The 227,500-nt window shown below is 36.0% G+C and overlaps 9 protein-coding genes and 3 long non-coding RNA genes across 21 annotated transcripts in view; 4 read left to right on the top strand and 8 right to left on the bottom strand.

Annotated features, from left to right (window-relative positions):
• Nucleotides 1–2,307: 2,307 nt before the first annotated feature.
• LOC125671909 (uncharacterized) lies at nucleotides 2,308–5,559 on the bottom strand. The gene is made up of 7 exons (XM_048907898.2): nucleotides 5,416–5,559; nucleotides 4,902–5,201; nucleotides 4,629–4,793; nucleotides 3,325–3,516; nucleotides 3,043–3,229; nucleotides 2,712–2,926; nucleotides 2,308–2,590 (listed from the first exon to the last, which is right to left on the bottom strand). The coding sequence occupies exons 1-7, from the start codon at nucleotides 5,459–5,461 to the stop codon at nucleotides 2,436–2,438; spliced, it is 1,260 nt and encodes a 419-aa protein (XP_048763855.1). The 5' UTR covers nucleotides 5,462–5,559; the 3' UTR covers nucleotides 2,308–2,435.
• A 9,204-nt stretch (nucleotides 5,560–14,763) lies between these two features.
• Nucleotides 14,764–23,043, top strand: LOC125670616 (myoglobin-like). The gene is made up of 14 exons (XM_048905865.2): nucleotides 14,764–14,996; nucleotides 15,156–15,254; nucleotides 16,514–16,633; nucleotides 17,410–17,528; nucleotides 17,970–17,984; nucleotides 18,070–18,172; nucleotides 18,282–18,399; nucleotides 18,770–18,821; nucleotides 18,986–19,055; nucleotides 19,626–19,701; nucleotides 19,931–20,029; nucleotides 20,189–20,282; nucleotides 20,713–20,792; nucleotides 20,902–23,043. The coding sequence occupies exons 1-14, from the start codon at nucleotides 14,919–14,921 to the stop codon at nucleotides 20,958–20,960; spliced, it is 1,182 nt and encodes a 393-aa protein (XP_048761822.2). The 5' UTR covers nucleotides 14,764–14,918; the 3' UTR covers nucleotides 20,961–23,043.
• LOC130054079 (uncharacterized) lies at nucleotides 22,487–23,493 on the bottom strand. The gene is made up of 2 exons (XR_008802346.1): nucleotides 23,373–23,493; nucleotides 22,487–23,152 (listed from the first exon to the last, which is right to left on the bottom strand). It is a non-coding gene; the product is annotated as an uncharacterized LOC130054079 (long non-coding RNA).
• A 363-nt stretch (nucleotides 23,494–23,856) lies between these two features.
• On the top strand, nucleotides 23,857–41,676 carry LOC125670615 (myoglobin-like). 3 transcript variants are annotated; one of them, XM_048905863.2, is made up of 14 exons: nucleotides 23,857–24,074; nucleotides 24,149–24,247; nucleotides 33,099–33,218; nucleotides 36,654–36,772; nucleotides 36,864–36,878; nucleotides 36,959–37,061; nucleotides 37,174–37,291; nucleotides 37,714–37,765; nucleotides 38,496–38,565; nucleotides 39,774–39,849; nucleotides 40,027–40,125; nucleotides 40,271–40,364; nucleotides 41,220–41,299; nucleotides 41,436–41,676. In XM_048905863.2, exons 1-14 carry the CDS (start codon nucleotides 23,991–23,993, stop codon nucleotides 41,492–41,494), a joined length of 1,188 nt encoding a protein of 395 aa, XP_048761820.2. In that variant the 5' UTR covers nucleotides 23,857–23,990; the 3' UTR covers nucleotides 41,495–41,676. The 3 variants fall into 3 exon arrangements, with proteins under 3 accessions (XP_048761820.2, XP_048761819.2, XP_048761821.2); XM_048905862.2 differs by having other exon boundaries at nucleotides 40,027–40,140; XM_048905864.2 differs by lacking the exon at nucleotides 36,864–36,878 and having other exon boundaries at nucleotides 40,027–40,140.
• LOC130054077 (uncharacterized) lies at nucleotides 26,308–29,529 on the top strand. Its single transcript, XR_008802344.1, has 2 exons — nucleotides 26,308–28,906; nucleotides 29,252–29,529. It is a non-coding gene; the product is annotated as an uncharacterized LOC130054077 (long non-coding RNA).
• LOC130054078 (uncharacterized) lies at nucleotides 29,526–31,488 on the bottom strand. Its single transcript, XR_008802345.1, has 2 exons — nucleotides 30,372–31,488; nucleotides 29,526–29,756 (listed from the first exon to the last, which is right to left on the bottom strand). It is a non-coding gene; the product is annotated as an uncharacterized LOC130054078 (long non-coding RNA).
• A 4,114-nt stretch (nucleotides 41,677–45,790) lies between the features above and the next one.
• Nucleotides 45,791–51,480, top strand: LOC125672348 (uncharacterized). Of its 2 annotated transcripts, none has more exons than XM_048908584.2 (2): nucleotides 45,791–46,388; nucleotides 49,544–51,480. In XM_048908584.2, the coding sequence occupies exon 2, from the start codon at nucleotides 49,546–49,548 to the stop codon at nucleotides 51,379–51,381; it is 1,836 nt and encodes a 611-aa protein (XP_048764541.2). In that variant the 5' UTR covers nucleotides 45,791–46,388; nucleotides 49,544–49,545; the 3' UTR covers nucleotides 51,382–51,480. The 2 variants fall into 2 exon arrangements, with proteins under 2 accessions (XP_048764541.2, XP_056018430.1); XM_056162455.1 differs by lacking the exon at nucleotides 45,791–46,388 and adding an exon at nucleotides 48,929–48,999.
• Nucleotides 51,481–51,708: 228 nt separating this feature from the next.
• On the bottom strand, nucleotides 51,709–57,535 carry LOC125672349 (beta-1,3-galactosyltransferase 5-like). 3 transcript variants are annotated; one of them, XM_056162456.1, is made up of 4 exons: nucleotides 57,421–57,535; nucleotides 56,256–56,399; nucleotides 54,258–54,322; nucleotides 51,709–52,819 (listed from the first exon to the last, which is right to left on the bottom strand). In XM_056162456.1, exons 2-4 carry the CDS (start codon nucleotides 56,329–56,331, stop codon nucleotides 51,728–51,730), a joined length of 1,233 nt encoding a protein of 410 aa, XP_056018431.1. In that variant the 5' UTR covers nucleotides 56,332–56,399; nucleotides 57,421–57,535; the 3' UTR covers nucleotides 51,709–51,727. The 3 variants fall into 3 exon arrangements, with proteins under 3 accessions (XP_056018431.1, XP_048764547.2, XP_048764551.2); XM_048908590.2 differs by lacking the exon at nucleotides 54,258–54,322 and having other exon boundaries at nucleotides 57,421–57,527; XM_048908594.2 differs by lacking the exon at nucleotides 57,421–57,535 and having other exon boundaries at nucleotides 56,256–56,745.
• Nucleotides 57,536–73,994: 16,459 nt separating this feature from the next.
• LOC130054076 (uncharacterized) lies at nucleotides 73,995–133,730 on the bottom strand. The gene is made up of 17 exons (XM_056162454.1): nucleotides 133,614–133,730; nucleotides 133,378–133,437; nucleotides 123,156–123,521; nucleotides 122,419–123,062; nucleotides 121,086–121,242; nucleotides 120,191–120,985; nucleotides 119,925–120,103; nucleotides 118,774–118,948; nucleotides 118,312–118,406; nucleotides 117,953–117,995; nucleotides 89,142–89,257; nucleotides 87,405–87,557; nucleotides 87,113–87,295; nucleotides 86,251–86,375; nucleotides 76,282–76,456; nucleotides 76,002–76,150; nucleotides 73,995–75,908 (listed from the first exon to the last, which is right to left on the bottom strand). Exons 2-17 carry the CDS (start codon nucleotides 133,433–133,435, stop codon nucleotides 74,747–74,749), a joined length of 4,575 nt encoding a protein of 1,524 aa, XP_056018429.1. The 5' UTR covers nucleotides 133,436–133,437; nucleotides 133,614–133,730; the 3' UTR covers nucleotides 73,995–74,746.
• Nucleotides 133,731–146,759: 13,029 nt separating this feature from the next.
• LOC125672347 (uncharacterized) lies at nucleotides 146,760–179,451 on the bottom strand. Of its 3 annotated transcripts, none has more exons than XM_048908582.2 (17): nucleotides 179,078–179,451; nucleotides 178,790–178,849; nucleotides 160,481–160,840; nucleotides 159,743–160,386; nucleotides 159,380–159,536; nucleotides 158,486–159,280; nucleotides 158,220–158,398; nucleotides 157,944–158,118; nucleotides 157,524–157,618; nucleotides 157,205–157,247; nucleotides 153,380–153,495; nucleotides 152,912–153,064; nucleotides 152,624–152,806; nucleotides 152,047–152,171; nucleotides 150,172–150,346; nucleotides 149,892–150,040; nucleotides 146,760–149,799 (listed from the first exon to the last, which is right to left on the bottom strand). In XM_048908582.2, the coding sequence occupies exons 2-17, from the start codon at nucleotides 178,845–178,847 to the stop codon at nucleotides 148,365–148,367; spliced, it is 4,842 nt and encodes a 1,613-aa protein (XP_048764539.2). In that variant the 5' UTR covers nucleotides 178,848–178,849; nucleotides 179,078–179,451; the 3' UTR covers nucleotides 146,760–148,364. The 3 variants fall into 3 exon arrangements, with proteins under 3 accessions (XP_048764539.2, XP_048764538.2, XP_048764540.2); XM_048908581.2 differs by having other exon boundaries at nucleotides 160,481–160,843; nucleotides 179,078–179,439; XM_048908583.2 differs by lacking the exon at nucleotides 178,790–178,849 and having other exon boundaries at nucleotides 160,481–160,843; nucleotides 179,078–179,438.
• Nucleotides 179,452–211,694: 32,243 nt separating this feature from the next.
• The window catches only part of LOC125672350 (uncharacterized), a 37,294-nt gene continuing 21,488 nt past the window's right edge, over nucleotides 211,695–227,500 (bottom strand). For both annotated transcript variants that reach the window (XM_048908595.2, XM_056162450.1), the window contains 7 exons: nucleotides 220,197–220,312; nucleotides 219,687–219,839; nucleotides 219,399–219,581; nucleotides 218,810–218,934; nucleotides 215,566–215,740; nucleotides 215,283–215,431; nucleotides 211,695–215,189 (listed from right to left, as the gene is read on the bottom strand). In XM_048908595.2, the coding sequence (XP_048764552.2) occupies nucleotides 213,851–215,189; nucleotides 215,283–215,431; nucleotides 215,566–215,740; nucleotides 218,810–218,934; nucleotides 219,399–219,581; nucleotides 219,687–219,839; nucleotides 220,197–220,312 (2,240 nt within the window). In that variant the 3' untranslated portion in view covers nucleotides 211,695–213,850. The remainder of the gene's footprint in view (nucleotides 215,190–215,282; nucleotides 215,432–215,565; nucleotides 215,741–218,809; nucleotides 218,935–219,398; nucleotides 219,582–219,686; nucleotides 219,840–220,196; nucleotides 220,313–227,500) is intronic.
• LOC125672282 (putative nuclease HARBI1) overlaps nucleotides 224,695–227,500 on the bottom strand; it is a 5,092-nt gene continuing 2,286 nt past the window's right edge. For both annotated transcript variants that reach the window (XM_056162451.1, XM_056162452.1), the window contains exons 5-7: nucleotides 226,515–226,679; nucleotides 225,865–226,095; nucleotides 224,695–224,958 (exon numbers count right to left, since the gene is read on the bottom strand). In XM_056162451.1, coding sequence (XP_056018426.1) covers nucleotides 225,867–226,095; nucleotides 226,515–226,679 — 394 coding nt within the window. In that variant the 3' untranslated portion in view covers nucleotides 224,695–224,958; nucleotides 225,865–225,866. The remainder of the gene's footprint in view (nucleotides 224,959–225,864; nucleotides 226,096–226,514; nucleotides 226,680–227,500) is intronic.

Raw genomic sequence — 227,500 nt, 5'->3', positions numbered from 1 at the left:
ACTGGATAAGTTGTCACGTTCAAGCATGCTAATCTAAGAACGCTAACTCGTGTATTTTGTCTTTGTTTAATCTTATTTTTTCTTTAGTAAGATACTATGCACGACAGATTTTTATGCAGAAACAAACTTTTATACAAATTCTTTAAAAACGCTATTCATTAATTCCTATAATCCCTTCTTTTTTTTTTTTTTTTTTAGACCAAAAGTGACTCGACACCCTGAACGTATACTAAATTCATTTTTATAGCATTCTAGTATGAATTAAGCGAAATAGATTACAGAAAATGTAGAAGTGTCACACCCGCCGTGAGCCCTATATAGTGGAGTAATCCGTAGTCAAATGTAAAGAACGGCATAATGTTTGGCATGAAACACGTAGACAGCATTCAAGCTAGTTAGAATAATCTAACTGTGTCTCGGGACAGGCCCTCACCACAGTTAGAATACCTCCCATATACCCGTAATGTAGCAGAAAATTGCGGAATCGCTCCAAAACGATTTTAAACTTATCAAAGAATAAACGCGTACATTTAAAGTTAAATTTATATACAACTAACCTCATTGGTAATTTGTAAGTCCTTAACACTGTAAAAAATCGTATAATAATATTGTAAACTCAACACTTTGAAATGTCACTTTTCTCGATTCGAACTGACTGCCATTTTACCGGAAACTGCCATCGGAACACCCTGCTGTTTTCGAAAAACGAACGCTTACCTAATTTGCAAATAAGAACGGCCCACTACCTTATAAGGCATTGGTAAAAAACAACAACCCCGGTTTATACACATGGCGTGGAGACAGAAAGTTAACGATCTGCTGCGTCTTTACCCCTAAGTCTTTCTGTAAAACATCTTTCACAGTTCTGTCAATCTTAACCAATTTAGAAGTCAGACTTTTCTTGTTTCCAGGGTTTTTGGAACATGAAAAAGTTTTTCTACAGCTTATGCAATTGTTGGATTCCATTTTGATTATGAGATCATATAAACCATTAAAGGAAATTAGGAATGTTGATGGCTTCATCCGTACCCGCCATTTTCTGAAGCATCCACTGTTTTCCCATAATTCCTGCATGCCTCAGTGCACTCTGGTTAATTTTCTTTATCAATGAAATCAAATTTCAGCAAAAGTTTATATAGGGAGAATATTACTTCAATCCCATGTTACAATATTTAGTTAACATATATTTCTCGATTTCTAACGTTTATTTCAAACTTAAATTCATTTTCATGTCAAATAACGAAGTAGTAAAGAGCGTAGTAGTATTTTCCGTAAAAGGCTATATCTCCATATTTGGAACGTCATTAACATTCAGTTTTTATTTCACACTGTGCGTATACGCAATGACAAGTTCCGGTAAAATGGAAGGTGTTAGCAGCGAAATTCAAACTCGTGGGTTTACATTCTCAAATTCAACTAATTAAAATGGATTTAACGGCAAGTGGGTCGTTAAGGTAACTTTCCAAATGCATATTCATGAGTGATGTGTTACATAATTTTAACGAAACATGCACTGTGTGCAATTTTCATTTTGCTACATTGCAGGTATATAGGACGCATTCTATCGTTAAATCGGGTCCGTAGGACATTATCATTTTAACGATAGAACATTCTATCTACATTCAAGCCAGTGACAAGTTTGTTCAAGTCATTGATAGTTTGTGCATGTATTTGCAAATTATACCATAAACACAGATTTTGCAAAATGTTGCCCGATCCACTTATTTTCATTTATATGTCGATTCGATACATCCCAGTTAACTAAAATTAAAAGACAACGCAGTCATAGTAAACACGGACCCCTGGGCACACCAGGAAAGTATTATGTTGATGTTTATGCGTATTCCAGTATAAACTCTTCGTTTGACCTTCACCTTATGTTTTGATGACCAAGTTTTGTTGAAAATGACCCAGTGTAAAATATGTAAATTTTATGGACAGACAGACAACTGATGCTCAGAAAAATTCACTTGCGCTTAAAACTCAGGTAGGCTAAAAATCCTTTAATTTCAATTTTAATAATCTCCATATTGCTCTGAAGAATTTTCTAGATTGTTCTATAGATACGATATGGTTGTATTTTTCTCTTTTCTATCAAAGTTGAATACGGATTTTCTTGTGATATAATTATTTACAAAGTGAAGTCAATATATCGGAACACTTGCACTGCTAGATGCGATTATTAGATTATATTGCAAATATCTAGTTTTATTACCGGTAGATATGGATTCATCCTTGCAAATTCCAAGAAACCGAGTACTATATCATTATCGAGACTTTCTTTGTCTAGAAACAAGTATACAAGTGTTTGGCATGATATTTTATTTTTTTAAAGCAAAGAAGTTTTTGAAAGCACTACAAAAGGGTCAATGATCTGTCAGGAATAGCCCTTTTTATACGATTTGGACATGTCAATATCTTGTACAGCGTCCGTTTCATCTATATTCCACGTTGAATTCCGTGCCTCTTCCCTTGGTACGTCCGCTACCGGTATTTCCGTTCTTCATTTGTCCCACTTCCATGATGTCGCGGGTATTCTCAATGTTGAGGAATTCAAAGATGGACTGCAAATACTGGAGCTGATGTGGTGCTGTAATAGGATGAATAATCAATAAGTTCCACATTTCCTTAAATTAGAGAGAACTACAATAGTCTATAATTGACTGTAAATTAAGTACAAATATAATATTCAGCGTTATCCTAATGCTTACCGAGGAATTGGGACATAAAATTTGTGATGTCGGCCGTATTTCCGCTGGTCACGTGCTTTTCCACTTGTTCGAAGTGCAGCATGGCCGACTTTACGAAGTCTTTGTACACTTGGAGGATGGCAGTAATGACGGGGGTGGCGTCTGTCGTCATGTATGTGGGTAGGACTTTCTCTAGCCAAGCCTCCGTCTCCGAGAATGGTTTAGTTTCGGATAACCTGGTTCAAATTTAAGCTATCTTCAGTTACACTTTCTAAAACGTACAGCTGGTATATTTACGATTTTTTAGCAATAAAAAACAAACCAATGACAAATTGTACACTTTCCGCTTTACCTCTCTTGATAACGGCTAACAATTGTTTGGTGGAATTCCCATAGATCATGCACACTTGGACATTGAAAAACAAAGTCATTGTCCGTCAAAAGTTGACCGAATTTCTCATCGAACATGACTGGTGTCCATTTATCCTGTTCAGCTTTCCACATGAACATTTTCATTTTTGCAAGGAATTCCACGATATCTGAAACGTTGTAACAATATACATGTGTAAATAGTAAATCCACGATTACCTAAATATACCAATATACAGAATAATTAGCAAAGATTTACAAATACCATTAAGTTGGAAATATTCAATATGCTCCATTATGTTCCCGTAGGCATGTCTTTGCGCTACCATTACAATTTTCTGGGCGACTTTGTCCACAACAGCCGTATCCGTTATCCAATTCCCCAAAACTTTTCTCATGTGAGCGTTAATTTTCCAGTCTTCCTCTGCCATTGTACGTACTTGGTCCTTGAGAACATCTGGATAAAGTTCAATTTATATGAAAGTTCTTGCATTCAAACACGTTGGAGTTGAAATGCTATGGTTTGTCATTCTATTTTGTGGACGTAATTCACCCCCCCCCCCCCAAAAAAAAACCAAGATGTGTTTGTGAAACACAAATGCCCCCGATAATGACCAATTCCGAAGATGGCCAAGGTCACAAGGACAAATATCTTGGTACCAGTAGAAAGATCTTGTCACAAGAAATCCTCATGCACAATATGAAAGCTCCAATATTTATCATTTAGAAGTTATGACCAATGTAATTTTTTTTAAAGTAGGTCAAATGTCAAGGTCAAAAGGTTTAGTACCAACGGAAAGGTCTTGGTCACAAGGAATAATCATGTGAAATATCAAAGCTCTATCACTGTTTAAAAGTTATATGCAAGGTTAATTTTCAAAATGTAGGTCAAACTCCAAGGTCAAGTTCTCTGGGTAAAAAATGTTGGTACCCACGGAAAGGTCTTGTCATAAGGAATACTCATGTGAAATATCAAATATCTACCACGTACTGTTTAAAAGTTATTAGCAAGGTTAAAGTTTCAGACAATTACAGAATGACAAAGGACAAAAACAATACCCCCCCCACCCACCCACCCCGATCTTCGATCTCGGGGGCATAAAAACAAATCGGTCCCTAGTCGAGAAATTTCAACGACGAAATACTTACACGGTTGCATCTAATATGTTAAAGAATGGAACCAAAATAAATTTTCAATGTTTCTTTTTTGTTCAATTAAAATTTGAAATGTTTAAAATCAATATTTTCCGTCTTACTGTAGCATGAAAGACATTTACAAATATTTCGGGCTCACGGTGGGTGTGACCGGTCGACAGTTTATGGCTACTCCTCCTAGACATACGAACTCACCCCTGGTGTGTCCAGGTCCGTATTTGCCCATCGTTCTATTTTGTATTGCTTATAGGAGTTGTATATGAGATCAATAACTGTTCGTTATCTTACCTGGCAAAGTACATTTCTTTCATACGAGTATCATGCACTGATTTAAAATCAACTTACAGCTGCCAAAATTTTGAGAATGCATTTTGGTTTAGGTCAGGTTAAATATTTCCCAATAGCTATACTCACAGAAAATTATTTGGTTGACTCTCGTCGTTGCACACTGGAAATGGGCATCCAAGAGCTCTCTGGCAACGTTAACAAAAGTCTGTTCTTTGAGCATCATTTGGTCAGCGTCGTTATACCACGCATTCAGCATTGTAACAACATTACGTGGTGTTAACCGCATCTCCGCTGAAATTTCAAGGGACGTCAATGAAATGTTGAAATGTAATGAATCCATAATTAATCTCATTTGATAGCATATCGTTCTAACTTGGATCATTCAAACATTGTACTTACATGTATATGGTCCACTTGGGAAACTGTGGAAGTACGGCTTCAGAAGCTTTCCGGACATTTTATAGAGCGATTTGTATGTTGGAGAGGAGGGGTCTTTATCGAACCCCCAAAGCCCGATTGGTCTGGTACCGGGGATAGGGAATTCTGGCGTAGACCCGCTCTGTGGTCCGACATCGCTCATGGAATACTCGAACCTACTGCTGTCGACTACATACTGTCTTAAGCTTGCTGCGAGTCTCTCTAGTTTTCCGACGATGTCGCGTAGTTCATCTTCAGAACTCACTGGCTTTGATAGCGAACCTGTGTGAAAATAAGATAAACAGTTCATGTGAAAACAGAACTCTTCCGTATGTTATTCAAATAGACTTAGCGTTACATGCACTCCATTTTGTGCGTGTTCGAATGGTAAAATCTCGTTTACTAGAATTCGAAAATACTTTCCGATACATTTCAATGTCAAAATATTCACGATGGAAAAGTTGAGACAAAAAGTCTTTCCATGGAAAAGTCTTACCGTGCAAAACTACAAACAAAACCACGAGGACTTTCAAGAACTCCATGCTTATTTTCGGTGATGTGATGTCAATACCTGTCGTCTCGAAGTACACGCACTAACCCTCTCAGTCCTTTTATACCTACCCGACGTCGTGCTGTTTAACAATTGGCTGTTAAAATTTGATGACACATGCATTTTGACTGAAAGGGATTTTTTTCTGATCCAAGTTTCTTATTGTCTTAATAATTAGTACAGCTCACCAGCTTACAACATATAGTGTACAAATATAACATAAACACTTTAGATGGCAGTAAATATAGTGTTTGTATATACATATTCATTATAATAGTATTAGACCTATATGAAATGCATGTAAGAGGCACATGGGCCATATTATCGGCCGCAGGAACAGCTGATCAAAACAAAACCAGGGCACGAGCCTTGTTTACATAACAAAGAATTGTGAACTCTGTATCTTCCATGTACCTCGACAACTGACATTCAAATTTTTGCTGGCCATTAGAAATACCTTAGTTAAAGATGTATGACCCGATGTTCATGTATTATTTTTGTACATAATTACTTTAAAACAGATTAATTACTTTATAAAGTTATTAACTTTCCCTTAATTACATGCTTGAAAACATCTGCATGTAAAAGAAAACAGTACGAATATTATTTAGAAAGTAAATATAGTGGCTACATATATAAATCGCCCCATAATAGATGTCTATAAATAGACCCACGAGCGTCAGGGGATTCCCAACATGATGTATCAACTCATACGCAACTGTCTAGTTTTAAGGCTGAAAGAGCGTAAAACAACGAATTACTAAGAGGTATTTGATATTTTTATTTCTATTAAACTTATGGTACGGTACTGTTATAACAAAATACACAGCTTTACACAGATAAGACCACTGATGATCTGAAAGTTTGAACTGGTCATGTGACTGTCACTTAAAATGGCAGAGTGACGCGGTTATTTGTAAACATCGATTTAAAATCAAATCATTTGGGTTAAAACAGGTGAAATAATTTATGATATGTCGTACAGTCTCATAACTACATACGTGCGATGATTTAATAGCGTTTTTACGAGATGGAAAAAAATATTGTAATTCGGACCATACAGCTTTAAGCATTTTGAACATTAAAAATGGGAAAAATAAAATTTGAAAATGTTCAGCTCAAATCGTGCCCTTTTTAAAATAGTTAATTTAAATATGTGAGGTATGTATACTGTGTGCTTGTTTTTGTTGGTGTTGTATGTGTTACTCTGGGTAGAAGTGGACATTTCACTACTGAAATAATTTTGTCCTATAGCACCGTCTCCTGCTACCTTTTGTATCATATTATTATTAAGGTCTTCCGTCTCCTGCGGAAGACCTTACTATTATTGTTCGCGTTCTTCTTCTTCATTATTATTATTATTATTATTATTATTATTTTCCTTGGTAGTACACGCGTTTTTCTCAGCCATTTCTCGATCGATTTTCACTAAATTTTCAGGAAAGATGTCTTTTGGTGACGAGACTTTGCTTTCGTGCTTGACGTCACTTCCGGTCAGGAGTTATCTCTCTTTTAGTGACTTTTTGAAGGGCCTTGTTGTCCACACATCTCCTCCGTCAGTTTTGAAGCTAGAGTCTTGAAATTTCTATACAAGATAGAGTAAACATTTTAGAAGATTTGTGGGGGATTCGATTTTACCGGAGGCGATTTGCCTAAATGCTCGCCTGGACCTGAAAAAATGGATGCCAAAATTTTTGACCTTTGATCTCCAATATCTTTTTTCTTGCAAATATTTTGTTAAGACATGTAGAACAAAAGTTGTGCACATTTACGAGATATTTTCGAAAATATCAAGATTTAGGGGCTAGCCCCTTAAATTAGGGATCTATAAGAGCTCAAAGTCTAGATCAAATATCTCAAAAATCGTTAATATTTTGGTATAAGTCAAAGAACAAAAAATGTTCATCTCAACAATCCAAATCTATTCATATAAAAATTTAGGTCATATGTTACGTAATAAGGGATTTTAAGGGCCAAAACCATAAATTTTTTACCCCTTGTATCTCGAAAACGACAAATATTTTGAAAAGCAATAAAGAACAAAAGTTGTTCAGAATGATGATCTGAACAATATGCATATTTCGTTTTTACCCTATGTGGTCCCGTTAGGGAGCTACAGTTTGGCCCCTAAAAATTACTTCTAGAAATAACTCGAGAACTGTAAAGAATTTCTAAATACTTGTTGAACAAAAAATGTTTGAAATGTCATGACCTTTCTTACGATATCAAGCAAAAGGGACTGACCCTTTAAATTAGGGGCCCAGAAGGGTCCAAAGGTTTATGAGAATATCTCAGAAACTATTAATATTTTGTAATAAGTCATTGAAGCGGAAATGTTCATCTAAACGAGCTTGTTCTTATCAAATCAAAAAGTAGGTCATATGTTACGTAATAAGGGATTTTAAGGGCCAAAATCATAAATAATTGACGCCTCATATCTTGAAAACGACAAATATTTTGAAAAGCATTATTGAACAAAAGTTGTTCAGAATGATAATCTAAACAATATGTACATTTCGTTTTTTCCCTATGTGGCCCCGTTAGGGAGCTACAGTTTGGCCCCTAAATATTTCTTGTAGAGATAACTCGAGAACGGTAAAGAATTTCTAAATACTTGTTGAGCAAAAAATGTTTCAAATGACAAGGCCTTTCTTACGATATCAAGCAAAACGGGCTGGCCCTTTAAATTAGGGGTTCAGAAGGGTCCAAATGTTTTTGAGAATATCTCAGAAACTATTAATATTTTATAATAAGTTGTAGAAGCGGAAATGTTCATCTCAACGAGCTTGATCTTATCAAATCAAAAAGTAGGTCATATGTTATGTAATTAGAGATTTTAAGGGCCAAAATCGTAAATATTTGACGCCTCATATCTTTAAAACGACATATTTTTTGAAAAGCATTATTGAACAAAAGTTGTTCAATGTGTCATAATCTATCGATCAATATCAAAAAATGGGTCTGTGGGCCTCATGGCTCGCCTGTAGAGTCGATTTTTGTCGATTTCAAAAACTTGTAACTGGTAAATATTTTGTAAGGACATATTGAACAAAAGTTGTTCAGTTTATCGAGATCTATCGATTGATATCAAGAAATAGGCCTATGGTCCTAATGGCTCGCCTGTAGAGTCGATTTTTTGTCGATATCGGTCGATCTCAATAACGTTTTACAGGTAAATATTTTGTAAAGACATATAGAACTAAAGTTGTTGAGTCTATAGAGGGCTAACAAATGACATCAAGAAATAGGCCCGCGGGCCTTATGGCTCGCCTGGAGAGTCGAATTTCAAACGAATTTCACCGCAACTTTGCTTCAGAAGCTTATGATGTGAAAAATTGATTATATCTAAAGTGTCTTAAAGTCGGAAACTAAATTGGGACTCATTTGTCTTTTTTTTTCTTTTTTTTAACTCCGAGTGCATCAACAAATCGGACGGAAGACCTACTCGTTGCTCGCAACGAGATCGTGTCTAGTTATTATTATTTTTTATTAGCATTGTCCATTGTACAAATAGAAATTAAGTGCATCATATTATATACTTTTATAGGTAAGATGTACAATAGATATATAATCACTCATACCAACCATTCATACTCCACTCATACATTTCAAAATTAACTGAAATTATACCAAAAAAATAATTATTGAGGTTGCTATAATAGTATCAAAAAAATATAAATTTATACAAAACATGCAGTAAAAAATATACTATTCAGTGGGTTCAAATATATTGTTCCACAAATTCCATTGTTTTTCAAAAAATAATTGATTGGAATTGTAAATAGATATACACCTTTCAATACTGTATTTTATTTTCAAATGGTTCAAAAGACCTAAAATGTTTAGTGTTTTACTTTGTAATGAGGTATTGAAAATATACTGTTTAGTATACAAAATAATAAAGTTAATTTTCATGTTGTCTTTAGTAAGTGGTAATTCTCCTAAAATTATATTTTCAAAATTAAAACCAACCCTTTTTGAAGTAGTCCTGTAAATATGCAAGCTTAAAGCTCTCCAAAGATCCAATACCTCATTACAACTCACAAACATATGTTGAATAGTTTCTGCTTCTTTTTTACACAAGTTACAAACATCTGATGTTTTGATTTGAATTTTTTTGAGATAGTAGCCGACAGGAAGAATTCTGTGAAGAAGTCGATACTGTAGCCACTGTACAGAGGAATCTGATGTAGTTTTGAAACAAACTTTGAAAGCATTCTTTATGCATATATCATTGACACCATGGGGAGATAACTCTACATTCCACTTTGGTATTGAAGTAGGAGTTACCTCAGTTGTGTTTATACAATTGTAAATAATATTTGTACATCTGACATTTGGCAGAATATTTTCAAAATAAAATGGTAAATAAGGATGACAAATTTTTAACATACAGGTCCTCTCAATTTTCAAAATCTTGAAGCATTTCGAAAGAGCACAAATAACACTATTATATTGCATCACATCTATATCAGGGATATGAAACTTCTGTTTAAACAACACAAATTTTGATAAGAAAGTATATTCATCAGACAAAAAATCTCCAACAATTTTAACACCTTGTTGGTACCAATTCTTTATAAAAATACCTTTACCACCAATGTTTATGTTTGAATTATACCATACTGGAATAGTGAACGTTTTATTTTTCATACTATCCTGATCTATTTTCTTCATAACATGCTGCCATGAGCTAAAAACATCATTCCAAAAAATATTATTTTTGTTCATTAGAACATTTGAAATATATGAATCTCCAAAATCCAAAAGGTTTTTCACAACAGCATTTCCATTAATGGCAAAAAATATATCTAACCAAGGTTTATCACTAGTAGTTACCAGTCTTTTCATCCAAGAACATTTAAGTGATTTGATGAAGTTATCAATGTTCACCATCTTTAAACCCCCAGAGAGATGGTCCTGGGTAACTACAGATCTTTTTACCTTGTCACACTTTGATTTCCATATAAATTCAAAAATGTCTTTACACAACAAAGAAATTTTTTCTGTATTGGGAGTAGGAAGAGAAATGAATATATGGTTAAATTTAGGTAAAATAAGAGTTTTAATAACAGTGACTCGACCAATGGGGGTCAAAATTCTTCGTTTCCATTGTTGAATCATAAACTTGATTTTTGGTAGAACTATGTCATAATTTATTTCAGTGCTAGATTCTAAATCTACTGAGTATTGAATACCAAGTAAAGAAAAACTTGTTGATCCCCAATCTAGCTTCCATCTTGGATGGTGAAGACTTGGTTTGAAAATTTCTTAGATCCAATCCAAATATTTTTTGTTTTAGAACTGTTTATATTCAACCCAGATAATTTTGAAAAGAAATCTAAAGTATCTAGAGCTGCAAACAATGATGTTGGTGAACCGTCAAGGGCAAGCGAAGTATCGTCGGCATATTGAGAAATTTTATGCTCTCTTTGAGAGATGGTGATACCTTTTATGTCTTTATTTTGCTTCACAAGGATGGCAAGGATCTCAGCACAAAGAAGAAACAAGTACGGAGCAATGGGATCTCCCTGTCTACAACCTCTTTGAATATGAATTTGGTCAGTTAAATGCCCATATTGTAGAACTGATGCTTTGAAGTTTGTGTTCAAAATTTTAATCCATTCAACAAATCTTTTCCCAAAACCAAAGTAATTCAATACTTTATACATAAAACACCATGATACTGAATCAAATGATTTTTCAAAATCAACTAGCACTAAGAGACCTGGTATGTTGTTGGATTCAGTATAAGACATTAAATCATAAATAAATCTTGTGTTTTCACCTATATATCTACCTTTCATAAAACCAGACTGTGTATCTGAAATAATTACATCTAATGAAGATTTCATCCTGTTGCTTAAACATCCAGATATTAGTTTATATAAGACATTCAACAGAGTTAATGGACGCCAGTTTTTTAAATATTGTCTAGGTTTATCACTTTTGGGTATACATGTAATAATACTAAGTCTTTGCGAAATTGGCAGTTCTTTGTTTTTAAAAATACAATTGATTGCTCTTAAAATATAACATTTTAAGTCTTTCCAAAAGAATTTAAAAAACTCAGCAGTGAAACCATCGCTACCTGGTGATTTATTATTTTTCATATTTTTTAGGACATTGAAAACTTCACTCTCTACAATATCATTTTCAAGGGCGTTTATTGATTTTTCATCAAGTTTTTTAATTTCAGAATGATCAATGATATCATTGAGATCTAAGTCAATAAGTTCCGAATCTCTATTTGCATATAGATTTTTATAATGACTTTTATGAAAGAGTTCGTGAAATCTTTCTGGAATTTGATAATGATTTCTTTATATTATGTGGTGATCTAAATATTGCGCTTAACCCCAAGATTGATACACACAACTCTAAAAATATTAATAATCCAAAGGCTAGAGAAAAATTGTTAGAAATTATGGAGGATTTGCAAATTATTGACTACTACAGAGTTTTGAACCCAGAAAGAAATGTATACACATGGAGGAAAAAAAAATCTTTGCATACAAGGTCGTCTCGACTATATTCTTATTTCGGAAGGGTTGTCTAATTTGGTAGAGAATTTCACGATCAAACCAGGATATCGTTCTGATCACTCTATTGTTGTTTTAGAATTAAAATTCAGCTCTTTTAAAAAGGGTTGTGGTTTATGGAAATTTAATAACAGTTTATTGCATGATAAGACATATGTAGATAAAGTTAAACAAACTATTCTGAGTGTTAAGTTTCAATATCTTCAAAATCCTACATCCAATGGTAATGATTACAATTATATTGATAGTATCGATGATAGTGCATTTCTTGAAGTTCTCCTTATGGAAATATGGGGAATAACCATTTCATACTCATCATATAAGAAAAAGAATAGAGACCAACTTGAGAAATCCCTAGTTGAAGAAATTGAAAGGTTGGAATCACAAAACAGGAGTGATACTGATATTTTTGAAGAGAAAAAACTCAATCTTGAGAGATTGAGAAAAGAAAAAATGCAAGGTCATTTAATAAGGTCACGTGCTAGATGGGCGGAAGAGGGTGAAAAACCAACGAAATATTTTTGAAACTTAGAATCACGCAACTACATTAATAAAGTCATTAAAAGGGTAGATATTGAAGGACGATATACTGTTTATGATCAGTTTGAAATTTTAAACAAAGTTCAAACCTTTTATAAAAATCTTTTGTATCATATTATAACTAACAACACAATATATTGTGGAACATACGCATTTCCATTTCAGCGGAGTCTGTAATCAACACATGACACCCCCATATCCATGATGAGTATTGAGTACACTGTATGTCTATTGTATATACTGTATGAACATTATATTTGTGTACATAACATTATATTTGTGTACATAACATTACATTATATTTGTATACTGGAACTCAGTGCTGTATTGTAATTGTGATTTGAATCATATACAGGGGAGGATCCAGGAATTGAGGTTACGGGGGCGCCACTTGATGAGACTGGGGGCCGCTTGGACGAATCCTTGGTGGGGGCCCAGGGGTCCAAACCTCTGGAAGCTCCTGGATTTACAGATTTTATAGAGCTTGAAATATGTCTCCTAATTAGTCATTTGTACTATTTTCTATCATTTTGTATAAGGTGAAATTAATAAAATGATGCAAATTTTAAGGGGTTTTGGAAAAAATTAAGTTCTCCCAATAAAGTAATTCAAGAAATCAAAAGATTTTCTCATTTATTTCTCCGAGAGTGGAAGAAATTATTGCTTCTTTTATCGTTTAGTACATTTTTCTAAACAAGATACCACGATTTACCTTGAATTTGAAAATTTTTAAATCCGCCACTGATATTTGTTGAGTGTTATGCCCGTTTGGGTCCTAATTTGGATTGAATAAATCATATCATATAACAAAACTGAAAATTCACGACTACGGTACCGCCCTCTTTAATCAAATCGTATTGTGTGACATTTGTATACGGATTATTAAACATGGAAACAATTAACTATTGTAAGATATGTTGATACAACGGCGGAAAAGTACTATATATTTGATGCAGGGGGAGGGAATAATTCGAAACAAGCTACACTGAGCCTATAATAAATAAGAATGTCTGACTCAGTTTTTTAAACCTATCAAAATCGGTCTGATTGTTAATTCCTTCGGATTAGTAAAAGCTAGCAAAACGTTTCCTCGTTTTGAAGATTTTTATCAGCAACGATTTTTCCGGATTGGTAAAAGCTAACAAAACGTTTTCTTGCTCTGAATGGTTAATTGAATTAAATTAGATTAACTTAAATTTTCTTGGCCTCCAATGTTCCATCACATTCCTTCTATACGCCATTTTTAACTTGGCGGTTTGAACTTTGATATTTCTCATTTGTTCTGGATTAATGATTCATATTGTAATCTTGATGAATTCCTTAATATATATATATATATATATATATATATATATATATATATATATATAAAGTCAAAAAATAAAATCCAATACTCAAACTTTTATCTATAGCGCTTTCGCCCTGCGGGCTCGTCAGTAGATTTTTAAACAATATATACAAATATATATATTTGTATATATATATATAATATATACAAATATATAAATATATACAAATATAACATAAACACTTTAGATGGCAGTAAATATAGTGTTTGTATATACATATTCATTATAATAGTATTAGGCCTATATGAAATGCATGTAAAATGATTGTTTAAAAATCTACTGACGAGCCCGCAGGGCGAAAGCGCTATAGATAAAAGTTTGAGTATTGGATTTTATTTTTTGACTTTATTGAATATATATATATATATATATATATATATATATATATATATATATATATATATATATATGGAATTATTGATATAAAAATACTATACACCTTTAATCATATTTTGGATATCAATAATTTTTCAATAAGTATAAACTTAAGGAATATTTGATGTCAATTAAATTAGAATTATTTTGATATGAACTATTATTTTTGAAAAGATAAATAAGATAGAAAAACGTTCGATCACGACATTATCATTGATATCGATAAAAGAGAGATATCAATAATAGAACGGACTTCATACTATTGTCTGCACCCATTGTTCACAGCGTTCGTAATTTGTCTACCTAACAGGTGTACGTGGATTAAAATTTAAAAATGATATGTTGAAAATATCTACAAAATGCCTCTCATTCATAATGAAAACAGATAGTAAGCACAATTCATTCAAAGTCTCGTCCGCTGCAGCTGTTATCATGAATGGGTCTTTATCGTCTGTGTCTTAGTGATAAGCACGGAGTAGGTAACGACTAAACTGCAGTTTTTACGAATTAAAGGGCGTTTATGTCCTCCTTCCGGGGACCTACTTTGTCAAACGACAGAGGTCACAGTGAATGTTTTGTGTAATCGATCTGTCGGAGATTGATTTGTGCATTGAAGTTACCATGCGAGTTGTCGTCTGACGTCATGGCTAAACTAAAGGGGGTCAGTCTCAAGGACTTTGGGATTTCTAAGACGATCGGCTTCCTGCTTGACAGACCACTTGTAAGTCTGAACAGAATAAACTAAGGCTGCGCAGTCGGATCATTACTGGTGTTTTACTGTTGTGTCCAGGGATTCGTGTTTGTCCTTCTATTGTTAAAATTTGTATTCTTTATATTACTTTTATGAGATCGATTACTCTTATTCATCTAATCATTTCAGGACAAACTTCCGGAATACTTTGAGGAATGGAACGCTCTGGCGAAACAGGCACCGACGTTGGCGGTTCAGGACAAAGTTTTGCGAGAGATGGTAGATAAGGTTTGTATGGAAGGGTGCAGAGTCAAGGAGCGGGGGTGGGGGTGGGGGTGGGGGGTGTCAGAATACCCAAAATCGTAAATATCCATTCCATCTTAGTTCTAGTGCGTACTTTTGGCGAATATTCAACATAGTGTGTGTGAGAGTGGATTTAGTGAACACATCTGTGTATACATATAGATTTAGCGATATATTCTATCAACGACGGTGAGCGACTTTGATATAATACACAAATGTAATGATTGTAACCGAGCAGGAAGTTCCAGTAGAATTAAAGGCACTGACCTACTATAACAGGCAAATTATACAAAAGAAAAAGCATAAGATGGCAATTGTAAATTGTACCCACAGTAAACGTTTTAGCAGAATATTGTACTTTTGGAAGAGAAAGAATGTACATGTGTTCTGTAAATAATATATCGGTAGATAAAGAATCACTACAACTTTGACTGCAAAAAATACAATACAGTAGAAAACTTGTAATAAAAATAATTACGTATATCAGCTCTTTAGATGAAAATATGAGACACATCAAATGCAGAAATATACCATAAGATGCGAATGATGTTAGCTGATTGAAAATTATCAAAACGGACTTCTCTGACTAACGCAGGTAAAACGCGGTAGATTTTTACTTATACTAAAATGTTATTATTGGATAAAGAAATATGAAATGACCAATGAAATCAAAGAACCAATGAAATAACAGAATAAAACTTGACTCGGCTAACTCTTGAAATCTAGATGCGCAACAGCACTTTCGGTCAATCAAAATTAAAAAAGATTGTACATGTCGTCAATGAAACGATAAATGAAAAATGATAAAACGAATAAATACATACAGAAACTGACATTCATACTATCACATAATGATATATGTATTCTCTGTCGCTGACAAAGGGGCCCAGCCTACATTCACATCTTTCTGACCCCTTCGTACAAAAGTTCAGCATACGCAGTATTTAAGGTCTTGTGTATCTGTATTCCATTTCAAGACTTTCATTGAAATTCCAAACATATTGTCAATATGTTTGAAATTTGAAGGAAAGTCTAATACACATGTATTTGTATTTGGTGTCATGATTTGGATTTGTGTGACGCGATAAATTCAATAATTTCAACTGATAGACTTCGTATTAATTACATGTATATGTGAAAAAAGAATCAGTGTTAGGTATCCAGAGATTCTGAGGCGGCGATAACGGTATAGAATTACTAGAAATGTAGATGGAGTGAAAATGATCCATGTTTTCTTGTACTAGTTGCCGTTATTGGACCATGAACGTCTCACCACATACCGTGAATTACGATTGGCTCATCTCACTTTGTGCGCCATTGCCACGTGTTACATCTGGCAGGAGGGGGATAAAGGGGTGCCCAAGGTAAGGACTGAATCACCTCATCGTTATCTAGGGGTAGGGATGGGAAGGATAGCAGGTGACTTTAGATCATTACTTTTCATAATTGATGTTTTAACATATGATGTGACAATGCCCCATAGTTTAGTAAACGTTTTGATAAAATTTTGCTCGGCACTAGAAAAGCATGTTGTTCATTTCTCATCCAAAGTTGTCGGGCTCATGGCTGGGTAGAACTGATTTAGATATATGAAGTCTAACGATAAGAAATTTTAAAAATATTTAGGGATGCTTCAGTATGGCAGTGTTTCAAGGCCGCAGATCGGGACAATGACAAAGTTCCAAAGTTTTACATTATGATATTTCGAAAAATCTTTAGTATTTTAGATAACGAAAATATAATTTATCAACCTATAATTCATAAACATCCTAATCTAGTACAAGGAACATACGGGAATGAAAAAAATTATCAATGCAAACAATGAAGGTACAAGTTGTATACAATACCTAAACACATTTGTAGATTTGACTTTACTCAATGCCGCTAACTGCAAGTGTGAGAAAATTTGACATAAAAATTATATACAAGTAAAATTGTAAAATTTAATATTTAAGTATAAATATTGCAAGAGTTTTATTTATGCTAATAAAAACTTTTCAAGTTTGTAATGGACACAACGCTAGTAGTAAACGCCAAGTTAGGTTACAAGAGCAAATGTCAATAGCTGAAACCGAAGTTGAGAAATCCACAATCATTTCTCACTAAGGCGAACATTGTACTTCCTGGGCCTTTCGTTTAGGCGTTACCGAGGAATCTAGCCGTGCCGTGGTGTGGAGTGTCCAGACGCCTAGGTCTGCAGCCCGTGCTTAATCACGCCACCTTCTGTCTAGCAAACGTCAAAATCAAGGACCCCGACAGGTAAACTAGCTATCGGATTTAACCACGGGCACTGGAAGCTTATAAATGTTTATCACATTGACCAATCAGATCTTACCTTTCGATTCAGTGCGATTGAACCGGAAGTAAGACAGTCTAGCGAAATTCTTAGGCACTTGGAGGTGTAAAAACTTCTTTTTCTTCGAATGAACGGCATTGGAACGGAAAGAAACCGTACATATTTTGAACGTAAGGTATATGTGAACGATTCATCGCGTCAGGCCGTTTGAAAAACGCCCACAATAACCCAAACCCGAATTTGCCTCAAAAAGAGTGTCCTACCCTTCCTTTTTTTATACATGCACATACTATATATTTACATTAACTTCCAGTGCCCGTGGATTTAACCTCTGATTTCAAAATCTATTTCATCTTATCAAAATGTGGAGCATTTGAAAATCTGCTTCTCCCATCTTTTTTTAGGACAGTGGAGTTGTCGTAAGTATGATAGCACAATTTACACTCAGAGGTATGACAATGTATGCATGGGGATTTGCAGTAACCTTGAATGTATGCCATTTAGTAACCTAGAATGTGTGTACGAAGTAGTCCCCGGGGGAAAGCAGGCGGAGTGGTTCATCATCGTCACCGCCATGATTGAGCACAACTTTGCTCCTGCCATAACTGTACGTGATCGTGATCTAGAATAAATGTTACTCTCGGTATCTTAAATCGTTTATAAGTTGTATAATCTGCATAATTGTGGAATAATGCAATTGTTTTGCGACTTTACAGCACATTATGGAAGCCATTTCCGCCGCCGACAGAAATGACGTCACATGTTACAAGAGTTCTTTGGCAGGAATCGGCGATGTGATGATCAATATAAAGAATACATTCTCTAGGATGCACGGTAAATGTGTGTGTGTGTGTGTGTGTGTGTGTGTGTTTTGGCAGAAATACATCGTACCTTTCATCTTAACATAGATGTCAATTTAAAGAGTGTATTGAAATTAAGTGGCATGCGTTATCATAATTAAAATCTTTTACGGGAAATACCATTGAATTTTTTTAGCCCAATGTAAGAGTTCATGTACACGAACAATATAATTCTCTGCATTTGGTATTGAACAAATCTTTGCTTAATGCATGCTATTAACAATCTTGTAATGATAAACATTGGAGATGTCAGTACGTATATTTGATGCTATTCCAAAGGTCTGTAAACCAAATTCATAGTTATTCAGTTGTGGCTTTGAGAATGTATGTGCAAATTATTTCAGATGAATTAGATGCAGATGTATTTTACAACACCTTGCGCCCATATCTTAACGGGTTAGTCCTCTCTTGATTCTAGTTTTGTTGTTTCTGAATTTTTAATATAATGCTATGCAATAAGATTTGAATTACTGTACTTCAGAATGTTTATAACTTACTATATAGGACAAAAAAAGGATTGTAATAATACTTTCTTTCAAATAGTTTTCTTAAATTGTTAGATGGGGAGGTCCTGGATCGTCTCTCCCCGATGGTCTGATCTATGAGGGAGTGTGGAAGGAGCCCCAAAAGGTACGTACTTACTCCCAAGACACAAACATTGGAGGGCTGCACGTATCGCGAGAGGAAAAACTATCATGATGTATCATGACATTTCAGAAAAAGTATCACGATGTATCATGATATAAAGAGTTATTACATTGACAGGCTTCTCCACATTTATGTTTTGATTTTAAGAAAGGAAAACATAGTTTTTATTGTTTCTTTTTCAGCAAATCTTATTAATATAGTGTTAATTAAATAACATTTTATCTACAAATATAAAAGTAAAATCAAGATGAATATTTTGCATTTAATTTCTAAAACAATATAGGTGAACTTTTGGATTATTAACGATCTCTAACCGTTCAGATGAGGATTTATCAACACCAGACATGTGATAATCGCGAGGATAATGACCGAAGTGAATTACTTCCCTTGAATCGTTTGACTTGCACAACGGAACGCGTTTATAAAATGGCTTTGATAGGAGTTTAATATCTAGATAAATGACGAGATTTTGTATTTTTTGTTACAAAACGTGTGTGCTGGCAGCCATTGAAAAATGAAACACTGGTATCTCTGTCACTTTTCCCTTTCTAGATGATAGGGGGAAGTGCTGCCCAGAGCAGTTCAATGCAGCTGATTGACGCGGCTCTGGGAGTCGAGCACGAGAAAGGTAGACCACAAATTAAAACACTTTCTGTTAAAAAATACATTGGTGTTTGTTTGGTTTGTAAATTAGTTCCAAACATACGCTTTTATATCAGTTCACTGCATAAAATTGTATATAAAATTCACTTTACATAAAGTATGTAAAATTCACTATCAAAAAGTATATAAAATTCACTGTATAAATATCGTATTGTATTTTTGACTATGGCTTAAAACTGTTATTTTAACTACAGATATTGCGGATTTCTTACACAAAATGCTAACCTACATGCCGCCGAAACATGGCCAATTTATAAAGTTGATCTCCAGGGAAAGCAATCTCAGACAGTATGGTAAAAGAACAGCTGTATGATCTAATGTTCTCCGTCTGTAATGTACAAGTTGTGTTTGGTGTATATCCAGGCGTTTCTATCTCCTCTTGCTTCCATGCTAGATCTTGAAACATCACTGAAGATGATTGATATACATATTTCTCTTTATCATATTATCAGCTCTTGATCATGGTGGTGACGTCAAACGCTCTTTCAACGAATCTGTGCAGGCTGTTATTGACTTCCGGTCCTACCATATACAAATCGTCACCAAGTGAGTATACATAGGTCATAGATTCCCGGTCTTACCTTAATCGTCTCCAAGTAAGTATAGGCCATTGATTTGCGGTCCTTCCATATACTGATCGTCTTTAAATAAGCACAACACGTCAACTTCCGGTGTTACCATGCACATGACACGTGATGTACAATCACCAAGTTGGTATATTCATATAACATGGACTTCTGGTTTCGGCATAAAAAATCGGTATTATGCAAAGCTACATACCATTTAGTTGCATGTCATTACTGCAATTAACTATGAAAAAGGGAAGTACGGTTTGAAGTCATATTAGGTCAATGTGTTGAGGAAATATGAGTGCTATTGCGCATGTGTATTGTCTCAGATAAAAAAATCGTCAATGAGAGATTAGTTCTAATGTTTTCATTTGATTAACGATTACTCAAGAGTATATATATTTTAGGTACATCATAATTGCGTCCAGCAAGGAGACGAGGAGCCGAGACTACGAATCCGTGTCCTCGAAAGGCACTGGGGGTTCCAGTGAGTCTAGTATTGCTATCGTATAGAAAATTGTTTTATGTGTTCACTATCTTCCTCAGCGTATTCAACAAGACAGTCACTTCATCACCAGTTCCTTATTGTGTTTCAGGTCTGATCCCTTTCCTGAAGAGTATACGCGACACAACAGCTCAAGCCATCATAAACTGACTGTCTACTATTGAACATGCAGATTCACTAAATGATCAATTCCATATGCGAATTTGCTCTATGGCAAACATCGATTGATACAATCGTCTAATTGCTACATACTAAATACTAGTTGTTAATTGTTATTTACAAATGCTGGTTGCTAAATGCTATTTGATCATCGTTTACCGATAGATTTGCAGTTGCTTAATGCAGTTGTGGATTTTTTCCCCACAAAATCCATCGTCAACTTCCTATATTTGTGTAGCAATATTCCATTATAACCTGCATGGTGTTTATGTCTCTTAACTGATTCGATACGCTAGAGCTTCTGCTTATGGTCAGTTTTTAAATCGATGCAAGCTACTGACAAACAAGTTGATGGTACAGGGGTTTCCACAGTCTCGATTGAAGTCAGCATTTCGCAAATTCTATGGTCGTTATAACGATCTAGTTTATCAATAACAACCTATCATTGAGTCAAATGCTGTTTGATGTGTTTTATACCGATTGTTAGGCCGTTCTTGGCACACTGATTTTGACTATGGATAACTCCGTGTATCTGATCAGGATATAAGGCTTACGGCGGGTGTGACCGGTCGACAGGGGATGTTTACTCCTCCTAGGCACCTGATCTCACTTCTGGTGTGTCCAGGGGTCCGTGTTTGCCCAACGATCTATTTTGTATTGCTTGTAGGTGTTGTGAGATTGATCACTGTTCGTTATCCTCACTTTTCATTTACAAGGCATTACTGGCATATATATGAAAACTCTATGTTTGGCACCCAAAATGGCTGAATATTTTTGGCTAATACTTGACTTTTACATGTGCCTCATCCTGGGTCCTCCACTGTAATGCCAAGTTGACAAAATGAATTTAAGCAAAGACTGTAATTTATACCTACCGGTACATCTGAAGTATTTCTTTATCAGAGATAATGGTTACGCCACAATATATGATGCACAAAGTAGTAAAAGAGTTTGCCTTTCCCTATGTTTTCATCCGTACTCCTGCATTCTGACCCACATCTGGATTTTCCATATCGACACTAGAATTCCTAGCAATGGCATTATAATATAATTAAAACAATTTGAATAGTAGTTCGCCACAGTCACAGCTCTTTAGTATATTATATATACATGTTATATAGAATACAAAATTAGTAGTAGAGCAAAGACGGATCCCTGGATATACCAGAAGTGGGATCAGGTGCGCCCGGGAGAAGTAAGCATCCACTGAATACCGATCACGCCCTCCTTGAACCCTATATCTCGATCAGGGAAACAGTAATCCGTAGTCAAAATGAGAATGTAAAAAACCACCTAACAATCTGCATTTGACCCAATGAATGGTTAGATTATTATAATGACCATACAATTTGCGCAGTTCTGATTTTATACAAGACTGTTTAAACCCTTGTAACATCAACTTATTTGTCATGCCTCAATTTAAAAATTGATCATACGCAGAACATCCTTGCGTATCAAATCAACCGAGAGGCATAAACACCACATGAAGGTAATAAAGGAATATTGCTATATAAATATGGGAAGTTGACGACGGAAAACCTGAAGTCATTGCCTTTTATCATTAAGATGTTAGTTTGCCGTTAACATCTATGTAATATATAATGTATTTATTACATGAATTTTAGTTATGAATCTCTATTATAAGTATACATATCTGCTGACTGTGAATGAATGGCAATTAATAGCAATCTGAAATCGGCAAGAAGCAGTTAACCTTATCATTTGGCCATCGAAATTAAGCCATGGACATTTATCAATTAGCATTTGGCAATTAGCATTTAGGAACTAATGAAGAGCAAATGACATTTTGGACTTAACAATCGCCTTTTAGTAACTAGAATGTTGGTTCAGGATTCCCAAAGTTTTACACACGGCATTCTTGTTTCACAGCCCTCCAAACTATCATCGCGCCAGAGATTTTATATGTTTGCATTGATACTTTTTCATGCAACTTTTCTATATATGTTGTTACTGTATATTTTATTACGTATTATTTAATGTTTTCTACTGTTAACAGTGAAATTTGATAACAATGTACACTGAATGAGAATGAATAAAATGGATGAAATCTACAGTGTTGGCTTTTCCGAACCTTTGCTTTTTCAAACTCTTTTGTTGGCTTTTCCATCTCTGATCTTGGCTTTCCCAACTAAGTCAGCAAAGAAGATGGGCGAAGAAATTTCCTATTCATCGAAATACATATTATTAACATATTTTCTATTCATCGAAATACATATTATAAACATATTTTCAATGACATATTTTTTTCTTGTGATAAACTGATATTTGACATTTTTAGTGTTTGACAATAAAAATATATTTCAAAAAGTCAGTGACAAAATAGAATATGTTAGTCACCAAAATTATGAACATAAGAGATATTAGATGTATCGAACCCATTACCCAAGATAATCTACTTATCAATGTGTCCCGCATTCATTCCCCATTTCCTCCAGTTGAAGATACTGCAATATAAGTTACATACAATTACATGTACATCAAATAACATTTTGAACAGACATATACAAACAAAATGAAAATATAAAAATAAACATATATATACAATACCCTTAAAGTATATGTTGGATAGGGGCAAATAACGGTATGATGTGCCTGACAGCTGGGGACGCTATACCTGTAGCTGATATATACCGTCCTAAATGTAATAACGGTATGGTGTGTCTGACAGCTGGGGACGCTATACCTGTAGCTGATATATACCGTCCTAAATGTAAGGAACTTCGAATATTTAAAAAAACTCAGAAAACCACGCTATTATTTTTATAATTTATTTTACATTTTCCATTAATGATCCATCTTTTTAGAATGACGTCATTTTCGTCTTTCCTATCCACTCACTCACAAGTACAATAGATAAAAACAAATACACACCATCTTACCCTAATACGCTTCCGTAATTTCTTGTCCATGCATGACAATGAATTTTTAATATTTTTTACTTTGAACACACGTCGGCGTTTCTTTTAGATTGTGAAACTACTTTTTTGTGGATTGATTGAGATGTCCATGGCTAAACTGGAGGGAATCAGTCTCACGGACTTTGGGATATCGAAGACGATCGGCTTCCTGCTGGACAGACCACTTGTAAGTCTTCAGAGAATAAGGTGTAACGGAACGTGCTCCGGATAATTAAAACAAATCTCTGTTCAACATTTTAGAAAAAGCTTCCGGAATATTTTGAAGAATGGAACGCTCTGGCAAAAGAGGCGCCAAAATTAGCAAGTCAGGACAAGAAATTGAGAGATAAAGTACAAAGGGTACGTACACGTAGGTCTTATTTAGATGTAGAACACACAGTTGAGGGGCGGGCGTGTGGATAAAGGGGTGGATTCTACGGTGGTATACATGTGTCTAGGACATGCAAATATTTTTTCCTTCGTATAGATGTTTTGCACACTCGGTGCCGCCATATTTAATTACCTAATTATATATTCGTGTCAAAGGTCATAGGGGAAAAAACGACGTAATCATGGACGCAGCCTTTTGACAAATCAACGATGTGTTGCTGTTTTCCCCAAAGTTTATAATGATTTATCCCTTATATTATGATACAATTTGTTTACATAGTAGGTAAAGAGGACCAAAAGTTTACTTTAGCATATCTTTTATGGAAAATGTAAAATTTCGATAATACCCCTTTACCGACTACTGGACCCATTGTATTGTGATGTTTTTAGGGGGAGGGGGTATTTAATTATTATTAATGGTAATTTTACAAAGAGAATTATATATAATGCATTACAACAAATCACGGCAGTATTATCCAGGCACGTCGTAGCATCCCTTTTCAAGGGGGGGGGGGGGGGATTACAAAATATAAATATTGACAACTACTGCGATCTATACAGATAATATTTTTCAAAAGAAAATTTCATAAAAAAGGGGGCGAGATTATACGCACGACGACCGACGACAAATTTTGAAAAACACTTGTAGTCTACATAGTTAGTGAAAGTCAGGAATAATTCAGGGCTTTTCCAACCCCCTTCTCTCCCTACACTCGTCAAATACACCCCCATCTCCTTACAATAATACAAACCCTCCTTTCTTAGAATCGTCTATTACCCCCCCCCCTCCTTTTCCTTACACTCGTCTTATACACCCCTTTCTCTTATAAACTCGTCAAATACACCCCCATCTCCTTACAATAATACAAACCCCCCTTTCTTAGAATCGTCTATTAACCCCCCCCCCTCCTTTTCCTTACACTCGTCTTATACACCCCTTTCTCTTATACACTCGTAAAGAGAAGGCGGTGGTTTACATCAGACTGCTGAAAATGGATTGACTAACAGTTGGGTATTGGGTGGTGACCTACCACCTAAATTGCCTAGTTTATAATTAGTATCCTTATTATTTGCAATAAAGTGTCTAGCTTTAATATATAGGCCTACATATGTTATTACATAGAGAAGTGAACTTTGAACTGATCATTTGTCAAAGTTAGAGATAAATTAAATAATTGTGTAGACATCTCGTTTGATTTTTTTTAAATTGTCAGAAGCTTATAAGATTTAAAATCATACAAATTAAATATATCTCTAACTCTGTCTCACGGGCAAGTAGAAGAAATTTATAATTAGGAAAAGAATATCGTACGGCCGGATAGGAGCTCTAATTATAATTATTGGCACGACAGTCATGCTAATAGACACTTAAAAAACTCTTAAAACTTACTTCAATCCAAATTTCAAAATCCTTAATTGTGTGAGGGGTGACTTAATTCATAGATTCAAACTTAATTACTACTCAGTACTGCATACCACATAAGAGAGAGAGAGAAAAGGGGGGGGGGGGTAAGCTGATAAATCTTAAAAATCAAACGACTTTGTCATTTTAAAACAAAAAAGACACATTGTCAATAAAATTATTGAACTGTTATCACTTCTCTATGCAGTGTACTACTTCACTGGGTTAATTTTAGAGAGCTATTTAATTCGATAGAAAACATCGCAAGTGAAAGTAGCGAGCGCGAGCAGACATAAACAACCTATACTTCACCAGCTCAAATTAAACAAATGTGAAAGAAACATTCTAATCTGCAACTCTTAGTGGTAACTTTAAATTGTATTTTTTACGAATGTTATATCTTTATCATCTTACATGCTTAAACAAACTATGTCTCACCAGTAAAATGTTGGTGAGCAGCCGTCGTCGTTCGCTGTTTCACATTGACAAAGGACCCGGATGTAAGGTTTTTTTCCCCTATGACCTTTTGACCTAGCATGACGTTAGAGTGTGCAAAACATCTCAATCGGATCACGCGCTCGTCAGTTTCCGTAACCGGTAAGAAGACTCGGACGTGGATCGGCGCAAGAATTGCATCAAATCGATGCATTTCTTCGCCGGAAGCGCGCCCGTGGATGAGTGTTAAAAGGCCAGAACCGAATCCCTGAATAATATGTTATTTATATTTTCACCACAGATTCAGTTTTGGTATCATTAACGTCTTATTCACTCTAATACATAACATGTAAGTGGAAATTGATAGTGGTACAATACCTTAAATGTGTATAATATCTTAGATGCATTTTAAAGTTCACGTTTCATAGTGTAACGTACGACTGTGACGTCAAAGTTACGTTTATGTATACGTAGCAACCAACTCTGATGGCGTCGATCCACATACGAGGTTCATTTGCGGTTACGGAAATAGCCTAGTAGTCACGATTGCAAAACATCTATGTAGTCTGGTCCTCCTTCCCACAATACGCAAGATCGTAAATACCGAGTTAGCGGAACTCTCTTGCAAAGAAGTCCGGAAAAACGTGTCGATCTTGGGCATTTTTTGTTTATTCAAACATGGCATCGGAAGACGATTTAACCTGTGCTTTCCACAATTAAAAGTATTTTAAATGAAAGGTGTGTAAAAACGTCTGGATACAGGAAAAATGAACTCCTGAATTTAGCTCGTGAAGCTATATATTTTGACGCAAGCTTTTATCAGCTTTGGGAATTTCCTGGCTGACAGCAGTGGGGAAAAATCCACCACATTTCCATTAAAATCTATCATTTGTGGATATTTCTGGGTATTATGTTTCTTTCTTGAATCATTACTACAGTCTACTGCAATGCAATGATAGTGCACCATTGTTAAAATCAGGTGACTCGATCACGACAAAAGTTGCAGATGTTATTTACCAACATGCCCAAATTCTCGCATACTCTGGGTCTCGCGAGACTTTGAAAGGGGGAAGTAAAATTTAAAACCAAGACGGAAAAAGTAGTCGCAATCTTGCTGCGCGAACGGAATTGTGGGAAGGGGAACCAGACTAAACATCTATGTTGGAAAAATTTATGTCGTTCGAACGAGATATTATATCATTCGCACGAATTATTATCTCGTTCGCACGACATAATATCTCGTTCGAACGATTTATTATCTCGTTCGCACGACATAATATCTCGTTCGCACGACATCATATCTCGGTCGCACGACTTATTATGTTGTTCGCACGAGATAGGTTTTTGTATTTTTTTATTTTTTTTTACTTTACACTTACTATATAATTAACTGACCAAAGTCTATGGTATTCAGAAGTTGACTTCAGTATTTAATATGGATGAGGGAAAGTTGGAAATTTTAATAGCACTCTTTGTGTAAATGGAATTAACTAGTTATTTCTTCGAAAAACAAAAGGACCGTTGCAAAATAAAAGAAATGAACTACATGGACACATTAAAATATCTATCAAAATACGTTCTTTGATTTCTTTGAGCGAGGGTGGTGGCGTCAAAGTTAAAAAAAACAACAAACAAATGTCATGAGAGTGTAAATTCTGTAACTTGAATTATCCTTAAAATTATTCATTCTCTGCATAAAAGATGTGCATGAATTCACTTGCACTTTCGTGGTGAACATCATGATTGACCAATTGATTGGTTATAGTTTATGTCCCTTATAAGATTATTTCACACAAAACAACATATTTTCTGCATTTCATACATGTATTTTAGAAGCCAACAAAACAGGAATATACACCTTGGTAACTAATTTAAAATGAGTCTCGCTTGGGTTTTTGCACCCCTCACTCATGGTTAAATTTAATCTTGTTTGAATATGAAATTATTCACCCCCCCCTGCAATTGCAATGTTGGTAGAGGCATTGGGTATTGAAGACTTTAAACCAATGATACATGATAACATAAAAATATATCAGTCATCCAGAAAGCATATAGCACCTACTGCAAAACATATGTAAATATTTAATTCTTAACACAATTATAGAAATTTGAATGTTGCTATAGCTGTTAATGAATTAAAACCCTCAGAAAGGAAATTATGTCGTTCGCACGAGATAATAAGTCGTGCGAACGAGAAAATAAGTCGTGCGAACAAGATAATTATCTCGTGCTAATGAGATATTATGTCGTGCGAACGAGATAATAAGTCGTTCGAACGAGATATTATCTCGTGCGAACGAGATAATAAGTCGTGCGAACGAGATAATAAGTCGTTCGAACGAGATAATATATCATGCGAACGGGATAATAAGTCGTGCAAACGAGATAATATTTTTCAACATAAGAAGGAAAAAATATTTGCATGTTCTAAATATACCACCGTAGAATTCTTTTACCCTGTCGATAATCAAATAATGTTGGCGTCAAACTGTCCTGAAATGTTCACCAATGAGGAACCGGAGTCGGTTATCTTATCTTGTATTGATAGAGAGCGCCACAGGCAAATCCGGCCCTGAACAAAAAAAAAAAAAAAAAAAAAAAAAAGAAGAAGATAAATGTTGAGAAGATGGGTTATCAGCAACCATTCTCGAATGCGATTTTGGAAAACACAAACACTACCTTTTACTTACGATGGCATCCAGTTGTGGTCATATGACAATACCTGAACTTAGGAAAGAGTTAGAAAAGTTTGGAGCAAAGAAATTGGGAAGAAAGTGATAACTTGTAAGAAGGTAAATAAACATTCAATGTTTTTATGTTCATCCAAGTAAAATATGATTAACGCAGTAAATAACTATCAATGGTGTTTAGATATTATCTAAATATATTATAACAACGTATAATGAAACTAGGTGTTATCAGAAAGGAATTCTTGTAAAAGTTTGCAGATTTACCGAGCTAAACTAAACTTGAATTTCCTCGGCAATTCCAACATCGTTGCTATATTGCTTCATGTCTGCAGCAAAATAGAAACGCATTTTTATATTGAATAAAACGATACAGTGTTATAATCATTTGATTATTGCCACTATGTTTTACATTATAATGATCACCTGATAAGTGTTATTTGATTACAGACTTAATTGAAGCATATAGAAGAAATGAACATCGTGCAAGGACCGATATTTCTGGACCTGAATTTATTATGATGTCACCCGATCCACAACTCTACAGGGACCTTCATTGTGATAAGAGCTTTTCAAATTAAAAGGAATGACACATTTATTGACGAGATGAAGAGAAATTTTAATGAATTTTATGAAAGATATTTTAAGTCTGCTCTGTTAGAGAAAACGTTTTTCAAGACATACGATGGTAAATGTACATGGAATAAATGTTTAAAAAATTAAATAAAGGTTTATTCTTTAATCACATCAATTTTTAATGGTGAATTATGCATAAGACGGCACTATGCAATTCTTAAAACAGACATAAATAATTTTACAGGAAAGTTTTGTTTCAGAGCTATTCATAGGTTCTGTCAGTATTTTGAAAGTTTTGGCAAGTCCAATAATTCTTTCAATGTGTACACGTTTGCTGGATATCTTTCTGTCCTCTATCACAGTAGCACAGGAGTCATTCCTAAAAATTGAATGAATTGTATCAATGATGCTTTGAATCAATTACTGAATTAGTAAGGGTTATACATACATGTACTAAAATATGTTTTAGAACTTGCAGTATAATTTATCAAAGAGTAGCAAATAATATAACTACAAACATCTGCATCATTATGAACTTAATATATATATACAAAAGGATCGCATTTGTTTTTTGATTTAACTGAAACCTGTAAAATTTGTAAACAATGTTTTAAGTAGACATCAATGTCAAAACATAGAATCCCATGCTAGCAGGTATGCATAAATTATCAACAGGGTGGATACTTTTGGACATATTTTGTGATTATATAGTAGTTATGAAATTGATCACTGTTCTTTATCTTCACTTTTTCATTATGGTGTTAAGAGATAATGGGTAGTAATAAATGACCAGTAATTACAAGTGTCAGTGAGGATTCCTCGTGTGAGAGTGTTTGTAACCTTATCAGATTATTTTGCATGTGTTGTAAATTGCCGATCCCATTAGCGGGTTTTTCTCAGTAAATGCGATATAAGTACTACACAAAATACTATATATCAACATTACTTTGTACATGTATATTATAAACAAAAATTCAAAATAAGCAATAGTTACCATGTTCAGTTTCAGTCAAATAGTCGTCCGATATAAAATGCGCTCTGCAAACAACAGGAAAAGTTGACGGAGTACAGCTTTGAAAACGAGTTTCACCACGTTTAATTGCGTGAATCCAGGCTTTTCTTCTTAACGAGTCTGATGGAAATACATGATGACCACCCCTATTACAACAATACGGCACACAACAGCAAGTTCCGGACATGTTTCAAAAGGATGTGTTTGACAGCAGATTGTTTACGTTTTTCTTCGATCGGTAACTACAGATAAAGCGCGAGGGTATTCCGATTCAGGGCCGAGTTTGTCTGTGGCGCCCCCTAATGAAAAGATAACCGGAGCCGGTTCCTCATTCGGAGGGTTCAGCGAAGGGGTAACCTCTATAGTATTTTTACGTCTTACGTTTAACATGGCCATGGAACGAACGGGGCTCGATCGAGTTCACGACCTCCGATCACAAAGCATAAGCTCTACCACTGAGCAACCAAAAAAATCAATTAAAATTTCAAACAAGAGGCCCATCGGCCACATCGTTCACCTGAGTCACCTTCAACCATATTTAAAGATTTTCCCTATATATTCCCCTGTAAAATTTTGATTCCCTATTGTGACCCCAACCTACCACGGGGGTCACGGTTTTGAAAAAAAAACCCACTTGAATCTGCACTATGTGAGTACGCTGCCATGCAAATATAAACTTCTCTGGTCCAAAGGTTCTTCAGAAGAATGTTTTAAAGATTTTCCTATATATTCGCTTGTAAAACTTCTTATTGTGGCCTAACCCTAACCTTACCGCCGAAGATCATGATTGTTACAAACGTAAATTTGCACTATGTCAGAAAGCTTCCATGTAAATTTGAACTTTTCTGGCCCAGTGGTTCTTCAGAAGATATTTAAATGACCACATTCTATTTTGCATTTTTATGATTATCTCCCTTTTGAAGTGGGTACAGTTTTTCATTTGAACTAACTTAAATCCCCTTTACCCAAAGAGAATTTGTACCAAGTTTGATTAAAATTGGACTGCTGGTTCTGGAGAAGAATTTTAGAATTTGTCAGTGTATTTTCGCTATTTCCTCCTCTTGGAGAAGGGCGTTGTCCCTCATTTTAACAAACTTGAATTCCCTTTACCCAAGAATGATTTGTGCCAAGTTTGGTTGAAATTGGCCATTTGCCTCTGAAGAAGAAGATGAAAATGTGAAAAGTTTACGACGACAACGACGACGCCAACGACAGACAACGGAAAGTTTTGATCAGAAAAGCTCACTTGAACATTCGGCTCAGGTGAGCTAAGACAAAAGTTACAATTCAATCTATGAAAACAATCTATACATCATCAAAATGTTATAAAGTGTCTAGCTCTTATACTAACATATTAATCACAACCCTTTGTTTTATCATCACTGCTTTGTTAAAACAAACACTTGGTCATTCTGTCCTGTGATGATACAGCATTTGAGGTAGATATTTTGAAATCTGCCTCCCCCTTCTGGTTTTCAGTGCTCCCTGTTCTGTCGTGATATTCACCTTTACAACGTCCCTAGGAGGACATTCCGGTTCTCTCCCCCCCTCCCTGTCCATTAGATTGCTGTGGTTGTCCCAATACTTTTTGCATTCTTAAAATAATAAATTGCATGTATTTGGTAACTGTGTGTAATGTAACTGAAATTTCTAGGAACTTTACAGTGAGAAAGTTTTCAATTGACATCACGGAAATTGAAATTTATGAGGGAATTTGGGAAATAAGGAAACAATTTCCATAACTATAGTTTTAAAAAAGAATATATATATATATATATATATATATATATATATATATATATATTCCTTACAATTTATTGAAGTGGAACCATGAAAAGAGAAAGAAAACAAGGGGTTAAAGTTCATGTTATTGAGCTGCAGTGTGTTAAACATAACTATTTAGTACTATTTGCAGAGACCGTTTGGTGTCAACACAACATAAGCAACACAAACAAACCATTTCATTACAGTAATGTATACTCATGCCCTCTAACAATATTCAGACATGAAACAAATTAATGAAAATAGATAATGACCTTTTTGCACTTGAAATACGGAAAAATCTATCATACAGAAATTGAGAATTTAAGATAATACACCAAAGGTATCAGTTTTTTTAAAGATTACACATACATATGTAAGTTGGAATGTCTAAATATTGAAAATAAACCTTTAAAAAGGGGGTGGGGGTTGTAGATCAAAGTTTTAATTAGTGGACAGGAAACCAAATTTTCAAAGAAAATTTTGTAATTTAGTGTAGAGGTTCTTGAGAATTGGTGTTCTGTTTGGGAAAGTATATGAATCAAACCAATGAATTTACAACATTTAAAGTAGTTCCAAGTCTCTACTATTTGTATCTATGTCTAGGGGTTTAGATATTTACAATATCTTAGATGAGATCAATTTGATTAATCAATCCTTCTGCAATAAGATATAGTCCTTTCCAAACTCTTTTAGAATTTGAATTGACATAAAAGTATTCATATGTATAAATGAGTGATATATGTATAATATAACTGTGCTCCAATGAATTAAGTATTGAACCAGCACCTACACAAATATAGCATCCTGCGCGGTTGAGCTCAAAAGCTGAGGAGATAAATTCCTTAACTAAGTGATTTCTGATATTTTTGCATGCACTGGTTTAATTTCAGAGATAATAAGTTTGAAGTAATCACCTTATAAACGATCCATGTTTCCTTTCATTAGTTGCCGTTATTGGACCATGAACGTCTCACCACATACCGTGAATTACGATTGGCTCATCTCACTTTGTGCGCCATTGCCACGTGTTACATCTGGCAGGAGGGGGATAAAGGGGTGCCCAAGGTAAGGACCGAATCATAAAACTACAAACAAATAGGAGTGGACAGGAATCACCATGTCTGTCTTTGTCTTAACATTCCACGAAAAAGTGAAGATAACGAACAGTAATCAATATCATCAGCGATAAATTTCGTTTGAGTTACATCCAGGGCATGATATTTTGTCGATTTTGTTTCTATTCACACCGAGGATTCGATAATTACGACGAATGGTTTAGTAGTTTAGATATTTCAGTAGTAATGTCTTACTGGCCGTCTACAGGAATATATCGGATTGCTGTCGACGGGCTTGATTTCTGTAGACAGTCAGCATCAATTCCGTCAGGTAAATTTATATATATAGTCACTTCGTTGATACTAAATGCTACCAAAGGTAAAAATTATACCTGTGATATTAGTACAATTTGGTATAAACATTACTTTCCCTAAAACTGTCAGATCTGATAATAAGAGTGATCAATCTCATGAATCCTATAAAAGATACAAAATTAGTGCAGTGGGGCAAACACAGGCGGCTGGAAAGACCAGAGGTGGAATCATGTGCATAGGAGGAGTAAGCATCTGTTGACCGGTCACACCCGTCGTGAGCCCTATATCAGGATAAGGTAAGCGGGGTAATCCGAGGTCAAGAACGGCCTAACAATCGATATGAAAAACGTCGGACAGAATTCCACCTCATGACATGTTGTATTTCGAAATAAGATCGTTATAGCGACCATGGAATCTGCGAAATGCTGACTTCAAACCAGACTGTTCAAACTCCTGTAGCATCACCTTCTCGATTCAAACATTGGCAATTCACAGAACAGATACATAAACACCATATATAGGTTATGATGAATAATTTCTACATAAATATGGAACTGGTCGAGGTAGAGCGTTCACTTTCTAACCGAGAGGTCGTGAGTTCGAGCCCCGCTCGTGCCATGTAAAACAAAGGTAGTGATTGCTCCTTCGCCAAACGTTCGGCGTTTAGAAGTTTTTGCGTATGACCGTATGACCTTAAAAACGGAGGTTCCGTGTCGCGGAAGGCGTTGGCACGTTATAGAACTCTCACTGCTTCAACTGTCAGCGCTAAGCATTTGTCTATATTTGTGTTACTTCACCTACAACTGGTGACGTCTCAAAATGAGTGAAAAATTCTCAACAGGACGGAAAATAACCAACCAACCAATATAAATATAAATATGACCAAGCTGTAATCATCCCATCTGTCATAAAGTTGAGTTGTTATAATTAGTTTGCCGTTAACATCTATGTTCAGTAAAATATCAAAACACGAAACAGGTGTGGAAGACTGTGGTGGTTGGTTGTTTGGTTGTTTTACGTCTCCTTGAGAATTTTTCACTTATATTAAGACGTCACTAACTGTTTATTATTTCGATTTCACTGGGATATATTGACTTAACATAATGATTGATTGATTGATGTTTTCCGCCACACTCAACAATTTTTCAGTTATATGGTGGCGTCCAGTTTTTATTGGTGGAAGAGAGAACCCAGATACAATGTACATGGGAAGAGACCACCGACCTTCTGCAAGTAAACTGGGTAGCTCCGAAGTATGTAAATGAGTCTACGTCTTCTGTATGTTTTAAACACTCACCTAAATAAGCACGTAGTGTTTAAATTTACATGTATTTACATATAATTCGTGATCGGTCATATATTATCGAGTAGCAATTATTCCCGGAATACGTTTACTCTTAACAATTTGTGATTTAGTATTTTTGTTTATCAAACTGGCAGAGGAAATAAATAACGTGGTGATCGAACGATCCCGAGTCAGTTACACATCCGGGAATAACGGTGTTACCAGACTAACGATGTTATTAGAACTGTTATTAATGATCAGAACCACTAACGGTGTTACCAGAACTGTTATTAATGGTCAGAACCACTAACGGTGTTACCAGAACTGTTATTAATGGTCAGAACCACTAACAGTGTTACCAGAACTGTTATTAATGATCAAAACCACTAACGGTGTTACCAGAACTGTTATTAATGATCAGAACCACTAACGGTGTTACCAGAACTGTTATTAATGGTCAGAATCACTAACGGTGTTACCAGAACTGTTATTAATGATCAGAACCACTAACGGTGTTACCAGAACTGTTATTAATGATCAGAACCACTAGAAGATTTAAAAAAAATAATTTAATGAATAAAGTAACATGACTTACTAATCTACTAAACCTTTCTAGAGAAAAGGGTGGGATCCAATATTATAGGGTTATTGAACTTATATTGGTGAATATTGGCATGAGTTGGCTGTGAAAATTCACGAGCTTGCGAGTGCATTTTGACAGCCAACGAGTGCCAATATTCACCAATATAAGTTCAATAACCCTTTTATTATATAGCTAAAGTATTTGGTTGTTAAATTATATTCCTTTTCACTCAAAATACTCCAAAATAGACGAGAATTCATCAATATTGGCATCTAAGGTGAAGGTGTGCAATATCAGCATGCATTAATGCATGAAGCAAACTGATTTTGTGAATGAGGACATCATAATTTATGTACAGTAGAACATTTTGTTTAAATAAATGAACATGATATCAAATACCGGCTCTGTCAGATTAGGAGGACCGTCGTCTGCCATTTTGGCTTGTTTACGTTACGGTAACGTCAATATTGAACGCTCATACTCGGAATGTTTCGGGCTCACACAATTTACGAAATGCAAAGTTACTGTTTTAATCAATTCTAAGGATATTGAACGTTAACATTCTCTAGATTTTACGCAGATTTTATAATATACTATTTATTAGCTATAAAATAATATAGGGTTATTGAACTTATATTGGTGAATATTGGCACGAGTTGGCTGTGAAAATGCACGAGCTTGCGAGTGCATTTTGACAGCCAACGAGTGCCAATATTCACCCATATAAGTTCAATAACCCTTTTATTATATAGCTAAAGTATTTAGTTGTTAAATTATATCCCTTTTCACTCAAACTACTCCAAAATAGAAGAGAAGTATCTAAGGTGAAGGTGTGCAATAACAGCATGCATTTCTTAACTGTTCAATATTTAACCCGTCATTAATGCATGAAGCAAACTGATTTTGTAAATGGGGACATCATAATTTATGTACAGTAAAACATTTTGCTTAAGTAAATATCAAATACCGGCTCTGTCAAATTAGGAGGACCGTCGTCTGCCATTTTGGCTTGTTTACGTCGTTACGGTAACGTCAATATTGAACACTCATACTCGGAATGTTTCGGGCGCATACAATTTACGCAATGCAAAGTTAGCGTTCAATAAAGTCTCAGGATATTGAACGCTAACATTCTCTAGATTTTACGCAGATTTTATAATAGACTATTTATTAGCTATATAATAAATTGCAATATGTATCGCAATATGCATATGCCACCAAATATTGCAATATAATTTTTCTGGCAATATCCACCCCAATAGGTGTTGCCTAGGACTCTAGCCGTGCCGTGGTGTGGAGTGTCGAGGCGTCTGGGATTGAAGCCAGTGACATGTATCGCCGCATTCGTTCTGGCTAACTTCAAAATCAAGGACGCAAACCGGTACGTCGTGGTCTCAAATGTTTAATTCAAAACTTAGGATACCAAACTCGACTTTTCCTTGACACATATGTAGACTTTGTTCTCTTTCCAGGCCAGTGGACTTGACGTAAGTGTGATAACTCCCATATACCTCTTTGATGACATCATTGGCTTTAATGTTTTGCTATCATTTTGTGCGTTTGTTAGTAATTTAGAGTGTTTGTACGAGGTGGTTCCCGGTGGCAGACAAGCTGAGTGGTTCGCTATTGTCAGCGCAATGATAGAGTACGACTTTGCTCCCGCCATCACGGTAAATGGGAATTGTATAATTGTTGAATTCAGAATCTATATTTTTATAAAGTGTTCAATCTCTTTCCAATATTCATACCATGCGATGATGCAATATTTTTTCACGACTTTAGCACATCGTGGAAGCCATTTCCGCGGCTGACGGAAATGACGTGGTAGTTTACAAGAACTCGATGGCGGGAATCAGAGATTCGATTATCAAGATGAGGAATACTTTGAGTAGAATGCATGGTAAATACATGTGTACACCAGCATCACATTGCTTTACCTTAGAAATATACTCCATGTTAATTGACGTGTGTCGAAAGCATTGTTTGTTACTGGAGTGGGTACATATTATGTCAGAAGACCTTGTCCATAAATTCAAATTAATGTAAAATTATGAAAAGAAAATCAGTGAAAATATTTTAAACATATTGCCATACTGCTATTTACTAAAATTCTCTAGTTAGTAAGTGAAACTGTTACTCCCTTGTATAATATTCCAGCCAATCAAATTCATTGTTTGAAAACTGACACGTGCGCATTATCATCATCGGTTTCTGCGTTAGTATTGGTAAACAATGCTTATTTTCACCGAAGAATCAAATATTGGGGCGCTCCTGTCCAAGGAGTTTGTTGTAGTAATTTGGAAACTGTGTGAAATATTTCAGATGAATTGGATGCAGATGTTTTTTACAACGTCGTTCGTCCGTATTTTAACGGGTGAGTATTGTCCATGTATCTTGATTTCAGATAAATTAGACATTATTTGTTCCTCACGATACTTATACCAATAGGCTATTATATAGGCTAGGGATTCTGAAATTCCATACTCTAAAACATTAAAGGTTAAGGTATACGATACATAGTACTATAGTTTTTCACATTTTAGATAAAGATTATATATATAGAAAACGTATCATTTAATATCTGTATCTTTCGGATTACACTTTCAGTATAACGTATAATTTCTGTATCCTCTAAATCACTTTATTGTTATCTCCTTTAGAATTACTTCATTTTTCATTAAGTCATTAATGAATCAGTCATTAATGAATCAGTCTGCACTTCTCGATCAAAGCACTTCAATTTCAATTGTCTACTTTAAAAGACACAAGTTGTGAATATAACGGTTTGTATCATGGAGGATATTTTTTGTCAATTACTTTCTGCTTCCATTTTTTTTAATATCCCCCTAATACAGATTAAGAGTTCAATGATTGTACTGTATTAATACAGGCTATCTAGACATTTATTCCTTAAATGTAATATTAAGAGTTCAATGATTGTACTGTACTAATACAGACTGTCTACACATTTTTTAAGAGTTCAATGATTGTACTGTGCTCTACAGACTATCTAGACATTTAAGGAAATTTCAGAAGCTTTACACACTTTAAAAATAAATTTCACGTTAAAAATAAATCAATGAAAGCTCATGTCTAATTTTCAGATGGGGAGGGCAAGACTCTCCTCTTCCTGAGGGTCTGATTTATGAAGGAGTGTCAGAGGAGCCCCAAAAGGTAAGTCAGTCGCCAAGATACATACGGAGTACGATGCGACTGTCATCGAAATGGTATTCAACAAGGTATGAATATCTATTCTCTGAGAATTAGTAGTCAAAACATGTTTGACTAAATGATGTGTATGAAAAGAGTTTGAAAATCATCATGACGTTAGTTGTGTGCACAACCGTGTGTTTTCTAATCAAAAGTATTGAATGAAAGGTAGAGATAATCTCACAACTCCTATAAGTAATACAAAATACAAAAAGAGTTGGGCAAACACGGACCCCTGGATATACCAGAGGTGGGATCATGTGCCTAGGAGGAGTAAACATCCCCTGTCGACCGGTCACACCCGCCGTGAGCCCTATATCTTGATCAGGTAAACAAAGTTATCCGTAGTCAAAATCAGTGTGCCAAGAACGCCTATCAATCCGCATGAAACACGTCAGACAGCATTTAATCCAATGATAGGTTGTATCGGCAAACTACAAAAAACAGCGGTATCCTACTGGGTAGAACTTCCAATCTGGCAGGTCACGGGTTTTTTTTTTTATCCCTAAGTCTTGTCAGGACGTTTACATGTTAAGAGCTTTAACATAGGTAGTGACTGTTTCTTCGCGAAGCACCCGGCATTAGAGGGGGGTGTCATGAATCTTTGGAAATTGATCTTAAAATGGAGTAGGCGTTGACATGATAAAGGACCATTACTACTACGCATTGTGGCCATGTATATTAATAGATCAACTCTTGTGATGCTGATGTAATGTAGCATCTACATTACATCAGCATAATTTGTGCATGAATATATATTTCTACTGATTTTGATACCAAAATGTTCAGACTTTTAGATTGTGCACAGGGTAAACAAAACAACATCACCTATGTTGGCAATTATTTCCCATTATTTTATGTATTTGTTCAGCAGCCAGAGTAACTTTTCCCTCTATCTTCTTACTCTTTACTTCTATCTTTGGTATGGAAGCCAATCATTAGTATGAAAGTGAGTGTTTGTGTAAATGAATAGCATTGAGTCCCCATACCCGCTGGTCAGGTTGGGATGTAGGGGCAGTTGTAAAAATCCTGACTAAAACAATTGAATAAATGTGTTGAACAAAAAAAAACAAAAAAAACTCTTGTGATGCTTCACCAACAACTGATGATGTAAAAACAATGTTGAAAGGTGTGTAAAAAAAACTTCATAAAATCACAAGTTTGTATTTTAGATGATCGGAGGAAGTAACGCCCAGAGCAGTACCCTACACCTGACGGATGCGGCATTAGGAATCAAACATAATAACGGTATTTTCTACAGAACTCTTGTAAATAGAAAATTATACACCATCTACATAACTTTTGAATATGATTGTTGTTGAGAGCAGTAGGTTGTGTCTAATCAAGAACAAATGCATCAACATTTCTACTTTTCAAAGCTTGGTGAATCCTTGGTGGTGTTGTGAACTGTTTCTTGTTTTACAGATATTACGGAATATTTGCGTAAGGTGTCAACTTATATGCCACCCAAACATGTCGAGTTTACGGAGCTTATAGCGAAGGAGACCAATATTAGAACGTTCGGTAAACTATCATTCTGTAAATATATATATTAAATTTGTCAATCCATAAAAACCGTAAACTATCCGCCTTTTTTGTAAAAATCGTCTCATTACCAAGACCTTCAGTGTACATATGTATATACTTAAATGTTCTGTCATGTCACCAGCCCTAGACCGTGATGAAGAAATCTGGGACTCTTATAACAAAGCTGTGCAGGCAGTCATTGATTTCCGGTCCTATCATATTCAGATCGTAACAAAGTGAGTACAAACCATCGATTTCCGGTCCTAGCACATACATAATATGACCAAGTATAAACTATCAACTTCCGGTCTTACCATATACAAATTGTAACGGAGTCAGTACAACCCATCGACTTCCGCTGTTACCATATATACGCCAATCTCTCATACAGAGCACTGTAAGGATCGACAACTCTGTATGAGAGATTGTATATACGTAATCACCCCCCTACTGTTTACACATGCAATGACATAATAAGCTACGTTACATAGATAGATTTGCATGGTACATTGTATTGAATACTCACAAATCAGCGGTCCTTCTGGTGGAAACACACGAGTTCTACAAGGAGCTAACGTAAAATGAAGTAAAGATGCATGATCGATATTTATATACAAAATTATGTTGTTAACATAATCAATGTCATATTGAAAGAAATTGACTGTTATTTTCATATCGACTAATCGCTGTTGATCAGATTGGTACCATATAAGTTTTACATTATGACCCCTGGGTCGAGGCCTCTGCTGGTGGACTGTTAGTCCCCGAGGGTCTCTACAGTCCAGTAGCTAAGTACTTCGTTACTAGCTTGAAAATATGGATGTATATTTAATTGCTGTTATAAAATTTAGAAATTCATTTCAAAATCAAGGATTATCTCCCTCACGCATAGTTCTTATCCTTAGACGAATTTGACTCCACTTTTTTGGCACTCTGTTTTTCCCTATAATAGCTCTAAAACTTCATTGTTATTTCGGATTTCAAACATTTCGGTTCAGCATCACCGATGAGACATTATTTGTCGAAGTGCACATCTGGTGCATCAAAATTGGTACCGTAATAAGTTTTACATTGATACCATAATTCTTTAGGTACGTCATAATTGCGGCCAGCAAGGAGACGAGGAGCCGAGACTACGAATCCGTGTCATCGAAAGGCACTGGGGGTTCCAGTGAGTCCAGAATCTTTATTTATTTTCTTCCTCTATTGCTACATGTATCAATATGTACATTCTTTATCACATTCATGCAGAACAATTCACTTAGCATATATTACATGTAGGTCTGATTGTTTTTCCTGTGTTCCAGGTCTGATCCCGTTCCTGAAGAGTATACGTGACACAACAGCTCAAGCCATCATAGACTGACTGTCTACTGACCGTCTACTGACTGTCTACATTGGGAATCGTCGTCATGTCGCCATCCAAAGTTCCAATAGCTTGGAAGAATCCACGCCTCCTTCAGCTGATGTCTTAGATATTAAAGATGCTGTCAGTAATTGTACATGTTTGATATTTATTTAGTACATTTTCATACTAGATATCAACAATATGGATGATTATTCTTATGATATACAATGTTAATTCTGGAACGGTAACATTTCAAAACAAACGACCGCCGCGGTGGCCGAGAGGTTAGAGCGTTCGCCCCGCATGCGGTAGGCCGGGATTCGAATCCCGGCCGCGATAGACCCAAGTCGTTAAAACGGGTAGTGATAGTTCCATCGCCAAACGCTCTGCATCAGGTGTGATTGTCATGGGTCCTCGGAGATGACCTTAAAAACGGATGTCCCGTGTCACAGTAGGTGTGGCACGCTAAAGAACCCTCACTGCTCAATGGCCGTAAGCGCCGAGCATAAGCCTAAATTTCAAGCCCTTCACCGGTCTTGGTGACGTCTCCATATAAGTGAAAAATTCTCGAGCGAGACGTTAAGCAAGATACAATCAATCAATCAATCAAAACAAACGAAATATTCTAGGGATGGGATCAGGTATCTAAGAGGAGTAAGCATCCCCTGTCGATCGGTCACACCCGCCGTTAACCTTACATCTTGATCAGGTAAACGGAGTAATAGTAGAAATGAAACTCGGTTCTTCTTTCTTAAGAAAAGTCGACCTGACAACAATTTGTTGTATGTTCATTCGTATAATGTTCAGCCGTATCACTAGCTATAAGAACAGTATCACTTAGACTGAAGAATGTCACTAAGAATCGTCACAGGGAGGGTTTTCTATCGTACCAATGTCTGCCGTGATGTGGGGTCTCGGTTTTTATGGAGTAAGCGTGGGCCTTCATGTAAACTCTCCCCATTCCATTTACAAGAATACTTTCAAGTCTGGTCATTTATATACCCAATGTTAATAGAGGTCAAGGAAACCTTTTATTTTAACACCGCAGCGCTAAAGAAAACCGAGGACTACTGACTACATGAATAAAAGAAGTGTACGTAAAACAATTTAAAGGAGTTAGCTGCTCAGTTTTAGAGTACATCTACGCAGGATGCTATAACGTTGTTATGTATTGGTTTAATGTTGAGTTCTTTGGTCCAAACACCCGTACAGTGACGTCACTAGCTGTAGGTCTAAACACCCGTATAGTAACGTTACCAGCTGTAGGTGAAGTGTCATTAATCAGACACCTGTATAGTGACGTCACCGGCTGTAGGTGAAGTGTCATTAATCAAACACCTGTATAGAGACGTCACCAGCTGTAGGTCTAAACACCCGTATAGTGACGTCACCAGCTGTAGGTCTAATCACCTGTCTAGAGACGCCACCAGCTGTATGTCTAAACACCTGTCTAGAGACGTCACCAGCTGTATGTCTAAACACCTGTATAGAGACGTCACCAGCTGTAGGTCTAAACACCCGTATAGTGACGTCACCAGCTGTAGGTGATGTGTCATTAGTCAAACACCTGTATAGTGACGTCACCAGCTGTAGGTCTAATCACCTGTATAGTGACGTCACCAGCTGTAGGTCTAAACATCTGTATAGAGACGTCACCAGCTGTAGGTGATGTGTCTTTAGTCAAACACCGGTATAGTGACGTCACCAGCTGTAGGTCCAAACACCTATATAGTGACGTCACCAGCTGTAGGTGATGTGTCTTTAGTCAAACACCGGTATAGTGACGTCACCAACTGTAGGTGATGTGTCATTAGTCAGACACCTGTATAGTGACGTCACCAGCTGTGGGTGGTGTGTCATTAGTCAAACACCTCTATAGTGACGTCACCAGATGTAGGTGATGTGTTATTAGTCAGACACCTGTATAGTGACGTCACCAGCTGTAGGTCTAAACACCTGTATAGTGACGTCACCAGCTATAGGTCTAAACACCTGTATAGTGACGTCACCAGCTGTCGGTGATGTGTCATACATTTGACTAACGCATGGCGCTTAAGACCCTCGCAGTGAGAAATCTTTATTATATCAACGCCTACTCTAAAATGCGACCTCCGTTTTCAAGGTTATAAAATAAAAAAATAATAAAAAAGCAACAAACAACAACAACAAAATAAGAAAACAAAACACCCCGTGATTTCACTTTTGATACGCTGGGAGCTAGGCGAAGAAACAGTCACTTCTTATATTAAAGGTCCGACGTTTGCGGCTGGTCCAGGATAGAGAATCAGATCCGAATTTCTGGAAAAACTATTCAGTAAAACAACTTGCTGTGGATACAATGGAATTCTCACCACTCTATCACACGCCACACGATCATTTACAATAGAAATGGAATACATTCTACTATATAGCAATATATAGTCATCTTTTCGTGGGGATAATCCTTGTATATAGCCAGTTTTCGGGGTGGGGTGGGGGATGTTAGGGGAAAGGCTACTAAACAGCACCTACATCATTTAGATCACATACTGGTAGACTCGAATCCGGGACCTCCATGACCAGTTCACCTTATATGTTGACATTTTGGGGACCTTTCATATGAAAAGCGTAAAAATCCATAGCTGTGACGTCATAATCCTGTTTAGAATTCAAGGGAAATTACTTTTCATTTCTTTAGGGAATCCCTTAGTAGCAAAGAAATTATACTGAAGGTTGTTTAAATTTCAGGACAAGAAAACCTTGTCATTTTGAATTCTTCATCGTTAAACAATAAGTGATTTTTTTTTCATGTGGAAGCTGTCATCTATTAGGGTTTTTTTGTTTTTTTTTGTTTTTGTTTTTTTTGTTTTTTTTTTGTTTTTTACAAAATTACTTTAAAACAGATAAGTTAGTTTTTAAAGTTATTGACTTTCCCTTAATCACATGCTTGAAAACGTTGGCATGTAAAAGAAAACAGTGGGAAGATTATTGAAAAGGTAAATACAGCGGGTACGCATAAATGCATTTGCCGCTCATTAAATCCGTTAGGCGTTCGTAAATAGCACCACGTGCATCAAATAACTTAGACACAACTGTCAAAATTTAGGTCCGAAAGAGCCTAAAACAACGAATTACTAAGTGGTATTTCATATTTTTATTCCTCTTAAACTTATGGCACGGTACTATGGTAGCAAAATACACAGCTTTACGCAGATAAGATCACCGATTATCTTACCTCGGGAAGTCTGACCTGGGACATGTGACTGTCACTTGATTTGTGCATTAGAAATGGCCAAGTAACAGTTCTTTGTAAATACCGATTTCAAATAAAATATTCTGATTAAAACAGGTAAATTTAGGTATGCTTGCCAGACATGACATGTCGCACAGCCTCTTAAATAAGTACGTGCGATGATTTAACTGAGGTTTTACAAATCTGGACCATACAAAAAAAAAGGGGGGGGGGGAGGGAAGATGGAAAGTATGTGTGTGGGGGGAGGGGGTATGCTCCTCCGCCCTTCCTCTCATCATTAAACCTAGATAAAAATGCATTGCTTCATTGTGTCATCGTAACATCGCCATTACACTGCGCGCAATCGTCCTGCTAGTTGATGATATTTTGGATACTTAAAAAGTTATAAAAACCGAAGATCTAAACGCTCGTACATGTACAACATTAACATGCTAAACATTTGGAGGTGACTTGACCAGCGAGATCAACACAAACTGCACTTTTATGACATGATAAGTAGAAAGGTAAACAAAATTTAATCATAGTGATCTCAGGTTGTACTTTCACACCGCGAGTCACGAATAAAGCAATATAGAACCTCGAACATGTTCAGGGAAAAATCTGCGACATAAAGTATTGCTCTGTTCCAATGTTTCCCCTAGAGACCCACTGTTCTGCAGCTAATCGTGATTCAGTGAAGTTATAATCGTGATTCTGTGAAGTTATATTCGTGATTCTGTGAGGTTATAATCGTGATTATGTGAAGTTATAATGGCCGCGCCGGGAAACCAGTTGAGTAAGCCCCCCTATCTGACAGGCCCGGGTACGTTATACTCTAGTCCTATGTTTTCCGATATTCCCGTCTTTGAATCCTTCGTCTAGGCGTCTATGACCTTTGACCTCCGAAACTTTCCTTTGAAATTGAAGACATTTTGTTCTGACATGTTAATAACATAGTATAAAATAAAAAATATTGTGAATATACATACAAGAAAGAAATATGAATTTTATGTCTCATTGCCCCCAATAAATAATTATATTCTAATTATGCATACAAGAAACAAATATGAACTTTATATATCTCATTGCCCCCAATAAATAATTATATTCCCGAACTGCTACAAACTTCTGTATCAAAGTTGTTTTTTTTTCTTTTTTATTTCATATCAACGTTAATTATTTGAAGTTCTCTTTTATTTATGACTTTATATGTCCTCAGGGGCCCAGAATTAATAAATTTTATCTAATGACGGGATAATAAATTTCACACTACGATTTAAGTAGGCCATGATCTACCTCTGTGTGCTTGTGTTGGTCCTATTTGTAAGGATGCACTCTGTCACCCTCAGCTATATAGACTTGTATTCACGGTCTAGTAGCAATGTATAATATAGACATTTAACGAATATTGATTTTGCAAAGCACTAATTTGTACCCGATGATAATTTTTTAAACAGCAAAACCGAAACTTGAAATTATCAAAAGAAATCCTATAGCTATTTGTATTTGTAGACTTTGATGTCGTTTGTCATACACATACGCATTTTCTTAATATTTGTTTGATATTTCTAAATATAAATACGACGTAATTTTATTGAGAAAGTTCGCCGTTTTCCGGGAAAATTCTTCAGACGCTGGGTCAATGCCAGGAAACTTATGTAAATGAAGGGGAGAAGGAACGAGGGCAGGAAGCTGTGTGAGGTAAGTAGCGGGGACAGGAAGTTGTGTGTGTTAAGTAGAGGGGACAGGAAGCTGTGTTTGGTATGTAGAGGGGACAAGAAGCTGTGTGTGTTAAGTAGAGGAGACAGGAAGCTGTGTTAGGTAAGTAGCGCGGACAGGAAGCTGTGTGAGGTAAGTAGCGAGGACAGGAAGTTGTGTGTGTTAAATAGATTAGACAGGAAGCTGTGTGTGTTAAGTAACGGGGACAGGAAGCTGTGTGTGTTAAGTAGATGAGACAGGAAGCTGTGTGTGTTAAATAGAGGACACAGGAAGTGTGTTACGTAACGGGAACAGGAAGTTGTGTTAGGTAAGTAGTGGGGACAGGAAGCTGTGTGTGTTAAGTAGCAGGGACAGGAAGCTGTGTGTGTTAAGTAGAGGAGACAGGAAGCTGTGTGTGTTAAGTAAAGGAGACAGGCAGCTGTGTTAGGTAAGTAGAGGAGACAGCAAGCTGTGTTAGGTAAGTAGAGGGGACAGGAAGTTGTGTGTTTTAAGTAGAGGGGACATAAAGCCGTGTTAGGTAAGTAGCGGGGACAGAAAGCTGTGTTAGGTAAGTAGAGGGGACAGAAAGGTGTGTGTGTTAAGTAGAGGGGACAGGAAGCTGTGTGTGTTAAGTAGAGGGGACAGGAAGCTGTGTGTGGTAAATAGCGGGGACAAGAAGCTATGTGTGTGTTAAGTAGAGGGGACAGGAAGCTATGTGTGTTAAGTAGTGGGGACAGGAAGCTGTGTGTGTTAAGTAGCAGGGACAGGAAGCTATATGTGTTAAGTAGAGGGGACAGGAAGCTGTGTGAGGTATGTAGAGGGAACAGGAAGCTGTGTTGGGTAAGTAGCGGGGACAGGAAACGGTGTTTGGTATGTAGAGGAGACTGGAAGCTGTGTGTGTTAAGTAGAGGGGATAGGAAGCTGTATTAGGTATGTAGAGGGGACAGGAAGCTGTGTGTGTTAAGTAGAGGGGAGAGGAAGCTGTTTGTGGTACGTATAGGGGACAGGATGCTGTGTGAGGTAAGTAGTGGGGAGAGGAAGCCGTGTTAGGTATGTAGTGAGGACAGGAAGCTGTGTTAGGTAAGTAGCTGGAACAGAAAGCTGTGTTAGGTAAGTAGAGGGGACAGAAAGCTGTCTGTGTTAAGTAGCGGGGACAGGAAGCTGTGTGTGTTAAGTAGAGGGGACAGGAAGCTGTGTTAGGTAAGTAGCGGGGACAGGAAGCTATGTGTGTGTTAAGTAGAGGGGACAGGAAGTTATGTGTGTTAAGTAGAGGGGACAGGAAGCTGTGTGAGAAACGTATCGGGGACAGGAAGCTGTGTTAGGTATGTAGCGGGGACAGGAAGCTGTGTTAGGTATGTAGAGGGGACAGGAAGCTGTGTGTGTTAAGTAGAGGGAACAGGAAGCTGTGTTAGTTATGTAGCGGGGACAGGAAGCGGTGTGAGGTATGTAGCGGGGACAGGAAGCTGTGTTAGGTATGTAGAGGGGACAAGAAGCTGTGTGTGTTAAGTAGAGGGGACAGAAAGCTGTGTGTGTTAAGTAGAGGGAACAGGAAGCTGTTCGAGGTAAGTAGTGGGGACAGGAAGCTATATGTGTTAAGTAGAGGGGACAGGAAGCTGTGTGAGGTATTTAGAGGGAACAGGAAGCTGTGTTGGGTAAGTAGCGGGGACAGGAAACGGTGTTTGGTATGTAGAGGAGACTGGAAGCTGTGTGTGTTAAGTAGAGGGGATAGGAAGCTGTATTAGGTATGTAGAGGGGACAGGAAGCTGTGTGTGTTAAGTAGAGGGGAGAGGAAGCTGTTTGTGGTACGTATAGGGGACAGGATGCTGTGTGAGGTAAGTAGTGGGGAGAGGAAGCCGTGTTAGGTATGTAGTGAGGACAGGAAGCTGTGTTAGGTAAGTAGCTGGAACAGAAAGCTGTGTTAGGTAAGTAGAGGGGACAGAAAGCTGTCTGTGTTAAGTAGCGGGGACAGGAAGCTGTGTGTGTTAAGTAGAGGGGACAGGAAGCTGTGTTAGGTAAGTAGCGGGGACAGGAAGCTATGTGTGTGTTAAGTAGAGGGGACAGGAAGTTATGTGTGTTAAGTAGAGGGGACAGGAAGCTGTGTGAGAAACGTATCGGGGACAGGAAGCTGTGTTAGGTATGTAGCGGGGACAGGAAGCTGTGTTAGGTATGTAGAGGGGACAGGAAGCTGTGTGTGTTAAGTAGAGGGAACAGGAAGCTGTGTTAGTTATGTAGCGGGGACAGGAAGCGGTGTGAGGTATGTAGCGGGGACAGGAAGCTGTGTTAGGTATGTAGAGGGGACAAGAAGCTGTGTGTGTTAAGTAGAGGGGACAGAAAGCTGTGTGTGTTAAGTAGAGGGAACAGGAAGCTGTTCGAGGTAAGTAGTGGGGACAGGAAGCTATATGTGTTAAGTAGAGGGGACAGGAAGCTGTGTGAGGTATTTAGAGGGAACAGGAAGCTGTGTTGGGTAAGTAGCGGGGACAGGAAACGGTGTTTGGTATGTAGAGGAGACTGGAAGCTCTGTGTGTTAAGTAGAGGGGACAGAAAGCTGTGTGTGTTAAGTAGAGGGGACAGGAAGCTGTGTGTGTTAAGTAGAGGAGACAGGAAGCTGTGTGAGGTATATAGCGGGGTAGGTGGCATTGTGCTGAGTTATCGATATGTAGAGCTCTCCTGACGGTAAGGCTGAATATTACATGTATACTCCATTTGCTATACGTTTTCAGTGACATGTGGCGTCATCACTCATGCTCTCACTAAAGGTGATAACGGTCGATTTTATAATGAAGAGTAAATGATTACATGTTTGCATACTATCTATTACATTATTTTACATGTATTATTCAAAACCACAAAGTATGATTTGTTGTCGAAAATGAATATAAGTCCGCTATTGTTAACTACTGATTAACCCTTTAAATACCAGAAATTTTCGAGTTTTCCTTCAAAGCTGATGAAAAAAATTTCAAATTGAAATTAAAGTTTTTAGTCACATTTTCATAATGTAACCTAAATATATTCTGAAATGAAAAATCTTGTTGTTTACATCTAAATTCATATCCCCACGCACAGGAAGTAGAATGGATGCAGTAAGGCTAATGTCCATCCCCAATTTTCAGAACTTTTGTCAACACTCAACATTGATCTTTTTTTTCTTTTCGCAGTGATGGATCCGTTTTTATTGACGACTCCAATTTCATTTTCCAAAGAATGCAGACCGCGCATGCCTAGAAAACAAGAACTGGAGGCTTTCCGAAATTTTTTAAAACATGTGGACACGACGGAAATGGCTTCAGCGCTTCAAGCAGTAGGGCTTCTAGATCCGTGTCTTGATGCTAACTCTATCACGTGCGAGGAAATAATCCAGATTCTTGTATTTAGAGACTACAGTTTTGTATCAGTAGATGATTTAGGAAGACGCCTCTTTGATCATGGCTTTCACAGATTGGCATCAGTTCTCTTCAGACATTTTTTATACTCGGGATTGATGTCCAATTCCATCGTTACCGTAAAGCGGTCTGTGCCACCAAACAAAAAGACCATTCACATATACTTTAAGAATCTGAAGCGTTTGGTTCACAACGCACAGTTTCGTAATCCCCGAGAGTTTTTCAGAAAACAAGCTCGTCAACTACGAGATCAGATTGAACGAGAAAAGATCGAATCTAGGAAGCAATTCCTGGCCGACAAATACATAGCTTTACTAGGGGCAGAAATCGATGCAATCGCAATTACTTATGACTCAACATTACCAGACCAGAACATTTTTGAAGAACTGAGGTCTCTCGCAAGTTTATCAACCGATGCGTCAATTTCTGAGGTCGTATTTTTCGGTAGAAAAGCCAATGCTCTGGCTATTGCCAAGAAATTTTTGGAGGGTGAAGACATGGTGAAACAAGCCCATTGCTGTGCCAATTTTACAGGTCCATGCTTGGAGATAGCCAACATGATCTACATTGACGTCTACTTCAAGTTATGGCAATTTGAACAAACACCGACAAACGAACTGAAAGACGCCCTCTTGTACGAAGGCAGCAAAGGATTGTGGGCGCTCAGTGAGGAGGAGGAGGAAATTCGGAATCTATGGAAAAGAATGTTCTTGCTAAGAATGATTTTCTGTCTGCTGGGGCTCAGTAACAAGGGTTGTTGTATCCCTGACTGTGTCATCTCTAAAGAAGATGTGGAGAGAGCCGAGGGGTACATGCATGAGATCGATTTAAAGGATATCGAGGCGAGGCGGGAAATGATGTACTATATAGCCAGGGCGCGGATGCAGGAGCTGAAGGGATTGTTCTACGACGCCAGTCTTGAGATTGATAAGGCCTCAGCTATTGCACATTCTGGAAACTTTAAGGAGATGTACTCGATAGAGGAATATAGATATCTTCTAAAAGATTTAGACTCAGAAACCGGAGTGAAAACTATTTGCGAAGAGAACGAAGATGAATTGGTTGATGCACCTGCTCTGATATCCTTAGAGTCGTTGTTAGAATCCACGTCAAGGATCGGAACGATTAATATTGATAATTCTTGTTCTTCCACTACTTCAGAATATCGGTATAGCAGCAACAGAGCACCCCTTAATGACATTTCCATCGAGTCGAGTACATATAACACGTGGTCTATCTTAGGAGGTCAGTTCCCTTCAGCCTCGTCTTCAGAAGATTCAGAAATATCCATGGAATACCCCCGTATCGCCATTGTACCAGTTCAAGAAAGTGGTGCTGTAAATACGAGTCCTCGACAGACTAGAGACTCCTTGGACATGGAGAGTGTTCAAGATCTCCGTGATTCTTCTCTGTTATATCAAAGAAGTGATCTGAATCAAAACGAGAATGATCTTCATCAACAAGTAATTCGTACCCAGAATGATCTTCATCAACAAGTAATTCGTACCCATAATGATCTTCATCAAGTAATTCGTACTCAGAATGATTCAAATTATGACCTGTTAACCTCTGGAAGTCAAAGATTATGCCCATCGTCTTTTGATATCGATTAATCTGTCTCAAATCAAACTTTTTACAAGTGTAAAATTTCGGATTATAGAGGCAGCCTGTACCTTATCTACCTCTTTGTTATTAAAACAAAGGAAACTTTGTACTCTTTGTTGATAATTAAGCATTTATAGCATGGATCTAAGACCTCTTAGTAGTCGTTTTCGAGTAAGTAGATTAATTTCCCCATTTGACGTTTTGGCACATACTTTGTTTTACATTGTGTGTGTACTTGTTGTTTGAAAGTCAATAATGCAAATCTAAGATGCATCCTTAATCCAAATGAAACTGTTTACTCATATTCGAGCAAAGCACAACATGAAACACTCGGGAATATTATGGTTAATTTATTTAACAGTCAACACTTTCAGAATGTAATTTTTCCCAAAGGTAATACATATAATTGAAGCTGACTTTAGTAGCAGATATTCTATTATCATTAACAAAATCACAATAATTTGGTTTGTAGTCTAACCAGAATGTGAAACCCGGAACAAACACATGACGAGCATCAATAACTTTAGCTAGAATCCCTGTTATAAAAGCATCCTCTATAGGGATATAAGGCATGTATTCAGAGGTACTAAATATCCGGGCCGCGATGTTAGCGGAAATGACGTATGTATTTCCATAGGCATATGGCGGGAAATGTGGAAACGGGTAATCGGTTTCTTTAACCTTCCACATTCCCCTACGCCTGACTTTAGCGTCTCCATTTATATTTCCAAATATAGCTCCATTCCTGTCTATCTTATGATAGTACCCCTCCAGTGTGGCTATGAGAAGGGGTAGATGTACAAACGTGTCGTCGTCTGCCTTCAGAATGAACTTAACATCAGGACAGTTTAAGAAAGTCCATCGAATTCCGGACAGAATTTTAAGCGACAAATTTTGATACGTGTCTAGGAAATCACAGTGCACTATATCGTTGAACTCTCTGATCTCTTCCTGAATTGTCTGCAGAATCGTCACATTTTCATCGAATCCCAACAAGAAAACAACTTTCGCTTTCCCTTTGATGGATTGAAGTGGCCATTTTTCTCCATGTGACACGCTACCCCACGTGGCACGGATCGCTTTACGTTCTTCAACGTGGGAAATTGAGGACGGCACTAGAATGATCAAAACTGGTGGAAAATGAGGGTCGCATGTGTTCTTTGGTTGATTTATAAATCTGTAGACATATTTGTTGACTTTTGTTTTTCTAGGTTGGAAGTACAAAGCGTATTTCATTCCAGCAGAGGTATCGTTGGATTGGACACATTTGCTGCCGACACATTTCTCCAATGGTACTAAATTCACAGGACGCCATTTTCTTCCAGAATTCCGGAAATGGAAATTCCTCACGAGGAGTAGTCCAATGATTAAAATGGCGCACAACAAGAAAGCCAATGACCTATAGTTTATGCGGCAGTTCCGTATAGTCTTCATAGAGCTGGTATCCTACAATAAATAAACAGAAAAGAACGTAAACGCAGGGACCTGAAAACCTCCGTATTTCACCAGACCACCACATTCAACCGTGTGTACCAGACCACCACATTTAACCATGTGGTGGTCTCTTGTCTTGAATGTACGAATCATGATTCCCAAATCATGCCAATTTCCCCCCGGCCGCACTGTCGCGCGGTCGATTCCATATTAGTGTACATTATTTACTTTAGAGATCGGGGCACGGATGAAAACTGGCCACTTAACCCGTGTTAATGTTTGGACGTCATCAGTGCGGTTCTACAACACCTAATAATCGATCGTGTTATCACCACGACGAGGTACAGGCGATAATCTCTTCACTCCATTCCCGACAGTACGGGAGGACACGCTACAATTAGAGATAACCGGTTACTACGGAGTGTTTTATCAGTGTACCTAAAATTCTAACTTTTGCTTGAATCGTGTAGCAGAGTTAGAAAACTGAATTATAAAGGAAAATATTGTACAACATTCATTCAAAAGATGTTGCAATTAAAGATACTGTATTCAAGATATTTGCTAAGCTTTATTTGGTTTTCTTTGCTTTCAACATATAAACGCTTTTTCGCATGCCTGATCGATCATAGATTTCCTAGATTTATCAACATTTTATTCTTATGATAACCTTAATGAGTGTCCGTAAATAAATGGTAGAAAAATTGTCTATGAATTAAAAGTTTTAAAGTGCATTTGTAGAAGCACGGGGGGTGGGGGGGGGGGGGGCTGACTGATAAAGTATACTTATTGTGATTTCACATAATTATCTAATATGTATGATATATTTTCTCAATAATATCACAAATGCAAATTTCAGTTATCATATTATAGAAATGTGATATGGGGGTTGTGTTTGCTTTAATCTATCTGGAGTATGAAATTTTACACGCCCTACCAACTGTTTATGAATAAGAAATTCATTATTATTATTGTGGATAAAATTCTTTCCGTTTTTTTTTTTTTTAAAATCTGCTTTAGACTTTTAACGGGGCATTAGTTGTGAACATGACGGCAACCCCCCCCCCCCCTCCCCCCAAATCTCTCAATTGCATAGGAATATATATCAATGACAAATAAAAACATATATTTTGTGTAAATACAAGAGAAACCTAATAAATCTACGTTAGATAACTGAATTTAACGTAAAGAAATATATAAGGAAAAATTATTGTCTTGCAAGACAATAATTATTTTATCAACAAAATTACATACTCATAAGTCTACTTTGAGGTTAAAAAGTGTTCGAAATGATCAAATACTGGTGTTATTACTGAAATATATAATATAGAGCAATTTTCATCGAATTAAATTTTTGGGACAAAATGACAGCTAATGCCCCTTTAATAATAATAATTCAACCATAGAAATGTTCTTTATTTTACTTGTAATTAATTAAAATTAAACTTATTACCTGCAATTTCATTTTTAAGTACAGACTCGAGAATTGCTGTATGCAAATAATGCCGGGTATTCTTACTATAAAATCAATTAATATGCATGGATTATACAAACATTTCATAACCTTTAAGGACATGTACAATATGTAATTGCAATAGTATTGGTGATGAATTTCATTATGTCATGGAATGTAATTTTTTTCTCTTTCAAACGACAGAAAAATGTATTTTAACAAATTCCAACACTATTAAATTTAATGAGTTTATGAATACAAACAATGTGGAACTTTTAAAATCACTGGCAAAGTTTGTTAAGAATTTTTAGTGCTGCCTGCTCATTCACACACCAAACTGTATGTTTCTATATTTTTCAATATACATGTATATTTTGTGACCCTTACCTGCAGCCTTAGTTTATATATGTAAATATTTGTTTGTACCTCATGTACAAGTGATCATGGTTTTGAGTGAATAAATGAATGAATGAAGATTTTTAATAAAGATAATTCCTCCATTAGAATATTCTTTATTTACTTATAATTCCAATCTTATTTATTACAATTGTTTTGATTGGACAAAAATAAAGCTCAACAAGAGTTTACACATCAATAAATCCGAAAACGCGATGTATTCATACACGCCTGAAAACAAACAACATAGTGCGGGGAAACTATTCAAATTTTTGCAATTGTTAATAAAGTGAATGAATTGGAATTATAAGAATCAAACATTCTTTTGGAAGAATTTATCGATGTGTAAACTCCGGACATTTTACTCACAAACTTAACATAAAAGTGCTTCGCACTTTTATTCAGTTTGTGAGTAAAATGTCCGGAGTTTACACATCGATAAATTCTTCCAAAAGAATGTTTAATCCTATAGTAACTAGTCCTTTATTAATTGCAATCAAACTTAATACATAAAATTCCATTTTTAAGTACAAATCTGGAATTACTCAAGTTCAAGTTCGTTTATTCGCTCAACCACTTTATATATGGTACACGAGGTGCATTAGATAAACATAGAGTAAGAATAAGGTCAGAGTGTATACAAAAATATACAATCTACATATAGTGAACAAATGTTTACAAAATATGTTAAAGAGGACAGACTAACTCATAGATTTTTTAGATAAACATACAGAGTTTTTAAAGTGTTTTAACCTTACTGGTTGACATTATTTCATGAAATTTGATAATATTAGGTCTCGTGTAGTACACACTGTACTCGTTTCTAATATTTGACAAAGCACTGCATTCTAATATATAATGGAATTCGTCTGCAATTTTTTTATTCGTTACACAAAACACAGAATCTTTCATTATATGGAATGCCAATGCATCTGCCTGTCTCTACTGGAAGGTGGTGATTTGTGGTGCAGAATTTAAGAAGAATAATTCTAAAAATTTTAGACAATTTTTCTAAATATTTTTCCAAGTCCAAAGTCTATCTTAAAAGTTCTGTATATTTTACCTTTAGATGAATTAAACATTAAGCTGGGGTTTATATTGGTATTCTTAATTCATTAGTATACATGTCGTAACAGGCATTTTCAACACGTACATGTAGATTTTGTATGTTTATAGTGGCTGATAAAGAGCTGAACTGAATGATAATTTCTGTCAAATGATTAAGAGAATGATATACATTTTTTTTAAATGATAAAGAAAGTGTTTTGAATTCTACTTTAATAGAAATATGGTCGAGAAAATCATGTGAAAATCGGATCATAATCAGATCTTTGATCCGTTCCGGTAATATCACGTAGCTACACAGCTAAACAAAGTGATATACTATTACCGTAGCGGATCAAAGATCTTATTTTAATCATGTGGAGGCAATGCCTGAAGTACCTAATTAATGGTAGCTACACCACGGGGCTACTGTATGTACATATGCATAATACGGGGCACAATGTTGTCCATACGGCTTGCCTTATCACACATGAACTGATGAGATGTATAGGAAAAGTCGCGAGATGCTGGAAACGTTTCAGCCGGCGTGGATCTTACCATGATGGCGTCGTCCGTCCCCTGCAGCCTCAGTGCGTAGTGGTCTAACCGTGCTCTCTGTCCTCCCAGTAAACATTCCCCCTCCCTCATCATCCGACGGCCTTATCTTCCCGCATCACAGAAAGTCACGTGCACACACGTACACTGTTTAGGGAATGTATCAAAAGTAAAGATTATGATTGAGACAGAATTCCGCTATGAGATGATATTCGTTTACCGAATGTTCAGATGAAGCCCGTCCCCTATCCTGAAAGTCCGGTTATTATAACACATAAAAAGAGAGGGCAAGGGATTAATAAAAATCTATTACTGTTTATGCGTACAATGCATGTATGTATGTTAATTACAGTTTTAATGCATTGAAATAATTAGTGTCTTGCATCGTCACATGATATATTTTGCAATAATCATTATCATTTTCTCCCCCATCAAACAGTATGACCTAATTTCCCTGCTTTGCATTAGGACACACGGTAGTACTACTTCAGTTATTATTACTATTACATATATGCAGGGCCGTAAATTAACCTTCAATTTGGAGGAGGCAGGAAATTAGGCGGGGGTCTGGGGGCCGCCCAGGCCCCCAGACGCTGAGCACATTTTGTGCACACTGAACACGTTTCGTGCAAAATCCTTGATTCTAGGGCCTTCTAAGATGTTACTTGACTAACTCATTCTAAAAGAAAGATTTGGAATGCTTTTTAAGGGAGGTATCATGTTCTTAGTTATTGGAAACAACATAAATTCTAATGAACTTTAAATTTTAATTTTTTTTGGCTCAAAAGTTGGAGGAGGCAGCTGCCTCCTCCGCCTCCATGTAATTTACGGCCCTGATATGGAGTACTATACTTATCCAACCCTTCATATTGTTAAATAAGTGTTATGATGAAATGTTATCTTGACGTACTGTGAATTGTATTTTAAACACAATTTGTCTGTACCTATGTGTAGTGTACTAATCCGGTATGCTATTCGTAATGCTTTAAAGGATCCTAATTTTGAAATAAAGAATGTATCTATCTATACAGGATGGTGGGGGATATTTTTGCCTTAATTAAAGAAGTATTGTAGTGGTTCAAATTACATTACAAAAAAAAAAAGAAAAAAAAAAGCGTGACCCGATGGGTGATCAATAGACTGAAGCTACAATTTAGCAGTTACTAACCATCAGTTGGGCGATCACTGGGCTAGCAGTTACTAACCATCAGTTGGGCGATCACTGGGCTGAAGCTAGCAGTTACTAATCAGTAGTTGGGCGACCACTGGTCTGAAGCTAGCCGTTACTAACCAACAGTTGGGCGATCACTGGGCTAGCAGTTACTAACCATCAGTTGGACGATCACTGGGCTGAAGCTAGCAGTTACTAACCAGCAGTTGGGCGATCACTGGGCTAGCAGTTACTAACCATCAGTTGGGCGATCACTGGGCTGAAGCTAGCAGTTACTAATCAGTAGTTGGGCGATCACTGGGCTGAAGCTAGCCGTTACTAACCAACAGTTGGGCGATCACTGGGCTAGCAGTTACTAACCATCAGTTGGACGATCACGGGCTGAAGCTAGCAGTTACTAATCAGCAGTTGGGCGATCACTGGGCTGAAGCTAGCAGTTACTAATCAGTAGTTGGGCGATCACTGGGCGAAGTTTACTCTAATGTCTCATTGGAAGTACTGTTTGTATCATATTCAGAAATTCCCTTCACTCTCTTCAGCAAGCCTGGAGACCAGATTGTCAACATACCAAAGCACCATTAATTTAAAGTCGGATTCTAGCGTCACCGGGAACGGTCAACCATTGTGACCAAGTAACGCATGACTACAGATTCAAATGAGGACGGGACACACGAAGAGAGAAAATTATCGTTGAATACAAAACTATAAGCCTGTGAGTTTTACACATTTCTACCCCACGGAATGAAGGCATTGTTCCTTAGTCTGTACATCGCATTAAAAAAGAAACTGCTTTGCACTTGTAGTCACTCGTATTAAGTGTTGTGCACTGACATTTTTAGTTAGAAAAGGGCGCATTAAAGCATTATACTTGAATGAGTTTATATTTGTCGCAATTGTTATAAGTGCAGTCCTTTATATTTGAATGACGCTTTGGAATAGTGTTGTCCATTGAGTGTTGCCTTTATGCCCGGTTGGAGATAGAAATATCGAATTGCTCTCTGCACGAAGCTGGGTGGATCCGGTGGAATATGACCCGCATTTTTCTTCGGAAATTTAACCAATAAAAGGTCATTTTGAGCAATAAATTTATATTGAGATCATTTATGGTCAGAACTCTAGAACCCTAATCCCCCGCCCCTCCCTCGCTACAAGGTCTCACATACCATGGAATTCAGTAATATCATTACTAACTCAAAGAAATAGTATACTAGAATCTCCATAAATTAAACAAATCGTTCGAGGTCGTTTTGCAAAATCGTTGCAGAGTATTGGGGTGGGGGGGGGGGTGTTGGGGGGTGTTGGGGGGGTGTTGATTCAGCCATAATTTTGATTTCTTTTTCTTCCCATCTGAAAGTATAACATTCAATGCATTAATTCTTTTCACCATATGTTACATCTACTCTTGATATTTTATCGCTCAGTGTTACTTCAAATTTGATCAGCATTCACCGTAGTCCTTTTTTAGAATTTATTTCATAAGTGAAAATAATAGCAATAAACATTCATTTCCTATTATTACTGACCACACGGGGCCGAGTATAGACGGTCACCTATATAGTAGATACTATTATTACTGACCACATGGGGCCGAGTATAGACGGTCATCTACATAGTAGATACTATTATTACTGACCACATGGGGCCGAGTATAGACGGTCACCTATATAGTAAATATTATTACTGACCACACGGGGCCGAATATAGAAAATCACCTACATAGTAGATACTATTATTACTGACCAAGCGGGGCTGAGTATAGTTATTATTACTGACCACACGGGACCGAGTATAGAAAATCACCTACATAGTAGATACTATTATTACTGACCAAGCGGGGCCGAATATAGAAAATCACATACATAGTAGATATTATTACTGACCACATGGGGCCGAGTATAGACGGCTACCTACATAGTAGATATTATTATAACTGACCAAGCGGGGCCGAGTATAGCCTGTCACCTACATAGTAGATACTATTATTACTGACCACACGAGGCCGAGTATAGAAAATCACATACATAGTAGATACTATTATAACTGACCAAGCGGGGCCGAGTACAGACGGTCACCTACATAGTAATTACTATTATTACTGACCACACGGGGCCGAGTATAGAAAATCACCTACATAGTAGATATTATCATTACTGACCACACGAGGCCGAGTATAGACGGTTACCTACATAGTAGATACTATTATTACTGACCACACGGAGCAGAGTATAGACGGTCACCTACATAGTAGATATTATTATTACTAACCACACGGGGCCGAGTACAGATGGTCACCTACATAGTAGAGAGGTAGGTAGGTAGATGGGTAGGTAGAGAGGTAGGTAGGTAGGTAGATAGATAGAGAGGTAGGCAGGTAGAGAGTTACTTAGGTATAGGTAGGTAGGTTAGTAGGTAGGTAAGTAATTCCCTGTCCGATAAACTAAAATTTATTTCATAGTATGCGCAGGAGGGGATGAAAACGGGGGTGTCTCTCTAGAGCGAGACTTCAAGAGGGTGTTATGGCTCTAGAGTGAGTCTTCCCCCTTGGGGTAAGGTTTATTTTAGAGCAAGTCTGCTGGGGGGGGGGGGGGACTCACTCTAGAGCGAGACTACCGGGGAAAAGCTCACCCTAATGCCATACGTCCTTCAAATGTAAGCTGAAATAAATTCAAACCGAAGCGAGACTGATTTCCTACATACTTTATGAAGGCTTGGACAGAAACGAGGGGGTATAGGAAATACCGAATATAAATAACCCCCTCGTTTCCACAGATATTAACAATCGGTATGAAACACGTCAGACAGCATTTGACCCAAATGATAGGTTGTATTGGCAAACTAGATCGTTATAACGACCATATAATTTGCGAAATACTGACTTTAAACGAGACTGTTTAAACCCCTTTACCAGCAACTTGTTTGTCAGTAGCTTGCTTCAATTCAAAAACTGACCATACGCAGAACAAGCTCTTGCGTATCGAATCAGTTGAGAGATATAAACACCATATGCAGGTGATAATGGAATATTGCTACATAAATATGGGAAGTTGACGATGGAGAAGCTGAAATCATCGCGTTTGTCATAAAGTTGAGTTGTCAATTTGCCGTTAATTCCTATATATAAAATATCATGAAGCAGAAGTGAACGACTCTGTGGTATCTTTTATTTCGAGCTCACATGTATATATCGAATCGACATACATGTATGGATGAAAGTTATCATTGTTCTAAAATAGATAAAACATCGTCGATATATTTAAATGTCGAATTGAAGGCCACAGCAAGAGATTTTTTCTTCTCACGTAGAAGTTTTTGAATACATTCTGCTTCATATGAATATAGAAACAGGTCAGCTAACAAAGGAGCACAATGCATGCCCATGGGAATTCCAACAGACTGTTGGAAGACCTGATCACCAAAGACCACGAAGATATTGTCAATGAGGAACTCTAGCATATTTTTTATTTCAACTTCAGAGTACTTGTGCGTGGAATCAGTGTGGTGTTTAAAAAGTAATTTTTTGGATGACTGATCACTAGATATAAATATTTCTGTTTTCCATTTTTGTTGAAGAAGCCACTGTCTATGATGTCAAAAAGTCTAGTCTTTAATTCAGTGTGAGAAATTGTAGTGTTAAGTGTTGAAAAGTCATACGTTTTGATGTTATTGATTTGGGAAAAGTTTGAAGTTTCTCTTTCACAGCTCTTAATATTTTCGTGAGGAGCAAAGATTGGGGCTTGGTATAGCACTTACTGGATCCAGCAATGTATCTTTGTAAGGTTTTTTGTAGTTTAGGAATCCAGTATAGGTACGGTAACTCATATTCATTCGATCCATTGACTGGGATATTAAATGTGTCTAAAATTGAAACATGGTTTTGAAGAATTTCATCTTTTGAAAGGGCAGTTGGAGTATAAGTACGATTACCAAAAGTGGAATTAATGCCAAGTTCGTTTAAAATACAGTTGTAATAATGAGCCTTACAAACAAAGACAATCTTGTTTCAAGATTTGTCAGCTGGAACCAAAACATATTACTCAGGTAACCTATCTAATTCTTTTATCACTTTTGGTTTACTAAACACAGAAAGATAGATGGTACGTACTTTTGTTTTAATGTGTCTAATGCGGGATTTTAATATTCCTATTATGCTTTTAACCCATTCTGACAATGTATCAAGTTCTTTTTCATATTTAGCCCATCGTCTGGCATAATCTTCGACAGAATTCATAGAGATGAAGTTCTGTCGCTAATTGAAAGACCGAAGTTTTCTGTATTTAGGACATTTTAGAATAAGTGATTTGAGGTCCTCATTTTCAACTATATCAACATCACCAGTAATGACATGTCCAGTTGTACTATAGTTGAAAGAAGATGAACAAGAATACGTTGGTGAATTACGTATAAGATGGTCTATATAGGCACTGCATAGTTTGTTTATAATTGAAAAGTTTGAATGCAATTGTAGAAGTATAGCTGTAGGAAATACAGGGTGTAGACTTGAACTTGAAATAAGATGGAGTACACGACTGAACCCTTTTATGACGAAGAATGTTGCTTATGTTGACGGCATCTATTCCTTTGTTTGTAAATTTGAGCTTTAGATAACTGGCGGCATGATTTGGAAGAAATACGAGCCTTGACCCGTGGTGGTTTAAAGAGCTTGTGATTGGCAACATCCATAATCATAGTAACTTAAAACATTGTTGTGACGTCAGTTCTTTGTCATGACAGTACTTTATTTTTCATACTGTACTGAACATAGTCCAGTATTATTAAGAGCAGGCCAATATTATGAGAAATACTGGACTGACAGTAAAAACCAGAAACAAAGACCACTCTTCGTTGTGCGAGAAAACATATTTATTATACATCAAATACAATATTCAAGGCGTGAAATATTCCAGTAAATTATACGAAATGAGTGTTTCATGTATAATCCGATTTTACCGTATATGAAATCGTTTAGGCACCACAGTTATAAATCCATGTCACAATCATTAATTTAAACACATGCACATTAAAATCGCAAATTCACTGTTACATCCCCGGCAGTGATGTTTATTTCTTTTTCTGATCCATAGGAAACACTTTCATTGAGCTTCACTTTCTTCTGCTCCGGCGGGGACACTGGACGGTTTCTGAATTAAATCACTTACACTCTGTAATTGTTCCTCGGAGGTGCGTTTGTAGTTGCGAATCACAGATGACCTGTAACCAGTTTTTTCCGCTATAAGTTGCTCGTCAACACCCGCAGCATATAGGCGTGTAGCGGCAGTAGCCCGAAGAGAGATTTGTAATCCTGCCTCTTTAACATTTTGGCCACAATCTATTGCAGTTGATGTACCCCGACTGGGACGTTGTACCATACATTCCCCTTAGGAGCGATTTTTGATCTGAGATAAAATGCATTGCATTTTCCACTTCTGGGACTACAAATGATTAAAAAGAAATTTGCATACAACAAAAATGAAACAAGCAAAATAAATAATTTGCAAAAAAATTGTTAATATATTTAGGAGAATCTGTAGAAATAATGAATAATCTTACCGCAAACTCATGTACTTTTCAATCATCTGAATCCATTTCTTCAAGGCACCCAGACTAAATGCTAAAAGAGGACTGCGGCTTCTGTTTTTATACCAGTTATAGGCCTACGTGTCAGTATCATATCAGGGTTCCCAGAAAGGAATGTGGGAAACCAATTTTTGTTTTTTCTAAAACATTCTTTCCGAACACCCTTTACGTAGCCTCATTCACCCAAAAAAGAAAACCAGTTTTGTTGAGTACAGTCTTCAGACAATAGAAGCATTCGAATCGCTTTCCATGAAGAACAAAACCCTGTTTTGAGGAGTATCGTATTATGACAATTGAAATGATGAGCTAACAGTTTTTTGTGAGTTGACCTTGTGTGCCATTAAAGTTTATGAATTCCTAATATATTAAATATTAAAAACAAATCAGAAACGAAAGGTGTAAATATATCTGTCTATACCAATGTATATTTGTACGTGGGTTTTTTGCCTTTAAATGCATTTGTTTTTAGATAGAACAATGTTTTAAGTAAGATACAAGACTCCGATGGTCAATTGTGTCAGATACGGGACTGATCACTCGCTGCTACGCGGCTCGTGCCAGTCCCGTATCTGACATAATAGACCATCTTCGTCTTGTATCCCTTACATACATGTAGTAAAGTTTTGTACGAATATGATGTGGACCTAATTGTCTGTTAACGTAAGGTAAAAGTAAATCAAACGTGACATCATTTATACTTGGTCTTACATTATATATGAACGATGTCCATGACAGCGTTTTGATCTTTTAGTATTGGGAAAGAGTCCTATCACATTCACGTTATCTCCTTGTGGACTAGTCAAATTTCCCACATATACATTATCATTGCATCCAAATGGAAATGCAGTGCCTAGTATACTGATCCAGTGATCTTCTCGTTGTTTACGAAAAGAGGTACTTAATGTTGGATTGTTTGTGTGATGGTAAATATTTTCGAAAATTCTTACCCCCATGGACAAGATGGAGTGGTCCGGTGCATTAAAATGCTTGTAAAGAAGTTGGTTATCACCATTATTTATTTGAAATCTGTGCCACGATATTCTTTTATTAAGTGAACCTTAGTTTCTCCCACATAAATCAAGCCACACAGGTATACTCAATAGCGTAGACAACGTTAGAAGATTTACAAATCAAATTATCAAAAGTTTTGTTCGGGCATTTCTTCTGAAAATGGTTTTGCGCACCACATTTATTACAAGTTTGTCCGAATGCTGGACACTTCTCTCTACTGCGCGGATGTTTCTCCCACATTAACGAGAAGACTGAACAATTGGTGCAGATTGTGTGTGGTTATCTCTACATTTCTCGTTTTTACCACGAGTATCTTGTTTCACTTTATGCTTGACCTTGACATGGTGAACATCTGCAACCCTTACCAAAATATAAGCCCTCTGGCACACAGTTGCTGCAAATTTGCAGCGCATTTGCGGCAAGTTTGCCGCAACTAGTTGCGGCACATTTGCCGCAAGTATACTTTTCGTATGCAAATTTTTCCTCTGGCACACAGTTTGTGGCACAGTTGCGGCACACACTTGCTGCACACTTCTGGCACAGTGTGCGGCATATTTGCCGCAAGTATACTTTTCGTATGCAAATTTTTCCTCTGGCACACAGTTTGCAGCAAACTTGCGGCACACTTCTGGCACACAGTGTGCGGCATATTTGCCGCAAGTATACTTTTCGTATGCAAATTTTTCCTCTGGCACACAGTTTGCGGCAAACTTGCGGCACACTCTTGCTGCACACTTCTGGCACACTTCTGCTCGAAATTAAGGGATCCTATATAAACTGTCATATTACAAAACAAAAACACAATAATAATTCAATTAATATAATTTCAAGAACAATGACATATCAAGTAATTAACATATTCAAATATACTAATTAAAAAAAAGAGAGATTCAAAAACAGAAATGACCAGGTTCTTGTAAAATATGTTATCTATCATAAGAACAACAGTAGAAACATACTGGAAAAATGACAAATTAAAGGTAGAATTTTTCAACAAAAAAAGAAGAAAAAAAAGAGAAGCATTTTTAAAATGTTACATGTGTATCTTCAATGTTTTTATAACATCTATAATGTACAGGGTTTGGAAAATGTTAAGTAAAAGCTGAGTTGGTTACATAAAGTACCATGCTTAAAAAATGACCAAGTTCAACTTCACCATGCACATGTAAATTTTTCAAAGAATGCCTGATCACTTCCGAAAAGACACATGCACATTTACAATGCTTCCATAACAGCTGTTCAAGGTCTGAAGGATGTCAAATAAATGCTGTAAGAGGAGTTGATTACAAAAAATAGGTACCAACTATTCAGGAAATGCTTTAAAAAATGACAAAGTTCAACTAAATGTAATTTTTTTTTTAAAAAAAGTCTGATCACTTTCAAAAAGATACATGCACATCTTCAATGTGTCCATAACTACTGTACAAAGTTTGAGGAATATCAATTTAGATGTGCACGAGTTGATCACACAAAATAGGTACCATCTATTCAAGAAATGCATAAAAAATAACAAGTTCAACTACACGCAATTTAAAAAAAAAAAAGTCTAATCATTTTCAAAAAGACGCATGCACATCTTCAATGTGTTCATAACAACTGTACAAAGTTTAAGGAATGTCAAGTTAGAGGTGCATGAGGATTTGATTACACAAAATAGTTACCATCTATTCAAGAAATGCTTTAAAATGACTTAAGTTCAACTACATGTACATTTTTTTTTAAAAATGTCTGATCACTTTCAAAAACACATATGCACATCTTCAATGTATTCATAACAACTGTACACAGTTTGAGGAATGTCAAATTAGAGGTATACGAGGAGTTGATTACACAAAATAGATACTGTCGATTAAAGAAATGCTTAAAAAATGACGAAGTTTAACTACATGTAAATTTTTCAAAAAATGTCTGATCACTTTCAAAAAGGTACACGCACATCTTCAATGTATCACTAACAACTGTACAAAGTTTGAGGAACATCAAGTGAGAGGTGTGAAAGGAGTTGATTACACAAAGTAGGTACTATTACAGGGACGCTATTGTCGCTTGCCCACCAGTCATTCAGCATTTTATAAACTGTTTGCACATTGTGCAACCCGACCAAAAATATAAAATATAATTATAACAAGATGTGAGAGAAAACTTAAAGAAACTGCAACAGCTTCTAATCCACAAATATTGCATTGTGCAATGTTAAAAAGTTCTCGGTGAAGTCCCACCCTAGCCATGAGAGTACATTTTATTTGGAAACTGCTGCATAAAGAATTTCTTTCAAGATCCAAGAGAAAAATATCAACCCACTGTGGCACTTTTCTGGCCTAAGGTCAGGTTGTGATTTAAATAGATTTGTGAATTTTGGCCGTTTTAGATCAATCATGTCAAATGAAAGTTTTTAAAAAATAAAATCCTTATTAAACTAGCAAGTGCTATACAAATGATGCTATAAATGCTAGAATTGAATATACAATTAAGACAAAGGAGTTGACATGATCTTAAGGACATGTAATTAAAAAGGAGGTCTATCATTTGCATAACATGACTATGTGCATTGTGCGTCAATAACAGGTTTCAGCAACATTTGCAGACAAGAATGAAATATATTCAAAATTCACACATGTAAACTATGCACTTTTCCTCAGAAAAATCTGGAGACAATCTACATGAATTTTAAAGTCAGTACTGTGAAGGACTTTATATTCTGATAAATTAATACAGACTTGTGGGCACTTATTAGGGAGAACACTGTAAACATTTACACAAGTTTCTCCATCATAGATGAATGGGAGAATAATAGGACTATCTCCATGCTGTCTGCGCCTTAGAATCAAAAACATGATTGAATTCTGGACCTTCTTCTAATCTTCCACTTGTTCAGTACTTGGTCACATATTGTCCGCAACAACTCTACTGTCCCATCCATTTGTTGTGATAAACTGTAAATAGTTTTTCGGTTAAGACAGAGTGCCTTTACTCACAAATACATGTAGCAGTCTCATCAGATTCACTTGGCAAGTGTGTATAAATTGAAATGTCATTCTTTTTTAAAAACTAAATAACACTAAGTAACTTCATTAGTGATTTATACACATTAATCCAGGCCTGCATGTTGGAACTCTCAGATATGGCAAGTTGAAGACAGCCTATCAACACACCATCACAACTTCTGTATCTTCACGACTATCATGGAATATATTCTGAAAAAGATATAAAATTGTAAATAATTACGAGATACCATTGGTCGTCATATATACAAGTTTGCAAGGCGTCTAACATAGGAGGAATCATTCAGGGGTGTGTACATGTAATTACCGTCGCCCGACACCTGGGGTCACCGATTTTCAAAGCCGAGAAATAATCAATGTTGCGTTATAGCCCATTGGGCTAATAAATGCAATATTTGATGTACAACTGTTAATATCATGCTGACCAGACTTTACGTACAAATTAACTTTATTGCCAAGACAAGATCTTCAATCCATTTTAATAACGAATATGCATTGATGGAGTGACAAAATTGAGATTCTGGAGGTCACATCCTTGATCATAATGCAGTTTAACTTTTCTAACTGGACATCTGGGTTCAAATCAAAGCATTTGAATAAAAATAATAATCAACCATTCAATAAAAAACACCATTTACTGAATAAACTATTCAGTTAAGTTTTGCAAATATAACCCGAGTAGAAAGTAAACAAAAAATAGCATAATTATTACGGAAATAGGCCTAATTATTTGTTTGTTTTTCGGCCTTTTCCCCTCTCTCTCCATTTTTTTTAAAGTGCCTATATGGTCCTGTCCAAATGTAAAAGAAAAAAAAATCCGCGATGGCTACGATAATGCAACTAGGAGTTTAATCTATTCTCATACAAAGGAAATTTAAAAAAAAATAAATTCCACATAATTTCAAAGAATTGAATGAAGAATGTAAATTTATAAACGTAAACACTGACTTAAGATTTGACGCAACAACATACAATGAGCGATGGTCAGTTTCGTTTTGAACAATATATTGGAGAGTTTATAACTATAAGATACACAGTAAATCACTTACTCAATGATTGGAAGATTCTCCTCAGAATATCTGCATCAACCCCTGTTCTCGATTCATGTTCAAGATGTTTACCGGTATAACATCATGGCGTCTGTTGATATCAACTTTCGCGCTCAGCATATAATATTGAGTGAATCCCACACCCGACGCATTGAACCCGATCTCTATTTGCGATGCATAGAGCCGTAAAGCCCCATGAAGACCTACTTTGGTATACAGCTTAGATTATTCTAACTTAGTATCAATTAGCATTCCACAAACCAGAATAACGTACCTGGATAAATTATACGATATAAAGGTGAATTTTTACCACTCTCATTTGATTAATTTCAACTCACAAACCCAGTATCTGAATTGTAATCAATGTTCAGATATACATGTAAATAAAGAAAAGAAAAGAAATCTCTCTCTCTCTCTCTCTCTCTCTCTCTCTCTCTCTCTCTCTCTCTCTCTCTCTCTCCCTCTCTCTCTCTCTCTCTCTCTCTCTCTCTCTCTCCATTTATTTAGATATAGATATTTTTTCTTCACTTTTTTTCCTAATTAGATTAAAATTCAGATACGTGTGCACTTACATCTTATTTTAAAGGGGCATTAGCTGTGAAAGTGATGACAACCATTTTCTTTTTTTTCTTCTCAAAATCTCTCGATGATATTGAAATACATATTGATGACAAATAAGAACATTTATTTTTTATTATGTACAAAAACAAGAGAATTAACCCTAATAAAACTACGTTAGATAAACGCTTTTAATGTAAAGAAATATATACGAAAGATGTATTCACTGCACCCAAATCAAATCATTTCTCAGATAAAAACAAAAACAGCATTCACATTTTGCTGACAGCATGCAAAGGTAACTAGAGAATAATTATACTGTTTTGCAAGACAATAATATTCAATCACCAAAATCACATATTCATTTTCAAGAGGTTAAAAGGTGTTTGAAATAATTAAATACAAGTGTAATTATTAATTTAATATATAATAACTAGTATAGGTCAACTTTCATTGAATTCAATATTTGGTGACAAAATGACCGCTAATTTCCATTAAGCCAAGAAGATGGAAGGGGTACGCAAGAAATGTTGCATATATGTTCTATTATAGAAAATGTTGTGATGGATATATTGAAATGGCTCTTTTATTTTAAATATTCAAGAAAAGTCGTGAACTTTGGTGCCCTTGCTGTTTCAGTTCTAAAATTTTAAGAAAAAAGTTGTGAACTTCTGGCACACGATTCTGAATACCAAAGAAAAAGTTGTGGTGCACTTCTGGCACACAGTTTTGATTCTGAATACCAAAGGAAAAGTTGTGGTGCACTTCTGGCACACAGTTTTGATTCTGAATACCAAAGGAAAAGTTGTGGTGCACTTCTGGCACACAGTTTTGATTCTGAATACCAAAGAAAAAGTTGTGGTGCACTTCTGGCACACTGTTTCATTTAGAAAAAGTTGTGGTGCACTTCTGGCACACTGTGCCACTAGTGGCACACTGTGTGCTGCTAGTGGCACACTGTATGCCGCTAGCGGCATTAGCTGCACACTTCTGGCAAACAGCTCTGGCACACTGATTTGTTTGCCGCAAACTTGCGGCAAATTTGCAGCAAACTTTACATTTTGGTAAGGGAATAGATTTGTGTTGAGATTCATATTTCTCATTTTACCGGCATATATCTATGCAACGCTGACAGTCTAGTTTTTCTCTTGTAACAATTCTTTACGGATGTGGCTATCTTGGGCTCTGATAACAATGCGATCTCTAATTTTCTCATCCCCCACGTCTCTACATTTACATGTTTTTGCTAGCTTGCTCAATTCTGTGACATATGCATCTACAGATTCAGACTTTTCCTGATTTCTACAATTAAATGTGTACCGTTCATATATAACGTTGGTTTCACCTATGCAATAAGTGTCAAGTGCTGTCAAGATATCTGTTTTGTCATATTCTGTGTCATATTTGAGTCCATCTGCTACATGTAACCCATGAAAGGTGAAGATAACGAAAAGTGGTAAATCCCACAACTCCTATAAGCAATACAAAACAGAGAGTGGGCAAAAACGGACCCCTGGACACACCAGAGGTGGGATCATGTGCCTGGGAGGAGTAAGCATCCCCTGTCGACCGGTCACACCCGCTGTGAGCCCCATTTCTTGATCAGGTAAACGGAGTTATCCGTTTATGTGCCATGAACGGTATAACAATCGGTATTAAACACGTCAGACAGCATTTGACCCATCTAATCATAAGCAAGTAAGAAATGTCTCACATCTGAGTTGGGTATCTTTTCCCCTTAACCCCGTGACAATTTCATAGTTTTCCCACACTCGTTTGAATTGGGTCGAGGCCTCTGCTGGTGGACTGTTAGTCCCCGACGGTCTCTACAGCCCAGTAGCTAAGTACTTCGTTACTAGCTTGAAAATACGAACGTATATTTAAATTGCTCTGATAAAATTAAGAAATTCATTTTAAAACTAAGGATTATCTCCCTCATGCATAGCTCTGATCCTTAGACGAATTTGACTCCAGTCTTCGGCACTCTGTTTTTCTTTTTAGCTCTTGCAAGTTTATTATTATTTCGGATTTCCAATATTTCGGCTTCAGCATTACTGAAGAGACATCATTGTCGAAATGCGCATCTGGTGCATCAAAATTGGTACCGTATAAGTTTTACATTCCGATTGGTTGCTAGGTCACCTTTCAAATCATAGGAAAGACATGTAAATTTTGTACTGCTACAGCGGACAGAGGATCCTTCTATATTTGGAGCAATCCAAACACTTGACGGGCAATCACGATGTAGGACTTACCATGAAGATCATATTGACAGTTCTGACACCATGTTTCATGATGTATTTAATGTAAAACTTATACGGTACCAATTTTGATGCACCAGATGCGCATTTAATCCATTTATTTGACATCTGGAGAACAAAGGAACCCAGCCATGATTCTAGTACTTTATTGAACACGTGACCACATATCAAAGGGAGCAATCATTGTAATATGTATACGAATAAGATAGAAAACAGTTCTTAATGTCAATACATAGTATATGAAATACTTTCACAATGACCTCTTTCACGTAGAAGGTCATCAAAGCAATCGCAATAGGTGCTTCCTCCTAAAAAAAATTGTAAACGCGATAACGATGCCCCTGCCCCTACTAGTGGGACGAGAAAAAACTAATGTGCTATTACGTGGACTGGAGTTCGCGAAACAACCTTAAATCAAAATTTGGACATAAGTCTGAGATTTTACTCAAACTGTGACTGTTCAAAGAAAAAGAAAACTCAGTTACCAAGCATTCATACAGACAAATCAAATCAAACTTAATAACAAGTGCGACAAAATCAGGTTCATCTAATTTCTCACGCAGATTGCGACATATGTTCCACGAGATACTGGAAACACTACTATCCGGCCTGCCCTACATGTCGGTCATCGGCTCCTGTTCTTGATCCGCTCCTCTGCGACCATCAACAAACAGCTTGCCAGTTATAAATATAATTATCTTGCCAAAATTAAATATTTGCCGTATGTTTGTGGCAAACAGATTTGTTTGCCATAATTATTCACCAAAACATTGCAGACGTTTGCCACTGGTGGCAAACAGTTGAATTGGTGTTGGGGCTTGGATTGCTAGATCCGCCTATCAAAACATAAAAAGCGTCGTGTCCTGTTAAATGACGTCATGTCACATTGATCTCGATCTGTGTCGGATTGAATTAGCGACAATGCTGCATGACAGTACATGCTATGGTAAGCTAATATGTAAACGGTGTGATCGTTGGACCGAGTGAAGCAAGAAATGGTCATATTTGCGTGTCCCCAGTGATAATCATATTCGGTAAAATTAGCAAATCAGAAATTTCATACATATGATATACATATATATTATTTATGAAATTTCTCTGCTGCTAAACGCCCAATAATGAGTGAATACATAAGGATACATTTACGTGTATGTAATTCAATTATTAATTGGCACTGGAGCACATAGTTGTATGTATAGGTTTTATATTTATATTACTTTTGTTATGCCTTGGTCACACATTCACGGTTTACCTTGCAGTTTCCACTACGAATTAAATCTTACGGATGACCCCGGAAATGCCGATTTCCGTAGTCCGATACGGACCTGATACGAATACGAAACGGCCAGACTGCGGTTTGTGACGTATTTACCAAGGAAAATGTAGGAAGAGGGTCAATTGGAGACATGAGTGATACGGTTAGTTACGGTGTGATACGGAACTCCACGATTTGATACGGAAATAACACGGTTTTATACAGAGCAACACATATCAGGACGCGTACACTACGGATGAACTACGGTTTGTTACGGCATAAGTGAGGGTTAGAACGAATAAGAACGGTCTGATACAGGATAGTACGAATCACTGGGAAGTGCGCACGAGCAGAATCAGGTAACCAATCCGTACACGAATTTGCTCGTGCTCGTTCACATTCAAGATGGCGCCAAAAAAAGAGAATAGGTATTTATCTAGCAACAACAATTAAAAGAATGTGTTTGAAAAGTACTTAAGTTGAACTGTAAACTGTTAACATTATACGTAATATTACTTTTATTCTTCAATTCACTTTTTTTCACTTCAATCTTTAGAGTTCAACTTTAATAGAGTTCATCTACCTATATGGCAACTTGGCAGGAGCTTCTAGAAACGTAAATGATGCTTTTACCCTATCAGTGCATATTATCAATACTCTTTTTATTGGTGGAATCTAGTAACGCATTTCTTTTTAGTTTGGCTTTTGTTTCTTTCAGTTTATTCATGTTCTTCATCGTATTTCTGTTTCCATGCTTTGTCCTTGGAATTTCGGATAATGTTCCAACTGTGGCCATTCTTGGTTTTACGTTTGAATTCAATTTTCATTCTTGAAAACTATATTACCTCGCATATACAAGACACCAGTTATCGTGTACATGTTAAGAGCTGATTTAATCAGCTTCTGTACTTTAAAAGATGAAAAACACAAGTGTTTAAAATTCCTCCAATCTAAAATCATTTTTGTATACTTCAAGCTAGTTATTCTTTTATATTTTCAAACATTTTATTTCAATATTAGATTTGAATTTCGCAGCTTGACCTTGTAATTTGACCATACCAAAGTATGACAAAGGACAGACAGGCACCAATTTGTTCATCTGAATTACTTCTGCATTCCATCATATGCAAATAAAGACAAGCAACCAGAAAGTCTTCAGTGTAATATTCAATGAGATACAATAGTTAATATCCAACAAAAGACAATTCTGAAGGATGATCCTTTATACCATTTTATTCTGTGCAGATCCAATAGGAGAATTTACGTAATGTTTTAGATCTAATCTCTGTTGTTTTGAGTCGAAGGTGTCCATATTACCGCATCTTGGAATCTGCATATCATCCATGTTGACACTATCTCCTCAGGCTCCAGGACTAACTTGGTGGTCATCGCCTTCTTGGTCCATTAGAGGGTTCTGATCACCAGGATATCTGACTCTCATTATGTTATGAAGGCAAACACAGGCGAGAACTATGACGTGTACTGTATCTGGCTTTTGGCTCATGATTGACAGCAAACATCTGAGTGGATTTGCAAGAATACCAAAGGCATTCTCGACAACTCTTCTAGTCCTCGATAAGCGGTAGTTGAAAATCCTCTCGTCATAGGGAAGACCCCGTCTAGAGAAAGGCTTCATGGATAAGGTTTTCATGCCAAATGCGTCGTCTGCGATGATATAATATCCCATTGGTAGGTAGCTAATCCGGCGTCAAATCCGTGAATGTGTGACCTAGGCAATATTGAGCGGACAACATCTGCTCTACAGACCGACCGACCGACATGTGCAAAGCAATATGTCTCTCTTCTTTGAAAGGGGGCATAATAAACGTATCGATAACACCAATCAACACTTACATGTGAATAATCTTTAAAAATTCTTTTATTCAGAACTTTAAAATTTAAATGTTACCGAACCATAAAAAAGATGATTTGCACACTTTCTAACACAACCACAAATAAATAAAATTATTTCATAATAAATTGATACAAAGGAAAGAAGCCAAATATAGGTAAACAATGAGGACCAACTCATGAAACAGGATTAGCAGTCTAAAAAGTCAAATAATCATCAGGTATTCCCATACTGATCATGCCTAGGGTTAAGGGGTAAAATAAAGTATTATAGAACATAAAACCGATAAAGACTTTTTGAATTTGTCAGATAACGGTAAAAGACAAATAGTGGATAACTCTAGACCAGTGCATAGTCCTACAAACAAGAATATAGTCTAATAAATTAGCATGCGAAATTAGAAAACAGGTATTTATTGGAATACAATAAAAGTGAAAATATACATTACAACTATCAGGAAACATAGAACAGGTTTCTTTTAAAATTACATGTACCGGTATTTGTACGAGCACGAGTACATGTATCATTTCATCAGTCGATACTTTTACAATATCAAAAACCCCAGTGAGGGTCGTCAAAAGCTCCTTATATTAAACCTTAACATATTGTCTCTTTCCATGCAGTTCAGTTCAGCATCCTGTTGTGTGCAATATATAAGGCACACATTTTTAGACCTGTGCCAACTGCATGAATTGTTGAATGCTATATTTCCACAAAGAAAAAGAGCGAATGATAGTGTTTGATCAACTGCAAGCGCCAAGTCATTTATTGAGCGGTTTCCTAGGTGGCAAGACAGGTTTGATGTCAGTTTCCGTTTCGTTCACATAAACTGGATTTGATTGTTTTGCGGTGTCGCATTCATCTCTCTTCACCTCATAAACGTTTCTCACCTGTTCACGATTTCCTTCCTCACCAACGTAGAACGTCGGCTGATGTGCAGTTTTAGACTCTAGTTTTGGAAGAACTTGGTTGGTTCCATCAAATGCATTCTTTGTTCCAAATGGTGTGGGTGGAAGTTGGGGAAATTTAGCTTTGTTAATTTGGAAAAAGTTTTTCTCCTTCACATCTTGACAAGCATTACTTTGGTGAGTTGGTGTCTTTGGTGGAACTGTTTGAGCAGACCGTTCCTCCACATCTACACTTTCACTGTCATCACTTTGTGGGATCTGTGGAATAGGAAGCGTTTTGCATGACCTTTCGTCCGTTGTTGTTTCTGCAAACCCTTTGTGATTTTCTAGTAATGGTTGCCATCTTCTGGGAACAGATGGAATACTGTCATCGATGTCAGGCAATGGTGGTGGTCTTCTACGAGTAAGTGGAATACTGTCATCAATATCACCTTTAGTTAAATTTTTGCCATCATCTCTCCCTTTGTTGCCTGGGCTCAATCCTTCTTCGACATCCTTCCCTTTCATGTCTTTCGCTTTTGAGCGAAGTGGCGGGTAGGGTAGATTATTTTCCCCTCCATTCAAGTTTTCACTTTCCTTTGTATCGTAATACGACACTGCTGGTAGAGGTGGAGGTCTTCTCGTTTGATGTGGTGGAAACACGGGAGAGTTACCATCATTTTCAGTCCCTTTTAATTCCTCTCTGTAATATTGAGAAAAATCCGTACTTATCTCGGCATCATCATAATCAGATATGTCTTCGTACATTTCTACGTCTTTGGGTGTGCTATTACTTTGCAAGGGTTGACCAGGTGGAGGTGGAGGTCTTCTCGTTTGCGGCGGTGGAAACATAAGAGAGTCACCATCCTTTTCAGTCCTTTTAGATTCCTCTATGTAAGACTGAGACAATTCCGTACTTATCTCGGCATCGTCATATTCATATATATCTTCGTACATTTCTACGTCTTTGGAGAGTTGATCAGGTGGAGATGGAGGTGGACCTCTTAGAATTTGTTTAGGGAGAGATTTCCCAAGCCTACAAAGAAAATAATCTGTTGTTAGACATCAAATATTGTTCAAGGATATATATAGGAAATTAATCCAAATGTTTGCTAATCTGATTCCGCACTTTGTTTCCAGGATTTGTAGAATGGTTTTCATTGAGGGTCTGTCGATTTTCTGATGTAAAAGACAAGGCCTCGTAATATCTCGGTAAAACCAATCAGGGCATTTAACGTCTTTTTCTGGTATGTATCCCTCTATCAAATGTTGTAGAATCTGTCACAAAAACAAAGTCATTTGTTGTTAAAATTTCAGTCACTAGTGTCATCAATTAGACTATATAGTACTGCCATAGGTTATGCGAAATCACATTTTAAAATGATATTTAAGAACGGAACCCTTCTTACATTTTTAGATTGTTGGTAGTTGAATGGAATGCACTTTAATTCCCTCTCTTCGTCTTGGTCATACACAACTCCCCCCTGTCCAAACGCAGACATGACCTCCCACGTAATCATACCGAAGGCATATACATCACTTTCTTTGGAATAGAGTCCGGCTTTTATTGCCTCAATCGGAAGCCTGGAATAATGAGTTGTTGTTTTTGAAAAAAAAAATAAACATGTGGTGTTTCAGTATTTAGCTCACCTTAGCTATAAGCTCAAATGAGCTTTCCTGATCACTATCCGTAAACATTATATATCTTTTACTTCTTCGCCAGAGCTAGAGGGCCAATTTCAACCATATTTCCTAAAACGCATGCTTAAGTAAAGGGGATTAAAATTGTTTAAATGAAGGGTCACTCCCTTTTCAAATAGGATATAATCAAGAAATAGTGAATTCATAATGAGGTCTTTTTGAAATTATTCTTCACATCAACACTGGACCAGAAGAGACAAAATATAAGTGAAAGGGTCTTTATGAGTATAGATTTGCTATTGTTCAATCATAACCACTGGTTGTAGGTTAGGGCCACAACACACACACTCGGCTACAATAGGGGATCAAAATTTTACACAAACACATACATTGCACACACACACACACACACACACACACACACACACACACACACACACACACACACACACACACACACACATATATATATACATGTATATCATTAAATAAGTGTCGGATCTAATAGTAGTCACGAGGTCAAATAAGGATATAAAAAGTACTAAAAATGATCAACGATATGATTAATGGTCAAATTTTCGGGACGAGCTGTCCCTTCCTCAGGTCGATAAAATATTTACATAGAAAAGAAAACTAAATAAAACAGTAAACTAACACTGCAACTAAATTGCAAAAGCTTATAAGAAACAAAACGTCTGCATACTAAAATTACTCCCCCTAATTATTTTTTTCCACAGTTTTATTACGATATTACGTATTTGACGATAGCAAGTACGAGACACAGATGAGATTTGCTTTTGCATGCAAAGTGTCTTATCAATCCATACACCTAGGTTCTTCACCAACGGTGTCTCACTGATAATAGTGTCGGCAAAGTTCAGATGGTACGATTGTGAGTCAATGACTATGGTTTTCGGTGAAAAAACAATGAACTCTGTTTTGTCCTGATTCAATTTTAGCATGTTAGCGGACATCCACATCTTTATTTCGTCCATACAAGTCTCAAGGCGGCTAGCGGTATTTTGCCAGTCATCTTTAGGTTTGAAGACTAGATAGGCTTGTGTGTCATCTTCATAACAGTGATGTAGAACATTGTTTTTACGACATATTCCATCAATAAGTTTGGAGAAAATGGCACAGAGCCGAGGTCCTAGGACAGATCCTAGTGGTACGCCGCAATTGAAACGGAAATCATCGGAGAAGGTAGATCCTATGGCTACTTTTTGGGTCCTCTCTGAGAGATATGACTTAATCCAATTAGGACCGAGCCAGAAATATCAAAAGCAAACTCAAGACGTCTTATCAGAATAGGATGATCGATGACATCAAAGGCCACCGAAAGATCTAACATGATTAATGCAACGCTGGAACCACCATCTAATGCTGCTACAATGTCGTGGTGGACACGAAGTAGAGCTGTCTCCGTTGAATGGCAGGCACGGTATGCTGAATGTACATTGTTGTCTAAATGATTCAACTCTATGTGATGATCCAAACGTTTTGCAACAATCTTTTCAATCAGGTTTTTTCCCGCGTCATTTTTTTCCGCGAATCAGAACCTAATATAGTACATTAAATTTACGCGAATCCAATTTTCACTATTTCAAAGTCATAGCGAAAATATAATTCACGATTATTTAAACTTATAAAGGAATGGGAAAGCCAGCATTTGTACGTATAACTCTTACATGTAATTTTTTAATGCAAAAATTCAGTCAATGAAACGATTTACACGATTTCTGGGTTACTGTCGCAAGCTCTCCCTATAGGTAACACATATATACATGTTTAAAAGGAAAATATAGAAAACCAACGAAAAATTAAACAATACCTATGTAACTTGAAAAGTTTGGTCCAAATGGCGTCGATACGAATACTTGCGCGTGGACATCTATTTCTCCATTTTGAATCTCGTGTACACAAGTTAACGTCGTTCTGAGATGTTACATGAAATCCGTAAAAGCATGTAAATCTTATTTTCTTAATCATATATAATCACTCCTCGATTTAAAACACGATTGTGCAATGCAATCTCTCCTATGTTTGTGTATTTGCTAAACACCGACGCTGAATATGACGTTACAATGCACTGTTTACATCAGTTGCATAGCGTTTCCCGCGTTCAATGAATAGGCGGATCAAAAATGTCTAAAGTTAGAATACTTTTTATATTATTTATTTTTCATCACAATTCAACACTAGTTATAGAGGGCAAAGCCCTCTTACGGCCCTTTGGGCCGTGAGAGCGGAGCTCTCCCTATAGGTAACATGTATATACATGTTTAAAATGAAAATATAGAAAACTAATGAAAAATTAAACCATACCTATGAAACTTGAAATTTTGGTCCCAATGGCGTCGATTCGAATACTAGCGCGTGGACATGTATTTCTCCATTTTGAATCTCGTGTACCCAAGTTCACGTCGTTCTGAGATGTTACAGAAAATCCGTAAAAGCATGTAAATCTTATTTTGTTAATCATAAATTTAACACGATTGTACCAGCCCATGTCCCCTATGTTTGTGTATTTGCTAAGCACCGACACTAAATATGACGTCACAATCACTGTTTACATCAGTTGCATAGAGTTTCCTGCGTTCAATGAATAGGCGGATCAAAAATGTATAAAGCTAGAATACTTTGAATCAGCTCTGTCCTCACGCGTTAGATGCTAATATTTTGGGATATATCTTATCCTGTTATGGATCAAGATACTTATGCCAATATTTTTTGCTTCGCCCTCAAACACGGTCACGCCGTAAGACATTTTATCTTTACACCTCCATATGGATATATATATATATATATATATATATATATATATATATATATATATATATATATATAAAGTCCCTTTTTATGCCCCCGATATCGAAATTAGGGGGGGGGGGGTATTGTTTTTGTCCTGTCTGTCATTCTGTAATTCTGTCTGAACTTTAACCTTGCTAATAACTTTTGAATAGCAAGTGCTAGAGCTTTGATATTTCATATGAGTATTCCTTGTGACAAGACCTTTCCGTTGGTACTAAACCTTTTGACCTTGACATTTGACTTACTTTTAATTTTTTTTTTTTACATTGGTCATAACTTCTAAATGGTAAATATTAGAGCTTTCATATTGCACATGAGCATTTATTGTGACAAGATCTTTCTACTGGCACGAAGATATTTGTCCTTGTGACCTTGGCCATCTTCGGAATTGGCCATTATCGGGGGCATTTGTGTTTAACAAACACATCTTGTTTCGAAATAAAATATCAAAAAACCTCTAAACACTTTGTAGAAATATTTCGACCGTGTTACCGGTCTTCTTCAGTCGTGTTTATCTATCATAGCAATGTAACGCAAGACTACATGTACACGAAAGTACTATGACGTCACAGTAAGTATTATAAAATTGAAAATCAACGTCAAAGTTGATTTTGCGCGAAAAACATTTGAGAAAGGTAAGAGTCTAATAATAAAATGAACAATACTCACCCGACCTCGTGGACAACACTAAACAATTTTTGTATATTTGAACAATGTGGACAACAATATGCTGGGGAAACTACAAACATCAGACTTAGGACCAACAATCACCGATCAACTATCAAAACCCTTCGCGTGACCGAACCCCTAGGGGAACATTTCAACAAAGAAGGTCACATTTGGCAAGACATGCAAGTGGTTGTTATTGATCATAACCCAATATGGACCGATGCAGAGAGAAAGAGCACAGAAAAATCCTGGATGCAACGTTTGAAATCATTCCGTCCAGGTGGAATGAATAATTTGAATGATTTCACGCGCATGAATCCAGGATAAATCCTTAGTTAAAATAAGTTTCCATAGCCTAATCGCCAAAATTCACCCGATAAGATATCTTATTTTGTATGATTAATATAAATACAATTCGTTTCCCCGGATTCAAGGCTCTGACCTTGAGTTCCTTTATTTAACCTTGAGTTCCTTTATTTAGCCATTACGAGGATTCCCAAAATTGCGATTATTGTTTGACCTTCAATACTTCCTAATTATGTTAGAACATCATAAGAAATCATTACAATTATGAATTTATATAGCTCTTTCTCTCTCTCTCTCCCTCTCATATTCTAGTCTCGACATTGCGGCTTTTTAAAAATAAAAAAAAGGAGGGATGATAATAAGAAAAAAAATGTATTGACCTTGAAGACTAGTATTTTATTAATATATCATCTTTAGATCTCTAAACTATGGTAAAACATTATTCTAAATCAACATAAGTTCGGATTCGCATAGCTCTTTATGTTGCGATATCAGAATTTCTAGAATGCGGCTTTAATTTGTCTGACCTTGAAAAATATATTACCTTGAAAAATAATACTGAATCTTTTTCCTTAGACTTCTCTCCCATTCACCTATTCGGTTATTGATTTTAATGCTAGATCTGTGTCTTTTGATTGACCTTGTTTGTTGTTTAATCGTGTTCTTCTGGCAATCATTATTTTTCGCTGTTCACCATATCCGAATCATCAATGGTACGGACTACCTAATATTGTTTTTAACTTAGGTAGCAGGGGACAGTTTCGCACTATAGGCCCGGCAACTTTTTCAAAAAATGGAATTACCCCGTATTTGAAGTGATATTACATGTGTAAAAATGTATACAATAATTTTAGGATGCATGTCAATTGTAGCTGAGTGCTTAGTAAAAATGTTGATATACAACATGTAGGTGTCACCATGATTCCTAGCATATAGATGGGTGCAAATACGAAACTAAGACACGTGGTCAGTTGCTGAAGAAATTCCGGTGAAAACATGCAGGGTCTAGCAAAAGGTCTGTAGCTGTGAGGGAAGGTGGATGGCCCCATATGAGAGGTAGATTTTTGAGAAGGGCAGATAGGGTTCTTGATTGTGCACAGTGTCTAAATCCCCATGTTTGGTACTGTGATGGTGTGGGGGTGGTGCGGATTAGCCCAAATGAGGGAAAATCAAAGGAAAAAAGGGGAACCTGCTCAGAGCATGTTTTGTGCACCAGCACCAGTATTTATAGATTACATGTAATTTAGGGTCATAATTTATTAACTACACTAATATGAAATACAAGTATTGACGTAAAATGGAAATATGATTTTTCATTAGTCTGTCATAATCTGACTTTGGTGTATACCCCCTATCCACATGTTTCAAAACCAAAGAAACTGTCCCCTGCCACCTTAATCACTCCATTTCATTATCTTCCCACCATTTTATTCCATAATCACATTGTTTTGTAAGTTTTCCCTCTAAATTTATCTGATTTCTGTAATTTTCAAGAATAATTTTATTTTCATCCCGACCCGACCATGGTACAAACTCTCTAAACCATAGTCAGTAAACACGCTTTACCAATCTCTCACCAGAGGGCGTATTACGCTGCGCTACAACACCTCTGTCAACGTCTGAATGTCAAGATTCTTGGCAAAACTTATATTTCTACCTATTGCATAATAAAGTATGATTTTACAAGTTTTAGTGTTAAGCTTAAAATCTTACAGTAAGTTCACAAAAACAACGAAGTCCATGATTATTCTAGTATTATTAGATGAATGAATATTTATATAAAACCTTTTAATTCGCTCAGGTGTCTCATATTTACCAGCTTCTGCGTTTATAAAATTCAGACAAGTGTTTGATTTGCTTAGATATGATTATTACAGTTTGATATGCTAAGTTAGTTTTAGTACGTTTTGATATGATTTTTAGACGTTGACAAAGGTATTAGTGGAGCGTAGCGGGAACGATAACTCTGGGTAGAGATTGACGCTTTACAACGAAACCACCACCATTTTTATCACTCAGTACAACAGTGTATCAGTCTTGTCACCAATGTAGTTTATCGATACTTGTCGTTTTTGTGTGTTATTTGTTTATGTAATTTATGTCTCTTGATAAAGACGCGGGTTGCGTCGAAAATTTGAGTTTTAAATAACCAACAGTGTCGTGGCCTTTTCAGTGCTTTTATATATCAACTTTCCATATTTATTTAGCAATATTTCATTATCACCTACATATGGTGATTATATCTCTCAACTGATTCCATACTCGAGAGTGGTCAGTTTTTTAATCGAAGCAGGCTACTGACAAACAAGTTAATTGTGCAAGGGTTTCAACATTCTCGTTTAAAGTCAGCATTTCGCAAATTCTATGGTCGTTATAACGATCTAGTTTGCCAATACAACATATCATTGGGTCAAATGCTGTCTGAGTTGCTTCATACCGATTGTTAGGCCGTTCTTGGCACACTGAATTTGACTACGGATAACTCCGTTTACCTGATCAAGATATAGGGCTGACGGCAGGTGTGACCAGTCGACAGGGGATGTTTACTCCTCCTAGACACCTGATCCCACCTCTAGTGTGTCCAGGGGTCCGCGTTTGCCTAAATATCTATTTTGTATTGCTTATAGGAGTTACGAGATTGATCACGATACGTCATATAAGAGTTGATACTCTCCACGTTCGATTGCATCTCAGGTAGCCCTTGTTCGTTCATGTTTTACAAAAATGTTTAGAAAATAAATAAAAGAGGGTACATTTTGTATTTTATAACAAATTTCTACGTAGCAAAGTCCTCATTAATATGTAAACGTCCATGTGTTTTAATGGTGTCTAACTAAATCTGAAAAGTTTTTCTTGAAAATAAACGAATCAAAGCATTTTCACTACATCATTGTCATACTAATATTATTATACATATCAGAGATAGATCATTGACATCTTTATTCAAAAGCATCTCAGCTTATTTGAAAGGTGAGATATATTCTTTCCAAAACAACTAAGAATGTTCATGGAACAATTTAGTATTAATTGTTTTCCTTTTCTGTTGTATGCCTTATTTCAAGAAATAACTTTCTGGTCACTTTTTAATGTGAAATGGAACATTTTCAATTTTTGACAACCTCACGGTAGGGGTGTTTAAGACACTATACCTCATTTTCTGTAAGGAAGTGGAGTAAAAGGAATTCAGAATTGGATTCAGCATACTCAAAATTGGTAATTACACCTGCTTTTTATTGTTTTGGGTAGATGGTGTTTCAAGAAATAAAGTTGGGTCACTTTTTGATGCGAAATGAAACATTTTCCGTTTTTGGCAACCTCACGGTAGGGGGTGTTTAAGACATTATACTTCATTTTCTCTAAGAAATTGGAGTAAAAGGAATCCAGATTTGAAATCAGCATACTCAAAATTGGTAATTGCATCTGATTTTTATTGTTTTGGGTAATTTTTTAAAAATGGGTGGTGGTTGCTACTGAATTGGTAGCGGAAGCAATGTAAATTTCATCTAACCTATACATTGACATTTCCTCAAACCATGACTGAATACTTCTCATTACCAGATCATTAGAGTTATCGCGCTTTGATGACTCTTGTGCGTCATTGGTAAGAAAATGCACAAGTCTCGCGAGTAAGTGCGAGATTACTGGGACATAAACGAAACGTTCATAGCAACCCCCCCCCTTTTTTTTTTAAAAGTTAAAGTACATTGTGTATCTTTAAATAGAATAGCCATTGGTCAAACTGCATTTTTAAATATCCTAACACTAGTTTATCAAGGATGTTACATGTTTTTTAAACTCTACTACACCTAATTTAAAAATTCCAAACAACGATGTTCTCTGTCCTAAGGCAGTCAATCAATATTTTGTAATTTTAAAAATAGCTTAGATGTAGTTTGGAAACGCATTTGTTGTGTTAATTAGTGTTATAAACGTCTTAAAAAATGCAGTTTGGCAAATATATAACTTATTCTAAAATATTGAAAAATGAGAGAGAGAGAGAGAGAGAGAGAGAGAGAGAGAGAGAGAGAGAGGGGGGGGGGGGTACATGAACGATTACAAAGTCAATGCCCATATGAACCTGTCCAAATTGTATGATATAATGGAATGTCTTCATAGTCTGACAGAATAATTCTAATAACATATGAATCCCATTAATTACAAGAAAAGATGTTGTGTCGGATGTGCATTTTGGTTTTCCCCTTCACAGTTCTTCTTGCGATTGATGCTTTATATCGGTTAGATTTGGCAGATCCTTCACATAGTTTAATAAGTTCGTCTGTTTTCTTGTCAGAATAATCAATTCCTAAATTTGCCATTAGAATTTTAATCAGTGTCGTGGTTTGCAGTCGGTTATAATATGTATTCGATACCATAATTTATATTACGTATGCCTAAGTAGTGTTTACGTATGTTGTCCCGGTAGCACGACTTTACGCGCCTTTAATTTGAAGAGTTCCACTAATGGAAATGATAAGTTCTCATTACCAGATCATTAGAGTTATCGCGCTTTGGTGACTCTTGTGCGTCATTGGTAAGAAAATGCACAAGTCTCGCGAGTAAGTGCGAGATTACTGGGACATAAACGAAACGTTCATAGCAACTCCCCTCCCCCCCTTTTTTTTTAAAGTTAAAGCACATTGTGTATCTTTAAATAGAATAGCCATTGGTCAAACTGCATTTTTAAATATTCTAACACTAGTTTATCAAGGATGTTACATGTTTTTTAAAACTCTACTACACCTAATTTAAAAATTCCAAACAACGATGTTCTCTGTCCTAAGGCAGTCAATCAATATTTTGTAATTTTAAAAATAGCTTAGATGTAGTTTAGAAACGCATTTGTTGTGTTAATTAGTGTTATAAACGTCTTAAAAAATGCAGTTTGGCAAATATATAACTTATTCTAAAATATTAAAAAATGAGAGAGAGAGAGAGAGAGAGAGAGAGAGAGAGAGAGAGAGAGAGAGAGGGGGGGGGTACATGAACGATTACAAAGTCAATGCCCATATGAACCTGTCCAAATTGTATGATATAATGGAATGTCTTCATAGTCTGACAGAATAATTCTAATAACATATGAATCCCATTAATTACAAGAAAAGTTATTGTGTCGGATGTGCATTTTGGTTTTTCCCTTCACAGTTCTTCTTGCGATTGATGCTTTATATCGGTTAGATTTGGCAGATCCTTCACATAGTTTAATAAGTTCGTCTGTTTTCTTGTCAGAATAATCAATTCCTAAATTTGCCTTTAGAATTTTAATCAGTGTCGTGGTTTGCAGTCGGTTATAATATGTATTCGATACCATAATTTATATTACGTATGCCTAAGTAATGTTTACGTATGTTGTCCCGGTAGCACGACTTTACGCGCCTTTAATTTGAAGAGTTCCACTAATGGAAATGATAAGTATTGGCAGCGAAAACCATGTAAATTTCAACCAGCAATGTAAGCAATGCACTTATTGAAAGGAAGATTAAACATGACTGAAGGTACATATTCATTTCTGCACACAATGAAGTAAAAATCAACATTTTTACAATCAAAATTTTATCAAGGGAACTCTATAAAACACAGTTTACAGTTCAAGCTTAATTTTTTTCCCGTCTTTTAAAACAATTAAATATTTCACACTATTCGGCAATTGAATGACACACGTTTCATCATTCTCGGGGGTCGCCGTCGCTGAATGTTCGGGAGCGCATCCATTCAAAGTAAAGTGTACAACTACTGGCAGGTGTTACGTCATGCGATCGATAGTACTGTGGGCGGGGCAGTGATCAGTAGATCTATATGCAGGCGGGGCAAAAACTTATCGTCCAATGAAATGCCGTCTAAGCCGGTTAGATGTTTTGAAACGTCAAAATAACATCTAACCTATACGAGGAAGATTGTAGAAGGTGTATTGACACATAGTGCCTTCGGTCATACCTATGGCAGATAATACTAACCATTGTATTCCATCTGCCTCCTCTGGACTTTCAATTTTGATCTGCTCTAGATGGATGCCGAAGTCTGATGACGCTATCACACGGTATTTACCAAATTTGGGCACCACAATCGTTTGTTCTCGTTTCTGTAATACACAACAGTCATTCAACATTACGTACAAGTACATTAGGAATCAAAACCAAGCCAATCTGCTGCATTCTGGTTGTCTAATCCTTGAATACTTTTAACTTGATTTTTTTATGTAATGAAAAATGTTCGTTATTATTCAATAAAGGATGTATGCATTTCTTCGTTCTATATATTTAACACTCTCATTCTCATTAGTTTGGGGGAGACACTAGGAGTAATAAGAAGAGAAAAAGTCCTCGACTCAGTGGTCCTAGGTTGGGAATAGATGGTTGGTTGGTTGGTTGGTTGTGTATTGTTTAACGTCCCACTCGATGATTTTTAACTCAAATGCAGCCATATCCATTGCTGGTGATTGACTGCAAAATTAGGAATATGTTCGGCGCTTACGACCTTTGAGCAGGGAGGGGTCTTCATCGTACCACACCTGCTGTGACATAGGGCCTCGGTTTGTGTGGTCTCAATCGAAGGACCGCCCTCATTTAGCAACCTCTTACGATAAGCAAGGGGTACCGAGGAACTATTGTAACGCGGAATATAATTAAGTAAAAAAATATATACAAATATGTATATATCCTTGCCTTCTTAAAATCATACAAATCGATTATGGTCATATTGAATCGAATTCAAGAAATTATCTCAAAATGAATTTCATTGACATAATTATCATTATTCCATCAATTTGAAAATTGCATTATATTCTCACTTTTCAAATTTGTTCACAATACCACTTACTTTTGTTTCCAGAATCCAAACATTCTTTGCTCTGAGACATCGAAAAATCCATCCAGCTGAATGAAATGAGTCTATATGTTTGGCCAGTTCATACAAAAGCTCAATGTATGGACCAATCGTGTCCCCACGTTCTTTGTGGAGGACTTTATCAAGAAGGTGCGTTGATCTTGGAAATTTATAGTGCTACACAAAATGTACAAAGTTTGTGATAGCTTTTTTTAAATTTTTTTTTTATAAAAAGACACTTCTAAAATTGTCTAAGAATCCATTCATGATATCCATCATGACTTACTAGCTGTTTAAAGCCATCTGCTGAGACACTTGTCGTAGGAGGCCAAGGCTCCACACACATTTTTCTGCTGTCGATCTCCTTCAGTCTGTTGTATGTAAACTTCAGGAAGTCATCGCTCACTTTTTCCATTACTTTCATCATGTTTATTCTGTCCTAGATAAACAGTAGTCCGAAACATTTGTAATATAGAGCCTAAATTAAGATGCTATGTCTCTTTGCGATACCCTATGATGTGGAGAACGTTTTATTTTATTTCTTTATTTCTTGATGGAAATGCTTTACAGTGTCGATACGGTAGTGAACATTTTTTGCCAAACACTGATCTACATTTTAATGAAAACAAATTCAGCGAAAATTGACGGAATATATTTCTTGCATTGAAATTAAAAAACCCAGTACGACTTAAATAGCTCTTTTTCAAAACAAACTTAAAACATATCTTTTTCAAACTTGCATTTAATCTGTAATTCGTTGTACAGTTATTATTATTATTATTATTATTATTATTATTATATATATATATATATATATATATATATATATATATATATATATATATATAATCAGTTTTAGTATTATATTATGCCTTTTCCATGTATTTATTGTTCTTTGCTTTAGTTTGTTCATATGTTGGGGTGTTGTTTTTTTTACAAGTAGAGCGCTTTAGGGTAATTGTATTAATTAGATAAAGATGTATGTATACAAATGTATGATAATAAATAGCAGTATAATTAGTTTAAGGAAGTTAGCTCCTAAGCTTTTGAGAACAACTGCGCAGGATGCTACAACTAACTATGTACTGGTTCAATACTGATCTCATTGGTGCAAACATATCACACATCTATTGCAGAACCCTACCCAGTTCAAAACGTTTGTATCACTTCAAATTTGAAAGGGTTTGGCAGGGACTATATTTTGTGGCGGAAGGTTTCATTAATCAAAAAGTTTTAAGTCTGCATGATATTACAGTATCTGTTTCTTCCAATGTATCGTCTACTTTTATACTCCTATTCGTGTATTTCAGTTTTATAATTTATGATACAGGTAGCCGAGACTTGGAAGTAGTTCAAATGTTGAAATTTATTAACTTGGTTGATATATTTTTCCAAAATTGTTAATAAAAGTTTTAATTAATTTACTCGAAATTTTGTGTAAAAATCCAGTATTTTCGCCAATAACTAAAAAATTTGATCTCCAACCTCCACTTTTTAAAGTTCCATTTAAAGTGTAAGACTAGACCTTGAAAATTATGTAAAATTTTAGAAATTGACATTACTCTTAATATGTCCTTTTAATTCTCAATTTTTAAATCATGAAGTTTTTCGTATATCAAGTGCAAATAGGTCAGTATTTTTTTCCCCATTACTAGTGATATAATTTTTATCTGTAGTGTTAGAAGACATGATTATGTATCTATTTTATGTAATGATTGATTTGTGTTGCTTATGTTGTGCTGACACCAACAGAAAAATCAAGTTTAATTGAATACTTTTTAAGTGCAAAAAGGTCATGTTTAGAACACTGTAGCTCAATAACAAGCGTTGCATCCCAAGTTTTTATTTTTAATTTCCTAATTGAATTCTCCTTCAATGTAGAAATAAAAAATACACTTCCCAAAAAATTGACATTACTTCAAATCTCAGGTGCGAACCTCTTTAACTTGGGAATATTTTCCAGTCCATTGAAATGGGGAACAAACTAAACTTGCATTGAGGCCTAGTAATCTGTACATTTTACCTCACTCTCGATCTTGTAATACTCGTCAGAGGATATTTCTGTCAGTGGGATGCCATCCTGTTCTCGTAGTTTATCATTGTGTTCCGCTGCATCTGACGCAAACACATTCATGGGATCTAAAGGAATTTATATTCGCAGGTGAGAAATTGTATGTAAATCGCTAAAACAATCTCGTTTAAGTAGAGCATGAAATCGGAGACTATCGAATGAAATCTAATCTCGCTGCTCCCGGGACTCAAACGCGAGCTACCTGAGACCCGGTGATATTTCTACCGGATATGTATGTGCTTGAAGGGATTCCAGTGTTAATGTAAGTATCAATTAGAAATTATGGTATATTGTGCTTTATTTCTTTTTGCAAAGATTTGGACCCTGGCCAACTTTGAAAGAACTCTTGATTATCGTGAAAAAAAAATTGAGAGCGCAGCAGGGTTAAGGTGTCCCGAGTAAAGTTTTAAAGCTCAAGTACGGTGAATTTCCTAAAACTTGACTTTTACACAGAAAAATGTCTGTCGTACACTTATGGATTAATTTCCATGGCAATTTTGATAAAAATCACTTGGCGTGAAGTACACGACGCTATCAAACTTTTACCTGAGCGATCGATAAATGTGTCGTGACGTGAGTTATCGCTCGTAGCTTATGACGTCATCTGAGACAACTTTCGATTGCATTGATAGGGTTTTATAGTGTTTACATAGAAAAGTCCTGTATTTATGGTACAATGTGCTGCTTTGAACTGCAATGTCAAATCGGGACAGGGATTAAGTATGTTTCTTTTCCCAAAAGACCCTAAATTTCGAAGAATTTGGACACTGAAACTGAAAAGAGACACTGAGATTTGTGACAAGCCACGAGGATCAGTGAGTGACACTTTAATTAACGAGGATCAGGTTTCCATCAACCCCGACGCATCATCCTGTTTGACTATAAACAAAGTGCAAAGTGATGATTAACTGGACATCCTACAAAACAAGTGGAGGGATGTATTTTAATTATATAAAAAGTTCAACCCAAATTAAGGGGGGATGCAATCCACCCCTCTCTACATCCACCACTGAATGCTTTAATGCGACATTGTATTCAATGGGTTTGCGATTGCACATAAAAATTAATGTCACCCATTACCTAGTTCAAATTGATTTTATTTCTTTTATTAAATGAAATATCTTTCGAATATTGTCGTACTCATACTATATTTATAAGGGACTCATCATTTCATTTCTTCACTATATATATTTTGAAAAAAATAAAATATAGTAAAAATGGAAATGAATTCAATTTTAAAAAACCATTTTGATAAAACCTTATTTATTAGGTCAGTCCAATTTCCAAAGCTTTTTCTTCAAGTTCATTATGAAAACAAGTACAAGTTTTTCCTTTTCCTAATATGGTTTTAAGTGCTACATTAATTAATATATCATGAATCATTAAGGCAAAATTTCACACCTCAAAATGCTACAATTCGTTAACTTTGTGCCGTAATATTTTAATTTCGCATTTGATGTGTGTTGTGAAGAAATTACATGTACTAATAGGCCTAATTTACATTTTATGATATTGTATCTACATGTAGATGTTTTTCTTTTTTAAAAAAAGGGGGGGTTACAAATAACGTTATGCACAATAGGTTTTTTTTTCTTTTGTCTTTTGTTGTTCTTTTTTCAAAAAGGCATTTTTCAATTAAATATATATCTAGCTAAACACATTATAATCTGAATCTGATCAATCTCATACCAGTAAATTCCTTTAAAAAAATACAAACGTGAGAGTCAATCTAGTTAAATACGCTCACAATCGCTACAATAGAGTATACGGCGAGTATTTATGAAGTCTGATTTTGATTAGCCTAGATTGTGTAAAATACAAAGGTTATCTTTTGATAGAACATTTTTTCCAATATCATTCCCATTTTTCTATGGACTGGCTCGGTAAATAATTTCTAACTGAGATTCCTATGAGATATTTGTCGAACATAGACTATCGGATGGTTTCGAAACGGGTGCAGGTACAAATATAAAAGGTTGAATCCCTAAACTCAAGTGTATCTACGGTATTTCACCGTCACTATCCACGGTGTTGCTAAAACTGGAAAATAAAACGATGATATATACAGGCGTAAACAACTACAATTGTCTCAGATGACGTTATAAGAAAGGGTGATAATTCCTTCGTTCGTTTCTATAAACAACGATTTTGCGCATTTACCTGGATTTAAAAAAAATAATAAACACATCAATAAACTTTTCAAAACGGGTTTTAATGAATTATAAACTTTATTTTCAAATCTATTTTTATTACACTTGACCTTTAAAAACAAACATCATAAAATGTACCTCAGTGCACTTCACACTATATGACGTCACAATATAAAAGTACGTCACGACGTACAGGTCTATAGTTGTATCGCGGGGAAAATGTCATAATGTTTTCTCGCTATTTACTACCGTTATCTGGTGTTCAAGCTGTGTATGTTTAAATTTGTTTGTCAGATGACCCCCCACCCCCACCCCCAAGTTTTCTTGGATAATATATGTCTCATATTTTTATATATATTGTGCTTTAAAAACTGTAAAGTAATCTTTATATTACTTTGTGACCTTGAAATCGCCCCCGATGTGTATAGTCATTTGGAATAAAGAAAACCAACGTGTGTACATATCGACGCGGCACAGGTGAAAGATGACGATATTTTATTTATTTCGATCAAGGCATATTCTTAAAGGTAACTAGTTGCAGATTTAGGATTTTGATACGGAAGGTATTTTGCCTCGTTTAGATAAGATTTGGCTGCGAATGTAGGAAATGCCCAAAATTTGATTTGAGATTATGGAAATTGCTATATTTGAGAGGATATTGTACCGATCCGTATCACTTTTTTAATTTACCATATCAATGTCGACATATCAAGCCCAAGCTGCATATGATTTGAGTGCAACTTTCACCTGTGCCGAGGTGATAAACAACTAAATGGCTAGCGGATAAAAATAGCTCTACGTCACTTGTATGACGACGTAATAGTTAACGAGGCCGAGTACAATTCGAATTTTCGCGTTCTGCGCAGTTGTTGCGCATCGTTTCACTTTCATGAAGTCGTAAAAAGTGAACTATAGATATTTTAACAAATACGATGTTTTTTTAAATAAAAAACTAAAGGACTGTTAATTCATGTTCAAATATAGTAAATTCTAAAGATGATAAGAAAGGTTTGTTTAAAAAGTGGTTTTACAACTTGAGAAAACCAGAGCAGACGTCAGACAATTTCCCGGTGGTTTGAACACATGGGGATATTACAAAAAGAATTTATTTATAGAAAAAAGTTTGACGTCGACCTATGACCCATGCAAAGATAAAGTCAGCTAGATCATTTATTTTAATATGTGTTATCATACGCATGTATATACATGTATATTTTCCCCTACATGTTCATATCTTATTTCCAAACGCCAAAGGCCCTCGTGGGGCAGCATGAAAATACACACAAATGTATAAATACATCAGCAAAAAAAAAAAAAAGAAAGAAAAAAAAACCAAAAAAGAATAAGAAGTGATTACATGACACATGGTTTAAAACACAATGTCACTGTTATTTTAAATTGCATATATTGTTCAAAATAAATTTCCTAAGTGTATGCTCTGTTCTAGTTTACAAGGGAATAAAGACCAAAATGGAAAAATAATAGCGATATCGAAAATAGTAAATTAATAGTTAAAAAAATTTGACGCAAATCTATTGTAGAACACTTGTTTCTCAGAGAGAGAAAAAAACCCAACAAAGATCCGTCAAACAAATCATTTTCTACACTATATAGCATTCGTTTGCTCACAAGGTGACGTAATGAGGCCTCGACGGGGAGTTTCCACTATATAGTATTAATGCTGACGTCACACTTTAACCTCACATTGCGTCATACTCAACATGCATTGTGACGCACTTTTTGTGTATTCAGAGCATCTCATTCCCACTAAAATAATTGATTTTCTATCAAAAGGTCAATGTAACTTTTATTATAATGCAATCCGTATTTCGAAATATTGCATACGTACGTTATTAAAATGATGAGGATTGCTGTTCTGATGAGAAAGAGGAGGGAGTGTTTTAACAGTTTTATTGTGCACCGTAGGCCTATATTTCGTTGGTAGATACTCTAATAAATATCCCATTCCTATATAATCAGACTATGGGTATAGTGCACACGTTTTCCAATTACAAATTCTGTAATTTATATATTTCAGATCACATCTATATTGTAAATGTAGTTGAGTAAAACAATACACTTCATAGAGATTTCGAGTATAGGTACATGATGGCAGTGCACCCCCCCCCCCCCCCCCCAATAGTAAACTTAACTTTTAATTATGTTCTCTGGCCTTGCTATGTATATTTTTCCATAGTTGAAGTATGCATGGAGCCATTGGTAGGCCTGATAGTTAAATTTTTGATAGTATCATTTATAAAGTAGCGTTGTAGTTATTTACGCATGAGATCGAAAAATAGATTTGTAAAGTTTTGAGAATATAATCTTGTGATTCTTTTAACTTTTCTGAGATTTATAACTATTTCCTGATATTTCTTTATTCTATATCAAATATGCATATAGCTATTTAATTTATTTTCCCGATCATATGGAAGTTAGTAATGTACTACAATTATCAAGTATCCCAGATTCAAAGAAACATCTAAACCACGCAAACAAAATCATTATTACATGTAACGGTTATAACTATTTCAGTCTATCAGAAGAAAATGATATATTCCCTAAGCAATTCCCCAAATTTATTTTCCATCATGATCCATACAAAATAGATTTTTAAAGGAGCATATAAGTAAGTTCCTATGGAATGAATAAATTGCAAACAAAATGATACGCGCTTTCATCCAACAAATTTGGCCTAATATTGATGAATAATATAAGAAAAAAAGTTGACTGAAAACTTCAAAAGGTAATTAAACATCGAGATAGTCCCTTTGAACCGTATACATGTACACCATGATATTCTTATTTTATCAGTCATTACAAAATTAAAGGTGTTTAAACATGAAATTATTTAATCAATGAAACAAATGACTTATTCATTAATATATAATTGTTGATATATGCAGAAGTTACAACTATAAGTAGATTCTCAAATGAAAACTTTGAAACATTCCCTAATCAATCTTCAGATTTCATTTTCTACCATGATACACACCCAATATATTATTTTGATAGATTTGGTAAGTCCCTATGAATTGAGGAAGTTACAATCAAAATTATGGAGTTTCGTCTTCAAAATTTTGCCTAATAGTGTTTTATGAGAGCCAAAAATGTCTCAGGGAGGAAACTTTGAGATGGTCCCTTGGTCTTTCTAAACGGGGACATGTTGATTTTATTTCATTATATTGTCAAATATGTCTAAGACTTTCACATATATTGAAAAGATTGAAAACTCCTGGGCAAAAATATAAAAAATATTAAAAAGTTCTTTATTATAGGAGAAAACCCCATTACATGTAGGTCCCATATTAAAGGTGTCGATACTTTGAGTCGACCCCTACACAATACTGTACAGGCAAAGGCAATTTTTACTTTTTTTAAATAAAATGTCGAAAGTACAACTCATCAATGATACAAATCTAATAAAAGTCTCTAGGGCAAAAATAACTGTATCCGGCCCCCTTAAGCGAAGGATTTCCCCACGTGACACGATGTTTGTTTATCTATTGACAAACGATGTTTGCTAAAAATATGCGCCGCTTGGAAGAATTTTACTTTAATTTGAATGTGCTGTTATTACTTGTTATTTTACTCGGGACGCCTTAACCCCGCTGTGAGGTCATTTCTCTATTTCAAAATGCCATATTTAAATTTTATTGTTGCACAAGGATTGTGTTCAATTTATCAAACACTGAAATGTTGCATACAATTTACAGTTTTTACGCAAAAAAAAAATATATATACTATAGTCTGTTTCATGTTGTTTGAGGTATGTATGTGAATGTGCATGTTACAAGCAAAGAAAGATGCATTGCACGCATCTTCAATCTTCTAAACTTAATATGTCTTTGGTGAAAACATGATTTTTCTTGATTTAGCAGCATGAATAAAGGGAAATTATTTTATGAAGAAATTAATTTTTTTTAATTGGATCTTTTGGGGCGGGTTGTATACTACCCATTCATAATTTTTTGAAATGTAAACATTTTCTTAATTAAACTCATTGATACATGCAGTACACCTAAGAAAAATAGAATGAATGAAAAGCACATGACAGGTATTTGTTTGATAATCATTTGTAATGAAAAATTCCAACTTATATGATATGATTTAATGACCAATCATGGATTGTAAGTGGAGGGAAAGCAACAATAAAAGGAAATTAGAACATGACTAGATGAGGTACAATAAGATAAGATAAGATATTCATTATTTCCTCCAAATTAATGGAGAGTATATCAAAATCAAATCATAGACTTATTTGAACAGAACATATTAAGATTATGCGTATTCCTATTACATAATGGCACAATTTACAAACAATTTTCATTGAAAACACTTGTACTAAAGAGTTTATCAACAATTTAATCTTTTGGACAATTTGCCATAATCTATTAGGCCTCAGCTTTGTGTGTAGTTTCCTGAAAAAGTACATATCAGTGTCCACGGAAAGAGAAGCAAGCCATTGTCTTTCTTCTGTTACCCATATTGCTTTAATAACAAGTTTGGAAAATTCATATTTGTTAAAAACTGTGGTACTGTTGTTTTTGAATAAGTCAATAACTTGATATTTTTCTGCCGTTTGTAACATAATTGTGGTTGAAAAATATTTTTCAGATACCTGAGCATCAACTAGATATCTATAAACTTTATAATGTACATTTGTACAGACGATTGGTCTGACCTGTGAAGTCTGCCTAGAAACAATAGGCGATACTTGTCTATATATTATAACCCTGTATGGTCCACAGTCCAATATTTGAGATGCTGGAAAGTGATGGAAAATTTTTTGAAAATCCTTAAATGATTCTTGAAAAATGCCTTTGTATATATTCAAGCTGTTGTGTGTCCGTAAGTGTTAATGAAGGCCAGATCTCACAAGAGTAGAGGACAGAGGGTAACACGACACGTTTCCATATTTTTGATGAAACAGCTGGATGGATGTCAGAGTTATTAACACCAATAGAATATAATGAGTGAATTTTTTATCTTGCTGCTTTACACACTCGTTCCGTTAGTTTATCATTTTTCATATTTCCTTTTAGAAGGCAACCAACATAAACAGGACTATCAGACTGAGGGATTTCATTGCCAAAAAGAGTAATGCTATAAAATACTGAACATTTGTAGGTTTGGTAAATACAATATTGATACACTCTTACATGGATTATAATGAAGTCTCCAAGTAAATGCATACTTTTCTACCTGGTTTAGTAAACATTGTAAGGACCTTGGTGAATTGCTTAATAAAGCAGTGTCATCTGCCAATAAAATTCCTGGAATATGTATATCACCTAATATAAGACCATCGTTAGTTTTGCATATTTCGTGTAACAAATCATTTATATACACATAAAAAACATAAATGCACTAAGGACTCTACCTTGTCCAACACCTTGTGATATTTTGAAAAGTTTGAAGTTTATACCACCGAATGATACAAAGCATTTGCTGTCATCATACCAGTTTTTATAAGTTTCCATAGTCTTGTGTCAATTTTAAGGTGATACAATTTATATAAAAGACCATTATGCCAAATCCTATCAAAGGCTTTTTCGTTATCTAAAAATGCAGAAAACACCGGAGAACCTTTGTCTACATAGTAGCTAATAATTAATAAATAAGGTATCAATTTTAAAATATTTATCGGGATATAAATACGGGTTGGTCACGTGATCAAATTCCATAAAGCCCGAAGGGCTTTATGGAGAATTTGATCATGTACCAACCCGTATTTATATCCTGATAAATATTTTAAAATGATACCTTATTACTTATATTTACATTTTTTGGTCGGTAACATTGCTGAATTGTGTTAACAACACGTTTCCATACATTTCAAATTGTTGACGTCCACAACGAAGCGTCATAGATGTTCAAAATGACGACAAAACTAAACAAAGTTCCATAAAATGAAGAACTGTCTTAATTATTAAGACGCTAGAAAGCAAGTATACCAACATATACTTATACATTAACTCGGGAGTATATAATGGGAAATTCTTCCATATGTCTAATTTTAGAGGGTGGGGAAATCATAATTTAAACGGGGATGCGCAATGTTACACTTACAGTTGTGATGCGCTTTCACTTTTGAAAAGTGAAAGACGTTGAAGACCGACTTTGAAAGATATTCTGTGGATAATACGGAGTTAACAGAAGACTGAGATGGAGGAACATGAAGAACAAGGGGAGGGGGGGGGGGGCAGTCGTCAGGTGTAGGCAAATCATTTATAGATAGGACAGAGGACGCAGCTCTCAGATGAATCTCCGGAAAGAACTGAACATCGCAGAGAATGTGGAACTGCACGAAGGTAAGGGACGGTTTGGATTTGGATATGTAATTGTTGACAAACATGAGCTTACTGAACGCTTCTTTTGACTCGATAAATTTCTGTAATAGGTTTTTAACGACGCCTCGCTTCGATGTCCCGACATAAACTTGGAAACTGACATCAATCACCTATGGCTGCTGTGGCACGGAAGCAGTGTGGTGTGTAGGTCTTAATGCACTTTGACGACTTACCGGCCATACATCCTGTGAATGACCTTTTTGCTAAAGCCTAATGTCATCGTCTAGCAGTAGGTACAATTCCGCATCACCGATGACCAGGGTGAAGTTGTAGCAAACGAAAATTTAGACATACAATAGTAAAATATTGTTTACAGAAATGCTTTTATCAATTATGGATGAAAGTCTACTGCTTGGAATATAAATAAAACCGTAAATACATTTTGTGATGTTGATTTCATCTATTGATAAATTTCTGTAGAAAGTGAGAGCGATTGCTAGATGTGTATTGCCTTAGCAAAAGTAGTACCTGTTACCTACTTTTAACAAATGTTCATACGCACAGCCGTGACCTCTGTTGACCCCGTAATGGATTTATGCAGGAATAATATACGTTTGCTCGTAGTAGTGTTATGTAGGAGAAAACAGTTGCAAATGTAAATATTTTCTTTTAAAACATAACATGCTGGAACGGCACCATGATAATTCCTAAATCCAAATTGTAATTCATGAGGAAATGATATACCACTGTTTGTGAAACCATCTTCAATTGTTGATATTATTTTTTCAAACAATTTGCTCACAACAGATGTCAACGTAATCCCTCTATAGTTCGTAGGGTTACACTTGTCCTTATTTTTACCTTTGTATATAGATATAATTTTTCAACTTTGAAGATTTCAGGTATGTATTTTCTTTAATTATAGCGTTAAATAGTAGACACAATTTTTCAGCAAGTATTTTTCCACTGTGTATCAATCTGACTAACGTACAGACCTATATTTCTATAATATAGGTCTGTACTTTAGTCAGATTGCACTGTGTATAAGATGTTTATTTGTGAGGATATTTTCCTTTAGAGAGTAGTTTAATTTGGTGTTTGATCTCCTGAACGGTTATGGCGCCTCGTTCTTCGAAAACAGTATCGTGGTGGTTCAAATTCCTATTGATGTTCTCTGCGGTTTTGTCTATGTGGGTTTTGAATTCCTCATAAAACTTGTTAGGATGATACTCTTCGTTGGCAAGATCAGAATAGTATGTCTGCCATAGATTGCACATATCCGCGATGTTCTCTGCGATGAGGTCTTTATATTTTGAATTTAGTAGGTAATATTGTACTAGAACGCTTTATGTTTATCCACGCAGTTTTATAAAAAGTTCCTATATCAATTTCGGCGGCTTTTTCAATTTCATCATATATTGTACGATTCCAATCTATTTGTGCGAGCCGATGCAGCTTTCTAAATTTACGTTTTGTGTTTTTGTAGTTTATGTATGATTCCCTGTGTTTATCTCTTGGTGATCCGTCAGATCTCCAGATCCTTCTTGAGTTCCGCATTTCGTAATGGGCATTCTGTTATCGTCCTTAGATTTGGACCCTGGAGAACTCTTGATTATCGTGAGAGAAAAAATGAGAGGGCAATTCTCTATTTCAAAATGCCATATTTAAATTTTAATGTTGCACAAGGATTGTGTTCAGTTTATCAAACACTGAAATGTTGCATACAATTTACAGTTTTCACGCAAAAAATACTAAAGTCTGTTTCATGTTGTTTGAGATATGTATGTGAATGTGCATGTTACAAGCAAAGAAAGATGCATTGCACGCATCTTCAATCTTCTAAACTTAATATGTCTTTGGTGAAGACATGATCTTTTTCTTGATTTAGCAGCATGAATAAAGGGAAATTATTTTATGAAGAAAATAAATTTTATTGATTGGATCTTTTGGGGTGGGGTGTATACTACCCATTCATAATTTTTTGAAATGTAAATATTTTCTTAATTAAACTCATTGATACATGCAGTACACCTAAGAAAAATAGAATGAATGAAAAGCATATGACAGGTATATTTGTATGATAATCATTTGGTACATATGTAATGAAAAATTCCAACTTAATATAATATGATTTAATGACCAATCATGGATGGATTGTAAGTGGAGGGAAAGCAACAATAAAAAGGAGAATAGAACATGACTAGATGAAGTAAAATACATGTATACCATTGTCATATCATATTATACATATGTACCAGTAATAATTTTAAAAGTTGATCACAAAACTGCAAAGGACACCAGGGGACAGTGCGTTGTATTTAACATGAGGATCCTCCCTGTATCTAATGCAGGATTGTAATTGTCAATATAACATGTATAGTAAATCTGGTAACTAATGTGCATAAGACACAAGGGGACAATGCGTTAATCAAAAGAATTTTATCAGATCATGCAGGGACCATAGATTCTCCTTATATGTAGCAAAAATCGCAGTCTTAATATAAAATCATAGCAGAAAACATTTAAAATTCCTGAGTGGTGGTCTCATACTCATTTACAGATTGACGGTTTATAGCTCTGAGTTTCTGTAACCACGTGCATGTATTACTAATGTTTATCTATGTAAGCATGTATGCTATATATTAATCATTAACTCATGTTAATGTGACGGGACAATATACATGGATGCAGGTACATCATAACTTTTTCCTTTACTGATACATCAAGCAGTAAATATTTTCATTAAGTCATTTCTTAAAATTGTTCCCATTTTATGAATGAAATACCTACATGAACATTTCTCTTTTTAATTAATTTAGATTTACTTACTCCAATTATAAACTTATACTTACAGAATCACACGTGTAATATATCAAGTTAAGAATCTTTTTCATATTTAGATTAGTCATGTATATGTACATAGAGGACGACCTGTACAAAAATTAAAATCTTGAATCAAATATTGAATCACATGTACAATTAGGATTACATTGCACGACCCTGTAATTAACTATTGTTTTAATATACATATGTCTGTAAGAAGTCTTTACTGTACATTCATTTATACATGTAGTATATTACATTTCTCAACATGATATCTAGCTGCAATAATGTAGCCCTCTCCGATTTTTTTTAATCCCGAAAACGTCAGGAAAAAAAATCGGATAGGGCTACATTATTGAAGCTACATGATATCGATTAAACAGTTAAGTCTCAGAAATGGAAATTGAGCTGCGTGTGAGCCAGACACAATTCTAGAATTTAGGAGAAGAAATTATTTTGCATGATTTATTTTTCAAGTTTGGCCAAGTTAGGACTCATAGTGTGCACTGAGTATTATTTAACCTAAAGTAAAGAATTTTATAAGTTCTCTGATATGAAAAGCTGTGTGCAATGTTGATTATTTTACATGTTTTACTTTGTGCTATATTTTACTGAATAGCCTAATTGTAAAAAGAATTGTGAATTAAATACAATTGTAACTGATCAAATATATTCCATGTTGATGGAAGTTTAAAAATTTAAAAGCACAACTAAAGTCTTAAATAAAAATTATTGTGTTTCTGACCCTAAATTGAACACACTACCCCTAGTTTCTTTTAAAGATACATGTATATTGTTGAATAAATCATTGAAGAAACATTGTTTGGGGGACTTGACATCTGTATTTCAATTCATCTATGATAAGTAATTCTAATCAAACCAAATTTAATAGGAGTACCTCAAGGATCAATACTTGGTCCTTTGTTTTTTATTCTATATGTTAACGACTATCCAGATTGCTTACAATACTCTGCAGCCCATATGTATGCGGACGACACAACCCAAGATGTCTCGGATAAAAGTATAGATGTTATAGAAAACAAATTACATATGGATCTTAAGAATAATTTGGAATGGATGGATAAAAACAAACTTACAATCAATCTCAAGAAAACGCAGTGCACGATAATTGGTACAGAAAAAAGATTTAGAAATTGTAGAAAACTTTCGATAAAAATGGACAATATCGCCATCGAAAATGTATCATGTGCAAAACTACTTGGTGTTTATATTGACAGATGTCTCACGTGGTCTGAACATGTTGAAATTTTAACCAAAAAAACTTGCAAGTAAAATAGGTGTGTTATCTAGATTACGTTCATTCTTGTCAACTGAATGATTACTGAAATTTTTTAATACAATTGTTTTTCCTCATTTGAACTACTGTTGTACTGTTTTGGGCAATATGAAAAACAAGGACGTTCTTTACAAATTATGCAAACTTCAAAAGCGAGCTGCTAGAGTGATTTTAGATATAAATTTTAATACACCTACAACAGAAATGATGCAGCAACTTAGATGGATGCCTCTGTCAGACTATTTTGTATATAGAACTATCATTCTTGTCTTCAAAGTTTTACATAGTCTAACCCCTGATTATTTAGATGTTTTTCAGTATGTTCATGACATTAGCAGTAGATCTACCAGATTAAGTCAAAGTAATTCATTATATATCCAGAGAGCAAAGACACAATATTTTAGAAGATCTTTTACAATTTACGGTTCGCAGTTATGGAATAATATGCCATAATTTTTAAGATATTACCCAACATTGGAAACTTTTAAATCCGCTTATCTTAGAAATTTTGTTCATTCGGTAAATTAAAACCATATAGATTTGTTTTTTTTTTTATATTATTTTCAGTTTTATTTTTATTTATTTATTTTGTTTTATTTTCAGTTTTAAATATGTAAATAGCATACATGTATGTATACAACATACCTTCATATACTATTTTATATTGTATCTGTATAATACTGCTGTCTGTGTAAATGTTTTCAGGACCACAATGTAAACTAGTTTTAAACTAATTGTGCTATCCTGTTTAAATAAAGGACATTATTATTATTATTTAAAAGTTGCATTGATAAGTGAAAAATGATCCCCTCATGTTCAATAAGACATTATAATTTGTTTAAATGTAGATTGCGATCAGAATGTTAAAACTTTGTTTACAGTTAAAGAAAAAAGACATGAATTATACTTCCCAATCTGAATTAAAATTAGACTGGTATATTCGACTGGTCTATTACATACTGAATAAATGAATGATTTTTTCCCTTTTAGAAGCCATATTTTTAATTGCTGCCCAACAAATAGTACAGAGTCTTAGTGTAAATCGTAGGTATTCAGTGTCTTAGTATAAATCGTAAGTATTTTAAAGCATGGTGTTACAGTTAGTTTATTATGTCTCCCCTCTTCCAGGGGGAGACATATTGTTTTTGTACTTTCTGTCTGTCGATCCGTCTGTCTGTCTTAAAATCTTGTGAACGCTTCTCCTCCCATATGGCTTATCAGATAGACTTGAAATTTTGTATAATACTTCAAGGCCATTTGCAGATATGCATTTTGCAGGGACAGGGGGATTCAAATATTTTCCTTAAAGTTATTGTGGATATGAGGGGTGGAAGGTGTAAAATAGTTTGTGAACACTTCTCCTATGTGGCTTATCGGAGTTCATATTGTTGATGTTCCTGCTCATGCTTTTTCCTCCATACCATGCAGTACATTAAAGGGAAGAGGTTTCATTTGGAGCACTTCCAATTTGGGGAGCTGGGGAGACATTTGTTTTTCATAAATACAATTTCTAGTAAATATATGCAAAGTTATGATTAATGTTTTTCTTTGTGGTAAAATAGGCATAGTGTATATGCAGTGTAGATAGAAATAAATCACATAGCATAGAAAAAAATCCAAATCAATTTTAGCTCACATGAGCTGAAAGCTCTGATCATTTTTGTCTGTCATCAGTGCATCTGTCTAACATTTTCGACTTTTTTCCAGAACCATAGTGTTAATTTCAGCCAAACTTACCACCCTTTAAAGGGGAAAATAATCACAAAAATGCAAAAATAGGGTGGGACACTTAAAAATCAAGAACCACAGGGCCAGAAGAACTGAAAGAGGGTGTTGCACCGAAGCGGGAATTTTCCCTAATCGGAGCTTCGTGCCAGCACTCGTGACGTAGAACTGACCTTCATTCATATTTATACTCATTGCGTATTTGCCATTTAAATACTTGAAGGATTCCCCAGTACTAGGGACAAGCCTAATACATTTTATGTGTCAATACATTATATAATGTAGTCTAAAGATAATTTTTGAAATCGTGAAAATTAAATTGTCTTCTTTTTTCTGAGTATCAGATACAATGTATACGGTTACATGTTACGAGTGTATCAAATATTTAATATTCTATACTACTAAAGTCCAGACGCTCTTATACTCGTATGTATTATTTTCTACAGCCAACAATTGGCAACTGTACATGACTCTGACCACCAAACAAAATATGGGAAGTTTAATACGCATTAATAAAGTTCAACATTCTTCGAAGTACATGCACCTGTAAAAAGTTATTCAACATAGCAATTTGCTACTGGAATACATATAAACTCAAACTGTTTAACGGTTATTTACCTTGTTTGGCCTTAAAGTTTTTCTTCTAAAGCTTTGCATAGTTCACAACGGTTTTTCATAAAAGGTACCGTGCCTTTGTCAACAACTTTCATTCAGAAAAACATACAAGTTCTCGTTAACAGCCTTGACTATTAAAACACAGGTATTACACGCACCAGTAGAATTTACTTTGAAATGTATGAATGCTAGCTTTTCCAATAATAGTGATGTAATCACGAGTGGTCCAAATACGACACGGAAGTTCAGATGGGACGACGAGCACGTGGAACAAATGGAACGTGACCTCAATGACAAAGTCAGTGATCTGTATAATATTATCGACTTAATACAATCATCTACCCTAACACTGGATCGTGGTGTTGAGCAGTTTAATTAATGTTTTTCAACCTTGTTCTAGAAATGTAACATGTTGTAAAAAAAATTCACCAAATAAGAAAAGTTCTACCAGCAAGGATAAACCTTGGTTTGCCAAAAAATGTAAGCACTTGTACAACACTTATCGTCATTTTATGTACATCTTTAATTCTGAGCGTAGCCCGGAAAACAGATGTAATCTGATTGAAGCTAAAGGTGAATACAAACGTTATGAACGACAGGTCAGACGTAAGTATTTAAGATCAGAGGGGAACCGACTTAGTCTGTTACGTAGGAATAATCCTAGGCAATTTTACAAAGCGTTTAAGAAGAATTCAAGGTCTCCACCTACAGAGTTGTCTTTGAATAATTTTTTTGAGCATTTCAAGTCTGTCTGTAACAATGATGGAGATAACAATAATACAGATGTGGACCGAGCTCAAAGTTGCATTTTCGAGGAGCTAGATGTTCCAATATCATGTGATGAAGTTTGTAATGTATTAAAGAAAACGAAAGCTGCTAAATCACCGGGCATTGATAACTTGTTAAATGAATACTTTTGTAAATTTCGAGTTATTTTTACTCCATTGTTGTCACGTCTATTCAATATTATCTTTAATTGTGGCACATTTCCAACATGTTGGTCTGAGGGAATTATTTTCCCATCTTTTAAGAAAGGAAATGCTAACGACACTAATAGCTATAGAGGCATAACTCTGGTGAGTTGTTTGGCAAAAATATTTACTTCTGTTTTAAATGATAGGTTGTTAAAATGGTCTTACGGGAATAATTCTGTATCAGATGCTCAGTTTGGTTTCAAACCAGGTTTTGGCACCACAGACGCTATATTTGCATTACAAAGTGTCATTAGTAGAACGTTATCACGCAATAATAAGTTATTTTGCTGTTTTGTTGATTATCAAAAGGCTTTCGATAATGTCAACCAAAACAAGTTATTTTTTAAATTATCACGCTGTGGCATCACTGGTAAATTAATTACAATCATCAAATCACTATATAGTAACTTAAAATCCTGTGTTAGATTCCAATCCGAATTATCGAACTTCTTCTCATGTACAAACGGATTAATGCAAGGTAAGGGGTTGTCCCCCTTTTTGTTCTCTCTCTATGTGAATGATTTTGAGAATGCATTTATTAATAGCTTATGTGATGGAATTGACTTTAAAGATATATCACTATTTTTGCTAATGTACGCTGATGATGCTGTACTTTTTTCTGAATCAGCCACAGGATTACAAAACATGTTAAATACTTTAACGAATGGGACCTAAAAGTTAACATTCAAAAAACAAAAGTTCTTGTCTTTCGTAACGGAGGGAAAATAAATGCCGCCAGCAAATGGTTTTACAATGGTAGCGAACTAGAAGTTGTTGACAGCTTTAATTATCTTGGTCTTACTTTAAATTTTAATGGTAAATTTTTAAAGTCTCAGTGTATTATCGCCGAGCAGGGTAGAAAATGTATGTACCATATTCTTCGAATTTGTGATAATCTGTCACTGAATATTGTAACAAAACTTCATGTATTTGATACTTATGTTTCAAGTGTTTTGAATTATGGTAGTGAAATTTTGGGTTTTAACCCAGGTAACGATGTTGAAAAGGTACATGTGGACTTTTGTAAGCGAATTTTACATGTAAAGAAGTGCACTCCAAATTATATGGTTTACGGGGAACTTGGTCGTGTGCCAATGTATAATTTACGTATGATAAAAATTATTAAATATTGGTTGAAAGTTATCAAAACCGACAATTGTATCCTTCAATCTATATATGATGACATGTTGATTTGCAATCACAAGAACTGTAATTGGTGCTGCCAAGTTAAGCATTTATTATTATCGAAAGGATTTGGTGATGTATGGTTTAACCACTATGTTAATAATGAAGTTTTATTTCTAGAATGTCTCAAACAGCGTTTAACTGACAACTTCATGCAGTCACGAGATGAATTTTTTGATAATTCACCCAAATGTATTCTGTATAGACACCTTATTGATAATGTTACCATTCAATTTTACTTGACAAAATCTATTCCGGAAAATCTTATTAATCTTTTAGCAAAATTTAGATTGTCTGCTCACCAGCTTAGAATTGAACAAGGTAGATATAATGGCACAGCAAGACAAGATCTATTGTGTGTATTTTGTAATTTGAACGAAGTTGAGGACGAATATCATTTTATTTTAATATGTCCTTTGTACAAAAACCTCAGATCTGCATATATAAAAAAATATTATTGGTCGCATGCTTCTATGTTTAAACTGGTACAATTGATGTCAATTCATAATAGAAAACAAATCTGTAATCTGGGTAAATTTTTAAAAGGTGCTTTACTCTTACGATCTAGCCAAACTATCGTCTAATGTATATGCTGGTTTTTGTTGGTTTCTTTTTTATGTAAACTTGTCTTATAACTCTCTTCATGTATGTCCATCCTCTAATATTCACTCCACTTTTCATACTGTATACATCTTTTTTGTTTATACTTTGTAATTGAATATGTATTATGCTGATGAGCCGTAAGGCTTAAAGCCAATAAACAATTACTCAAAGTCAATAAAAGCGTGCAATCGATGTCGCCGGCACTTTATTAGAAAATAAGCTATATCAAATCATATATTTTGTGTGCTATACATTCATGGACCCATAGCCTCCCTAGACATGGTATACTTTTTATTTCCCCTTTACTTATAAACTTGGTAGGAAGCGTAGATACCCTAATTTTGTAACATACGTGACTGTCGCCGACTCAATTTTTAAAATTGAACAAGCAAATATAAAAATCTGAGAGCGTGTTTTTTAATTTTCTTTGCGTTCATATCATTTGTATTTCCTAAATTTTCGTTCAATAAAAGTTTAACACCTTTTGCGTATGATTTTAAGCAGTGGTGTATATATTACTCCATGTCGCCAGATTATATTATGTGATCATAGGGTCAATTAAATACCCACTGTATGAACAAAGATTTCGTATTATCTTTATGTTTTTGATCTATTTTGGCGCTAAAATATTCAAAAACTTTGGGAAAATATTCATCAAGCGATTTTCGATGTGGCATTGAGAAGAAGTCATCATTATTCTCAAAATTTTGCATTCTGATTTTAGAAATGTAACATACGATACAATAATTTTTTTTATGAAAACGTATTTGCAGAGCAAATGTTACCCCTTTTATGAAAATCTCGTAGTGTACAGAGAATGAAAATATAAACATTTCTTTTGCAGAAGTCATTGGTTGGTCTGAAATTTGACAAACGTGTCAAGATGTAACATTCGTGATGTAACATTCGTTACCGAGAAATTAATTAAAAGGAATGATATCACAATTTCCCGCGTATTTTTGCTCTCTGTCTGCATGATGTGGTATACGACATGAATGTCTACTATGAACATTTGAGTTTGAAAGTCAATACGTGTTAAACTTTGAGAATTAGGATTAATTTTCTCTTACGGTAAGTACTGTTACAACAACTGCAATGTTTGATATACAATATTGATTAAGCAGATGGAATGTTTTGGTCTGAATTTGTTCTTCTGATATCAAAGAATGTATATCGTATTCCAAATATCTCGAAATTCCTCTGGTGTAAGAATTACATTGAGTAGAACGCTGGTAACATACGTTTTTCAAAGTAACGTATGCTACTTAATGAAATGCTTGATTCGACATCAAATATTGAACTACATATTGACAAAATATCATCATTAACGATATGTTTGTTGAATATCAACTATGTTATGAAGAAACAAATGTGTTATTGTTCCCGTATTCACCAGCATATACAGATATCCTCTGCAAGAAATACAGACCATGTTTTTCTCTGCTACTGTCCTATCTATGATACATGTAACTATGCAACTCTACATTTATCAATTTGCTAGAATTCTGCATCTTTTCATAATATACCTTAGAAATGAAGGGATTAATCTCTGATGATTGTTCTATGCAATCTTATAAAGAAATCATTAAAAAATATTTTATCTGAGTGTAACGTATGTTACCAGGAATTCCGTTACGTAATATTATTCTACTTGTTCTTAATTTTTTATTTATTTTTTCAGAAATGGCGCTTGTGAGAGCAGAAGTACAGAATAACTACCATGAAAAAAAAAATGCATTAAAACATAAGAACAACCATGAAAAAATGTTTTAGAAATAATATTATATGCTCCCCTTGTGGCAATACTGAAAAGGTAGAATGTATAGACAGTGAAAATAAAGGTTTAACTACCGGTCAAAGGCTACCATAATGATACATGTAAGTTTTGTCTCTCAAAATACTTATAAGCAACTGGTCATTTGAGTAATTTTGTATGACCTTTGACCTTGTGACTTGAAATCCAATGGGGGTCATCTATTCATAAGGGGGCACCAGTGTTTCAAGTTTGATGCCTATCAAGGAAAGACTTCTCAACGGACAATAGTGTATGTCCAGAGTAGTTTAACCGTTGTCCTTTTGACCTCAAAATCAATAGGGGACATCTATGACTTAAGGTTCACGTTAAATATTCATTCATAACACCGCGTGGTGGATTATACTGACAGTTTCTATGGAAAGGTATTCCAAAATAACCAACAAAAACATAAGATTCGGTATACATTTAATCAAAATGTTGGGAAATTAAACATTTTCTTTATATTATTATTGTAAACAGATTGTTAGAAATGGGTAAATATGTTTCTTTCCATTTTTTGAATGGAAATGATGTGTTTACAGTAATGAAAGGAAAAATAAGAAACATACGTTACTTTCATTGTTTATTAAAACAAAGAGCAATCCAGGTTTCAAAACATGTGTCTGTTATTTCTATAAGAATCATGAGCATTTGAATAGCGAAACATCAATCTTTTACTTTTGTTTTAATAGCATATTTATTGCAAATTAACAAATTCAGAAGAAAAGACACAATTGGTAAATTTTTTTGCTTGTCTACGTTATATTACTATTAAAATTGGTATTCCCATTGAATTAAGTGATGTCGTTATGATTTTGCAACATCAATCGTAAATAATAACTGATGATGACATCGTTTTGGCATAATATTTTCATGGATGTACTGTTGTGTAAGTGTTGAAACATACGTTACATAATTATAGCGCTACTTCATTTACATACAAAAAAGCTATCGTTCTATATTTATTGCTAGTCTTTTGTTTTCATGTTTCATACATATTGAACTGTTCGAGAATATTTGTTAATCAATTTTATTTTCTGCCATTTCAAAGATATTGAAAGTGATATCTAGTCGTTTATTTTGCGCTCTTAAAATCTTATTGCTGACTTTTACAGCAGATAATTTCTTGTTGTGTTGATTAAATATTTTCTTTGAAAACCTGTATTTATTGTCTTTCGCAAATTAGAAAAATATATGCTCAGTCAATTCCAATACAAGTTATGGAATAATACATGGAAAATTAATGTTTATCTTACATATTATCATGTCAAGGACTCGGTAACGATGGTTACATGTGAGAAAAATCTCGAAAAATATACCATACTTTGACCTACTGTAAAAAAAAATCTGTCATACTTAACTTGAAACAATTTGAGGTGAGTGTTCAACAGATATTTACCATTAATAAAGGCATGTTACCATATATATTTTGAACGGTCGATAAACCATGATTTTGAAACCCTCAATTGCACGCTTTTATTGACTTTGGATGAATACAATACATGCTGTATTCGGCATGTTTGTTGAGAGTCCTGTTCACAAACTAAACAGTGTCCAGGTTGAAAGCTTATTTCAAACTCGACACATGGTAATAAACAGAGATTTGACATGAAACATTTATAAAAACTAGAAGCGTGTTTCAATTAAGAAAAAAAAATCTAGATGGAAAACGTAATATGAAAAAAAATATATATATGTTCATGAGGGAGTCGAACCCGGTCGTTTTAAAAATAGAAAACATCTTTACATATAAGAGTCGACTACCTTACCCACTGAACCACGCAGTAGACCATACACTACTAGCGAAAATTAACGTACAGGTGAAGTTGAAAATAATACAAATGAAGTCGTTTCGATTTAAAAAAAAAAAAAAAAAAAAAAAAATGCCCTCGTGAAACAAAATTATAAAGCGACAGTTTTTTAGAGGAAAACTCGAAGAACATGTTCATGCTAAATTTATTTTGTTTCACAGAGGCAGTTTTTCTGAAATTCGGGGATGCCCCTTCATTTTAATGCCAAAAATCATATAAATCGCTTTTTGCTTGATTTAAACGCGAAATATTTTGGCTAATTTTGTCAATACACATCTTTTAAACTTATTTTCAAAAATTATTGAATCAAGACATAGGTTCCAGTTGGTTTTATCATATATTTGAATAACTTAATTTTTTGATTTTTCATGCAAAACCTTTAGGGAAATTAACATGAGGCGTGCAATACCTTCAAAATATGAAAGATTCCTGGCATAGTGTAGATTCAAGTTTATTAAAATAATGACCACTGGGGATAGGGTGGGGCCACAATAGGGATCAAAGTTTTACATACAAATGTATTGAAAAAATCTTTAAAAATCTTCCTCTCAAGAACCATTGGGCCAAAGAAGTTTACATTTACATGAAAGCTTATTCCTGACATAGTGCAGATTCAAGTTTGTAAAAATCATGCCCCTCGGGGGTAGGTTTCGACCACAATAGGGATCAAACTTTTACCGGTACATTCAAATATATAGGGAAAATCTTTAAATATGGGCCAAGGTGACTTAGTTGAGCAATGTGGCCCATGGGCCTCTTGTCTAATGATTACCATTTTTTTCTTCAAATTCGGTATTTGGATTCCTGTACCACTGGGGTCTTAGAGGCGGAGCTAAAACTCCCAGAAATTGACCAGTTTTCAAAAATATTCTCTATAACTGAACATCTGTAAGAAAAAACTAAATACATATTTGTGGTATAGAGAAGGAAAGCCTCTTCCCAAATTATAAATTTCATAATCCCTGGGGTACTGAGAGTTTGTTACTTCAGGATGGAGCCAAATTTGGTGTATATGTGTGAAGCATTTAGATATTATTTTCTTTTAAATTAATGCTATTGATACTAAATTGAAACTGAATAGATATTAAGGCAGTCTTTTACCAAAATTGGAATCAATTTTATGATTCCTAGGGTAAGGATTTTGGTTCCAAGGTGATTATTGTCCTTATCATTTGAAAGACTTCTTTAAGTTTGCTGATACGGTATAAAAAGTCCATGCAGAAAAGGATGTACCAAAATTGTGAATTTCGCAATCCCAGGGTTTTAACTTTAGGATGGGTCCAAATTAGTACATCATGTTGTGTTGATTAGCATTTATTCTATCATGTAAAGTCTTTTATGCTGGTACGATAAAGAACCCTCACTGCTATGGCTCTGAGTGTTAAGCTTATAGGTATAAAGTTGTACCTCACCTACAGCTGGTGACGTCTCAATATGAGTGGAAAATTCTCGATGGGACATAGAACACAATCAATCAGTACTCATATTTTATACTGGAAAATAAATTTAGATAGCTTATATTGATCATTGTGATTTTTCTTTCTTTCAGAGATTCATTTTGAGGAAATAGCTGGTGTGTGCAGTGCACATTCCTAAATGAATTCATCAGTTTACATTAAGGATCTTAATATTCAGTTTTTGCAACCAATGCTGAAGATAATTTAGTTTGTCAAAAATCCTTGACAAGATAAAATAACAATACTTTCCAATGACTTGCCCAATCTTCAAAATCCTAAATCGGGGAGGGGGAATTTTTCTCATCAGTTCGAAAAACTTGTTGATTTTTAATTAGGGTGTGTGGGGGGTGGGGGGGTGGGTGAAAACTTACTACCAAACTTAAATTTTTCCCTTACCTTCGATTTCGTAATTCGGGGAGGGGGTTGACATACAAATTCTTCATCGATACATATTTGCAGTTCTGTCTTCACCCTAACTACCACTATACATGAAAGTGGAAGAGAGCAGTCAGCCCAATATCTCTATCTGCATATGTTATAAACAATTGAATCATTACCGTTGTTAAAAAGAAAGACAAGAGAACAAAATAACCCACCCACCCCCGTCCCACACGACAGTAAGCCTAAATATCAGTTAAACTGCTTGTTTTTTATTGATACAATGTAGATCTTTAAATGACTTTAACTTCCTGAACTTTTCACTATTTCACAATCATCACCGGTAATGCCAGTGCTTAATTGAATTTTCTACGTAATTGTAATGCATTGACGATACATGTACATGTATCTAACCCTGTATATAGAATATGACTATAGCTTTGGCAGACTTATTTCCGTTTTCCTTCACTGTGGAAGTTGTCCTCACCTCGAACCTTTTACCGGGTCAAAAAACCCACGTGGTGTAAATGTAAATAACAATAACGTTACTAGAGGGTGTAAAAGTTGATTTAAAGTAAGAAAGATATAGATTTAGATAACAGTGATCAATCTCATAACTCCTTTAAAGAATACAGAATATAGAGAGCTGGGCAAACACGGACCCCTGGACATACCAGAGGTGGGATCAGGTTACATGGGTAACTTAAGAGTTGTAAATAAAATGTCTAGTTTTCGACACTAGTGTTGATTTCGTGTTACGCGAGTATATATTTGATTGGGAAGACTCTGGTAACTCGGGTGATGCATGCACAGAGGCTAGACTCCTTGAATGTGAATAAAACAACAACTGTTGCTCTAGTGTTGTTTTGAAAAATGGCGTTCGATATGAAAATCGTATCAATGACAATCTATTTATTTATATGTGGTAGTTCAATTTGATACCGAGCAGTATTTAATTCCTATTGTATGAATAAACATGTACATACAAATACTACAATAGTGTAAATATCATCTAAATTAACCAAACGTAGACCGTATATAATTCACCCCCAAAATGACCTTTATTTACAAATATATATATTGAAATCAAAACATCCTTGAAAATATTTATATCAATCATCAAAAACCAAAATCAGTGAATTAAACTGTGGATATTTTATCTGTTTTGATGGCAGTTTTGCTTTATATTCCAAACACATTTTAATTTCGCATGTCAAACTCAATATAATACTTCATTCTCCGCCACGTTGATCTCTTGATGCTCCCGCTAAAGTCAGGAATAAAAATTCCCAACCTGTATTCAACACTAGTGTCATGAAATACACGTTTTATTTACAACTCTAGCAACAAGAGTAACTCGAGTTGTACCATAGCTGTAGTTCTATACACCACGATTGCTTTGTTTTCAACCATCGTGTATATACAGCAAACCCACACTTTCCTATTGCCAATATATACACCCATAGCCTTACTCTGCCCCTTGATAAAACAAATCATTCAGAATATTCATACTTTATTACATTTCAACCATATATATATTATATATAAGGAATACAAAAGCACATTAAAAACAAATGAAAATATATCTTTCTCTCTTGTTCAGCAAAGGAATGTGAATGAAAAACCTGAGAAAAATGTCCATCACACATGACATCACACATGACACCACAACAAGCATCGTTCTTTACGGGAATAAAACTTAATGCTTCTTGCACCTCCCTCCCCCCAACAAACGAAAAAGAAAAAAAGGGGGCAAAACAAAACAAAATACAAACCAAACAAAATCACACATAATACCACAATAATCATCGCTCTTTACGGGAATAAAACTTATGACTCCTTACAACACCCTCCCTAAAAAAAAAACCAACTACCGACACTTTACGTCTGTGTCAAGCAACTGCAAGTACCAGCTAGGATGCTTAAATGTATTTAAAATCCACTGAAATTAAATGTACAGTGAGCAAAGACTGGACCAGATACATCTTGATCCATGGATCTTGGCAGATTTACAGAGACAGGAGTAGTAATGGTAGAACTTGTTTCTTTCTTAAAGCGCTTTGGCTCCAAAACACTGGATATCTCTTTTACCATATCATCCGATGGTCTTTTATATTGACGAACTGATTCTATCGAGCGATGGCCCGTTCGATTCATAATTTCTTGTTCCTCGACGCCTGCCTGATACAACGCTGTTGCACACGTTCGTTTTCCGGAATGGTTGGTGAAATTGCCGTCTAACCCGCCCTCTTCACACATGGATTTCATCAAGGTTGATAATTTGTTAACACCAATACACTGCTTGCTGAATTTCTTCTCGTCCAGCGCTCTTCTGTAGAAGGACCCGTTTGGATCGTCATCATTTGAAGTACTACGAACAAGGCTAATGTACTCCTTATAAACGTTGTATAAATCGTCATCCATGAAAATGTGTTGGATGATCTTAGGCGAAATATTGCGCTGGTTCAAACCCCCTATAATACACACAACATCGTTATTTACAAAGTATTTATGCCTGTCAATATGCATTTAAAAAAACCTTCTAAAAATAATGATTTTATAGCAGTTCCTATTTAATACCCCCCCCCCCCCTCTCCAAATTGCTGCTATAACCCAATAACATTCACAGATCTATGTAAAACTTATATGGTACCAATTATGATGCACCAGATGCGCATTTCGACAAATAATGTCTCTTCAGTGATGCTCAACCGAAATCTTTGAAATCCGAAATAACTATATATAACGTAAGTTGAGTATTTGCTGAAATGATTTGTATATATTATACTGTTATAAGCTTACCTTTGTAAGTTTTACTTGTACGCCCTTTAAATACGATGTAAGGTCTTTCATTATCATTCAAATCGTGAAGTTCAAACTGGTCAATCGTCAGGTTTCTATGTTCATCCACCCCTCGTAATCCAAACAGCTTACAGTTGTAGAAGAAGACCGAATTCAGCAATGACTTGGAAGTGAAATTTCCTAATATATCCCTCTCCCAGAGGCATTTTTCTTCTTTATCTGACAACGGCTCCGCTTGTCTTTTTACAATTCCAATTCCTTGAGCAGTTAACTCTGACATTTTTGCGCTCAGAGCCCGTCTGAATCCCAAGAAATTCAGATTTCTTTCGTCTTATAAGTTTGAATGGTTTCCCTTTTCTCGGAGATGCCTCAAAATGCCAACACAGAGCTGATAAAGAGACCTTGGAGGGTACGGGGCTCCGTCCTTTCTTCTTACCTCGAGCACGAACCTGCTCATCCATTCATTCATTTCAATTTCATTCATTTGTGCCAAATCGGGAATGAACACTCCAGTGATTTCCATTCGATATTTTCTCCATTCCTGGAACGCAGTAAAGCTCCAATTCGTGTTTTACGTGTGTTTTTGCTCTCAAAAGACTGTTTAATATTGTGTATATCCCTCTCTTCTAGCGACGGTCCAAAACGCGGCGCGCTCTGCTGTTTAACGTCGTCGTTGATCATTTCAAATTCTTGCAATATGGAAAAATTAGCAACATCCTCAGGATCCACTTTATAAAAGTCAACAGTTTGTGTTAAAGTCATTTCATTTAAAGATTCTTCAGTTTCGGCGATATCAAGCGCCTGAGACAACACAAAATCGAATCCGTCTTCCTCCATGCTGATACCTGTACTGACCACCCGAGCACGTGCCGTTTCGTGCGGTATCTTTGTTTACGAAAGTCCATTAGGATCATTTTTGTAGCTAAAAAATGTTTTTCGCGTTAAAATGCGAAACTTTCGCAAATAAACGGGTTACTTTTGCGTAACAACGCGAAACATTTTGCTAGAAACGCAATACTTCCGCGAATAAACACGAAACTTTCGCGTTATAAAGCGAAACTATTGCAAATAAATTCAAAACTTTCACGTTATAACGCGAAAGTAACATGTTTATTCGCGAAAAATTTGCGTCATCACGCTTTTATTCGTAACAAATTTGGCGTTATAACGCAAAAAAAAAAAAAAAAAAAGGATATGTACTAGTATTCAGTTACGACGCGGATTTCTTTTTTCAGCTACAAAAATGAGCTCAATGCGCTTTCGTACTTGCTCATTGAAGAAGGGGAAAAAGCGAATTATGTACAGGTACGTGGTATCGATTTTTCCAAAGTGAGTGGGGGAGGAAAAGGGGTAAAAGACTTAAAAAGAACAATCTTTTCACTCCTTTACATCAGGGACCAGGAGGGGGGGGGGGGGTGCTGTTGTCAAATTGCCAATCCATGTACTCTTTTTGCATTATGATTTTACGTTATTTTAATCCCAATAAGTAAATCGGTAACCACTGAATTGAAAATGTAATTCCTCTATACTATGATCGAACGTTCCTTGTCAGAAAAACTCCCCCTATTCCACTCATTTCAGTGTCATAGTAGCAAGCTTTTTCTTTCTATGAAGGTTTTGCACGATTCTATACAATCTACATGTGGGTGTGGCTATGGTACAAGTAAGTTACCGATATATTTTTCTGTTGGTTTGCTATAGATACCCGGTGACATTTTGAAACACCCACTCGGGGCGTTGCCCCTCGTGGGTGTTTCAAAATGTCATCGGGTATCTATAGCAAACCAACAGAAAAATATACGGTAACTAATACTTGTTCAATCAAACGTGTCGTATATGTACCCCCCATTTTAGTAGCAGTGACAAGTGCTCCAAAATGACTTCGTATCAAGAAGAGCCGTAGTATGAAGATTGTTCATGCTTATAGTTTGTATAAAAGATGTCAACATCGATAAAACACGGTACAAAATATGATTTTGACACATATTTTGAAACTTTTTCATTTTAGTTTTATAATGGAACAGGAAATCAGTAGGAATTACACATTATTTGCGACTGCACAGTCTGTTGTCATTTATCAGATACTGCACTACAATTACAGCGATTGTTTTGTAATTATCTTTTACTAATTTACCAATTTGCAATTGTGAATGAGTGTATAACAATTATAAAATATTAAATGATAAAAATAAGCAGTTGCTGTAAGTTCATTGACAATAGCTGTAGATCGCGTCCCTATCCTCCATAATGTAAACAAACGTTACAGAACACCAGATGTTTTATTTCAATATATGGAGTTCAATAAATGAGCATGTGCAAATTCAACTCTATTGTTATAAATGTGTTGTTTTAATCAAATTCACCATTTCATCATTCTCCATCTACGAACCGAGAATAATATCAGGGTTAAAAATTTGTTGAGGGATAGATTTCATTATTACATTATGAGCGTTAAACACTTTTCATTAAAAAATATGTAGGAATCTTTCATTTCCACCATTACCAACTTGAAAGTATCTAAAGTAAAGTACTGTAGTTCGACATGTCTTATTACATCAGAGCTCCGTTGAAGACAGAGGGATACATGTACTTGCCATTCCCATAGGGCAACCGCATCTCTAATTATGGGTGCTGACAAATAGCATGAGTGTTTCATACATAATAAAATATTGTTTAAATTAAATTAAATAGCATGAGTGCAACACTAATAAAATCGATATTTTTCTAACACACAGTTCGAAAAGTCACCCTCCTGAATCCCTTAGAGAGCTGTTCATAAAATCGGATTTTCTGAATTACTATATATATAGTATATGTCCCTTGATATGAACATTTCGTAGAACGTTTAATCTTACCTTCATCAAGCGCTCTGTATCTTTGAATTGACGGTGGGATTCCCTGTTAAAGAGAAATTGATTATTTTACTGAAAGCTCGTGACGTATGAGTGAAAAAAAATTTTGAATGGGACATTAAACAATACACAATTTGTACAAATTCCCTCAGTGTGCTGAAATTTTCGCCCCCGTTTAATTTTCGCCACAATCTAGTTGGATCTAAAGTAAAACTAGGTCAATAAAAATCACACATAATTCTAAAGTAGATAAAAGGTTCTGGGTAAACCTTAAAAGTACGAAATTGTATCACAGTACAAATGTCCCTGCATATACTAGTCTATACCCAGCATAACACGCTTAAGACAAGGCTAGGACTTACCCTTTCAAATACAGAGTTGGCTTTTATTTGTCGTTGTGTAAGGGAAGGTATATCGTATACCTTTGCATGCGTTCCCTCCACACCAAAATAAGTGTCTGACAATATAAAAGAATTTATGGTAAATAGACGAATAATGATATTCATCGATAAATATATAAACGGATTAAGAGAGAGAGAGAGAGAGAGAGAGAGAGAGAGAGAGAGAGAGAGAGATGTATGGATGGATGAATAAATAGATAAATGGATTGATATAGATAGATAGATAGATATTTTGTCTTGTTTACAGGAGTTATGAGATTGATGACAATTCGTTATCTTCACCTTTCATAGTGAAGGTTGTAACGTCTACCTTGATACAGAACTTTCGCTTTTAAAGTCAAATCCGATATTTCACAATGATGTTATTGTCTGATACCGAGAAATATATCAGATTGTACGGAGATTGCACATGACGGAACATACCGTATGTACTGTAATTTTCTCCCCCGCTGACGTCATCCGATATCTCTAAAAGCCTTTCCCGCAACGCCTCCAGTTTTAGTCTCTGATCGGGTTCGCTGGCAAGTCCCTCCAAAATTAAACCCTGGACTCGCCTCGGTCGGTTGAATCCTTGAGGTTTAAGGTGAGTAAAGACAATCTAAAACAAAGCCACTTTTGGAGAACATCATTACATTACTATCAATTCATAATTTTTTAAAAAGTTTCTATATGAAAGGTGAAGATAACAAACAGTGTTTAATATCATAACTCCTATAAGGAATACAAAATAGAGAGTTGAGCAAACACGGACCCTTGGATATACCAGAGGTGGGATCAGGTGCCTAGGAGTAAACATCCCATATTAACCCGTCAAACCCGCCGTGAGCCCTATATCTTGATCAGGTAAACGGAGTAATCCGTAGTCAAAATCAGTGTGCAAAGAAGGGCCCAACAATCGGTATAGAACACGCCATACAGGATTTGATAGGTTATATTGGCAAACTAGATCATAATAGTGACCATAGAATTTTCGATTTAAAAACTGAACATACGCAGAACAAGCTCTTGTGTATTGAATCAGTTGAGAAATATAAACACCATATGCAGGTGATAATGGAATATTGCTACATAAATATGGTTAGTTGACGATGGAGAAACTCAAATCATTCTGTTTGTTATGAAGTTGAGTGGTTAGTTTGCCGTTAATATTTATTTTCAATAAAAGATCTTAGTATGTAGCATATGCGAAGGACTCTGTAGTGTCTTATTTCGAGTTCACAGGGATATATCGATTTCACATATGAATGAAAATGATTATTGTTGATAAGATAAAACGTCGTCGATATATCTAAATGTCGAGATGAAGACCACAGCAAGAAATTTTTTATTCTCACGGAGAAGCTTTTGAATAAACTCTGCATCATAATAATGTAAAAACAGTTCAGCTAACAAAGGAGCACAATTCGTGTCCATGGTTATTCCAACAGACTGTTAGAAGATCTGATTACCAAAGACTACGAGGATATTGTCAATGAGGAATTCAAGCAAAGTTTTTATTTCAATTTCAGAGTATTTGTGTGTGGAATCAGAGTAGTGTTTAACAAAGTATTTTTAACCCACATAAAAGTTCTTACATTGATAATCATGTCGTCAATGTCCGCATCACTTATGTCCGAATACGGCCACGCGGCGTAGTTGAGGATTTCGTCCGCTAAAATGTTGACGGACCAAACGTCACTGTAGATACTATAACGCCCTTCTAGCAGACTCTCGGGGGCTGCCCATCGAATGCAGACTCCATCAAAGTCAAGATCTGGAAAATAGTAGTATTATGTACATATTGGTTCAAATCTTAAGAATATTGATGTATAAAATATACAAAACTATTACCAACTCCTACCAATTAAGCCGTTCACGAGTCCACCACTGGGGAAATCCGACGGCTTGGTCGCCATCTCAAAGTTTTTCAGCTTGAGGAAATATCCATTTCCTGTCATTGTGCAGCCGAAAGACGCAGTGGTTATGTCCCTGACGAGACAGCCAGAGCTATGTGCGTATATAATTGCCTGTACAGCCTGTACGATAATTCCAATGAGATTTGCAATTGGGATTTTCTTCCCTTTTTCTCTAGCCTCCAGGAGGCGCCTTTGTAGGTTGTCTCCAGGTAATCTCTCTTTGATGTAAAACTTTGGTAAGGACTGATTGAACGCCAGAAGTCTGGCCACATTTCTATGCATATCTTTGGACTCAATTTCTTTCAACACTTCCATTTCATTTTCTAGTCTTTCTTGTCTCAATAAAGTTTCTCTTGTGTTGAATTTTGTAGAGGTGTTATCATACAAACTGACGTCCATTGACTCATCAGAGACAACATCGAAAATGCAAGTGATCGAGGCATCCACATTACAAAATGTACATTGTTTGCGTTCAAAACCAATGTTTGGGGGTGAATCTGAAGAAGTCGTTTGAAACACCAGCCTGCACTTGCTTAAAATAGTCTGTATCTGATCCGTCATGACTGTCTTTGATTTAACTGTGCCTCTTCTTTTGGCGATTTCCCCGTATTTGGATCGTATTCTTTCATTGTGGTGAAACAACAGACAGTGCGATGTATTAAAACTCTCAGGAAAGAAACGATCACGATTCAGTATTGAAAACAATTTATTTTCATCCTTTTCGAGTATCTCCAGTTTTACTACAATTAAGAAAGTGTTAAAAAATACAAAGACATGCGACAAATTCTAATGTGTAAACATTAATAGGTTTGATATAGATAATTATATAAGTAAACTTACTATCAGAGTGTTCCCGTTGTAATATATCAACTATGAATAAGTCAAGCAAACGATGGTACCATTTCATCATTCCCTCGCCATTACAACCGTCCATGAATAAAGATAAATCTACCATTTTCTGAACACCGGAACTGAATTTTGACCGATGTCTTAGTACCTTCATACAAGAAAGACTAAGATCAGATATAATGTCAAAAGAGTAGGATATACGAGGGTTGTTCGATATGTAATGTGTATTGTACGATATCTCAAAAGCATTCGACTCAAATAGTGAAATGAACATTGCATCTCTTCAAAGTATTCTCCGCAGTTTGAAATACATAATTTCAATCTCTGAATCCATATCTGAAATGCGTCACGGTACGCTGATTTAGGTAGACCTCTGAGGCACTGACTGATGGCTGAGCCAAGGGCTTGTCGGGACTTGTAACGACCATCAGATAAGAACTTTTTAAGTTTTGGAAAAAGTCGCAAGGGGCTAGATCTGGAGAGTATGGTGGGTGTGGCAAGACCATAACCTTTTCCGACTTCAAAAATGACAAGCTCATATGTATGTGATGAAGTATTATCATGAAATAGACGAACATGCCTAAATCCTGACACAGGGCGTCGTTTAAAATGTTTGGAAATCTTTCGTATTTTCAAAATACGTCAAAAATGAAATACAACCCGCGATAGCGATATACCAACAGTTTTGACAATGTCACGAATCGTGTATCTGTCATCACTTTCAATTATTTCCCTGACTTTTGAGACATTTGCCTTGCTTGTTACAGTCACAGGTCGGCCAGATTTTGCTGCATCTATGACGGACTCCGTGCCAGTCAGAAATTTCTTTCTCCACCTACTGTCTCATAAAATACCTTATCAGATCCATAAATTTCACCCAATTAAGCTAAAATCTATAGTACCAAATGACCGAGTTGTGTGCGAACTTTTATATCGGTTCTAATTTCGTCAATATTCTCAACCCGTTTCCCAATCATCTTTACAACAGTGGTCAACGACTGGCTCTATTGAAATGACTATAAGTTTAAAACTATGTGGAGCTGAAGGCTCGTGTTTATACCGTTAGAAAGTTATTGAATATAGCTATTCAAAAGTAGCAATGTCTACGAAATCGTGCAAAGCGTTATCGCGCTGTGGTACAATACACATTACATATTAAAGATCCCTCGTACAAATGTCTCTCCAAAATCTTTGAGAAAACAATATTTAGCATTTAACCATGTTTTGTGCTGTGTGAGTGTATTCATAAACCAGAAATTATTCTTGGTATATACAAAAATTAAAACTATCAAATTGAAACTAAAAATAGTATAACATGCTCTACCAGATTTCCTGTGTGATAAAGAGCAGCCAATCCCTCGATACATATACCACTGTCTTCTCTGTTAAAAGGGGGAAGGAAATCGTTCACATCTTCTCCCATCAACAAACTCTCGTCCACGTCCATATCTTCTAAATCAAAAATGCATTTCGCCATCTTAGCGAAAATGATAACGTCGGGGTCATTCCTTTCCATAACACGCTTCCTCTTAGATTGGATAGCTGACAATACATTCTGAATGTATGGAATCCAATCATCAACTGCTTCAATGGCCCGTAGGTAAATAAAGCAGTTGAACATAATCCCGAGCTGAATTAGAGGCTGGAATATAGAGAGTGTGTTCTTTGTCTCTGAGACAACCGTGAATAACTGTATAGTTCCCGTTTCGTACAACATCATCATTTCATTTTCGGAAAATTTTCCCTGATCTGCATCCATCATAATCTCTGTCAGTTCGTTAATGCAAAGATTTCGAACAGATTTGTTTTTGCACGAGATCAGATTGAAGATTTCTACAATTCTGTTGTTTTGTTTCAGATATGGCAGAAGACACGCTGTGATATATTTTAACAAGTCTTGCTGAACTTCTGTCGATGGACTGGTCATTTGCAGACATATCTTGTCAATAGACAGCGTTTCGTAGTTTTCTGTAAGAATTCGAGTACGAAAAAGTAATTAAATTTTCTGTCCGTCAATTCGATGAAAGATGTTTTGAAGCTTGGACTAATCTATAAACCTACCTCGGGGAGAGAAGAAAAATTTGGATATCATGGAATTGTGGCTGTCTATCTTGTACGGTAAAAACTCATGAGCATCCACAAATGCTTCTTCGCATGTGGTGTCCTTCTTTTTGAGTTCATAAATATCGTCACCCGTTGTATATCCATACTCCTCATCGTCTAAATCTTCCATTCGTCTGTTGCGAGTCATGCGTTGAAATGGAAGATCACCGATGGCATCTTTGCTGAATATCTTCCCTGCATTCTTTGGCATTGGTTTGGGGATTGGCGTATCCGGTGAGAGAGCCATATATCTTGGTAATCCAAAGTTGGATTTTGGATCTTCTATAACGTCATAGACGAAGTTGCCGGTAGGTGAACTTTCAGCTGATTCATTAAATATATCAGTTAAAGGCAATTATAGGTGGATGCTGTAGCAATGCACCATCCTGTGCTAGTCTTACTATTATAGCGAAAAGATATGAGATATTGATCACTGTTCGTTATCTTCACCTTTCACTAAAAATATAACGAGTTAACTTCCTTATCATTCAGAAATGAAACTCTCTATGATACGTAGACATTACACATGCATATCCATTCTTCACTAAATACTGTTAATATAAATCCAATATAATAATAATAATGATTGGCTTTATGTAGCGCTTTTTCCAGCGTATGCTGCTCAAAACGCTTTACAATACATTATTACCCCGGCAGACCTTACATCAATTTAGAACTTTCTCAGCTTCCTGGGAAGCATACAGTGCAAGCTGCCGTTACAGGCGCTAGAGCACTAACATTCTAACAATATCGTTTACTGTCTATAGCCAGGTACCCCTTTTACACTTGGGTGGAGTGAGGAAATTCATGTAAAGTGCCTTTCCCAAGGACACAACGTCGGCCCAGCCGCTGCCAAGACTCGAACCCACGACCTTTCGGTCGAGAGTCTGACGGCCTAACCACTAGGCCAACGACGCCACAATATGGTGGTATGTACATGAAAAAAGTGAAGATACGAACAGTGATCAATCTCGTGACGCCTATAAAGAACACCAAATTCAGAGCAGGGCAAACACGGATCCCTGTACATGCTAGAGGTGGGATCAGGTGCCTAGGAGGAGTAAACATTTCTATCAACATGCCACACCTGCCGTGAGCCTTATATCTTGATAGGGTAAACGACGTAATCCTTAGTCAAAATCAGCGTGCAACGAACGGCCTCAATTGGTGCGAAACACGTCAAACAGCATTTTACCTAATGATAGGTTGTATTGGTGAATTAGATCGTTATGAGGGTCATAAAATTGGGAAAATGCTGACTTTAAACGAGATTGTCGAAACTCCTGTTTAATCAACTTGTTAATCAGTAACCTGCCTCGATTTAAAAACTGACAATAACCAGACCAAGCTCTTCTGTATCGAATCACTTGGGAGAGATAAACATCCTATATAGGTAATAACGGAATATGGAAAGTTGACGATGGAAAAGCTGAAGTAATCTTGTTTGCTATAAAGTTGAGTTGTGACATGTATTGAAAAACTTTAAGGTCACATAGTTAAGCAAAACAATTCTGACCTCAGTATGCGCATGGATATGAGGCTGTGACTAGATATCAGATGATGTTTAAACTTTTTAACTCAAGTCGTTTCGTCACCATTCTAGTAACAATAATCTTTGATGGTGTCTGGGATCTTAATTCAAAATAAATATGTGTACATATAACTAGCTGTCTGGTATTTTAACACTAGTATATGCTGGATTCACATGTGTTTTCTGATACGTATCCTTTTACTTGTTTCGTTGATACTGTTGTGTACTACTTACACTCAATTGACACCTGTGACTACAATTGTTCTAGAGCCTCATGTTTATTTGTTATGTACTACTTGCACTCTATTGACCCCGTGACCTTGATCATGGTTAGTAGACAGATGACATAATGGTTGCATCTTTCAAGATTGTACTAGAAAATTCATTCATATTCTGTCGAAGAATATGCCAGACAATGGGTTAAATATAAAAAAGAAGAACTTGATACATTGTCAGAATGGGTTAAAAAAGCATAAGTGGAATATTAAAATCCCGCATTAGGCATATGAAAACAAAAGTCGTACCATCTATCTTTCTGCGTTTAGTAAACCAGAAGTGATAAAAGAATTAGATAGGTTACATGAGGAATATATTTTGGTCCAGCTGACAAAGCTAGTATCAACATTGTCTTTGTAAGATTCATTATTACAATTGTATTTTCAACGAACTTGGCATTAATTCCACTTTTGGTAATCGTACTTATACTCCAACTAGTACTGTCCTTTCAATAGATGAAGTTCTTCAAAACCATGCCTCGGTTTTAGACACATTTAATATCCTAGTCAATGGGTCGAATGAATATGAGTTACCGTACCTATACTGGATTCCTTAACTACATAAAAACCCTTACAAACAAAGATACATTGCTGGAACCAGTAAGTGCTCTACCAAGCCCCTATCTTTGCTCCTCACGAAAGTATTAACAGTTGTGAAGGAGGAACTTCAAACTTACTGTGCGACTACATATGCCAGAAGTTGTTTTAATCAAATGTGGATTCTTAAAAATTCTAAAGAACTTTTAGTAAATTTGAAATCGTAGATTTTTTCCCAAATCCATAACATTAAAACCTATGACTTTTCAACACTATACACGATCATTCCTCACGATAAATTAAAGACTAGACTTTTTGACATCATAGACAGTTGCTTCTTCAACAAAAATGGAAAACGAAAATATTCATATCAAGTGATCAGTCATTCAAAAACTTACTTTCTTAAACACCACTCTGATTCCACGCACAAGTACTTTGAAGTTGAAATAAAAAATATGCTAGAGTTCCTCATTGATAATATCTTCGTGGTCTTTGGTGATCAGGTCTTCCAGCAGTCTCTTGGAATTCCCATGGGCACGAATTGTGCTCTTTTGTTAGCTGACCTGTTTCTATATTCAAATGAAGCATAATTTATTCAAAAACTTCTACGTCAGAAGAAAAAATTTCTCGCTGTGGCCTTCAATTCGACATTTCGATATATCGATGACGTTTTGTCTATTAACAATAATAACTTTCATTCATATGTCGATTTGATATATCCCTGTGAGCTCGAAATAAAGGACACCATAGAGTCGTACACTTCTGCTTCATACTTAGATATTTTATTGAATGTAGACATTAACGGCAAACTGACATCTAAACTGTATGGCAAACGGGATGATTTCAGCTTCTCCATCGTCAACTTCCCATATTTATGTAGCAATATTCCATTATCACCTGTATATGGTGTTTATATATCTCAACTGATTCGATATGCAAGAGCTTATTCTGCGAAAAGTCAGTTTTTAAATCGAGATAAGCTACTGACAAACAAGTTGATGGTACAGGGGTTTCAACAGTCTCGATTGAAGTCAGCATTTCGCATATTCTATGGTCGTTATAACGATCTACTTCGTCAATACAACCTATCATTGGGTCAAATGCAGTCTGACATGTTTCATACCGATTGTTAAGCCGTTCTTGGCACACTGATTTTGACTACGGATAACTCCGTTTACCTGAACAGGATATAGGGCTCACGGTGGGTGTGACCGGTCGATAGGGGATGCTTACTCCTCCTAGGCACCTGATCCCACCTCTGGTGTGTCCAGGGGTCCGTGTTTGCCCAACTATCTATTTTGTATTGTTTGTAGGAGTTATGAGATTGATCACTGTTCGTTATCTTCACCTTCATTATAAAGACGCTGGTAAACTCTGATGTAAGACTTTTTTCCATATATTTGGATTTTTATTATACTGGGAACTAGGATTTTGTAATTTACTATTTTGTGTGTGCATATTCAGTTCGGCACGGATTTACATATTTATTGTTAAACTACCGTATTTTAGTATTTTGCCATTGTTACAATTTTCTTTCAATTATTAATTGGAAATGAATTTTATTGTTTAATTGACTTTTATTGGTAAATTCTGCTGTGCTATCAAGGGTTTGTTCTGACCCATAACAATACCACGTGCATGTGGATTTATAAAAGTTTACGAATTTATTATCTGAGTGAACATTCAATTACCAGTCACAGTGCAACGTCTCCCATCAAAGACCTAGAATAAACCCAAGTGACAAATGTGTCAAAATCTTTCACGATATCCCAGTAAATGATTTACGCTACCTCTCAATACCTGTTCTGTGACTTGTCTGTGCCATGTCCATCTGAAGATCTCTCCTTCTTTAAGAAGGACAGAAACACAGAAACGCATTGCAGAAGAATGTTTCCATCAGGATTGTTAGTGGGTCGGAAGGCATTGGAACTGCCATTGCCAATCCATATTTTGCAATGTTTCTCTCGGAGTTAGGATTCTCATAATAGGACGAACAAAACCATTTGACAAATCCTAGGAACGACTTGAAATACATTCCACTCAACTGAGCCAGTGCAATTAAATTTCACCCAAAAAAGTGCTGGGGGCGAAAAATATCGATTCGTTGTAAAAGTAATTCGTTAATGCGTTTACTATTTTTGAAAACTACAGGGAATGAAAATATCTTTTTGCTGTAAGCATGAATTCGTTATACATGTAATCATGTTTGCTGTAACCTTTTTTTCAGCACTGGACGTCCTCTCCTAATATCTCAACACACCCAGGGATCATTCAGTTGTGTGCAGGTAAATGTAGTTGAAACTCATTCTTGTTCAAATTAACAGAAATCTACTATTCTCCGAATCACAACCACTAGCAAGATAGACAACAGAGGTCTTCCATTTTCCGATTAGCGAGATAGAAAAGTCTTTAACCTCCATGCAATGTTTTCCACCATCCCAAGTCGCCTTTGATTCAAAGGAGTGATAGTCAGAGAAGACAGTGAACATTCCCGACAAGCAATGATAGCGATAGTTCTGACCAAACCTTAAAATCCTTAACCCGGAGAAGGGGTGTGATCCATCTGTTTACTGGTTTAATTCGTCGGGTCGAACTTACATTTCCTCTATCTTGAAAGGGGGAAATAACGAATAGTTATCAATCCCATAACTCCTATCAGCAATACAAAACGAAGAGTTGGGCAAAAACGGACCCCTGGATGTACCAGAGGTGGGGTCAGGTGCCTACTACAATAAATGAGGAAGGGCGATCAGCGAATTAATCCTACGTTGTATGGGAAAGCAATGGCCTTTGAATGTAAAGATAATGGAAAAAGTACATAAATGAAAAAGAGGAGTCAACATCCCCTGTCCACCGGTCACACCCTCCGTGAACCCTATATCTTACTCAGGTAAACGGAGTTATCCGTAGTCAAAATCAGTTTGCCAAGAACAGTCTTACAATAGGTATGAAACAAGTCAGACAGCATTTGACCCAATGTGCATTATCGTCTCTATATTAGTATCAGGTCGTAAGAGGAGAACGTGGCTAATTTGCCAAATCATTGCGTATTTATCAATCATCAATTCTATTAATGCACTGTTTATAGTTTTATGTCCGATCTATAAAATATTTAATTATGTTGTGTTTGTCTCTAAATTTTGAAGATAGGAAATATTCTATAAACAATGAAGTCGCCATTGAACTTTTCTTTGAAGTTCAATGCGTACAAATGTATATGTTTAGTAATTCTGTTTAGACTATGATTGCCAGGCTTACAACTTTGGTTGCATGACCTATCTTCAAAGTCTCGACACCATCCAAGCATCTGCACTACGCATTGCACTTAGAAGACATAGAAACACAGACAAGAGTACAGTCCTCTTAGAATCCGGAGAACTACCACTTAACCTGCTCAGACTCCAACGTTCTCTAAGGTACTGTGTTAGGGTCTCCTCTGACAAAATAAACCCTGAAAACATGCTACTACAAGCACCACACACATACACATATACAAACAGCAAAGACAACAGAGGATGGGAGGAGGGAAGGAAAACTAGCCCCTTTGGTCAACAAATATGGAAATACAAAACACCTATCACTACCTGAGCCACCCAAAAACAGTTATTGCGAATGGTTCCACGGGCCATCTCTCCTCCCCCACTGTCTGCATCAACATTAGCAGTGCAATCACCACAAGACATAGCAACCCAACATATATTAAGGCAATTACACTGCAACACAGACTTACACTCTGAAGGGTTACAAAATTATACACTGATGGAAGCAAAGAACCCATCACAGACGAAATTGATGCATCCACCTATGACTCCAGCGGCCCCCATGAGGAGGGGTATAGATGCACGAACAATATATCTGTCTACTCGACAGAGATGATTGCGATAATTACTGAACTCAAACACATTCACAATAAGGGATATCAGAGAACGGTAATTATCATTGACTCCCTTAGTGCACTTAAGGATATGCGGGACGATGATCACGTGATGGTTGCAAATTTATTATAAATTTAGAACCGGACGCAGCGTAGTTAAGCTTCCGGGAAAAATCACAATACTGTACAGACACACTATACGACGTCATAATAAAAAAGTACGTTACGACGTTGCATCGCGGGGAAAATGTCATCATATTTTGTTGTAATTTGCTACCGATGTCAAGTGTTTTGTGTAAATCTGTTGATTGAATTCTTGTCAAATGATAATTTTCATTTTATTTCATAGTGATTATAAGTCTCTTTTTCATATATATACATTGCATATATTATATATATGTATAGTATGCGCCACAATAATTTTGATAGTATAGCCTACAAGTCACCGAAATCACTCCTACATGCACATGCAATTTGCATCTCTAGGCATTTACAAAAAGAAAGTCAACCGTCTGTAAACAATGACTCAGTGCAAGTGTAAGATGATGATCGTTTGTTGATATTTACAATAGTAGTGTGAAACTAGAACTGGGCACACATTTCTCCGAATCTTGCTTGGGAAACGTACAAACAATTCAGGTGCTTTTATAATCGATCCTTGTTTGCGAAAGATACCCCCTCCCCTTATGACGACAATCATTACTTTTAGTCAAATATTAACGTCCATACTAGGAATGTTCAATTTTTGCAAGCATTTTCATTTAAATATAAGTACGCTTTATCTCTGAAACTATGTCATATTCCAAATTATTTTTACTAACTTTACGAAACACTGCTGCGGAAATGGTAACTAATTTAAAAAATATGACACACGTCGGAATTTATGCGAGAAGCAGACATGTGAAAAAGAAAAAGGTGCAAAGTCACAACATGTGCGATACATAAATACCTTGAAAAATAGCATGGAGACGATCGAGTCAAGCGACACTAGCTACCATGGCCGCGGGAATGCTGTTGATCTAGTAAAGGAAGTAGTAGCTCATATTGACGTTAACTAGACCTAACCCGTGGTTTGAAAGAAGACGTATTGTGTAGAGCTAGACTAGACGTTTTGTTCGAAGCCATGTTTAATATATACATGTATATTTAAAAAAAATTAATTTGTTACCATTAACTCAATTTTTGTTCCATAATTATGAAAATTCTAAATATTTCAATAGGTTCAAAACAAATATAGTTTCTAACAATGTATTCCAAAACAGGCACGAAGAATTAGGCTGCCCCCCCCCCCCTTTGATAATGAGCTCTTTTTTTTAAAATTTTGTAGTGCAAATAAATTGAGACTGTCCCATCCCCCATTACTTTTAACAGTAGTTGTACATGTGTACATGAAAAGAATATAAGCTTGAAAGTTATTAATAACAAATATTTCGCCAAGCCTAACCCCAAGTGAACATATCAATGTATAACTTCAAGGACGCCTACCTAAAAATCAAGATTAGCTTCACCCCTTCATATTTCTACAGGAAGTTGGGTATATGAATAGCTTTTAATTGCAGTGTTTGCAAAAGAATTCATAGACAAGTTTTTGAGCAGTGCTTCTTTTAGTATCTGGACTACCCTGTTTTTGAGAACCAATTTCCACCCCAAATCCTTAAATTTTCCCAATTTCTTATCATATGGTTATGTTTAAGCATTTTATTATTATATATTTTATATTTTACATATATTCTAAAAATTATTGTAAAAGATATAGATAAAAATACCATCAAATTATTTTTTTGAATTGAAAATCGGAATAAGCTTGTAAATTTCACAATTTTCGAAAAGGGGGGTAATTCAAAGCTTATTATCTCCCTTGTATACCTAGAAAATGGCCATGAAATTTATACACATTGTACAGGACATCCTGATGGTGTTTCATGAAAAAAAGAAAAAATATTCATTGACGAGTTATTTTTGGCCACATCGTCCCGCATGTCCTTAATTACAAACACTCCAAACTAGTATGAAAGCCAAGTTTACACCATCCTCACCCTCTTGCACAAATCTTCACAATCCAATCAACATATTCATTTCCAATTGATACATTCACATGTCAGCATTCAAGGCAACGAGACTGTCGGCAACAGTGCCAAACAAGTACTAGAGCATAACATTATCACACATGACATAGCATTGATGGACAGATAAATTTACAGCTCCATCAATAGCATTATATTCAACATCTACAGCAGCATCTAATTTCTAACACTAAACTCATATCCAAAATCAAATCCAACCCATGCACAAAACCTCTCAACTATCACTCCAACATTCACCACGACAAAATCATTACACGCTTGAGGGTGTGAAGAACCAATCTATTGGGCGATCTAGATTAGTACACCAGACACACAAGCAATTACACACATAGCCAGGTCCTAGAAACTATCGCTTATTAGTTATTAGAGTGCCCTCTGCACAACCATCACATTACAAACCCCATACAAACACTTCATATAACAGGAGTCATTCCATTTAACCCTCAAACTCTGCTAACCAATCCATAAGCAATATATATTATGTCAGGTCAGAATTTGTTTACTAGCAGTGGCTATGGGTTGAACCTATGCCGCAGAAATACGCCGTCTCACATCTAAAGCTGATACATGTAGGGATCATTTGGGTTTTATCATTTCAGACGGAACAAACAGAAGTTTGTCTTTTAGATTAGCATAGTTAATACTCCATCTTTAGGAATTCAACTTTCGTTAATTTACAAACAGGAAAGATCGTTCGTCCTATAAATATATCAGATGTTTAACAAGAAAATGGCTATGACTGTGGCTTATTTGCAATTACTTCTTTAGTAGAATATTGTTTTAACAACAAACTTGAATTAAAAAACAACATTTGAGACCAATAGTTTCAGAAATCATTTAATTATTTGTTCAGAAAATGGCGAGTTTGCAAAATGTCCAAAAAACTCAGAAACTGGTATAAGAACGTGTTTTAAAAAAATGTAATCATTGGGTATAATTGTTCCTGTGGGTTTCCAGATTGGGTAGATAAAATGATTGGATGTGATTTCAACTAGATAGTATGGAAACGTTCAATCTGTGCTCATGTACCATATGATTGTGATGAATGGCTATGTCATAACTACGGTAGACAATAAAGATTGACACAGTTTGATAATTGGTTTTTATTGTATTTAGGACTGCATGCACGACAAAGCCTTTTAATAATAGATATCATGTTTATTAGGTAACGGGATATGTTTTTCATACCTTGGAATATTTGACTCCTCTATCTTGACTGTTTAATTACGTGTGTCTGAGAAAATCTATATAATTTTCATTCTGGCATGGAATGTTGTTATTTTTATTTAATCAAAATACAAAACCTATAAATGACTAGAAAGCCCTTGGCCCATAGACGGTTTTTCTGTTTATCGAAAGAAAATACAATGAATGCTGTAGGAAATTTCGGTGTCTTTCTCGACTCCTTTATTTTAGTGACGATTTCTCAACCTTTACTCATCCCGGCACGACTTTTCCTCAATTGTTTTAATTAAACCACCAAAACTAGATATTTACTAATAGCTCTCGTTCCATCGATGATTAATTTGTTATCTGAAGAAAGGTACAAGGAACATACTTTAAGAGTTACATGTATCATTACTCAATGCCGACTACATCATTCCGTCTTCGAGTTTTTCCGACTTATCCTCTCTCTGGGATGCTTTATAAATATATTTTGTCAAATTAACTTAAAGTATTCCGGTAGCCCTTGTTCCGTAGATTTACTTCTTTTTACGGAATTAAAAAATATTGTATATTAGTAGGTATTGACTTTTTATTCTTACACCTCACTACTCCATAGTATTAAACTTCCTTCGGAAATCCTTGTCTATGACCCGAATTTGTTATGTTCAATGACATCATCCAGAAAAAAATAAGATATTCTATAGTTATATACCTTTATCTTTCTGCTCTATTGGCTTGGGTTTCTTCTTGAAAAATTTTTTTTTGAACATAACTGAAAATTAAACATAGAATGTCTGGATAAAGCGCACTGTGCAAATGGTTTACATAAATGAAATATGAACCTTCACATCAGAACAGTTTACAAAGCTCTGATAACATAAAGTGTTGTGAACAACGTATAACGACGTAGTAGCTCACACATATAACAAAATTACATAGTGGACTTACTTCAGCCACGCGGATTCCTCAATGCTCAGTTTGAAACACTAATATACCCGTGTCACAAAAGATGTAAATTTAGGGCGCAACTTAGGCCGATTAACTAATTTACGCCAAAATTTAGACAGGCCTAAGCAGGTTTTGAGCATGCGCAATTGCTATATGGTTTTTAAACTTTTAAATGATTGAGGTGGATCAATATGATTTTAAAAGCTCTAAAGGATTTTGCTGAGAAATTAACGAAATATACTTGAAATGTAATGTAATGGATAAATAAGCCAAATATTTCATGACTGTTTATGGCAAATTAAAGACATGTAATATGCGTAACTTATAAATTGAAATTAAGGAAACACTTTTTTAAATATATAAAACACCAACGTAATCTTTTTTCAAATAGAAAATTTAATTCCATTTCTTAATTACAACAGTAAAATTAATGACCACCCACCGCAAGGAAAAGATAAAGTCATTATTGAATTATGGGACAAGATCAAAGCCAAAATTGATGAAGAAACAAGCAAATCAACTAAACCTTTTTAATTGAATTACATCTCACCCTGAATTTAAAAGTGTATTTTGGGCTTGTGTGTCTTAAAAACGTCTTATTGTGCCCACCGACAAGAGTAAGACAGAATAAAAAAAACATCAGTGAATGCTAACATGCTATATAGATCAAGATTTACTGCGTGTACAAAATGTACTGCCTCCAATGCAACCGATATTCAAGTATTTAAATATTAGTAAACATTTGCTACGGAAACAGTAAGTGTATAAAATGGATCCTGAAAGAAGGACATTTCCAGCAGGAATTTTCCAACATGGTAGACTGAACCATGTACATATTTACAAAGTTGCACGGCGTTTTTGTATTTTTGATGATGCAAGTTCCAACTCTCTTGTTGATGACACCAGCAGCAGGATTGTGGTATTTTGGACAAAATTGAAAAAGCTGAAGTAGTTGCCACTTAAAAACAAGGTACTTTTCCTTCAGATGGCTTGGCCCTGGCTCCTCCACTGGTAGTTGTTTGGGACTACAAAATTTTAAGCATTTTTTAAAATGACTAATCCAAAAACACAACACTTGAAGGCAGCATAAAGCAGCCACAGTTAGAGTTGCAGTGTTTTTCACAACAATTTTAAAACCTACCTTAGGCTTCAAAATTTCAATGTCTGACAAAAAACTAAATTCGCATAATTTTCAACAAGACCCCACACCCCCAAACACTAAATATGATGAATGTTGAAACTAATCGATTGATAGTGTATTGTTTAACTCCCACTCGAGATGTTTTCACTCATATGGAGTCGTCACCATTGCCAGTGAAGGGCTGCAAAATTTAGAGCTATGATCGGCGATTACGGCCTTTGAGCAGGGAGGGGTCTTTATCGTGCCACCTTCTGTGACACGGGACCTCGGTTTTTGCGGTCTGTCCCATTTAGTCGCCTCTTCCGACAAGCAAGGGGTACAGAGGACTTATTTTAACCCGGATCTCCACGGGAGGAATCGATTAACATATAAAACATACGTAAACGAGTATAAATAACACTCTGTATACTCTTTCTACTGTTTATTCACAAATGAAAATTTACATTAAAATCATTAAATGTTTATTTAAATATAATATTGTAATGTGATTTTTAACAGTCGCTTGTTTTTCTTTTCTTTTTCCACTTAAGCGTAATCGATATCGAATGACAGAGATTTACGAGAGTTTTAACCCCTCCGCCCTCCCACTAACTATTTGAATTTAGATTTTTATCCGACATCGACCTTTTGATTTCGAAACTTATGAAGGAGGCGTTTTTGCAGTAACCTCTCTCTTTGCTCGTAACAATCCAGTTGTGAGGTTGGTTGTGTTTTTGAATAAGAAATGTCTTGCCATTAGGAATATACAATTTAAAATGACATATTTAAGATTAGTAACGTTTTATTATTTGATTGATTTGTGTATAAGGCGATATTTCTTCATTTATTGCCTAGATTACATCGGATTTTACATAATTTTGCTTAGGTATACATGTGGGACAGCTACTTCTCGTGCCATGCGGATTTTGGTTGATTCGTCGTTTGCTAATGCTCCTTGCAATGTGTAATGTTCTTGTATTTATTTTTATGCTAAGTTTTCCCTAGAGTTATTTTCCCTGATAATGTGAATTAGTTATTTTTCTTTTTTAAAAGAGTTAATGTTCCTTACTTCCTGTTTATTTGTTTTGGGTGTGACCCACACCACTCATCGTTCACTCTGAGCTACTCAGATTTTCATCCGTATGCAGGCACACAGTGTAAGTACATTTTGATATTTGTGCATATTTATTGTTGTATATATCATTACAATGTTTATTATTTGCTATAATTAGGAATTTAAACTGTATCAGTAATTATCTCATTCACTCTTACAAGTATGGGAAACCATTATTGTCATAAACTTTATATGTATTAAAGTACGGTTCTAACAATTTTTCTATGGAAAGCCATTTGTGTTATAAATACATATTTTGGACTTATATTGTTACTTGTTAATAGTTCTTCAGCCATTATTATTATAATTACCAATTTGTCATATGTTTCATTGTATTCAATAGTTATTATATATGTTCTGTGAATCAATTAGTAATTAGAACATGTTTGTTTGTTTCAGTCTTTTACCACACACACTCACACGCATACATGTACATGGTTTAGAACTAGCACCACTTCGAAAGGAATAAAGTCTATTGAATTCTACTGACGTCTTTGTGCTTGAACTTTTTATACATGCACAATATCATGGTTATACTATCTGCGAACGAATGGGCAGAATATAATGTGTATTCTTGTTTCTATTTATTGCGGTCAACAATATGTCACACACTTAAAGAACCACCAGGGCCCCTCGTCGTTTTGACCCGGAGGTAAACTTAAAGACTCGAGACCGGCCTAGAACTACCAGGCGGGGAACCCAAGCCCTCCAAGCTTTCCTATCCCTGCTCAGAACCGAGAGCAGTTGCAACCTCTTGCACAAGATCCTGGACGGCAACAGCCATATTTTCAGCTAGCACTGAATCAACCCCAGCCAATTGCACAGCAACACCCCATGATCCTGCCCCAACCACAACAGACCTTCGCTGCACCTCAAACCACACAAAACTTGCAACAACAGCCACTGATCCAGACATCCCAGAACCATGATGCTATTTCAGTCCAGTCTGTTCATACATATAATCTAGGTATGCACATTAATCAATACCTTTAACAAAAAGTTATTAAGGGTAGTTTTGTTAATTTACATTTACTCCTTCCTCCAAAACAGGATGGAAGTGATAAAACCCTGACAATCAGTCCTACAGGGGAAATTGTTACAAAAGAAAATGTTTCCAAAATATTTTATATTGAAAAATGGACTGATGTTAATGTTTGCATCTATCTAAACAACAATCTCATTCAGACAAAGCTGTTGAAATATTTAAGTATATTCATACTGTCCGTCTGGGGGCGTCAAGGGGAGCTACTGGATGGTAAGAATATGATACACAGTACCGTCTTCGCAAATCCATGATCCCTGGTAGCTCTTGGGCCATGGTCGATCCAAAGTTATGGTTGTTATACATGACTCCCAATTCTCATTCCAACCTCCCCCTAGTTCAACAACCACAAGTTAAGAAATGTTGCTTTGATTTCAACTTTAAGGGGTTCTGTATGCAAAATCCTTGTCAGTATATGCACACATGTACACGCTACACAGACAAGCACCCAGTTATGCACTGCACATGGCAACAATCAAGTCCTAGTACTGCAGTTCAGAACCCCACAAGTTCCTTTCGCCCCTAGTCCGGGCTTTTTTTCTCTCAGTACTACAGAACACCAAACACTACACCCAGCAAAACTATCACGGCTCCCCAACCCAGACCCCTAACTACAGGGGAAATGCGCAAAAACATGTAAGCACTAGGAAAACACAAATTAAAATCCTTGTATTGCGCAAATATAGTGTCAATTATCTCAACAAACCACTAGCTCATAAACTTATTCTAGGTTTTTCTGAGGGTTTCAATTTATGTTATTCTGGTCCACGCATGCGCTTGGAAAATCGTAAATCATTTTCAGCGTATGAACACCCATCAGGAATTCAAGAAAAATTTAACAAGGAGATGGAATTAGATAGGGTGTGGGTCCTTACAAGAGGTTGCCTGTTTCTAATCTTCGCATATCTCCTGTAGGAGTTGTTCCAAAAGGTGATAACACTGGTTGGCGTCTAATAACCCACTTATCATATCCTGCAGAGAACAGTGTTAATGTTTACGTAGAAGCCCTTGAGTCAACATTTCATTACACATCATTTGATACAGTGATAAGAATGTTGACCAAGATTGGGAAAATGGATATAAATTCTGCATTTCGGTTATTGCCAAATTCTCTTGAGGATTTTGATTTATTAGGTTTCAAGGTCAATGGTATGTACTATATTGACAAATGCCTACCAATGGGCTGTTCATTGTCATGTTAAGTTTTTGAAGAATTTGTCACATTCTTAAATTGGATTTCTCAACAACTTAGTGGTTCTAGTACCTTAGATCACTTTTGGAATTTCATTTTCGCAGGAAAAGATCAAGTATCTTGTTCCAAACTGATGCAAACATTTCAAACAGTGTGTAGTGAACTCGGGGTCCCACTTGCAAAGGTGAAAAGTTTTCCTACACATTGTCTTGTTTTTCTGGGTCTGGAAATTGACCCCATGTAGATGATGGTTTGAATTCCTCAAGCAAAACGTGATGAGTTGTTGGCATTATTGCAGGAACATCTATGTGAAAGGTGAAGATAACGAACAATCAATCTCACAACTCCTATAAGCAATACAAAATAGATAGTTGGGCAAACACGAACCCCTGGACACACCAGAGGTGGGATCAGGTGCCTAGGAGGAGTAAGCATCCCCTGTCGACCGGTCACACCCGTTGTGAAGTAAATATAACAAATTCTGCTGCGCAGTTACAGTCCCTGCTAGGGAAGCTTAATTTTTTCCTTAAAGCCATTTCACCGGGAAGGCCAATTGTGACGCGTTTGTTTGTACAATGCAACCCATGGAGCTAGTAAGCCACATCATCATATCAAGGTCGTACCTGACATCAATCTCCTGCTATTGTAAACTCCAAGGTTCCGAAGAACCAACTGTTCAATTACTGGTGCAAAAATTGTTACAGGGCTCTTAAGATAGATGGATGGCTGTCAATCATCAAGACCATTTTAGGTCAGATAATTTCAGTGTTTGTTCAAGTTCATATGAGACAACACTGTTTTCATCAGCTTTCTCTGTTGCATTTTATGACCTCCTTAGGACAGGAGAACTTGCAGTTACAGGTAAGTCTCCAGACAGGGTTCTTACGATCAACGATATTCAAGTTGATGAAAACAGCTCCTTGCTACACCTTGCAATTTGTTATTCTAAAACTGATCAGTGCGGCATAGGCATTTTTCAGCAACTGCACAGTACAGGTGATCTGACATGCCTAATGGTAAATCTGCAAAGTTATCTAAAAATCAGACCCAATCAAGCTGACTCATTATTCTGTCATTTTGCAGGCAGCCCTCTGTCAAAATATCAGTTTATCTCTGTGCTGTCTAACTCAATTTCTGCATTGAACTTGGATGTTAAAGGCTACAAATCGCACTCTTTTCGTATTGGATCAAGTACAGAACTAGCACTAAAAGATTCACCCTCAAGTAATCCAATCATCTGGAAGATGGAAATCCAATTGTTTTGGTCTTTTACTGAGGCCAAGTCTAGATCTGGTGGGTTTGTTTTTAATTTAAAAAGATTAAATATTTCAATCTGGTGGCAAGGGTATAGTGGCTTAGAGTTCAAACATACTATAGCAAAGTTAAGGCTGCTGAAAAGGGTTGGTCCTACTCCTAATGTTATTTTGGTGCATTGTGGTGGTAATGATATTGGGAAAACTTCAGTTAGGAAACTAAGACTCCTTGCTATGCAATTTTTATACTTCATCGCGGAATAGTTCCCTACCACACATATCATGTGGTCACGTATTCTCCCTCGCATGCATTGGCGGTATTCCTCAAATGGTAAAGCTATGGATAAGACCAACTGGTTCAACTCCTTCTTTACAAATAAACTTAGACAAGCTTGGGGGTCGTTCATCCACTACCCGGACATAACAAATCATGTACAATTTTTTGTCAGAGATGGAGTTCATCTATCTAAATTGGGCAACATTCTATTTCTCAATACGATTCAAGAGGGCTTGGAAGCAATAGTAGGCAACCGGACACAATTCTATCCACCCCAATAAGCATTCACCATTGTTAAGGTACGAAAGGGCACGGCTGTTTGACATCGCTCGGGATCCCCACCAGTCAGTGGCGGAGCCCCCATGCATAAATGCTGTCAAAGCATTTAATTATGGGGTCTTGTGGCGAACTGAGGGGCATACATCAATTTAACTCTAATTTATGTTTTTGGACCACTGCACAACCAATGATCACAGTTGAAGATCATGTAAATATTGTGACACTTGATTTATTTCCCCCTTGAAATCTGTACCTCTCAGAGTCATGGACATTTAAGACTATTTTAAAAATGAACCTTCTACTCTTTGACCATGACTTCTGCATCTCCCAGGGTCAATGTCACATAAAGTTGTGATTTTGCATTGAAATGTTGTATGTTGTTGATTGTGTTGCTGGGCCTACTCGTTGTTTTGGAGGCCCAAATTTGTTTGTATGATCAGCCGTGCCCATAAACGCCAAATAAACCTAAAATTTGTTTGTTTTTATTGCGCTTGTACGTGATAAATAATGGCTATCTCAAATCATCAAACATAAAAATTCACAGATCATTTACATATAATAGCTATCTCAAATCATCAAAGAAACAGCAAAACTGATAGCAATTTACATGAAAGCAAAAAGTTATTAATCAAATGATGATATCTAAAGTTTCATGACTGATTTTATTTACCAAGTGTTGTACTAAATAAAATGATGAAATCTTAAGTTTTCCTAACTGATTTTATTTACCAAGTGTTGTACTAACCAAATGATGAACTCTTAAGTTTTCCTACCTGAATTTATTTACCAAGTGTTGTACTAAACCAAATGTTGAATTTCTAAAAAGAGGGTGTTATTGTGTCGGTTGCTGGTTGCTACGCTCATAATTTTTTTTGGGGGGTGGGGGGGATGGGTGTCAAGATTGGACGTTTTTGAAAAAGGCAAATTCTGAGGAAACAATAACAATCCGAAAGTCAACAAACATTGATATTTCAGAAAATCCAGATTTCACCCATTTACAGTAAACTCTTATATAGCGAATTTATGTGGATATTTTATAAAAATTCGCTATAAGTTTATTACGAATTCGTAATTCGATTATAACGAATGCGTTATAAAACTGATTTGTTCTACATGTATACAGTTGTAACAGAAAGCAGTATTCGATATACATGCATTTGTATTATCACTTAGAAGAATCAAAACCTCTATTTTCAAGAAGAAATGTTTTAGAACAACAGATATACATATTTCTTTTATTATGATGGATTATTTAATGGAAATATAAAACTGCTGTCAAATACGCTTCAATCACGACAACAACAACAACAACAAAATTATTTATTCTCAAATAAATACAACATGTGTATTGTAGAGAAGTAATATATAGTACAATATTGTACATAGCATGCAGTTAACATGGAGGACAAGCCCTCTCCCTTATAACCATTAAAAATTTGCATAATCTTTTAAGTACAATAACATTTTTACAATTAAGAAGCTGTTTAAATTTATATCTATCTGGTCTATTTGTATAATATCTATCTAAGTTTTCCAATCTTGATTTCTTAATAGTTTCATCAGTACATATAAATAAATAATGGAACTCATCAGCCAAATCATTATTATTACATAAAGTGCATACTCTTTCATTTCTTGGAATATTTAACCATCGTCCTGTGTCTACAAGTAATCTAAAATTTGATGCTCTAAATCTACAGAGTATTTCTCTTTTATTTTTAGGAAGTTCATCTAAATAAAATTCAAAATTTGGTTCATTTTTAAAGATGGAATAATTAATTGCTTTTGACGAATTACATAAAAGTTCATTCCATTTCTGTATACTCTGATCCTTCAATGTTTGTAATACCTTTGCATTTAACCAGTCTGTGTTTAAAAAAGCTTCATTTTCCCATACATATGACAATCCACACTCATTTAAAATGTTCCTAATGCATTTTATCCAAGGGTTATTATTATCTTTACATATAAATGAATACATAATTTTTGTAATATTTCTATTGTTTGATAAAATAATTTTTGACCAAAATTTGATTATTCTTGTTTTAATATTTATAGACAAAGGATATTTTCCAAGTTCTCCATAAATAAAATAATTCGGAGTATTTTGATTTAATCTAAGTATATATTTACTGTATCGAGTATGTAATTTTTCAATTATGGAAATGTTTGAAAAACCCCAAATTTCACAACCATACAATAAAATCGGTTGTATAATTCTGTCAAAAAGGTCAAGTTGGCATTTGATTGATAAGTTATTTTGCTTACATTTTTTTAGCACATCAAACATTGCTCTAGTTGCTTTGTCATATTGATATTTTATATTATTGGTAAATGAACCATTTTTATTGAAAAATAAAAGATACTTGAATTCATCAACAATTTCAATAGTTTTACCGTCATATATGAAATTGTAGCATGCTACATTTCTTCTACCAAAAACCATTATTTTTGTCTTTTCTATATTAACCTTTAGACGCCATTTGTCACAATAGTCATAAAAAATATCAAGTTTATATTGCAAATCTTTTTCAGTTTGTGAAAAATAATCGTATCATCCTCATAGAGTAACAAAAGTAACTTGACATTTTGAATTTCATTTTCAAGTCTCTCTTCCACAAGCGGAAGTCCAACAGCACCTCTTGTTAACAAAAAATTTCAAGGTCATTCAAGTAAATGGAAAATAAAAAAGGTGACAAATTTTCCCCTTGTCGGACTCCCAATTGGCAGGGAAATTCGTCAGAAAAATTATTATTCAATCTAATCTTTGCTTTAATACCTTTATACATGTTGTTAATTATTCTAAAACATTTACCATCAACATTGCTCATCAAACGTTTATTCCAGAGACCAATCCGCCACACCCTATCAAAAGCTTTTTCGAAATCAACGAACGCGCAAAATAATTTTTCCCAGTGCCTTTGAACAAGTATTGTAAAACATATAATGAAAATATATGATCGTTTGTAGAAAAATGCTTTCTAAAACCAACTTGGTTACATAAAATTAATTCTACTTCGTCTGCATAAGTGTTTAATCTATCATTGATTATTAATGTAAATAATTTACTAAGACATGATAAGAGTGTAATGGGTCTATAATTAGCAGCCAGTGATTCGTCTCCTTTGTTTTTGTAAATAGGGATTATCTCCCCGCGCAACCAATCACTAGGAAAAATACCTGATTAAAACAGCATTAAACAATTTCACATAGAAAGGCATCATAGTTTTCTTATATTCTTTTTCTTTCTCAAGAAGGTTTATTTTGAAAATTTCGTTTTCATAAATTCTATACAATCTTTTGGCTTTTCTATAACAGTGCCTTGCATTTAAATATTCACAAGTAAAACATGGTTTCTTAAATCTTTAGTTAACATTTCTTTTTCTATTTTCTTTGACACCAATAGTATACTTCGCAAAAAAAGAGTACATAGTTTATCGACAGCATTATCAATAAAACCACTGGTTATGTCAGATACATGTATTTGGTAAAACATAGTACATAATTCATTTACATAATCAATATTTTCATAAATTTTTTCTCTAAATAAGCTTGCTTTCTCATCCCTCCATTTATTAGGCAAATCAGGATTTGTATCATTTTCTGTTTCTTCGTTATGTATTGATTCTGAGTACTTACAATCAATTTTCAAACAAACAAATATAGGGTTATGAACATCGGATAAAATTGATGAAAAGGGTTGAACAGAAAAATTATCTACAACTGAAAAAAAAATTAAATTCCCAATACAATAATCTACTACACTTGTGTTTTTACAAGTAGTATGTCCTACGAGACGGTCACTTCCGACTCGACCATTCATAATGTATAAATTCATGTGTTTACATAAATCAAGTAGTTTCTTACCAAAATTATTTGTGTCCTTGTCCATTGACACTCTGTACATATTTACATTCGAAAAATCGTTTGTAGTCAAGTCATTTTCAGAACAACATAATACATCCTCTAAGTCATCCTCCAACATATCACATTTATCTTCTGTTAAAGTCACCAATAAGTGCTACTAGATCATGATCATCGGAGAATTGGTTAATATCAAATTCAATCTCATCAAACACAATAGGTGAAACATATTTAGAGTTTTCTGGTGGCATATATGTTACACCAAGTAAGAGTTTTCTGACATTTCTATTGTTTGAGCAATCAAATGACAGAGATAACCAAAATACATAAGGTAAATTTGAATCTAAAATTTTGATATCTTTTATAGCGCTTAAAGATTTTTTGCAGTATACCACAATCCCGCCAGATTTAAAGCGTGATAACTCGTGTCTATGCTTTGTGTAACAATCAAAATTTGGAATGTCTAAAATATCTGTACCATCAGTTTTTGATTCAACTAAACAGATAATTTCGTATTTTTCTATGAAGTTCTAGAAATTCTGGGCAGAGAAGTTTAGGTTTTAAACCACATACATTAAGGTATAAAATACTCAAATAATTACCAGTACTTGTAATAGAGGGCGAATAACTTGTACAGTCAGATGACAGTTGTGGGTTTGAAATAGAGTTTACATCAGGATTGTCAGAGTCACATTCCGTTGATCCTCCGCGACAGTCCTAGCGTAGAGAGTTAATTCTTCTGCCTCTATTGGGGACTCCATAATTCCTTCCGGTTGTGGGGTCAGTGTCCATGTGGTTGTTGTTTACGTGCTCACGTGGGTCAAATAACTTATTGTTGATATAGAGTTTGTCACCATTCATCACTGCTTTCATCCCTTGTCTGGCGCGCTTGTAATGTGGGTATAACTCTTTGCGTCTTTCGTTGATTTCGCGAGGGTACATATCGCTGATTCCATAGGGCGTGTCTTTAAGCTTCTTTTGGGATTTTTGTATTCTCTCCTTGTCTTTGTAGAGTACAAATTTGGCCACTATGGGTGTCAGCCTTCCGGTACCAGTGCGCCCAAATCTGTGTACGCGATGGAATTTGGAAGGGTCTAGAACTATTTCCATCTATCGACTAAGGAATTTTCGTTGTTTTCCTCGGGAACTTCCGGGATACCGTTAATGATGAGATTATCACTCATGTTCCTCCACTGAAGATCAAGATGCCTCTCCTTCAAATCGTTGTGATCACAGATAAGGTTAACAAGTTGGTCTTGGAGATCTTGTTCCTTACTGCTTAGGGACTTGGTAGCCCTATCAATCTGTTTCACCGAGTTCCTTAAGTTCTGTTTCGTTTTCTACGAATTTTTCGTTTATGAACGGGAGACTTTCTTCGATTCCAGAAAACTTTGATTTCATGTGTTTGATATCATCTTTTGACAGTTTTACGCTTTCCTCTAATGACTTTAGCCGTCGCTCGATTATGTCAAGTTTGTTAAGTTTTTCGTTTGTGTTGTCAAGCTTGGTGAGGTTGTCGATTTTGCCAGATAATTCCTGATTTGGCGGGTAATTTCTGATAGGTGACAAGTTCACTTGGTCGTGATAATATTGTTGGTTACCCATAGGCAAAGGCATTGGAGTCATCTGAGCGCTGTTCATCGCTGGAACGCGAGTACATGTATGACTAGTTGCTGAAACATTTGTCAACGAAATATGCTCAAGACACACAAATAGTCTATATGTCTTTGAAAACTATTTTTCAATAGTTGACTGTGCAAGTTTTTGTTAACAAATTTCTCAATTTTTTTTACAGCTGCAAAAATTAGTGTCAGGAACGTTTATTGATCCCCAACTATCGTGGGCAGTTCTAAACGCCGAGATGTAGCAGTGAGAAGGTCAATGTCTCCTGTAATATGCAATATTTGTAAATTTGTAACATTTCTGGAACAAGGGCTATCATAATTAAGGAATATAAGTCAATACAACGAAACCCGAGACTTGATCCGAGATCGCCAGGGCGAGAATAAAATGCACCTACCAGACTGTTATCCCAGACCACATTAATTCCGTGTTTTAATTAATAAGCACAAATGAAAAGTGTAAGATAAAATAAATGCAACCAACATTCAAATTCAATAAACTAGAATAGTAAACAATACCGACAATATATTTCCTAAACTGTATATTATAAAGTATTGTTTTGCGTCAACATCCCCTTTTGAAAATATGTAACAGAAAATTCGTTTTATAAGTGTGGATCCTATGACAAAAGAACGCGAATTAAAAAAGTCACAATAAGTTTCAAAATAATAAAGAAAAAAACTTCGTTATAAAAGCTGAGTTTTACATTCATTTTCACTTAAAGTGAAACAGGGATTTACTTCGCTATATGCGTAAATTCGCTATATCCGTGTTCGTTATAGACAAATAATATTTATAAAGAATTCGCCGGGGAATAGTTGACTTCCGTTCCGTGTATATTTGGTGTTTTAGAATCTACCTACACTGTATGTCACGTGATTTGACTTTTTTTAAAGGCAGGCTTACTTCCGATTTAACTAACAATAAGACGATTTCGTCCATTTATTTTCAACTTTCTGGTTTTGATAGCAAATTCATTAATAACCAGCGTTATTGGTGTGTGGCAGAAGTGTGTAATACGGATTTACGGAAGAGGGGGAAACAGGCATGTAGCATCGGTTTTTTTCGGGGGGGGGAGAATAAGCAAAACCTAACATTCTCTTTTGACTGATTTTTAAAATCTTGTATATTTCAAATACACGGAGGAGGTTTAAGTAGTAACATAAGACTCATCAAATCTCGATACATATTTTTTCACACCTTCCAAATTTGCAAAATGTTGGAAATATATTGTTTGCTTTGATTCAAAAACATCAACTATTATGGCCGGGTTTGTACAGATAATATTTTAAAATAAAGAACTATCTTGCAAAAAAATATCGATACATTTATCATTTATGTATTCATTCTCAGCTAATGGAAGAAACTACTCAACTCACTCAAAATTCATAATTATATTTATTTGTGTATATATATTCTTATATAAAAAAGTCTAAAATGCCATATACATCTAATACTATATTCAGGACTTCAGCATTCTCGCACGTGATGTGTATACTACTCACAAAGACATACTTAGATATTGCAAAAAGAATATAATAATGCCCCTGTTTGGTTATGCATCAATGCAACAGACGAAATGTTTGATTATGGATACTGATATAACAACACTCATTTATAGTTTGAAGAAATAAATTTCAAAAAGTGATTTCAACTGTCATCTTGTTTTTTAGAAAATAGTTTGAATAATGCTGCCGGTAGTACCTGGGTACATACACACACACAAAAATTATACCATTAAAAATCATCACTAACATTTCTGGACAGGAGTTACCGGTCCTGACGGTGAAATACACTCTGTAGAACTCTGATACGCAGACACACAAGTTGTCAGCTCCTTTGTGGTGGAGGAATTTAATATTTCTTTGAGCATGTTGTGCTTTGGATGGTGACATTACATGGCGGTCCTTTGTCATGGAATCTTCGCACGCAAGAGGTCTCTGAGGTGTTCCAAATGATGTAGACTCATGATAGGCCGCCAAAGGGGCTCCTAATAGGAACTTATCGCCCGACCATGATTACAATAGCGCCAAATATGCGTAAACATTATATCATTAATTACAAATTAGAATAGGAAAGAACATTGGAATATTTACCCTATTGATGAGGGTAAATATTTACTACTACATGTAAGTATCTTCTAAAAGATGATTTGACTATTGCGGAAAATGTATGAGGAGTTCTGCGTACCAGATTTTTTAAATAGAGAAAACATCATTATTTGACCTCCATTATGCCCCCATGGTAAAATTGAAAGTCCGAAACTTATTGCACATCTACAGGACACCACTAATCATCTTCCAAAAGACGGCTTGGCTACTGCATACAATGTAAAAGGAGGTCAGGGAACCAGGTGTTTGTAGAAAAATATCGTTTTTACCCCCATTTTGCCCCAGAGTAAAATTAAAAGTTTTGAAACCTTATTGCACATCTACAAGAAACCACATATCACATTCCAAAAGATTAAATGGTTACTGCTTAAAATAAAAGAAGAATTTGAGGAAGAAGGATGTTTGATTCACGGACGGACCTGGGTAACAAAAATCTACCCAAACTTTCTTTAAAAAGCCAATGAAGGTCGTCAAAAGTTCTGAGATATTTCAACCTTGATTAAACCTTAACATACTGTAAACGTATTATATTTGGCGTGTACGATATTTGGCGGAAATCGTTTTTTCAACAAGTTAGCGTAGATTTGATTTAGCGCATTCCTGAATTACTTTAAACATCTAGATTTACGGATGGCATTTAGCGATGTACTTGATTTAGCGGAAGCTGTGTTCCGCCAAAGGCGCTAAATAGAATACACAGCCAAATGTAATACATTTACAGTATTGTCTGTTTCCATGCAGTTCAGGTGGTCCTTTTGTGTGCAAGAAGTATGGCGGAAAGTTTTAGACCACTACCCGCCGCATGAATTGTTGAATGCTATATTTCCACATAGAGAAAGAGCGAAGGATAGTATTTGCGCGACTTCAAACACTAAATCATTTATCGAGCGGTTTCCTAGGTGGCACGACAGGTTTAGTGTTAGTTTCCGTTTCGTTCACATAAACTGGATTCGATTGTTTTGCAGTGTCACATTCATCTCTCTTCACCTCATCAACCTTTCTCATTTGTTCACTGCTGTCTTCCTCCCCAACGTAGAACGTCGGCTGAGGTCTACTTTTAGACGGCTTTGGAAGAATTTTGGGTTTCGTTTTCATAGCTGGCAATTTCCCGTAAAAGTCTGAGCCTCTCTCAGTGTCTGTCAAATTATCACTGATACGATGTGCAACACCAGATTCAGATGTACGATCGAAGTCGGATCCTCTCTCTGTGTCTCCGAGATTCTGGGTTGAAGTTTTACTCACATAATCTGAACCTTTACAAGTTTCCCCCATACTGCCTTGAGACATAATTGATGCAGACTCTGCGAAATCTGAACTTTTATGAATGGAATCTTTGTCAAAGTCACGTACGTTATCCACACAAGTTCTTGGGTTTTCCGACTTTAGCTGATTGTCCCGTCGCAATGGAGGAGGTGGAGGAGGTGATGTGTCATTTTTATGACCACTGGTGTGTGGGGTTCTGGGGGGTTCTGGGTTGGTTCCATCAAATGTATTCTTAGTTCCTTCTGGTTTGGGTGGAAGTGGAGGGAATTTGGCTTTGTTAATTTGAAAAGACTTTTGCTCCTTCACATTTTGATAAGCATTACTATGGCGAGTTTGTGTCTTTGGTGGAACTGTTTGAGCTGACCGTTCCTCCACATCTACACTTTCACTCTCATCACTTTGTGGAATCTTCGGAAGAGGAAGTGTTTTGCATGACTTCTCATCCGTTGTTTCTGCAGACTCTTTTTGATTTTCTTGTGATGGCAACGGTATTGGTCTTCTGGGAACAGGTGGAATACTGTCATCACTGTCAGGTAACGTTGGTGGTCTTCTAGGAACAGGTGGGATACTTTCATCATTGTCATGTAACGGTGGTGGTCTTCTAGGAACAGGTGGAATACTGTCATTGCTGTCACCTTTACTTAAAGTTTTGTCTGCACCTTTCCTTTTGTTCTCTGGGCTCAATCTTACTTCAGCTTCCTTCCCTTTGTCGTCTTTCGGTTTGGGGCGAGGTGGCGGAGGTGGCAGACTACGTTTCACTTCACCCTGGCTTTTACTCTCCTTTGTATTGTAATACGACACTGGGGGCGGAGGTGGAGGTCTTCGCGTTTGAGGTGGTGGAAAAACGGTAGAGTCACCGTCCTTTTCAGTCGTTTTAGATTCCTCTATGCAAGACTGAGACAAATCTGTACTTATGTCAAATTCATCATAATCATAGATATCTTCGTACATTTCTACGTTTTGGGGTTTTCTATCACTTTGTGAGAGTTGATCAGGTGGAGGTTGGGGTGGAGCCATCAGAATTTGTTTTGGAAGAGATTTATCAAGCCTACAAAGACAATAATTTGTTGTTAGACATTAAATTTTGTTTTAAAAATATATAGGAAATTAATCCAAATGTCTGCCAATGTGATTCCACACCGTGTTCCCAGGATTTGTACGATAGTTTTCATCGAGGGTCTGTCGATTTTCTGATGCAGAAGACAAGGCCTCGTAACATCTCGATAAAACCAATCGGGGCATTTCACATTTTTTTCTGGTATGTATCCCTCTATCAAATGTTGTAGAATCTGTCACAGAAACAAGGTCATTTGTTATCAAATTTTCAGTCACTATTTTCATTAATTAGACTACATAATACTAATATAGATTCTGCAAAATCGCATTTTAAAATGATATTCAAGAATGGAACTCTTTTTACATTTTCAGATTGTTGGTAGTTGAATGGAATGCAGTTTAATTCCCGCTCTTCGTCTTGGTCATACACAACTCCCTCCTGTCCAAACGCAGACATGACCTCCCACGTGATCATACCAAAGGCATATACATCACTTTCCTTGGAATAGAGTCCTGCTTTTATTGACTCAATCGGAAGCCTGGAATATGAGTTGTTGTTTTTTAATTAAATATACAGGTGTCGTTTCAGTAATAAGCTCACCTGATCTAAAAGCTCAAGTAAGCTTTTCTAATCACCATCGGTCTATTCGTAAAAGTTACATATCTTTTACTTCGTCTTCAGAACTACAGGACTAATTTCAATCATACTTGCTACGTAAATGTAATTCAAAATTGTTTAAATGAGGGGTCACTCCCTTTTCAAATAGGATATAATCAAGAAATAGTGAAATTATAATGACATCTTTTTTTTAATTCTCAAGAACACTGGACTAGATAAAAGCGACAGGATTAATGAGTGTAGATGAGAAAAAAATCATGACAACGGATGTAGGGTAGGGTCACAATAGGGGTTCAAAGTTTTAACATTTAACGATGAACCTCTCGGGGCGACTTCGATTCTTACTCAAGTTAGTAGGATAAATATTACTATGTTCTTTCCTACTTCGATGTATAATATTCCAAACAATCGCATATATCGTTTAAAAACTGATACATGGCCGGGTTCGAAATTAACTTTCTCAAGCACTAGTCCATACGGACTAGTGAAGATTGATGTTCACTAGTCCGCAAAGCATTTCACTAGTCCGTCCAGTATATCGCATAAAATGATCCCATGTGTGTGATGTGCAGTGTCATTACAAGACCAATCTAATCAATATTAGATGTTAGATCCACTCACATACTCGCTTCACAAACATCTAATAACCTCCCATAGAGGGTCACGTCAGAGGTCAAATTTGCAACATCCAATCAAAGCTCCCGCTTCATATCGATAGGGTATTATCCCACAATTCCATGCATTGTTTACGTAAGGAAGAGAAAAACGGCGGCACCCACGATCGCGACTTGTGTATCGCGTGGTTGTGTTTAAATTTTAAACTATGGTGACATCGGGGAGATCTGTTCATGTATACTTCAACGAAGAAGACATTCTTGTTCATTTTTCAAAGCAGTCTTAATCGCTTCCATTTTTTCTTCGGTCGCCATCTTTCATAAGTAACCAAATACAGTATATATTAATGAGGATTCTCATTGGATGCAGATGACACTTCCACCTTTGTAGCGATTAGTTCATTTTGAATTTGACCTCTGACGTGACCCTCTATGGGATGTTGTTAGATGTTTGTGTAGCGAGTATGTGAGCGGATCTAACATCTAATTTTACTTAGATTGTTACAAGACCGATATATTGTTACCACACAAATCCTCACAGAAGGCATGGTTAGGTGGTTAAAGTCCAAATGTCACAATACTCTTATCATATAAGAGTTGATATTCTCTCTGTTCGATTGCAACTCAGGTAGCTCGTGTTCATGTTTTACACACATGTTTAAAAATAAAATGAGGGCACATTCTGTATTTGATAACAAATTCCTACGTACATGTAGCGAAGTTCTCATTAATATGTAAACGTCCATGTGCTTTAATGATGTCTAACTAAATCTGAAAAATTTTCCTTGAAAATAAATGAATCAAAGCATTGTATTTCATAACATCAGTGTCATATTATCTCTGATTGTCATAAATATCAGAGATATGTCATTGACATCTATTTTTAAATGCATCCCAGTAAATTTGAAATCAGACAGAAAATGTTGATTTGAGAAAGATTATACAAGGTGTTTCTGATACAAAATGTCTTCCGTCATGTCTATAGCCGATAGCAAATAACACCAACCATTGTATTCCATCTGCCTCCTCTGGTCTTTCAACTTTGATCTGCTCTAGATGGATGTCGAAGTCTGATGACGCTATCACGCGGTATTTACCAAATTTGGGCACCACAATCGTTTGTTCTCGTTTCTGTAATACACAACAGTCATTCAACATTACGTACAAGTACATTAGGAATCAAAACCAAGCCAATCTGCTGCATTCTGGTTGTCTAATTCTTGAATAGTTATAACGTGGTTTTTATGCAATGAAACACGTACATGAAACATGAAACATGTACGTATATGCATTTCTTCGTTCTATGAATTTAACACTCTCCTTATTTTGAGGACAAATTGTGAGAGGAGAACAAAGTCCTGACGCAATGACCATAAAGTGATAGTAGACTTAAATCAAAACAAAAGATTTCGGATATAGCCTTGTCTTGTTAAAATCACACGAATTCTTTATTGCCATTTTGTATCGAATTTAAGATATTATCTTAAAACGAATTTTTCATTGACGTATTAATATCAGTATTTCATCAATTTGAAAATGTCAGTATATTTTCAATTTGCAAAGTTGTTCCCTATACCACTTACTTTTGTTTCCAGAATCCAAACATTCTTTGCTCTGAGACATCGAAAAATCCATCCAGCTGAATGAAAAGAGTCTATATGATTGGCCAGTTCATACAAAAGCTCAATGTATGGACCAATCGTTTCGCCGCGTTCCTTGTGGAGGACTATATCAAGAAGGTGTGTTGATCGTGGAAATTTATAGTGCTAGACAAAATGTACAAAGATTATCATAGCCCTTTTCATCAAAAGAATAAAAAGACACTTATATAATTGTGTAAAAATCCATTCATTAGATCCATCATAACCTACTATTTGTTTAAAGCCATCTGCTGAGATACTTGTCGTAGGAGGCCATGGTTCCACACACATCTTTCTACTGTCGATTTCCTTCAATCTGTTGTATGTAAACTTCAGGAAGTCATCGCTCACTTTTTCCATTACTTTCATCATGTTTATTCTGTCCTAGATAAACAGTAGTCCGAAACATTTGTAATATCGAGCCGCAATTAAGATGCTATGCCTGTTTGCGATACCCTATTATGAGGTGAACATTTATTTTTCGACAGAAATGCTTTACAATGTCAATACGATATCTTTTGCCAATCATTTCTACTTTTTAATGAAAATAATCAAAGTCCGAAAATTTCCAAAATATTTTTCGTAAATTTGAAATAAAAAAGAGTATTGCTCATATTTTAAGTCTGGCAATTTTCGGGTAAATTTTAAAGGGAAAATAAGCTAAACTTGACTTCAGGCCTAGTAAGCTATATATATTACCTCACTCTCGATCTTGTAATACTCGTCAGAGGATATTTCTGTCAGTGGGATGCCATCCTGTGCTCGTAGTCTTTCATTGTATTCCGCTGCTTCTGACGCAAACACACTCATGGGATCTAACGGAATATATGAGAAAATATCGATGTGTACACACTGTGGTCATGTCCAATTCATACTGCATACAGGGAAATACACGCCGGTTTGTTTTTTGTTTTTGTTTGTTTGTTTGTTTTTTTTTGCCCTCGTTGTCACTGGGAGAGTTCGAGAGTGGGAGAAACTGTTTTCTCCCATATCTCTCTTTTAACATGAATATGTCTAGGCGAATTCAAAACGGGGTGAAACTGTCTGCAAGTGTAGAAAGGCGAAATTAATACTGTATACAGTATTTGCGGGTGCGAAATTGTGTGTAAATCGCTAAAACAATCTCGTCGTGAATAAAAGTTGATTTAAAATATATGTTCTACAGAACGCATTAAACTTCCGTGTGACTAAGATGTGCAGGACAATTCTTCATCTTGTTCTAAATTTGTGATACTTATGAATGAACATTTCTTGATGGGACGTAAAATAATCAATCATCTTCATGAGGAAAATGGACTGTAAATATGCCTTTTCTCTTTGCCACAAGCGCGCCTGGCGGACGTTTTAATGTATATCACCTCTTATATTGGTAAATCTAACTCGTGGTCTTTAACTGATTAGTGATTGCGATATACAGATGGGACACTTCATGTTTAAAACAATTAGAAAATTGTTATGCAAGACCACCATAAGCTCAAGTCACTGCAGCACGATTTTCGAGTACACATGTCATAGAATCCAAAGTGATTAAATGTTAGTGATCTTGACCTTTGTCCCCCTTGTATGAATAACTTTCTCTGACCAATTTCTTTTAAGTTCTGAATATGAAGTATGTCGGTAAATAATACACATGCTATTCATTGTACCTTGAACTTCGGCTTCATAATGTGCAAATCTTTTCCTCTGACAATTGTATGTACTCAAATGCAAGTGTCTGAGTATGAAGCTTATCAGTAGAAACGCTTCTTTTGTAGCGTCCCACAACATAAAAATCACCACGGAGTCGTCCACCTTTGCTTCATATTTCATTGAAAATAGATATTAACGACAAACTTAACAGTTCAACTTTATGATAAAGGGGATGGTTGCAGCTTATCCATCGTCAACTTCCCGTATTTATGTAGCAATCTTCCATTATCACCTTAATATGGTGTTCATATCTTTCAGCTGATTCGATACGCAAGAGCTTGTTCAGCGTATGATCATTTTTTTAAATCGAGGCATACTAGTGACAAACAAGTTGATGGTACAGGGGTGTCAACAGTCTCGTTTAAAGTCAGCATATCGCATATCCTATGGTCCTTACAATCTAGTTTGAAAATACAACATATCATTGGGTCAAATGCTGTTCAATTTCTTTCATACCGATTGTTAGACCGTTCTTGACACACTGATTTTGACTACGGATTAGGGTTGTGCGGTGCACCGAAAATTTCGGTGCACCGCGATTCATAACATTCGATTCGATGCACCGATTACAAATTCCGGATTTCGGTTCGGTTCGGTTTAGATTTTACTTACACTAAAACAACAAATATGGCGTCCGAGTGATGTTGAAAACGTGGTTTTTTATGCAACAGAGACTTAAATCACTACTGTGTTGAGAGTTAGAATTTTCACCAATCAGATACCAACAGAATATGGTCCGTAAGATTATTGCAGTTTATCTTTACATGACATATAGCATTTTCTGTCAGTGGTGGAGTGAAATCAATATCGTAGGTAATGACACATATGAGAGAAGTATAAATCAATAAAGGAGAGATTTTCAAAGACTCTCAATTGATAAAATTTGTTGAATGTTTGCCTACCAATGAAAACAATATCATATACATTTTAGATTCACTATAAATTTGTGCAAACCAAAAAGTTATGCAGCACATTAATATAACAAAATTTGATAGACTGTCAGTGTTTTCTTTTTTCTATCAAAGTTATAAAATATCATTATGAATAGATATGATGCTTACAAATGACGACATATAGTTATATAACCTGAATAAAATAAAATCAAATATGCTACTCTTTAAAATTGTTAATTTCTGTGGTGTCATTAGATAAATTGGACCTAACATGAACCGAATCGAAAATAACCGAACCGTGCTGTTCTGAATCGAAACCGAACCGAATCGAGGTAACCCTGAATCGTCCCAGCCCTACTACGGATAACTCCGTTTATCTGATCAACATATAGGGATTACACCGGGTGTGACCGGTCGACAGGGGATGTCTGCTCCTCCTAGACACCTGATCCCACCTGTAGTTTATCCAGGGGTCTGTGTTTGTCCAACTCTCCATTTTGTATTGCTAATAGGAGTTATGAGATTGATCACTGTTCGTTATCTTCACTTCTCATTGATAATGTCATACTTTGACTTTCTGACCTCAAAAATGTTTTGTTGTCTTTTTATGGGTGATTTCGATCAAGTTACACGAGTTACTCGGATAACTAGAGTTGTAGATAAAATGTCTAGTTCTTGACACTAGTGCTGAACTCGTGTTACACGAGTATATAAGTGTATCTATGTAAAACTTATACGGTACCAATTTTGATGTATACTTCCCATTTTAGTAGGAGTGACAAGTGCTCCAAAATGACGGCGTGTCCGGAAATGTGATTTCTTTCGTTTGAGGAACGAATTAGACAGAAATCAATTTCTACTTGGTAATTATAATGAATGGATTGTTCCGGATATTACAAGTTTTCAATTCGAATACCTGTATAGATATGTTCAGTCATGCGGTTCAATAGAACCGGTTTAATCGAGTAACGATGTAAAATCAGTTTAGGACGACACGTAGAGCCGACAACACGTTTACATTTTATACCAATACTAACTTGTATCTACATGTTAGGTAATTATAGTACGTTGTATTGTTACAACATTAAAGCTGCTGCGTGTCGTTGCTAGTCCATGTGTTATGTTGTTTTATTACTGATCTTAAATCAGAAATGAATGGGTTTTAAAGGAGAAGAGACATAGTGTGAAGATTGTTCATGCTTATAGTTTGTATAAAAAATGTACAACATCGATAAAACATGGTACAAATTACGATGTTGACACATATTTTAAAACTTTTTGTTTAAGAATCGAACAGGAATTCAATGGGAACTACACATCATTTGCGACTGAACAGACTGTTTTAATTCCGTATCTTCCAGAGCGTTATTGTAAACGAGTATATGAAAATTAGAAGATATTAAATTATAAAAATAAGCAGTTGCTGTAAGTTCATTGACAATAGTTGTAAATCATGTCCCTATCCTCCATAATGTAAACAAACGTTACAGAACACCAGATGCTTTACTTTTGATATATGGAGTTCAATAAATGAGCATGCGCAAATTCAACTCTATTGTTACAAGAACTAGTGTGTTGCTTTAATCAAATTCACCCAATGGGCATTGTCCACCATACAAAGCGAAAATATCAGGATGAAAAATGTATTACCGGATAGAATTTTATCATCACATTATGAGCATTAAACACTTTTCATCGAAGAATATGCAGGAATCTTTCATTTCGACCATTACCTACTTTAATGTTTCTAAAGTAAAGTAATGTAAGTCGGTAGTCTCAATACATAAAAGCGAAGACAGACAGAGCCTGGTTTTTCTTTTGATAAGGGGTCGATATTTTTCTAAAAGAGTCACCTTCCTGATTCCCTTAGAGAGCTGCTCATGAAATCAGGTTCTCTGATTTATATGTCCTTCAATACATTTCGTAGAACGTTTATTCTTACCTTCATCAAGTTCTCTGTATCTTTGAATTGAGGGTGGGATTCCCTGTAAGAGAAATTAATTATTTTACCTACAACTCGTGATGTTAAACAATGCACAATTTGTACAAACTCCATCAGTGTGCTGGATACCGAGAAATGTTCGCCCCCGTTTAATTTTAGCCACATTCAATTTGGATCTAAAGTAAAACTAGGTGAATAAAAATTCACACATAATTTTAAAGTAGAAAGAAGGCTCTGGGTAAACCTAAAAGGATGATATTGGTATTTATTGTACCACAGTGAAAATGTATATATCAGTCTATACCCACGCTTTACTTACCCTTTCAAATACAGAGTTGGCTTTTATTTGTCGTTCTGTAAGGGAAGGTATATCATATACCTTTGCATGTGTTCCCTCCACTCCAGAATAAGTGTCTGACAATATAAAACAATTTACGGTTAATATAGGTGAAAAATGATATTCAATCGATAGATACTTTGAGAAACGAAGGTATGAAAAGATAAACAGTGACCGTCGACAGGGGATGTTACTCCTCCTAGGCATCACAAGGTTCTAAATGCTTATACTTGATTTAGTTAATGATTAGTGGAAGTTCATAATGTTAGTTTACACTTATCCCAAAATATTATAGAGGTTTTTATTGAAGCACGATACGACATGCTATTTTACAATGATGTTATTGTCTGATACCTAGATATACCCCAGATTGTACGGAGACTGCACATGACGGAGACATACCGTATGTACTGTAACTTTCGCCCCCGCTGACGTTATCCGATATCTCTAAAAGCCTTTCCCGCAACGCCTCCAGTTTTAGTCTCTGATCGGGTTCGCTGGCAAGTCCCTCCAAAATAAGACCCTGGACCCGCCTCGGTCGATTGAATCCTTGAGGTTTAAGGTGAGTAAAGACAATCTAAAACAGAGTTACGTTTTAAAGAATACCATTAAATTACTATCAAATCATCATTTTCTAAAGTTTTGTACATGTTATTTAATCCACATAAAAGTTCTTACATTGATAATCATGTCGTCAATGTCCGCATCACTTATGTCCGAATACGGCCACGCGGCGTAGTTGAGGATTTCGTCTGCTAAAATGTTGACGGACCAAACGTCACTGTAGATACTATAACGCCCTTCTAGCAAGCTCTCTGGGGCTGCCCATCGAGTGCAGACTCCATTAAAGTCAAGGTCTGGAAAATAGTAGTATTATGTACATATTGGTTCAAATCTTAAGTATATTGATGTATAAAATATACAAAACTATTAACAACTCCTACCAATTAAGCCGGTCACTATTCCACCACTAGGGAAATCTGACGGCTTGGCCGCCATTTCAAAGTTTTTCAGCTTGAGGAAATAGCCATTTTCTGTCACTGTGCAACCAAATGACGCTGTGGTTATGTCCCTGACGAGGCAGCCAGAGCTATGTACGTATATAATTGCCTGTACAGCCTGTACGATAATTCCAATGAGATCTGCGATTGGGATTACTTTTCCTTTTTCTCTTACCTCCAGGAGACGTCTTTGTAGATTGTCTCCAGGTAATCTCTCTTTGATGTAAAACTTTGGTGAGGACTGATTGAACGCCAGAAGTCTGGCCACATTTCTATGCATATCTTTGGTCTCAATTTCTTTCAACACTTCCATTTCATTTTCTAATCTTTCTTTTCTCAATGAACTTTCCCTTGTGCTGAAAGTTGTGGCGGTATTATCATACATATCCACATCCTTTGGCTCATCAGGTTCAACTTCGAATATGCAAGTGATAGATGCATCCACATTACAAAATGTGCATTGTTTGCGTTCAAAACCAATGTTTAGAGGTAAAACTGTAGAAGACGTGTCAAACACCAGTCCGCACTTGTTTAAAATCGACTGTATGTGATCCTCCGTGACAGTCTTTGAATTGACTATACCTCTTCTTTTGCCGATTTCCCTGTATTTGGATTGTATTCTTTCATTGTGATGAAACAACAGACAGTGGGAGGTACTAAAACTCTCAGCAAAATGGCACTCACGATTCAGCGTCAAAAACAATTGATCTTCACCCTTTTCGAGTATCTCCAGTTTTACTACAATACAAAAGTGTTCAAAAATGTAAGTACCCGCTAAAACAAGTCTAATTGTAAACATCAATAAGTTTGATATAGACGTTTTATACATAAACTTACCATCAGAGTGTTCCCGCTGTAATATATGAACTATAAATAAATCAAGCAAACGATGGTACCATTTCATCATTCCATTGTCATTACAACCATCCATGAATGAAGACAAGTTTGCGATTTTCTGAACACCGGAATTGAATTTTGACTGCTGTCTCAGTACCTTCATACAAAAAAGAATAAAGTAAGATATGACGTTAAAACATTAGAATATACAAGTGTATCTAAAAAGTCTTCGAGAATATACGCTTTTGTATTTAACCATGTTTTTGTACTGTGTGAGTGTATTCATAAACCACAAGACATTTTTGACATATCCAGACATTAAAACTATCAAATTGAAATCAAAAATAGTATAACATGCTCTACCAGATTTCCTGTGTGATAAAGAGCAGCAAATCCCTCGATACATATATCACTGTCTTCTCTGTTAAAAGGGGGAAGGAAATCGTTCACATCTTCTTCCATCAACAAACTCTCATCCAAGTCCACATCTTCTAAATCAAAAATGCATTTTGCCATCTTAGCGAAAATGATAACATCGGGGTCATTCCTTTCCATAACACGCTTCTTCTTAGATTGGATAGCTGACGCAACATTCTGAATGCATGGAATCCAATCCTCAACTGCTTCAATGGCCCTTAGGTAAATAAAGCAGTTGAACATAATCCCGAGCTGGATGAGAGGATGGAATATGGAGAATGTTTTCTTTGTCTCTGAAATAACTGTGAATAACTGAATAGTGCCTGTCTCGTACAACATCATCATTTCATCTCTGGAAAATTTTCCCTGATCTGCATCCATTATAATCTCTGTCATTTCGTTCACGCAAAGATTTCTAACAGATTTGTTTTTGCACGAGAGCAGATTGAAGATTTCTACAATTTTGTTGTTTTGTTTCAGATCTGGTAGAAGACAAGCTGCGATATATTTTAACAAGTCTTGCTGAACTTCTGTCGATGCACTGGTCATTTCCAGACATATCTTGTCAATAGACAGCGTTTCGTAGTTTTCTGTAAGATTTCAAGTATGAAAAAGTAATTAAATTTGCTGTTCGTCCATGTCCATGAAAGATGTTTTGAAGCTTGGACTAATATATAAACCTACCTCGAGGGGAGAAGAAAAACTTGGAAAGCATGGAACTATGGCTGTCTTTCTTGTACGGTAAAAACTCATGAGCATCCACAAATGCTTCTTCCCATGTGGTGTCCTTCTTTTTGAGTTTATAGATGTCGCTACCAGTTGTGTACCCATACTCATCATCGTCTAAATCTTCCATCCGTCTGTTGGAAGCCACATGTTGTAAAGGAAGATCCACAATGGCATCCTTGCTGAATATCTTCCCTGCATTCTTTAGCAGTGATTTAGGGATTGGAGTATCAGGTAAGAGAGGCGTATATCTTGATGGTCCAAAGTTGGATTTTGGATCTATGACGTCGTAGTCCATGTCGCCGGTAGTTGGACTTTCTGCTGATTCAATAAACATATAAGTTAAAAGCAATTATAGGTGGATACTGTAGCAATGCACCAACCTGCGCTAGTCTTACTATTACAACGAAAAAAGGTTACATGAGGTACTAGTTATTAGAAATATGTCGATTTAACTTCCTTAGCATTCACAGATAAAACTCTCTGTGATAGTTAACCATTACAAATACATATGTTCATTCTCCACTAAATATCCTAATGTTAATCCAATATGGTAATGTGTACATTAACTCCCACAGTCACATAGTTAAACAAATAAAATGTTTTCTGACCACAACATGCGCATGAACATAAGGTTGTGACTAGATGTCAGATGAAGTTTCAACTTTTTAACTCAAATCGTTTCATTACCACTTTAATAACAATAATGTTTGGTGGTGTCTGGGATATGTGTGCACATAACTAGCAGTCTGGTATTTAAACACTAGTATATTTTGGATTCACGAGTGTTTTCTGATACGTTTCCTTTTATCTGTTTGGTTATGATACAACGTGCACATGGATTTACAAAATATTTACGGTTTTATTATCTGCGTTAATATTCAGTCACCAGTCACAGTGCAACGTCTTGCATCAAAGACCTAGAATGAACCCAAGTAACAGATGAGTCAAAATCTTGTACGATCTAGTAAATGATTAACGCTACCTCTCAATGCCTGTTCTATGACGAGTCTGTGTCATGTCCATTTGAGGTTCCCTCCGTTTTCTTTAAGGACAGAAACACAGAAACCCATTGCAGAAGAAAGTTTCAATCAGGACTGTTAGTTGAAGGCAAGAGAACTGCCATTGCCAATCCATATTTTCCACTACTTCTCTAGGAATTCGTTGAGAAATCAAACCTTATGTTGACAAACTTTGTCTACCTTGTCAGGATTCTCACAATGGGATACGAAAATTCATCAGAGCAACCCAGAACACTATTTGAAATAGATCCCCACTCAACTGAACCGATACAATGGGATTTCAATACAGAAACTGCTGGTGACAAACAATTTTTATTCGTTGTAAAAGTAATTCGTTTTATATCCCATCTAGATTGTTTACCCATATTGAGACGTTACCAGTTGTAGGTGAAGTACCACAAACTTAGACCTATGCTTAGCGCTTACGGGCGTAGCAGTAAGGTTTCTTTAACGTGTCAACACCTGCCGCGACTCGCGACCTCCGTTTTTAACGTCATATCCGACAGACCCGTGATTGTCCTTTTTAAATGCCGAGCGTTTGGTAAAGGGGCAATCACAACCTATGCTTGACGGGGCCATGAAACATGTGAGGTTCGAACTCACGACCTCCCGGTTATATCCAATGAGTTTAACACGTTTTACAACTACAGAGTATGGAAATCTTTTTGCTGCAAGAAAGAAAATCATTATACATCAACATGTAAGCGTGTTCGCTGTAACCTGTTTTCCTGCATTTGACTTCCCGTCCTAATATCGCACAACAACCAGGGATCATTCAGTTATGCCCGGGTTAATCTTGTAGTCGAAACTTATACCTGTCCAAATCAACAGACATATACCATTCTCCGAATCACAACCATTAACCAAAAAGCAGAAATCTACCATTTTCCGAATTACAACCATTAACCAAAAAACAGAATTATACCATTCTCCGAATTACAACCATTTGCAAGATAGACAAGGTTCCAACTTAAATGCAATATTTCAGCACATCTTTACATTTAATAGAATGGTAGCTTTGTTGTCGTTCTATGATCTATGCCATCTATGCAATCTTCCAAATTCATAATATTTTACACAATGGGTTGAGGGCCCCTGGCGATTTTGGAATTCGTTGACCTATTGTTGTTTTGTTTTTTCAAGTCAACAACAGTACACAGTACTCTGAAGTTGATAGGTTCTCACGACATTGGCCAAATACCGATCTTTACACGATGTTGTTCTCACCTGCTGTTCGGTCTACCACAAGATATTTTCTGTCTGTTAGAATCCATTTATATAAGAAAAGACTTAGGAGGTATTCTACATCGTCATAATGCCTGATTTCCTTTTAAAACATTGATGAAAATATAAATATCAGCAATATTTGTCTATTCATTTCAAAAATCATCGCCTAGCTGAGTAGCTCATTAGGTTAGCACGTCAACTGCTAAACTGTAGATCGCGAGTTCGAGTCCAGCTGGGAATTTAAATTTCTTCAAATTGGTTTCTACCAAGATTTAAATTTGGAAGTTTTCAATTTCAAAATGGTGTACATATCCTCCACTTGGCATCCATATAAAATTTCTCTGACGTAGCATACCTCAATCAGATAAGATTTTATTACATTCCTTTCCTAGAGGTGCGATGGTCAAGCATTACCGGACAGCGAAGTAGAGCCAAAAACAGTCAAGGGTGAGCAATGTACGAACGAAGTTTCAGTGAAGGCTTTACATGGAAAGAACATTTTGAAGAGCTACTGAATAGACCAGCACCACCCAATCCGCCAAACCTACCACCAGCAGAGGAGCACCTCCCCATAGACAAAAACACGCCCAACAGACAGGAAATATGTAAGGCAATAAAACACGGCAAAGCAGCAGGCTCAGACAGTAGTCCAGCAGAAGCATTAAAAGCGGACCTAGACACCACTGTAGAGATTATTTTCCCATTGTTTGAAAAGATCTGGGAGGGGGAGCAGATACCAACAGACTGGAAGGAGGGGTACCTTATCAAAATACCGAAGAAGGGTGACCTTAGCAACTGCACAAACTACCAAGAGATTGCGCTACTATCCGTACCAGAGAAAGTGTTCAACAGGATAATCCTGAACAGAATTAAGGACCAAGTAGATGCTCACCTAAGGGAACAGCAAGCAGGCCTCCGTAAAGACAAATCTTGCACAGACCAGATAGACACCCTCTCCATCATTGTTGAGCAGTCCATGGAATGGAATTCGTCGCTCTACATCAACATTGTAAACTATGAGAAGGCTTTCGACAGTCTGGACAGGAAAACCCTATGGAACCTACTCCAGCATTGTAGGGTACCAGGCAAGATAGTTAACATCATCAAGATCTCTTATTACGGGATGAGAGGCCTTCCAGGTGAATATGGAGTTCGTCAAGGGTGCTTGCTACCCCTTTTCTCTCCCTGCTCGCTATCGACTGTATAATGAAAACGTTGACGGTCAACACAACAAGAATCCAGTGGACACCTTTCAAGCAACTTGATGATCCCGACCTCGCAGATGACCTGGCACTACCGTCCTATACCCGACAACAAATGAAGAAAAGGTCCAACAATGTAACATCCACCTCGGCGCAAGTAGGCCTAAACATCAAAAAAGGGAAGACCAAGATCTTCAAGGTCAACACTGTCAGCAACGAACCAATCAAGCTAGAAGATGAGACACTAGACGAGGTGGAGTGTTTCACATACATAGGAAATGTCGTCGACAAGCTGGTCGGAACAGGTGCTGATGTGAGAGTCAGAATAGGAAGAGCCAGAGCAGCATTCCTTACACTGAATAACATGGAATTCTAAAGAGCTGACTCTGTAGACCAAGATCAAGCTGCTTAACTCAAACCTCAAGTCAGTTCTTTACAGGGCTGAAACCTGGAGGATAACAGTGGCAACAGTCAAGAAGATCCAGACTTTTATAAAGTCTTGTCTGCAAAGGATGCTCCGAATCCGATGGCCGAAAACTATCAGCTCCTTGACGAATATGAGAGTTCGATTGGTCGCACACTCCGTAAGCCAGTGTCAAACATCACAAGACAAGTGCTGACCTGGAATCTCAAAAACAAGGGAAACAGAGGCCGGCAAAGAAACATGGGGCGTCGAGATCTCGATGCCGACACCAAGAAAATGGAATACATCTAGAGACATGTTGAGCAGAAGGCCCACGATCGAGACGCCTGGAGATCTCTTGTCAGCGGTATATGCCCAAGGATGTGTAGTAGACATGAGTAAGTGTGTTATCAATTGTATGTTTTGTTTTGCGCATATAATATATGTATATCCACACAAATGTATATGTACATACATAATCATATTCCTGATTTCTATACACTGCAAAACCTCTCACAAGTAAATTATATAGGATAGGCATTCAATGCAGGGAAAATATTTTATTCTAATATACTCCTTATAAGAAGCTGAGCAGAGTGTGTTGCAGTCTGTATAATGGAGTGACATCTTTGCTGTGGGTGTCACAGTCTGTATAATGGAGTGACATTGTGTTTGTTGTGATTGTCACAGTCTGTATAATGGAGTGACATTGTGTTTGTTGTGACTGTCACAGTCTGTATAATGGAGTGACATTGTGATGGTTGTGAGTGCCACAGTCTGTATAATGGAGTGACATTGTGTTTGTTGTGACTATCACAATCTGTATAATGGAGTGACATTGCGTTTGTTGTGAGTGTCACAGTCTGTATAATGGAGTGACATTGTGTGTGTTTTGACTGTCACAGTCTGTATAATGGAGTGGCATTGTGTTTGTTGTGAGTGTCACAGTCTGTATAATGGAGTGACATTCTGTGTGTTTTGACTGTCACAGTCTGTATAATGGAGTGATATTGTGTTGGTTGTGGGTTTCACAGTCTGTATAATGGAGTAACATTGTGTTGGTTGTGACTGTTACAGTCTGTATAATGGATTAACATTGTGTTGGTTGTGGACTTTATCATTTTGCTTCTTGGGTTTGTCAGAATAAAGAGACTAATATTTTTTATTAGAACAGTTGCAGATTTGTAGCTCTCTGAGGAAATTGGTCTGCCCTAATATTTTTTCAGAGAGCTATGCAGCTAATCTCAAGTCTGTTACAGTAGACTTAAGTGAAAGTCGGTGTTTGAAGCGTTTTCGTGGCGTACATGCTGTAAGCAAATGTGCATTAATTATGCATCTGTATTTTGTATTAACAGATTGTATGCCCTTTGCTTACTCTATCAACCAATAATTGTAAATGATTTATCTGCGTTTATGTCGTGTTGACATTATTACTGGAAATGCTTGTACATACAAATATGCCAGCTTTTTTCTATATCCATATTCGTCTAAATCATTCAAATATTTGAGTCTGTGGTTTCATCCTCAAGTGTGTTATTATCCGGTAGGGGAGACATAATCTCTAAGGGCGTTGGAGGAATGCTATAAGGATAAGAAACATTGTCCTCTTTTTTCTATTGTGGTGTAGTATCTCACAGAACTCTTCCTCCTCAGAATCTGAATCAACGACATATGATGGGTCATGAGATGGTGAAGGAACGCGATAGCACTCAGACTTCTTAACCTTGTATGATGACTGTCGTAACTGATTGCCCATAAATTTTCTTATTTGACACCATTCTCCATCAGTTGACACAACAAGATAACGGTTCCTGGCTTTGGATTTGTTTCTATCACAAAATAGATACACTAAGTCTCCAACCTCAACCGTGGGTGTGGGAGGGTAATTCTGACAAGGGGCCTTAGACTTCTCACTGCTTGGGTGATTTGCGTTGCGAGATAGATGTTTCTGCAAAATGCACTCCCGATCTGATATAGGCAACTGACGGTTGGTGAACTGATCTCTCTGAGTTATTATCTCTCGTGCGGATAGTCCACCTTGACGAATAGTACAGTTAACAGATGCGACAGCTAGTGATAACACAAGAGAAGAAACTGCTCGTGCTGTAGGGTCAATTCTCAGTATGTGCTCACGTAGTTCTTGGACTGCACGCTCTGCAATTGGGTTTTTATTGGCATTTTTAAAACGTCCAATTTCAACTGAAATACGGTGGGACTGTAGTATCTTGTCATTCACAAGAGCCTGAAATCCTGGGGCTGGGTCAGTGCGGATGACTGCGAAGGGTCCATCCATTGGTCTAAGCTCTATGCAGGACTGGATAACTGCAGTGCGGAGGGTTTCCGCTTTCTTATCCTCAATGATTCGTGCGGTGGTGTAAGAAGAAATACACTCACGCATAATAAAGACAAGCTGTTTTTCTCGCTTCATAATGTCAGCAGCAAATAAGCCTCCTATAGTCTCAGGAGGATCTGATGTTGTTTGCTCAATAATAAAATTTGGAACCTTCTGAAGTGCAGAACACTGTGAGCATGCAGAGGTGATACTGTCAATCGCTTTGTCCATATCCAATGCGAAGAAAAACCGTTTCATGATAGTTTTCATTTGGTTGGCACTGGGGTGGGCGAGCTGTAAATGAATCGATGTAAGTAGTCCATGGAGTACTGATCGAGGGATTATGATTAACTCTTTAGATGGCACAAATGGGTCATTCCGCTTAACTACTAGTAATCCGTCAGAAGCTATAGTAGCGACACTGAGATAACGTTTAATATCTTTGATGTTGGTTGCTTTACGGGAAGGACGTGTACCCTGGCGAAGGTGGGAGCAAGTCCTCCTCAGGTCAGAGCACTCTGGTTGTATTGCTAACCAAGCAGATCTCGTTGTGAATGGTAACTTTGTGGAACCATTAAGAATGTCTGATACGGATGTGATGCGGACAACAGAGTCCATAGACTGTGCGACAAAAGAACAGATTTGACAGTTAGGTTCTATGCACTCAGGGGCGTTGCGACTTGAGTGGTTCGAGGGTAGGATGGCTGCCCCAGCAACGTGACGAACAGAAACCTGGTACCTGCTAACTGTTGACAAGAATGTGTACACACGAGGACTGGCAGAAAACTCTCCACGACATAATTTGTCATACGCCATCACACATGGTTTACTGTCTGTGAGAACACAACAGGGTCCTAATGACTGAACTATGTAAGGGCTGTAATGTTTGACAGCAGTCCCAATTGACAACGCTTCTACCTCACATGGAAGCCATGATACTTGGCACTTCCGCAGTTTGGCGCTGAAAAATCCGGCAAGAAGTAGCTTGTTGTCACCTCGTGAGATGTACAGCGTGGCACCAATGCCAGGCTTGCGCAAAGCACCGTCTGTTACTATCCAAAGGGTGTCCTTTGGATGTGGTATGTGAATGGTTTTGGTAGCCTTCAGGGCTTGTTGGGCTAGGTGAAAAGCATGGATCATATCATCAGACCACGAAATGGTGTCTTTGGAGTCTAAGCCTGCAATACACTCCTCCAATGGGGCTAGCAACGAAGAGCAGCCTGGTATTACTCGAGACAATACTTTATAGGCACCCAGAAAGCTACGCATGGCTTTTACCTTGGAAGGCATTTCACAGGATGTTAGAGTGGCTGTGCGATGAGGGCTAGCACTAAGGGTTCCTTGTTGCCAAATCCATCCCAAGATTGTTGTTCTGAGGGGTGCTATAACTGTCTTTGAGGCTGATAATTTGAGGTTGCATTTGTTCAAGGCTGTAAGAACCCTGGAAAAATTCTCAAGGAGCTGGTCTGGCGTGTCTGTTCCACAATAAAGATCATCTGCTAGCTTGACAACTATACCCTCTTCAAGCAGGTCACCCAAAACACGACATGTAAGCTCTTCTAGAGCTGTCTCAGATCCAGGCATTCCCATAGCTGAGCGGGTGTAGACACGGACGCCTCGGAATGGTGTAACAACTCCACGGTATTTCATGGAGCCTCTGGCAAGAGGGATTTGATAGAACGCTTTGGTAAGGTCTGTCATAGCAAGGTACTTCCATTGGCCAATTTTCCGCAGAATAGAATCAACATTTGGCATCAAAGAGGGTTGCGGCTTGCAGTAACGGGCTACCTCAGAGAAGGCAGTCACAAGTCGGAATCCACCAGATCCTTTCTTAACAAGAAATGAGGGGTTTAAGTACTCAACTGTGATCCCCAGCTCTTCGGGTTTCTTAAATACGCCGATGGCTTCAAGTTCATTAAATTGGGTTTGGAGTAATTCTAGTTGATTACGAGAATATTGCGGTAGTCGGGTCTCTGTGGGGGCATGACAGGTCCAATGTTTACCTCAGCCTTAAAGGATCCAGCGTATCCATTATAACCATCTGAGACAGGGCTAAAAACCAAGTCATTCTCTGCAAGAATATCCTTAAAGGCTTGAACAGTCTCTGAGGGAAGAACGCCATCAGGATCTACTGTGACTAGTGATGAGTATGGTGTTAAATGTCTGGAGTTGCTCTCAGAACTAGCATAGGTATCTGTCGACATGATGGGCACTGGCTCTGTTGATGGAACATATACCTGCCGGACATCACAGAGGTGTTCATGCTTGCGAACTGTTACAGGATCACTGTTAGTATTCTCAATGCCAATCTTGTTCCCAACACTGTGTACAATGGAAGGGGTAACAAGGGATCCTGAAAGGTGAGGTTCAACGGCAAGTAGACTATCACGCTTAAGTACAGACTCTGGAATGTCTACCTCTAGATAGTCCCCTGGCCACACGGTTGTAGAGGCCACTGTACGAAGAACATGTGCTTTGGTGCTGTTTAGGGCAGTTCTGTTAGCAGTGGTAACTGATCCATAAGTGTAAATAGTGTCATTTCCAATCAGTACTTGACGTTTGGATGGTCGAACAGCTATGTTGTTTGCCTCCATAAAAGGAATACCCGCAAGAACATCAACGTCTAGATTTTCGATCACTAGTCCTTCAAAGAAAAACGAGTGGGAATCTCTGGAGAAGCACAACTTTGTTTCACCCACAACCTTTAATGGTGAAGAGCCATCGGCTTGATGAGCTGATTGGTTGGTGGGGCTGACTTTTCCATTCAAGTTAGTCACAGTTGATGCTCTTATCATGTTCCCTGTAGCACCAGAGTCAATTGTGAGACGAACATGAGTGTGTTGAAAGAAAGCTTCTAGGTACGGTGACTGTCGAATAGACACACGGTTGCTAACTAAACTAACAGTAGGCTCAACCTGGGACTCCTCATCAAGGTTATCAATGTTAGAGTCAGTGTATTGATCTGCATCAAGGAAGCCAAGGATTTGTCTCGCTTTTCCCACGTATCTCCGGTCACTGTCTGGTAGAAAACGGCACTCGCTGAGGAAATGAGTACTGGTGCGCTTCGCTTATTTACATAATGGGCAGGAACGGTTTTGTGATTTCATCGGTGGTCTCTGACTATGTGAAATACGAATATCCTTATGAGGTTGAGTGAATGTGCGGAATGATCTGGCATCCTCGTTGTTGCGAATTTCCTCAAGAAGTGAGGGGAGAGCCTGAGATATTTCAGGCTTTATTGATGCCAATGTACGCACCCTAAGCTCTGTGCCATAGCGCTGCTTGACAAGTTGAGGCAGTGAGGGGTTTATTAAGCGAAGCCAGGTCAGAACGATGAGGTTCTCAACTGTGGGCGACATTTCCTCATCTTCGTCGATGTTCACGCCATGGTGTGTGATACCACCTTCTCTTTTGAGCAGGTTGTCATCAAGGAAGGCTAGAAGTCTCTGATAGAGATCTTCAGGACGCTCATCTTGGCGCAAAGTGATATCATTAAAATCGAGGAAATGGGCGCCGGATGACTGAAAACCAAAGTGTAACCTTATGGACTGCCATATTTGCTCCAAAGAAGTCGAGTTCTTCACTATTACATTGCGGGATATTACAGGACAGTAATTGGCGATCTGGCCAAGCATAAGGTCTAGAGTGGCTGATTTTTGCTGCGCTGTCCGGCGTTGGTTCTCTGGAATCGGGTCATCGTCATTTACAAAATTCCGATTCGGGTTAGCTTTCGATTTTTTGGCCCATTGTGCGTCATGAGATAAAAATGCAGCAAAGTTTGGATCAAGGGATAATGAGTATATCCCACCGCTGCCACCACGCCACGGTTGGAGAGAGTCCACAACAAACGTGTCACTGAAATACTCTTTATTTCCCCGAACACAAGCAATAAACAAACTAACAATATGGCGCCAAGCGGGTGAATGAATGCCCGTATTCCGAGCCCGATCATAACTCAACCAACACAGCTGATAACCGTGTTGGCGCCAGAATGAGTTATTGCGCTTTGTAACTCTCTCTTGCATTGGAGATATGAACAGCCTTCATTTGTTTTCAGTATGGCAGGAGGTGGAAATTGCAGTTTTTTCAATTTGTTCTTCAGAAGTTTGTCAATATTAGATGCTCTTTGTTCACTTGATTCACTACCACCATCTTTATCTTCAATTGTGCTAAAGGATTCCGGTTTATTTCGTGGAATGCAAATCCGTTTGATCTTTGCCAAAGTCACCGGACTCTAGCATCCAATCGACTACGTAGTCGTAGAGAAAGTAAATGTTGTGGAATTTGACGGTTTATTGCATCACATCCGATTAAAAAAATGACCAGGGAAACAGAAGGCTGACAGATATATTCATAGAAAATATGAAAAAGCCATGCCTGTTGCCGTGGTGGAACTTGTATTGACGTAAGTTTTCTATTTGGTTTAGAATCCAAATTCTAAAGTAAAGCCTGAATAAAATGTATCAGAAAATTGGCTTATAGTAAACATATGAGAACCCCAATTTATTTTATACTACCAGCCAGGCTAGTCAGCTATAGTGGTATACATGTAAGTAGTCCTGTCATTTACTCAAATTTACTGCATGGGTATACAATATAGAATACTAGTTAAGTATGTCCCTACCTAACATTCACTCAGGGAGTTTCTGATCATATTTACACAGAGTTCAGGATCTGTAAAATTGGGGAATACTTATAAAATCATGTTTCATGTGGACATTTTCAAAAGGACTAGGCTTAATTTATGATAATACATGTAATCATTAGTGATGACCTCTAGCGCGCGCGCTCTCTCTCTCTCTCTCTCTCTCTCTCTCTCTCTCTCTCTCTCTCTCTCTCTGACTGTCAAGTTTACAATAAAAACAAACATGTGAATGTCCTGTGTGCATTCTAGATAAAGATTGTTAAAATCAATTGGTGAGCCAGGCTACCTTCAAGTTTGTTTACATGTGGTATCCCCCACTGATATGTGATGGTTCTAATCTAAAGAAGAAATCACGAAAATATACTATTATGATTTAGAGTTTTCTCTGTAATTATGAACTTTAGGACACTTGATTGGGAAATATTAAATTATGAAAGTAGGAGGAAATTGATGATTTTGAATTGGGTCCTGTAACTGGGCCCTCAAATTTTAATACATATAGGTCCTGTCAACTGAAGTAAATTAATAAATATTAAATGTAAATTGTAATTCAAATATTTTTGAATTCTTACTTTTTGATCCAATAATCACATATTTTAGCCAAAGTACATGACCACTATTTTGTGTAATGTGTGCTTTAATTTCTTTGTTTCAGCTGTATGAGCATCATACTGTGCAAATCATCTAATTTAAAAGATGGAGTTGACCAAGGAGCTCACTTTGAGGAGGTAAGTATTCAGCATTAATACATACACATTGAGTGCATAATTTGAAATTCAAATTTGAATCCCAGTATTAGAAATCCTAAAACAAATTAATAGATGTGGGGAATGTGGTAGATTGGGTTTAGTTTCTTGATTAGAGCCTGCATGGAAACTGAATTCTCTAGAATAATCACATGAGGCCATCCATTTTTTATGCGACATGATGACTTGAAATGTTTTCATCACAACTTCTTAAAAAATTTTATACTTCACTTAGCATACTAAAAAAACCCAACTAGTTGTTTTGTTGCCAATGACGCGCATATAGATGTATACACATGTGTATGAGCTCAGTATCGTTTGTAAAAATGATCAATTTTAATTAGGTCAATGTTGAGAATCACTCAAGTGACCTACATATTGCTATTTGTCTGTGTCAGTCATCATAAGACAGACTGACATTTACAATTGAACATTAATATTTTTCTTGTTAACCACCCTTCCAATTCTTTTCAAATTTCTTTTAAGCATCTTTGGGAAATATAGATTGTAAATCAAAGGACTCTGGATTGACAGTACTTTTAAAAAATCTTCTTTACCAAAATTGAGAATTTTGTTTTAAAACCAGGGTTCGATTTCTTCGATTTTATGGAGAAAACTTTTTAAGATATACACTTCGTCAAATTGTAGAGTTGGGGAGGGGGAGGGTTATAAGCGTATTTGACATTTATTTGTGTCCAAATCATGCAATTAATATCAGTAGTAGTCTGTTTTTAAAACAACAGACACCTAGAATTAAGAGCACAATGAAAGCATGCATGTGATAAGGAGGGAGGGGGGGGGGATGACTTCATAATATTGCCTGAAAATTCTTGACAAGTAAATTTTTTTTTAATCCAAAGCTCAAGAAGGAAGGTGGCAATGGTTGATCTTTCAGTTCCATTCATCTGTTAAATCTAACATTCATGACAATACTTTAAAAAAAAAAAAAAAAAAAAAAAAAGATGGGAGTGGGTAGCAGTCTATTTATAGGACTATATCTGCACATAAAAAATAACCAACTTTGTAATAATAAAAGGGGCAGATCCATTGTTCAAATGTTGCTATGTGCCTGATGATTGTTTTTGTGCTCATTTGAGTAATTTAAGTGCAAGAAGAGCTGTAAGTTGATGTACACAAAATTTAATTTTCAAAACATTGAATCACATGCAAAACAAATATTTTAATGAAAATTTTACACTAGAGATGCCAATTCGAGATATAATAATTAACATGCTTTGTTTATTGGCATCTGGTGTTCATTTAGCAACAAGTAATTTTGTTCAGTGTGAAACGATGAATTGATAATATACATGTATGCGTTGGTTGTACATGTGTTTTTAGGCATATCTTATTGCATGTTTTTTGTGTTTGGTTGTCGAAAATATTGATAGAAATTAATAATGAAGAATTGCTGATATACTAAGGACATCATGATTCTGATCTAAAGAAATTGAGGAGTCAGTGAGGACTAGTTAATATTTACATACTTTGTTACATCATGACCATACAAACACACAAGGGCCACATATATGTAATTAGTGACTAAGACATTTTGTTCAGTTAAATACTATTTTCAAGTCATTACACTTAATTCTTAGAAAAATTCCTTAACTGGCAATTGATTGCAATCAGAAATTGCAAATTTTCTATTTAGTCCTTACTTGACACCATCAAATGAGGACCGCAATGTGCTGCGCGCTCCCTGTAATCAGGGGAAAATAACTCATATAGCATTGTGAAAAATGTAGCTCATTGATTATTCATATACGTTTGAAATATTTTATGGTTAACAAGATTTTTTACAATAACTATTGAAAAAGACTCAAACAAAATTTATGTTCATGTCATGCATAAATCTTATTAGAATCTTATGATGTCACAGGAGGGTGGAACAACCTTAAATAAAACTAGATGCTTATGAAGGAAAAGCAGAAAGGGGTACCAAAATTGCGAATTTCGAAAACATAGGGTTGTGAATGTGGGTCCAAAACAGTCATATAGTGTATAATATATAAATATTGCATGTATTTGAGGGTAACTTTGAAAATTTCAATGTTACCCTCAACTACATGCAATATTTGTTTTATTATACTGAATGTTATGTATACTGGAAAGCAGAAAAACTTACGTCTGTTTACATTTGATCAATCACTGTCGTGCGATATTTCGTATTTCAATGCGGGTACTCGCGTTTATTACAAACGCTCAAACGACGTCGTTGAGCAATCTACGGCGATCCGTACGCGCATAAATTTGACGCATGTGATAATTTTTTATAATATCACCCATTGTCAAGTACTGTTACCCGTTGCTAGATACTATCACCCTGGGTCGCGTGTTTTCTGTTCTCAGAGGGTAACAATATGTTTTTTCAAATGCTTCTCGACCAATCAGGTTCGAGTATTTTACATGAAAGTATAATAACATATTATATATTATGTTTTAAGTTCTTCATTAGTATGGGCACTTTCTGTGGAATTTATGTTTTAAGAACAACTCTTATTTAATATTACTGCTGAATATTGGAGTTTAGCTTATAAATATACAGAACAGGAAGATTTAATCTTCCTGTTCTGCATATTTATAAGCTAAATTCCAATATCATGGATTTCATAGCCCTTAGAGCTATAGTGATACTTTGAATTTTTTGAAATTTGATTAATACTCTGGTAACCAATAAGGTCTTAATTGTGGACCTCTTGTTTATTCATGAGTAGTAACACTATTAATTGTTCTTCAATACAGCATAAACACATGTATACAAACTGTATCAAAACATAACCGCCTTTAAGCCAATTCAACTTAATTAGTAGATTATCATCCAGGGTCACCAAAAAGTATGGGGCAGGTGGGTAATTTTATTTTTTAATTTTTATTTTCTGAGAAATATATTAATGACAAATGAGTTTTGTCAAAAGAAGTGCATAATTTAATGCCAGATATATCAATCGATGCTTATTTCACAGATGATTTTTGAGGGGCGGGCGGGGATGATAATCTATCAATTAAGTAATTAATTAAGTGGTAAAATTACTATTCTAGCATCATGAATGATCTTGTACATGTAAATGCAGGTAAAAGACAGTTTAATCAAATTGAATTAGGTGTGTACTGTATGGAAATGTGAAAAATAAGATGAACTTTTCAATATTTGTTCAACACATTTTTAGAACTTGAAGAGCAGAAGATGCATTCCATGACTCTTATATGATATAGAAGACAAAGGAGAGCTCTTGAGAATGGAAAAAAAACCTGCGAGTTTTACAGTCAATGAACACACCTCACGACACAAGTCCATCCTGATTCAGTAAAGTGGTAGTCTATTCTTCAAAGGACACACCATGACTTAGTTAAGATCAAGTTTTGGTGTCAGAAGACCAATGTAACTAAAACATTGCAAAATTAACAGGCTAGAACTCCTGCAAGTGTCTTATGTGAGCATACTGAATAAAGATTCATTACTGAACAGTTGAAGGAAAATCACTATTATAATGATTTCAAAAAAAAAAGATGATTGTGTTGTTTGGATAACATTGTGATCCATGTTTGTTGAATAAACAACTTTGCAAAAATTAGTTGTTCTGTGTTAATATTATAAATTTAATAATTACTGGTATGTCAACATAGATTACAGTAACACTGAACAAACTTCAATAAATTTTAAAGTTTCATGCAGTTTCTGCAGTAGAAAATGACACCTATTGATTTTCTGGTCCAAAGGTCACCGGGTGCAATACAATACTCTGTACAATTGATGTCTGACCAGTTTCTTCAGAACCCTTTGATTGATAGTGATATTTCATACAGGGGTTGGTCACTGGTAGTATATGACCCCCATTGATTTCAGGTCAAAAGATTAAAAATGGCTAGGTGCAATGTAGCTAGTACTCTATGCAATGGTGTCCTCCCAATATCTTGAGCCTGTTTTTCAATTATGATATTTCATATGTTGGTTGGTTATGAATAGTAGATTACCCCTAATGATTTCCAGGTCAAAGGTCAGCAAGTACAAGGCAGTACACTACAATAAACAATTTATTGGTATCTGCCCAATATCTTGAGAAGACTATTTTTATAGTGATGCTATTCCATGCATGGGTTGGTCACTGGTTATAGAGACCTTTGGTGATTTTCAGTTCAAAAGGTCACCTTGGAAATGCAGTGATGTACTCCATGCATTTGATGTCATCTAGAATGGTACATTATGCAATTTCTGTATGCTCAAACTTCAGAGAAAAGGGAAATTTTCCACCTTTAACCATTCACCAAAATTTTATGAAATATAATAAAGAAGCAAACATTAACACATTGATGCATGTCCCTGGCACTCCCTTGCTATGACTGTGGTAGTATAAAAATTAACACAAGTATACAGATGGCATAGCTGAGGAGGTATATATGTTTTGCAAACAATTCTTGTTATGGTATTCGTGTGCTTAATTCTTTATCTAGAGATGGAAAATAGTTTACATGGCAATACAGTACATGTAATATAGCTTGTTTATGGAAATGATTGCAAAATCTACTTGGTGGTTGGGGAGGGGGTCCTACTGAATTACAGTTTATGTTTACATGTTTGTTTGTTTTTTTATCACTTTAACTAATTTTTATTAATATGATAAACTTCTCCAAGTTTATTTTTGAAATATCTATTGCTCATATTGTTCATTTTGACTGAAAATGGTGTAGGTTTGTATTATTTGTATTAGTATGAATTTCTGGCAAAATGCCCAAATCTACAGTTTTCATGCTACAATATATCAATTGCACTAAGTTTCACCATTAATCTTTCTATATATATTAAGAGTCTTTGATATGGACATCCTTTGATGACAGTTGATATATTTTCCAAATTATCTAAATTCATCAACGAAATCCAACAAAAAAATCACTTTTTGGCAAAGTGCCAAATCATAATACATTGGTACAGCGGCCAGTAACACACTCTTTACCATAGGTGGATATAGATATCATAAATAAGGAGGGAATTTGATGGGGAGTCGAGATTTATGGAGAGAATTAGTTGTCTTTTTTATTTTTAATATACCACAAGGGCAAAACATGGGTAAAACGGGCTGAATTTTGCAGTTCAATTAGCCCTCATAGACTGCTGTCGGTTTCCATGGTAACGGATGGTAGAAATGTGGTGGTGGGGTTAAAATTATGCAAGATGGTGCAAGTAAAGTTAATGCTGTGAAAATCAAAGAAATCTGTGACATTGAGTGGCCAGACCCTATCTGATTTCTTTGATTTTTACATAGAATTGATCAAAAAGCCGAAAGCACTAACAATGAAATGTTATTCGAGTTTTGTGCTTCTTGACTTTTATTATTGGATATATATACATGTATATACACACACACACATATATATATATATATATATATATATATATATATATATATATATATATATATATAAAAGCACTGAAAAGGCCACGACACTGTTATATATATTAATTGACATTACTTTCATCATACAATTCATACAATGAATGCATGTTTGTTGCAAACTAGTTCGATCCGGTTTTTTAGTACCACCTGTCTGTGTTATCATTACCAAATATGGAGCATCATCAAGATTTTAAAAAGCACAGTCACCTGAAGTGTGGATAGCTTGTATATATGTTATGTACAACCACAGGCACGTGAAGTGTGAATAGCTTGTATAGATCTTATGTAAAACCACAGACACCTGAAGCGTGGATAGCTTGTAGAGATCTTATATGTACAACTACAGACACCTGAAGCGTGGATAGCTTGTAGAGATCTTATATGTACAACTACAGACACCTGAAGCGTGGATAGCTTGTATATATCTTATCTATAACCACAGACACCTGAAGTGTGGATAGCTTGTATAGATCTTATATGTACAACTACAGACACCTGAAGTGTGGATAGCTTGTATAGATCTTATGTACAACCACAGGCACGTGAAGTGTGAATAGCTTGTATAGATCTTATATGTACAACTACAGACACCTGAAGTGTGAATAGCTTGTATAGATCTTATGTACAACCACAGACACCTGAAGTGTGGATAGCTTGTATAGATCTTATATGTACAACTACAGACACCTGAAGTGTGAATAGCTTGTATAGATCTTATGTACAACCACAGACACCTGAAGTGTGGATAGCTTGTATAGATCTTATGTACAACCACAGACACCTGAAGCGTGGATAGCTTGTATAGATCTTATGTACATACCCCCTTTTTCCAGAATGAAATTATTTTATACAGAACCAAAAATGTACCCAAAATATGTTATTTCCCCACCGATCACCCTCATAAGTCGTTCTGGATAGTCAATTTGTACCTTCTGTAAGCTTTAGAGATGACCACTTGTGATATACTAATATATAACATAAATATTTTTATGGTATTACAGAGTTCGGGCCCAAAACGGGCTTAGCTCCTGTGTGGAAAGCCTAATAGAAGTACATGTACATATATACATTAGGAAACAAAATTATATATACAATTAAAGAGACACGTCTCAATTTGTTAGAACAAAGGAGACCTGCATTGGACAATTTCGTTACCTAAAATCTAGCAAGTGTCACTCCTTTGGAAATTCCTGTCTCGGGGTATGCACTATATCGATTGTGACCCGATTTCTTTATTTAATAGTTAGATTTAAATGACACCAACCAGAAAAAAGTCAGACATTCTACAGTTACCTACCTTTATCATTCTGCACTTTTGGCTTGAGTTTCTTCTTGAAAAGTTTTTTTTTAAACATAACTGAAAATTAAACATAGAATGTCTCGACATAGGGTTCTATGCTGCTGTTGTCAAGTTTACATCAGAGACGTTTAAAATATATGTCTCTGTTTACATCAATGAAATTTGAACTTTTGCATCAAAACAATTTATACGATAGCTCCGATAACATAAAGTGTTGTGAACAACATATAACGACTTAGTAGCTTAGAAGCTCACACATATATTGAAAATACATGGAGGACTTACTTCAGCCACACGGATTCCCCAATGGCGGCGATTTCTAGGTCATTTAATAAACATGTGGAATTCCAGTGTGTCACACGGTTTAAAAAGACTGGAGTTGTCGGAAATTCAGTGGAGCGTAGAATCCAAACCCTTGATCTCCGACTGCACAGGTGAGTGATTCTCTACTCCTGCACGTAATCTGCAGGTAGCATATGCATACATGTACATTGTATATATAAAGCACCAAAATGTCCAATGATTGGATTGTCAAATTTTTGGGACGACCTGCCCCTTCTTCAGGACGGTGGAATATTTTCGTAGAAATGAAAACTAAATGCATAAAAAAACAAAAGCCAATGCAAACCAGCGCTAAAACTAAATTACAAAGGCTGAGATAAAAGAGCTTCACTGAATGTTACATGGAGAACGTAAAAAAAAAACGTCTGATCTGAAAACGAGTCTAGACTGAATGAAGTTATATAATCTATTGTCTATTTAAAGGGACTGATTCACGATTTTCCCCAAAATTTTGTTTTTCACTTTTAATGATCAAAATCTTCTGTCTAATATGTTTAAAAGATTTCACATAGAAATTAAGGTTATACATTATCACAGAAGCATATTTTAGGGAGTTTATTATTTGTTTTGTAAACAAAGATTGTGGTATGTTATTGTTTACGAAATTTTCAAAAGAAATGGATATTGATAAAAGTTTATCATATCTTTCACATTTCAACCGTTCTTTGGGTAAAATGTGTCATCTAAAAGTTAAAATTTGTGACTCTGCAAGATTAAGATGCTTTATATTACAAAATTATTGTTTCCCTGGTTTGTTTGTATACATTAAAAGACTTGAGTCTTTGTTTACATAACACATATTTAAGGCTAAAATATTGCTTTTATTCTTGCATTCAGAAAGTCAAAAGTTTGGCTGTCAACATTAAATGAGTTATATTTTCAATGTTGAACATCAAAAATGAAAAATATTTTTCTCAAAAATCGTGAACCAGTCCCTTTGGTGTTTTATATACACAGCTGAATTCACACACTACGAAAGAATAACAAATATCAATAATCTACATTGTTAACAAGAATGATATACGAATTGATATACTGAATTAAGAAAAAATGTTGTTTTTGTTGCAAGCGTATACATATATAACTAAAACTGACACGAATCTGGAATTGTCGAAATATACCCATCCCTTCATCAGGACGATAGAATATTTACATAGAAACAGAAAGTCACTTTAATGTGATAAAGATAGAGACAAACTATAGCATTAAAACTAAACAACACCGGCTAGAAAAAAAAACAACATATGTCTACATACTTATTCAAATCGTCATTTTTAAGGAGCATACTACGTATGTTCTTAAATTAGCTGTTACGTGGAGCAAGCCCATGTCATGCGATAAATCAACAAAGTGTCGGTAGTGAAACTGAGGAAGTAACCAAGAATATTTAGAATAAAGTATCTGAGTACTGTAGTTGCAAGATTTGATTATTAAAAAACATATTCCGTAAGAGTGAAATTAAAAGATATTTCTTCGTGTAATCAAAAAAAAGGTTAGTGCATAAATTGACGAAAATAACATTTACATGTAGGTATCTGCTTTCGTACATTTGAGTACGTAATTACAGGAACATAGACGACTATTTAAAAACATATCCTGATCCATTCTACTCCAGGTGTCTTTCTATAACTCCAAAATCATATTACTTTGAGAATTTGTGATTGAGAATTACAAGACTTCAGAAAACTTTGATTAACATGTTGTTGAGTCGGTTCGCGTAGCGAGCTACCCCATGGCATCGCGTCCGTCCCGCGGATTCACCGCTTCACAACCACCTTAGCCATAGTTTGACTGGAAGTGTATGTTTTGTTAGATAAAATCATTGCCATGCACATACAATTCTTAATAATGTGAATGGAATGCACACAATATGGAAATAATTTAGAATCGGGCATCGACCAAGCAGGTCTGCAACTAAATACATTTGGGAGAAAAAGAGACTCTACGGATATGAAAGCAGACACTGTAAGGGCGGATCCAGAGGGGGGCAGGGGTGTGTGGAACACCCCCCCCCCCCCCACACACACACACACTTTTTGCGGACCAAAAAATTTAAGATTTATTCAATTTTAACGAGTCTTCCAGTCAAAATGATATTAAAGGTGGATACTTGCATGTAATTACATCATTAAAATTTATCAATTTAACACCAGTATGAAAGGCGAAGATAATGAACAGTGATCAATCTTACAACACCTGTAAGCAATACAAAATCGAGTTGGGCAAACATGGACCCCTGGACACATCAGAGGTGGGATCAGGTGCCTAGGAGGAGTAAGCATCCCCTGTCGACTGGTCACACCCGCCTTGAGCCCTATATTTTGGTCAGGTAAACGGAGTATATCATTTTTATTAATTCTAGGATAAATAAGACGACACACTGATATATATTTACGATATTTTCGTCAGACACAAGTATCGCTTAAGAATTCTTAAAATGTATATACACACAAGTGTTGTTTAAGAAGTATGAGAATTTGAAATTGAAAAAAAGTGCTAGGAAATGTTCAGTATGCAGGATTTTGCACCATTAACCCCAGAGCTTCTGGGGGCCCAGGCGGCCCTCAAGGGCAGACCTCTGGCCTATTTAGAGTAACCTTTACATCCGCTTTTTTTTTTTAAATTTATTTCATTGGGAAAGAAGATCTGAGTATGGCAATGAGAATGAGTTTATTATGACTAGAACTTTGGTTACAAGTAGTAAATAAACTAAATAAATTGTCTCAAGATCTCCTTAAGATGCTATGTATACCAACAAAGGGTGTAGACCTAACTTGAGTAGGGGCGGATATTGTGAAAAGTACGTGAAAGATTAAGTGTTGGAACACCCCCCCCCCCCTCTTTCACAAATTCCTGGATCCGCCTATGCAATGCATGTCTTTTGTGGAATTTAATTTTTTTTTAACGATATATGATATATTAAAATCTTAGCCAATCAATAATGGTGAAAGACTTATGAAGTGTATCGAAATAATATATTTTTAATTGTGCATGGCTACAAGTGGTAGGGTTAAACCCCGGGTTAGATGAATAAGAACTTCGACTTTCCGTGAAAATAAATGATATGGCGATTCATTAATTAATATTCTAACAGAATTCTGACGAAAATATATCTTAAATGAATTAACGAATCCTATATTTGCTTTGTTTGAATAAATACACTACGAACGTGTTAACATCATTTACATCCGCACGTGGTACATTTTTGAGGGAATATTTCATGTGAACAGAAAGAAGGAAGAGGCGATCAAGATATTTGAAAACTTTGAACAAGAGAACCATTTGGCCATTGCTCGTTACTGAGATACCTCTTTGCGCTCGGTCACATCCTGTTCCTACGCAATGTAGTTTACCGAAGTTCAGGAACTGGAAGAGATCTACAAGATTCTGGCATACATGTATACTAGAAAGGAATTCATATTCCAGTCGTGTAGTATTGCTGTCATTGCATCTACAGTACAATACTAAGACAACTGAGAAGAGGCAAGCCCCCTAACAATGGCTCCGTATTTTTGTGTACTGTTGTTTCTCCGAAATTCTTTTAGAATGTCTATGATACTGACTTCTTCCCCAGCGAGTATCAAAAAGAAAAGATGAGCAAATGAAACTAATGTACATTGTATTTATTTTTAGTGTATACAGCTGACTGCAACTAACATCTCGATTTTGAATAAAATTGGATTCTGTCTGTGATTAAATACTTTATATACGCTACAACATTTAATGGGTAAATGAACAAGTGAAGATCACAGACAGTGATCAATCTAAAAAAAAAAAAACACTTGAAAGAATACAAATTAAGAGAAGGACAAACAAGGTACCTTGGACATACCAGGGATAGGATCAGGTGTCAAGGAGAACTAAGCATCCCCTGACGACTGGTCGGTGCCGCCGTGAGCTCCATCTTTGATCAAGTCATACAGAGCAATCCATATTAAAATCAATATGTAAAGAAAGGCCCATTTTAAATTTGTATGAAACACGTAAAACAGCATTCAACCTCGCGATAGCTTATATTTGCAACTTTGATCATTATAACGACCATAGAATTGGCGAAATTATTACTTTTAACGAGAACATTGAAAGCCCTGTAACATCAACTTATTTGTCAGTAGCATGCCTTAAGAATCACGCAACTAATAATTATTAATAAAATATTTAAAAGGTTGAAATCGAAGGCAAATATACTATTTGTAATGAATTTTAAATTTTAAATCAGGCTTGGTGGTCTGCATAATTAAGGAATCAGATCTTGCTGATTTAGATCTCGATGATATTGTTGACCTACATGTAACTGAGAATGAAAAAAGCTCATACTTTCGATTTTGTTTTCCTGGGAGAGGAGCAGTTCTCTCGACTTTTGTAGTTCTTCTTATCGGATGACTCAGCTTTGTCAGGCATACTTTTTAGTTAAATCGCGACAGGAATATTCGCAATATTAAAAAAAAAAATCCGATGTCGGCGATTTTTTATTTTCAAAATGATAATCGATTATTCACATCGTTTTAGTCATAGCAACAGACAATCGAAAGTCGGCGATTATCAGTATATCACTAGGACACCACCTATCATATTATAAAAGATTAAGTGGTTATTGCTTAAAATAAAAAAGGAGTTTGAGGAAGAGGAAAGTGCGACAGTCAGACGGACCTGGGGCGCGTTTTACAAAAGAACTTACGACTTACGACCAAGTTTACACACTGGAATTTTCTAGTTTATTGTAAGATCATTCACTCCAAATGCAAAATATCTTTTTTAATATTGAAAACTAAGCCTCAGAAAAGTTTTACTTCATTCACTCAAAGTAATAACAGTGTAATGCAATTTAAGACTTGTGACTTCGTCGTAAGTTGTTTTGTAAAACGGGCCCCTGGTTTCCAACAAGGTACCCGAACTTTCTTCTGAAAGTGCGAGTATAAAAGCCAAGTAAAGGTAATCAAAAGTTCCGAGATATTTCAACCTCGTTTAAACCTCAAAATAGTGTTTGTTTTCATGCAGGTCAGATGTCCTGTTGTGTGCAATATGTAAAATGCGAACTTTTAGATCTGTACCAACAGTATGAATGCTATAGTTTTTCCAAATATAGAAAAAGCGATTGATAGTGTTTTAGCAACTACAAGCACTAAGTCATTTATTGAGCGGTTTCCTGGGTGGCAAGGCAGGTTTAATGTCAGTTTCCGTTTCGTTCACATAAACTGAATTTGATTGTTTTGTATTGTCACGTTCTTCTCTCTTCACCTCATCAATATTTCTCACTTGTTCACCATTTTCTTCTTTTACAATGTAGAATGTCGGCTGGGACCTATTTTTAGGTTTGGGAAGAATATTGGGTTTCGTTTTTATAGCTGGCAATTTCCCATAAAAATCTGAGCCTTTCTCGGTGTCTCCCAAACCTTCATTGATATAATGTGCAACACCAGATTCAGATGTACAATCGAAATCGGATCCTCTCTCTGTGTCTCTGAGATTCTGGGTTGAAGTTCTACTCTCATAATCTGAGCTTTTACAGGTTTCCCCAATTCTTCTTTGAGACGTATTTGATGCAGACTCGGAGAAGTCTGAACTTTCATAAACGGAATCTTTCTCAAAGTCACGTACGTTATCCACACAAGTTCTTGGGTTTTCCGACTTTAGCTGATTGTCCCGTCGCAATGGAGGAGGTGGAGGAGGTGATGTGTCATTTTTATGACCACTGGTGTGGGGGGTTCTGACGGGTCTTTGGTTGATTCCATTAAATGCATTCTTGGTTCCTTCTGGTTTGGGTGGAAGCGGAGGGAATGAGGCTTTGTTAATTTGGAAAGACTTTTGCTCCTTCACATTTTCATATGCATTACTTTGGCGAATTTGTTTCTTTGGTGGAACTGTCTGAGCAGACTGTTCCTCCACATTTACAGTTTCACTGTCATCACTTTGTGGAATCATTGGAAGAGGACGTATTTTGCATGAATTTTCATCCGTTGAGACAACGTTTTGAAATTCTGTTGATGGCAACGGTAGTGGTGTTCTATGAACAGGTGGGATATATTTATCGATGTCAGGTAACGGTGGTGGTCTTCTGGGAACAGGTGTGATACTTTCATCATTGTCATGTAACGATGGTGGTCTTCTAGGAACAGGTGGGATACTGTCATCACTGTCAGGTAACGGTGGTGGTCTTCTAGGAACAGGTGGGATACTGTCAGCATTGTCATATATTTACATTTGCCAATGCACTTCCTTATATGACAGTACTAATGAAATTGATGTTCAATTTCGTGTGACATGAATTTGGTCACGTGATCAGTTTGTTCGTGCGTATGAATACAATCACCGCTTCAAAAGTCAGTTCCTGTATTTTCACCTGGCTTCTTGTATAAATGCAATGCAGTGGGGGATTTAGACCCCCCCCCTCTCGCCACAAATTTAAATAATAGAAATAGTGTGAGTAAAATTCGAGATTAGTAAAATTCGAGATTGGCACCCAAAATGGCTAGGCATTTTGGCTAATACTTGACTTTCACACACACCCTTTCGTTAACCCTGGATCCGCCACTGCAATGACATCATAACAGAAATAAACGCAGCAGGGTATTTATAGTTTATTTTGTAAACAAACAAGAATTTCATCAATTTATAAAAGAGAAACGTTAAACACATATCGCTCTGTTGTTTCATTTTATACAGTTTTAAATACCGTCTGCAACTTCTGCATGGCAAATTTATAAAATAAAGTTCTATGAACATGTAGGCAGAGTTATAAGCCTACATGTATTTACTTCATGATGATAAGTTAACCTGTTGTTTCCTGGCAACTTCCATCACGGCTATGACTCGTCATGATTATAAGTGAGGCTGGTTTCGAGGCTCGAAAAATTTACATGTTCATGTCAGGGTACCGGTGCGAGTCTTCATTAAAATCCTACAACAGAAATCTCTCAAGTAAACAAAAACTCCGTCAGTTCGTTTTCATTTTATTTGACACACACTGAAGGTAAATGAAAGACGCAACCTACCTGCACTTGGTCTAAATCTCTCCTACGGTCTTGAATCGTCTCCTGCATGGCTACAACCACGAGTCCTAACGATGAACATACCGTTGTTTCTTTCTAAAAACCTGACCAAGAGCTTAACGTTAACTTGACCCATCATATTCACCATCAATTCTCTCAGATCCTTTGAATTTCTGTCGAAATCTGTGATCAACAATTGCGTTTTCAACTTAGTAAGCTAGACCGACGCCAGTTTCTCCATCGCTGATCGCGACCAAATCACACCACGGATGTAGTTTACTCCGCTCTTCTTGTCATTTCAGTTAACTTTACGCTCTACATTACCTTTATTTTTACACATGTTTCGTCTTCTTTTTTTTAACATTTTCAATTAAATATCTATATCTTATATTCTCTTTGATATTGTTCCTAATTTTTTATTCGATAAAACTCTTATGAACTATATTTTGTGTTCTACGATCGTTATTTTTGTCATCTGCTACATAATCATGGAAGCTCGGTAAGAACACAAATCAAAATAGAAAATATAAATATAAGAAATAAAATATCATTTTTGAATGTTATTGGGATATGACATGAAGTTGGTACCTGATCAAATCTACTATAACGCCCTTTAGAAATAAAACCCCCCCAAAAAACAAGTCAGCTAAAAGAGAAGCACAATTCGTATCCATGGGAATTCCAACAAACTGTTAGAAGACCTGATCACCAAAGACTAAGAAGATATTGGTAATCTATTAGTTTTCTAATTTAATTACTTTTCACAAATGAAAGCATCCAAAAATGAAATTAATGCATAACTTGAGCAGATTCAGAAGGGTGGGGAATAATTCAAATAACATGTATATAATATTCATTGTGGTATTTTTCAGGGTTGTGTCATTTTATAATTGTGAGAATTGGTAAAATATAAGGTGTCAATAAATAAAAGGATTAATACTCTCCATCAGATATATAACTGCCTGAAGAGGCATTCAAGTAGAAAGCGCTAAGAGTGAAATGTTATTCCAGTTTTGTGTTTCTTGACTTTTATTATTGGATATATACAAGTACAGTGTATATATGCTTTTATTTTACTTCGACATTGATGGAATCCTCTGTTCATTTTGTAAAAGATGTTCTCATATTAATGATTACATTCTGCAGTAACTGCACTTGATTTGAAGGGTTTTTTTCCCCCTAAAGATATGTCCCTAAATACAAACCTAATAATATTCTACACTTTATACCCCTATTTGTGACTCCCTGTGTGTGTGTTACAATTAAACAGTTTAGACCCTGTGCGTGTGTTTGTGTGTGTTACAATTCAAACAGTTTAGACATTGTGTGTGTTTTTGTGTATGTTACAATTCAAACAGTTTAGACATTGTGTGTGTTTTTGTGTATGTTACAATTCAAACAGTTTAGACATTGTGTGTGTTTATGTGCTTTACAATTAAACAGTTTAGACCCTGTGTGTGTGTGTGTGTTTGTGTGTGTTACAATTCAAACAGTTTAGACATTGTGTGTGTGTTTGTGTGTGTTACAATTCAAACAGTTTAGACATTGTGTGTGTGTTTGTTACAATTAAACAGTTCAGACCCTGTGTGTGTGTCTGTGTATGTTACAATTCAAACAGTTTAGACATTGTGTGTGTGTTTGTGTATGTTACAATTCAAACAGTTGAGACCCTGTGTTTGTGTGTGTGTGTTACAATTCAAACAGTTTAGACTTACACAGGTTCAGGATGCATTTGTACTTATTACAGTTTGGGCACTTACTGTTCTAATAGCATAGATCTGTATTGTTTTCCAGATTACTTAGTCATTTAAAAGAGGCTGAAGATAAAGAAATTCTTCTTCAAGACACATTCTTTCGATATCAATTTGAAAGTATTGAAAATAGTGAGGAGAGTGCAGCATGTATATGTGATTGGCAATTATCAAATATATCTTCCCTAGAGCAACAATTTTCAGAAGAAAGAAAAATGGGGAAAAGTTTACTGTAATTAAAGGATTGTGTTATACAGATATTGAAAATGAGGGAAATGTTGAATTTGACAATTTACTACAAATTTTACCAAGTCATGTCACTATTCTAAAAACAAGTGCAGAAGAAATAAATTTTAACTTCCCAATGAGCATTGAAATTAATGGACTTAACTTGCAGCTTTGTGTGAAGTTAAGAAGAAATGGAACATGGTCATTTAGAATTGGAAATCAAATTATTGATCTGAAGTCCATGAAAATGGACACAACTTACATACAGAGTCGAGAAGAAATTGATGTTATTTTGAAAAGTTGTAATTTGTTCAGATTTTGTGAGGGTGTTGCAATTAACAGTTCAGTTATTTGCACTCGATATCACACAATAGAGATATTTTCAAAAAACAATGAAAAGGGGATCAGAACATTGCGATCTCTATCATGCAAAAAGGTTGTGTCATTGACAGGAAAATCATCTCAATGTGCATCGTGTCAAAGGATGACATTTTCAGATAAAGGACAAATGCAAAGAATTTATCTTCAAGAGAATACAAATAAAACTAATTCAGAAGAAAATGATATCAAGAAGCTTATGCCAGGAGCACCTGATGAAATGATAATTTTTCTTAAGTCCCAAGCTCAGAATGTTCAAAGAGATCCCAGAGGGAGAAGATGGCTGAAAGAAGTAATTTCTGCCAGTTTAGATGTAAAACTTATACGGTACCAATTTTGATGCACCAGATGCACATTTCGACAAATAATGTCTCTTCAGTGATGCTCAACCGAAATGTTTGAAATCCGAAATAACAATGAAGTTTTAGAGCTATTATATAGCCAAAAAGTGGAGCCAAATTTGTCCAAGGATAAGACTATGCATGAGGGAGATAATCCTTAATTTTGAAATAAATTTCTAAATTTTATAACAGCAATTAAATATACATCCGTATTTTCAAGCTAGTAACGAAATACTTAGCTACTGGGCTGTAGAGACCCTCGGGGACTAACAGTCCACCAGCAGAGGCTTCGACCCAGGGGTCATAATGTAAAACTTATACGGTACCAATTTTGATCTATACAATAGGTCACCCTTTGCATATGACTCTCTCTATCGAAGTAAGCTGATAATTCTACCATCGCCATCTTTATTGATACTCTATAAAAAGAATATTTGTATACATGATGGAATTGCTATCAGTTAAACACTAGGTTATCTTGCATGCAGTTATCTCAATTAAGTTTCAACTTTGATATCATGAGTATAATATAATTCATATGTAACCTTTCAATGGTCATTCCTTGTGATTTATGAACCGTTACAGCATAGGCCAACTTGATTGGGATTTGTTTCCTCTCTGCAAGATTTCTCTTGTGAATGGGACTATAAACTGTAAGAAAATTTTATAAAATACAATTTGTATTCTCTCATAGCATTTCAGGTTACAAGTGTGTGAATCAAACATTTGGTCAGTATTACATAAACAAAGTTAGGTTACCTGAAAATGTTTCCTTCTGCAATCGTATTGTTGTATTTATAGAAGGAAACTGTACAACTGGACCGTCTGCTTCGCCATTCACAACTGTGCCCCTCAGTCCATTTACAAGTTTTTCAGTTAGGTTACACAGTAGCATAACGGGGCTTCCCACTTTGATCCAAAGGGAACTGGGAGCAAGGACCCTTTGGAGGTACTTGGCTTCTCCTGTATCCTCAGCCTGATACTTGAAGAGATATCCTGGTGCTGATAAAACTCTGCCCCTGTTGTAGGAATCGGTCAGCTCATTAGTAGCAAACAGTTCAAGAGATATGTCTCCTGGTTTATCTACTGGTTTTTGAAGTCCATGCAAAAAGTTGAACGTTTCTGGTGTTGAGATGCCCCTCGACACTTCATTCACACAGTTAATGAATTTTATATCTGACTGTCTCATCACCGCACTCAAAATAACTTTATGTGAAATAGCACTTGTAAAATTGTGACTCTGAAAACAGAATTCCCCTTCATCTGAATACAGTTTATTTCGCACAGGTGGTAATTGATAAAAATCCCCACTGAGAATAATTTGTATTCCACCAAATAACAGTTCTTCATTCTTCAATGAGCACACTGCTTTAACTTGGTTGAAAAGCCTTTCGGATAGCATAGATATTTCATCTACTATGAGTACTTCGGTTTTGCAAATCCGATCAAATGTCTTTGCGATAATTCTTTATTCTTGATTTTATGTTGACCAGTTCATGTCTGCATTAAAAGAAACAACCACATATTAACTCATCTATCTTTATACATAATTATTTAAGAAATTATGCTTGGTTTTATACTATATAGGTTTGAACGTGGTACCTTTTTATTGATAAAGCTCATTTGTATCATGAATGAATGCAATTCTAATAGTAGTATGACACTATAGTCAACCCGAAACTAGTTTACCGTACATCATACAGTGAAGATTCAATCCATTCCACAACCCTTCTCCACTTATCTTACATTCACGTGTATGTAATTATGATACTGGTTATGAGATCCTGAGGTAAAGTTATTGGAACAATCTGATTAAAATCGGATCTTTGATCTACTCCAGTATAATGCATAACGATATGAAATTAACAGTACTACCACAAAACATTCAAGTCTAGCTGGTTTCTATTCGAAATACTCTCTGTAATTTTATTGTGGGGGTGGAGGGTGGGGGTAGGGGGGGGTAGTCCACCACACAATTTTCTAACTACATTAGAGCAGAAAAAGACACTTTAGAATTGTTTCTCTAATGTGGTGTCCCTTTCCTCTCATCTACGCCACAGGGGTTTGCCCTGTTTGAGAAATGTTGTAAACAAAACTAATTTCAAAATGTGATATTGTTTATCATATTTTTTTAACGGAAGCAAGTACCTGTGTCTACAACAGTACAAGCCCTTGTAGTCGGTGCATACACCCCACCCCGAATATTGAAATTCTTTAATACTAGCTAGGAGGGCAAAGGTCAGTGGGGCCGGACCCCCCACCCCACCCACCCACCCCTCTTGACAGAACATTTTGCTTAAAAAAGGTAAAAATAACACATTTTGAGGGTGGACCCCCAACCCCCTTTGAAAACCAAAATTAATGTCTAAAAAATTCCTGGATCCGCCCCTGAAGGGTTTATGTCCTACTTCACTTGTGATTACACAACAAACAAAAACGTTATCACTTACCTCCCATCGTCTATCCCCACCCAGCTATGAATTGTTCTGGCATTGGTCCACTCGGGGAGATTTGTGCATGCAATGCCCGTGGTACAAACACAACTCACGTTAATACCTTTCTTCAAGAAATGTCTACATACCTCTCCTATCAAAAAGGTTTTTTCCTGTTCCCGCCTGGCCACCGATGAAAACATTGTGTCCAGCGATTGCTAAATTAAAAGCAATTTCCTGAGATTTCGTGAGACCGTCCATTGTCAAATTGACTTTTCCTTTAAAACGTAATGAAACCTCTGGTGAGAACCCGAAAAAGTCCGGGAAAATTTTGACCAATCACAGTCCACTTAACAACTATTCATTGAATCGGACAAAATGGCTGTGACAGTTGTGAAAGCAGACGTATTTAAAAACTTTAGTCGATCGGGACTATTTGAGACTTTCAAATACGAACTGAGGTAAGAAATTCATCTTAAAACAGTCATAGGATGATGTCTATGTTATGCATTTGTGCGGTACAGGCCTGACACACTCTGTTTACTCTTGTAAATCACCGGGCCCAGCTAAATCTCGACCTCGCGAAACCCACCGGATTTTTAAATTAATTTCTGCATATCTTTGGAAATATACGGAATTTCGGAATGAAATTTGGCAGATATGTGGAAAAGTTCTATACAAATAGATAAGACAACAAAGTATTATTATAAAACTTTTTTTTTTTACGGTGAAGTGAGGTACCCTGTGGAAAGAGTTCTATACCTTTACTCTTATATATAGTAATTAGGCCCCAAGCGATATAAGTGCCTGTGGTATGTACTGGGACTTATGATATGGTATGGTATGGTATGAAATTTTGAAGTATGGAAATGTAGTGAAGTAACCATTCAAAGCAATTTTCATAGGTAAAATGAAGTGTTATAATATTTCCTTTTTTTCTCTCCTGAAATGATAAATCGAAATAATTACTGTCGTATATCAAATTATATTTAGCACTGAACAAATTAAATTTGTAAGAATTTAGTTTAATTTTCTGTTTTCAGGAAAAATTATTTCCATAGACATAATTGGAATTCGTGTTTATTTATATATTGAATTAAATCTTAATATATAATATTTCTATCATAAGACAATAAATGATATTCAAGAATGTAAGATATCAAATTCCTATGCACAAATGACAAAGCTCCGACACTTCTTTGATGTTTTAAAGAAAAGAGTGACCCAACATTCTGACCATAATGTTAATTGTTTGTTTAACGTCCCATCAAGAATTTTTCACTCATATTGAGACGTCATCAGCTGTAGATGAAGTACCATAAATTTAGACCTACGCTCAGGGCCGTAGCAGTGAGGGCTTTTAACGTACCAAAACCAACCGCGACCCGCCACGACTGTTCCTAAGCATAATATGACCAGTGAACTTGATGTGTACATTTATTATGCTTAAAACCGTAATGGAATGCTGCTTGTAGGGGTACAACTGGAATAACCCACAAAATCATATCAAAGCAATGAATTATGTACTTGACATGCGTATTATTTACATGTATGAACTAAATTACATGTTCGTATATTATCCCCCCCCCCCTATTAACACAAACCATTTGGTATAAATTGGACATTAGTACAGCAAATTTGTCATCGTTCGGATAGTCACCGCTGATAGGCTCGTCTTCTACTCATCAAGTGATGAGTAGAGGACAAGATCAGCCGTGAGTATCCGACGATGGCAAATTTCTTGAATTTTCATAATCGATGCACAAACTATTATATCTATTTTGATAATTAATCATGGGCCTATAAACATTGATGTTGCCAATGCACAATTGAATTCATTACATACAAACATACAAACGGAGAGTACGGAAACTAACGGAGAGAGAGAGAGAGAGAGAGAGAGAGAGAGAGAGAGAGAGAGAGATCGTATACATGTATCCTTTTTTTTTTTATATATATCCAAGTGGAAAGTCCTTATTCCTTGCAAAGGTCCATGCATTGGCTGGTTGCCGCCTCTCACTTTTTGTTTATATGAACAAAAACGTAAGATTAAACCTATGAATTCAACCCTTGCCCCCCCCCCCCCCCCCCCCCCCCCCCCCCCCCCCCCCCCGATTTCCAACATTTTAATTCTGGCTGTCATACCCCTTTTCAGTTTGATGCTATGTCCCTGTCATCACATTGTTCTCGGTGGTGATCTCTCCGCATTTTAGCATTGTTTAACAAATGCAATTATTTCAGTATCATTCTTATTAAATTAATGATTCAACTGAATCTACACTTATCCTAGCACGCAACCACGCGAGTTTCGAAAGAAAAAAAATGTTCTTGCGTATTTATTTTTTCTCCTATAATGTCTGTTGAATCAAACTCACAAACGTTATAATTGTTTATTTCTGTTTTCACTGTTATAATTAATTAATCATCCCCAGAACTACCATCGCTCTCAGATAAATATAGTTCTATACTTCGAATATTGTGCGGGAAAAAACAACTCAGGTCGTTTCTTCTTTGTCGTATACAATGGATGATGGAATAGTGCCGAGTACAGACACTCGATGAACAGCTTGATTGACTCACACTGAAAGTTTTAGATTTGATCTTTCAAATTCCTATTTAGCACTGTTTACAAAATCGCTAAGTACATCTTTTGTGAAAGGGAGAAAGACGCCTTTTACTTTCACTTTTGTAAAGGCCAATAACTCCCGTTATATATTCTATGAGCGTGCAATATTTTCTCTTCCAAGTCTAAAAATTAAAATTCTGAATTTGGGTACTTGTAAGTAATATGTTTATGTTAAATATTTTTTCTTAAACCTTGATAAACCAAAATATGAAGAAGGAAAAGAAAAAAAACCGCTGCGGAATTTTGTAACCTGCTGAACAATATACAATGTTTGTGACGTTATTTCTCTATTACGTAATTACCTCATTTGGACCCAAAGTCTCATGACGCGTCACATATATAATTCCACGTCAATGAATGAAAGATGTTGTAATGCTTGCATACTGGTGTGATCGAGGATGAAATTAATTTTCTTTTTCGATGTAAATCTTATTCTAAGCTAAGAAACATCTACCTTAGAAACATTTATAATGTAACACAGAAAAATATTGCTCTGGACAATGAAAGATACATGTTACAAATATATTTTAACAGTGATATACATAAAGTCTTAAAAATTACTGTGAAATTTATTAGACACTGTTTTGAATACAAAGGTCAATTACTTTCGACTACATAAAAATTATGTAAACATTATGTAATGATGTTCAATGGGCCTTTGCCAATTATTGTAATTGTGTTTGTGCCAATAAATATTTGTATTTGTATATGCACCCTTCTTCCAACAAGAATTGAACTTGTTGGTTTGTATTGCAATACGTGATAGAAAGATAAAATATTCCAGACATAAGTAATAGATTTAGATGTCGAGATAGTGTATATAATTAGCCTGCATTGTATTAAATACATGTACAAAGGACAGAAATAGGTTATTGGCATTTAACCCTAGCAAATGCGAGGTCATTCGCATTCACGGAAAAAGAAAATCGTCCAGGCAAACTACATTAACCAGGTCTTGAATAAGACCAACAAAGCCAAGTACCTGAATGAGACGATCGCTGAGATTGAATAGTATGTATTTATCCTAAAACTACGAAAGCCCATAAGGCTTATTCGAGATTGGAAATTCAAAATACGAGATTCGAAATTCAGAATACGAGATTCGAATTTCGAAATTTAAAATCCAAATTAACCATTCAAAATGTAGGTCACAATTATATATTAAAGGTAGATAGTACATGCGTATAAACTTAAAATATGACAGAAAGCTTATTCTTCTAGTATGTTTACCAAACAACGAAACATTTCTTTTAAAACTATAAATGTCATGATGTATGCTTAGTATGCAGACAGGCCCGTAGCTGTGGGTGTTTGGGTCAAGTAATTATCCATGATATATAAACAATAGAGGAAATTCGAACTATGAATAAATATTTCTCTCCGATCTAGGTTCTTTTTACATTTGTTTAGGTTCCAGGAAGCTTAACTACATGTGTCATTACGACAGAAAAATAATCTATCCACGTTTTAAAAATTATCTTATCCCACTGTATTATGGGCATTATAAATCATGTCATTATACGCAAACAGTCCTGTAGAAAGTCAGGTTCATAGAAAGCGGGGAGTTGGGGTGGGACCAGGTCGAACCAGGTCGAATACACCTCAAATAGTACACTTGAATTGAAATGGAATCGAATGTTATATGAATAAAATTAACTGATGACACCCGTAGCAATGGATTCTGATTTTAGATTAATCTATAGGTATAAACGCATACCATTTTTGTTGTTGTTGGTTGAATGGTCATATTCTTTTAATTTATTTTACTTGCAGATAACTGTACATATCTGATTAAACAATGACACAGACGTTCCTATAAGCAATACAAAATGGATAGTTGGGCAAACATGGACCCCTGGATACACCAGAGGTGGGATCAGGTGCCTAGGAGGAGTAAGCATCCCCTGTCGACTGGTCACACCCGCCGTGAGCCCTACATCTTGATCATGTAAATGGAGTTATCCGTAGTCAAAATCAGTGTGCCACGAATTGCCTAACAATCGGTATGAAACAAGTCAGATATTTGACCCAATGTGCATTATCGTCTCCATATCATGTCAGGTCGTAATTGGAGCATGTGGCTAATTTGCAGAATCATTGCCTATGTATCAATTCTATTAATGCACTGTTTATAGTTTTATGTCCGATCTATAAAATATTCGATTATGATTGTGTTTGTCTCTAATCCTTGAAGATAGTAAATATACTATAAACAATGAAGCCGGTCGCTATTGATATGCACATAGCAAATCAAATCAATAAAAAAAAATTAAGTTCAGTGCGTACAAATGTATATGTATAAAAATGGTTAGCTAATTCTGTTTTGACTATGATTGTCTGGCTTACAACTCTGGTGGCAGGACTTATCTTCAAAGTATCAACAGCATCCAAACATCTGCACTACACATTGCACTTAGAAGACATAGAAACACAGACAAGAGTACAGTCCTCTTAGAATCCGGAAAACTATCACTTAACCTGCTCAGACTCCAACGTTCTCTAAGGTACTGTGTTAGGGTCTCCTCTGACAAAATAAACCCTGAAATCATGCTACTACAAGCACCACACACATACACATATACAAACAGCAAAGACAACAGAGGATGGGGGGAGGGAAGGAGAAATGACCCCTTTGGCTAACAAATATGGAAATACAAAACACCTATAGCCACATGGGACATTTAAAACAGTTATTGCCAATGGTTCCATGGGCCTTGTCTCCCCCACTGTCTGTATCAACATTAGCAGTGCAATTACCACAAAACATAGCAACCCAACATATATTAAGGCAATTATAATGCAACACAAATACTTACACTTTGAAGGGTTCCAAAATTATACACCGATGGAAGCAAAGAACTCATCACAGACGAAATGGATGCAGCCACCTGTGACCCCAGAGGCCCCATGAGGAGGGGAATAGATACATGAACAATATTTCTGTCTACTCGACAGAGATGATTGCTTTAATTGATGTACTCAAACACATTCACAATAAGGGATATCAGAGAACAGTAATTCTCAGTGACTCCCTTACTGCACTACAAACATTTCAAACTAGTAGGTCTGATCTACTCAACACCATCCTAACCCTCTTGCACAATTCTCACAATCCAACCAACATATCCATTTTAAATGGATAATTTCACATGTCAACTATCAAGGTAACGAGACTGTCGACAACAGTGCCAAACAAGCACATGGGCATAACGTTATCACACATGTCCTATCATAAATTTACAGTTCCATCCATCGCATTATATTCAGCGTCTAATTTCCAACACTAAACTCATATCCAAAATAAAATCCAACCCATGCAGAAAACCGCTCAAATTTCACTCTAACATTCACTATGACAAAATCATTACATGCTTGAGGGTGGGGAGAACCAATCTATTGGGCGATCTAGGCCAGTACAGCAGACACACAAGCAATAACACACATAGCCATGTCCTAGAAACTATCGCCCATTACTTATTTGATTGTCCACTGTACAATCATCAAAGAACAAAACCAATACAAACACCACCGTACAATCATCAAAGAACAAAACCAATACAAACACCACCTTACAATCATCAAAGAACAAAATCAATACAAACACCACTGTACAATCATCAAAGAACAAAACCAATACAAACACCACTGTACAATCATCAAAGAACAAAACCAATACAAACACCACCGTACAATCATCAAAGAACAAAACCAATACAAACACCACCGTACAATCATCAAAGAACAAAACCAATACAAACACCACTGTACAATCATCAAAGAACAAAACCAATACAAACACCACTGTACAATCATCAAAGAACAAAACCAATACAAACACTTCATATAACAGGAAGCAATCCCTTTAACCATCAAACTCTGCTAACCATATCCACAAGCAATATATATTATGTCAGGTCAGAATTTGTTTACTAGCAGTGGCTATAGGCTTGACCTACATGTATGCCTCAGAAATATAAAGCTGATATAGGTAGGGATCTAGTCTTTTAGATTAGCATAGTTAATACTCCATCTTTAGGAATTCAACTTTCATTAATTTATAAACAGGAAAAATCGTTCGTTCCTATAAATATATTAGATGTTCAACAAGAATATGGATATGACTGTGGATTATTTGCAATTGCTAATTTAGTAGAATTTGTTTTAACAACAAAAACTTTAATTAAAAAACAACGTTTGAGACCAAAAGTATGAGGAATCATTTAGTTATTTCTTTAGAATATCGTGAGTTTACAAAATTTGCAAAAACTCAGAAACTGGTATAAGAACGGGATTTAAAACCAAAGAATATAATTATTGGGTGTAATTGTTCCTATGGGTTTCCAGATTGGGTAGATAAAATGGTTGGTGTGCTTTTAAACTAGACAGTATGGAAACATTCAAAATGTGCTCATGTACCATCTGATTGTGAAGAATGGCTATGTCATAACCACTGTAGACAATAAAGAAAGATACAATTTGATTATTGGTTTTTATTGTCCTTAGGACTGCTTGCACGACAAAGTCTTTTAATCACAGGTACCAGGTTGATTAAATAATGGGATAAGTTTTTCGCACCTTGAAATATTTGACTGCTCTATATTGACTGTTTAGTCAGGTCTGTCTGAAAAAATCTAAATGATTTTTCATTCCGGCATGGAATCTTCTTATTTTCAATTAATTGAAATATAAAACATCTAAATGACTAGAAAGCCCTTGGTCCATAGATGGTTTTTCCTGTTTACCGAAAGAAAATACGGTGAATACTTCAAGAAATATCGGTGACTCCTTTATCTTAGTGACGATTTTTTAACCTCTGCTCATTTCGACTCTACCCATTCCGACACGGGGCCTCCGTGGCCGAGTGGTTAGAGCATCGCGCTTAAAATTACACGGCCTCTCACCTCAGTCGGTGCAGGTTCGAATCCCGCTCGCGCCGGTAAGTGAGAAAGTTTCCCAGTTTACTTTCGGAAAGTCGGTGGTCTCTTCCCAGGTACATTGTATCTGGGTTCTCCCTTCCACCAATAAAAACTGGGCGCCACCAGATAATTGAAAAATTGTTGAGTGTGGCGGAAAATATCAATCAATCAATCAATCATCCCGACATGTCTTTTTCTCATTTGTTTTAATTAAACCACCAAAAATAAATAAATAGTATAACGCCTCCCGATAGGGAGTTCAACTGAGTGCCGTTTTGAGTGCAGGTTTTATAGGGAGGTCAACGGAGTGCAGTTTTGAGTGCAAGTATTCACATAAGTGTAGGGGTCAATGGGGGTCAAGTTGGTCAGGTGGCCAACTGGCCAGGTGGCGAGATCAAGCTGGCCAGGTGGGAAATCTGAGGAGAAAGTGTGTGAACGTTATGTTTTCCTTTTGATATTCCTTTCGTTTTGACTTCTCGGAAAGCGCTTTGACTTTGTTTTTTAAACAATGAGCTCAACTATTCGGTAGTTCTTTAAAATGGAATTCGGTTAACATGTAAAGAGTTTATCATTGTTTTAAAGAATAAAAACTTTTTATTTAAGTTTACACATTTATTTAATGAACAATAAAAAGTTTACACAAATCTGAAACACAATTTTACACCGACTTCAAGTCTATCGGGAGGAAGGGTTAAGCAGCTGCAAGTTGCAGGTGTCAGGTGTGTGGGTGGGTCAAGTTGGACAGGTGAGAAAGTGTGCTCGTGGTAGAGGGGTATAAAAACGTGATACAAACGTCACATTGTCACTTTTCAGCATCATGTCTGAGCGAATTCAGGATTTAGAGAGAAATAGAAGGGAGCAGCGATTGAGATATTTAGAACAACATCTTCGGTTACAACGAGCGCGTGAATTACAACTCCGCAGACAGAATAGAGAGCGACTAGGAATTTTACAGCAAGGTCGCGGAGTACAAAGTCAACAACCAAGAAGGTTAGTGTCGGAATACTATCGTATTCAGCTGGATAGAGATTGCCATTCCCGGAAATTCAAAGTGAAACAAAAGGTGTACAATGTAACTTTCAGGCATATCCCAGATTCTTCAATTATTCGGCGCTTATTTCAGGATCTACTTCAATAGGTGAAATTACGGATGCAGTGTAACCCCAACGATTACGATCAACACTCAACACCCCGCTTTGGATTCAGAAATCTGGATCGAATTCACCCAGTCTAAAAACCTCAACGAGGAGAAAAATTTAAACAAAATAGAAGCCATACAAAAATCTAAGAAAGACTTTCTCATCACAGACGGGTTTATCCAGCTGGATTTTTTTCCACGTGAAGTACCCCCAAAGGAGTGGCGGAAACAAGAAAAAATACCTGTACGTGGATAAGGAGAAATTCAAGACCTCCAAGAGAGGCATCGTTCGCATCGACAACCCCGACGATTCATTGTGTCTCCCCTGAGCTATCGTCGTGGCACGACTCCACAGTCATAAATCCTAGCTTCCCGATCCCGAATGGCGAAGAAATGGTTAAAGATAAGAAAAGGGGATACGAAAACACAAGACCTAGCTCTCGTGGAACTGGCCGGCTGTCCAATGGACCAACCTTGTGGGCCTCAGGAGTGGGAGAAATTACAACAGGTCCTGGCTCCCGAGTATCGTTTGAAAATATTTCAATTTAAAACGAACACAGAGCGAATGCGATTAGACCCCATCTACAAAGGACAAGGGAACGGAAAATGTTTGAACGTCCTGCTGGATAACGAGCATTACGATGCCATTACATCAATGTCGGGAGTGACGGAGAATACACATTATTACGATTAATGTGATTTCGGGTATACTCACATCGAAGATCCTTGTACCGTCTGTCCTCACCGTTGTTCGTTTTGTTTGACCGACACTCCCTGTTCCCCGGACGGCACCCACACGGAATGCTCTCATTGTAAGGGATTTTTCAGAAATGCTGCGTGTTACCAGACCCACTTGAAACCTTACAGTAACAATACCACGAAAACCGTCTGTAGTTTAATGGGGCGTTGCGACCAGTGCCAGAAATCGATGTCCAAGCAATTATTAGATGGACACGCGTGTGGTGGTAAAACACAATGTCGCATCTGCAAGAAACTCGTCACAACTCCACATCTCTGCTTCGTTCAAAAGAAACCCAAGCCAAAACACAAAAGGATTTGAAAATGTACATCTATTACGATTTTGAATGTACACAGGAAAACGGAATAATTCACACCCCTAATCTCTGCGTGGCCGAACGCGTGTGTCAACATTGCGACAGTTTAGACATCGACACCCGCTGTGAACACTGTCAAGGGTTTGGGTCGCAACACCGCTTTGTATTTCAAGGCCCAGACACCTTAAAGCAGTTTATGGACTGGCTATTGCAATCCGAGACGGACGAAAAGGGTAATGTGTCCTTCAAACACGATGAAACTATCTTGCTGAAGCGCGATTCTTTTACAGAGGAACGGAAGATTGTGTGTTGTTTTTCCGGTGGAATGTACACGGGTAACGTGGCAAAGGGTTGACTTCTTAATCTCAATTCCTCGGGGGTATGAGGACTTAAATCTGCCAGTAAATACCCCTGAAGAATATGGGTGGCTTCTAACCACCTGACCAACTGACCCCCGCTGATCCCTACACTCATGTGAATACCTGCACTCAAAACTGCACTCAGTTGACCTCCCTATAAAGCATGCACTCAAAACTGCACTCAATTGAACTCCCTATCGGGAGGCGTTATACTACTAGCTAGCACTGAATCAACCCCAGCCAATTGCACAGCCACAACCCATGATCCTGCACCAACCACAGCAGACCTTCGCTGCACCTCAAACCACATAAAACTTGCAACAACAGCCACTGGTCCAGACATCCCAAAACCATGATGCTGTTTCAGTCCAGTCTGTTCACAATCTAGGTATGCACATTAAGCAATCCCTTCAACAAAAAGTTATTGAGGGTATTTTTGTTGATTTTCATTTATTCCTTCCTCCAAAACCGGATGGAAGTAATAAAACCCTGACAATCAGTCCTACAGGTGAAATTGTTACAAATGAAAATGTTTCCAAAATATATGTTATGTTTGCATCTATCTACACAACAGCTCATCCAGACAAAGCTGTTGAAATGTTTAAGTATATTCATACTGTCCGTTTTGGGGCGTCAAGGGGAGCTACTGGATGGCACGAATATGATACACAGTATCGTTTTCGGAAATCCATTATCCCTGGTAGCTCTTGGGCCATGGTCGATCCAGAGTTATGGTTGTTATACATGACTCCCAATTCTCATTCCAACCTCCCCCTAGTTCAACAACCACAAGTTAAGAAATGTTGCTTTGATTTCAACTTTAAGGGGTTCTGTATGCCAAATCTTTGTCAGTATATGCACACATGTACACGCTGCACAGACAAGCACCCATTCATGCACTGCACATGGCAACAATCATGTCCTAGTACCCCACAAGTTCCTTTCGCCCTCAGTCCAGGCATTTTTCTCTCAGTACTACAGAACACCAAACACTACACCCAGCAAAACTATCTCGGCTCCCCAACCCAGACCCCTAACTACAGGGGAAATGCGCAAAAACATTTAAGCACTAGGAAAACACAAATTAAAATCCTTGTATTGCGCTAATATCTTGTCAATTATCTCAACAAACCACTAGCTCATAAACTTATTCTAGGTTTTTCTGAAGGTTTCAATTTATGTTATTCTGGTCCACGTATGCGCTTGGAAAATCGCAACTTATTTTCAGCGTATGAACACCCATCAGAAATTCAAGAAAAAATTAACAAGGAAGTGGAATTAGATAAGGAGGAGGTCCTTACAAGAGGTTGCCTGTTTCTAATCTTCGCATATATCCTGTAGGAGTTCCAAAAGGTGATAACACTGGTTGGCGTCTAATAACCCACTTATCATATCCTGCAGAGAACAGTATTAATTTTTACATAGAAGCCCTTGAGTCAACATTTCATTACACATCATTTGATACAGTGATAAGAATGTTGACCAAGATTGGGAAAATGGATAAAAAAATCTGCATTTCGGTTATTGCCAAATTCTCCTGGGGATTTTGATTTATTAGGTTTCAAGGTCAATGGTATGTACTACATTGACAAATGCCTACCAATGGGCTGTTCATTGCCATGTAAACTTTTTGAAGAATTTGCCACATTCTTACATTGGGTTACTCAACAACTTAGTGGTTCTATTACCCTAGATCACTTTTTGGATGACTTCATTTTCGCAGGAAAAGATCAAGTATCTTCTTCCAAACTGATGCAAACATTTCAAACTCGGGGTCCCACTTGCAAAGGAAAAAAAGTTTTCCTACACATTGCCTCGTTTTTCTGGGTCTGGAAATTGACACCATGTAGATGATGGTTCGAATTCCTCAAGCAAAATGTGATGAGTTGTTTGCATTATTGCAGGAACATCTAAGTGAAAGGTGAAGATAACGAACAATCAATCTCATAATTCCTATAAGCAATACAAAATAGATAGTTGGGCAAACACGGACCCTTGGACACACCAGAGGTGGGATCAGGTGCCTAAGAGGAGTAAGTATCCCCTGTCTATCGGTCACACCCGCTGTGAAGAAAAAACAAATTCTGCTGCGTCCGTTACAGTCCCTGCTGGGGAAGCTTATGTTTTTCCTTAAAGCCATTTCACCGGGAAGGCCAACTGTACAATGTAACTCATGGAGCTAGTAAGCCACACCATCATATCAAGGTTGTGCATCAATCTCCTACTATTGTAAACTTCAACGTCTTGAAGAACCAATTGTTCATTTCTTGGTGCAAAAATTCTTACAGGACTTAAAAGGCAAGTCTTTTAAGATAGATGGAAGGCTGCCAATCACCAAGACCATTTTAGGCCAGATAATTTCAGTGTTTGTTAAAGTTCATATCAGACAACACTGTTTTCATCAGCTTTCTCTGTTGCATTCTATGACCTCCTTAGGGGAAGAGAACTTACAGTTTCAGGCAAGTCTCCAGACAGGGTTCTTACGATCAACGATGTTCAAGTTGATGATTGATTGATTTATTGAATATTGTTTTACGTCCCTCTCGAGAATATTTCACTCATATGGAGACGTCATCACTGCCGGTAAAGGGCTGCAAAATTTAATCCTATGATCGGAGCTTACGGCCATAGAGCAGAGAGGGATCTTTATCGTGCCACACCTGCTGCGACACGGGACCTCGGTTGTTGCGGTCTCATCCGAAAGACCGCCCCATTTAGCCGCCTCTTACGACAAGCAACGGGGTACTGATGACCTATTCTAACCCGGATCCCCAAGGGATAGCTCCTTGCTACACCTTGCAATTCGTTATTCTAAAACTGAACAGTGTGACAAAGGCACTGTTCAGCAACTGCACAGTACAGGTGATCTGACATGCCCAATGGTAAATCTGCAAAGTTATCTACAAATCAGACCCAACCAAGCTAGCTCATTATTCTGTCATTTCACAGGCAGCCCTCTGTCAAAATATCAGTTTACCGCTGTGCTGTCTAACTCAATTTCTGCATTGAAGTTGGATGTCAAAGGCTACAAATCGCACTCTTTTCGTATTGGATCAAATACAGAACTAGCACTAAAAGATTCACCCCCAAGTAATCAAATCATCTTGAAGATGGAAATCCAATTCTTTTCCAAAAATTTGATAAATTAAATCAAAAGTTATCATTTCAGATCCCATAGTCATGTGGTTATTTTGGTCATCTATTATCAAAAGGGCTTTTACTGAGGCCAAGTCTAGATCTAGTGGGTGTGATTTAAATTTACAAAGATTAAATATTTCAATCTGGTGGCAAGGGTATAGTGGCTTAGAGTTCAAACATGCTATAGCAAAGTTAAAGGCCGGCAATTGGGTATAAAAGCAGCCAATCGGTGAAAATGGTGGAATATATGAATTTTCTGGTCACATTCAGGTTGCAGCACTTATTTTGCAAAAATAAAGATTAAGCTGTTGTACTGAAATTTTAAAATGGGTATGCTTGTTCCCCTCATAACTGTGCATATATTGGCCATATCTATTTTAGATATAAATTCTCATGAAGTTTTAATTTTGGCCTAAAAAATCTGAAGCAGGGCTAAATTTGTATTTCAAACTAGAGATTGGCAGTTTGTGGGTGTGATTATCTTTTGTTATTGTTTACACCGGATGTTGACTCACATATTGCACGAGCATGCTTGTCTAGTTCTAGATAAGGGGGGTTGCACCAAAGGAAACATGTAATCAAATCACTGTATAACGTGGAAAAAAAGTACTTACTCATATATCATTGGTAAATCCAGATTTTATTTTTTAATTATATATAATCACATTCCTTTAAAAAATTTGTTAACTTTATAAAAATAACTCATTAGGACTGTTCAGTCTGATCGCTGTTTCAGAGTTTTGCAGGATTGCTGGTACCTTTTCTAGAATAATGTCAAGCATGATGTTTGTCTGATTAAGCAACAATCTCCTAGGCCAGTTGTGTAACTCCCATTGTCTCTCACCAATGATGACAAATGTCCAATTGATCAACCATCACTTTAAAATTACTCTCAATCTGGACTCTTGTGTGTGAACATTACAATGTCAAAAGAGACAATCACAGATAGTAGGTCTCCAAATATCATAATGGACAAAGTGTTTCTTAATAATCCTTCAATGCACATGTCCTCCATTGCACAGCTACAATTTCCCCCCAAATTCTTCTCATAATTGAAAGGTACCAAGAGGAAAATCATAAGTATTATTATATCATATATACCAATATTTTGTGTATATTATCGAAAAACTACATGTTTTAAAAGACATGGATAAAACAATGATGAATTCATTTTGTAATTCCTAGGGTGAAGTTTTGTTAAAGTAAAAACCTATCCTTTCAGTGCCTCACAGATCCAGCAGAGTGGTAGAAAAATGCGGGAAAACTTTAGTTTATTTTGATAAATCATGCCAGTCTCCCTGTTCAAAATATCGTCTGCTACAGAGCACGTGTAGAGTCAAGCATCAAACTGCTGCTTATTCTGATAACACTGCTAAGCCCTGCCCTCTTGCCATATATGCTTAATTGCTGTAGGGGTGTAAATTTTTCTAGGTTACTCCCGGCCTTTAAGGCTGCTGAAAAGGGTTGGTCCTACGCCTAATGTTATTTTGGTGCATTGTGGTGGTAATAATATTGGAAAAACTTCAGTTAGGAAACTAAGACTCCTTGCTATGGAATTTTTAGACTTCATTGCAGAGCAGTTCCTTCTCACACATATCATATGGTCACGTATTCTCCCCCGCATGCATTGGCGGTTTTCCTCAAATGGTAACGCTATGGATAAGACCAACAGGTTCAACTCCTTCTTAACAAATAAACTCAGACAAGCTTGGGGGTCAGTCATCCAATACCCGGACATAATAAATCATGTACAATTTTCTTGTCAGAGATGGAGTTCATCTACCTAAATTGGGCAACATTCTATTTCTCAATACGATTCAAGGGGGCGTCGAAGCAATAATAGGCAACAGGACACAATTCTATCCACCCCAATAACCATTCACCATTGTTAGGGTACGAAAGGGCACGGCTGTTTGACATCGCTCGGGATTCCTACCAGTCAGTGGCGGAGCCTTCATGCATAAATGCTATGTTTAAAAAGCATTTAGTAATGGGGTCTTGTGGCAAACTGAGCAGCGTACGCCAATTTAACTCTAATTTTTCTGTTTTTGGACCACTGCACCACCAAGGGTCACAGTTGTAAATATTGTGACACTTGATTTATTTCCCCTTGACCTTTGTACCTCTCAGGGTCATGGGCATTTAAGACTACTTTAAAATTGAACCTTTTTTTCGTTGACCATGACTTCTGCATCTCCCAGGGTCAATGTCACATACAGTTGTGATTTTGCATTGAAATGTTGTATGTTGTTGATTGTGTTGCTGGGCCTACCCGTTGTTTTGGAGGCCCAAATTTGTTTGTATTATCAGCCGTGCCCATAAACGCCAAATAAACCTAAAATTTGTTTGTTTTTATTGCGCTTGTACGAGATAAATAATAGCTATCTCAAATCATCAAACATAAAAATTCACAGATAATTTACATATATAATAACTATCTCAAATCATCAAAGAAACAGAAAATCTGATAGCACTTCACATGAAAGCAAAGAGTTGTTAATCAGATGATGGTATCTAAAGTTTCATGACTGAATTTATTTACCAAACGTTGTACTAAATCAAATGATGAACTCTTGATTTTTCCTAACTGATTTTATTTACCAAGCGTTGTACAAAACCAATGTTGAATTTCTAGAGAGAAGGCGTTATTGTGTCGGTTGCTGGTTACTACACTCATAATTGGAGGGGGGGGTGTTCTTGAAATTCTGAGGAAATAATGATAATCCAAACAAACATTGATATTTCAGAAAATCCGGATTTCATCCATTTACAGTATAGCGAATTTCTGTGGATATTTTATAAAAATTCGCTATACGTTTATTATGAATTTGTAATTCGATTATAACGAATGCGTTATAAAACTGATTTGTTCTACATGTATACAGTTGTAACAGCAAGCAGCATTCGATATACATGCGTTCGTATTATCACTTAGAAGAATCAAAGCCTCTATTTTCAAGAGGAAATGGTTTAGAACAACAGATAAACATATTTCTTTTTATTTTGATGGATTATTTAATGGAATTATAAAATTGCTGTCAAATACGTTTCAATCAGGCGAGTACATGTATGACCAGATGCTGAAACATTTGTCAACGAAATATGCTCAAACATACAAATAGTCTATATATCTTTGAAAACTATTTTCAATAGTTGACTGTGCAAATTTCTCGATTTTTTCACAGCTGCAAAAATTAGTGTCAGGAACGTTTTTCTGATCCCCAACTATCGTGGGTCGTTCTAAACGCCGAGATGTAGCAGTGAAAAGAGTCAATGCCTCCTTTAATATGCAATATTTGTAAATTTGTAACATTTTTGGAACAAGGGCTATCATAATTTATATAGGAATATAAGTCAATACAACGAAACCGGAGACTTGATCCGAGATCGCCAGGGCGAGAATAAAATACACCTACCACACTACTATCTCAGATCATATTAATTCAGTGTATTAATTAATAAGTGTAAAACAAATGCAACCAACATTCAAATTCAATAAACTAGAATAGTAAACAATACCGACAATATATTTCCTAAACTGTATATCATAAATTATTGTTTTGCCTCATCATCCCCTTTTGAAAATATACAACAGAAAATTCGTTATAAGTGTAGATCCTATGACAAAAGAAAGCGAATTAAAAAATTAAGTCACAATAAGTTTCAGAAAACACTTATAAAAGTTCAGTTTTACGTTCATTTTCAATTAAAGTGAAACAGGAATTTTCTTCGTTATATGCGTAAATTCTCTATATCCATGTTCGTTATAGAAAAATAATTCTTATAAAGAATTTAAAAAGAATTAGCCGGGGAATAGTTTACTTCCGTTCCGTTGTATGCCACGTGATTTGGCTTTTTTAAAAAGACATGTTTTTCTTCCGATTTAGCTAACAATAAGACGATTTCGTCCATTGATTTTCAACTTTCTGGTTTTGAGAACAAAATCATTAATAACCAGCGTCATCGTTGTGTGGCAGAAGGGTGTAATACGGATTTACGGAAGAGGGGGAAACAGGCATGTAGCATCGTTTTTTTCAGGGGGGGGGGGGGACAGAAGAAGAATAAGCAAAACCTAACATTATCTTTTGACTGATTTTCAAAATCTTTTATATTTCAAATACACGGAGGAGGTTTAAGTAGTAACATAAGACTCGTTATAATCTCAATATATATTTTTCCACATCTTTCAAAATTCCGGGGGGGGGGGGGGGTGTTAGTATGGCCTCAACAAAAAATTTCCCCGAAGTCCGATATCTTGAATCGTGGGGAAAACATATGAATTCACTTCATAACTTCGACCTTGCAGTCGTACCATTCACTTCTGCCATAAATGCCATAAGAAGGGGGGGGGGGGTGTTACGAAATATGTCTTTATTTGTATATATAAATGATAGAGTATAATGGTTGTTAAAAGCGGGGACCATTACCCCCCACCCCACCCGATTCTACGTGCATGCTTCAGAAGTACAGATATATCCATAATCGGATTTGTATTGCCGAAATCGCCGTTCATTCCAATGGTGCCCAATATTTGAAAAGATAAATCGACGTCATAATATTTAATAACTGGTATGTCTTGATTTTGTGATCACAGTTTTATTGATGATTACTTTACTGATCAGTGCTGAATTCCTAAAGCTTGAGATTAAAAACATTTTTGTATCTACACGAACATTTTTATAAAGGATTTCCAAATTCATACCGATCGCAAGCTTACATAGCATTTCTAGGTTACTTTTACGGTACAAGGAACAAGAAATACTCATCTTTAACGAACGTTAAAACGGACATGCTATGCCTAAAATATGACGTAATGATGACTAAATGCAAAATAAAAGGAGACAGAGGAACTCGAAAATCCCCTATTCTGTCTAAGTTCGCTATATCCGTAAATTCGCTATATTTCGTGTTTGCTATATTCGAGTTTTACTGTATATTGTCAGTCCAGGAAAGGCTGAATTCAGTTCTGTTCCTTGACAAAGCTGTCAAATCTTTAAATCGGTCGAGCATTTTAAAATACTTGTTATTTCAGACAATCAGTAGCATATACAGAAGTGCAAGAAACACGGATGGCAAAAATTACTTAGTCGCCCAAAACGTGAGTGGATCCAAGAACGCCCCCACCCCCCTGAAGAAAACTCACACGAGTTCTGCATGTGACGCGCCAATACCACATCATATGGTAATGGTCTGATATTGTAGGGGTTTTTGCTAATAACGATAGGAAGTGCACATGTTTAAAGGATGAAGGCATTGAAGGCATAAATACATTATCAAAGCTTCACAGAGTTTACTGTAATCAGCCCAGGTGATGTCAGATGCGAATATCTTCTTCAGAATGCTACGAATGCCATTAAATTTAAAGATGGTGGAAGTGACCTTTTCTCATTTTTTTTAAATCGTAAGCCGTCATCATTGTTCGCACTTCAAGAGACATCTTTCGGAAGAAATATTGCAACAATGTTAAAAACTACGATGGCAAATCTTGTTCTGTCATAATTGACCTATCGAACTCATCGTTTCAATTTGGCTGAAATCGCAAAATGTTGGAAATATGTTGTTTGCTTTGATTCACAAACATCACGTATTATGGCTGAGTTTGTACATGGAATATTTTAAAGTAAAGAATAATCTTGCAAAAAATATCGATACATTTATCATTTATGTATATATTCGCAGCTAATGGAAGGTGAAGATAACGAACAGTGATCAATCGCATAACTCCTACAAGCAATACAAAATAGATAGTTGTGCAAACACGAACCCCAGGACACACCAGAGGTGGGATCAGGTGCCTAGGAGGAGTAAGCATCCCCTGTAATCAACTCATTCAAAGTTCATACATAATTATATTTATTTGTGTATATATATTCTTATATATAAAAAAAAACTAAAATGCCATATGCATCGGATACTATATTCAGGACTTCAGCTTTCTCGCACGTGATGTGTATACTACTCACAAAGACATACAGACCCTGAAGCGTACTACTAAACCAGTTGCACGGAACGAAACGAAACGATTCTTGCACGGAACGCTGAACGCTTTGCACGGAACGAAACGATTTTTGCACGGTAGGCGTGGCCTGCACGCTTTAATTATCTCCGCCTGATTCGGGTCTTTACGGAGTGATTAAACCATGATATATATGTACAGTGTATAATATATGAAATGGTAATGAATATTATACCTGCCCGACATGGTATTACTTTTGTTTTGATCACAGTAATTGTGTAAGATGAATAAAGATTAATCAACGACTGTCGGACAACAGGTAACGAAATATACACACGTCGAGAAAAAGAGAAAGACGTAAAAACACTATCGTTGTAGAATGAAAATTAATCAACTTGCATATTCATTTTATGCTCTTAAACAATATCTTAAATTAATTCAAATTGAAAGAACAAAATTCGCTTCTGTTTCATTATATACGTGCATATCAGTCGGAGTGATCATAGTGTTAAAAAGCGCGTGTAATTTGTATATTTCAAGACACTTTAAAAAAAAAAAAAAAAAAGGAAAACCAATTACACATTTCTTAGAGAAAGAAAATCAATAAAGACCCATTTTTATAAATGTACAGTAATGCAACAGATAAAATAGAGGTTCTCGTCAGTCTTGCCATCTCTGGGAGTCCGTATACCCATACGCATGGGCTTTATGCTAACCTGTCGACGAAAATTGGCACCTGTCATTACTTGGAACAAAGGGATCAATCAAAATAATTGGAATCTCCAAGCTCATTCACCTGTAACGGGGTACACCGTTGCTGTAGCAACAAACCCCTCTTCCGTCTTCTAACAACCCCCTCTTCACTCTTCTCACCACACCTATCTTTGAAGGCGACTTGAAAGTATGTTTTTCTCACTAAGTATTATTTGAATTCTTTATGTGAAATCTGTTCTCATTATCGCATTTTACAAGTATATACATGCAGCAATGGTCAAAATAATTCTGTACATAGGAAAGTGGGCTAATATGTTGTACAAGTTTAAAATACAAGATATGTATACCTCTCTGTTGAAATAACATTTGAAGGAACAGTGACACGTTATTTGAGAATTCAAATGTACATGTAGCTTAACATTTATCTAGAATTATAAAATCATGCTACAATAGAGAGGTTTTTTTTTTATTCTTTCGAAATCACTTGGAACAAATGAGTGATGTAAAATGTGATATATATATATATATATATATATATATATATATATATATATATAGTTTCTTGGTATCGGGGTAGAATAAATATATATATACAATAATGTATTCAACGATGACTAATTACACATGATCCACATTTAATTAATTACACTTAGCGCTTTCGCTTTCGCCGTGTAGTTCGGCTCTTCAGAGTGTAACAAGTTTTACAAAAAGAGTACAATGTACTTGTTATGACATTCATAATATATTATATATATATATATATATATATATATATATATATATATATATATATATATACTTGTGTATATATCAGTTGATCAATAACGTAAAATGATTATAAATTTGATCAACAAAATTAAATAGAATCAAAATTGTATATGTTACTTTAAAGTTCCCTGTAGAAGTACTAGGTATTCGGTGATTAAATCGTTAAAACAACAAGATGTATCTCCAGTACCCATGGTAGGTGAGGTGATAAATTTACAGGATGAGACCTTTTAACGCAAGGGCTTTAATATCCCGGCATCAGAAAGACAATACAAGCCATGAAAGGTGTATATGAAAACAATATAAATCTGGACTAAAATTCACTTTAAATTACGCAAAGTTAAGGACAATCTACGTCCACCTTTCTTGGATGCCATAGCGGAATGACTTGTACGATTCTCGGGGCGTGGCTCAGAACGGTGAACGATTCTTGCACGGAACGGTGAACGGTTTGCACGAAACGCTGAACGGTCTGCACGGAACGATGAACGGTTTTCACGGAACGAAACGAAACGCTTTGGCGGTGTAGTAGCACGCTTCAGGGTCTGTACTTAGATATTACAAAAAGAATATAAAAATGCCCCTGTTTGGTAACACACCAATGCAACAGACAAAATGTTTGATTATGGATACTGATATAACAACACTCATTTATAGTTTGAAGAAATAAATTTCAAGAAGTGATTTCAACTGTCATCTTGTTTTCTATTTTTTAAATAGTTTGAATAATACTGCCGGTAGTAACTGCGTAAATACACACACATACACACACACACACCACACACACACACACAGACAGACAGACAGACATACATACATATATATATATATATATATATATATATATATATATATATATATATATATATATTAAAATATACCAACAAAAATCATCACTAACATTTCTAGACAGGAGTTACCGGTCCTGACACTGAAATACACTCTGTAGAACTCTGATACGCAGACACACAAGTTGTCAGCTCCTTTGTGGTGGAGGAATTTAATATTTCTTTGAGCATGTTGTGCTTTGGATGGTGACATTACATGGCGGTCCTTTGTCATAGAATCTTCGCATGCAAGAGGTCTCTGAGGTGTTCCAAATGATGTAGACTCATGATAGGCCGCCAAAGGGGCTCTTTATAGGAATTTATCGCCCGATTATGATTTAAAAAACGGCAAATAGGCGTGAACATCATATCATCAATCACAAATTAGAACAAGAAAGAACATTAGAATATTTACCTTATTGATTAGGGTAAATATTTACCGCTAATTATCTTCCAAAAGATGATTTGACTATTGCGGACAATTTATGAGGAGTTCTGGGTACCAGATTTTCTAAATAGAGAAAACATTATTATTTGACCTCCATTATGCCCCCAGATACAATGAAAAGTCCGAAACCTTATTGTACAGGACACCACTAATCATCCTCCATAAAATGAATTGTCTACTGCTTACAATGTAAGAGGAGGTCAGAGAAGCAGGTTTTTGTAAGAAAAATCGTTTTTTATTCTCATTTTGCCCCAGAGTAAAATTAAAAGTTCTGAAACCTTATTGCACATCTACAAGGAAACACATATCACATTCCAAAAGATTAAATGGTTACTGCTTAAAATAAAAGAGGAATTTGAGGAAGAAGAAAGTGTAACTGACGGACGGACCTTGATAACAACAATATACCCAAACTTTCTTTAGAAAGTGCGAGTATAAAAAGCCAGTGAAGGTCGTCAAAAGTTCTGAGATATTTCAACCTTGATTAAACATTAACATATTATCTCTTTCCATGCAATTTAGATGGTCCTTTTGTGTGCAACAAGTATAGTGCGAAGTTTTAGACCACTACCCGCCGAATGCATTGTTGAATGCTATATTTCTACATAGAGAAAGAGGGAATGATAGTGTTTTCGCAACTACAAACACTAAATCATTTATCGAGCGGTTTCCTAAGTGGCAGGACATGTTTCGTGTTAGTTTCCGTTTTGTTCACATAAACCGGATTCGATTGTTTTGCAGTGTCACATTCATCTCTCTTCACCTCATCAACCTTTCTCATTTGTTCACTGTTTTCTTCTTCCCCAACGTAGAACGTCGGCTGAAGTCTACTTTTAGACCCCGGTTTTGGAAGAATTTTGGGTTTCGTTTTACCGTAAAAATCTGAGCCTCTCTCAGTTTCTGTCAAACTTTCACTGATACAATGTGCAACACCAGATTCAGATGTACGATCGAAGTCGGATCCTCTCTCTGTGTCTCCGAGATTCTGGGATGAAGTTTTACTCACATAATATGAACCTTTACTGCCTTGAGACATACTTGATGCAGACTCTGCAAAATCTGATCTCTTATGAACGGAATCGTTGTCAAAGTCACGTACGTTATCCACACAAGTTCTTGGGTTTTCCGACTTTAGCTGATTGTCCCGTCGCAATGGAGGAAGTGGAGGAGGTGATGCGTCATTTTTATGACCACTGGTGTGTGGGGTTCTGGGGGGTTCTGGGTTGGTTCCATCAAATTTATTCTTAGTTCCTTCTGGTTTGGGTGGAAGTGGAGGGAATTTGGCTTTGTTAATTTGGAAAGACTTTTGCTCCTTTACATTTTGATATGCATTACTTTGGCGTGTTTGTGTCTTTGGTGGAACTGTCTGAGCAGACTGTTCCTCCACATTTACACGTTCACTCTCATCACTTTGTGGAATCCTTGGAAGAGGAAGTGTTTTGCATGACTTTTCATCAGTTGTCTCTGCAGACTCTTTTTCATTTTCTTGTGATGGCAACGGTATTGGTCTTCTGGAAAGAGGTGGGATGCTGTCATCATTGCCATGTAACGATGGTGGTCTTCTGGAAACAGGTGGGATACTGTCATTGCTGTCACCTTTACTTACATTTTTGTCTGCATATTTCCTTTTGTTCTCTGGGCTCAATCTTTCTTCGTCATTCTTCCCTTTCACGTCTTTCGGTTTGGGGGGAGGTGGCGGAGGTGACAGACTACGTTTCACTCCATTCAGGCTTTTACTCGTCTTTGTATTGTAATAAGACACTGGGGGTAGAGGTGGAGGTGGAAACATAGGATATTCATCGTCCTTTTCAATCATTTTAGATTCCTCTATGCAAGACTGATACAAATCTGTAATTATGTCAAATCCATCATAATCATAGATATCGTCGTACATTTCTACTTTTTGGGGTTTTCTATCACTTTGCGAAAGTTGATCAGGTAGAGGTTGGGGTGGACCCCTCAGAATTTGTTTAGGAAGAGATTTCCCAAGCCTACAAAGACAATAATTTGTTGTTAGACATTAAATTTTGTTTAAATATATATATAGGAAATTAATCCAAATGTCTGACAATGTGATTCCACACCGTGTTTCCAGGATTTGTAGGATGGTTTTCATCGAGGGTCTGTCGATTTTCTGATGCAGAAGACAAGGCCTCGTAACTTCTCGGTAAAACCAATCAGGGCATTTAACATTTTTTTCTGGTATATATCCCTCTATCAAATGTTGTAGAATCTGTCGCAGAAACAAGGTCATTTGTTATTAAATTTTCAGTCACTATTTTCATTAATTATACTACATAATACTAATTTAGATTCTGCAAAATCGCATTTTGAAATGGTATTCAAGAATGGAATTTTTTTTTTTACATTTTCAGATTGTTGGTAGTTGAATGGAATGCACTCTAACTCCCGCTCTTCGTCTTGGTCATACACAACTCCCTCCTGTCCAAACGCAGACATGACCTCCCACGTAATCATACCAAAGGCGTATACATCACTTTCTTTGGAATAGAGTCCAGCTTTTATTGACTCAATCGGAAGCCTGGAATATGAGGGTTTTTAAAAAAATTAAATATACTGGTATTGTTTCAGTAATTAGCTCACCTGATCTATAAGCTCAAGTAAGCTTTTCTAATCACCATCGGTCTATTCGTAAAAGTTACATATCTTTTACTTCGTCTTCAGAACTACAGGACTAATTTCAACCATACTTGCTACGTAAAGGTAATTCAAAATTGTTTAAATGAGGGGTCACTTGCTACTCCCTTTACAAATAGGATATAATAAAGAAATATTGAAATTATAATATACTTTTTTAAATTCTCAAGAACACTGGACTAGATAGAAGAGACAAGATCTATGTGAACATTTCCTTAATGAGTTTAGATGTGAACAACAGTACCGCAAACGGTACAATATACGCCCGTCGGACAGTGAAATTCAACCTGGAAGCATATTGTGCACTCTGAATTGATACAACACACATTCTGAAGAGAAAAGCCTTAAAGTGGGTGATGGTGCACCAATCCATCTGACATGTGAACTGATTATGTATTAAATTTTCACTGAGATTGAGGTTGGGACAAAATGTTGGTGCAATATCTATTTATGGTGATAAAAAAGGTCCACGAAACCATTTGATCTACTTTTAACCCTAAAGAAGGTCATGCTGCACCAAATAAGCTGAAATGTGAACTGATTATGTATTTCTCTGAAAGGGAGGTTGTGACTAAATTTCAGAGCAATACCAAAAAAATCTGGAAAACTGTTTGACCTACTTCTACCCCTAAAGTACTGTAAGTCGTAGTGCGATAATCCAGCTGAAATGTTAACTGCACTTGTCTCCCTCCGAGAGGAAGCCTTTGACTAAATATCAGGGCAATGTCTCTGTCCATAATGAAAAAAGCTCAGAAAACTGTTTGACCTATTTTTAGTTCAAAGGTAGGTCAATGATAGACCAATCCTGTTGAAATGCAAACTGATCTTGTATTCCTCTGAGAGGAAGCCTTTGACTAAATATCAGGGCAATATATGTATCCGTAATGAAAAAAAAAAAAAGCCTGGAAAACCGTTTGACTTATTTTTTCCAAAAAGGGTGAAGGATGGACCAATCCAGCTGAAATGCAAACTGAACTTGTATTCCTCTGAGAGGAAGACTCAGGGCAATATCTGTATCTGTAATGAAAAAAGCCCGGAAAACTGTTTGACCTATTCTTTCCAAAAAGTAGATCAAGGATGGACCAATCCAGCTGAAATGCAAACTGAACTTGTATTCCCCCGAAAGAAAGACTATGGCTAAATATCAAGGCAATAACTGTATCCATGATCAAAAACAGCCCGGAAAACTATTTGAAATACGTTAAGTCTTAATGTAGGTCACGGGCGGAAGGACCAATCCAGCTGAAATTCAAACTGAACTCGTTTTCCTCTGAAAGGAAGCTTATGTCTTAATTTCAGGGCAATATCTGTACCGTATCTGTAACGAAAAAAAGTTCGGAAACTGTTTGACCTACTTATAACCTTAAAGTAGGTCAAGGATGGACCAGTCCAGCTGAAATGCAAACTCACTCTTACAATTCTTGAGGGAGATATTGTGACCAAATTTCAAAGTTGTACATGCATCCGTTACGGTAAAAGGTCCGGAAAACATGACCCGGAACGGACGGACGAACGACCAGCCAGCCGGACAGACGTACGGACAGTGCCATAACATAATACGTCCCGTCTAATAAAAACCATGACCACGGATGTAGGGTAAGGCCACAATAGGGGATCAAAGTTTTAACATTTAACGATGAACCTCTTGGGGCGACTTCAATTCTTACTCGAGTTAGTAGGATAAATACTACTATTCCTACTTCGATGTATAATATTTCAAACAATCATATCCATCGTTTAAAAACTGATATATGGCAGGGTTTGAAATTAACTTTCTCAAGCACTAGTCCGTACGGACTAGTGAAGATTGATGTTCACTAGTCCACAAAGCATTTCACTAATCCGTCCAGTATATCGTATAAAATGATCCCATATGCGTGATGTCCAGTGTCATTACAAGACCAATCTAATCAAAATTAAATGTTAGATCCGCTCACATACTCGCTACACAAACATCTAATAACCTCCCATAGATGGTCACGTCAGAGGTCAAATTTGCAACAGCCAATCGAAAATTCCCGCTTCATATCGATACGGTACTATCCCACAATTCCACGCATTGTTTACGTAAGGAAGAGAAAAATGGCGGCTCCCAAGATCATGACTTGTGTATCGCGTGGTTGTGCTTAAATTTTAAACTATGGTGACATAGGGGAGATCTTTTCATGTATACTTCAACAAAGAAGACATTTAAGTATTTGTTCTTGTTCATTTTTCAAAGCCTCGAGACCAAATATCTTCAAAGCTGTTTTAATCGCTTCCATTTTTTCATCGGTCACCATCTTTAAAAAGTAACCAAATACAGTATATAATGACGATTCTCATTGGATGTAGATGACACTTCCATCTTTGTAGCGATTAGTTCATTTTTGAATTTGACCTCTGACGCGACCCTCTATGGGATGATATTAGATGTTTGTGCAGTGAGTATGTGAGCGAATCTAACATCTAGTTTTAATTAGATTGTTACAAGACCGATATGTTGTTACCGCACAAGCCCTCACAAAAGGCATGGTTAGGTGGGTAGAGTCCAAATGTCACAATACTCTTATCATATAAGAGTTGATATTCTCTCCGCAACTCAGGTAGCTCGTGTTCATGTTTTACACACATGTTTAAAAATAAAATGAGGGCACATTCTGTATTTGATAACAAATTCCTACGTAGCAAAGTTCTCATTAATATGTAAACGTCCATGTGCTTTAATGATGTCCAACGTAATCTGAAAAATCTTCCTTGAAAATAAATGAATCAAAACATGTATTTTCATAACATCATTGTCATACTATTGTTATCATAATTATCAGAGATGGGTCATTGACATATACTTTCCAAGGCATCCCAGTATATTTGAAATCAGACAGAAAATGTTGATTTGAGGAAGATTATACCAGGTGTTTTTGATACAAAATGTCTTCCGTCATGTCTATAGCCGATAGCAAATAACACCAACCATTGTATTCCATCTGCCTCCTCTGGTCTTTCAACTTTGATCTGCTCTAGATGGATGTCGAAGTCTGATGACGCTATCACACGGTATTTACCAAATTTGGGCACCACAATCGTTTGTTCTCGTTTCTATAATACCCAACAGTCATTCAAGATTACATGCAAGTACATTAGGAATCAAAACCAAGCCAATCTGCTGCATTCTGGTTGTTTAATTCTTGAATAGTTATAACTTGGTTTTTATGCAATGAAACATGTACATGACTATTCAATAAAAGATGTATGTATTTCTTTGTTCTATGGATTTAACACTCTTATTCTCATTATTTTAAAGACAAATTATGAGTATTGAGAGGAGAACAAAGTTCTGACTCAATGACCATAAAGTGATAATAGACGTAAGTCAAAAATAAAAGATTTCGGATATATAGCATTGTCTTGTTAAAGCCACACGAATTCTTTATTGCCATTTTATATCGAATTTAAGATATTATCTTAAAATGAATTTCATTGACATATTAATATCAGTATTTTATCAATTTGAAAATTTCAGTATATTCTCAATTTGCAAAGTTGTTCCCTATACCACTTACTTTTGTTTCCAGAATCCAAACATTCTTTGCTCTGAGACATCGAAAAATCCATCCAGCTGAATGAAAAGAGTCTACATGATTGGCCAGTTCATACAAAAGCTCAATGTATGGACCAATCGTTTCGCCGCGTTGTTTGTGGAGGACTATATCAAGAAGGTGTGTTGATCGTGGAAATTTATAGTGCTACACAAAATGTACAAAGATTATCATAGCCTTTTTCATCAAAAGAATAAAAAGACACTTATATAATTGTGTAAAAATCCATTCATTAGATCCATCATAACCTACTATTTGTTTAAAGCCATCTGCTGAGATACTTGTCGTAGGAGGCCATGGTTCCACACACATCTTTCTACTATCGATTTCCTTGAGTCTGTTGTATGTAAACTTCAGGAAGTCATCGCTCACTTTTTCCATTACTTTCATCATGTTTATTCTGTCCTAGATAAACAGTAGTCCGAAACATTTGTAATATAGAGCCGCAATTAAGATGCAATGCCTCTTTGAGATACCCAACTATGAGGTGGAGAACATTTACTTTTGGACAGAAATACTTTACAATGTTAATACGATAGTAACATGTAAAACTTATACGGTACCAATTTTGATCTTTTGCCAATCATTGATCAACTTTTTAATGAAAATAATCAAAGTCAGCAAAAATTTCCAAAATATTATTGTGCATTTGAAATAAAAAAGAGTATTGGTCAGATAGCAATATAATTATTTTAAGTCTGTCAATTTTAAAGGGGAAATAAGCTAAACTTGACTTCAGGCCTAGTAAGCTTTATATTTTACCCTACTCTCGATCTTGTAATACTCGTCAGAGGATATTTCTGTCAGTGGGATGCCATCCTGTGCTCGTAGTCTTTCATTGTATTCCGCTGCTTCTGACGCAAACACACTCATGGGATCTAACGGAATATATGAGAAAATATCGATGTGTACACACTGTGGTCATGTCCAATTCATACTGCATACAGGGAAATACACGCCGCTTTATTTTCGTCCCCTTTGCCCTCGTTGTCACTGGAAGAGTTCGAGAGTGGGAGAAACTGGGTTTTTTTTCTCATATCTTTTTTAAACACAAATATGTCTAGGCGAATTTAAAACGGGGCGAAACTGTCTGCAAGTGTAGAAAGGCAAAATCAACACTGTATACAGTATTTGCGTGTGCGAAATTGTGTGGAAATCGCTAAATAAAATCTCGTCGTGAATAAAAGTTGATTGAAAATATATATATTTTCAAGAACGCATTAAACTTCCTTGTTACTAAGATGTGGAGGACAATTCAATACTGAGTATGAAGCTTATCAGTAGAAATGCTTATTTTGTAGCGTCACACAACATAAACAAGACGCCCATGGGCCACATCGCTCACCTGAATCACCTTGGCCGATATCTGCAGACTTTCCATATATATTTGCATGTAAAACCTTAGTCCCTATTATGGCCCCAACCTACCCCTGGATGCCATAATGTTCACAAACATGAATCTGCATTATGTCAGAAAGCTTTCATATAAATGTCAACTTCTTTGGCTCAATGGTTCTCGAGAAGAAGATTTTTAAAGAGTTTCCCTATATATTTCTTTGCAAAACTTTCATCCCCAATTATGACCCCAACCTACCCCCGGGGCCATACTTTGAACAAACTTGAATCTGCACTATGTCAGGAAACTTTCATGTAAATGTCAGCTCTTCTAGCTAATTGGTTTTTGAGAAGAAGATTTTTAAAGATTTTCACTATAAATTTCTATGTAAAACTTTGATCCCCTATTATGGCCCCAACCTAACCCCGGAGGACATGATTTAAACAAACTGGAATCAACACTGTGTCAGAAAGCTTTCATGTAAAACTCAGGCGGCCGTTTCACTAACCGATCGTAGAACGTAAACGTACGATTACGTTTACGATCACCTTGACATGCACGTATACGAGCGTTTCACTAAAACTGTCGTCGTCGTAGCACTTACGATTGCGATTATCGTAAACGTAACTGGAACTCTTTTGGTGATGGAGGTAGTTTAGTGTTGCAGACGACAACAATACCATTAATTGCCATGGAAGATACGAGGAAAGCAAACTGGGATGAGGCGACGGTTTCACTTCTCGTGGAACTCGTCACGGATGGCGAGCGGTGGGCCATCATTAGAGGGAAATTTAGTCCCTCACTGACAATGCAGCACAAGCAAGCTGTGTGGGTAGAAATAACAGAGAAGTATGTCATGTCAGCGAATTTCTTTTAAATTTTCATTTAGAGTCCGCTGCAATCTATATTCATTAATGTGATGTTTCCGTACTAATCAAACACGCTAATGAGTGTTTTCAGAATTGATATACCCTACATTTTTTAGCTCCTCAGTTGAAATGACGTCTCTGTCGCTGACGAAATATTTTTAGCTAGGAGTTTTGTTTACTTTAACCATTGGAAACACTTGCGGGAGACAACTCTTTCGGGATTCAAATTGGGGTGCCCAATGGGGATATTGTTTTTTAAAAATCATTCTGTTAATACTGTCAACATTGTAAATATTTGAATAGTTTAGTTTATGGTAGGGAATAGTTGTATCAGAGAAATAAAATCACAGTCAGGTGTTTTTTTAAATGCAAAAATATTTTTATAGATTAAAAAAAAATACTGTTGGGAATAAATTGATTTAGAAATAGATATAGATAAATGAAGAACTATTAAACAAGAATAAATAAGAATGCAAGTAAGTAGAAAAATACACAAGTACTCAGTTCAATGCACCAAGGGGGGATAAAGAAATAATCTATGAAGAAATATGAAAGAAAATTCAATAAAGGTATTGGTAATTATTAATCGATATAGATATGAATAATAATCATATTGAGGAGATAAAGAGATATGTGAGTAATTGAATGAATTAGTAAATGAAGAATGAACATGAATAGATGATAATTTTTAGAAGATTAATGAAGTAAATAAATCCATACTCCAAATAAATATAAATATATATAGCAGAATTTAAATGGTTAATAAATTCAGGATTAATTTTCTCTGGATATAAGAAATGCAGATAATGTTTATTTTATAAGTCTGAGTTTGTTGATAAGTGCTGACTATTTCTTTATATTCATTAAATACAATCACATACAGTAATGTTAATTTTACATTCAAGGGTCAAAAGTCTTTCTGCACGACTAAATTTCAGTATATATAATTCATTGAATAAGACATGTAAAGCACTCATAAAATAATTTCTACTGCAGCCATCAATAAAAAAATTTCATAAATCATGCATAATCACCTATAAATTTTAAATACATTTTTGTTATTTTTTCAACATGTTTTCTGCTATATATTTATTTGGAGTATGGATTTATTGATAACACCCACTAGGATAATCATGCTGTAGTAACTTCATTTGAACATTTCGGATTTATTGATGTGTAAACTCGTTCAGATTTATTTTTGTTCAATAAAACAATTGTAATACATAACATGGAATTATATATTAACATTAATTGTTATTCATTGAAAATGTATAAATATTCATTTTGATAATTATTAACAAAGTAATTTTTGTGAAATTGAATTATGAATTATTATTGATATTTAAATACAGAATAAATGCTTGCTCCAGTACTGTAAGAACATTGAAGGAAGTAAAAAAAAAGTGGCAGGATGTTCAGAGCCACTCAAAAAAGAAAGAGGCAAGCAGGTATATACAATAATCATATTGCTTTTAAGATCGGAATGTCATACTCATACATTATTCTCAATAGTTTAGGATTGTTTAAACTTTTAAGTTTACAACACTATAGTACATATTTTGGTTGTGGTATTCAATGCTAGACCATTCAGTTGTTTATCCATCCTGTTGTACATATTTATTATGAAGATGCAATTATGATTTTGGTGGTTTGTAGATATTTTTGATATATTGTTAGGAGGACAGAGCTCTCAAAAACAGGAGGAGGACCTCCTCCCACAGATTTGAAAGTGTGGGAGAGGAAGGTAATAATAACAGGAAAAGAAGGGAAATTTAAAAAAAAAAATGTATACCTATTTGCCTATCCATCAATTGTTTTGTAAATTTAGATTTTATTAAGATTTAAAATGATAAATGTAATGATCATACAATATATATATAGAGATAGATAGATAGATATAAACAGTATTATATTTGAAAGATCTATCTTTATTTTTAGATTGTATCAGTGTTCTCCAAAGACATTTTGTCTGGCATAGATGGTGGATTTGACACACTTTCAAGCCCAAGTAATTTTTTTCTGTATTTTAAAAAAATAAATAAACTTTACACATTTGGTAAATATGTCGAGATATCCATGACTATTAAATGATAAAGAAATGACTTACATTTGGTAAATATTGTGATTGAATGTAATGTATTCATTGTCCTTCATATTAGTAGGTATTTCACAAACTGATCACTCTCAGTGCTTGAAAAGAAAACATGGTGAGTTACTAAATGAATTGTAAGGAATGATCTGTGATAAGAATATGCATACAAGTTTATAATTTCACTTATGGTATGTGTGATTGATTGAATATAAATTAAATGTAATTTATATATATAATATTTTTCTTCAAATTTAGATGATGTGAACTTGGAAGCAGAGTTAGCTGTGACACCTTGTAAGTTTTCTGATGAAACTAATAAATGATAATTCTTAATTGTAATTTACATTTTGTGTCAATATAACATAAATATACTATGCACATATTTTTTTGTATATAAATATGCAAACATATTCTTAAATATATTTTTACTACAGACTCAAGATGCAATGCCATTCCCCAACTCCCAGGTGAGTTAATGATAAAGTCCATTTCTTTTTATTTTCTCTCTTTTATCAATTGACTATATTTAAAATAGATCATCTTCTTTTCAGAGGGTGCAAGTATCATAGACCCAGCTGATTTTGAATCTCCTTCAACATCTAGTAGGTTACCTTTTTAGGTCACCTGAGCCAAAGGCTCAAGTGAGCTCTTCTGATCACATTTGTGCTGTCTGTCTGTAACATGTTTAATCCTACATTAAGTGAGGGACCATTCCCCATTCAAAAAGATGTATGACCTTGTGACCTTTGACTTACCAGATCAGCAAGGTCATTTTAATCATATTGGTGTTGGTCCACAACGTGATGGTTATCAGTTTATATTTATATTTTAAATCATTTTCAGTTATGTGCAATGTGGCCCATTGTCCACTTGTATTATATATCTATATTACAGTGTTATACATGTAGGAATGACAGAGTCATAGATTTTAAATGCATAATGAACAAAATGATCAACACCATGTAAGCTGCTTATCTGAAAATTTATTGCACACACACACACACACACACACACACACACACACACACAAGTCTGAAGTACCTGGCTGTCTACCTGTCAATCTTCTTTCTATATACACACACAAACACACCCACATATTAACTCTTGACTTTCAACATTTTAGGTTCAAGTTCGAGTCACATAAATTCCAGCAGGCCCTCAGCAGGTTCAAGTTCAAGTCACACAAATTCCAGCAGGCCCCCAGCAGGTGGGTATATATATGTATAACTACAATGGAAAAGAATCACAATGTTTATGTTAAGGGTTAAAGAGAGTGCATCATTTAAGATGAATTATTTTACTCTTGGATCATTATGTCTACATTCTTCTAGGGGAGACATTTTTTGTACTTTCTGTCTACCCGTCTGTCTGTCTTTTACAAAATGTTGGGGTTTTCTGTTTTTAATTTCATTTTTCTATCACATATCATAATTCCTCCAAATTCCATTGTAGATACCACCAGGGAGCGTCTGGTGGATATTGAAGAGGAGAAATTAAAGCTTATGAAGGAAAGCGTTGAAATTAAGAGAAGGAAATTAAATTTATTAGAGGATTATATCACCTGGAAGAAACAGCAGGCTACATATACATGTACGTCCCCATCGTTATCACCAGTAATAAAATTTTGAGGTGCACAGTTATCTTCACCAAACAAAGTTTGGAATTATTTTGTTTTTATTATACGTCCGTCTTTAGAAGAGATGTATTATGGTACAGCGATACCTGCACATCAGCCTGTCTGTCCGTCCATTGGGGGTTTTCTGTTTCTAATTTCATTGCTATGTAGCTTCTTTGAGGATCATTGTGGAACATTTTGCAATTTAAATATATCCATTTTGTTTGCTCTTGCAGGAGTTGTGCCCCTTTAGGTGAAAATTGTTGTTATATGTAGGGTACATAATTTGTTAGGCATTTTTACTCCATCTTGTTTTACAGAGTGTGTGTATGGATATTGAAGATGGGTATGTTACAAGGATTTTGATTTTCTTCAATTTTTGAGAAAAATACAGGTTACTGAACTAAGTCTGTTTGGAGGAAATAATACAAAGAGAACACATAATTTGTTTGGTAAACTCCTTCCACAGTTCTCAATTAGAACTATTTGATATTCTTCTATTAAGTATATATAAGCACCTTTAATTAAATCGCTGGATTAGCCGCTGTCTTATAGCCTGTCCAGTTTGGTCAACTGCAGCATTGGGAACCTGTGGGTGGGCATCATCCTGATTCATTATCAGTACCTCATTCTCCTCAGCTGGAATCCTCATCTGTACACACATATTATGCAGCTTTAAACACGCCATTATGATCTGTACAGATTTTGCAGGGGTAAAAAGAAGCACTCCACCAGATTTATGTATACACCTGGAAGTATATGTGGCATAGATTTATTGCCTTTAGATTCAATATTTTGAAACATATAATTGATTATTCATGTAGACTTTTAAAATATTTCATGGTTAACAATATTTTTTACTATAACTATTGAAAAAGACTCCAACAAAATTTATGTTCCTGTTACGCATAAATCTTATTAAATCATTGACATAGCAAAATTTTATGACGTCACAGGAGGGTGGAAATACCTTACGGCATTTCAGGTATCCATTACATGATTTAGCAATTTTTTGTTATTTTCATTACAATATATAGGTAAAACATTATATAATATATATATATATATATATATATATATATATATATATATATATATATACACATGTATATATCTCAATTTGAGCAACGACAACCCCCCCCCCCCCACCCCCCGTTAATATTGGTACCTGAAGCGGGACTTGCATACTCCTAGTGCTCTTTCAACCACAACACGAGTCCTGCTGTGTGCAGCATTAAACGACTGTTCAGCAGCGGTAGATGGATTTAACTTTGGTGTCATCATGTACTTCTTCAAAGCATATGCCGAGTCACCCAAAAGCCATCCATCATCTCTATGTAAAAATGATAAACCCACATGTTATGCCCAAAATTGACCAATTTTCAAAAATCTTATTCTCAAGAACTGCACTTGTTTAAGAAAAGCTTTTGATGTTTTAATGTTAATACACCTATTATGTTATGTGAAGCCTTTCATCATTGTATGTACTTATGAGGGCATTGAAGTTGTAAACACATCTCATTTTATATTTTTGCTTAATGTTAAAAAATTATCTTAGATATTCAGAACAGGAATATTCTTTCTAGATTTCATAGCCCTTGGTGAGTAGTGATAATTTATACTTAGTACTTACATGTAGGTGACCGATAAGGCCTGTGGGCCTCTTGTTTAAATAATGAAATAGGATTATTTTGTTGTGTATGAAAAATAAAAGCTCTTTGGAGAGAACTTAGTATTTAGTGTATACATGTATACAGAATTACCGCTAATGGAGTTGGTTTAAATGTTGTGAATGTTATTTTGGATGGAATGTCATTGAATTAATTAGAACAATATCTCAAAATACTTTACTATATATATCAAACAATATATATATGTCCATGACTGTAACTAATTATAATTTTCAAATTGTGTGAACTATTAGGTCATATAAAAATGAATTATTTCATTGAAAGGTTTTCATCAACGACCTGGAACTCTAAATTGTCTGACTTGAAAAAATACTTCTTACCATTCTGTTGATGAACATATTTCTAATCTTTTTTTTTTAAATTTTGCTTCTTGATATAAGAATTTAAATGAACGAACAGTAGATATGGTGTTGATTAAATATGTACCTGTACAACTTGAACTGAATGCCATAAATTAACAACT

This window comes from Ostrea edulis, chromosome 4 (genome assembly GCF_947568905.1).
Source record: "Ostrea edulis chromosome 4, xbOstEdul1.1, whole genome shotgun sequence".
Lineage (NCBI taxonomy): Eukaryota > Metazoa > Mollusca > Bivalvia > Ostreida > Ostreidae > Ostrea > Ostrea edulis.
This window is presented reverse-complemented; position numbering and strand designations above follow the sequence as displayed.

Coding starts and splice junctions, on each gene's coding strand:
- LOC125671909 (XM_048907898.2), bottom strand. CDS start 5,461: ATGGAGTTCTTGAAAGTCCTCGTGGTTTTGTTTGTAGTTTTGCACG. Junction 3,230..3,324: donor TGAATATTTCCAACTTAATG/GTATTTGTAAAT, acceptor ACAACGTTTCAG/ATATCGTGGAATTCCTTGCA. Junction 2,927..3,042: donor GTTAGCCGTTATCAAGAGAG/GTAAAGCGGAAA, acceptor AATTTGAACCAG/GTTATCCGAAACTAAACCAT.
- LOC125670616 (XM_048905865.2), top strand. CDS start 14,919: ATGGCTAAACTAAAGGGGGTCAGTCTCAAGGACTTTGGGATTTCTAAG. Junction 14,997..15,155: donor TCCTGCTTGACAGACCACTT/GTAAGTCTGAAC, acceptor TAATCATTTCAG/GACAAACTTCCGGAATACTT. Junction 18,400..18,769: donor TACATTCTCTAGGATGCACG/GTAAATGTGTGT, acceptor AAATTATTTCAG/ATGAATTAGATGCAGATGTA.
- LOC125670615 (XM_048905862.2), top strand. CDS start 23,991: ATGTCCATGGCTAAACTGGAGGGAATCAGTCTCACGGACTTTGGGATA. Junction 39,850..40,026: donor AGGAATCAAACATAATAACG/GTATTTTCTACA, acceptor CTTGTTTTACAG/ATATTACGGAATATTTGCGT. Junction 41,300..41,435: donor GAAAGGCACTGGGGGTTCCA/GTGAGTCCAGAA, acceptor CCTGTGTTCCAG/GTCTGATCCCGTTCCTGAAG.
- LOC125672348 (XM_048908584.2), top strand. CDS start 49,546: ATGGATCCGTTTTTATTGACGACTCCAATTTCATTTTCCAAAGAATGC.
- LOC125672349 (XM_056162456.1), bottom strand. CDS start 56,331: ATGTTTACTGGGAGGACAGAGAGCACGGTTAGACCACTACGCACTGAG. Junction 54,323..56,255: donor GGACGGACGACGCCATCATG/GTAAGATCCACG, acceptor TTGATTTTATAG/TAAGAATACCCGGCATTATT. Junction 52,820..54,257: donor ACTTAAAAATGAAATTGCAG/GTAATAAGTTTA, acceptor TATTTATTGTAG/GATACCAGCTCTATGAAGAC.
- LOC130054076 (XM_056162454.1), bottom strand. CDS start 133,435: ATGTTCAAAAAAAAATTTTTCAAGAAGAAACCCAAGCCAATAGAGCAG. Junction 120,986..121,085: donor ACAACGGGAACACTCTGATA/GTAAGTTTACTT, acceptor TCTTAATTGTAG/TAAAACTGGAGATACTCGAA. Junction 117,996..118,311: donor CCAACTCTGTATTTGAAAGG/GTAAGTCCTAGC, acceptor TCTCTTTAACAG/GGAATCCCACCGTCAATTCA.
- LOC125672347 (XM_048908581.2), bottom strand. CDS start 178,847: ATGTTTAAAAAAAAACTTTTCAAGAAGAAACTCAAGCCAAAAGTGCAG. Junction 160,844..178,789: donor AAAAGTGCAGAATGATAAAG/GTAGGTAACTGT, acceptor TTATTGAATCAG/CAGAAAGTCCAACTACCGGC. Junction 153,065..153,379: donor ATTACAAGATCGAGAGTGAG/GTAATATATATA, acceptor CTGTTTATCTAG/GACAGAATAAACATGATGAA.